The sequence below is a fragment of the Trichosurus vulpecula genome, chromosome 1, assembly GCF_011100635.1.
Source record: "Trichosurus vulpecula isolate mTriVul1 chromosome 1, mTriVul1.pri, whole genome shotgun sequence".
Classification (NCBI taxonomy): Eukaryota; Metazoa; Chordata; class Mammalia; order Diprotodontia; family Phalangeridae; genus Trichosurus; species Trichosurus vulpecula.
Genome location: NC_050573.1, coordinates 493,795,744 through 494,084,101, shown reverse-complemented (window position 1 = coordinate 494,084,101; position 288,358 = coordinate 493,795,744). Strand labels below are relative to the sequence as shown.

At 39.2% G+C, this 288,358-nt stretch overlaps 3 protein-coding genes across 4 annotated transcripts in view; all 3 read right to left on the bottom strand.

Moving 5' to 3' along the window:
• PTPN3 (protein tyrosine phosphatase non-receptor type 3) overlaps nucleotides 1-35,956 on the bottom strand; it is a 256,929-nt gene extending 220,973 nt beyond the window's left edge. Inside the window, exon 1 of one of the 2 annotated variants that reach the window (XM_036738284.1) lies at nucleotides 35,843-35,956. The gene's annotated coding sequence lies outside the window, so the exon portion shown is untranslated. Of the gene's footprint in view, nucleotides 1-35,193; nucleotides 35,284-35,842 lie in introns of those variants that run through there. The other variant, XM_036738276.1, reaches the window with a different exon arrangement.
• Nucleotides 35,957-118,896: 82,940 nt separating this feature from the next.
• CAVIN4 (caveolae associated protein 4) lies at nucleotides 118,897-131,688 on the bottom strand. Its single transcript, XM_036736387.1, has 2 exons — nucleotides 131,077-131,688; nucleotides 118,897-119,824 (listed from the first exon to the last, which is right to left on the bottom strand). Exons 1-2 carry the CDS (start codon nucleotides 131,482-131,484, stop codon nucleotides 119,117-119,119), a joined length of 1,116 nt encoding a protein of 371 aa, XP_036592282.1. The 5' UTR covers nucleotides 131,485-131,688; the 3' UTR covers nucleotides 118,897-119,116.
• Nucleotides 131,689-131,988: 300 nt separating this feature from the next.
• TMEFF1 (transmembrane protein with EGF like and two follistatin like domains 1) lies at nucleotides 131,989-281,045 on the bottom strand. Its single transcript, XM_036741883.1, has 10 exons — nucleotides 280,281-281,045; nucleotides 240,757-240,866; nucleotides 215,633-215,762; nucleotides 207,856-207,882; nucleotides 182,093-182,189; nucleotides 174,271-174,419; nucleotides 162,739-162,804; nucleotides 156,897-157,020; nucleotides 149,072-149,230; nucleotides 131,989-133,130 (listed from the first exon to the last, which is right to left on the bottom strand). Exons 1-10 carry the CDS (start codon nucleotides 280,543-280,545, stop codon nucleotides 133,046-133,048), a joined length of 1,212 nt encoding a protein of 403 aa, XP_036597778.1. The 5' UTR covers nucleotides 280,546-281,045; the 3' UTR covers nucleotides 131,989-133,045.
• Between the last annotated feature and the right edge of the window lie 7,313 nt (nucleotides 281,046-288,358).

The following is a 288,358-nucleotide window of genomic DNA, read 5'->3' as shown; positions in this document are numbered from 1 at the left end:
ACCTCCATCACATTTTTGCTGAGATACAATACTGTTCATAATCTTCCATTGTCCTCCTCCATAGTGTTTTCTAAAAGAGTTTGTAATCGAATTCTTTTCTGGCAGCAGGAGCCCACATTTTCCTGCTTGCCAAATACATCAAAAAAGTATTGACTAGCTACGGTGGTTTCTGAGCTCTATAGTCAAAAGCTTGTTTAAAGAGATTAAGAAGTTAGAGTTGTATTTATATGCAGTGTTTTCATCTTTGGTTTGTCTTCTAATTTGTTGTGTTGATTTTTATTTATCAATTAGCCAAATGTACAATAACAGTTTATTTTAAAATAAAACTAATATTGTTAACTAGTCATTCTTTGTTAAGAGTCAGTTTCACTTTTCACTTTTTGTGAAATTGTTTGGTGAATACCACATCCACTGTCTTCCAACACACTTGCTGAAGAATGTATTGGTGAAATAGGATCAAAATTGTACATCTAAAACTAAAAGGTAGCATTGTTTGCAACGGAAAAACACTAGATGTTTTTTTTTCCCCAGGATAAACAGTGGTAAAGGATACCCCCTCTCCATACAATTATCTGATAGTTCTTCTACAAGCTATCATAATAAGATAAGAAAACGAAAGCATAAATATCAGTAAGAAAAAGGTAAAATAATCCTTATTTATTGAGAAGATGAAGATACATTTAGAAAATCCCAGAGAATTAATGAACAAAATTCACAGATGACTGATAGCTTCCATGAGGTACCAAAATAAAAAAAAAATTATACAAAAGCCATCAAAATTTCTATAATAACCAAAAAATGAAGAAAAAAAGAGAAATTGAAGAGAAATTGTGTTAAAATAACCACACACTAGGTATTAACCCACCAAGACACAATATTTCATGGAAATAAAATTATAAAACACTTGACAAAAATAAACGAAGATAGAAATAAATGCAGAGTCTCACTGCTCATAGTTGGGCTACCTCAATATAAAAAAAATGATAATATTTGCTAAATTAAAGAATTTAGAACTATGGTAGTCAAACTACCAAGAGAATACTTTAATGAAATAGACAAAAATAAAAAATTCATTTGGAAGAACCTCAGAGATCTAGGATCTCAAAGGAAATGATGAGGAAAAAGTATGAAGAGGGCAGAGCATTAGCAGACTTCGAACAATAATATAAAGCAGTAGTAACCAAACCTACTTGGTACTGGTTATAGTCTATTAGACTATAAGCTCCTTGAGAGCAAGGACTATCTTTTCCCCTTCATATGTATCCTCTGTGCTTAGCATAATTCCTGGCACATAGAAGCCACTTAATAAATGCTAGTTGACTGACTAAAAACAGAAGTGGACATATTAGCAAGAAAGAGGAGCACTGAAACAGTCAACAAAAATTTATTTTATTTATTGTCTTACCATGTGCCAGCCACTATTTAGGGTTCTAGGTATACAAAAACAAAAATGAAATAATCTCTACCCTCAAAGAGCTTACAGTCCAACATAAATCACTGAGGAAAGGATTAATTTTTTTGAGAATTACTGGGAAAACTTAAGGAATTTTGGCATATATAAGGTTAAACTAAGATCATAAACCATATACCACAATAACTTCAAAATGAAAAGGTGACTTAAAAATATATAAGGTCAAACCATTGAAAATGAGAAGAGAAGGAAATCAGGTACTTTTCACAACTATGGCTAAGGAAAAAAAGATGCAAACTGAAGAAGGAATAGAAGAAATTACAAAAATTTAAATAGACAATTTTGACTACATAAATTTAAAGCCTTTTGCATAAAAGTCTTGATATCCAAAATATACAAAGATTGGAACAAACAACAAACACCAAGAGCCATTCCCCAATAGATAAGTGGTTGAAAGATACAAACAAATAGTTCAGCTTCTAAAAAACTGTAAACTATAAATGGCCACATGAAACACGATCCAAATCACCAATAATGAGAGTTAAATTAAATTAAAAGATCTGAGCTTTTACGTCACACCAACGGAAATTGGCAGAGATGACAAAAAAATGGAACAGTAAAGATTGTGGGAAGGCAGACATATTATACTATTGGTGGAGCTGTGAAGTGGTCCAATTATATTGGATATTAATTTGGAATTATGTAAGAAAAGCAACTAAACTTGTCATGCTTTTGATCTCACTACTGGGAGAGTCTCCAAATAAAGAGATGCAATATATACCAAAATATTCATAGCAACTCTTTTTGTGGTAGTAAAGAACTGGAAACAAAGTGGACATGTATTGATTGGTGAACAGTTGAAAAAACTACCTAGTATAAAATATAATGTCCTGCACTGTGCAGAAATAATGAAAAAAGATAAAATGGCAAAATGGATAAAGAGCCAGCCTCAGAGTCAGAAAGTTTCCCTCTATCACAGGTCTAGACTCCCTACCACCAGTCCCAAAGGAAAAAAAAATGTGGAATTTAGAAAATCATGAAGATTCCTATGAATTGATATAATGATGTAAGCTGAAGCAATGCTATACATAATTACAACAACTAAATGAGGAAGTCCAGTGATGAGTAACTGAAAAATCAACGAAGGTCTTAGGAGAGCAAATAATGAGAAATATCTACCCTCTCACAACAGAAAAGCTATTAGGACAGAACATTGTATGCTTTCCCTGATGTGGTCATTGTATCAGGTTTTTCTGTTTCATTGTTTTTCTTTGTCCCAAGGAAGGGTTCAATCTAGAGACAGTTTGAAATAACAGAGTCATAAAAACTGATAGCATCAATAAAAACATTATCAGTGAAAGCACAGGATCATACATTTAGACTCAAAAGGGACCTCAGAGGACATCTAGTCCTTCATCTGACATATGAATTGAGGCACAGAAAGGTTAACTTACCCAAGGTCACAAATACAGCAATTAACTGAAAGGGGCAGGAGATGAACCCAGGTCATAACTCCAAAATCAGTGTTTTCACAGTTCACCAAGCCATGAATTCAGGATATCCTAAATCATCTTTTGGAGAATTTGTAAATAGACTAAAAAAATCTATTGATTCATAGCACCCATTTTTACCCTGTACCCTTTTATGACCTGGGCAACTCAATTAACCCAACTCCTTATTTCATCTCTCTGAAAATCTAGATTCCATCCTTCCATGGAGCCAAACCTCCCTCCTCTGACTTCCACTTTCCTCTCCATCCTAGAGTTAACCAATTCAACTCCATTCCATTTTAGATCTTCACAGTTGATATTATCAGACCACCACAACAAATGAATATAAAGACTATTTTGCATTTTGCCCAGTGGAGTTCTACCAATTTGAGTGCATGACATAAGGATTTCTGCCACTCCTCAATGGTTAATGAAGACAAGTGTGAATGATACAAACTAGTCAGAGGTACTGCTCTATCCAGATACCCCTACCTAAGTCTTATGGAAGACCTTGATAGAAACAATAAGCAAAAATAACAGCAGTAAAAAAATTTGAGATAACTGATCCAAAGCAGATGTCAGCAAACCATGACTGGTGGGTCAGAGTTTGCTGGCCTCTGGCCTAAAGCACTGAAAAAGGTCAATTTGTCCAAGATTCTATCAAATAAATGAAAAGAAAGGATACTCCAGGAATGTGGGAAAGTCTTCAGGTAGGAGACAGAATATCAAATTCAGAGAAGAGCAAAGAGAACTGTTTGGAGGGAATATAGAGTACATGGAAGGAATATATGAAATAAACATGAAAAGGCAGATGAAAAGCTACCATTGTAAAGAATTTTAAATGTTAAGCTAAGAAGTTTGTATTTTAAGCCATAAGAGAAAAGCACTGAACTTTCTTGAGCCAGGGGAACAACATGGTCAGATTTGCTTTATAGGGACAAGAACTATTTCCCAATAGATGAGTCAAAGAATATGAAAAATCTTCAGAATTGAAAAAAATGCAAATGATCAAATCATGAAAAAAATCTTCCAAATCACTAATAAAAAGAGAGAAATGCAAATTAAATCTCTGAAGTATTACCAGAAAATTAGCAAAGAGGATTAAAAAAAAAGAAATAGTCAATGTTGGAGAAGTCATATAACATCAAGCACATTAATACATGGTGGATGTGTGAAAACCAATATGGAGAACAATTTTGTAGTATATGAGAAAAGCCACTATTCTATCTACATGCTTTGACCCACCCATCCCACTTCTGGGCATATAACACCAAGATGATCAATAACGGAAGAAAGGGCCCATGTATAATAAAATATTCAAGATGACATTCGTTAAGGTAAAAAAAACATTGTAAATAGAGTAGCTGCCCATCAATTGAAGAGTAGTTGAACAGGCTGGTATATAAATGTAATGCAATATTATTACATCACAAGAAATCACTAAGATGATTAATTCACAGAAACTCAGGAAGATATGAACTGTTACAGCAAAGTAAATGTAACCAAGACAACAATATATATACATAACAACAATCAATAACACTAGAAGGCATCTGAACTCTGATCAATGCAATGACTAATCCTGACTCAAAAGGACTGATGGACTAACGATGAAACATATTCTTTAATTTAACCTTTTGAAAAAGGTGGTGAACTACATTTGCAGGATGCTACCAGACATAATTAATTTACCCATTCCATCTGTTTTGCTTAACTACATGTATTTTGTTGTGAGACTGGGGGGAATGATGATTGGGAAATAACATCACTATGGGACAGAAAGATATTAAGAAAATACTTTCTAAAGAGAATATATTGATGACATACAGTCATGCGGTTTCAGAATAACCTACAAGCCTTTGAACTCTTTCTTAATCTCAAACTGTATTTCCCAATATATTTTTCCTCAATCCTTTCCTGTATCTAACTTCACAGAGAAGTCACCGAGTTATCAACCTATTTTATACTGACTTGCTTGAGAACTTGTCAAAACTAATCTTAGCTTTCTTTTCCCTCTGTAATAGAAGCCGTGATTCTTCTCACCATGGTCTGTTTACTTACACTAAGAAGCACTGTAAGTTGATATAACCAGGTGTTCTATAAAATGATGTTTTTTTATGGCCTTTGGGTAACTCAATGAACCCAACTCTTTATTTCACCTCTCTGACAATCTAGTTTCCTTCCTTTCATGGAGCCAAACCCCTGCTGTGGCTTCACTTTCCTCTCAACTGCACAGTTAACCATTTCAACTCCACACTGTCCTCTTCTGTCACATTCCTTGCTCTCCTGAATCCTGTACTATCGCCACTTGCCCTTTGCCAAACTCCTTGAGAGAAGTGACTGTTCCATTTTTTTTTGTCTTTGTATCTTCAGCTCTCATTACAGCACCTGTCACATAGTAGGCATTCAAAAAAATTTTATTGATTGGTTCTTTTAGGTTTAATTGAGAGTGAAATTGTCAATTAAGACATAATCCAATTTCTCCGGCAGTGCAATTAATACATTGACTGTTGAAAAAAATTTAGAGACTCCAGAATTATAATGTTTGAAAACAGCCTAAAAAAAAAACTGTGATTCATTAGAACCCTTTTCACCATTCTCACTGTGGGAGAGAAAGGGGCCAGAGGACCATTATGTATTTTTGTCTGTTTTATTGGTCTCCATGGTCAAATAATTCATCACCTAATGGCAAACTTCTCTGTACTTAGTCAGGCTGGACCTTGGACAGCAGATATAGTCTGTCACCAGTATCATATTCTGAAGTCTTTCCAGCTTAGAAGAATCTGTCAGATTTGCATTCTGCAGACATCCCCTTCAAGAACTCACTTCTACTACTTCGACACTATAGTGGAGCTTCTATGAAGAATATGGTTCTAGGCAAAAGGTAGAAAAAATGAACCAAGGGAAAAGCAAAGAAATCCCAGAAATAGAATCAATGAGTTTAATTCTGTGACACGGTAGAAAGACAGATTAGAGGGTAGAAAACACCATTTTTTACTTATTGTTTTGTATCCCCTCTCTATGGCACAATTTCCTCCTTTTCTCTAATCTTAGGCAGGTCCCAGGTCTAAGACTGTCCAAGATTACATAGGTCCATAAAGTTGACTAAAATTCTAGTTTGGGAATTTATGGAAGGTACAGCTGAGAAATATCTATACAGGTGACAATCGATAACACAGAACAGACAAGCCAAAATCCAGAACCAAGCAGAAAGAACGAGAAGGTAGAGGGCCAGAAACAGAAGATGACATCAGAATTGCGAAGCAGGGTAAAAAATAAGGTCTGAAATGGGGTTATTGGAGCAGCCAAGAATTCATGGTTAAAGCTCAACAGAATAAGGGCATCAATTTGTCACATCAACATTAAGGAGTTCCCATCACTGCCACCACCCACATGAACTACCAAAAACTCTAAGACAGCAGCCCCTCTTCCTTACAGCGTAAAACTATGCCAAAGACATAAAGCACACACTTCTCCCTGCTGCTTAAAGAACTATAAAAAAGATGAATAACAGGTCAACTAAATCATTCATTGATTAATGAGAGTAGATAACAGTACAGCTAAAAGGAAAAAGTTAAGATGGGAAAACCTAATTAGCCTTCAGTGGGAGTTCTAAAGGGTGAATGGATAGATTAAAGGTGGGGTATGAACTTGCAGTGGAACAAATTACTTTATTTCAATAGATTAATAATTTAATAATATCTAATTTAAAATAATCAACATTAGCTATTAATGAACGTTAATAATTAATTCAATAAATTCATCTTTATTTGAATAGAATTGTTTTCCTTTGTAATTCTAAGCATTTTAACACATTATTCTAAAAGGAGGTCCAGAGGCTTCACCACACTCCCAAAGGAGTACATGAAACAAAAAAAAGTTAAAAAACATCTGGCCTATAAAGGCAGGTTATGTGGAGTAGACAGCTAGGAGATGAAAATAAGTGTGAGGTTTCCTGTTAGTGGAAAAATTAATAAAGCAGTTTTACTCACTTCTCACATTTCCCCCCCCCCCAAAAAGAGAATAACCTTGGCATAGGGACGGGTAGCAGAATTGAATGATTCCATCAGTTATGTTCTCAGGCTGAGCTGGCATGAAAAAACTAACTCAGGGAATGTGCTTTTCAGAATGCAGGCTGGAGCAACATTAGAGGAGAAAATTCAGAGACAGGTAGATTAGAGTGCAATGAACTGACACGTGAACCTATAGACCCTGAAAAAGAAATAACTTTAAAAGATCCCTACTACTCTTATTGGTGGGGTTTTATGTTTGGGGTTTTAGGTAGGAGTAACCACAGAATCATGAAATAAATCAGGTAAGGACTATGACAATCATGAACCCTAAGGCCTCAGAAGGTGGGAGATGCAGAAAGATAAGATGTCAGTTCAATACAGTTATTTCTAATAGAGCTGTTCATAAATAGAATGGGCTGCCTCAGGAATGAATGAGTTTTGAACCACTGGAGACCTTCAAACAGTCTGTACAATTATCTGCATAATTACAGATTTTGGAGAGGGGCTTTTTCTTCATGTACAGTTCGGATTAGATGATGTCTGAGGGTCTACATCAGTGCTTGATAATCCTGTACATAATAAAAACATAGGAAGAGTCCAGTATTTTTAAAATCTTGGTGAAATGATAAGCATTACAGTGGAAAAAAATTTTAATCCTCTCTCTATACCATATACAAATAAATTCTGGCTGGATCACCCAGTTAAAAATTTCAGAAAACTATTTTTGAAGTTTTGTCCCCTTTTTAAAAGTCAATAATGTAAAAAATCGCAGTTATGAAAAGTAAATTTTCAACTATTAAATAAATAGAAAAAGTCACTAAGGATACAGTAATTTGATTACAGAAACATAAACATGTTGTATATAATTGTAAGAAAACACAAGAGATTAAAAAAAAAGATGTGTCGGTAATAATAACAGTTAAAAATTCAACATCTAAAGTAAGACAAGGAAAAAATTGGGTATTCATCAGCTTAAGAAGGGCTGAGCAAACTGTAGTTTTATTGCTCCATAAGAAACAATAAGAACAGAGAATTCAGAGACACATGGGAAGACTTGAATGGACTAATGCAAAGTAAAGAAAGCTGCAGCAACACTATAACAAATACAATGGCTACAACGTCAAATGCAAACAACACTGAAAAGCATGTGAACTCACAGGAAATCAGTTCAGTCTTTATCTCAAAGGACAGACAACAACTCATTTCTCTTTAGTAGAAAGCAGGGTGATTATAGGTAAAGAGTACTACGTATACTGCCACGTCCACTGATTTGGCTTACCTCTTTTCCATGTTGCAAGGAAAGGTTGTATGGAAATGCCTAGTTTACTGGGGTATGATTGAGGTTTAAAAAATACAAAAGTCATAAATAAAACATTTTGAAAACTTTTAAACATGCTTAAAGTACTGATATAAAAATTCAAGGAGGGTAACAAAGTCCCAAATGGAAAAAAAAAAGATCAAAGGTACAAAAAAATTATTTAAAAAGTATATACATATTGTAAATAATTATTTGAAATTGTTCAATCTCATAAGTCAGAAAAATGCAAATTAAAATTTAAGACACCGTTTTACAGTCATATAATTGGAAAAAAATAGCCAAAGACGACGAAACTCAATGTTGGTGGGGTTGTGGGAAGACAGTACACCCATACTTTGCAGACAGAATTGCAAAATGATAGACTTTTTGGAGGGCAACTTGATCTACTAACACTTGATACCTTCTATTTCACCTTAGACCTACCTCACCTTTGTCAATGACTTTATAACCCAGCTCACTTTTTATTTTATTTCCTGTAAATTTGGTGGCTGAATCCAGATTCTGGAAGGCCTTGAAGGCTAAGCAGAGAATTCAAGACTTGATCCTATTAGAAATGAGGTGCCACTGCAGTCTGTTGTCATCACTGTTTTTTAATTGGAAGAGTGACACGTGAAAGTTTTGTTTTAGGAAGATAAATCTGGCAGGGACGTCCAGGATAGACTGAAGGGCAACAGGTCAGTCAACATCATTTACAAGCATGTACTATGTGCCAGGCACACACACTATTTGTGGAAGGGAAAAAGATACTAGAGTCAGGAAGGCCAGCTAGCACATTATTGCAGAAACTCAAGCATAAGGTGGTGAAGGGAGTAAAAGAAATGAATTTAGAAGACATTTTACAGGCAGTCTCAATGTTGTTGTTCAGTCATTTTCAGCATCCAACTCTTCATGACCCCACTTGGGGTTTTCTTGGCAAAGATACTGAAGTGGTTTGCCATTACCTTCTCCAGCTCACTGTACAGATGAGGAAACTGATGCAAACAGGGTTAAAGTGACTTGCCCAGAGTCATACAGCTAGCAAGTGTTTGAGGCCAGATTTGAACTCAGGAAGATGAGTCTCCCTGACTCTAGGCCTGGTGCTCTATCCATTGCACCACCTAGGTGCCGCATAGTTATCAATAGGTGGTAATTGAGGCAGATAGTTGGTACAAGGGATAGAACTTTGGACCCAGAGTCATGAAGACCTGAGTTAGAATCCTGACATAGATATTTACTAGCTGTGTGACTCTGGGCAATCCTGCATCAGTTTTTTCATCTGTAAAACAGAGATCATAATAGTACCTACTTCCCAAGGTTGTTGTAAGGATCCAATGAGAAAATACCTGCAAACTAAAAGCACTATATAAATAACTACTACTACTGCTGCTGCTGCTGCTGCTGCTGTTGTTAATTGTTATAATTTTTTTATTATTAAATGAAAGACTACCTCGTGCTACCTGCCTAATCCCTTTGAGTATAAAAGGCTCCTCTGCTCCTTCTTTACCAAACATACCTTCTCTGGACAGATTAGAGAACCCAAACAAAAAGTCAAAGAACCTAGGGAATGAAATGATCTGTTCTCTCTCCTTAACACTGCAATCATCCTCCAATGTTTAGGGTCTTGGCCCCAGGGATCCTGAAATAACAAAAAGATAATTGCAACCTGTGATGATAAAATGAGTAAATACTGAATACAGCATAAAAACATAGTATTTCATGATTTGTATCCAATTACCCAGTCCAACTTAATGAAAAGAAAAACAGATAGTTTTGCACAAACCATCAGTGCCAAGTACAGTGTCTGACACATAGTGTGCACTGAGTAAATTTCTATTGATTTGGCTCTTCTTATTTAAACTGTAATGTTTCAAGGGCTAAGGCAGTACTCAAATTCAAATAGCTATCTCACAAAATAAAGTTAATCTTGGGTTTTATTCCCAGTTCTGCCATTAGTCAGTTGTGAGATCCTAAACAAGTCACAACCCCTGGGCCTATATTTCACCTGTAAAATGAGGGGTTTGATCTACATCATCAGTGGATCCCTGAGACCCTTTCAGGAGGTCAAAGCTATTTCTATAATAATACTAAGACATTATTTGCCTATTTAAAATTCCCTTTTCCAACTACATATCTATGCGAGGTCTGATTTTTTTAATATGCTTCAGTTAAAGCAACATCTGACAACAGATTAAATGCAGAAACATGAGAATTTAGCTATTTTCTATGAAGCAAGACATTAAAGAGATTTGCAAAAACATGTAAAACAATGTCACTCTTCTAATGTTTTGTTATGGAAAATACAGTTTTTCAAAAAAAAGAATTATTCCAAGAAATAGGTTTTTAAAATTTATCAGTTTTCATTTCTAATACTGATAGAAAAAATCTACATAAATGAAAACTTTCTGAGGTCCTCATGAATTTTTAGGAGCATAAAGGGGTTCTCAATGATGTTAAGAGTATAAAGGGGTCCCGAGACCAAAAAGGTTGAAAATCACTGGTCTATATATCTCTAAATCCTAGGATCCTTCCTCTGGTTCCTCTTCTTCCTAATGCCTCCCAAGTGTAGATAACTCCCAAACCTCTGTCCTCAGCCTTCTCCCCACACTCTCCCTTAGCCGTCTCACCTATTCCCATAGTTTTAATTATGACCTCTGTGCAGATGACTACCTCAGTCTGTATCTCTATATCCCACTTCCACTATCCCATTTTAAGCTGGATATCCTCTCATCATTTCAAATTCAAAATATACAAAACATATCATCTCACCCCTAAAATTGGCCCATCTTCCTCACTTCCCTGTTTCTGTTGATTCTCCAGGTCACCCAAGTTAGACAGGTCAGTCTTCAAGACTTTCTTCTCCCATGGAATGTCCCTCTCCCCATCCATGAGTTGCCAAGTAAGTACTGCTGAATCTACTTCCGGCAAAACTTTCTACCTCTGTATACTATCCCTCCTTTTCATTCCTACTGCCAAAACCTTGGTTCAGGACCAGGTTTGCTAGAAAAGCCTTTTATCTATTCTCCCATCCCTTGGTCCCTCCTATCTTTAATTGATCTTTGATACCACTATCAGAGTAACGTTCCTAATACACAGTTCTGGTCACATCAGTCTCCTTATTAAAAAATAGCAATGATTTACAATTGCTTTCTAAATTAGAGACTCTTTGATCTAGTTACACAAGATCTTCAACACACTAGTTCCAATCTCTTTGCCCAGCCCTATTTCATATTAGTTCCCTTTATAAATGCTATGTCCCAACAACACTGAAATCACATTCCCCAGTCTTATGCTCTTGGCTGTCTCTGTGCAAGGGCATATACAATCATTCAACATCTCCAAAAGGAACTCTTCATGTCAGACCTCTGCCTTTTGAAATCCTCCTCCTAAAAGGCCTAGTTCATGGCTTACTACCTCCACAAAATCTTCCTCGATTCCTTCCAGTTTAAGGTTAGCTGTCCTTATCTCAGTCACTTCATGTCACTTGTTTCACCATTAAACACCATCTAACTTTGTTATAGTTACCTGTTTATAGGACTCAGCTCAGGTGCCACTTTCTGTGATGCCTTCCCTGATATTCCCCCTCCCCCCACAGTCAGCCTTTTCTCTCTCCTCAAATTAACATTGTGTTTATTTATCTGTCTACAAGTTAAGTCTGTTACTCCACTCTCCCAAGTAGGATTCTAGTTCTTACTGTCAATTAATCAACAAGTATTTATTAAACATCTACTATGCCCCAGGCACTCAGTCCTGGCAGGTTTGGTTTTATTTTCATTTCTGTATCCCCATACAAATAGTAGATGCGTAATAATTATTTGTCAAATTAAAAGGTCTCCACCGGCTTTCTTGAAAGTAGGCTCTTTTAGGGCAGAGACTAGGTTGCTGTCCTTTAGACCCTCAACAAGAACTCTAAGGTGAGACAGAGTGACAGGAGATAGACAGACAGTCTCTGACTCAATCAGACCTAGGTTCAAAGGCTTCAAGGCTGACACAGGGTGGTTGTGTGGCCCTGAGTGAGTCACTTAATGCTTCAATGCCTCAGGCAAATCTCTAAGAGTATAAATTGCTCAACAGGTGCTGACCTGCAGTGATAAAGGGAGTTTTCACATCTGAAGTTCCTATGCCAATTAAATCACAGTCCAAGTTTAAAACAAAACAGTAGCATTTTGCTTGGCACAGATCTTTCAAAAATGGATCTGTGATCTCAAGAATCTGGAAGTTCTCTTTAAAGATGCAGATCTCGGAAAAGAGGAAAAAGTGTAGAAGTTATAACTGAAGGAATTTTTAAGAGCAAACTGGGGAAAGTCACCCATAAAATGAAGAAGGGTACTAGAATGAATTAGAAAGCAGAATTCAACATTGTATGTTGTTTACAAGATTCATATAAGTTAAGATGAGATGAGAATGTACTGTTACTATTATTATTTTATTATAATTATTATTATTAATGCGGAGAATGTATTATGTTTCGGGCAAATTCAAAAAATAGGGGTAGCAATCATGATTTCAGAAGACGTAACAGTAAAAATAAATATGGTTAAAAGAGATAACAGAAAAATCACGGTATGCTTAAAGCTAACACAGACAATGAAATAATATGTGTGTTAAATAATATATGTGTAGTAAATGGCATGACATTCTTGAAGGAAAAGTTAATGTAATTCCAGAGAAAAAGAGACAGCAAAACTAACAGCTGATATTCCTCCTCTAAGACCCAGCCAAATTTAACAATAAGGTAAATAAGAAGTTAGGGACCTGAATTGAATTTTAGGAAAGTAAGATATGAAAAATCTCCGGAGATTATTGAAATGGAATAGAAAGGTATGCAGATATTCCTCGGCTATGTGTGGCACCTTTACAAAAATTGCCATTCGGAAAAGCAGCGCTATTAAATGTATATTTTCTTTACTGACCAAAATGCAATTAAAAATATAATCAAGGGCATTTGAATTAAAGATTCAAACTGGAATGGAGAATAAATAGATTAATCCTAATGAAATGGTAGTCAAAGAACAAATAATAAATAATTTCATCAAGGAAAATAATAAGAACATACCAAAAGTTTTAGGGTACAGTCCTAAGGAGACAATTTTCATTCCTAAAATCTTTCATCAACAAAAGAGAGAGAAGAAAGCAATAAGCTGGGTATATAACTAAAAAAAAAACTATAGAAAAGCAAGAAAACAAAAAAAAAGAATTGTTAAATAAAGCTAGCAGCTTGTTTTTAAAAGAAACTAATAAAGTAGACAGCTACATAAACAGTAGACAGTGATACATGTAAAAATTACCAATATCAAAAATGAAAAAGAGGAACTCAAAACAAATAAAGGAAAATGAAAATTATTTTAAAATGTTTTGCCCAAGTCTGTGACTGCAAAAATGAGAATGTAAATGAAAAAGATTAATATTTACAAAAACATAAAATAGAAAGGTTGTAAGAATAAGAAACAGAGAATTTAAATAAACCAATCTCAGAAAAATAAATTAAACAAGACATTAATGTATTCACAAATGGGGGGGGGGATAATGAGGATCACAAGGATTTACAAGTGAGTTCTATGAAATATTAGAACACAACGCCAACTGTACTTTCTTTTGCAATAATAAAGATGGTATTCTAACAAATTCCTTCTATGAGACAAATGTGATCCTGATATTTAAACTGAGAACAGATGTCAGAGAAAAAAGAAAAGAAAGGCCTAGAGAACACATCTGAAGAATTCAATGCAAAAATACTGAATGAAATATTAAGAAGATACAGCAGCATATATAAAAAAATTATATACTATGATCAAGTTGGATTTATACCAGGAATGTAGAATTGGTTCAGTAAGACAACACTAATGATAAAAAAAATTTTTTTAAATCACATGATTTTATCAGTAGATGCAGAAAAAGCATTTGACACAATGTAACACACTTTCTTTTTTTTAAATCATTTACTTATTTAATATTTTTAGTTTTCAGCATTAGTTTTCACAAGTTTGAATTACAAATTTTCTCCCCATTTCTACCCTCCCCCCCTCTCCAAGATGGCATATATTCTGATTGCCCCGTTCCCCAGTCAACCCTCCCTTCTGTCCCCCCACTTGCCCCCATCCCCTTTTCCCTTACTTTCTTGTAGGGCAAGACACATTTTTATGCCCCATTGCCTGTATAGCTTATTTCCTAGTTGCATGCAAAAACCTTTTTTTTTTGAACATCTGCTTTTAAAACTTTGAGTTCCAAATTCTCTCTCCTCTTCCCTCCCCACCCACCCTCCCTAAGAAGGCAAGCAATTCAACATAGGCCACATGTGTATCATTATACAAAACCCTTCCACAATACTCATGTTGTGAAAGACTAACTCTATTTTGCTCTTTCCTATCCTATTCCCCTTTATCCAGTTTTCTCCCTTAACCCTGTACCTTTTCAAAAGTGTTTGCTTTTGATTACCTTCTCCCTCTATCTGCCCCCCCTTCTACCATCCCCCCTTTTTGATCTCTTTCCTCCTTCTTTCCTGTGGGGTAAGATATCTAATTGAGTGTGTATGTTATTCCCTCCTCAGGTTAAATCCAATGAGAGCAAGATTTACTCATTCCCCCTCACCTGCCCCCTCTTCCCTTCCTACATAACTGCTTTTTCTTGCCACTTTTATGCAAGATAATTTACTCCATTCTCTCTCTCCCTTTCTCCCTCTCTCAATATATTCCTCTCTCATCCTTTAATTTAATTTTATTTTTTTAGATATCATCCCTTCATATTCAACTCACCCTGTGCCCTCTGTCATACACACACACACATATTATATATATATATATATATATATATATATATATATATATATATATATATATATATATATTCCCTTCAACTACCCTAAAGGTCTCATGAATTACACACATCATCTTTCCATGTAGGAACGTAAGCGAAACAGTTCTACTTTAGTAAGTCCCTCAGGATTTCTCTTTCTTGTTTCCCTTTCCATACTTCTCTTGATTCTTGTGTTTGAAAGGCAAATTTTCTCTCCAGCTCTGGTCTTTTCACTGAGAAAGCATGAAAGTCCTCTATTTTATGGAAAATCCATTTTTTGCCTTGGAGCATTATACTCAGTTTTGCTGGGCAGGTCTTTGACCTCTGGAATATCATATTCCAAGCCCTTTGATCCCTTAATGTAGAAGTTGCTAGATCTTGTATTATCCTGATTGTGTTCCCACAATACTCAAATTGTTTCTTTCTGGCTGCTTGCAGCATTTTCTCTTTGACCTACGAACTCTCGAATTTGGCAACAATATTCCTAAGAGTTTTCTTTTTGGGATCTTTTGCAGGAGGAGATCAGTGGATCCTTTCAATTTCTATTTTACCCTCTGGCTCTAGAATATCAGGGAAGTTCTCCTTGATAATTTCTTGAAAGATGATATCTAGGCTCTTTTTTTGATCATGGCTTTCAGGTAGTCCAATAATTTTTAAATGATCTCTCCTGGATCTATTTTCCAGGTCAGTGGTTTTTCCAATGAGATATCTCACATTGTCTTCCATTTTTTCATTCCTTTGGTTCTGTTTGATAATATCTTGATTTCTCATAAAGTGACTAGCTTCCACTTGCTCCAATCTCATTTTTAAGGCAGTATTTTCTTCAGTGGTCTTTTGGACCTCCTTTTCCATTTGGCTAATTCTGCCTTTCAAGGCATTCTTCTCCTCATTGGCTTTTTGGAGCTCTTTTGCCATTTGAGTTAGTCTATTTTTTAAGGTGATATTTTCTTCAGTATTTTTTTGGGTCTCCTTTAGCCAGTCATTGGCTTGTTTTTCAAGGTTTTCTCACATCCTTCTTATTCCTCTTCCCAGTTTTTCCTCTCCTTCTCTCACTTGCTTTTCCAAATCCTTTTTGAGCTCTTCCATGGCCTGAGACCAGTTCATGTTTTTCTTGGAGGCTTTTGATGTAGGCTCTTTGACTTTGTTGACTTCTTCTGGCTGTATGTTTTGGTCTTTTTTTGTCACCAAAGAAAGATTCCAAAGTCTGAGTCTGAATCTGATTCCATTTTCCCTGCCTGGCCATGTTCCCAACCAACTACTTGACCCTTGAGTTTTTCATTGGGTTATGACTGCTTGTAGAGTAGAGAGTACTTTGTCCCAAGCTCGAGGGGCTGCACTGTTGTTTTCAGAGCTATTTCTACATAGCAAGCTCTGCCACACCAGCACTCCTCCTCCCCCAAGAACTGCCAACCCAGACCGGACTCAGATCTTAAGCAGGCTCTGCATTCCTGTTCTGATCCACCACTTAATTCCTATCACCAGGTGGGCCTGGGGCTGGAAGCGACTGTAGCTGTAGTTCTGTCCTCAGAGCTGCACCACCTCCACTGCCCTGCAGCTTTTCCCACTAACCTTCTCTGTTGTCTTTGGTGTTTGTGGGTTGAGAAGTCTGGTAACTGCCACAGCTCACTGATTCAGAGTGCTACGGCCTGTTCTACCTAGCTCTCGGTCTGGTTGGTCCTGCATGGGCCATGCTGGGCTCTGCTCTGCTCCCAGCTCTGTGCGCAATAGACCCTTCCCCGCGACCATCTAGGCTTTCCTGGGCTGGAATCCTGCTTCCCTCTGCTATTTTATGGGTTCTGCAGTTCTAGAATTTGTTCAGAGCCATTTTTGTAGGTTTTTGGAGGGACCTGGGGGGGAGCTCATGCAAGTCCCTGCTTTCCAGCCGCCATCTTGGCTCTGCCCCCAAATTTTATCAGAGCTGCAACACACTTTCAACAGCATGTGAGTAGGAGTAGAGAAGGCAGATGGTAGGAGTAATCCAGGGATGGATTTGGCAAAGGGCAAATGATAAGATGGCAGAGTGGGGAAGGGCAAGGAATTCAATAGTGGAGGATAATAGAGTTGAAATAGTTAACTATTGTTTTTGTACGAACAAAATCAATGCACTTAAAGCTAGAAGGTAAACAGTAAACTGGGGAAAGTATTTGAAGGAAATTGGTCTGATAAATGTCTGATGCCCAAGGGATTGGGCAGCTAGGTAGTAAAGTGGGTCTGGAGTCAGGAACACTCATCTTCCTTAATTCATATCTGGTCTCAGGCACTTACTAATTGCGTGACCTTGTTTGCCTAAGTTTCTCATCTGTAAAATGGGATGAAGAAGGATATGGCAAACCACTCCAGTATCTTTGCCAAGAAAACCCTAAATGAGGTCATGATGAGTCAGACTTGACTAAAAATGACTGAACAACAACCTAAGGGATACATAGGGAACTGATACAAATACATATAAAAATAAGAGCCATTCCCCAGTGGATAAATGGTCAAAGAGAGGAAGGAAGAAAGAAAAGTAAAAGCTACTGTGTGCCACACATCATGCTAAAAGCTTTTACAAATATTTCATTGGAAAACAAAAACAAAAAAGCTATCAACCCTATGAAAAAATACTTCAAATCACTGATAAGAGAAGTACAATTAAAATAACTATGAGGTTCCATCTCACCCCTGTCAGATTGGCAAAAATGACCCAAAAGGGGAAAATGGCCATTTTTGGAAAAGCTATGGGATGACAAGGCTAATTAATGCATTACTTGTGGAGCTATAAAGTGGTCCAGACATTCTGGAAAAAAATTGGAAGTATACCCATAAAGTCACTAAATTGTACCAACTCCACTATGTCACTATTAGATTTACACAGTAAAGATATCAAAGACAGAGGAAATGGACTCATGCATACAAAAATATTTATAGTAACAGTTTTTATTGTGGTAAAGAAATGGAAACAAAGTGGAGACTATTAATTGACTAATGGCTCAACAAATCAAGTGAATGTAATGAAATATTTTTGTGCTAAAAGAAATGACAAAAAGGTATATATTCAGAGAAATTCGGGAACACTAGTACGCATTCATGGAAACTGAAGAGAACCAAGAGAACTATTTCTACACTGACCAGCACTATAAATAAAAACAATTCTGAAAAACTTAAGAACTCCAATCAATGATCGTTAACTGCAGATGTCCAATGATAAATCTTCCTTGCCATCATTTGGCGGAAGTGAGAGACTCTAAGGACAAAATGACCAATACAACACAAATCTGATTTGCTCGACTATATTTATGTGTTCCAAGGGAAGGTTTTAATTGGAGGAGAGAATGTCTTGGGGTAGGGGAAGTATGGGGTAATGATACTGACTTTTTAAAAAAGTGCTGGTGAAACATTTTTTAAAATTACAGAAAGCAGAAAAAAGAATGTTCAGAAGGGACACTAATAAGGGCAGTGTTGATGCTACCTTTTAAATCTGATGTATACTTTGTAGAAATTATGAACTCTCAAATTCATAATAAAAAAATTATTAAAGGTTAGAATGGCTGGACCAGAGAAGGAAGAGTAAGGTGTAATAAGGTTAAAAGACAGGACAGGGTCAGGTTGTAAAGTGCTCTAAATGCCAAACAGAGGAATTCATATTTATTTTATCCTGGATATAATAGTGAACTACTAAAATTTATTGTGCAAGGTGTGATATAGTCAACCTTGAGCTTTAGGAAAATCATTTTGGCAGTTGTAGATTGGATTTGTAGATTAGATTTGGCAGTTGTAGATTCTAGAAAGATCAGAGCCAGAGAGACCATTTTGGAGGGTATTAGCATAATGCAGATGATGATGACTGAAATGAGGAGGTGACTATGCAAGTAAAAAGAGGCTACATTCGAGAGTGATGGTGGGGACAGAAACAAGATTCAGCAGCTGACTGGATACGTAGGGTGAATGTTAGATATGAGGAACTGAGAATGACACTGAAATTAGAATCTTTGGTGACTAGAAGGATAGTGGTACCTTCAATAGAAATACAGAAGTTTAGAAAAAGGTGGGTTTGGAGATAAAGATAAAAACATATGGAATTTGAAGCACTTAGGGGACATTCACTTCAAAAGGCCCAACAAGTGGTCACTGATGTTGAACTGGAACACAGGAAAGAGACTAGGGCCAAATAAATAAATCTAAGAATCAGCTGCATAAGCAATAACTGAACCCACAGAAGCTGCTGAGGTCACCAAGTATCAGACGTCAGAGAGAAAAGAAAAGGCTGCCCAGGTAAGGGCCTTGGACGACACCCACATTTGATGGGTATGGAGGTCAGGAGCTATTTTGGAGGGGTTTTAGAAGTGAACAAGACTTACTAGCTATGTGACCCTGGGCAACTCACTTAAGCCCAACTGCCTTCAAAAATAAATAAAAATAGATGTGAGCAAGAGAAGAATGATGGCAATAAGCATAAATAGCTTTTTTCAAAGAGTCTGAGGAAAAGTGAGAGATGTAGGACATTCTATTGCAGGGATGGTAGGAGCAAGGGAGGGTTTTCTGTTTGTTTTAAGGATGGGTAAAACTTGTATTTGTAAGTAGTAGGGAAGGAACAAGTACACAAGAAGAAACTAAAAACGAAAGGGAGAGGAAGGCTGGTAGTAGAGGCGATCTGCTCACGGTGCCAGGAAAGGAAAGGATCGAGGGACTGGCCTTGACAAGAAGGATCCTATCTTCTTCAGAGACTGGAGTAAAGGAAGAGATAGAGCAGAATGATGCCAAGGGATTGTAAGATGCAGGAAAGGAGAGAAGGAGGAACTCAAAGGGCTCTGCCTGTCTCAGCAAGGTAAGCCACAGTTCTCATTTGGGAGGATGAAATGTGGGAGCGCTGGACAGTGGAGGGGGATGAGGATCTAGAGGGAAGGGGAGAAACTTGAGAAGAGAAAGTCTGGAATACCCCCTTTATGGATAGGAGCTAAACCTCTGATTTCAATGGTATGGGGAACTCAGGAGAGAACACTCTCTGTCAACATTAACTTATAGTCCTGGAGAATCACTCACAGTAAGAGTGGGCCTGCAACGCTCTCACGGCCAAACCAGACTGAAATGTGATTGGGAAATGTTTAACAAATATAAATAAAAATATAATAAAACATAGAAGATATTAATTTTGTGGTTTTCTAAGTCAATATGCCTGCCCTAAGGATCTGTTTCTATTTGAGTTTGGCCACCTCAAGTTTAGAATATTAAAAAGTGATGGGAATTACCCAAGGTTACACAGTCTGTGTCAGAAGCGGAATTTGAACCCAGGTCTAGCGGTAGCTAGATGGTGAAGTGCATAAAGTGTTGGGCCTGGACATTCTGGAAAAAAATTGGAAGTACACCCATAAAGTCACTAAATTGTACCAACTCCACTATGTCACTATTAGATTTACACAGTAAAGATATCAAAGACAGAGGAAATGGACTCATGCACACAAAAATATTTATAGTAACCTGAAGTAAGTAAGCCTGAATTTAAATCCGGCCTCAGACCCTTATGAGCTGTGTGACCCTGGGCAAGTCACTTATCCCTGTTTGCCTCATTTCCTTCATCTGTAAATTGAGTTGGAGAAGGAAATGGCAAACCACTCCAGTATCTTTGCCAAGAAAATCCCAAATGGGGTCAGGAAGAGTCAGACGTGACTAAAAACACGACTGAACAATAACAACAACAACTTCCTGGCTTCAAGGTCAGTTATCTATCTACTATGTCATGCTGCCTGTCCCAGTAGCGAGTGGGACAGAAATTCAATTAGGAAACAATAGAGGGTTATCTTGCTACAGGGAGGGCATGGTTGACATCTGATCATCTATCAGTTTCATGACTTCCTCTAGCTTCCTTCAGCAACACTTGAGTGGGAGCAGAGGAGGTTGATGGTGGAAATAAATCAGAGCTGGGATTTGGCAAGGGATTCAAAAATAGAGCATAACACAGAGGCGAACTACTTAAATATGAGAGAGGGGGGGGGAGGGGGGGGAAAGAGAGAGAGAGAGAGAATGAGTTTGTTTGGAGCCAAAGAATGTGGCCAGAACGGAAGGGATAAAGTCATCCTGGTCTTTAATCCTTTTGATACTTCTGGACTTCCCTGCTCCATCATCATTCATCTTGTTGTTCTTGGAAATCCATGCCATTAAAAACTAGAAACGGAGTGCATGCAATAGATCATAACTGTGCCATAGGAAATGACAAAGGGAGACGATTAAGGGAAAGGACTGGATGAACTGAAACTGGACAAAGTAAGCAGAACAAGCCGCTCCATTTATCCAATGACCAAAATAACGCAAAGAAAAACAACACTGAAAAACTTCAGGAACTATTGAGCGATTCAGGGTTGACGTTGAATCATTCAAGGCTGATGTTGAATCATTCATCTGCTGCATCTCAGAAAAGCGGTGGTACAAGACTTACATTTTCAGGTAAGAGCAATAACTGATTTACAATTATCCCTCCAACATCACGGGAGTTAGAGGTGCAGTGTCCTGCAACCTGGAAAATCTGCCTATTTTTTGGCCTTCCCTTCGTACCAGAGAAGAAATCTGAATTTTTTCTTTTTCTTTTATGAGGTGTTTACAGTAGCTTATTATAAATCTTGGGTTAAACATTTCATCAAAAGCTCTGTGTCATCTGTGGTTTCTGTAAAACTCCCTCAAAATTCATTTAATTTCTTATGCCGACCCATAATACATCAAAACTGTGATGGGAAAAATCATGATGTGGAAGGGATAACTGTTAAACTGTCTTATTCAACTATGCTTATCTTTGAGAATGGAGGGCTTTACTGACTATGGTCTTCGTGTGCATTTTTCTCTTAGTTTTGTTACTTTTACTTGGGAGGAGTTACATGAACTGATACCAAGTTCTTTTTTTTTTTTTTAAAGAGACTGAGTTTTCTTATCTCACCTGGGCTAGAAGTACAGTAACCACTAATGGACCAGAGCCTAATGCTGATCAATATGGAAGCTTTAACCTGCTCTGTTTTTCCAACCTGGGCTAGTTCACTCCTCCTTAGGCAGCCTGGTAGCCCTCTAATATGGCAAGACAGCCCACCAATATAGCAAGCCCTTAAACGGGAGGGGCTTCCCACATTAGTGCCAGACTTTGCATAGACACCTGACAGTCTACAGCCCTACTACAACTCAGAACTCCTGAACTCAAGCAATCCACCAGTCTCAGCCTCTCCCAGTAGCAGGAATTATAGGTGTGTGCCATAACACCTCGCAAATTTATTTTTCTTAAAAACCTTTTGTAATCCTATGCTTCCTTTTTTTACTAAATATTTTGTTCATGCTCTTTTTAAAAATCTCATGGTCATTTCCCATTTACTCTTCCTTCCTACTCTGAATAAAGGAAAGCAATACCTAAAGAAATCAGAATTTATGTTAATGGAATTCCCAATCTTGATTCCAAAAGACTGATAACGAAATACACTTTTCTCTTCTTGATAGAGAAGTGGAAGGCTATTGATGCAAAATGCTACATGTTGTCAGTTATATTCAATGTGTTTGCTTTGTTCAATCCATCAACAAGCATTTATTAAGTATCCACTAGGTGTTAGCCACTGTACTAAATGAAGGGGATCCGATGTCAAAAATAATATTGTCCCTGCCTTTGAGAAGTGGCTTACATTCTACTGGCAAAAACAACACATACAGAGATAAGGATGCAAAACATACACAGTACACAGACACACACACAAAATGAGCACTATGCAATCCCAGGAGAGGCATCAACAGGTGAGGAACTGAGGAAAGGCCTCCTAACGTTAATAAGACTTAAGTTGAGCCTTTCCAATATGCACAAATGCACAGAGACAGAATGCCATGTATGGAGAACTGCAAGTTGCCCAGTCTAGCCGGAATGGTGAGCAGATATGAGAATTAATGGGAAATAACCTTAGAAAGGTAAGCTGTTGCCAAATTGTTAAATGCTGTAGATGCTTAACTGGAGTTTATATTTTATCCCAAAGATAACAGGCAGTTAACAGATCTTCTGGAATAGGAAACTAAGAGGGTCAGAGCTGTGCTTTCAGGATATCTGCTGGACGGCAGTTTGGGGGACAATGGGAGGAAAGAGGCTTGAGGCAGGAAGGCCATTGGGGAAGCTACAGCACAAATTCAGGTGAGGGATGATGAGGGTCTAAACTGTTGTGACCCCTTCGTTCTCAAAGAGGATCAATGTCATCAGTAGGGTGATGTCTTGACTTGCAAGTGAACCGGATTTAAGTGAGGCAGAGCAGTGCAGAGTCATCAGCCTCACTATCTCCTCCAGAGTCATCACAGTCCAGTGGCAAGACACAGGTCAGGTCAACAGTTGATGACCCCAGATGCAGTGGGAGATCTTGGCCTGAGACCTGGGGCCTAAATTAGGGTGATTATGGTAAGAGTAAAGAGAAGGGGACAGACAAGAGAAACATGGAAGTAGAATTGAAGAGACTCCATGACTGACTGGCTATGGAAGGTAAGTGAGAACCTAGGCTGTGAACCTGGGTGACTGGAAGAATGGTGGTGCCCTCTACAGAAACAGGGATCTTTTGCCTGTTTTTCTTTGTTACAAGAGATAGTGGTATTGAAATGACAGGGAGATTTTTTTTTTAATTAGCATCTATAAAACCTTTTGAGGCAGCTAGGTGGTGCAGTAGCTAGAGAGCTGGGCTTGGAATCAGGAGTCTCATCTTCCTGAGTTCAAATCTCACCTCTAACACTTCCCAGCTGTGTGACCCTGGGCAAGTCGCTTAATCCTGTTTGCCTCAGTTTCCTTATCTGTAAAATGAGCTGGAGAAAGAAATGGCAAACCACTCCAGTATCTTTGCCAAGAAAACCCTCAATGGGGTCATGAAGAATCAGACACAACTGAAAAAACACTGAATGACAGAGCAAGATAAAGTCCAAATGGCTTAGCATGACCTCTACCAACCTACCCCAATCTATCTTTCTAAGCTTCGAGGTAGGAATCATCTAATAATTCTTTGTATGTCCCCATGATATTCTTGTACATTCACAACAAACACTTCAATAAGTTGTTGTTGATTCCCTAACACTGACCATTGCTTGGATTTTCAACAGTTGCCTTCCCAGCAACACTCAGACTGATACCCAGGATTCTGGGGCTCAGTTTTTGGTTATTGTGGTCTGCATTCTACCTCAACTTCATGTCCCAAAACCTATCTCCCAGTTTCACATCTATCTGCAGATTCACAACTCTATGCACCCAACATAAAAGTAACAAATCTTGGTGTTGCTCTTACGTTCTGATGCCTGGCCAAGAAAGAGACCTTGTGGTCTTCCTGAACTGATAACCCTAAGTTTTCCAGGTCTAGCGCACCTCTCCAGCACCCAAACCCTAGCAGACAGACTACTGAGACTCCAAAATACCGTAAGCCATAATAAGCTGGGATGCCAAAATTCCCTATCCAAAAATGTCCAGTGAATTTAAAATTGCTAAATATACAAACTCATTAAACAGTACCACCAGGGAGGAAAAATTGATGAGGCTGGCTATTTTGCCAGGGGAAAACACACACCCTATAGTGGGAAGAAAAAAAGTTGTTTTCACTATCTTGGGCTTGACCTGTGGCTCCTTCGCAAAGCATAGAGAGTTAAGGGCAGCCCTAATTTCTCTCCTGAGCTCCAGTCTGGTATTGGCAACTGCTATTGTTCAATCGCGTTCAACTTTCCATGACCCCATTTGAAGTTTTCTTGGCAGACACTACAATGGTTTGTCATTCCTTCTCCAACTCATTTTACAGATGAGGAAACTGAGTCAAAGAGAGTTAAGTGATTTGTCAGCTAGTAAGTGTCCGAGACTGAATTTGAACTCAGGTCTTCCTGCCTCTGGGCCTGGCACTCTATCCACTGCACTACCCAGCGGTCCAACTAGTAAGGCATCTCAAATTGAATAGGCATCTGAAACTCAACATGTCCTAAGCATAACTGATTCTCGTTACTCCCCAAACTCCCTCCTCTTCCCAATTTTCCTATTGTGAACAAGGACACCACCATCCTGAGTTATCCAGGCTCACAACTTGTGTGTCACTTTCAATTCCTCATTCACACTCACCTGACACAATGCAACCTTCATCAAATCTCTCCTAAGCATCCCCTTTTCTCCATTTACACAGACACAATACTAACTCAAGCCCTTATTTCCTCTCATTTGGACTACTGTAATAACTTTTTACTTTACCTCCCTACCTCCAGTCTCTCCCCACTCTAAGTCACCCTCCATTCAGCTGTCAAAATGAGCTTCCTAAAGGGCAAGTCTGAGTGTGTCACCCTCCCCACGACTCCATAAACTCCAATGGCTCCCTATTACCTCCAAGAGCAAATATAAAATCATGTGTTGGACCCTTACAACCTGACCCCTTCCTACTTTTGTAATCTTCTGCCATTTTAATCTTCTGCCATGATCTAGCTACTCTGGCCCACTTGCTGTTTCTTCCATAGGACAGTCCATCATCTCCCGACTCCACACCTTTTTCTTGGCTGGCCCCCATGCCTTGAATGTTCTTCTTCCTCGCCTCAGCCTCCTGGCTTCTCTGGTTTCCTTCAGGACTCAGTTCAAATCCCACCTTCTGCAGGAGACCTTTCTCTAACACCACTTTTTCCTCCCACCTCCCCTAAGCTTCTCTTCTGAGATTACCTTCCATTTACTCTGCATATATTTCAGGTATACATCGTCATTTGCACGTTGTCTTCCCATTTTGAGTATGAACTCACTGAGGGCAAATTCACTGTTTTTGCCTTTCTTTGCATTTCCAAAACTTGGCACAGTGGCTTGCACATAGTGAGGACTTAACAGATGACTGACTGACTGACTGACCTACTACACTGTATTCCCAGAAAACCACGCCTTGCTCCCTCTCACCAATTCGCACTTTCTTTAATCTCTATTATTTTGCTTGCCTTATCTCCCCAGTTAGACTTTAAGCTGCAGAAGAGGAAAAACCTGGTCTTATTCCTTGGATCCACTCAGTTTCTAACACTGTGACTTACATAAAGTAGGCACTGAAAGAGAAACTATTCTGATGCCAAATAAAAAGAGAAGTCTTAAACAGACCAGCATGGATATACAAGGAATTCATCTATCCATCTATCTGGAAGAGTTCCTTGTATATCTCTATATCTGTCTTGTATATCTGTCTATACACACACACACACACACACACACACACACACACACACACACCCCACATACCATATAAAGAAGATGGAAGCAAAGGCAGATGACAGAAGGTGAATACGAAAACCTAGCAAAGACAACAGGATCATAAGGGCTAAAGCTTGGAAATGAACTTAGGTTGTTTAAGAAAAATGAGTTTATGAAGGTAGATCAGCTATATTTTGGAAAAGGTATGATGTGGCAATACACTGGAGAGTGTCAGACTTGGAGTCAGAAGTCCAGAGTTCATATCCAGCCTCAGACACTTACAAGCTGTGTGAACCTAGATAGGTCATTTGACCTTTCTGTGCCTCAGTTTCCTTATCCACAAAACAGAAATAATGAAGGAGAGGGGCAGCTATGTAGCACAGTGGATACGCTGTCAGGCCTGAAGAAAATGACCAAAATGGGGTCATGAAGAGTCAGACAGGACTGGAATGACTGAACAGCAACAAAGTATCTACTTCCCAAGGGTTGTTGTAAGGATAAGAATGAGATATTTGTAAAGCATTTTGCAAATCTTAAAGCTCTGTATCAACGCTAGTTATTATTATTAATTAGTTTGAACTGGAAGGATGACAGTGGAGTATGGTCAGGGATCTATGCTTGGCCTTGTGCTATTTAACATTTTACCAGTGACTTAGATAAAGGCATAAAAAGCATGTTTATCAAGGCTCACATGGGAATCTGAGGTTAGCTAACAAGATGGAAGACAGTTTAGGTCTAAAACGAACACATCAGTTACGAATAAATAGATATAAATTTTAAAGACTGACACAGATCAAAATCAGCTTCACCAAAAATAACAGTTTGTGTGAAAGAGACAGGGATATGAGAGGACAGGAAGCCCAGAATAAGGCAACAAAGTGATCTGACCCCCATTAATACTTTCTAGTTAATATGACCTTGGGCTGAATTATGAAGGGCATAGTTCTCAGGCCTAGAGAGATGATAAATCTGCCGTACTCTGCCTCAGTCAAACCCCATCTGAAGAACATTTTAGGAAAGACAATGACTGGCTGGAAAATAACCAGAAAAGTGCATCCAGAATGGTGAAGAGCCCCCTGCGACCATGCCGAATTAAGTTCACCTAACGGAACTGGGGCTAACCAGCAAATAAGACTAAGGAAGAGATATGATCATGGGCTTCAAGTATTTATACAGAGGTCAACCAGAAGAGAGATCAGACCTGTTCTGCTTGATCCCAGAGGCAGAACGAAGAATGATGGGCAGAAACTTCAAAGAGAAAGATTTAGGCTTGATAGAAATAAAAACTTTCTAACAATTAGGCATCCCAAAGTAGAATGGCTGATCTCTGGCAGTAGTGGGTTTCTTTTTACTGGATTTCTTCAAGTAAAATCTGGATGACAACATCAGGCACACTGTAAAGGGAGTGGACTACAGGGCCTCCTAGATCCCCTCCTCCTCTACGATTCCCATTTGCCATAGTGATAACACTTAGAAGGGCCAGAATTTAACAATACCTTGAAGAATCAAAATGCATAGATTGACATGCTTTTTTTTTAATCCAAGAGGCAAAGAAAATAGAGATAGGATGGAAATTTTTATTTCAAAGTAAAATTATGATAAAATGTCATTGACACAGCAGCGACACCAACCTAAAATGAACATACCCAAAGTCCAAGCCCGAGCAATTATCATGGCCTAGATCAGACCACACTTTGAGGATCATGCCTGTGCCCCACTTTCTGGACAGCCCAACCGAACAACTCCACGTTACAACCCTAGATATAGCATCATCTCTGTGGGTACCAAACCCTATTGAAATGACACTGATATGAAAAACTTCTCTAGTCTTTCCCAGTAATTCCAAAAATAGCATGTAGGAATTGTCCTGCATCCAAAGAAATAGCACCCTAGCCATGAGAGGCTGTTCTGGTGATAGCACATGCCACGAATAATAAGAACCTCAAGAAGTCATATTTATTTTTTTAATTTCTAGTTTCCTTTATTTTATTTTTTCCTTTTCTTTTTATTACATTAACACATATTTATGGAATAAAGCAAGCATTTCTATAATATAGTACAATAAAAGGATGATTGTATGTGAAACTGTGAATCTACTACACACATCTTGCTATTCCTTTCAAATATACAATAAAATTATCATGTAAATTTCTTTCTTTTTCCTCCCTTTTTCCTACCCTCCCCCACCCTGCCCTGGAGATGGCTACCATTAGATACACACACACACACACACACACACACACACACACACACGGCGGGGTGGGGGGTGTATACACACATATATATGTGTAAAATTATTCTATGCATACTTCTATTTATCAATTCTTTCTCTGGATGCAGATGGCATCTTTCTTCATATGTTCTTAATAGTTAATTTGGGTGTTTATAATAGTCAAAATAACTTATTCATTCAAAAGCTGTCCTGAAAACAATATTGCTGCTACTGTATACAATACTCTCTTGATTCTGCTCATTTTGCTCTTCATTATTTCATGCAAGTCTCTCCATGTTTTTAATAAGATCGCCGAGCTCATCATTTCTCATAGCACAGTAGTATTCAATCACAAATATATACCACAACTCGTTCAGTCATTCCCCAATTGATGGGCATCCCTTTGAACAAAAAGTCAAGAATATCAAGGGAGATAATGGGGAAAACTGTAAAGGAAGGAGGCTTAGCAGTGCCAGATCTTACACTATATTATAAGTCAGTAATTATCAAAACTATCTAGTACTGGCTAAGGAATACAATGGTAGATCAATGGAATAGAGTAGACGTAGAATTCACAGCAGCAAATAAACATAATTACCTCATATTTGACAAGTGCAAAGACTTAAGATTTTGGTAAAAAAAAAAAAAGTTGGGAAAACCGGAAAGCAATATGGCAGAAACTGGGTATAGACCACGATTTAATACCATGTACCAAGATAAGGTTAAAATGAATACATGACCTAGATATGAAGAGAGATGTTACAAGAAAATTCGAAGACTATGGAAGATATTACTTATTAGATTTATGGATAGGCAAACAATTTATGAATAAACAAGAGCCAGAGAGTAAAGTTAGGTGTGAAATGGGTATTTTGGTTACATTGAATTAAAAAGTTTTTGTAAAAATAAAACGAATGTAGCCAAGATCAGAAAGAAAGCAGAAAATTGGGGGGAAAACTTTTGTAGACAGTTTAAAGTCCCGTATCTTAAATATATACAGAACCTTGTCAAATCTATAAGAACACAAGTCTCCAATGGATAAATCATCAAAGGATATGAACAGGCAGTTTTCCAGTGAAGAAATCAAAACAATTTATAGTCATATAAAGATGTTCCAAATGATTATCAATCAGAAAAATGCAAACTAAAAAACCTTGAGATATCATTTTACACCTACCAGATTGGCTAAAATGACAGGAGGGTAAAGTGACAAATGTTGGAGGGAATGTGGAAAAATTAGGACACTAATTCATTGTTGGTGAAATTGTGAACTGATTCAACCATTTTGGAGAGCAAGCTGGAATTATGCACAAAGAGTTATTAAACTGCCTATACCCTTTGACCCAGCAATACCACGATTGGCTCTATCTCCAAAGATGATTAGGGAAAAAGGAAAAGAACCTTTGTGTTCTAAGATGTTTATAGCAGCTCTCTTTGTGGTGGCAAAGAACTGGAAATAGCAGGAACACCCTTCAATTGGGGGATGGTTGAACAAGTTGTGGCTTGTCCACAGTCACCCAGTGAAAAAGCCAGAAGAGAACATGAGTCCTGAGATGCCAGATCCAAGATTCATTCCAGTATGCCACAATGCCTTTCACATTTAAGTACCACTTTTATCTAAAGAAACCCAAAATGGATAAAGAAAAAAGACCTGACCATCCTACATCCCATTCAGTGAAACAATAGCAAAAAACCATACCCAGCAATACTCTCCAGAAGCCACCAGGCTTGACTACTTTCCCTGACAAATGGATTAACCACCCTCTCTCCTGAACAGCAGGAAGCCACATAGGCTGAGGTTTGTCAGCAAGCACGGCCCAGGCTGACTCCCATCAAGCCAACCACACCTACGCTTCTCTCTAGCCAGTGCCTATCCCGCATCTCAGGGTGTCTACCACTCCAACTTTATGGTACTGAGTGAGGCTGCTGACTCTGCATAACTCTGCCTCACTTAAATCCAATTCGCTCACAAGCCAAGACATTGCCCGTGATGTCGCTGGTCCTCTTCCAAAATGAAGGACGAACAACACCTCAACACCTCAAGACCACAAGACTTCTCTCCCTTCCCCTTTCTTAGTAGACTGGAGCATCTTACCAGCCAGCTTTACAGACGGAGAATCCAGATACAGAGGACACCCCAATGAAGGGACAGTCAGTCAGTCAACAAGTATTAAGCACTTATTATGTACCAGCAATTGTGTTAAGCTAGGGATATAAAGGCAAAAAAATAGTCTTTGCCCGCAAGGAACGCACACGCTCATGGAGAAGATAATATGGAAATAATCAGGCATATAGAAGATATATACAGAAGATATAGATGGAAGATAATTTGAAGAGAGTTGTGGGTAAGTAGGCAGTGGGGGATGGAAAGGGCAACCAGAAAAGGCCTTCTACAGAAGATGGATTTTTGAGCTGAGTCTTAAAGGAAGCCAGGAAACCTCAGAGGCGGGCCTGAGATGGGGCAGAGAATTCTAGGCATGGAAGGGCAGCCAGGGAAAAGCTCAGAGATGGGATTGGGAAGTGTTGTGTTTGACAAACTCCAAGTAAGCCAGTCTAGCTGGAGAGTAATATGAATGAGACAGGAAGGGGCCAGGTTATGAAGAATTTTCAATGCCAAAGACAGGACTCTATATTTGATCCCAACTCTTAACTCAGAGCACAAACATGAAACCCTTGGGGATGTCTAAATATAGAGGTCAGTGGAACTGGGGTTGAACTGCAACTCTGCTACCTGTGTGATCTTTGATAAGTCACCGAACGTCTCTAGGCCCAAGTTTACTCTTCTATAAAGTGAGGAGGTTGAATCAGACGATCTCCAAGATGCCTCTTCGTCCTATGTTCCCTTCCCTCATGAGGCAAACCAAATAACTCTATGAAGAAAACTCCCCCTTTATGGTTTGGAAACAATTACAAGATTTCTTTCAAGGCATGGACATACCCAGAGTCTCCCTCTGTGTCCTACCGAAGTGAATCAAAAAGATACATTTGAGAACACACAAACTGCCAATGTCTGAACGAAAGAATGCCAAGGACACTGCCCTAATCCAGGGTGTGCCTCAACTCATCTAAGTAAGAAGAACTCTTGGCAAGTAAGCAAAAATAACAAACTCTACCCAGGCCTAGAACTGATCGAAGTTATGATAAGAATGCCAATCAGTGATGTATGCATTGAGGAGGGAGGGGATGAGGAAATAGGGAAGGAGAAGGAAGGAAGGAAGGAAGAAAGGAAGAAGAGTGAGAAAGCCCATGAATAAAAGTGGGTCTACCCTCACATCCCGCCAAAGAAACCTTGGAAGAGGAGGAAACAAGACAGATAGAATAATGACCACCTTGGCTGGCCTGGGAGTCCAAGCAAATTAGGTAGCCAGAATGCAGCAAAGGTCAGGTGTCAGCACTTGGGAGCAAGACTAGAAATTCAAAGGACAGGCACACAAAATATGCGATTCAAAGTCAGGAGAGCAATATACACTGTTCTGTCTATGTACCTCTAGTCTTTGTAACTATAGCCACCTAAGCACCCCTCCTAAAACCAATCCTGCACCTGTCCAGGGGGAGGCATAAGTTATAGAGAGTCCTAAGGCTACACTACTCCTCATTCATTGGCTCAGAAGTGGGTCAGTCTTGTCCTACTGCTTAAGTATCATTGGATATCTCCACTTCCTCCATAACTGTCTCTTCCTGGCATGCCAATCCCCTTTGGGAGGGGACCCCCTTAACTCTGTATCTCAGTTTCCCTATGAAAAGTGAAAAGGGATGACATTATAACAGAGGGAGAGATTATGAAGATGAAAGCAGAAAGATATGATTTGGAATAAAAGACTAAATAAAGAATAAAGTGAAAATGACCCAGAGTGCTTTGTTTAGAAGATCACTAACAAAGTAGCTTTGCCCCCTGTAAAGAGTAACCTTGGCATTGGGATGCCATGGTAGGAAGGTAGAACTGAACAACTTCATTAGTTCTATTCTGAGCCTTTCACAGAAGTGGAACTCTAAACTACTTTCAGAGTTTCTTCAAAATTATGTTCAGTATCATTTTAGTGGTGAGTATTTTTTCATTCATTCAGCACTTTTAATTACCCAATGAGGCAGAGCCCTTTACAGGACACCATGCGAAATAAAAAGTTTTGATAAGGTCCAGTCCGTTCCTCCATGGAGCTTCATGGACTACATGGATCAAATGAGATAATATCAGGTGTCCCTAAAGTCTTGGTGAGTCTTTAAGTGACTAAAGCTTAAAACTTTATAATCACTCACACACACACACACACACACACACACACACACCCCTCCAGTCTTCTTACACTTTGTTCACCCCTGTCCTCTTCAATCTAATAACAATGGCCTCCTTGCTATACTGGCAACAAGGCATTCTATCTCCTGACTCCAAACATTTTCATGTACTATTAAAGCTTAAAGCTGAACTAAGACTTTTCAGATATCCTAAATATGTAAAGCAAAGCACTTGGCAAACCTTAAAAAATTATCTAAATGTAGCTGTTATTACTATAGTCTAGCAGGTAGATAAGACAAACAATTATAATACCTAAGTGCTTAGAGTCTAGGAAATAAAGTGTGGGGGAATAGTCAAAAAAACTGTGGTGTATTAATGCAGTAGAAAATTACTGTGCAGGAAAAAAATGAATTTAGAGACACACAGAAAGATTTAAATGAACTGATACTGATACCATCTGTAGTACCTACTTCACAGGACTGTGACAACTGAGTGAGATAATATATCTTAAGAATTCTGCAAACCTTACAGCATTATGCATACGAGTCAGTTATCATTGACGATGGTAATGATACCCTGAGAGCTGGGAGATCCAACTTCTAGTCCTAGCGCTGTCACTAACTAGCTTCAAGACTTTAAGCGAGACTGATCTGTAAAATGAGGCAGTTGGGTTAAATGATCTCTAAAATCCTTTTCTGCTCCAAAATGTTAAGATTCTAGGAGCTAACTTCCAAAATGAAGGTTTTCAGTTGTATCAGTCTCATCCGGACCCCGTTCAGAGTTTCTTGACAAGATACTACAGGCTTTTGCCATTTCCTTCTCCAGCACATTTCACAGATGAGGAAAGTGAGGCAAATAGGGTTAAGTGACTTGTCCAGGGTCATACTGCTAGTGAGTGCCTGAGCCTGGATTTGAACTCACAAAGATAGGTCTTCCTGACTCCAGTTTCAGCTCTACCCATAGCGCCACCTAGTTGTCCCTAAATGAAGGCTCACTCATAACCATAATTCATATATTTTGCCCGTGGTACATGTGTGGGAAGTAGTGAGGCTATTACTTAACAAACTACCCTAACTTCCTGAAATGAGAAAAATGTTTAAACTATGAGTAAACCACAAAATACCATTTTTAATGGGAATAAGGTGATTGGTAGGTGAGGTATTGTTTTATTTACGATTTCATTACAATTATAAGTGTCCCTAACTCCTAAAAAACTTGCAATTGAAAAAAATACCCTTAATTCCTGGAAGTACAACCTCCTCCAAGAAGTCTTTCTGGGTTCCTCAGGTTCTGGCCCTAACTTCACCCCCCAGAAATTACTTTGTATTTTATATCTATTTTTCTGGCTACATGTTTTTAGTTTTCGATAGATAGTAAGCTCCTTCAGGGTAGGTAAGCACTTTTTGCTTTTGTCTTTGAAGCCCAAGTGCCAGGCATCTGGGGATTAGGGGCTGGAGCTGCGTTTTCATTGCTAAAGGAAGCTCCCAAGTGAGAGAACTCCCTCCATCAATGCAGGTACGCACCTTCTAGGCAAGTTAGTAGTTCGGAAGCCCAGAGCGCGGAGAGGTTAAGTGATTTGCCCAGGGTCACACACAAGTCAGAAGCCAGTCTTGAATCCCGGTGTTTTAGCTATAGCTTAAGCCTCTGGCACAAAATACATGCTTAGCAATTGCTCGCTGAATTTAAGTGTGTGTCTCTGTACATCCTCTCTTCCAGGATGCCCAGCATTTACCCCCACCCTCCTACCATTCCGGAGATCCCAAAGGGCGGACTGAGTGCAGTTCTGGGCTTTACTGTATACTGGGGAAACAAGTAACTATGAAAACCAATCAGTTCCAGTGGGAAAAGGACACACCAACAGGGCCAAATAATTAAAAAACACACCTTAGTCTTAACTCTGCTCCACACAGTTTCCACTTCCTGAATTGACACCTTTCAGCTCTCCAATGTTAATGACTTCCACTACCACTCCCACCCCACCCCACCCCCAAATCCACTCCTTCAGTTCCGACCAGGATCAGAAAACAACCGCTTATAGCTGCCGCTCTAGGATGTCCCTCCTAGTCACAAAAACCACAGGGCCCAACTTTCCAAGCAGGTAAAGTTCATGAGAGTGGGCGGAGGGGGGTGGGAGGGGGAGGAGACAGAAAAAAGGGGAGGGAGGGGGAAGGGGAGCCCTTAGTGACCAAGAAAAACAAGGGTGTCACACACTCCAAACTCACATCCAGAACTTTCACTGGCTCCTCCTTCCTCCCCCCCCCACCCCACCCCACCCCCAGATGAGACACCCCTGCTTAGCGCTCTGCAGCTGCAAATCAACCTCCCGTCTGGGCTTCCCGACCAAAGAACTTAGTGCGCCCGGGCGCACGCACCGGGGCAGAGCGGATCTAAGCGCAAGCCCGGGGCTGCCCCCGAGGCTGGCCCAGCCCAGGCCAGCCTTAGCCAAGCCAACCTCCTGCAGACCCCGGTCCCTAGCCCGGGGGCGCGGCGCAGGGGAGGTGGAGGGCTGGGACTGGGAAGGAGAGGACCAGAGGCTACCGAGCGCAAGCCTCCCAGCCAGCGGCGGGTGGAGACGAGTGTCCTCTGCCCCCCGGGCTCACTCACCTGGACCATCCGGGAGCAGCCGGCTGCCCAGGTGGGGAGGGTGTCCCAGGAGCGCCAAAGGCTTCCTACTTACAGCACGAACCTGCCCAGGCTCCTGAGCATGCTCAGTGCCACCGCGAGTGACCGAGGAGACATCGCACGGTATCCCGCTCCACTTCTCCCAGTTTTCGCAGCCACCGAGGGGAGGGGAAGGCCGGGGAGGAGGGGGTGTGGGGCCCACGCCTCGGACTCCAACCTCTCTCCAGCGGAGAGGGGCTGGGAGAGAGCCGGGGAAAGAGGGGAGGCAAGAGGGGCGTGACAGGCATGAACGGAAAAACCTGGCTTTTTTTTTTTTTTTTGCTCTGGTTCCGGTACGGGAAGGTGGGGTGTATCTATAGCTCCCTACCCGCAGCCCCCCACTCCAACTCTCAGAAACAAAGAGGTCTGCACCCTTTTGTTACCCTGGGGCCAGTCAGAAAACTGCTTTTCAGATCAAAAGTCTTGCTTCTATGCAAAGCACCTTACAGCCTGAAACGTGCCCTAGAACATTCCCCTGGGTAGCGTGTCTAGTTTACTGCAAAAAATTCACAGATATTTAAGCCCCCTGCACTATCCCCTGGTCCTGTCCGTCCCGCTCGCTAGGCAAAGCACCCAGCATCCCACCACCAACCTGCCAATCTCGCGTTCTGGGTTCCTCCTCCTCTCCCGGTCGCCACGAAGTCCCGGAGAAGTGGATTCAATTCATTGAAAATTTCGATAGGCTTTAGAAGGCTGACTGGGCATGCCCAGATCTTGGTCAGGTTTGGGTCAAAAGTAGGAAGCCAGGAGCTGGTAATAAAGCCCTCCCACCGCCCCCGGGACTCTCTGGCTTAAATAAGTGGCCACACTGTGTGGGCGATGTAGGCTGGATTGGATGGCTTCTATCCTATCTCCGCTAGAGCTCTCTCTCTACCCCACCTCCCAGAGAACTGGAGCTATTTGACCGGCTTTGTAATTCCATCAAGGACTCCCTAATCACATCAGGAAGTGTCATCCCTTGTTCAGGGTTGCCGCAGCTCAGGTGTGGTGTGTTGTGTTATGTTGTGGGGTATGTGTGTGTGTGCGCGTGTGTGTTTTAACCTCTCTTGTTCAGGGTTGCCGCAGCTCAGGTATGTGTGCCTTTGTGTGTCTGTGTGTGTGAACATTCCTTGTTCAGGGCTGCCCCAGCTCAGTTTTTCGGGTTTGTTTGTTTTTTTTTTAGTTTTAGCCTACTGGAAAAAAAAGCCATTTATTAAATTTAAGAAGATTCGTATAGTGTTGAATGAATGCTTTCAATAGACTGGAAGTACCTAAGAAGGTAAAAATGTGAATTTGGGGGAAGCAAAGCATTTGTCCCTTCAAGGCAATAATGTAATTATTTTTATTGATAATAATAATGATGATAAGGCTTGCAAATTGCTTTACAGATATCTCATTTTATCTTCACACTAACCCTGGGAGGCAGATACTATTGTTATCACCATTTTACAAATGAGGAAACTGAGGCTGAGAGAGGTTAAGTGGCTTGCTCAGGACCACATGGCTAGTAAGTGTCTGAGGCAGGAATTGAACTTAAGTCGTCCTGACTCGAGGTCCAATGTTCTAGAAAAGGGCGCTTGGGTGACTGCCACTTCACTGAGTAAAGACCTGGGTCAGCCAGATTCACTGTCTCAGAACCATACTCAACTCCTCACTGTCCCTGCCACACACATTTAATCAGTTGTCAAGTTTTGTTAATTCTACCTCCCCAACATCTCACATTTCAGTTCCCATCTCTCTGCAATCAGTCGTCATAGCTCAGGCCCTTATCACCTCTTTCTTAGACTTCTTGCAGTAGCTTTCTAGGTATTCTCTCTGTCTCAAGTTTTTCTTTCCCAACCCATCCTATCCTGCACACAGCCACCAAAGGAATATTCCTAAGGTGTAGGTCTGACCCTGTCACTCCCCTGTGCCATATAGACTAGAAGCCCCTTGAGGTCAGGGACTGTTTCATTTTTGTCCTAGAATCCCCAACATATAACACAGTTACATAGTGGGGACTTAATACATGTCAGTTGCTCAATTCTTTTGCCTTTAAAATCAAATATCAATTTCTCTGTTTAACATTTAAAGCCCTTTGCAAACTGACTTCAACCTACTGATTCATTATTCTCCTTCGTATACTCTATAGTCTATTCAAACTGGCTTTCTTGCTGTTCCTCACATGGGATGCCCCATCTCCCCTCAGCATGCCTTTTCATAGACTGCTGATCATGCCTAGAATGGACTACTTCCTCACTTTACCTGGTTAAATCTCTAGCTTCCTTAAAAGCTCATATATACATACATGTATATATATATATATATATATATACATACATAAACACATGCATATATGTATATATACACATGTGCAGATGTATATTATGTATATGTGTATGTATACATGTCTGTATGTGCGTGGATGTATATTGTGTATATGCAGATAAACATCTGCAATACATATGCATATGCACATACATTTTATATATAGTCTTTATTTATATGTACATATGTTGTTTCTCTGCATAGAATGAAAATTCCTTGAGGTGAGAGACATTTCATTTTTGTCTGTGTATCTCACACATAAAACACAGGGCCTGACACATGGCAGATTGAATGTTTATTGACTGTTTGACCATTGCAATAGTTTCCTGATCCTTCTCCCTGTCTTTAATGCTACCCTCTCTGATCATTTCTCTACACAGCTGCCATATCAATATTCCTAAAACCCAGGTCTAACCATATTGCTCCCCTGCTCAAGAGGCTCCTGTGTTTCTCTCTTGTCTCTAGGATAAAATATGAACTCCTCTGTTTAACTTTCAAAACTCTATACAATCTGTCTCCAGTCTGTTTTTCTAGGCTTATTTCCCATCACTCTTCTTAATACACTGTACATTCCAGCCAAGCTGACTTACTTGCTATTCCCTACACACAACATTTCATCTTCTGTCTCCATGCTTTTCCATAGACTAATACCCCCATGCCTGAAATGTACTCCCTTTTCACTTCAGCTTCCTTCAAAGCTCAGCCCAAATGTTCCCCTACGTGAGATCTTTCCTAATGCCCCCAGCTGCTAGTGACTTTCCACCATCAAGATAGTTCCTTTGTACTTATATGTACTTTTATGAACTGATGCAAAGTGAAATGAGCAGAACCAGGAGAACCATGTACACATTGCAACATTGTGTGATGATCAACTATGAATGACTTATTCCTCTCATCAATACAATGACACAAGACAGTTCCAAAGGTTTCATGATGGAAAATGCTATCTATATCCAAAGAAACAACTGATGGACTCTAAATGCAAATCGAAGCATGCTATTTTCACTTTTTTGGGAGGGGGAGGTTCCTTTTGGTCTGTTTCTTCTTTCACAACATGACTGATATGGAAATGTGTTTTACATGATTGCACATATATAACCTAAATCAAATTATTTACCATTTTAGGAAGAGGGGGAGAGATCGAAGGAGGGAGAAAAATTTGGAATTCAAAATTTTGTAAAAATGAATGAATTGGAAAAAATAAAATACTATTAAAAAAAGAAAATACCTTTGCATACATTTTATACTTAATTTTCTGTATATGTGTTGTTTCTTCTCAACAGAATATATATTCCTTGAGGACAGCTTTGGTTTTTTGTCTTTGTATCCCTAGCAACTCACACAGCCCCTGGCACATAGTAGGTGCTAATAAATGCTTGTTGAATTGAAGTGAATTCTATGATGCTTCTCTGGGATGAAAGACTTAGCTTGCTAAGGTGACCATCATAAAAGGCTATTTCTTCCATTATAATTTATTCATTAGAAATAAGAGTGAAGCCGTCTTTCATTTTACAACAGCCAGTAAACTTGTCAGATATTACTGTGTTCTCTATTATAAGTCAGATATTTGAAAATAAATATTCCGATTTGTTCTGTGTTTGATTTATAGTTTTAAAAAACTTTTCCCCCAAATTAACTCTGCAGTAACAGAAACAAAACAAAACATGGTTAGCCCTCTCTATGTGCAGATCCCCAGAAAAAGAACCCAGATACAAGGAATTCTATGGGTCAGCACTCACACAAATCGGTAACTGACAAGCCCCCACCAATGAGTTCACTTTCACTAGCCAGCTAAAGGGCAAATGAGTTCAAAACAAAATACACTTATAAATAGCATAGCAAATAAAAGGACAAGAAAAGATCCTACCATGCACACATGGGGTACGCTCTGCCACAGGTTACTGTACAACCAATGTGGAAGTCACTTGTAGAGAACACTGTGACTAGGGAACACCCCCTAGAATCCAATTATGTATAATAATGATAATAATAAAAATGAAACTCATTTATGTAATGCTTTAAGGTTTGCAGAACATTTTTCAAATATTACCTCATTTCATCCTCACAGCAACCTTGGGTAATAGGTGCCATGTTATTCCCATTTTATAGGTAAGGAAATGGGGGTAGGCAGAGGTTAAGTGATTTAGTTAGTAAGTGCCTGTGTCTGGATTTGAGCTCGGGCTTTCCTCATTCCAGGTCCAGCACTCTATCCACTGCACCAAGGAATATATGCAAAAAGACAAATAAGGAACAGAGAATATGGGTGGAGGATACATACATAGGGGACACATGTGACCGGACTGTATGTAGGACTAGGAGAACTCAGGCCTTCCAAATCACAGGTGAATTTAGATGAAGTCATACTGCCTACTGCCAAGGGTTAATTCCACTGGGCATCTCTACTGGTCTTGTGGTCACCAGGCTACTCTTTGCTACCATTTGCTAAACTATTAGGCTCCCTAATCCCTACTACAGAATGGTGGCTAGAGCCTTTCCCTGAATAGGGCAAGCTAATGTCCTTTTGGTACAGAGCTGCTGTGGCTGTGATCCTCTACACGGGACCAGATGACTAATAAATACCAGCAGAATTTCCCCAGGCGAAGAGTAAGTGAATTACCTGACTTTTGTCTGGAGTTGATTGATGTCCACGATCACAGACAACTTTTTGACTTAGGGTTAGAAAATTATTCATTTAACAGCCAGGTGGCACTGCTATCAGTTAACATGATCATATTCAGCAAAAGTGATCTGGTCATAAGATGCTGACTGTTTCCCTAAGTTTATGTTCCTTCAATAGGCACAAGTATTGGGTTAGTGCTAAGATCTCTGTGGTTCTCAGAGAGAAGTAGTCTTTCAATCCCCCAGCTCCATCTCTCTATGGATGGCAGCATCAATTTACTCTCAGGGGTGTGGATTATAATGTTTTTACCCAATCAAAATCAGACTTCAAGTCACTATCTCTAGAGAACCTCCTATCTTCCTCTCTGTATTTCACCATACCTTAGTGACTTAACTTTGGCATAATGTCTCTCATAGAAATAGTTAAAACATGATTGGATACTATATGCTGTCTTTATTCTTGGCATAGAATAAATAAAAACAATTTAAAAAATCATCACACATTGTTCAGTTGTTCCCTTAAACATGTCTTAGCCAAACAGTTTCCAAATGGTACATAGTTGTCTTTGAACCAACGAGTTCTAGAAAATGCAGGATTTGGCTTGCTTGGTTACTGTAGCCACTTCTTTCATAAGTGATAAAGGAACATAGACAATGCAATATGGATTGCATTTGCTATTTGCCTCGTGCAGTGGGCCAGTCTAGATGAAGACTCAGGAACTTGGGACTGGGACCTCTCACAGCTCAGGGAATGGACTCAGGATCCAGTATAAACTGAAACTCCTGAAGCTCAAGACAGTGAATACCTTGTCATAGACAGGAACCTCTGACTGCCTTTCTCTGTGTATCTCAAGGTGGAGCAGGAATGTGTATTTAGCAGCCAAGGAAAGCCTGCTTCCATTCCACCTTATCGCCCTTGAATTTGAACATGGTACCTCCCTTTGTTGTCATCTATTTCATTTCCTGCCATACCCTTCCTTTCTAATTCCCCATCATTCTTGGCTTTATGGGAGGGCCAACCCAAAGCATGGTGCTACAGTCATCAGAGGTATTTAACTTCTCTGTTATACTTGTAATTCCTGTTCAACCCCTAATTGTGAGCCTGAATCCCCAAAACCTATTTTAGGGACTTTGCCCATAAAACTCCACAGAAGTTGCGTATAGCCAGTTGTGACTAAACCTAATTTATTCCCCAGATGTTCTTTGATAAGCATACAAATGAAGTTGGGTCAAGAAAAAAAGACCAGTAAAAACACCAAAGCTGAGTTCTTGTCATTACTGTACTTATCTGTTAGCAACCAAAAAAATGCTAATCCTTTAAAAATTTTACCTTCATCCTGTAAAAAATGCTGCCTCTCTGCACCTATGTAATATGCTGCTCAGGGATTTCAGGATCTATCATATTTGATTATAATATACATAGAAGAAAGGAAATGAGCATTTATTAAGTACCTACCATGACCCAGGTACTGCATGAATGCTTTGTTAATACCATGTCCTCATCACATCTACCTGTGATGTAAAAACAAAAACTCCTAAAAGTTCTCACTGATTCCATTGTCACCCTCTCTCTAGTCCATCTTCCACACAGCTTCTGAAATAATCTTTTTAAAAATTTAATTGTATTATTTTCTCAAATTAACACACATTTATTTTCTCTATCTCCCCAACCCCTAATTCAACAAGAAAAGAAGAAAACCCTCATCACAAGCAAATTCCTTTTTTGGCCATGTCCAAAATATGCATGTCTCATTCAACACCAGCTAATCTTTCTAATTCATGTATGTGTCTTGCCATGTCACTCAAAATCATAGGTGCCTCCTGAATAAAATGCAAATGGCTACAATGAAAGGCCTTCCAAGCCACTTTTTTAAAGGCATATTTCACATCATTCGTCATCGTGTACTCTGCATTCCAGGCAAACTAGACCACTAGCTCTTTGATGATCTCACCTTGAGGTGTCCCATGTCAATACTTTTGCCCAGTCCCCATGCCTGTGTAGACAACATCTGTAGACAGGATTCATGCAGAAAGAATCCAAGCAGTTTTCAAGGAAACCAAGTGACCTTTTCCTGTGATATTGATAGACCTAAGGTGCATGTATAATACGAAGAGGAAGGAGGGAGCTTCCAAATTGCATGACCATGACCAAAAGCTGTGATTAGAAACTGTCTCACCTGAGCAAATATGACTGTAGGTGGAGTGAAGCAAAGAACAGTCTTTCCTTGGGCACAGTCATGCTGGGAGAAGGAACAGCCCAACACTTAGAGGGTCCACTATGCCCTCACAGCCAATGGCATCTGACCCTCCAACTATCAAGAGAAGGCAGAAAGTGGGAAAAGTTGAAGGCCAGAACCTAGGTAACATAGTGACAGGCCCAGGACCAGAAGAGGGTTCATGGGTATTTTCAACGCACAACCAAGGTTGCTAAGCTAGAAGACTGCTTTAGGGAGGAAGTGCACATCCTGAAAATTTCACCACCCTGGGGCAAAGCTGTAGATGGTCCCACCCTAGTTATAGCTCTGGCCACGAGGAGCATTAACTGGTAGTGGTAGAAGCTGCAGCTGCTGAGTTCTTGGGTCAAGCCAAGAGCTATAGGTCCCAAGAGAACCATGGGACCATTCTAGGAGATGGCTGAGAACTGGGGTGAAGGTAATAGAGGGCAACATAGCAAGCTGATCCCAGCAAGAGCTTAAATCCCAGAGAAAGAGAAGTAGATATTGACTCTGGACAGACCTCAATACAACCTGATAAAAGTGTACACGAGGCAGAGATTCAACTACTTGGTACTTGGTACAATGAGATTTGTGATGCTTTAACTATTTTTTTTTACCAAGCAGGCTCAGATGTAAATCTCTTTTCCTTTATTTTTTAGCACGATTTTGTTAGTCTGTAGTGCTTGTCAGTCCAAAGAGCTACTATACATTTTTTGTACATATGGGTCCTCTTTCTCTTCCTCTGATTTCTTTGGGGTACAGCCCTAGCAATGCTGTTGCTATGAAAGGGTGTGCACACTGTAGTGACCTTAGAATCGTTATAAATTGTATCATCCTAAATTGCTTTCTAGAATGGCTAGACCATCCACAAGCAGTGGATTAATGAGCCTGTTCTCCTGCAGCCTCTTTTCCTTTTTTGTCATTTTTGCCAATATGATCAGTGTGAAGTGGAACCCCAGAATAACTCAGTTCTCAATAGCTCAAGATGGATCAGATCTGGTAGACGCTTCAGACCAGGCTGGTTCTACTAGAGGGTCCCCTGATGAGTTCCTGGAAGATACTAGTATATTTATTTCCGCAACGGAGGACCTAACTTACTAGTAGATTCAATTCAGTTCAACAAACATTTATTAAGCATTCACTGTATGCCAGGCATTGTGCTTGAAGCTATAGATACAAAGACAAAAATTAAATAGTCCTTGCTTTCAAAGGATTTGCTTTCCATTGAAGAAATATGTTAGTTGGTTGACTTGTGTTGGAATAGGTTGTCAAATGCCTCCTATAACTCCTGCAGGAATATTAAAATTTTGTTAGCAGGGGATGGACGTGCCAGGTGGAGCATATATAGCTGAGGAAGCAGTTTACATTTCCCTATATTTTATTCAGACACATTTTAGCCTGTCAAGATAATTTTGTCCCCTGACTTTCTTATCTAATACACTAACTATTCCCTACCCCCAACCTGAAAATTTAATAAGTATGCCATCAAGCAAATCAAAAATATTTATTAAGCACCTACTGTTTGCCAGGCACTGTGCAAGGCACTGGGAATATGAATACAGAAAATGAAACAATCCTACCCATGAGGAACTTGCATCCTTAGGGAGACAAGTATATCTGTGTGTATGTATCTATATAAATATATATTTATGCACACATATGTACACACATATTTGCATACATATATACACACATCCACATGTAATATGTATATACAAATATATATTCAGCATATACATATAACATACAAATATATGCAGCATAAATATAAAGTAGATAAATGCAAATAAATACAAAGTAGTTAAATACATGTTAGTTTGGGAGAGAAGAACATAGAAGTTAAGATCATGAAAGGCTTTATGTAGAAGATGTTTGAGCCACATCTTAAAAAGAAGGTCTTTACAAGGAGGAGATGAGGAAGGAGTGCTTTCTAGCATGTGGGGTAGCCAGAGTAAAGGCACACTGATGAGAGCTGGAGAGTTGTGTGAGAGGAACAGAGAGAAAGGCCATTGTCCTGAATCACAGAGAAAAGGAGGGAGAGTAATGTCCTGTGAGTTTAGAAAGTTAGTTTAGGGCCAGAATGTAAAGAGCTTTAAAAGCTAAAAAGAAAACTTCATCTTTTATCCAAGAGGCAATAGGAAGTCATTAGAGTTGATTGACTAGAGGAGTCAGATGGCCAGATCTTTACTTAGTTGGAATTATATTGGCAGCAGTGTATAGGATAGACTTGGAGAAGGAAATGGCAAACCACTCTAGTATCTTTGCCAAGAAAACCCCAAATGGGGCCACAAAGAGTCAGACATGACTGAAATGACTGAACAACAACAACATAGAACATAGTGGAGCAATGAGAGAATTTAGTCTGGGGCTTTTGCAGTTATCTAGATGAGAAGGCCTAAACAAAATGGTGGCTGTGTGAGTGCAGAGAAGAGTTAGGTTCTTTCCCCCGCCTCTGCTCCCATCTCTTTGTCTTTGTTCTGGCCGTACCACAGGCCAGGAAAGCTCTTCTTCTTCTTTCTCCTCCTGATGTAGCCCTTTCCTTTTATGATGCAGCTCAAATACCACCTTCAGCATAAAGCCACTGCTTATTCCCTCAACTGCTAAGGGCCCTCTTTCTCAAACTACCTCATGGGTAAAATTATTTCATTCTTTTTTTAAATTATTTCATTATTATTTTTTTTCATTCTTTGTGCTTGTATCTCCAGCACCTAGTAGGTGCTTAATAGATATCTATGGATTAATTGAGAGCAGCCTGATTAAATTAGCAAATTAGAGAGAACACAAGCTAATACACCGAATGACAAATTAAGGTTACAAAAAAAAGTCTTGACAAGCTAGAATGTGTCTGCATTTAGCAAGGAAATGTGTAGTAGGGATAAATATGAAGTCTTACATTTAGGTTCCAAAAATCAATTTCACGAGTATAATCCAAGATGAAAGAAGCACAGATAGACAGTAATTTTGACTGAAAAAGGCCCTGAGCTTTTGGTGGACTGTTGGCCCAATGAATCCATATTTGTAAATGGCTGCCCAAAAAAGCTAATATGATCTCTAGCTCTGTTAGGAGAAATGTGGTTTCTAGGAATAAGAAGGTGATAGTGTCTTTAGTATGTCCTTGTCAGAGAATATTTGGAATATTGTATTCAATGCTAGACACCACTATGCGCCAGGCACCAGGTGAAGTGCTTTACAATTGTTATCTCATTTGACCGTTGCAACATCCCTTGGGAAGTAGGTACTATTTTATCACCCCCATTTTACAGAGGAGGAAACTGAGGCAGACATAGGTTAAGTGACTTGCCCAGGATCACACAGCTAAGAAGTGTCTGGGGCCAGACTTGAGCTCAGCCAGGGATGCTGAAGGACCTTGAATCGAAACCCGATGACAACTGGTTAAAGGAAGTGGGTATGATGAATCATGTCATGGGAAACACGATTGCTTTCTACAGTATTTTAGAGGCTACTCTGTGGAAGAGGGATTAGTTTTCTGTTTGGCCTGGAGGTCAGAACTAGAAGCAATAGGTGGTGGTTACAAAGAGGTAAAGTTAAGATTTGACATAAGGAAAAGCTTGCAAATAGAGCTACCCCAAAGTGAATTCTCTCTCACCGGAGGTCTTTAAGCAAATGTTGGATGGCCATTTTTAGTAGGGATGGGATAGACTAGATGGGGACTGATGTCTATTCCAACTCTAAAATTCTGCAATTCAGTGAATCCAGGAACATTTGCAACCCATCTAGAGAATTTTTCGGGGATGTTTCCTGAGTTACTCACCACTGTGCAGAAGTCTAGCTAGGCCAGTAGCTAGGAATTCTTTTCCAGTCCTCTACTGCAAAGCAGTCCCCTAATCAGGCTATCTTAGCTCCTGCCACAGGGTGGTATTCTGGGCCTGGAGTTCTGGAAGCTGTTATTGCAGAATGCTCCCTATGCCTTTCAATTCTCCTGGAGCTGTGAATGGGGGAACTCACCCCCAGGGAGCAAAAGGATGATATTGGTCCATAAGAACTGGCCTAGAATCTGAGGAGAACAGTTGCTAGGAAGGGTCAACAGCACTGACTGTACACCAGTTACCCTGTCTGAGGAATGGAAAAACAAGATCAACAAGGGACATTTAGCACGGATGTGAGTTGTACATCATACAACGATCCAATAAGCAGGAGCTGACTTGAAAAGGGTCAGAGTCCAGAGCCTATGTCAGGGGCAGAAGCTAAGTCAAACCAGAAATTCACAAGGGGGTTGGCAAGAAGTGAGAATCGGTTTTTGGGTGCTAAGAGGTTGCTACCAGGAGATCTGAAGTTCTAATTGTCACACTCAGAAAGCTGCACGAGTGCCTATAAGTTTTAGGCAGGTAGGTGGCATAGTGGATAGAGCACTGGACCAAGAATCAGAAAGGGCTGAGCTCATCTGGCCCCAGACACTTCCTAGCTGTGTGATCCTGGGCAAGTCACTTAACCTGTGTCTGCTTCAGTTTCCTCCTCTGTAAAATGGGGGTGATAATAGTATCTATTGCCCAAGGGTTGTTGCAAGGGTCAAATGAGATAATCATGGTAAAGCACTTTGCCTGGTGCCTGCCGCATAGTGAGTGCTATAAAAATACTAGCTTTTATGATTAATCCTGGCTGCCTACCAACCCATTCCATCCTCCCAGCTCTTCCAAAAGACAGTTCATGCCACCACTGCCCTTTCAACCTTCTTCCAAGTGGAGCAGTTACTCCTACCGCTGTCATATAGAGTCATTCCCCGGGCTCCTGCTGCCTTCATTAACCTTCATGGAGTTCATGGGGGCAAAGCTACACATTCTGACTTTGTCCAGCTACTTTAAAACCTTCCTGGACAGCAGATAGAATGTAAAAGGTTTGGTCTAGAAAGAAAAAAGGCGTAACATCATCTGCAAAGACCCTAAGAAATGTGTGAAATGTTACCAATTTGTACTTTGGTAGGAAAATTCTAAAGGTTCAGCTGATAAAGCAAAAGGGGGTGTGAGGGGAGGGAGGGAGGAGCCTGATAGCATTCCTCTCTCAGTTGCAAAGTCCAAGGCCCTATGATTGTTTACTTGTGTGTGAGTGCGTGTGTGTGTAGGGGGGAGCCTCCTTCTACAGAACGTGAATCATCCGCATGAAGTTTTCTCCAAATTGCACTTTATAGTAGTGCATTAAAGTTTACATTCTTCCTACATTAACTCATAAATACAAGTGCATTGCTAAATCCATATTAGTCACGGTAAGTATATTTTCCAGGTAGTCTTGGTCCTTTGTGTTAATTGGTGATTTCATGTTTTCTCGGGAATTTATAACTCTTCCCCATTTCCTTGGCCTCTTGAAATCCCTCCACTCCTCCAAGGCCTTACAGGTGGCCCATCCTTCATGAAATCTTTCCCAGTCCCCACCAGCTGAATGTGAGCTCTACCTCCTTAAATTTCCCATAGGACTTTGGACCTCTCCTTGGCATTTTCCCTATTCTTCCTTGTATTCTGTGATTTATGGACATATTTTCTCTCCTGCTCTCCTCCCTCCCCCATTATATTATAAGCTCCTTGAGAATTAAGACAATATCACTTTTCATCTTTGCAGCTTCATTGCCTGGTACCATGCCTTGCTCATAGTGGAAATTTTAAAAAAATGCCCATTGAATTGAATTGGAGAGTGATACACCATCATAAGGTTTCATTTTCATTGAGTCTGTGAGTTTTGAGCAAAGCTATGATAAGTACCTCTATCAATGAAAAGGGAATTTATGTGAATGTTAGGTGGAATAATGGATAGAGAGCTGAACCCAGAATAAGGCAGATCTGAGTTCAAATCCAGCCCCAGACACCTGCTAGCTGCATGATCCTGGGCAAGTCACTTAAGCTGTCTGCCCCAGTGTCCTCAACTGTAGGATGGGGATAATAATATAACCTGCCTTCCAGAGTTGTTATGAGGATCAAAAGGATTAATGTTTGTAAAGTGCTTATCACAGTGCCTGGCACACAGTAGGTACTTAATAAATATGTTTCCTTCCTTTTGTATTCTGCCAACTCTTGTAGTAAAGCTATCTCTTATTACCTTATTATTTGTAAGATATTTAATCACTTTGCATGGTTAGTTTCCCGTGAAATGGGCGCTAAGAAATTACTATATCATAGGAGATAGAGGATTTAGAGCCGGAAAGGACTTTAGAGAATATCTGGGCTGATTCCTTTATTTTATTGATGGAGAAACTATGGCCCAGAGAGATTGATTATGTGACTTGTCACATAGAAAATAACAGAGGTAGGATTCAAACCCACATGACTCAAATCCAGTTCTCTTTCCTTTGTACTACAGCAAGACTTCTGGTTCACTGTTACTACTTTTCTAATCCTTTTGAGTTTCTGCAGTTCACAAAACTAGAGTAATCCAATAAAGGATGCTCTTGTTGAAAATAGTCTTGTTCCTTATTTTTTTTTGCCGGTACCCAGTATAGCATCCTTTTGAAGTAATAAAGCTAATAGAGTGGAAGACTACAATGCTTGCATCTGTGGGAATCCTTAGGCTGTTGGTTCAATTTTGGCTTGAAGGAACTGTTTGAAACTTTTGAGAGGCCATGTGATGTGTGAGGACATATTAGCAAGCACCCTAGCACCCCCAGGATGGCCTGCTGGCACAGGTTCTTTGATCTGCTTTTATAAAGGAAAGACAGCTTCAAAGGGGTTACAGTTAAACAATGCAGATTTTATTCTATCTAATCTCACAAGGGTTGCGGAGCACCAACTCCTACAGCATTCCCTAATCACCCTTCTCACAGGGGCCAGCTAGAAGAGGGGCACAACTTCCCCTATGTCTCGATGGGGCCAATTGAGACAGGCGTAACTTGTGCATTCCCCTAAATCCCCTCAGGCCTCAATGGGGACAAGTTGAGGCAAACAGATTCCCCCCAAGCCTTGATGGGGGCTGATCAAGGCACATACAGCATCCTAGCTTGTGCATTTCACCCCTAAAGGTTCGCTGGTCACTGACCAGTGCCTACCTGCTTTATATTTACACTCTACCACTCCAAGGTCCTGACCTTTACAATCTAAACAAGTGACACCTGACCCTTACAATCTACACAGGTTGTGGTGGAGATATTTTGAACCATAGAACTCATATCTAACATCCAGGGACAAAAGATTGTTATGGGCATGGATCCTGGGAAACCAAATTCCAAAAAATACTAACAAAAATCCATTTTGCTTGTGTTTACAGGGGATAAAGTGCTGGATTTGGAGTCAGGATGATCTGGGTTCAAATCCTACCTCAGACCCTTACTAGCTATGTGACTGGGCAAGTCATTTAGTTTTACCATCTGTAAAATGGGTGGGTTGGATTTGCTGTCCCTAACGCCCTTTCTAGCTCTAAATCTATGATAAGTTTAAGGAAGGAAACAAGCATTTGTTAAACATCTTCTATGTGGAAGGCACTGTGTTAAGTGCTTTACAAATTTTATCTTATTAGATCCTCACAATAACCCTGGGAGAGAGGTGTTGTTATCATCCCCATTTTATATATGAAGACATTGAGGCAGATAGCGGTTAAGTGACTTACGCAGGGTCATGCAGCTGGCAAGTGTCTGAGGTTGGATTTGAACTCAAGACTTCCTGACACCAGGTTCAGAGTTCTATCCACTGCAATACCTACCTCTCTCAGCAAAGCCTAGTTGACAGCAGACAATGTCAATTCAGCAGTCATTTATTAAGTGCTTACTATATGCTAGGCACTCTTCTAAGCTCTGGAAATATACACAAAAATACACGAAAGTGAAAACAGGCCTTTCCCTCAAGAAGCTCATATTCTATTTTCTTACATATTGCTAGTAAGCAATTGAAAATAATCTCTGTCTGGGATCATGAGCAGACTATGTTTAAAATGACTGCTTATGGGCATACTGAATAGACAGATTCACAAAATGAGAGGCTTCCATTTGGTTTGGAAGCAAACAAAGGAGTGGGTCCTGAACAAAAATGTTATGTATCTTACAATCTGTAGGACCCAAGCATTGAACATACAATGATCATTCTATATATTTGATTCCGTTGAGATTAAATCATTTTATAAATTTGTGGGTTTGTTGAAAGTGTGCTTCTCACCAGCATCATCAATGATTGCCCAAAGATTTAAATTTTACCTTCAGAACCAATAGCCTGGTAAGGGCCCAGCTACAAACACACACACACACACACACACACACACACACACACACACACACACACACGTGTGTGTGTGTGTGTGTATGTGTGTATATGTATATGTATGTATATATATGTATCTGTATGTATGCATGTATATATATGTGTGTGTACATACACACACACACACACACACACACACACACACACACACACATATATATATATATACACACATACACACACACATATAGCAGGGCTGTACCATCTGTCTCAACACTGCTATTTTAGAGATTTCCTAAATGATACTCTAGGATCATCATTTATGCAGAGTTCATGATGATACCCCTCTAGGAGTGCCTCTTTCCTGACCTAAATCTGGCATTTAGAATGGCTTGAGACAAAGACCTAATCAGCAAGAGTCACCACCACATCAGAGAGATTTAAACAATTTCTTACAACAGCACTTTCTATAGCATGTAGACAGAGAACACCGGAAACCAGGATTAGTAGAACAAAGGACAGAAACGCTCTTCACAATATTAGCCTGCCTTTTTCAGTGATATCAGCCTCTGCTCAGGCTGCGAAGGGTTACATTAAAATTCTTCTTGCAGATTCAAGGATACAGAGGTACAAGAGCAAGGACCAACTGAAAAGAAAAAGTATAGTATTGTATAATATTGACATATTTTATCTTTTAATACCATAATAATTCAGACTTCTTCTCTGGTACAAAGAGAGGGCCAAAAAATTTTACACAGATTTTCCAGATCATGGGAGTTCTGCACCCTAACTCCCCGCAATGTGGAAGGGATAACTGTGTGTGTATAAAACTGTATATGTGTGTATATTTCAAGATATATGTAATCAATATATACATATATACATACACATATATATGTATTCAAGATCTATCATAGAGAACCAGTCAGAACAGGTTACAACACCTGGCACCAAATAACCTAGATTATTCATATGATAATTAAAGCTCCCCAGATGTATAAAAATGAGTGATTTGGGGAATCCTTTCATCAGCTCAATGGAGGCACCTCCCATGGATCTTGTCCTGCATGCTCTGGCTCCACCAGGAGGGACACATGTCCTGCCTCCTTGATAAAGGACATGTGCAACCTATAGCTCCTGGTTGGTCTGCATATTCCCCGTGACTGCATACTGTACCAAAGAAGGTTGGTGACTGTGCCTAGATTAGCCATGTACTCTATGGGCCACAAGGAGTGAGGAAAGAAAGCTTTTGCTCTCTCCTGAGTCAACCTCTTTTTTGTGTAAGTAGTATTTTATTTTTTCCAATTACATGCGGAGATGGTTTTCAGCATTCATTTTTAAAATAAGATTTCAAGTTCTAAATCTTTCTACCTCCCCTCCTTCCTCTACAAGACAGCAAGCAATCTGATATAGGTTATGCATGTGCAATCATGTTAAATATATTTTCACATTAGTCATGTAAAGAAACAGAACAAAAGGAAAAAGAAACATGAAAAAAGAAAGTGAATATAGTATGCTTCAATCTACGTTCAGACTCCACCAGTTCTTTCTCTGGATGTAGATAGCATTTTCCATCATGAGTCTTTTGGAATTGTCTTGGATCATTGTACTGCTAAGAAGAGCTAAGTCTATCAAAGTTAATCATTGCATAATATTGCTTGTACTGTATACAGTCTTCTCCTGGTTCTGCTCACTTCACTCAGCATCAGTTCACATAAGTCTCCAGGTTTTTCTGAAACCTGCCTGCTCATCATTTCTTATAGCACAATAGTATTCCATTACATTCATATACCATAACTTATTCAGCTGTTCTCCAGTTGATGGGGTATCCCCTCAGTTTCCAATTCTTTGAGGCAACCTCTTGATTGAAGTGAAGTCTATACAAGTCCTTCCTTGACTTCTAGGAGGCTGAAGGAAGAACGGATTGCTTTCTCTTCCCCCACTCTCTGGCAACAATGGCAACATGTATATACATGGCAACAAGACCATGTGTTTGCCTAGGTGAGCCTGAAACTAGACCTCAAGCCTATGGCGGCTTCTTCTGTTTTGTGTTTCTTTTCCTTAGCCCAAGTCAATGAATAGGAATATTGAGAAATGGATGTTTCCTCCCTTATTGGTAACCTCTTGTGTTCAAGAGGTTGGGAATTGGCTGCTGGCTGAGGAGGTAATCTGCACAAAGACTTCTTGAAAATGAAGATAACCCGGTGCTGGGAGGATCCTGCAGCTGAAGGAAACTGAGAAAGTCCAAGCCATGCGCTGGCTTACCAGGAGATAAGCAATTAGACACTACAATCTGAGATGAATGTGAAACATCTGATAAGTAGTACTTCAAAGTTGTCTTTACCTCTCAGGAGTGTATGATAGGTGATGAATTATTCTTTTTGTTTTAAGTATTTATTGATGCGTGACTAGGAGTCTTTTTTTTGTTTTGTTTTAAGTCTGTTTTTGTTTTGGGGTTTATTTGTGTGGTGGCAGAAATAAATAGCTATTCTATGCTTGATATCTACATCCTGGGCCATCTCCATTCATCTTGACTTTTGTCTTGCCACTAGACTCAGATGATTCTGGAGGAGAGAGTGAGGCTGGTGACTTTGGGCAACTCTGCCTCAGTTAAATCCCAATCACACATAAGTCAAGGCATCATCTTCATGACATCATTGGGCCTCTTCAAGGACAAAGGAAACAAACAATGAACAACAACCGTTTTCCAGAAGTGACCCTGCTAATTCTTGATTGGGAGAACTTCATTATGAATTAACCTTAATATTAAGAGATTTCCCCTAGAAGTTGGGGGTGGGGTGGGAAATGCACTGTACAGTGCTAAAAGAAAAAGCCTGATTCTTCTCTTTTAAGGGTCAGGATACCCCAGACCTGAACATGGTCTGTTTAAATCCAGAGTAGGAGCTCTTTTTTTGGAGGGGTCACCCAGGCCATTGGTTATATCAATACTATATATGCAGTTAATGATAAGATAGATTTGAATGTTGGCTAATGTTCACAGAACGCTACTCATAAATGGTCATGTGTTGTATCTGGAGTCTCAAAACTTTACCCTATGAGTGATGGGGAAAGGCCACAGAATAGGCAGTATATCATGAATACAGTCAAAGCTGTCTCTGAAAGCCCACCCTTATCATCACCAGTATTAATAGCATTAAGATTTTCAAAGTGCTTTACAAATATTGTCTCATTTTGTCTTCACAATGATCTGGGAGGTAGATGCTCTTATTATCCCCATTTTACAAAAGTCCTTCCAGAACTTTGACACTTTCCTACATCAGAACAGTACCAGGTGCTGTAAGAAGATACCAGATACCTGGGGAAGGCTCATATATGTTCATACTTTCTCCCAGATGCTTGCCTGCTAGTTAATACTCTGAGAGTGGGGTAGTGGACAAGAGACATGAACTTATATAAAAGAAATTCATCATTAGGAAACCAATAGTATATTTCTCAGCTTGTAGGCTTACCTAGGTGTTACTTTCACTCTCTGAAAAATATAAACTCTCTAAAGACACCCAGGACCTATACCAGCCCTCCCTCCTTAAACATTTGCACAACACCACACAAGCCCAATGTTAACACAATGCTGTCTAGCTACAATAGTTTGCTGCTATCCTTCACCTCAGTGCTGAATCTTCCAGTTACTCTCAGCTTGTCCTTAACTTCTGGTCATGGTACTGACCTCTTCTCTGATGTAGCTCTTCTTCTTCTTCTTCATTCCCAAAGAAGACTGATGACATTAGCTAAAGTATTCTTTCTTTGAAGACCCCTCTTCTCTCCCTTCCTCTCCTTCAGTTGTGGCTGAGGAAAAGGTTGGGGAGGAAGAGTTGGCTTCCTTACATGTATATAGATAGGACTGGCTCCCACCAGCAAGGGCATAGGCATTCTTCCTTTGTTCATTGGCACACTGGGGAGTTGCCAATGTTGCCACAACCACCTGTTGTTTATTGGCTGCCTTCCCTTGTTGGCTATTCCAAATAACTAAAAGCATGTGCCACATGTCTCATGCCCTGAACTCTCTTCCCCTGGCTCTTCCTTCTAGTCTTCTTCTTGAAGGGTTGGTTAGTGCTAGTGGCCATCACAGTGATACCCTACACTGTTCTATTTGGATTTGATGAAGTAAGAGACGTTGCTTACAGTCACAAAGGACTTACCTAGTTATGATTTGTTGATGGTAAAATAAATGATACAGACTGTGGCATACTTCCTAGGTTCCCTTTTGTCCTGCAATCTGGACAGCTCTGCCAAGAGTGCAACCGATTTGAGCAGTTCCTAAACTTTGGGGACTGCACTGCTTTTTTTATTCAGAAGGACCAAGGAAGCTGATAAATTTTAACAAATGCACCAATCTAGAGTAAACAGACCCTAGGCACCTTTGAGTATAGGATAGAGAGTGTTAGGTATAGGGGACCAGACCTATGATTTCATTGGTATAAGGAACTTGTGAATAAGAAAACTCAACCAATATGGTCAGAGCCTTTTCTGCAACTTATATGAAAAAACTCAAATGAAAAAACTAGATGATGTTGGATACAGGACTTGTTAAAAAAATTCCTTTGGTGTTCAGTGGTTATGCTTACAGATTCACTGGCACTGCAGTTGTTTCTATCTACCTATTCCCCACCCTTCCCCACCCTGTCCCCATCCCCATCCACTCAGGGAAAGTGGCCCTTTGCTCTGTCTGTAATTTCCACATAAGCCAGGTAAGAAAGATTACTGCTTCTTGTAACTTTCTTTCTTGCTCTTTCCTTTTTGGAAAGAATCTAGAATTTAAGACTCCAGTCTGGCCAGGCTTCTCCTCACCTTTGTAAATCTTATTATCCCCATCCCAAAGCACAGAGCCTGTTGCTTAACCCCTTTCCCAGTATTACCTTGACTCAAGAGTCTAATGGAGTCTTGGGAGTAACTGATGCTTTGCTTTTGTGGGTCAGGTTCAGGGAAGGTTCATGAGTCTGAGCTCCCATCAAGCAGATGTTATGTTCTCTGAGGCATTGCAGCCTGGACACTCTTCCTTTGAAGCCATATTTACCATTCCCCACAAATGACCCAGCCTGAGAGGCCTGCTAGATCACTGGAATGGTTTCCTATCAGACCAGGCTTTGCTCCTGTGTCTTCCCTTGGCTGTAACCATTTGCTCCAAAATGGTTTCCTTTCACACTCTACCTTGCTGCTAAGCTGTGGGTGACATAATTTCCAGAGATGCCACAATCAATCAGGTTCATGCCCATGTTGTGTGGTACAGTAGAAAGAGCAAAGGGCTGGGAGCCAGAAAATCTTGGTTCAACTCCTGGTTCTGTCCCTTTTTAGAATGTAAGCTCCTCATTACAGGTGTACATTGAAAAAACTGAGGGTTTAGAGCCACATGACCACAATAAAGCAAATATTGCAATAAAGTGTTTCCTAGTGCATATAAAAGTTATGTTTATACTATAATATAGTCTAGTAAATATGCAATTGTATTATATCCAAAATGCATATAATTTAATTTAAAAATACTTTATTGCTAATAAACGCTAATCATCATCTGAGCCTTCAATGAGTTGTATTCTTTTTGCTGGTGGAAGGTCTTGCCTGCATGTTGATGGCTGCTGACTGATCAGGGCGGTGGTTGCTGAAAGTTGGGGTGACTGTGGTAATTTCTTAAAATAAGACAACGATGAAGTTTGCCCCACGGATTGACTCTTCCTTTAACTTGAATACTTAGTCTATTGTAAGGTTACTAATTGGCTAATTCCAATCATGTGTCTCAGGAAATAGGGAGGCCCCAGGAGAGGGAGAGAGATGGGGAACAGCAGGTGGGTAGAGCAGTCAGAACACACACAACATTTATCTGTTAAGTTTGCCATCTTCTCTGTGCGCGGTTTGTGGTGCCCCAAAAGAATTACAATAATAACATCAAAAATCACTGATCACAGATCACCATTACAGATATAATAACAATAAAGTTTGAAATATTGGGAGAATTACCAAAATGTGACATAGACACGTGATGGGAGCACATGCTGTTGGAAAAATGATGCCAGCAGACTTGCTCAACAAGGGGTTGCCACATACATACATACAGATAGATAGATAGATAGATAGATAGATAGATAGATAGATAGATAGATATGTATACACATATATACATATACATGCATGTTTATACATATCATATTATGTAAGATGTATCTTCAATCTATAAAAATGCCGTATAAAATGAGGATTACCCATATTAGAATGTAAACTTCTTGAAGGCAGGGACTTTTTTTTGTCCTTGTGTCCCCACCACCTGGTACAGTGCCTAGCTGATAATAAATGTTTAATAAACGCTTGTAATTAATTCATCATTTCCCATGTGATCTTGGTTTTCTCATCTTTTCTTCCTCTAAATCTATGATCTTATAATCCGTCTCATCTGCCCTGGTCACTGGCCTTGGGTAAATGTCAAAGGAAAACCATTTCCCATATTCCTTGGACTTTACTTCTGCCACTGGCAGGCCTTCTCCCTTTGACAACTTACAGGTGTAATGCTGGGCCACGTGACTGGGACATTTGCATTAGGAATTCCAGTTCTTTCTAGACCAATAGACCCTTGGAGACTGATCTCTTCCTGACATTAAAGATTTCTTGACTTTCCAAGGATCCCCTTACTCCCTTTCAAAGGAACTTCCTTTTTCACAGTGTCTCTTCTTCATTTCCCAGTTACAGGGGTCATATGTACCTAATTTGTTGCAAATGTTTTAGGTTACATTGTAAAAAGCTAGTTCACTGGCCAAGAAGATCAGAATCTGCTTTATAGGGTAACAACTCTATAAAAGTAGATGGTGATACTACAGTGTGTTCAGATTGGGGTAGGGTTACTACCCTTCAGACTTGCAGCATTGGCCACAATGGCAAGAATAGGCTGAAACATTACCCTAATGGTCACAGTCTTCAGTTCCTGAACTTACTTCATGAATCTCTATTAAGCTTTCTAGCGTGACAGGGGGAAAGAGGCAGTTTCCATGGTGTGCCGGTAGAATACTGACAAGGCTGGCAAAACACTCCCATAAGAGAGATCAGGCAGAGGCTCAGAACAATGCCATCTTAAATGGAGCTTGGGTTATCTCTAAAAGCTTTTTGCATTACAGACTCAGACTTTATCAAAACATCCCTGCCACACAGGAACAGTCATAAGCATTACTGCAAAGCACTGTGTGCCTGTGAATTACCAGAAGTGGATAGTTGTCATCTGTTTTGATAAATCTTGAGAAGTTTTGTGTTATGTGCCCCGGGGAGAACACAAACCTCTTTATTGTTATTGTTCAGTCATTCAGTCGTGTCTGACTCTTCATGATTCCTGGACCATGGCACCCCAGGCCCTTCTGTCCCCCACTATCTCTCAAAGTCTGTCCAAGCTCATGTTTGTTGTTTCCGTAACATGATCTATCCCTGTCATCCTCTCCCACCCCCTTTTCCTTTTGCCTTCAATCTTTCCCAACCATAAAATTATTTTCAATGAGTCTCTTATTATTATGAATGTCCCTAAACTGGGAATCACCAGCTAGAAGCATCTCTTCAGATCTTTATCTGGCCCCTACTAGAACATCTCTCACCTGATAGCTTCTATGGCCCTACTACATCATCCTTGGGAGATCAGGTATCTTTCTTCCACTTCAGCATTCAGCTTTCTCCCCAGGAAGAGCCTCAAACCTGTTTTAAAGTTCTGGTTGTATAGGTGTCCTTTCTCTTTCTTTTGTCATCTGTGTAACATTCTTTCACACTCTATAATCCCAATCTCCACCTCAGAACCATTTCCCTCTCCACTGAATTCTTGATTCTTTTTCTTTTAGGGAATTCTTTTTTTTTTTTTTAAGGATTCTTTTTCCTTTATCTTCCCTCAAATCTAGAAAGGAGAGAGGCATTCTACTACTCTCTTCATCTCCTCCAGGAAAGAGATCAGCTTATACTTGGAACACTTGGAATACAGCTAATGGTCACTCAGTTGTGGCAAAAATATAAACATCCACATTCAATGCAAGCCACTGTACAATTTTCCCTCCTCCCTATAATAAAGGAAAATTTCAACCTCATTTCTTGAAACTACTCGTGGGTGTTTATGCCTCGACCCTGGTTAAAAATCATGAGAGCCAATAATTAAATTTAAAAGTCAAAAGTTGATGTAAATATGATGGATGATAAGATCATATAACCACAGACATATCTGCAAGGGACCTTAGAAGCCGTATAATTCAACCCTTCATTTTACAGATTAAAAAAATGAGGCCCAGAGAACGTAGGTGACTTGCCCAGGGTCATACAACTATTAAGTAGCAGAGCTAAGATTTAACCCAACTTCTTTCATTCCAAGCTCCAGACTCCTTCCACTGAACCATAGATTTTTAAATATGTTGAACCTTTAGACCACGGTAATCCAGGTGGAGATGTCTAATAGGATGCCTGAGGATGGAGTTCAGGAGAGAGGTGAGGACAGAAGATACAGATTTGGGAGTCATTTTGTGTAGGGATGAGGAGGGGAAGGAAGGGAAGAAATAAGCATTTATTAAGTGCCAGACACTGTGTTAAATGCTTTACAGATGTTATCTCATTTGTTCCTCCCAGCAACCCTGTGAGATAAGTGCTGTTACCATGACAATTTAGCATTTGAGGAAACTGAGGTGGACAGAAGTTAAATGATTTGTCCAGGATTACACAGTTCATAAGCACATTGATATAGTAGCTGAATTTGTGGGGATGAGTGTATCATCAAAGGCTAGAGTGTTAAGAGAAAAAAATGTCAAAGACAGAGCTTTAGGAACAGAGATCAAGGGAGCAGAAAGAAGCAAAGGAGTCATCAGGACCGGTAAATAAGGAGTTAATAGAGAGAAAAAAGGGGAACCAGGTGACTGCAAAATTATGGAAGCCCCCCCCCCCCAAAGGAATATTAAAAAAGAAAGGGCTATTCAATCTCAGAAAATGCAATTGAGTAAGTTGTAAAGGAACTACCGGAGGAAAAAAATTGGTTCATATGAATTTATAGAGCTCTATCAAAAATAAAAAACAAATAATACCAGTGATACAAAAGTTAATCCCAGAAACTAAGAAAGAAAAACTATCAAACTCCTTTTATGAGGCAAACATAGTCCTAATACCTAAACCTGAAAATGTTAAAAGAAAAGAACTATAAAGCAGTATCACTAATAAATATTGATTCAAAAATTTAAATAAAATCCTAGCAAAAAGACTATATCAATATGTCCAAAACATTATTCACTTTTGCCATGTTGGATTTACACCAATGATATTAGGATAGTTCAACATTAAGAAGATAATTACCATAATCATATTAAAAATAAACCCAATCAAAACCACATGATTATGCTGATAGCTGAAGAGAAAACCTTTGACAAAGTTTAACTCTCATAAAAAAAGAGTGCTGATGTAGCAGGGCCATTTTTTTCTTTTTTTCTGTTTTTTTTTTACACTCTGCCTTTCTTTTTTATTAATTTATTTTTAGTTTTCAACATTCTTTTCCACAAGATTTTGGGTTTTTTGGGTTCCAGATTTTCTCCCCATGTCTCCCTTACCCCGCAATCCCAAGATGGCATGCATTTTTATTACCCCTTCCCCCAGTCTGCCCTCCCTTCTGTCACCCCACTCCTCCCCACCATCCCCTTTCTCCTTACTTTCTTGTAGGACAAGATAGATTTCTATACCCTGTTGCCTGTATAGCTTATTTCCCAGTTGCATGTAGAAACATTTTTTAACATTTTTTTAAAAAAAACTTTGAGTTCTATGTTCTCTCCCTTCTTTACTCTCCATATATGTTTCAATGTGCAAAACACTTTCATATAAGTCATGTTGTGAAACACTAGCTATAGTTCCCTCCATCCTATCCCACCCCACATTTATTCTATTTTCTCCTTTGATCCTGGCCCTTTTCAAAAGTGTTTGTTTCTGACTACCCCCTCCCCCAATCTGAAGGGCCATTTTTAATATGATAAAAATATATATATAAAACCAAAAGCTAGTATTATTTTCAAAGGAGAACACTAGAAGCTTTCCCAATAAATGGAAGAATAGAGCAAAGATGGTCCCTTTCCTACAGTAACTTGGCAATAGACAACCTAAAGGGATAAAGAAAGGTAATGAGGAGACAAAACTATTCCTACTTACTAGTGACATGGTGGCTTACTTAGGAAACCCCTAATAATCAACAAAGAAATTAATTGAGATAATTAATAGAGTCAAAAAAGTAGAAGGATACAAAATAAATCTAAAGAAAAGGATTGGGGCAGCTAGGTGGTGCAGTGGATAGAGCACCAGCCCTGGAGGCAGGAGGACCCAAGTTCAAATCTGGCCTTAGACACTTACTAGCTATGTGACCCTGGGCAAGTCACTTAACCTTGATTGCCTCAAAAAAAAAAAAAGAAGAAAGAAAGAAAAAAAATTTAAAAATCAATAGCATTTCTAGATAGAAATTTTTAAAAAGTAGAAAATAATAGGAGGGGGTGGCGCCAAGATGGTGGCTGGAAAGCAAAGACTTGTGTGAGCTCCCTGCCAGATCCCTCCAAAAACCTATGAAAAATGGCTCTGAACAAATTCTAGAACTGCAGAACCCACAAAATAGCAGAGGGAAGCAGGGATCCAGCCCAGGACAGCCTGGATGGTCGCTGAATTAGGTCTATGGTGCACAGAGCGGAGGGGAGCGGAGCTCAGTGTGGGCAGCGGCAGGACCAACCAGCCCTAGCACCCTGAATCAGTGAGCTGTGGCAGTTACCAGACTTCTCAACCCACAAACACCAAAGACAACAGAGAAGGTTAGTGGGAAAAACTGCTGGGGACAGAGTTCGAGGTTTGGCCACCACCCCAGGGGCAGCAGGGGTGGCGCAGCTAAAGAACTACAGCTGCAGGTACTTCCGGCCCCAGGCCCACGTGGTGGGAGGAAATAAGTGGTGGATCAGAGCAGGAGTGCAGAGCCTGCTTAAGATTTTCGTCAGGTCCGAGTTGGTGATTCTTAGGGAAGGAGGAGTGCTGGTGTGCCAGAGCTGGCTGTATAGAAATAGCTCTGAAATCAACAGCGCATCCCCTCAAGCTCGGAACAAAGTACTCTTTGCTCTACAAGCAGTCATACCCTGACAAAAAACTCAAGGATCAAGTAAGTTGGCTGGGAACATGGCCAGGCAGTGAAAACAGACTCAGATTCAGACTCAGACTTGGGAATCTTTTTTTGGTGACAAAGAATACCAAAACATACAGACAGAAGAAGTCAACAAAGTCAAAAAGCCTACATCAAAAGCCTCCAAGAAAAACATGAACTGGTCTCAGGCCATGGAAGAACTCAAAAAGGATTTGGAAAAGCAAGTTAGAGAAGTAGAGGAAAAATTGGGATGAGAAATGAGAATGATGCAAGAAAACCATGAAAAACAAGTCAATGACTTGCTAAAGGAGACCCAAAAAAATACTGAAAAAAATATTGAAGAAAACAACACTTTAAAAAATAGACTAACTCAAATGGCAAAAGAGTTCCAAAAATCCAATGAGGAGAAGAATGCCTTGAAAGGCAGAATTGGCCAAATGGAAAAGGAGGTCCAAAAGACCACTGAAGAAAATACTACCTTAAAAATTAGATTGGAGCAAGTGGAAGCTAGTGACTTTATGAGAAATCAAGATATTATAAAACAGAATCAAAGGAATGAAAAAGTGGAAGACAATGTGAAATATCTCATTGGAAAAACCACTGACCTAGAAAATAGATCCAGGAGACATACTTTAAAAATTATTGGACTACCTGAAAGCCATGATCAAAAAAAGAGCCTAGATATTGTCTTTCAAGAAATTATTAAGGAGACCTGCCCTGATGTTCTAGAGCCAGAGGGTAAAATACAAATTGAAAGAATCCACCGATCTCCTCCTCAAATAGATCCCAAAAAGAAAACTCCTAGGAACATTGTTGCCAAATTCCAGAGCTCCTAGGTCAAGGAGAAAATACTTCAAGCAGCCAGAAAGAAACAATTTGAGTATTGTGGAAAAACAATCAGGATAACACAGGATCTAGCAGCTTCCACATTAAGGGACCGAAGGGCTTGGAATACAATATTCTGGAGGTCAACGGAGCTAGGATTAAAACCAAGAATAACCTACCCAGCAAAACTGAGTATCATGCTCCAAGGAAAAATATGGATTTTCAATAAAATAGAGGACTTTCAAGCTTTCTCAGTGAAAAGACCAGAGCTGAATAGAAAATTTGACTTTCAAACACAAGAATCAAGAGAAGCATGAAAAGGTAAACAAGAAAGAGAAATCATAAGGGACTTACTAAAGTTGAACTGTTTTGTTTACATTCCTACATGGAAAGATGATGTGTATGATTCATGAGACCTGAATATCAGAGTAGCTGAAAGGAATATGAATATATATGTGTATATGCATATATATGCATATGTGTGTGTCTATGTATGTATATGTATAGGTGTATATGTGTATGTATATATATGTGTATATATATGTCTCTGTGTGTATGTATATGTATATATATGTATATGTGTGTATATATATGTATATATATATATATATAGACAGAGGGCACAGGGTGAGTTGAATATGAAGGGATGATATCTAAAAAAAAAATCAAATTAAGGGATAAGAGACGAAAATATTGAGAGAGGGAGAAAGGGACAGATAGAATGGGGTAAATTATCTCGCATAAAAGCGGCAAGAAAAAGCGGTTCTCTAGGAAGGGAAGAGGGGGCAGGTGAGGGGGAATGGGTAAATCTTGCTCTCATCAGAATTGACCTGAGGAGAGAATACCATACACACTCAGTTGGGTATCTTACCTCACAGGAAAAGAGGAAGAAAATAAAAAAGGGGGGATGATAGAAGGGAAGGCAGAGAGGGGGAGGAGGTAATCAAAAACAAACGCTTTCGAAAAGGGACAGCGTCAAGGGAGAAAATTCAATAAAGGGGGATAGGTTAGGAAGGAGCAAAACATAGTTAACCTTTCACAACATGAGTATTGTGGAAGGGTTTTACATAATGATACACATGTGGCCTATGTTGAATTGCTTGCCTTCTTAGGGAGGGTGGGTGGGGAGGGAAGAGGGGAGAGAATTTGGAACTCAAAGTTTTAAAAACAGACGTTCGAAAACAACAAAAAAAAGTTTTTGCATGCAACTAGGAAATAAGGTACACAGGCAATGGGGCACAGAAATTTATCTTGCCCTACAAGAGAAGAAGGGAAAGGGGGATGGGAGGGGAGTGGGGTGACAGACAGGAGGGCTGACTGGGGAACGGGGCAACCAGAATACACACCATCTTGGAGTGGGTGGGAGGGTACAAATAGGGAGAAAATTTGTAATTCAAACTCTTGTGAAAATCAGCTGAAAACTAAATATATTAAATAAATTAAATTTAAAAAAAGAAAATAATAGAAAGGGAAGTCTGAAATAACATTAAAATGCTTTCAATATTTTGGAATCAATCTAGTAGGCACACTCAAGACATATATACACACACACATTATAAGACATTCTTCAAAGAAATAATGGATATTTAAATAATAGGGAGGGAATTCATTGCTCATGGTTGGACAACAGCAATGCAATATAAGTGATGTTACTCCCTAAATTGACATATATTTAGAGCTATTCCAATCAAATTCCCCAGAAGATATATCAGAGCTACACAAAATAATAACAAAATTCATTTAGAGGTATAACATATTTAGAATCTCCAGGCAAATAATGAAAAAATAAGGAATGAAGGGGAAACAGCACTTCCAGACCTCAACTTACTCAAAAGCAGTAATCATTACAACTATCTGATACTGCCAAAAAGACAAAATGAAACAAAAAACAAAACATCCCTCTCCCAAAGTAGATCAATATAAAAGACCAGATAAGGAGAAATTTAAAACAACTGAACTCAATAACCCATGACTTGATAAACACAAGAATATAAATTACTTGAGGGGAAAGTCCCTATTTGGCAAGTACTTCTGGATAACCAGGAATGCTACACAGCTAAGCTCAAAATAGATACACGATCTGAATATTAAGGGTCACAGCATGAAAAGGTTAAAAATGAATCAGATCAGGTACCTTTCACAGCTATGGATAGAGAGAGTTGTTAGCTAAACAAGTGATAGAGCCCATCACAAATGATAGAATAGATAATTTCTGTTACATTAAGTTGAGAGAAGTTTGCATGAACAAAACAAAAAGGGTACAAAGGAAAACTGTTGATTGGTGGGGGGGCATTCTTAAAGCAAGTATCTCTGATAAGGGTCTGATATGTACCCTATATAGGGCACTAACCCAAATATATGAGACCAAGAGATATTCCTCAATGGATAAGTGGTCAAAAACAATTCTCAAATGATACAACACCAGTTAATAAACACAGGAAAGATTGCTCCAAATCATTAATAAAAATAGAAATACAAATAAAAACTCAGAGGTTTCATCTCCTTCCCAGAAGATTGACAAGGATAACAAAATATGGTAATAATCAATGTTGGAATTGTTGTGGGAAGACTGGAATGCTAATGCATGGATGAAACAGTCAATTAGTGTACCCATTTGGAAAAGCAATTTGGTATTAGGCTGAGAAAATGACTTCAACTTCCATAACCTTTCATCCAGATATCCTGCTGCTAGGCATATTCTCTAATTAAGTAAGAGACAAAACGAGAGGTCCTATACACACCAAAATATTCGTAGCAGCAATTTTTGTGGTAGGAAAGAACTGAAAAAAATGTCCTTTGATTGGAGAATGGCTGAACAAATTGTGGTACATTGATGTAATGCAAATTTAGACGTAAACGAAATGTAATGTAATAAAATGAACTCAGAAAAGCATGGAAAGATTAATACAGAATAAAGTAAATAGAATCAGGAAAAGATGTATAGAACGGCTGTTGTTTGGCCGTGTCTGACTCTCAGTGACCCCATGAACCACATCTATACTGTCTGCGAGATTTTCTTGGCAAAGATACTAGAGTGGTTTGATATTTCCTTTTCTAATAGATTAAGAGAAACAGAAGTTTAGTGACTTGCCCAGTGTCACACAGCTAGGAAGTACTTGAGGCCAAATTTGAACTCAAGTCTTTCTGACTCTAGGCCTACCACTCTATCCACTGAACCACCTAGCTGCTTCCTACTCAATGGTTACAACAATATAAATGGGAAAAGCAACAACACAAAAGGAAGTCAAATACTTATAATGACCAAACTTGGCCATAGAGAATCAATTTTAAAATGACCTGCCTCCTTTCTTTGTAGAGGTGGGGGACTATGGGTATGGAACACTGGATACGCTGTCAGATATGATTAATGTCTTACTTTTCCTGAACTATTTTTTCTTTCTTTCTTTTTTATTCTTCATTACAAAAGATAGCTCACTGATTAGGGGAGAGGGATATACTCAGAAACAAAAATGATGTAAAAACAAAAGATATCAATATAAATTTAAAAATTGCATGCTGGTAATACAAAGACGACCAGGCAACATTCTCTGGCCTCAGGTGATTTATACTCTACTGTGATCATTTAATAAGCTCTATAAGTTATATTCACAGATAATTCCAAATTGTAAGTTATACTATAACATAAAAACATATAAAATTGTAAGCTATACTATAACATAAAAAACATGAAAAAACATATAACACAAAAAAAAAGGAAGAGTTTGTCCATGGGGGTAACTGTCACAGAAAAGCTGAGGATGAAGAATTAGAAAAAGGTATTTGCGTTTGTTGATTGCGTGATCATTAGCGACTTTTTGAGGGAGCAGTTGCAGTAGAAAGGCACAGATGAACATCAGATCAAATCTTTTCCATTCTTGTTTTGGTAAAAGAAATCTTTGCAAAGTTGGAGTTTTCCCTGAAGCAGCATGAGGTAGTACAGAGATGTCAAATACCCTGCCGGCAGTCCTCCAGAGTACAGCCTCAACTAGATGAAAAATGTAATTGGGGAATATTTAAAAAACTAAATAAAAATACCATAGGATATAAATAATGTTAATATATGGTTTTCTAAGTCAATATGTGGCCTGCAGATGTCCTTATTTATGGTTCAATAGGTTTCTGTTTGAGTTTGACACCATTCATGTGGTAGACAGGTACCAGGTAGCAAGAAAACTGGATTCTAGTCCCAAGTCTGCTACTAACTAGCTATAACTTGGCTAGATAGGTGAATCTTTATAGACTTTAGTTTTTGCATCAACAAAATGAGGGAAGTACCCTAGATGAATGGTGTCAAAACCAAATTGAAACTGATCTCTGCTGGCTACATATCGACTTAGAAAACCACATCGTAACATTATCTATATTATATTGTATTTTTATTTATTTTGTTAAACATTTCCCAATTACATTTTAATCTTGTTAAGGCCTGGCCCACTTTGGTGTTTTGCAGGTGCTTTGCAATTTGGATACCTCTGGACATCTCTAAATAGATGATTACTAAGATTCCTTCCAACTCTAATTGTCTATCAGCCTGTTATATCCCTGTTTAAAGGCTTCACAACTACTCTATAGAGGATAGTGATGATGATGATGATAACTAATGATTATATAGCTCTTTAACTTTTGCAAAATTATTTAAATATAGTATCTCATTTAGTCCTCAAAACAAGGATTATTACCCCATTTTACAGATGAGGGAACTGAGGCTGAGAGAGTTTAAGTGATTTATCACACACCTAGTAAGTGTCCGAAATAAGACTCAAACTCAGGTCTTCTTCACTCCAAGTCCAGTACTCCATATGATGCCCCCTAGCTACCTCTTCATGTATGCCTGGGTCTCAGACAAAGCCCCTTTCAGACTTTGCCATTTTCAGACTTTGAGTGGCAGCTTTTGCAAATGGAAAGGTCGGAATTTTACTGAGCAGGCAACAGAGCCAATGGCCTTGTTTCGTGGGCACAGAATTTCTCTGTTCCTTTTCTGCCTTTTAGGAGAAACTTGAAGTAAAACTCAAGAAAACTCAAGAAAATCAAGAGTTTCTGAGCTGTATCATGATTTGAGGGAAATGACTATTGTCTGAATTATGGCTTGGACTATGAAAATGCAAATTTAGGAATTGTATTGGGGAGGTCTATGATTAAGAGGACTAAACTCATGCCAGGAAAGAGGTGAAAAGAAAAAACTGAGACTATAAGGGATTTAGTTATCCTGCTTTATTCTCTAAAAGTCACAGGTAATGAGACTCTCCTACTCAGGAGATGGGAAACCTTAGAGTCCCGTATTTGAGGGAGCAAAACCAGAGGCCTCTGCGTTGTTGGGTGTTGGTCTTCCAGCAGTAACTGGCTAAAAGAGCAGAGTAATTTACTTCCTTGAGGGGATTTCAGCTGAGTGAGAAAAGCCCAACCCATTGGAGTAGTAGTGTTCAGTGGAGACATCTGTGTCCTCAGCACTGGCTCACTTCTCTACTCATGACTCCTACGTGTATCCATTCTTCCTTCTGATACTGGGTGTGTTTGTAGGAAAGTGTAACTCAGGTTTATGGGAGAGATGCTTTATTGCTAATCTTCTTCTAATGCAGCTTCAGGAAAAGCCTTTACTTTAAGCTAATAGTGGCCTCAGATAATTTGAAGGTAAACATCTTCAGGAGGGTGGTGGTGGTGGTGATGATGATAATGGCAGCTTGGGAACCAATGGTGAGCTGGGGCCAGCTCAAAACACCTAAGCTGTGTGAGCATTGACACCTCAGCTATAAATCAGGGGTTGACTTGTTGTTTTATTGATTGTTTTATTGACTTAAGAAAGTAATGGAGAAAAATGTTAGTAACGAAGATTGAAAGTGTGTCACAGGCACATTTTCGAAGAGCTGGTTGTTAAACATTTACCAGCGCACTGTTGTCATTCATCCTTTATTCTCAGAGGATGGGTGATATCAGGAGGGTGATATCTTGACTTGCAAGTGGGTTGGATTTAAGTGAGGCACGGTTGTGCAAAGTCAGCAGCCTCACTCTCTCCTCCAGGATCATCTGAGTCCAGTGACAAGACATAGGTCAAGACATTTGGAGATGGTTCCAGTTGCGGTGGGAGACTTTGGCCTTTTTTAAGATAAGGTCCTTTCCAGATCTCAGTTTGTCTGAGGCAAATTTAAAGTGATTTAAAGCTAGATAAGAAATGAGATAAAAGATGGCCTAGCTTATCTACTGAAAAAAAACATCACACTGGGAGGGGAAAGACCCTCAGGTTTCTGGCCAGAATAGAAACAATTGCTATTTATACTCACTCAGAGCCATCAAAACTAAACAAGTGAGCAAAGACAAAAACAAAGCAAGTGAGGCTTGGGGGATGGAGGGTGGGGAACCTATTATTGACCATGTTGTGAGAGCGAGAGTGATTTGGGTTTAAGGCATGGTGTAGCAACAATCCCACTAGCAGCTACTGTGGCTGTGTAAGACCAACAACAACCAGCACACAGAAGGCTGCTAACACAGCTTCTTTGATCTGCTTTACTAAGGAAAAGTAACTTTAAGGAGTTAACAATCTCAGTTTAATCAAATATACATATACCAATCACTTACATCAGGAGGAAAAGATCAGTCCCTCGAACTTCAAGGCAAATACAAACAGAAATTACAAACATCAACAGACAGACCTTGTCTGATTCAAATCTCAATGCATAGTTATCAGGATTTAACAAAGTCCGGGTTTACAAGGGGGGAGGTGGGGCAAGGCTCTTAACAGCTACCTAGAGTCTCTTTAAGATACAAGGCACTCTTACAGTGAGTGAGAACCCCAAGGAAAAAATGCCAACCTCTTGAGTTTATATATTCTGTTCAGGGTCAAAGAGCATCGCAACATGCGACTCACCCATGTGACCTAAAAGCATCACAAACATGTGGCCTGACTGAAACTCATGTGGCCTAAAAGTTTCTGGCAGCACAAATAAGTGACTTAAAACCATGTAAACTAGGCTTTCCCTTGAGACAAGGAGGTCATGAAAGACTTCTGATTTAATCAAAGGAACAAAGGCCAGACTCTTCAAGGGCACTTGATTAAATAAGTGCTGAAAGAGAAAACAGTAAAAGAAAATCCCACCTTAATTACTGATACACATGGTCAAGTAGCTTCATTTGAATTCCAATGGACTTTATCAAAGCCTGGTTTTCCAAAACTCTATTTTAAGAAGTCATAAATGAAACTACATGGGACAAAAGAGTTAATTGTCCTAGGTTTTTTTTTAAATGGTAGAATAAATAAGTAGGAAAGAGAAAAAAAGAAAAAAATAGCCCCCCAATTCCAAGATATCTTGTGAGGTTTCAGCGATCAAAATTTATATTCCTTTGGGCAGACCACCCACTTGTAAGGGTATGGATCCCCAAGTGGACAGAGAGAGAGCTACCAGCACACACCTCTGTTGGAAACTGTGGTCTTAGAAGGGCAGAGTCACAGTCCCTTAAACCTGGGGTATTTGTGGAGGAGAGCAGGGCCTAACCTGTGTGTGTGATTTGGGAGGCTATTCCAAAGTGGAACTACATGTATGGGTTAAACTAGATGGGCTCTGAGGTCCCTTGAAATTCTCTGATTAATCACCTCTTCTTGCCCCTTATGGTGTTGGAGCTGTGCTCAGCCACAAAATGGCAGGTAGCACGGGGACACCATTGGTTAATCTTCAAGAATGATGTCTTCTTTGGAATGTAACTATGGCCAAATTGTCAAAGAAACTCTTATTATCATGGGAGCTATCATGGTCACCTCTACTCCTGTGCCTTTATAACTTATGCTCATCCCTGGATTCTTAGAGAACTCTACTAAGGAAGAACATATAGATTAAATGATTTCATTCTTTCAAGACTGGAGTCTTTTGTTCAATTCTTATAACTACACATTTTGATACAAGCCTAGAATAGCAATGTTCAATACCCAGAATTATTTGCCTCTAGAGGTCCAAATTTTGTTATGCTACTGTTCTACAAGTTCTAATGTTAAAAGATCTCCCTGACCCAACCACTCAAGTTGGTCAAATTACATGATTAACTGCATGAGATCTGAACATTTTTCCACACACCCCTCCCAGATGCAAGTGATCTCTCCCTGTTCAAATTTCTCATTCTCTTCTGCCCTCTATCTTAATAGCATTCCCCTTTGTATCATACATACTTGCATACATACATACATACATGTGTATATATCTTTCTCCCTCATTTAATTATAAGCTCCTTGAGAGAAAGGTATGGATATGTTCTGTATATCTAGTGCCTAGTACAGTGTATTGCATATAGTAGATACCTAATAAATATTTGGGTTTGAATGAATAGGATTCTAGACAGGTCTTGAATTGGTTCTGCAGGGGTTGGCTATAAAAGAAACTGCTAAACAGTCCTATCAAGATATAATGTCTATGTACAATGGGTATCATATTGCTTACCTTCTCATTGGATAGGGAAGGGGTTGGAAGGAGAGAGAGAATTTAGAACTCAGAATTTTAAAAATTCATGTAAAAATAATAAACTTTTAAAAATATATAATGTCTAATTATAAAGGGTGAACTTTATGAGAAAGGCTATTATTCCAAATTGGGGCAGCTAAATGATGCAGTGGATAGAATGCTAGGCCTGGAGTTAGGAAAACTTATTTTCCTGAGTTCAAATCCAGCCTCAGATACTTCCTAGCTGTGTGACCCTGGGCAGTTCACTTAACCATGTTTGCCTCAGTTTCCTCAACAAGAAAATGAGCTGGAAAAGGAAATGGCAAACACTCCAGTGATCTTGCCAAGAAAAGCCTAAATGGGGCCACAAAGAGTTAGAGATGACTGAAATGACTGAACAACAACAACAAAATTACTCCAAAAGATAGTCATAATGATGAGGGCACAGTCTCTGGGCACCCCTTGAACCCTTGAACTCTCCTTGAATCTTCCCACTTGATCTGGCCTTGGCCTGAGGCTATAACCATTAGGCCCAAATACCTATCTTGCCCAGTCCTCTATGATCCAGTTGTTTCCCACCCTTAATCCTGTTTCCCATCCTTAATCCTGATCAAAATATCTATACCCTAGCTCTGTTACCCTAGCCTTTTATGGTCTGTCATTTCCATGTAGCCTTCAGCTATTTCGCACCCTGGAGTCTGACCTCATCCCAATCCCTTCAAGCTCCTCCATAGACTCCTTCTCAAGTCCCTCCCTAGACCCCACCTCTGGTCACCCCAGACCACCCCTCAATCCCTCCCACAATCTTTGTGTATATAATCTCCATGTTGCCTCCATGAAGGTGGTCAGATCCAATCTAGCTCAGATTGATCTGGCCTGCTTTCCTTACAGGCATCACAAGGGGTGGGATCTCTTGGGGCAGGCCTATTTGGCTAACTCTTAATAAACTTTATCTTTTCCCTTGGCTGAGAAAGCTTGAGTCAAATTCTTTTGGCAGGACCCAGTGTGTTGGTACTTTGGGGTGTCCAGCACCCCTCACGCCAAACCCTCTTCAATACCATTCTTTAGGCCACACTATATACCGTATTCTGTAGAAAGGCAACATGACATAACAGATTAAGAACCAGCCTCAGGGACCAGAAGATTTGGTTCTGAGTCTCTCCTCCAAGATGTACTGGCTGTGTGATCCAGACAAGTCACTTAATTTAGCAGAACCCCAGACAACTCCATAAGACTCTGAGACTGCAGAACAGTTGCCAGCTGCATAGGTGGAGGGAGTTTCCTCACCAGGAGTTTCCTCCACCATTGAAATCACAGGTCTGGGTGTGCAGTAGTACTGAAAATGGGTCACAAGAAAGGATGAGCTGGAAGCTGCGTTTGGTGGCCTAGAACTGAGTCTGACATTGAAGACTGTAAGGGAGTGTAAAGCACATGTTTGACCATTTGGCTTCATCCCTTGCCTCCCCTGTGCTTTGGAGAAGCTCCAAGTGATTTGTTCCAAGGTCATACAGCCAGTCAGAGGCAACCAGGGTCGTGACTAGCTCTCAGATGAAAAGGGGACAGGAAATAGAGACGGAAGGCACTGAAAACAAACATTGTACACCTTTACTCACAGGCTGGCTAGCTTTTTTAAGTTTGCCTGGAGAGAAAGTAGCTGTGTGCAGAGATGATTTTCTTATGTAGCTGCATCCATGTATAGGTTGCCATCTTCATTATAAAGGAGCTTGGTTTTCAGAGAATTTATTAACTAGGGCACTATTATAGGCTCATGAGAATCTGTGGGTCAGAGGATTTCTGAATGTATTTGCTGCAAACAAATGCATATGTGTTCTTATAATCATAGCCATAGACTTGTAATTTGTCTTTGATCCTGCCCACAAGGAGCAGTGACTTGAAACTCAGGAGAATTACTGAGCATTTTCCAAGGGTCTGCCCTAGATTTTAGACTTCTTAATGGTATACGGAGGACAGAAGGAAATCATCATAAACCTGATGTCGGAGACACTTTGATGGTGTGTTTGAGGTGGATAGGGCCTTGCTCGCTCCTGGGCTCTTAGAGCTTGGCTCATAGCAATGGCCAATTATGAGCTGGGGAGTGAGTTAGCAACTTGCATTGGTGACCAGCATGTAAGCAGGGAATATATGACTATCACTCTCCTTTTCTCTCTCTGGGGAAGAGCTGATTTTTCTACTGATGATAGAGAGCTCTTTAACTCCTTGTTCTATTTCTTATCTCTGGGAGACAAGGCAAGATACAGCAGTCAAGGAGAAGGAGTTTTTATTTTTTATTTGCTTTATTTTAATTCTCTGTGTTATCCAAAACATGTATGTAAATCCTAATGGACACTACTAGTACAGTGCCTGGTATGCTTAATAAACACTTGATAACTGACCAATACTGAATTTGGTTGATTATTGTGTGCACAGTTTGTAAAAGGAGAAAGGCTTTCCCCTTTCAAAGATGAGAGATATTTTGTTTAGCATAGATGAGCTGAAGGAAAGCCATAGAAGCTGAGCAAGGACTAGAATCATCTTTTATAAGCCTTACAGATGATATCAATAAATCTGTATTCTCCACCTTCTGAAAAAAAATTGAGTCAGAAAGCAGAGCACTCTGAGTAAAAAACAAAACAAAACATGGCTTCAGTTGAGAGACTTTGAGCAGCAAGTTTTTCCTTGCACAGAAAAACAAACAAACAAAAACTAACCCTGGAGAGTGAGGGATGGGGATGAGAAAAGAGGAAGGAAACCTCACTGTGGTACCCTAGCTGGTGGTCTTAGACTACACATGTGTGGTTAGCATGATAATGAGACTTTTTTTTTTAACATAGGATGCTACCTGTGCCTGAACTTCCTCAGATTCTCCCCCTGGTGGCTAGAGATTATAAGAGATGAAGAAATAGTCCTTGGGACATTGTCACTTTCCTAAGTTCAGGCAGCTAGCTAGTGGCAACTGAGACTAAATCTCTTGCCTCCCAGTCAAGTGCTATTTCTGCCATGTTAGCTCAGTTTTGGGTCTAGAGGGAAACCGTTGTTACTGTCGTGTTGCTGCTGCTGTGATAAATAATGCCGTTCAAATGAGCGTGATAAAACCAACTTGGCTTACATCAAATACTGTTCTTAGTTTAGTGAGCGTGATTAGTAGATAGGGAATAAAATGGGTTGGAGAGGAAGAAGTGGGTCTTGATAAATGTGCAGACTTCCAATACATGAGGATTTTTTTAAACCATTGGAAAGATGGACAAAGGAAGTCTATGAGTGATTCTTACTACGGCGAGATCTTATTAATATGAACCTGCCTAATGTATTAGTTATAATTGGGTTTTCTTGTTTAGTTTATGTGTCTATGATAATTACTGATGTGAACAGGTAGGTAGGGCTGACAGTATTTGTCCTAACTTGTTTCTTATATTTTGGCACTTGTCTGAGGAGGAGAGCTATTTTGGGCAGGGTGGGTGGGTGTCCAAGAATATCTTGCCAGGACTAAAAGCCTGTCTGATGAGAGCAAGAAACAAATCGATGCTTTTCTTCAGGGAGCTCAGAATGGATTACAGGAAAAAGTGCTACAGGCTTCCAACCTCTCAAATAAAGGGTACATAGAGCCCTTTTTGTAGGGTCATTAGATCATGGGACCATAAGATTTGGAGCTAGAAGGAATCTTAAAGATGACCTAGCCCAATACCCTAAACTTAATGAAAAGCCTAAAGAAATCCAAGTCATTCAGGAACCACTTCCCTAAATGTATTTTCTAAACCTGTAAGAGAGCATTCCTTCTTCCCCTGTCTTCTTTGATTCCTGTTGATCTGTATATTAAATGTGATAGAGCTTATGTGGAAGGGAACACAGTGAAATTCAGAAAGAAACATAGAAAGAAGACAGCTTTAAAAGGAAAATATGGAATTCTTATCTACAAGGTCACACGTATTGAGTAGCACAGTCATCTCTTAGAGTAATTCCCAGTCTGATGCTTAAGTCAAGAGTGATGGAATCTCAAGGGTCAGAAGGAACCGTAGGGAGTACCTCCTACAACCTGTATCTGAAAAATTAATCTCTAGAACATTCCTATTGAGTGGGTCACACCGTCTCCATTTGAAAACTTCTAGTTATCAGAATTCACTCTCTACTGATGTAGCTCAGTCTGGGGGCTCAGTATCTAGCAGAAGTGTTTGAGGATATTTACTCATGTAACCCAAGCCCCAAAGCCCATTGGTATGGGACTTTCTCCTCATTGGTGGAGACCAATGCTGCGCTTGCATGAAGGAGTGGGGTTGGTGGAAGCAGGACAAAGGAGAAGTCTCTTCACTTTCTTTGGCGTCTTCTTTGGCCTTAATTGCCAACTCCACTTCAGGTTATAAAAGGGAGAAAAAGACTCTGAGAAGAAGCCAACAGGAAAGGAGCTGACAGTCTCCATCATGTCCCTATCCTCAGCTTACTGCACTACAGGGTGTCCCTAAAGTCTGGACACATAGGAAAATTGACGGTAATGTGGAATTATTGCATCAAGTTCACGCGAATCTTGCATCACAAACGATGGAAATCATATTGAAGATGCTATTTGTTAATATTTCAATTAAACAAAATGTGGTTGAAAATTTCATTCATTTCAATTCTTGAAAATGTGTATTTTTTCCTATGTGTCCAGACTTTAGGAACACCCTGTAGAGACTTTAGGGAATTTCTCCTTTGGGCCAGAGCTGAGACGCTCTCTTGGTTGAACTGAGTTACCTTACTCCCAATAGAAAAGCTTTTTCACTCTCTGTCATTCGGCATATATAAAGTCTCATAGGCATACTTTCTCTGAATTGTTTTGTTATTGACTTGAATAAAATAGTTTCTTTGCTATTAACTCTATGTGTTTTTTGTGGAACTGAAATTTGGAAATGGCATGGGAAATTGTCATGGGAAAGGAGTCAAGCCTTGGGTACAAAGCTGGAGTCCACATTTGCCCATTAAGAAATAGCAATCAAGCGGCAGCTAGGTGGCGCACTGAGTAGAGCACCGGCCCTGGAGTCAGGAGGACCTGAATTCGAATCCGGCCTCAGACACTTGACACACTTACTAGCTGTGTGACCTTGGGCAAGTCACTTAGCCCCAATTGCCTTGCCTTCCCCCTTCAAAAAAAAAAAAAGAAACAGAAATAGCAATCAGGAGTTTAGCTTGAACCTTAAAAGCACATACCTAGATTAATAATAATATGTCAGGGAACAGGCAGATATAATTCTAGCCTGGTACCCGCTCTCTTTGAAGAGAGCAAAGGGTCAGCCTCTGACCTCCAACCTCTTATTTCCATTCCTGGCAGCAATGAAAGTCTCCCTTGGAGAAGGGTGAAGGAAGGAGATGCTGAAGATATATCTATTCTTGCTTCCCTTTGAACCAAATAAGACAGCCTCCATTACACTCAAAACAAATTGCCTTTAATGATTCTTAGTAAGGGGTACCTCAGAAGAGGCCATGTGATGCATTTCAAAGTGTACTGAATTTGGAGTCAGAACATTAGCTTCATCCTGGCTCTGTTATTTGGCTAGGGGATTTGGAGCAGGTCACTGTTTCTCTCTGGCCCTCAGTGTTGTTGTTTTTTTAATGAATTTTATAGATATATTTTTCTTGTACATTGCCTACATTGTCCCCTGCATCTCTCCCTCTCACCCCTCCCAGAGAGCCATCCTATATAACAAAGAATATTTTTTAAAAGAAAGAGGAAAAAGGGGGAATTTGAAAACTGTTCAATGATATGATTTCCAAGATTGTTTTTAACTTCAAACCCTATGAATGAACGTGCCTGATCAGCAAAGCTAGTTGCTATAATTTAAAATTTAAAAATAATTTTAAATTAAATATAATTTAAATATTCAAAGCTACATACTGGTGTGGAGAGAGTAGATCTTGAAACCAGGAAGGCCAGGTTTCAAATCCTGCTGCTGACACATATTTGATGTTGAGCTCTAGGCAAGTCACTTAACCTGTCAATGCTGTGGTTAAGTGAGACTGTAGGTTAATGAGAAAGTTCCAGTTCGTATTGCTAGAGAGAGTTTCCTCACCTGGGAGTTCCCTATACCAATGATATCACAGGTCTAGTTCCTATTCCTAGTCCTTATATATGCCTAAAGAAAGTGATTATAAGATGGTTAGAAACTTAGTGCCAGTGCATACACTTTGACCTAGCAATACCACTACTAGGTCTGTATCCCAAAGAGATTTAAAAAAGAAAGAGGAACTATATGTACAAATATATTTATGGCAGCTCTTTTTTTGATGGCAAATTTTTTTTCAGAAATTGAGGGGATGTCCATCAATTGGGGAATGGCTGAACAAGTTGTGGTATATGATTGTGATTGAATACTATCGTACTCTAAGAAATGATGAGCAGAATGCTTTCAGAAACACCTAGAAAGACTTACATGAACTGATGCAAAGTGAGGTGAGCAGAAGGAAGAGAACATTGTACACAGCAAGAGCAATATGGTATGATAATCAGCTGTGAATGCCTTAGCTTTTCTCAGCAATACAAAGATCTAAGACAGTTCTAAACGATTTTAGATGAAAAATGCTGTCTACCTCCAGAGAAAGAACTGGTGGAGTCTGAATGCAGAATGAAGCATACTATTTTTTACTTCATTTTTTTCATGTTTTTTTTTTAGTCTGTGTTTTCTTTTACAACATGACTTATATGGAAATATGTTTTGCATGACTGCACATGTTTATCCTATATCAAATTACTTGCCGTCTCTGGGAGGGACAAAGGGAGAGAGAGAATTTGAAACTCAAAATTTTAAAAAGGTTAAAAAGTTTTCACATGTCATTGGAAGAAATAAAATATTTTAAAAATTAAGAAACTCAATGCCAAAAAGTTTTACTGTTGTGAAGTGTCTGATTTTTAAAAATATTGCTCTAGGAAGATTATTCCTAATAAATATTACTAATAATGTCAACTAATAATAAAGTTAATTAATTAATAAGTTATAATAAATCTCTAGTAATTATCTTTTCAGCATCACCAAAAGAGACATGTTGAAATCTTAGCCTACCTATTTTGAGTCCTGGGCATGGGGTCAAGAGACCTAGGTTCTTCTGTACCTCATCAAGTTTTTAAAATCTCACAACTTTATAATTAATTAGAGTAGCAGGTACATATATGTGTTGTATGTGCATATATGTACACATATACACATACACATATATACATACATGTACAAACTTGTGTCTAATAGTGGCCATTTTCTAGGGCAGGGTTGGGGAGGGAAGAAAAAAAAGGAAAAAAATTACCTGTTAATTTTGTCAAGTATTTAAAAAGAATAGCAAGTTGTGTATAGTAGAGTCACAGTTTCACGTGAGATCATCTTTTTAAATTATTATTCTGTGTTATGTAAATACTTCTTTTATTCCATAAATTAAAAATGATATAATTTTTTAAAGTCTCACACCTTGTGTAATACAGCCGTTTGGGGTCCACTGTTCAAATTGGATTTAGTCTAACTCATTTCATGGGATAAACTGAAAAGAACCATGCTATCTAGTTTTGTAGCCCCTTATTTGAACAGAAGAAAAGCCTAAAAAGTGCCTGGCCTGAACCAGCAATGATATGATGTTTTAATGAAAGCCAAAGTTCCAGGAGCATCTCAGACCAAATCTGTCCAGACTCTGGACCCCAGAGGCTGTTTGGAGCTAGCTCTCTCCGCAGGGCTCTCTGTTCATTTTAGAGAATGCTAACTGCCTTTGGTGAGGTTCAGAAGAGATTGCAGGTTAAGGTGATCGACACCTAACTGTATCACCACCAAAGCCTTTGGTGGCAGAGCAGATTCCTTTGGTGCCTCCCCGCTGGCCAAGGAAGAATTTCCTTTTGAAGAGGCAGCAGGACATTTTATTTATTTCAGATGAAGGTCCAGTGTTCTTCGACCAGACTCCTTTAGTAGTCCTCGGCTTCTGGATGACGCCCAAATGGAGACTACCCTAAGTGAGGCCATCTTTTACGTGAATTAAACTTTTAAACAAGGGAACAAATTTTGACCTATTGTATCAAACAGCCATATAGTAACAGCAAGGCTTGCAACATACTAGCAGAAGCTGCCCAATGATGTGTGAAGGACCAGACTGTTTGGTTGCTTTGTTTTGCTTTTAGCTTTAATGCTACATGATGTACTTAAGCTTTTTAAATAAAACTGGTTTTTGGATACAAACAAACAAAACCCAACCCATTTTCCTTAATTAGTTGATAACTTTCTAAGTAATCTTGGACAAATCGTATGACCTATCTGAGGCTCTGTAAAATGGAGGGGTTGGCCTAGCTGAACCCTAAGAGCCCCCTCCAGTCCTAACATTGCATGATTGGGCTACCGGGACCTGGGCAAGATTTCCTTCTAGTCGATTAATTGTATTATGGAGACTGCAGGTGGAAGTTACTGGTCCCTTTTGCCATCTAGTGGCAAATTTTGGTAACTACAATATCATGGTTTCCTAAATTGAGAGTCTAGGTCATGTGAACAATTTATAGAATTCTCAGAAAAAGCTACAGCAACATTTTGACTTAAAAATTGATTGCAATGCAGTTTGAGGAAATGGAAAAAATAGTGATTATAAAATAATTCGTACTAAACATACCCACAAAAGCCCTTTTTACTTTTTACCCAGTCTGATTGACACATGATGGATTATTAATGCCCTTAGGGCCTCAGCTCCAAAATGCTATTTCCTCCTCTGACATCCCCTTTTAGCTATGTTTGAATAATAATTTCTTACCATCTAGTACTTTATCATGATTCTTCTCCATGATATTATAAGAATAATTCATACTTTATTCAGCAGTTTCTGGTTTACAAAGAATTGTCCTTAGAATAACCCTGTTGGGGTATCTAGTGTGACTATTATTATCATTTTCTAGATGAGAAAAGGCTCAGAGAGATCAAATATTACTTGGCCATGATCATACAGTTATATGTTAAATCCAGTACACCCACTCAGGTCTTCTGATTAGAAGTCTGGTTTGTATAATGTCAGTGTCTAGACTTGAACCCAAATCTTCCTGATTCTAATTCTAATTCCTGATTCTTCCTGGTCCTCTGCCCACTCCATCAAAACCAGCCTAGTAGGAGTTGTGTTATCCCATCATTTCAGTGTTGATCTGGTGATATAAGACTATAAAATCACAGATAAGGAGCTAAAAGGATGTCACAGTCCATCTAGTCCCATCTTATTATTTGAAGATGGGTGGGGTAGTTTAAATGATTTATTTAAGGGAGTGAGCATCAAAAGTGGTATTTAAAGCCAGGTCCACTGACTCCAAAGCCAGTACTCTTTTTTTTTTAATGGAATGACATTTTTATATTTTCTTTTTTTTGTTACCACTTAATAAACATCAGCAAACATGTTTCAACATTTCAATATATTAAGGACAGATAATAAAAGGGAGTTAATGGCAGAAATAGGATGCAAATCCAAGGCTTATCATTCCAAGGCCAGAGTTCTTCTCATTCAACACACTGAACTTGCCTTGAAAGTTAGTTAAAAGAATTAAATCTCCTGCCTCACTTCAAGTTTAAAAAACCCAAACTTGTGTTTTTCCAAATGATAATTTCCTTAATGTATTTCTCTAAGATTAGTGTCAGGAGGGAATGAATGAACACTAAAGTGGCAATAAGTGACAATCCATTTAATCTGTTAGACTTTGGAGGTAACTTTATTTTAAAAAGAAGCTTATTAACTGAGGAAGAATGTAGCACTAATTATTATGCCAGACAGGAAGACAAAATGGAGTAAAAACTTTCAGATTATATGGGGCAGTTGGGTGGGAGGCAGGTGAAGGAATTCCTCATGTCCCTATAATCATGCCATTTTCTTCCCTCCACTCCACATGGCAATTATATCCTTTGTCTGAGTAGTTCCCTTGCCAACTGTGAGAAGAATGGCTCTTAGCACAGTGCCTGACACATAGTTAGCACTTAATAAATATTTATTGATTGAATGCTATTACAATGGTCTTCATCCATCATTTCAATGTGATTTAAAAGCAAAATATTTAGGCCAATAAGAATCAGAAGGTGCTATCTCAGCAAGAAAGAATTCTCATTGGATATAGAGTTGGAAGAGATAGTGGAAATCATCTAATCCAGGGGTTCTTAATTTTTTTGTGTCATGATTCTTTTTGGCAATCTGCCAAAACCTATAGACTCCTCTTCCGAATAATGTTTTTAAATGTACAAAATAAAAGATAATAAAAATAACTACTTCTATTGAAACATAGTTCTCAAAATATTTAGAAATAGATTCCCAAATACTAGGTTAAGAGTGCTTGGTTCTAATTCAATCCCATCATTTTGCAGATGAAGAAAAGTCACTAAAGTGACTTGCCCAGGGTCATATAGCTAACAAGTAGCTGAGCAAAGATTGGAAACAAGGTTTTATGAAGCCACATCTAATGCCCTTTCCACTGCACTATTATAAGGGAATTGAATATGTGATACAGAATTATCGCTGAGTTGGAAGGGAACTTAGGGGTCTTCTGGTCTAACCCTGTATGAATCCTTTCTGCAAACTCATTGGCAAGATATCAACAGTTCTCTGTTTAAACACTTTCAGCAACAGGGACCTCACTAGTCCACTGCATTTTTTTAGGCAGCTTTATTTGTCTGGGAGTTGATTTTTAAAACACATGTTGACACAGAATCTATCTCCCAATAACTTTTACTCTCTAAAGCAAGGATTCTTAACCTTTTTTGGTGTCATGGACTATTTTGGCAATCTAGAAAAACCTATGGACCCCTTCTTAGAATAACGTTTTTAAATGCGCAAAATGAAATATCTAAGATTACAAAGGAAACCAATTGTATTGAAATATAGTTATCAAAATGTTGTTTTTCAGTCATTTTACAGATGAGGAAACTGAGGCAAACAGGGTTAAATGACTTGCCCAGAGTCACACAGCTAGTAAGTGTCGTAGGCCAGATTTGAACTCCAGGAAGATGGGTCTTCCTGACTCCAGTCCCTGCGCTCTATCCACTGTGCCATGTAGCTGCCTAGTTATTGAAAAAAAAAAAAGTTCACTGATTTCCCTGTCAAAAACCCCTGGCCTAGAGTCAAGTAAAGCAACTCTTTTCCTTCTTACAAATGGCAGTTCCTTCAAACACTTTAAGACAACTATCATGTCTCTCTCCTCATTCCCTTCATGTTCACTTTTCCAGGCTAATCATTCCCAATTCCTTAAATAAATCCTTACATAGATGGCATGGTTACAGCATTCAGCATTGGGTTCAATTAGGATTGACAAAATAAACCAATTTATTTTGGATCACAACCATTATTGTATTTTAGCTTTTCTTAAATGCATTTTTCTTTAAAATAGGTTTGCTAGTAAAGTATTCATTCAAAATCAACTTTCAATGAATTCGATGCTGAGTAGGTTAAATTTTACTTTAAATCACTGATTTCAGAGCTGGTAAGAAAATGCACGGATGTGAGGCTTTTGCACCCAGCACATACTTAACAGGCATTTGTATTGAATTGAAGGGAAATCTTCAATGAAACTAAGTTTCAGCTAAGCCAGAGTCTTAGAAATGAGATCCCTTTGGAGAAATCACTGACGGTCACTTCACGTAGAATGGGGCAAACTTGGAGGGGAGGGGGGGGAAGAGAGAGAGAAAGAGAGAGAGGGAGAGCGAGCGAGAGAGAGAGAGAGAGCCCGAGACAGAGAGACCGAGAGAGGGACGGAGAGAGAGAGAGAGAGACAGAGACAGAGAGACAGAGAGAGAGGAGAGAGAGGAGAGAGAGAGAGAGGAGAGAGAGAGAGAGACAGAGAGAGAGGAGAGGAGGAAGGAGGAGAGAAGATAGGAGAGGAGAGGGGAGAGAGGAGAGAGGAGAGAGAGAGAGAGAGAGAGAGACAGAGAGAGAGAGAGAGAGAGAGAGAGAGAGGGAGGGAGAGAGAGAGAGAAACAGAGAGAGAGGGAGAGAGCACTCCATGGGGTTCTCTGCCTGCTGGAATATGTCCCCTTACTTTTGCTTCTTGGAGGAAGACACCGAACTAATGACCTGAGTCTAGACAGGGTGGGGCAGCGGGGAAAGTCTGCCAACTTATTTTTGCATGTAACCAGTGCTGGGGAATTTTCTCCTCCTTTTCTCAAATAGAATTGTGTTCCCCAGGGAGAACTTGGAGAAGGGTAATTCCACCCGACCCCTCTCTCCTTCCTGCAGTTCCCAGAGTCCTTATTTTCTGTCAGTTTCCCTCTTATGCCACCTCTTCTCAGAAGCCTTCCTTGATGATACCATTTGTTAGTGTTACGCCTTTCTCATTGTTGTTCAGTCATGTCTGACTCTTTGTGACTCTGTGGACCATAGCATGCCAATACTGGCCAAGGGCTTTCTTAACAAAGATACTGGAGTGGTTTCTCATTTCCTTCTCCAGGGGTTAAGGCAAACAGAGTGTGACTTCCCAGGGCCACACAACTAGTAAGTGTCTGAGGCGTTCTTAACTCCAGGCCAAGTGCTGTATCCACTGAGCCACCTAGCTGCCTTCTAAGCAAACAGAGGTTAAGTGACTTTCCCGGGGTCATACTGTAAGTACATGTCTGAGACTGTATTTGAACTCAGGTCTTCCTGACTGCAGGCTCTATCCAGTGGGCCATTCAGCTTCTGCTCCCCTTTGTAGCATTACTGTTTATTTAATTCTCTGTGTAAATATTGTGTTTCCTTTTTCTTTTGACCATGACAAAGACCAAATTAAAAAAACACAACATAACAGCATTTCCACATACAATGCAGAATGGGAGAAGATTGTTTTTGTTTGTCTTTTGTTCTGGAAGAGGACCGTGACATCATGGAGGTGATGCCATGACCTGCAAGTGAATTGGATTTAAATGAGGCAGGGCCGTGCGAAGTCATCAGCCTCACTCTCTTCGTGAGCCACCTGAGTCCCATGTCAGGACGACTGGCAATAACCCCCAGGAGAGGATGTGTACACTTAGCAATTCCTCAATACAATGAATGCAAACCCCTCAAGGAGGATAAGGCAGGTACTGTTTCTGTTTTGCCTTGCCAACCCAGCTTCTTGGCACAAAGAAAATTGCTCAATAAATGTTGATTAAATTGAATAATGTGGAATTGTTTGGTCAGATTTTCCTCACACTGAGGTCTTCAGTACCAAGTCTGGCGATGTGGGGTGAAGGTGAGGGCATGGGTGGAGGGATCTGGTGGGGCTAACTTTTGTTTCTTACAACAACTCTCTTTTCCAAACTAAGTCAATTCAAGAAGTGTTTATTTAGTGCCTACTTTGTGCCTGGCATTATGCTAAGTATTGGAGAAATTTTTTGTTGTTTAGTCATTTTTCAGTCATTTCTGACTCACTGTGACCCCTTTTGGGGTTTTCTTGGCAAAGGTACTGGACTGGTTTTCCATTTCCTTCTCCAGCTCAGTTTATAGATGAGAAAGCTGAGACAAACAGGGTTAAGTGACTTGCCCAGGGTCACACAGCTAGTAAGTGTCTGAATCTGGATTTGAACTCAGGAAGATGAGTCTTCCTGATGCCAAGCCTGGCACTGCATCCACTGAGCCATCTAGTTAAAGAAAGGCCAAAAAAAAATCAAGAAGCTCACAGATTAATGGAGGAGACATCCCAACAAGCTATAGACAGAATAAATTAGACAGGAGTCACTCTCATTAAAGGGAATCAGGAAAAAGCTTCTTTTAGCTGCTTAGCTTTCTTCTTCCCTCATCAGTTTTATCTACTGTGAGTAACTGGGAAACTCATCTTACTTTTGAGGCAGCAGTAGTGGCCACAATAACTACCTCTCGCCCTCTCAATACTTGTGTAAAACTGGCATTGTTCTTGTGCTATAAAGTCATTGCACATTTAATCTCCACTCTCTTGCAGTACCTCTGCTAAACTCAGTAGTATGTAGCTAGAAATTATTTCCTCAGCTTTTTGGATCATAGTTAGTAACTTGGCATCATCTCTGGCGGTCTCCTTAAGCTAGAAGTAAGACTCAAGTACTCCTGTATTCTAATAGATGCATTTTCTATTTTTTGCTCATCCATCATGCCCAGCGCGGGTCCTCTGGGGTTCTCTAGGATTGGACAGTGTCTCTCTGTGGCCAACACCTGCCACTCTTTGCAGCATAAGCCAGCCAGAGTTCAAATTTCTCCTAAGGCAACAGTACATCCTGAGAATGACAACAAATGGACAATTACTATAGGTCAGGGGCTCTGAATTTCTTTTGTGTTGTGGATTCCTTTAGTAATGTTGTGAAACCTATGGACTTTCCCCCCAATAATGTTTTTAATTGTATAAAATACATAGGTTTATATTGTTTGTATATTATGTATTTTATACATGTGTATGTGTGTATTATAAAGGTTTATATTGTTGTTGTTAGGCCTTTTTCAATGATGTCCTACTCTTTGTGACCCCATCTGGGACTTCCTTGGCAAAGATACTGAGTGGTTTGCCATTTCCTTCTCCAGCTCATTTTATAGATGAGGAAACTGAGGCAAACAGCGTTTAAGTGACTTGCCCAAGGTCACACAGCTAGTACATATCTGAGGCCAGATTTAAACTCAGGAAGATGACTCCAGGTCTGGCATGCTATTCACTGAGCCACTTACTTGCCCCTAAATCAATTTATTGAAATATAATTTTCAAAATATATTAAAAAAGGAAAAAAATTCGCAGACTCAGGAATAAGAAACCTTGCTATAGGGGATCCAATTAGTTGTAATATCTGATTCAGAGACTACCTACTGACCTGTTCATAATTCTGGTGACATGGCCATGTTCTGAGGCAGCTAGGTGGTGTAGGGGATAGAGTGTTGGACATATAGTCAGGAAGACCAGAGTTCAAATGGGCTATCAGATACTCAGGAGCTGTGTGACCCTGAGCCAGTCACTTGTTTGTCTCTTTCCTCTTCTGTAAAATGGAGATAGTAATAGCACTTACCTCTCAGGGTTGTTGTGGAGATAAACTGAGATAATTGTAAAATACTCTGCAAACCTTAAATCAAGCAAGCCCTGGTTAGTAGAATTTGCCCTGAGATATAAATGATCACACTGGAAAAAAAAACCCCTTATTATTACTATTATTGCAAGGGGAATGTTCCTACTCTAATAATTGTTTCATATCTAATAAATAATAAAAATAATAATAAATATAGAATAATCATTTTCTTGCTCTTTTGGTACCCTCAGCACTTTGCACTGTGCCTGGCACATTGAAATCAATAAATGCATGTTGATTGATTAATTCCTTCTCCAAGAGAGGGCAGTGTCTGTATTTGATGTAAGGAATTACGGTCATTTTGCAGTATTGCCCTTTCCCCGACTATCTCTCTAGGAAATTTGGAAGGCTTTACTGTCTCCGAAAACAGAAAGGAGAACATGGAACTCTTGAAAATGGATTCTTTACACATAGTCTTGAAACTTTTAGATGACAGTCCACTTCTGGGTAAGGAAAAAAACCCTCCAGTTTATAAACACTGGGTCTCACTGTTATTAATTAATATTGAGCTGCAAATTCATCAAATTTCTGGCATCTGTAACTTTCTTGGCCAAAAAGCCGAAAACAAAAGAAAACCAAAAAACAAACAAAAAACCAAAACTCTAACAACCAAAACCCAACAACTTCCAGGTTGGCCTCTGTGTGCCCGACACTTGTGCCAGGTACTAAAGTAATAGGCCCTTCAGGGTTTAGTCACAATTCTCATTTCCATCAATCAAGTCATACTGCTCTTTTTCTCTGGGATACTTGGTGAAGCATTCATACATGGTCAGGTAGTAGGTGCGTCTATCTATCTTCTCAGGATGAACACCAGCACTCGATAGAGAGACTGTGTGAAGTGTGCTAACAAATATTTAACAACTGGCTCTCCAGGAAAAAAGTACACTGGACACACTTTTAAGTATTAAGTATTAATTAAGTATTAGCATTATTAACAATTTCTCCATCACTCTAAATCTAGACAATCAACAAAAGAATAAATCAAGCCCTGGTTAGTAGAATTTGCCCTGAGATATAAATGATCACACTGAAAATTTAACAAACTGCTCACCTGTACAGGTTCAAGCTAGCTCCAGCACACACTTGTATGTAGCCATGTTTTTAACTGATGCTGAACAAAATTGACTCTTCAATGGATAATTTCAACCTTCCCCCCACAGGTTTAATACCTTTCATAGTTTTTCCTCAAGTTCTTGCCAACCCAAATGTAACGAGCTCCTTCAGGTAGAATGGCTCCTCCAGTTTGGATTGGCTGATCGATACAGTGGGAGGTGTCGGGCTTGGAGTCAGGACGGACACGTCTGATCCCTGCCGCAGACACTTACTAGCAGTATAACCCTGGGCAAACACCTAATCTCTCTCTGCCTCAATTTACACGTCTGTAAAATGAGGATAATAACAACATCTAACTCACGGGGTCATTGTGAGGATCAAACAGTGTTTCGCCAACATTAAAGCTCTATGCAAGTGCTGACTATTATTATATTATCTTCCAGTTTCCTTATGAACCATGGAAAATTGGCTGGTGCCCTAGAAACACCTCTTGGTAAGCATCAGATTGGTTGTTTAGGGACTAAGGCCCCTTTAATTTCTCCCTAATTATTTTATGTGTATCGAAGACTCTCTATGAAAAGCAACTGGGTGGGATTATTTAAATCATCCAAAGCTGTCAGCAAATCCTGGCTAGTAGCCAACTCCTCCACTTAAAGTAGAAGGGGCTGGGAGGCTCAGCGGGTGGGGAGCCTGGGCTTCTCCAAATCCTCCAGCATGTCTTGCCTCAGGGAATGCCATTCATTTGGTGGGGTGAGAAGGAGAAAATAGAGCGACGCTGGCTGCTGGGAATGTGGGAGCAGAGACACTCCCAGCCCTTGTTCTGCATGAGCCACGTGCAAATGGTCAATACATCTGCTCTTTCTCAAAGAATTTATCTGTGCAAAAGAAAGGGCCCTGAAGAATTTAAAACATTTAAAAATAATTTTTTTATAAACCTAAGTGCCCTGAAGGTAAAAGCTTAAGTACCCAAATATATTTTTAACAAAATCATTTTAGAAAAGGACAAAAGGAAAGAGAAAAAGAAAAAAAATGACAATTTTCAACCTTTCTTTCTCATCTCACCTCCCCTGCTTACCCCAGCCTTTTAATTACTATATCTTACAAAGTTTGCTTTAAAGCGTAGCCCTAAGGGGTGTTACAAAAGAAATCGGGTGGACGTCATGAACAAGCCTGGCCTCGATTTTTATTTTCTAGAACACCTGATTCATGCACTATGAGGACATTTTCTGTGAAAAAAAAAAAAACCCGTCTGTTCTGGTTGTCAAAACAAACCAGTGAGGCCTTTGAAAGGGCACATCTCAGCTGAAAATCTCTCTCTCTCTCTCTCTCTCTCTCTCTCTCTCTCTCTCTCTCTCTCTCTCTCTCTCTCTCTCTTTCTCTCTCTCTCTCTCTCTCTCTCTCCCTCTCTCCCTCCCTCCCCTCTTCCTCCTCCTCCCCCTCCCTCCCTCCGTCTCTCCTTCCCTCCCTCTCCCTCCTGGCTGCTTATTTGGTCTTCTCCCTTTTCTCTCTGGATCTATCTCTGTCTTTTTCGTTTTCTCTCTTTGTGCAGGTTTGCTATTCATCAATTTCACATTTTACCATCACGTTTTTGTTTTTTTTTTTTTCTGTCAAGCTATCTAACTGACTTCTTCCAAAGAATTGTTGACGTTGACCTAAATTTCCCAAACCAGGCAAAGACAAACACCAAATGTGAGTTGAAGCACTAGCTGTCCAAGAGGAGACAGTTAAAATCTTTGATGTTTGAGATTCTTTTTTCTACCCCATAAAATTATTTATTTCCACTGAAGCTCGGTAATAGGTAACTCTTCTGATCATAGATTATATTGCTTTCTACTCACACTTACTCTATGTTTTCAGGAAAAGACAAATGGGCATTTGTAGACATCTGTCTTTATGAAAACCACATTGCCTTGATCACAAATGTTCTTACTTGCTTTTCCATCCAACAAACTTATCTTGTTGCTCAAACTTAAGAAATGAAGAAAAAAATGTTGGTATCATTTCCACTGTTAACTAGAGAATTCAGTGTTTGTGAAGATATATTGGAAATTCCACATTTGTTACCTATATTTTAGAATTTAGAAGGTTCTTTAAACTATAAAAACCTATTTTATCATTAAGTCCTTCGCAAAACCAGAAAAATGTTAACATTCCCCCCCTGCCCCCTCCCCCCTCCCCATTTGCCTATTTAGTGCCTGTTTTGATACCTTATAGCCTGGACAATTAAAATCCTTAACTTTCTTTCATTATTTATTTAAATGGTTTCACAAAGCATGGTTGACAACTTACAGTTTTCTGGAGGATGACTGCATGCTAGTACCAGCTCCTGTTCCACCATGGTGACTTCCGTGGGTTTGAAGAAGAATGTAATCCTTTAAAGGGCACCCCCCACCCAAAACCAATCTGAAAAAGTTAAGGTGTCTCTCCTAAACCTCTGAACTTGCCTTGGATCTCTTGCCTCCATCAGCCTCCAAATTATAATGTAATATTATTTTCCTCCAGGGAAACCTGTGAAACAGGTCTGTGAGTGGCATTTAATGTGTCAGAGATTTAATTGATTCCTTCCAATGAACAGCCACCCTTTAATGACAGCATTGCCCAGGACAGTTTTTAAAGGAGTACTTACACAACGCGTAATTTGTTGTTATAGAGCGAGAAGCCCAGAGGATTTCACAATAGAAGAAATATTTTTCGAGTCCATGCAAATTTCTTTCTGATGAAGAGTTTTCTCCTGACAAAAATGCAATCCCCTCCACTCTGAGAACAGTTAGAACTGAAATCGTCATAGGGCTAACCCGGGGTGGGGAACCTGTAGCCTCGAGACTACAATGTGGTCCTCTAGGTCTTCAAATGTGGCCCCTGGACTGAATCCAAACTTCACAGAAAAAATCCCCTTAATAAAAGAATTTGTTCTGTAAAACTTGGACTCAGTCCAAAGGCTTCACCCAAGGACCTAGAAGGCCACATATGGCCTCAAGGCCGCAGGTTCCCCACCCACAGTCAGACTCTTCAACTGTGTGCTGTCAGTCCTTCACCCTTCAGTTGATAGTCCTACTATTGTGGCTCGGAAGAGAGTAAGTTCATCATGGCTCTTTAGTCCTTGAAATAGTTTCCCTTCCTCACTTCCAATGGACATGGTACTGGGGGTGACCAGGATGAAAAAAAAATACTGGCCACAAGAGGAGTTTTAGGATCTTAACTGTAGATAGCACCCCTGAATCTCTAAAAGGGGAGCTCTGTACCAGGAAGAAGCCCCCACCACAGAGTGGATGCACTAAACCGATGGGCCAATCCAAGAATGACGTTGAAGCTCCCTCTAAGGTAGAAGACAAAGAATCAATGGCCAGCAGCCAAAACTATAGTCAAGTTCTTGCACCAAGCTAGTGTTTGCAGCATGTGGCATCAGGAGATCAAGGGGAGTGAGGGGGGATCTGTATAGAAATGTCTAATCCAAGGGAACAGGCAGAAGAGGAAGCTAAGTGCAAGCTAGATTGAGGGTGGCAGAATACTGAGAGAAACAGACGTGCCAGATGGGAGCAGGCCGATGAGAGAATCAGGCTAGAGAAGCCAGGAATTGAAACCCTAAGAGGTACATGGAGCTCCAGTCATGATGGAAACAAACTATGCAGCCCCATAAACGCCTTTTCATTTATGCAGGGGCCGTGTCTAACTTTGCATCTCAATAGAGAAAACAATGGGAAAACAGAGACCTGACACCTGTACAATGCTGTTTGAAAAGATGGGTGGCAATTATATCCTTATTTTGAGAACTGAATCAAAGCATCTATCTGCAACCCAGATTCTAATCTACTCGACAAATATTTATTAAGTGCTTACTGTGTGCAAGGCATTGTGCTTGGTATAGTGGTTACAAAAATAAAATGTTGTATGGTCTCTGATCTCAAGCTGACAAATGCAGGGATATAACATGCACACAAATTAGTATGATAGCAATTCTGTTTTATGTGGTAGTGTAATAGATCTCCAGAAAGATCTAAAAAGGGCACCAGATCTTCATTCCATTTCTGTTTTATAGGTGAGCTTAGGTTGCCCAGTAGTTAAAGTGCCAGGCCTTGACATCATGAAAACTCGTCTTTGTGAGTTCAAATCTGACCTCAGACGTTTACTATCTCTGTGAAGCTGGCCTGTTTGCCTCAGTTTCCTTATCCGTAGAATGAACTGGAGAAGGAAATGGCAAAACACTCCAGTATCTTTGCCAAGAGAACCCCAAATGGGGTCAGGAGGAGTTGGACACAACTAAAATGACTCAGCAACAAAACCATCCCATTTACTTCACAATTATGATTGTCAATTCTGTATTTCTTTCTATCATATTCTCTTGTGCCTTTTCTTCTCTTTCCTCTTCCCCATTTTACAAAGAAGAAGGGTAATAATTGGAGCAATCTGTTTCCATTCCCTCATTTCTTCTTCCCTTCCTTCCTTCCTTCATTCCTTCCTTCCTTCCTTCCTTCCTTCCTTCCTTCCTTCCTTCCTTCCTTCCTTCCTTCCTTCCTTCTTTCTTTCCTTCCTTCCTACTTGCTTGTTCTTTTTTTTTACAATTCCTGTCAGAAGTTGAACTTCGTTTTGAGTATGATTATTTTCTTCCTGACTCTGCCCTCCCTCTCATAACCCTCTCTGTCCTTCCTCGGTCCCTGGCTGTTTCTCTATTGAATCAAATTCTTCATGTATATAAATTTACTTTTTTTTTCTGGTTCGGAAAACAGTGAGGTTCACAAGAAGTGTCCTCTCTATGATCTATGTTCGTATGCTCTTCTCAAAATGTACCCCATTCCCTTCTTCCTCATCTCTTTCCTAGTGTATACCTTTCTCTTCCTTTTTATTTCATATCTTCAGACCATAAAAACAGAACAAACTCACTCCAAGACCCTCTAGTTGTCTCTGACCCTTGAGGGGCAGCTAGGTGCTGCAGTGGATAGAGCACTGGGCCTGGAGTTAGGAAGACCTGAGTTCAAATCCTGCCTCAGATACGTAGCTGGTATGACCTTGGGCAAGCCACTTGATGTTTGCTTCAGTTTCCTCGTCTGTAAAATGAGCTGGAGACGGAAACCACTCTAGGATCTTTGCAAACAAAACCCCAAATTGGGTCATGAAGAGTCAGACATGACTGAACAACCACAACAGCCAACCCTTGAAGGCAGTAGGATTCTGAAGGGACACTTGGAACTTCTCTTCCGATTAGAATATAAGTACTGCATCATCTCAAAAGAACCTAAATGGTTTGAAATAACAATAACCAATCTTAGCTTCAGAGAAGAGATGAGAAAAAGAACCTTCTTCCTTTCGTTGAAGAGGTTGGCTGTTTGCGAGTTTGGAATGTTACATACCCTTTCAGAAACAGGTTGATTTTTGGTGGGTTTTGCAAAACTACTAATTTTTTTTGTTATGGACTCACATGGTGGTGGGGTCAGGAAGACGGGGAAGAATACTTTTGGAAATGAATTTGATGTAAAAAAAAAGGCCTTAATAAGATTCTAAAATATTTTTAAAGGCCATGAAATACCAGTGCTTCAAGGCTTGAAAATTCTGTCACTTTTGTTTAAAAGTTGGGGCCTATCCATTGGAAGTTTCCTTGTCCCACAAGTAACTTAATGTTTAAATTCCTTCACAATCTGGCCATCACCCACATTTCCAGTCTGTTTCATTTTATTCCCCTTTCCATAGTCTTCATTCCAGCCAAGCTTGCCTTCTTATTAGTCTCTGTACATGGCATTATATTTCCTTCCTTTGTGCCTTTGCACGAGTGGTCCCCATGTCTGCAATGCACCCAACAGCCCCTCTCACTTGTTTATTACAGCTTATTTCTCCAGAAAGTAGGTAAGCTCCTTGAGGGCAGGGAGTATTTCATTTTTGTCTGTGTAATGTCAGGGCCCATTACAATGGCTGACACAGAGCAGACTTGTTGACTGATTGATGATTTTGAATCCCTAGCTTCTTGCAAGGCTCAGCTCATATGCCACCTCCTACATGAAGTGTTTTCCCTGTACCCTATCTTCTGAGATTGTTTTATATGCACTTCGTAGACATTTATTTGTGCACATGATTTATCTTTCTAGATCTTAACTTGGGTGTCTGTGAACCACTTTTAGACAACCTGTATGAACACACAGCTAACCTACATGAGTATAGCCACTTCCAATATGGCAGGAGATGGTCCATCAGACTGTGAAGCTTCTAGAGGACAGGGATTCTTTTTTAAGTTTAATTTAATATTTTATTTTCCCCATTTACATGTAAAAAACAATTTTTCAAAATTCTTTTTTCAAAAAAATTTTTGAGTTCCAAATTCTCTTCCTCCCTCTCCTCTCCCCTTCATTGAGAAGGCAAGCAATTTGATATAGGTTATATACATGCAGTCATGCAAAACATATTTCCGTGTTAGTCATGTTGTAAAAGAAAACACAGAACAAAAAAAAACCAAGAGAAATGAAGAAAGTAAAGAAAAAGTATACTTCAATCTGCATTCAGACTCCATTAGTTCTTTCTCTGGAGATGGATAGCATTTTTCATCATGAGTCTCTTGAGTTTGTTACTAGAATAGCTAAGTCATTCACATTTGCTCATCATACAACATTGTGTTACTGTATACAGGGTTTTCCCAGTTCAACTCATTTAACTTTGCATCAGTTCATGTCAGTCTTTCTAGGTTTTTCTGAAAGCATCCTGCTCATCATTTCTTATAGCACAATAGCATTCCATCATAATCACATACTTCAACCATTCCCCAATTCTTTGCTACCACTAAAGGAGCTGTTACAAATATTTTTGTACATATAGGTCCTTTTCTCTTTTGTTTTTTATCTCTTTGTTTTATAGACCTAGTAGTGGTATTGCTAGATCAAAGGATGTGCATAGTTTTATAGCTCTTTGCACATAGTTCCAAATTGCTCTCCAGAATGGTTGGCTCAGTTCACAACTCCACTAACAATGCATTAGTGTCTCAATTTTCCCACATCCTCTCCAATATTTATCATTGTCTTTTTCTGTCATATTAGTCAATCTGATAGATGAGGGGTGAAAGCTCAAAGTTGTTTTAATTTTGCATTTCTCCAAGGAATAGTGATTTAGAGCATTTTAAATATATATATATATAAAAATATATAAATATAGCTTTGATTACTTCATGTGCAAATTGTGACAGGGACTCTTTTTGCCTTCCTTTGCATCCCCAGAAATTAGCACTTATCTGTAAAATGGGAAGAAAATGGCACCTATCTCTTAGGGTTGTTGCAAGGATCAAAAGAAATAATATTTATAAAGAGCTGTGTAAACCTTAAAGTACTGTGCAAATGCTACATACTGTTATTAAATTGTTCACTTTGATAATATTATTGTCATAGTAGTGACAGTGCCACATAGTGAGTGATTAATTAAACGCTTGTTGACTTATTAACTGACTCTTTCTGAAGGGGATGAAGGATGCTGTTGAAAATGATATCAATAAAATATTAAAAAAAGAACCTGATATGTACTGGGACAAACAGGAGAACCTGGAAGGGGTGGCACAAGACAGTGGCAAATAGCAATTTGTCTCATGACACCTGTTACCCCGAGACAGGGCTCTTTTATGATGGTGAAATGCTGCTGATCACTCCCCCCAGGTGTCCTTGTTCAGTTACAACCCTGTCACTAAGAGATCAGTCAGTCTGATCTCATATTAAGTGCTTAGTATGTGCCAGGCACTACGCCAAGGAGCAAAGATACAAAAAGAGGCAAAAGTCAATCCCTGCCCTTGAGGAGCTCGTGATCTAATGGGGGAAGACAACATGAGAGCAAATATATATAAAGCAAGCTTTATACAGGATAAATAACAAAAGGAAAGTTTTAGATTTAGGGAGAGTTGGGGAATACTTCCTGTACAAGATGGGATTTTAGTTGGAACTTAAAGAAAGTCAAGAAGGTCAGTACAATGTAAGCTTTAATCTCTCTGACAAGTGCTACTTTTTTTTCCAATGTTTATTCAGTTTTATTTCCATTCAAAAAATTTTGTTAAGTATTTTCTATGTGCAAATCATGTGATGGAATTCTATTGTGCTGTAAGAAAAGAGGAAATAGATGCTGTTGGAAAAATGGCACCAATAGATTTGTTCAACCAGGGTTGCTACAAACCTTCAATTTGCAAAAAATGCAGTATCTGTGAAATGCCATAAAGCAAAACACAACAAAACAAGGCATGTCTGTAGTCTAAGTACTATGGGGTTCAAGAGAGGAAGAGATCCTTGCAGACTGAAGCAATCCAAAAAGGCTTCATGGAAGAGGAGGAATGTGAGCTGGACCTTTTAGTGCTTGAGTAGAATGAGAAGAAGTCTACTATAAACTGGCTGTAACCTATGGTGGGGATTGAAGATTTTTTCATTTCTTGTGGAACAATAGGACTGAGATCTGACAGAGGATAGTCTAATTAACCTTTTAAAATATGAGGACTATGATAGGGATTATACCTGTGATTTCATTGATTAAAGGGAACTCCCAAGTGAGGAAAATCCATCTTCCGATGCAGGTTGGCACCTTTTCTGGAACTTAGAATCTTAGAGAGTTGTCCAGGCAGTATGTCAGAGACAGGTCTTCAACCCAGGTTTTTCTGGCTTTAAATTCAATTCTCTATTGACTATGCCACATTGCCTTTCAAAATATGAGGATCAAGGGGTGAGCTAGGTGGCACAGTGAGTAGAGCACCAGCCTTGGAGTCAGGAGGACCTGAGTTCAAATCTGCCCTCAGACACTTGATACATATACTAGCTGTGTGACTTTGGGCAAGTCACTTAACCCCAATTGCCCTGCCAAAAAGCGAACAAAAAAAAATATGAAGATCATATCAAAAAAATTTCACAAGCTACTGGGAGGAGCTACCAATTGACAAAATATACAATGACAAAACAAAACCCTACTATAAGGTCAGTACTGTCCTTAAATGGGTTTGCATGACTGCATTTATATATATTTGAGAAATAGGATATATGTATTGTGAGCCAATATTTATTCACTCTATAAAAAGTATCTTTTCTTATTTATAATACTGAGCTACTTGGTGATACAGACTCCATGGTATAACCCTAACCTTCCTCACCAAAGAATGTAGGCCATAGAAGAAGAAGCTCTGGAATAACAGGTGTGAGTAACCTATACAACCCTTAGTTGCCCCTTGGGTGGTGAATACCAGAACCCCAATTCCTGTGGCTGTATCTTTGGATACAGTGGGCCTCGTTCCAAAAGGGGTTGTGAGATGATATACAGGTAAGAACCAGAGAGACAATGAAAGCATGGCCAAGCCGTGCAGAGGGACCGATCTGACATTCAGAATTTCATTCTAAGGGTTTCACAGTCTGCTGAAGGAACCTGGTTAGGGAACTCCCAGACGCCTTTCCTCGAAATCACATCCAGAGTATTTGAAGGAGAACCACAGACCTCTGGAAAGTGTAGAGGAAACTTAGGTCAGGATACATGTATTCTCACTAGAAGAGAGCATCTGAGGGCGGGACTACTGGACTGATGTATGAGTCCAAGAGAGAGGCAATTGGCTGTAAGACATAGGGGCCTATAGGATGGAAGAAGGTTGACATTTGATCTCAGATTGTGAACCACTTTGAGACTTCACCCCAAAGAGAATGGATGTCTCTTCTTACAATATGTTCAAAAAAGCAGGATGAGAAGAGTGTGTAATACTCAGGTGAGCATAGTCATGGACTGGCATGTGGAACAAACTGGAGGTGGAGAGTCACCATCAGTGGAATAAAAGGGTAGAAGATTTGCTGATGATCTTGGTACTGTGTGTGTGTGTGTGTGTGTGTGTGTGTGTGTGTGTGTGTGTCAGAGAGAGAGAGAGAGAGAGAGAGAGAAACAGAGAGAGAGAGAGGAGAGAGAGAGAGAGAGAGAGAGAGAGAGAGAGAGAGAGAGAGAGAGAGAGAGAGAGAGGAGAGAGAGAAATTTGGGACTTGAAATCTCCACTGCTTCTCCTATCTCCCTGCTTCTGCCTTAGTATTTTGAACTTGTATGCCAGAAAATCTCTGCTTCCTGGCTTGCCCTTATCTCTGATTTATTTGAATCTTTCCCCAGAAGCAGCTTTTACTTTGTGCCTGATGATTTCCTTAGTAATCAATATCTTTTTAACTTTCCTAAAAGGTATTTTAAGAGGTACTAGATGGCTCAGTGGATAGCATGCTGGGCCTGGGGTCAAGTGTCTGACCTCAGACACTTACTAGCTGTGTGACCCTGAGCAAGTGACTTAACGTCTGCCATAATCCACTGGAGAAGGAAACAGCAAACCACTCCAGTATCTTTGCCAAGAAAACACTACGGACAGTATGGTCTATGGAGTCATGAAGAGTCAGACACATGAAGAAATATTTTAGAACGGAGGTCAAATGAACTGCTACAAACATGGCCAGAGGTGATGGTATGGAATTATCATTATTAAAAGTTATTTACTGAATTATATAATAGCTAAAATTTTATAGTATTTATTGTGTGCCAGGCACTATGCTAAGTATTTTATAATGATTATCTCATTCGATCCTCACAACAACCCTGCAAATTAGATGCTGTTATTCTCCTCATTTTACACATGAGCAAACAGGTTAAGTGATTTGCCCAAGGTCTTGCAGCTAGTAAGTGTCTGCAGCCAGATTTGAATTTAGGTCTTCCTGGCTCCAGTCCCTGAACTCTATCCATTGTACCGCCAGCTGCCTGCTCCAAGGGACAACTAAAGACTGTGGGTTTCAGAAGAGTGGCTGATCTGCATTAGATAGTTTCCTTGCTGGGAGTTCCCTTGACCAATGAGGTTAAAGGTCCAGAAAAAAAAGAGAAAAATGGATATATTTGGTCTATGCAATGCACATGCAATGCATGGGTGTGGGTTTTGAGCCAAGGGTGATGACTAATTAGACCTTCCTTCTTCCGAAAGCCATGGACATCTTGTTCCTTATGCTTTCAGACAAAGGGGATTCCTTAAATATGTAACCAAATGGGATTTCATTTTTATACTTCAGTAAGAATTTGCATATGAGTAAATTCATGATTCAGAAGACATATGCCCCAATAGAATCACAGGATTTCAGAATGACCTTAGAGGCATTGAATAATAACACCTGACACTTCTATCACACTGTGTGCCACATTATCTTATTTGATGATCTCAGCAACTCTGTGAAATAGGTACCGTAGGTGTTATTATGTCCATTTTGTAGATGAGGAAATCAAGGTCAAGTGACTTGCCTAGAGTCATATAAGACAAGTAAGTGTCAGAGCAGGAGCTGAAATGCCTTGTTCTCCTGACTCCATATAGAGCACTATTTCTACTACACTCATGGTTCTCAAACTTATTGGTCTCAAGACCTCTTCACACTGTTAAAAAAAATGTAGACTCATTTATATTCTAAAAAATTATTGAGGACATTTTACTCTTGAAATTATTGAGGACCTTTTTATATAAAAACTTTTTAAAAAAAGTTTTTAAAAAAACCTCAGAGAACTCTCATTTATGTGTGCTATAGCTTTTGATAGAATACTGTATTAGTAATTAAAATGGATATATTTTAATATACACATTATGAATTATAAATTATAATTTGATTTAATTATAAATTGTTTTAGAAATTACAACAATAAACATATTACATGTTAATATCTTTTTGTGAAAAAACTGTATTTTCCAAAACAAAAAAAATTACTGAGAAGACTAACATTGTTTTACAACATATTTTTATAAAATTCATTAATGTCCATTTAATATAAGACAGCTGGATTCTGATATCTGTTTCTGCATTAAATCCCTTACAATCCTTTGTTTTGGTTGAAATAAGCAAATTCAGCCTCACACAGATAGGTAGTTGTGTGACCCTGGGCAAGTCACTTAACCATTATTTGCCTCAGTTTCCTTAATTGAGAAATGAGGATAATAACCACACTTGCCTGACAGGATTGTTATGAGGATCAAAAGAGATGATATTTGTAAAAAGTGCTTAGTACAGTGGCTGGCACATAGTAGGTACTATATAAATGCTTATTCCCTTCCCCCAGTTGGAAAAGAGAGGAATATTTTAACAGGCAAATAAAATCTTAGTATTATTATGAAAATAGTTTGGGTCTCCTCAAAGGGTTTTGGGAGCCCCCTGGGCTCTTTGGACCTCCTGAAAGGGTTTTGGGGGCTCCTGGGCTCTTTGGACCTCTTGAAAGGGTTTTGGGGACCACTGGGCTCTTCAGACCTCCTGAAAGGGTTTTGGGTGCCCCTGGGCTCCTTGAACCTCTTGAAAGGGTTTTGGGGACCCCCGGGCTCTTTGGACTGCCTGAAAGACTTTGGGGACTCCTGGCCTCTTTGGATCTCCTGAAAGGGTTTTGGGGGGCCCTCTGAGTTCTGAAGGCCACACTTTGAAAACGTTTGCACTGCACTATACAAATGAGGAAGGTGAAGCTGGAGAGAAGTGAGTAGATTAAGGCCACCCAGTCAGTCAGGGAGAGCAGAAGCTGAAGCCCAGGTGCCCTTCCTTGCTCTCTGTCTCGTGTTCTGCCTACACGCTGCCTCATTTCTCCATCCTAGAAATCAGCTGTCTCAGGGTCGTCATTTCCTGAGCGGCAGGAAGAAATGCAAGCTCCCATTTGTGGATTCCTGAAGGGACAACTAACTGCCTCCATTCAGGGTGAAGGAATTCTATAATTCTGATCTAAAAGGCATGACCAGGAAGGGCAAGTCTCAAATTTAAGAGGATGCCATTGGAGTGAGAGCTTCTGCGACCTTTTGCTCTTTCTCTTGACTCAGGCCTGAGTCAATCAATGGGTGGGGTATATCCTTAAAGGGACAACTGAGCAAAATGCAGAAAGGCTGGGGGCACGGGGAGGGAAACCTGAAAATATTTCATTTGCCCAGGAACACTCACGTCTAGACACTTCATGGGGAAGATTTCTGCTAATTTTGGTTTACCGGCTTGCCCTTGAGCACAGTGGAAGGAGAACTAGCATAGAAGTCAGAAGACCTGGGTTCAAATCCCATCTTTGCCATTTACTACCTGTCTGACCTTGGGCAAATCACATACTGTCTCAGGCCCTCAAATTCCTCATCTATAAACTGGCCTTCAAGGAGCTTCATGGCTCTGAACCTCAAATCACCCCAACTCTCTCAAATGTTCTCTGGAAAGAGGCCACTGTGTGGATTCTCTCATGTTTTGAGAGAAAGTTGAATTTTCTTAGCTGTTCTGGCTCTTTGAAAATTCTCCTGGTCAAGTAGGAAGATGTGACCTTAGGTACCTGGTGGTAGCAGATGGTTAGTGAGGCTATAATGTGAGGAACAGCTTCAAATTTCAGAATTTCCAGCCTTAGTTTATTCACAGCAGAGACAACACAATGCAATAGATAGAGAGCTGGACCCAGAGACAGGAAGACCTGGATTCAAGTCCTGCCTTTGATATCCCTTCCACGCCTTTCTTTCCCCCATTGTGGTTTTGATGTATCATGGGTTGGTATAAGAAACTAAATGGTAATTTTTGGAGAGTTCTGTGGATGCCACAAATGACATGAAAAGGCCAGCAGATAACACAGAAAAAGTTCAGAAGCTTAGAAATGCATGAAATATATGTATAGTATTGTATAATGTCAACTTATTTTATCTTTAAATACCATAATAATTCAGACTTTCTCTCTGGTATGAAGGGAGGGCCAAAAAATTTTACGCAGATTTTCCGGATCTCAGGTGTGGCATCCCTAACCCCCATGATGTGAAAGGGATAACCGTGTACTGTATGACTCTATACTTCACTTAACTCTCCTCTGGTTCTCCTTCTAACTCCGGTTGTCCCTGCTCAGTCACTTTTTGCTGGTTCAGCATCCATACCATGCCTCCTTTCTCTGGGTGTTCCCCAAGTCTCAATCCTAGGTCTTCTCTCTTTTTGTTCTCTCTTAATGACCTCCTCAGCTCCCATGTTAACTCCCAGATCCACAAAACAGCTTCGGTTTCTTCCATCAGCCTCAGTTTAATATCACTGGTTGTCTACTAGACACTTCAAACTCAATGTCTCAGAAAAAGCTCAAACTCACCTTGCCCAAAACAGAACTCATTATCTTTTCCCCTTATGCCCACCCCTCTTCAAAACTCCCATTTGGTATTCTGCTCACTTTTCACTCTCCCCCTACTCCATGTATTTGCCAATCATTTGCCAAATCTTTCCATTTCTACCTCCATAGCTCTCGTTCTCTCTCTCTCTCATTCTCTCTCTCTCTCATTCTCTCTCTCTCTCTCTCTCTCTCTCTGTCTCTCTCTCTCTCTGTCTCTCCCTCTCTGTCTCCCTCAAAATAACTTTGACCTATTACTTTATTTTATATTTTATTTTTTTGGAGGCAATCAGACTTAAATGATTTGCCCAGGGTCTCACATCTAGTAAGTGTCTGAGGCCAGATTTGAACTCAGGTCCTCCTGACACCAGGGATGGTATTCCATCTACTGTGCCACTTATCTGCCCCTCGTAGCATATCTTGCATCCATTGTTTTTCTCTGTGCACATGGCCAACACCTTAGTTCAGGCCCCCATTACCTCTCACCTAGGTTATTGCAACATACTTCTAACAGGTCATAAGATCATAGATTTAGAGTTAATCATATCTGCAGGCCATCTTGTCCAACCTCTCATTTTACAGATGAGCAACCAAGGCCAAGAGAGGGTAAGGAACTTGCCCAGAGTCATACAATTAGTAAGAAGCAGACGTGGGCGTTGAACCTCTGTCTTCTGATTCTAAAGCCAGCATGCTTCTTGATGTACTGTCTTCCTTCCTCAGCCTCCTCCCTTTTCTAGTCCATCCTCCAAGCTGCTATCAGTGCAATTTTCCTTAAGTGCGGATCTAAATATATCACTACCCAACTCAACAAACTAATTGCCTCTAGGAAAAAAGTAAATTCTTCAATTTATCTTTAAAATCCCTTCACTGCCTGGATCCAGCCTGTCTTTTCAGCCATGTTGTTCATTACTCTTCCTCCTGCACTCTGCCATCCAGACAAGCTGCCCTTCTCTCTGTCACCATGCATGACACTCCATCTCCAACCTCCATGTCTTTGCATCGGCTGTCCCTCATGCCTGGAGCGAACTTCCTCCTGATCACCATCTCATAAAGTCATTCTAGTCAGACGCCTTCTTCTCCATGAATCCTTTCCTCATCCCGTAACCTGCTATTGCCCTCTCTCCTAACGCTTCATATTTAGTTACTTTCTCTTTATAATTATTCTGCATGTGCTTATGTATATACATATATATATTATATCTATATATCTATATCTATATCTATATCTATATCTATCTATCTATCTATCTATCTATCTATCTATCTATCTATCTATCTATCTATATATACACATGCGCCCGCTGTCTTCTGCATTGCAATGTAGGCTTTGTGAAAATCAAGATTGCTTTATTCTTTGAGTTTGTGTCCTCAGGGATTAGCACAGTGCCTGGCATGTAGGAGAAACTTAAGAAACGTTTGTTGATTTGAGTGCTCCAGATAAAACCACGACTAGGAAGGATTCACATACACTTGGGAAGACTTGCACAGACTGATGCAGAGCAAAGTAAAACAGAACCAAGAAAACTATATACAGGGTGTCCTAAAAGTCCTAGTGCAGTTTTACATTTAGATAACTTCTTGGTATTGTTTGTCCTTTATTCTCGAAGAAGACCCATGACATCATGAGGGCAATGCCCTGACTTGTGTGTGAATTGGATCTAAGTGAGACAGAGTTGTACAAAGTCATCAGGCTCACTCTTTCCTCCAGAATCAAGCACAGGGGAGGAACTTCAGAATGGTTGGAGCTACCCAGGTTACAAATGGATCCATTTTTCTTGTTTACGCTTTAATAGTTTAAAAGCACACCAAGACTTTTGGGACACCCTGTATACATCCGTTGTTGTTGTTCAGTTGTTTCAGTCGTGTCTGACTCTTCATGACCTTATCTGGGGTTTTCTTCGAAAAGATACTGGAATGGTTTGCCATTTCCTTTTCCAGCTTGTTTTACAGATGAGGAAAGTGAGGTAGACAGGGTTAAGTGACTTGCCCAGGGTCACACAGCTAGTAAATGTCTGAGGCTGGATTTGAACTCAGGTCTTCCTGACTCCAGGCCCAGCATTCTATCCACTGTGCCACCTAGCTGCCCTTGTATATCTCTATTGACATATATCATCTCTATCTCTATCTACCTGTGTCAATAGATAACTATACATAGATATCTTTATCTTTCTTTCTTAACTATTTATCCTCATATATAATGACTACAGTAATGCAAAGAAAAATAATACCAAAAGACATGGAAACATCACTGCAGTGGCTGGCCTTGACTCCAGAATACTGATGATGAAATGGGCCTCCCTCTTCTTGGAAGGAGGGTGATGGACAACAGGTGCAAAATGAAGTGTATGCATCAGACGCGGTCACTTTGTCAAAAAAAAAAGAGGGGTAGAATAAAGTATGTGTGAGATTTGAGGGGGAAGAGCAGTGTTACTGGTCTTGGAAAATCAGCAAAGACTTGGAGGAGAAATGGTTTCTGAGTTGGGCTTGAAATATTAGGAATTAGTAGTTCAGTAGATGAAGAAGAGGAAGGGGTGATAGTCTAGTTATAAAGAACAGTAGGAGTAAAGGCATGGAGGCAGGAGAAGACAGGCAATTGTCATGGACATAGTTGTCCGATGTGGCTGGAGCCTAGAGGACCTTGAGGATGCACCATATGTGATATGAAATAAGACTGGAAAGGCAGAGTGCCATCAGACTGCAGGGAGTCTTGAATGTCAGGAAAAGAAATCAGAACTTTACTTGATAGAGGAGACAGGTAGAGAGTCACTAAAGAGCTTTGAGCGGAGGAGTGACGTGATCAGATTCATCTGTAACATGGGCATTTCCCTCCATCCTGGGGTTCCTCCCCAAACCTGAGTGCAGTTTGTAGGCAGACCTATATGTACATGTGCTCTGTTTATATCTTCTCTGTTAGTAATTTCTGTTTACATTTTCTCTAAAGTTCAGGGTGCTGACTTTTCCCCCTGAACTAAGTGAATGATATATGTATATTTAATTAAAGTGAGATTGTAAACCCCTTAAAGCTGCTTTCCTTAGAAAAGCAGATCAAAGAACCTGTGCTAGCAGCCCTCCTGTGTGCTGGTGTTATTGGCCTTATATAGCCACAGTAGCTGCAAGTAGCATTGTTGTTACAATGTGTATGTGTATATGTATATGTATATATGTGTGTGTATATGTATATACATGTGTATGTAGATGTGCATGTATATATTTGTATGTATGTAGATATGTGTATATATACATACACACATCTATTATAACATGGAATACATGTAAACATATTACATTATATTATTATATTACGTTGTCTTATCTTATCTATATGTGTTCATCTGGACTCTCTATTCACTGTAGATTCTACTCATGGTAATAACCCCCACCCAGATATTAAATAATAATTCAATTATGAATAATTCCATATAAATCATACTAACAAAATATAACTAACAGGAGGATCATAAAATCATAGATACAGAGATGGAAGGGACCCCTAGCTAATTCAATTCCATCTTTTTTTTGGTATTTGAATCATATTCTACTTTTATTTGGTCTTCTTTTTGAATTCCAGATTTAACAAACACCAAATAAAATTAGTATGTCCATATATATATATATTATAATTAAAAAGAGGATTATATGTGAAACTGCAGATTTTTATTATGTACAGCTTGCCTTTCTTTTTAAGGATGTAAGTTCAATCTGTAGCTGTCCTGGTTATCTGGGCTTCTTCCTGGACTTTGTCCTCTGCATTTTTTTTCAAAAGATACCTCAATGATCCTTTTTCTTTTTTGCTACCCTATCTCTCCCCTTCTACTTCTACCACCAACTCCACTGGGGATAAAAAATAAAAAAGGAAAAAAAAAGGCTTTGAAACTAATATGAATAATCAAGAAAAAATGTTCACATTGGTCACTTCTGAAACATTATGTCTCATTCTGTATCTTAAGTGTATCAGTGTTTTAAGAAGTGGGTAATGTTTCATCATTAGTCTTCTAGAATTGTATTTGTTTATTTCATTGATCAGAGTTCTCAAGTATTTCAAAGATTTTTTTTCTTTATAATGTAATTCCTATTGTATGAAGTATTCTCTTGTTTCTGCTCGTTTCACTCTGCAACAGTTCATGCAAATCTTTTCAGGTTTCTCTGTAATTATCCATTTCACTATTTTTTGTGGAGTGATAATGTTAACTCACATTTAGATAGTTAAGCAGTCAAGTGTTTATTAACTGCCTACTATGGGACACACACTATGCTAAGTGTTGTGGATACAAAGAAAAACAAACCCACAGTCTCTGCCCCCCCGAGGAACTCACTTTCTAATAGAGGAGATAACATGCAAATGTCTATGTACTATGGTATAGTTTAGGTGATGTAGTGGATAGAGCTCCAGGCCTGAAGTCAGGAAGACCTGAGTTCAAATCCAACTTACTAGCTGTGTGATCCTGGGCAAGTCACTTAACCCTGCCTACACTTTCTTCATTGGTAAAATGATCTGGAGAAGGAAATGGCAAACCATTCCAGTATCTGTGCCAAGAAAACCCCAAAAGGGGTTACGAAGAGTTGGACATGACTGAACAACGACATAGTTCAAATGGAAAGTAATCTCAGAGGGAAGATGCTAACGCTGGAGGTGGTTGGGAATGGGGCTCAGAGAGGCCTTTTTGCAGAAGGTAGGATTTGAACTGAGTCTTGAAGGAAGCCGGGAGGTGGAAGAGGAGCAGGAATATTCCAGGCAGGCAGGAAACCAATGGAAAGGCAAGCAGTGAGGAGGTGGAGTGTCATGTGTGAGGCACAGCAAGGAGGTCATTTCAGATGGATCACTGAGTATGTGGAAGAGTATAAAGTTTACAAAACCTGGAAGGAGAGGAATGAGGCGGGTTGTGAATTGCTTTAAAAGCTAAACAGATTTTTTAGATTTGATCCTGGAGGTAACAGGGAGCCATTGAAGTTTGTTGAGTGGGGGTCTGAGATGGTCAGACTTGGACTTTTTGGAAAAACAATTTGGCAGCTGAGGGTGAGCATTGATAAAGTAGAGAGAGACCTGAGGCAGGGAGGCCAAGCAGCAATGTACTACAGTAGTTTATTAATTTATTTTTGGAGGCAATCAGAGTTAAGTGACTTTCTCAGGATCACATAGCTGGTAAGTGCCTGAGGCTGGATTTGAACTCAGGTTCTCCTGACTCTACGGCCAGTGCTCTATTACAAAAAAGAGATCCTATAAATGTGTACATGTGAATCCTTTTCTTCTCTCTTTGATTTCTTTGGGATAAGCCTAAGAGTAGTACAGCTGACTCAAAGGATATGCACAATTTAGTGACTTTCTGGGTATATTTCTCAATTGATTTCCAAAATAGTTGAATCAATTCACAGCTCCACCAACAATGCATGAGTGCCATGGCCCCTCCAACATTTGTCATTATCCTTTTTTGTCATCTTTGCTGATATAACACAGATGTGTTTTAGTTTGCATTCCTCCAGTTACTAATGATTTTCATATATTTTTTGATATCTCAGATTTTTTCCTTTGAAAACTGCCCATTCATATCCTTTGACTATATATATGTATATGTATGTGTATGTGTGTGTGTGTGTGTATATATATATATGTGTATATATATATATATATATATATATATATATATATATATATATATATATATATATGTGCCACCACCTTATTTTACAGTTGAGGAGACTGAGGTTCAGAGAGGTCAAGTGACTTTCCCAAGGTCATACATGTTATAGGCGATAGAGGTGGAAAAACCTCACAGGTTAAAATCGTTCTTAATCCTTCATATATAATTTTCTCCCAAAGACTCCCATGGCAGTAGAAGAAAAACAAAAACAAAAAACAAAAAACAAAAACAAAAAACAAATCCCTAGCAGGGCAGCCAGGTGGTACAGTGGATAGAGCGTTGGCCCTCGACTCAGGACGACTCTTTTTCCTGAGTTCAAATCCAACCTCAGACACTTACAAACTGTATGATCCTGGGCAAGTCACTTAACCCTGTTTGCCTCAGTTCCCTCATCAGTAAAATGAGCTGGAGGGGGAAATAGCAAACTATGCCAGTATTTTTGCCAAGAAAACTCCAAATGGAGTCACGAAGAGTCAGGCACGACTGAACAGCCACGACAGCAGGGATGAGGTTAGGAGGATGAGGAGATTCTACAGCTCCAGATACTGGAGCAGGGCATGGCAGGCTGCCTTATGTTTGAGCTGGAGCAGCTGTCCGGGCGGTTCTTTGCCTCTTTAATTGTCATTTGGCAAAGCTATGCCTCCTAAGCATTGAGTCCCTTCAGCTGTCTTTTGCTTCTGTCAATCACAGCTCACCCACCACCACAGCCTTTAATTATCCTCAGGCTTGGTCTAGAGAAGCCTTATTCTACTTCTTTGCACTGCTTCTGTTCTAGGTAAATATTTTCTTTGTATTGACCAAGATGCTTCCCTGAAGTCAATTGTTAATACTCTTTTAGAATAAGCATTTTCACTGTCAGCTGAAGCCATATGCTATAGGGCTGTGTTTAGGCCTCCTCTTTTACTGGGCTTGTCACTGACTAAGCAGCACCAAAAAGAGAAACTCCTCTCGATCTCTTTCCTAACTATTGTCCTCCTTATATTCTTGTACTTCCCTCTTTTTCTCTTCTAGTTTGAGATCCCTAGCTCCTCTCATTCCCAACTAGATTAAGGAGAATGCTTTCCATTCCCCTTTTCTCTGCCTGAGATGACAAGTTCTATGTCTCCAGCTGCCTCCTCTTGAGCCTGGGGACAAACTTATTCACCCCTCTTTGGTGTGCCCTATCCTATCCCAGTCATGCCTTTGTGAGTATGCACATTTTCCCAGGTTTCAGTTTCACTGAGCCTCAGGAAGGTACTAGTAAAATTGTATCAGGGATGGAGAGGAGTGAAGGAGAAGAAGATATATCTTAGCTGTCTTTGTTAACATTCCATATCACACAGCAAACCCCAAGAAGGAAGGAAGGAAGGAAGGGAAGGAGGGAGTGAGGGAGGGAGGGAGAAAAATATGCTTCAATCTGTACTCAGGGTCCATCAGCTCTCTATCTAGAGGTTAGAAGCATGTTTTATCATGTGTCTTTGGAATTGCAATGGGTCATTATGTTGATCAGAGTTAAGTCTTTCAAAGCTGATTATCTTTACAATGTTGCTGTCATTGCGTGGATTACTGTCTTGGTTCTTCTCACTTCACTTTGCATCAGTTCATATAAATCTTCCCAGGTTTTTCTGAAAGCATACCCTTCATCATTTCTTACAGAATAATGGAATTCCATGGCATTCCCATAGTGTGACTGCATACCGCAACTTGTTCATGCCCAGTTGATGGTCATCCTCTCACTTTCTAATTCCTTGCCACCACAAAAAGAGCTGCTATAAAAATTTTTGTACATATGGGTCCTATTCCTCTTTTCTTTTATCTCTTTAGGGTACAGGCCTAGTAGCAGAATTGCTGGGTCAAAGGGTATACACAGTATTATACCTTTTTGGGTGTGATTCCAAATTGCCTTCCAGACCGATTAGATTATTTCACAGCTCTACCAACAGTGCATTGTTGTTATTTAGTCACTTTCAATTGGGTTGGATTCTGCGACCCCTTTCTGAGGGGTTTTCTTACCAAAGATACTGAAGTGGTTTGCCATTTTATTCTCTAGTTCATTTTACAAAGGAGGAAACTGAGGTAAATAGAGCTAAGTGACTTGCTCAGGGTTACCCAGCTGATACGTGTCTAAGGCAGGATTGAATTAAGGTCTTCCTGACTTCAGGTCTGGCACTCTATCCACAATGCCGCTTAGCTACCCTTAGTGTACTTATTTTCCTATATCTCCTCCAGCATTTTCCATTTCCTTTTTTTTGTCTTCTTAGCCAATCTGATGGGTTTTAATTGAGGTTGTTTTAATTGAGGTTGTTTTAATTTACATTTCTTTAATTATTAGTGGTTTAAAGCATTTTTCCCAATATGGTAATTGATACCTTTGATTTCTTTTTCTGAAAACTATGTATTTACATCCTTTGACCATTTATCAATCGGGAAATGGCTTGTATTGTGGCAAATTTGACTCAGTTACCTACATATTTTAGAAATGAGACCTTTTTCAGAGAAACTTGCAGCAAAGATCTCCAACACCCTGTTTCCTATTTTTCTTATCTTAGCTGCATTGATTTTGTTTGTGCAAAACCTTTTTAGTTTCATGTAATCAAAATCATCCATTTTACCCCCTGTGAACTTCTCTGTCTCATGTTTGGTTATGAACTTTCCCTCATCCATAGATCTGAGAGGTGATTTCTTCCCTGCTCCACTAATTTGCTTATGATAGCAACCTTTATGTCCAAATCATATATCCATTTTAAACTTATCTTGGTATAGGGTATGAGATGTTGATCTAGGCCTAGTTTCTGCCAGACCATTTCCAGTTTTCCCAACAATTTCTGTCAAATAGTGAGTTCTTGCCCAAGTAGCTGAAATCTTGGAGTTTATCTAGGTTTCTGTGCTTGTTTGCTTCTATATGTCCAACTTCTCTATTTCTTAGCTAGGACCAAATTGTTTTGATGATTACTGCTTTGTAGTACTGCTTTGTGATCTGGTACTGCCAGGCTTCCTTTATTCCTACCTTTTTTCATTGATTACCTTGATACTCTTGACCTTTTGTTCTCATAAGGAACCAATGAATTTTGTTGTTTATTTGATTGATATGGCACTGAAAAAGTAAATTGATTTAGTAGAATTATCATTTCATTATATCGGCTTGGCCTACACATGAGCAATTAATATTTCTCCAATTATTTGGATGTCTTTATTTGTGTGGAGTGTTGTGTATTTTGTTCATGTAGTTCCTGTGTGTGTCTTGGCAGGTAGATTCCCAAATATTTATATCCGCTGTAGTTATTTTGAATGGAATTTCTCCTTCTGCTTCTTCCTGCTGGGTTTTGTTGGCAATACACAGAAATGTTAATGATTTATGTGGTTTTTTTTAATAACCTGCATCTTTCTTGAAGTTGTTAATTTTTGGATCAGCTTTTTAGTTGGCTCTCTAAAGTTCTCTAAGTAAAGCGTCATACCATTTGCAAAAAGTGATAGTTTTGTTTCTTCATTGCTTATGCTTATTACTTCAATTTCTTTTTCTTGTTTTCTGCTACAACTAGCATTTCTAGTACAATATTGAATAGTAATGGTGATAATGGACTTCCTTGCTTTATCATTGATCTTATTGGAAAGGCTTTTTAGCTTATCGCCATTACAGATAATGTTTGCTCTTAGTTTTAGAGAGCTACTACTTATCATTTTAAAGAAAGCTCCATTTGTTGCTGTGCTTTTTAGGGTTTGTTTCTTTTTTAAAACAAGAATGGGTGTTGTATTTGGGCAAAAGCTTTTTGGCATCTATTAAAATATTCATATGATCTTTATTGTTTTTGTTATTGGTATGGTCAATTATGCATATAGTTTTCCTAATATTGAATCAGCCTTGCATGCCTGGCATAAATTCAGCTTGATAGTAGTGTATGATCTTTGTGATATATTTCTAAAATAGAATTCTAATAGAGAACTCTAGAATCGTAGGGCTGCTCTTGGGCAAATTCCGAAATCCCAAGTCTCCTATGGTGAAAATGAAATTAACAATATTAGCTTTAACACTCCTGAGCAGTACCACCCCCTAATTCCTAGAAAGGTCAGAAATCTCAGCTTTCCCACTCAGTCTTTGAAGCACAGATTCCTTGCCACATCCAAATGCCTTTTTTTTTTTTTTACAACATTCCACTTTCAAAACTTCATACGTTAAGCAGGCCACTTCCCACTAATGGTGTGTGTTTTTGTGGAAGAGTATGACCTTCTTGCTACTTCCCTTACAATTGCATTTCATTAAATGCCTTTGATTTGAATTAATTGGGTGGAGCCTTATAAGAAATAGATGGCCATCTTGCTCTTGTCTAGAAAGCTAGGTGAGAGTGGTCCAGGTTAATACTTCGGCAAGTTGATCACTGAAGGTTTCAAGGTCAGGGGCTGTCTCTGTCTTCTTCTTCCTCGGATTTCCTGAGTGATTTCCTTGCATTTCCCAGTGTTTCCTCTTAGCCTTTGTGGTAGACCTCAGTCAGACCAAAAAGAGTAACCATCCCCTAAACTCATACTACAAACTAAAAACCCAATTTCTTGCCTCTCTGACATCTTTATCATGAACTCTGGTGATTCTTTTTTCAAATAATTCCCCCATAGGGGAACATTAGAAGACGCTTAATAACTGCTTTTGTGTTAAATGCCCAGGACAATTTACTGCCATGCTTTCTATTTTTGGTGCCCAGAGATGGCAGAAAAATGTAGAAGAAAAGAAAAAATAGGCTAAGTAGAGATTAAAATGAATAAGAAAAAAATGGCTCAAGAGTGGTTCCTATAATTTCACTTCTTAGTGGAGAAAATTAAAACCGTCAGGATCATCCTGAACTTAAAGATAAGTTCAAAATGGGTATATTATTTGGACATGAAGGGGGCTATCATAAGCAAATTAGTGGAGCAGGGAAGAAATCCCCTATCAGATCTATGGACAGGAGGGGAGTTCATAACCTTTTACAAAGGGATATTTGCTAGAAGATATAGTGAGAAGAGAAGTTACAAAGCATTGCTCCCCATGCCAAGTGCAGCTTCCTCCTCTCAGTCTCTAGGAATAGCAAGGTCAAAGTGAAAGTGGGTTGCAGCAACTTCACTCCTGAAGGTGGCATAGCCAACAGTCGCTCCTTTGCCTGTAGGACTTCATGTCTCAACTGCCAAGTTGATTCACTCCTGGGCTAGATCCCAGACGTCATTCTTCAGAACTTGCTGTCACCTTACCTGGTTTAATGACCAGTAAATTCTAGTATGGACTCTTGTTCCTGGAATTCTGGTAGCTTGCTCTTCCAACCTTCCACAAGGCCCTGTATGGAAGAAAAGAAGACACACACAGGAGGTAGCCCCATCCGTGTCGCAGGCTTGCCTAGGAGGCCATGTACTTGCTAGCTTCATGGTGGATTTGGAGGAAAAAAGGCCCCCACCTGGAGGGCTTCATCCTCACTTGAACATAGTCAGGGAATAAGAGTTTAGTGATGACTTCTGTATGAACACTGAGTTGTGGTTCAGCAGTTAACCAAAGGGACAGCTAGGTGACTCAGTGGATAGAGTGTGGGGCCTGGAGTCAGGAAGACTCATCTTCCTGAGTTCAAATCCAGCCTCAGACACTTACTAACTGTGACTCTGGGCAAGTCACTTAACCCTGTTTGCCTCAGTTTCTTCATATATAAAATGAGTTGGAGAAGGAAATGGCAAACCACTTTGGTACCTTTGCTGAGAAAATCTCACAGAGTCAGACGTGACTGAAAAATGCCTGAACAACCACAAAAAATCAACCAAAAGACCATATAGGAATAGGAATAGGAAAGAGTTACCAAATATCTGCACATGCTAAATGGTGGAGAGCCAGGCCCTTCAGTTCTGCATCATCAGGTGCTTCACCATTTGCACACTACCACAGGTGGGCCTTCTTTGACGAGTCCTCTGTCACGTGTACAAGTTCTCTCCTCTCGGAGTATGTGAGATCCTTGAGGGCAGAAATATTTTATGTTGTCCTAGTATCCCTTGCACAGTGCCTGGGAAATAATTGGTGCTTAATAAATGCTTGTCGACTGTTTGATTGAAAGGCTTCTTCTTTTGAAAAGTGATATGCAAGAGCCTCCTCAAAAAGATCATATTTTTGAACTTTGGGTAAGAATGAAAATTTAAAAAAATTATTTCTAAGATTGCAAAATAGCTCCTGAAAGATCTCCCGGAAAATTGTAGATACACAATAATGTATTACTGCTATTATGTTAGAATGTGCATTAGCTTCAAAATACAGCAAACATGTGAAAATCACCATTCTGTCACAATCTGGAGAAAATGCCTGACAGCAACATAACCATCTTTCATGGAAGATTTATTTCAAGGACTGAAAAAAGAGATGAGCGCCAATGAGCCAATCTATGCGGTGATGGCAGGAGTTATCCTCACTCTCTATATACATATCCAATCAGTTGCCAAGTCTTACCGATTCTACCTTCACAGCATGTCTCCTCTCTGCTCACGTGGCCACCACTCTAGTTCAGACCTCCATCCTGTGGACAATTGCAATACCCTCCTAGCTGGCCCCTTGCCTCAAGCCTCTTCCTTCTCCAGTCCATCCCCCCAAAAGGTACCAAAGTGATATTCCCAAAGCAAGGGCCTGACTGACAGCCACCCCCAGTTCAATTAACATCAGTGGCTTCCTGTCGCCTCTAAGACAAAAGAGAAATTCCTCTGTGTGGCATTTAAAGCCCCTCATAGTCTGGCGGCAGCCTACCCACCTCTTCAGGTTTATTATACATCAGTCCCCTTTATGAATTCAGCAGTCCAGACAATCCACACACATAACACTCCATCTTCTCTCTCATTGAAAAAGCTAGGCAGCTCAGTGTACAGAATGGCCTCAGACACTTAATAGCTGTGCAGCCCTGGGCGAGAAACTTAACCTGTGTCTGCCTCGATTTCTCCATTTATAAGATGGGGGTAACAATAGCACCTACCTCCTAGAGTTGTTGTGAGAGAAAAATCAGATATTTGTAAAGTGCTCAACACTGTGCCAGGCACAGAATGGGTGTTTAATAAATGCTTATTTCCTTCCCTCTTTCCTTCTCTCTGTCCTTTCCTCCTTTCCTCCCTCCCTTCCTTCTTCCCTCCCATCCTTCGTTCTTCCTTCCTGCCTCTTCTTTCTTCCTTTCTTCCCTCCCTCCCTCCTTCCTTCCCTACCTCTCTCCTTTCTTTCTTCCTTCCCTCCTTCTTCCCTCCTTCCTTCTCTCCTTCCTCCTCTTCTCCCTCCCTCCTTCTTTCCTTCCTTCTCTTCTTTCTTCCTTCCTTCCTCCTTCCCTCTTGCCTTCTCTCCCTCCTCTCTTCCTCCTTCCTTTTTTCCCTCCTTCCTTCCTTCCTTTATGTATTTACCACTCATAGAATGTTTTCCTACCTTACCTATACCTATTATAACCTTTTACTTCAAAGCTGAACTCAAAAGCCACTTCCTACAGGAGGCCTTCCCTGATCCCCAGTACTTTTGCTGTAAGTTTTCTTGTATTTATTGTGTATATATTTATATATGTATACATTGGCTCCTCCAATAGAAGGTAAACACTTTGAGGACAGGGACTATTTAATTCCTATTTTTTTTTTTTGCCCAGGAGTATGTACACAGTAGGTGATTAAAAATGCTTATAAATGATTGATTGCAATCAGCGTAATAGTTGCTACAACAATGACTCCACTAAGCTGGGACTGCCTCATGTCCCTGCACACTGCTGACACCGACACTTTTTATCCATGTTTCTATTATAGACCTTGGGCAAAATATTGAAGTTTAATTTGAAGTCCCTCTCTAGCTGAGACTTAAATAAGTCATTTAGCCTTTGTAAAAGGAGCATGTTGGATTCTCTAAGGTACCATCCGACGACAGACTGATGACTGAACGACTCTTTTACCTTGTGGCTTCCGCCATGGCTGTCTTTCCCTCTCATTTCCCAGTCTCCCTGCAGAGTTGGCATCCCACAGAAGCCTGCTTTCTTTAGTTCCTCATATTTCTGACCTGTCACCATTTCCTTAGCTCTTCTATCAGATGGCAATTGTAGAGAGAGAAACCAGACCTATAACTTCATTGGCTAGGAAGGAAAGAACCAAGCACTTATTGAAATGTCTACTACGCTGTGCCAGACACTGTGCTAATAGGGACCTCCCAAAGGAGGAAACTCCTTCTATCAATGCAGGTTGATATCTTTTCTAAATTTAGCAACTTAGCACCTAAAGTTAAAATGACTAGCCCAGGGTTACATTCACACTGCGAGTCAGAGGCAGGACATGCAATAGGATATATTATTGAATGTTACGCTGTTTGCTTTTAATTGAGGTCAATAGTGTGTTAAAAGAAAATTGTTGAAGGAAAAACACTTTCTGAATGCTCACAACTACCTTTGATTTTGGGAGGAAAACACTTCTACTTACTAGGTTGATAGGAAGAAGGACAAATCTGAATGTTTATCTTTCCTTCAGAAATAATGGAGGGCTTACAGGCACCTTCTTCTGGAGCGCTTCCTTATTGTACGACGTTTTCTTAATGAGCACACGGCGAGGGGGGGATTATTTATGAATAGTGGTTGAAGTTAGAGCACACTAATAAATAACTTCGAACTTTGAGACTTCTCACGCCAGTTAGGAGTGATGGATAGAAGGACAGGGCCCACACCAAACTTCCGATTAGGGTAGGAAAGGTGGAAGGAGCTCCTGTTGGCTGTAGCATCTCCTGACCTTTTCTTTGGGGGACTTTGGGGCTGGGATGATGGAGATTGATCAATCCCAAGGGGCTTTTAACACCTGTAGGTAATAATGTATGTCAAGGGCCTAACCACCATCTTAGCTCCTTCCTTATCAGTTTTTTTTACCCTTCACCTCTACTCCAAAGTGTTTAGCACAAGTCTGGCATGTAGTAGGTACTATATAATGCTTATTTCCTTCCTCCTCATTAAAAAACATTTCTGACCATAGAGGCAGCTTAGAGTAGAATGGTGGTTTTGGCCTCAGACCCCCTTTACACTCTTAAAAAATTACCGAGGATGCCTCCTCTCCCAAGAGCTTTTGTCTATATGGGTTACGTCTATTGATATTTACCACGTTAGAAATAAAATATGTTGGCATTATGGAAATATTTTTGACCCTGAAGACCCCCTAAAAGAGTCTCAGGGACTCCTAGGAATCAACTGACCACACCCTGAGAACCAAATAGTTAATAAACATTTATTATGTGCCTACTGTGTGCCAGGCACTGGAGTAGAAAATAGAAAGGCTAGTAGAGGATAGAGCATGAGAGACGTGTGTTCATTCATTACTTCCGTTACTTACTTACTAACTATATGACCCTGGATGAAGTGACTTAATCTCTATGTGCCTTGAGTAGCTTCCTAGGATTTATTTACTAAGGTGAAGAAAGTGCCCCAGCTAAGTAAAGCACTAGTCTCTGGTGGATTGACAAAATATAAGGCAATGGGGAAAGTCATTTTACAAAATTATTCTATAGACATCTTGGCTGCAATATATCTTTTTGATAAAGTGAATTCTTGCATGGGACAGAAAACCCCTAAAATTTGCTCTCTATAATTGCTTCACATTCCCACAGAATTTCTCTGAAATTGGCAATAGAAAAATTTGCTATTGGAATAGTTACATCACACACATATTTTAATATTTATCATGTTTAATGGTGATTACTAAAAGGCATATTTAAAATTAGAGATATCAAACTGTTTATGATAATGTGTAATGATAGTTTTTGTAAATATTGATCGTGTGACTTAGAGAAATGTTTGTAAAAGTCCTTTAAGTTATTCTTCTTTGAATGTAGAACTACTTAAAATGTGTTCTTTTCAAAGTACTGTTTATTCTGTACACATTTAGTTTTCAACAGACTGCATTTCATAAATATTATGGAATATCAGGGTTGTGTCTATCCAAGGAAAAAGGGAGGAATTGGTGGTAAATCAAATACCCAAGTACTTTCACCTTAAATATTTATATTTGGACACCAGGTACCTATTTCCTCTGCATTTTTCCAATCTTTAGGCACAAAAAAAGGAGATATAGTACAGAGTGGAATAAGCTCAGGGTTACCATTACAGGAATTGTAGGAGTCAAGCTATATTGAGGCTCTGGAGAGATTTTAAAAGGGCAGACACAGTACTTTACATCTCCTGGGACTTACTGATATTCACTTTGCTGGCATGTGTGCTTTGATTGGTATTCCTGCTAGGAGAAGATTCACTTATCTGATCATGTGTGTGTCATTATGGTGGAGGGGAGGAGAGCAGGCTAGCCCATGAAGTACCAAGTCTGTTGATTTGTGCTTGGGTTTCTGGTCATATTGGCCACATATTAGGAAGAGATGCAGCTAAAGAGACTTGCTGTCTTAGTTGATGATGCTAGGTTGGCTTATGGAGTTACCCCCGGCTTCCAAAGTGTCTAACAACCTGTTCAGGCACCTACCAGAGCAGCACATTCCTGGCAGATGGCTAGGAGTTGAGTGAAGTTTCTAAGAGAATAATGAGACAGTGGGTGAGCTGGAGTACCTGTTGAGATGATTTCACCAATCCTTACCTTAGACTGGGAATGCTTGATAGCACTTTTTTTAGTTTTCAACATTCACTTTTATAAGATTTTGAGTTCCAGATTTTTTTCTCCTCTTTTGCTTCCCCAACCCCTTCCCCAAGATGGCATGCAATCTGATATAGACTATACATGTACAATCATATTAAACATATTTCCACACTAGTCACGTTGTGAAAGAAGAATCAGAACAAAACAGAAAAAACATCAGAAAGAAAAAAAGAGAAAATAGTATGCTGCTGTCTGTATTCAGGCTCCATAGTTCTTTCTCTGGATATGGAAAGCATTTTCCATCATGAGTCTTTTGGAATTGTCTTAGATCATTGTATTGCTGAGAAGAGCTAAGTTTGTCAAAGTTGGTCATCACACAATATTGCTGTTACTGTGTACAATGGTTTCCCAGTTCTTCTCACTTCACTTGGCATCAGTTCATGTGAGTCTTTCCAGGTTTTTCTGAAATCCACCTGTTTATCATTTCTCATAGAACAATAGTACTTCATTACATTCATATACCACAGTTTGTTCAGCCATTCCCCAAATGATGGGCATGCCCTCAATTTCTATTTCTTGGCCACCACAAAAAGAGCTGCTATAAATATTTTTGTACATGTGGGTCCTTTTCCCTTTTTTATGGTCTCTTTAGGATATAGACCTAGCAGTGGTAGTGGTGTAGCTGGATCAAAGGGTATGCACAGTTTTGTAGCCCTTTGGGTATAGTTCCAAATTGCTCTCCAGAATGGTTGGATCCATTCACAATTGATAGCACTTCTTTTTTTTTAGTTAATTTATTATTTTTTTTGTTTTCGACATTCACTTCCATAAGTTTTAAATTTTCTCCCCCTTCATCTTCCCTCCCTCCCCAAGACAGCCTGAAATCTGATATAGGCTCTACATATACATTGCATTGCTGAGAAGGGCTAAGTCAATGGATAGAACTTCTTGACAGGCCTGTTGATGACTCTGTCTCCACCTTCCTTTCAAGAACAAAGGGGCATGATGAAGAAGAGCATTCAGGAAATTGAAAATTGAACCGTACCAATCAACAGTGAGTATGTTTAGCTGCCTTAGACCTTACTTTTTTACTTTACACTCACTTTCACAGTAGTAAATGTATTTTAGCCTGTGCGCCAACTGAGTTAAACCTTTAAGGCCATGCTGAGAAGACAAGAAAAGATTGGGGCACAACTCAAGGGGGTTGGGGCACAAACTCAGCAAGTTAGGAATTCAGGAACTCAGAATTTGGAGAGCGCCAGGAGGGAAAGGTGAGGCTGCTAAGCAGGTACTTTTTACAAAGTTGTTAATAGGAAGTAAAGTGGAATAGCAAGATTTGAATGTCACCTGGTGATCCGAGCATCTGCCAGAAGCTCTAACCAGGGGTGAGGAACCTATGCCTAAGCTATACCCCCACAGCATTAGGAGAAACAATGTCCCCATGGGCGGCCAGGCTGTTCCAGTTCAGGGGCAAAAGTATCATACACGTAACTGATGCAAGTATTTTAAATGATTGAATTTTGAGCGTGTGGACAGACATATTTTAGAGCAAAATTTATATAAATGTTTTTGCTACTGATCCTACTATAATAACTTTCCTGCTGTTACCAATGGGCCAAAAGTCAAGAGTTTATTTGCATATGAACGTATCAACTAAATAATTTCTTTTGTTTCTTTTAGACACCCAAATGCTTCAGACTTTGAAATCCTCCCCCTCCCAAAAGAGAGAAAAGGGACCCAAGATTTTCCACACTTGTGAAGGAAAAGGCAAAATGCAATAAGCTCAACCACAGCGACAAAAAAGCTTCATCACTCATTGGGGTTTTATTCCTCAAATGCCAATAAAGTGAGATTTTTATATTGCCCAGCTTATTAAAACATAATTGATAGCCTGGAATACACTAAATGAAATAATAGCATTTATCTATCTTTATATGATATTAAAAATAAAAATTACTATCCTTTCTAGTTAGAATTGTTTGATGAAGCAGACGCACAATCAAAGGCTGTTTGGTTCTCTTTTATGCTGATTGTTTTAAATCCAGCAAAAGGGATTCCTCATTACTTGCTTTTGTTTTGGGTTGCAGATCTATATTTTCCATAGGAATCTGGGTTTCCTCTTCTGCTTGGGAAGGATATACTTCTTTGCCTTGTACATTCTCGGTTGTAGCTGTCATTTCCGTGTAGGGTTCATCAGCCCCACTGCTGCTAATGATATCCATGCCCATATCCTGAATGCCTTCTTGGCCTTCTGCAGTGGTTCGTTCCTTTCCTTTCTTGTGGAGATGCATCTTGAAAGTTTCTTTCGTTGGAGTTGCTTTAGAAATTGTTTTCTTAAATCTTTCACCAGACTGCTTCAGTCTTTCTCCTGACGACTGCCTCAGTTTCTCTCCCGACTGCCTCAGTCTCTCTCCCGACTGCCTCAGTCTCTCTCCCGACTGCCTGATCCTTTCTCTTCTCTCAGGAGTCACAATTCTAGTCCGAATTCTGTCTACTTTCTTGTCAAAATTCTGTCTTGTCTTCTGCATGTTTTCTTTCGAGAAGGCCTTTTTGATGTTATCGATCTGCTTCTTTCCTGACTTTTTAAACTGGGCAGCTCTGCTTTCTTCAATTTCATATTCTTCATCAGAAGAGAGATCATCTGGGAGGCAGAACTCATCTTCTTGTGTATTCTCAAGCAGGCTTTTTTCCTTGACAACAGAGAGAGATGTAGGACATTGGACTTCCTCCTGGTGGGGGGAGAGGAAAGAATGGAAATTATAATAGGATCCATTTCTATATCATTTAAAGGTTTACAACAGCCCTGTGGGGTGGGTAGAGAAAGTGGTATTAGACCTATTATACAGATAAGCAAACTGAGACTGAAGTGACTTGCCCCAGGTCGCACAACCAATGATGTCTAAATGTCTAAGTGAAGGCAGGTAGCTTGAGGGGAGGCATGGATGGATATCTCTGGAATCTTGTCACCCCTCTCCAAGAGAGACTCTGATTCCTGCCCTGAGGGGTGCAGGAGAAAGAACTGCAAAGGCAACCAGAACCACATCTGTGTGCTCCCCCACTGATGGGTTAGAGGAGCAATTATTTTAGATTCAAGCTACTTTCCAAGATGCCATCCCTTTAAAAGGGGAGGGTAACCCAAGCTTACATCTATTGTCTTGACTTCTTCCCACCAAATGTTAGTTACACAAAAGACTATCTCAGATAGTGAAAAGCAAGCAAGTGTTGAAGAGATTCATCCAAGACCTCATACTAAACAAAGGGTATTTTTAAATCAAACAAGACTTTAAAAAGTCTAGAATCTAGAACTGACCGATAAGTAACAATTCTTAAAAGAAGCTCCATAATCTTATTTCAGATAAATATTAAATTAGTTTAACAAATTAAAACCAAAGAAAGATTCAAGGGGCAAAAAAGCTTGCCCAATGAGCCAACCAATTTCTTTTTTTATATGAATTTTCTTTTCCCTGTGAACTTAACAAATATCAACAAACATGAGCATTTCAATATTAAAAAAAAAGCCAGAAAGGACAACAGTATATGCAGCTGTGAACTTATATTATGTCTAGCTTTTTTTAAATGTGTACAGTTATATCTTATTTTATTGTGCTTTGCTTTACTGTACTTCACAGATATTGTATTTTTCACAAATTGAAGGTTTGTGGCAACCCCACATGGAGCAAATCTATCGGTACCATTTTTCCAACAGCATGTGCTCACACTGTGTTTCTGTCACATTTTGGTAACTCTCACAATATTTCAAACTTTTTCATTATTCTTATATCTGTTATGGTGACCTATGATCAGTGATCTTTGATGTTACTACTGTAATTGTGTTGGGGCTCCACAAACCATGCCCATATAAGATGGTAAACTTAATAGATAAATGGTGTGTGTGTGTGTGTGTGTGTGTGTGTGTGTGCGTGCGTGTTCTGACTGCTCCTCCCATGGGGCTGTTACCTGTTTCTCTCCCTCTCCTGGGCCTCCCTATTCACTGAGCTACAATAATATTAAAATGAGGCCAATTAACAGCCCTAAGTGTTCAAGTGAAATGAAGAGTCAATCAATGAGGTGACAAGCTTCGTTGTCATGTTATTTTAAGAAATTGCCACAGCCACCCCAACCTTCAGCACAACCACCTTGATCAGTCAGCAGCTATTGACATTGAGGCCAGACCTTCCACCAGCAAAAAGAATACCATGCATCGAAGGTTTAAATGATGGTTAGCATTTTTTTTAGCAATAAAGTACTTTTTAATTAAAGTATGCACATTGTTTTTAAATATAATACTATTGCTAACTTAATAAACTACAGAATAGCGTAAACATAACTTTTATATGCACTGAGAAACCAAAAAATTCATGTGGCTCACTTTATTTCTATATTCACTTTATTGTGGTGGTCTGGAACCAAACCCCACTATCTCCGAGGTGCACCTGTATTAAATTTAACGCAGTAGCAATGAAACTGCCATGTTCATTAATGTCCCCCTTCTTTTTGCTCACTTCTGTGTATTTAAAATGCATCATTGACACTCGTTTCTTCTTCTTTTCTATCATTATAGCTACCCACCCACCAACTGTCTCTCACCCCAGATAGAAGGTGTTTCTTGTAAAAAAGAATATAGTCAAGGAAAATAAGCACACAGCCATCCACTTTCCAAAGGCTGCAGGGAGAGCAGTAGCAAGATAATTAAGCCTTTTCTTTTACTCTGCTTGTTTTGTTAACATCTCTGTTGTCTTTTGTTACTTAAAATTCCCTGGCACTGGGCACAGGGATGATAGATGTAAAAAGAAATATGTGTAGGAACCCTGTTGCTCTGATGAATCAGTGGTGGTGGGAGGGATCAAAATTCCTTATAACTCCTCCTCACTCCTAACACCTGCTGTAGCCACAGGCTGCACTATCAGTTGGAAGGTCTGACTTAAGAGTATGAGATTGAAGAGGGAAGAGAAGGTTGTTGGGGTTTTTTTGCCTCCTTTTAAAAAAATTTATTTTTATTCTCAAGTTCCAAATTTTCCCTCCCTCCACCTCCTCCCCTATGTGCTGATAAGGCAAGAAATATGATATTCATTATACATACGAAGTCAAACAAAATATATTTCCACATTAACCATGTTTGGGGTCAAGGGGAAGCAAGAAAATAAATGAAGGGAAAAAACGCTTTCAATCTGCACTCTGAGTCCATCAGTGAAGAATTAAAAACTAATAACAGATGGCCACAAAACCCCCAAAATCCCAACTTGAAGAGTTAGGCTTTTCTCTTCCTTTCTCTGTAAAAACAGAATGTGACCAAATGCCTATTAAATGGACAGACAGTACCCAGAAAAGCTTTGGTCACATAGGATTATTCTTTTAACAGGGGGTTGATCGGGGAACTTTGGGGGTCCCCTCGCCAACCCCCTTGATGAGGTTAGAAGACAAAAAGCACAGGTAGCAGAAACAGAGATGAAAAGACTTTGACGTTAACCATTTGCATACCCATCTCAGATTTTGACTGGCCAGTGTAAAGGAAGTATTTTTTTTAAAATGTGTATTTTTTCTTTACTTTTTTTGGAGGTGTGAAGAAGTTCCTTAATCACCTTTTTGGAATTATAAGGTCAGTTAGCCACTAGCTCAGAAAGAAGCCACTTCCTGGTGGCTTTTATAAAACAGGAAAGATCTGAAATCAGGGCTGTCTTGGCATTTGAGAAGAGAAGTGACCATTGAGGAAGAACCCACTTGTATTTGGTCTTTCCCCCTGCACCTCTTCCTGAGTGCAGCAGTGGAGGGAGGTTTCCTTCTCCTCCCCACCTTTATCCATCAGTAATAGTGCTTTGTGGGCAGCCAGGTGGTACAGCGGAAAGAGTGCTGGGCCGGAAGACTCGTCTTCCTGAGTTCAAATCTGACCTCAGACACTCATTAGCTTTGTGATCCTGGGTAAGTCACTTAACCCTATTTACCTCAGTTTCCTCATCTGTAAAATGAGTTGGAGAAGGAAATGGCAAACCATTCTAGTATCTTTGCCAAGAAAACCCATGAAGAATCAGACATGACTGGACATGTCCCAGGTTTATGGGGAAAATATTTTCTATCTACCACTCTTACAATGCTATCTTAGTAAATAAATATATTTGCTTTAAGATGGTTGTCCTCTAGCTAACTACAGAAGGCGGATATATCAGCGAAGCTTGGAGGTTATAGTGCTAGGACTGTGGACTCAGAGATTCCCTTACAACTAATTAAAGTATCTCTGATTCCTGGGGGGACCCAACTTTTGAGTGAGAGTTGGAGAAGTCAGACCGAACACTTCAGAACTGCAAGGATCTATGATTTCATCTGTGGAGGAACTTCCTCTTTGCCTTTGGTCTTTGCCAGTTGCTGTGAAAGAAAAAAAAATTCACTAGTGCTGCCAATCTGGCGGTGAGCCTTCCTGAATTTATATGAGCTGGTTGTCAGATGACAGACATATTTTTTATCATCAAGTGACTTGGAAGGACCTGTCAGATCTTAAGGCATAGCCTTCAAGGACCTAGGGCCACCTACATACCGTGATGGGGAAGCAATGGAGGACTTCAGGGGAGGATTGTTAATTGTGGAGAATTCATTATAAAAACAGATTGACAAACACTGTTACTATGAGAAGTAGAAACAGCTTCTTAATACAGAATCCTCCTTTCAAACTCCATTCCTCATAATTGGATTTGACATGTATTAATTAGCATCCTTTGTTTGCTTTGTTCAAATTCCCTTAATCGCCCCTTGTCTGTCTTTCTGTCTTTCTCTCTCTCTCTCTCTCTCTCTCTCTCCCTTTCTTTTCTCCCCCTCCCCTTTCTCTCTCTCTCCTGTCCCTCTCCTTTATTTACCCATCAGCTCAAATATGTGCATGAAAGTGTGTGGCAATGGAAAGACAAATGGCAGCTATAAATAGGTCGTGGCATGTTATCAGCAATGACTTGCATAGGAGAAGAGGGATAAAAGACATCATTGAGGCAGTGTGTGCTCTGGGAAGAAGGTGGGATGGTTATGTGGTGAGTGTGAGAAATAACAAATGGACAGGCTGAATGCCCCATTTGTACTCCAAAGACATTCATGCTCTTAGCATGGTGGGTATTCCCCTTGGCCCATCTCTCCATTTCTCACTATCTCTCATTGTCTCTGTTTCTCTCAGTATGTTTCTCTTTGTATTTCTTTCTCTGTCAATGTCTCTATGTTGCTCTCCCTCTGTCTCTGTCTCTCTGTGTCTCTCTCTGTCTCTGTCTGTCTCTGTCTCTGTCTTGCTCTCTCTTTCCCCAGAAAACCCAATTTAGTATAACCCCCTGACATTACAAATGACAGAACTGAAGTCCAAGGGGATGTGAATTGTCCAAAGTCATGTAAAGTTCCCGGGTATCAGAAGCAGGGTTTGATCCCTGGTCCTCTTACTCCAGAACCAATGCTTCTTTCATTCTAGCATTCTGCTTCATGAGATGCATCAAAGTCTAAAGAGGTGTGTGTGTGTGTGTGTGTGTGTGTGTGTATGTGGCCTTGTACAAGAACTAATGTGGAACTATGTGAGAGTTGCTGCAGGACTATGTATAGATATTCTACCTATGGGATAATTTCAGGGAATGAGGAAGAAATAAATAAAATAAAATTTAAGCAGAAAAAAAGTAGCAAATGAGTCTTGCAAAAGAGAAATGAAGTCGGCTGACCTGGGAACTAGAAAGGGAGCTTTCTGGGGCAGTTAGATGGTGCAGTGAGTAGAGCACTGGCCCCGGAATAAGGAAGACCTGAGTTCAAATGTGACCTCAGACACTTGACACACTTACAAGCTGTGTGACTTTGGGCAAGTCACTTAACCTGAATTGCCTTCCCTTTTCCCCTCCAAAAAAAAAAAAAAAAAGAAAGGGAGTTTTCAGGAAGAGCCTGGAATAGAGAAGGTCAAGGAGTCCAAGTCAGATTTCCCTCTACTTTTTTTTTTCCTATGTCTGAGTCTAGCTAGCAATAATGAGATTTCTATAAGAACAAACACTGAATTTTTTCACAAAAATATTCAAATTAGTTAACAGATGATGGCCATATTTTTTTTCCTTCAGCTAAACAAACCAGAGTTATATTCCTCCAAGGTCTGACATAAAACTGACAATTACCATTTATGAGAACTCTCATTCTCAGCTTTAAATAGCTCTCTTCATGACAACTTCATGGGGGCAAATAGTCCAAGTATTATTATATCCATGTTACAGGTGATGAGACGGAGGCTAAGAAAGACAAAATGGCCTGACCAGGGCCAAGATCTCATATCAGAAATGGGACTTCTCTCTCTACTATACAGCCAGCCTTGCTTTGGTGTTTCTCACCCAGAACATTCCATTTCCAGTCTCTGTCTCTCCGGCCTGGAGTGGCTCCTGTACCTGTGAGTCCCCTCCTCGCTCCCCTCTGCCACTTAGACTCCTTCAAAGCTCAGCTTAAACATCACCTTCTGTATGAAGCCTTCCCTAATCCTCCCAGCTGCCAGTGCCTCCTCTATTGAAATAACACTGTGTTTATCGTGTGTGTGTATGTGTCATCTGTTTATGTGCATACATTCCGTTTCCTCTTTAGAACATGAATTTTTTGAGGGAACGTGTGGTCCAAGCTCGGGCAGGCTCCCCAGGCTGCAGTGGTCCTTCCTCCTGCTCTTTAACTCAGTCCTGCCTGGGGTTTTACATACTCTGTGGTCTAAACTATAGGCTGGTGGGCCTGGATTTGTCAGAGGTCTTTTCCTGAGCTCCAATCGCATAGTCATTTTCTTTAGTTTCTGATCTGATAACCGAAGAAAGGGGAATTGTATTTTATATTTTTTTATTCATGGATTCTGCATTTTCAATTAAAAATATTAATAGTAATAATAGCTAGCATTTATATGGTGCTTTGAGGTTTGGCAAATATTATCTCATTTTATCCTCACAACTCTCCCGGGAGGTCGGTGCCAATTATTATGTCCGTTTTACAGATGAGCAAATGAAGGCAGACAGAGGTGACTTGTCCAGGGTCACACAGTTAGTAAGTGTCTGAAGCTGGATTTGAACAAAGGCTGTCCTGACTCCAGGTTCAGTGCTTTAGACATTGCCCCACCTCACTACCTCAAAGTAGTTTTTAATTGGATTTTATGGTTCATGGGTGCCTTGAATCTGCTGTCCAAGCTAAATCTAGATTTAATCCATAATATCACATGCCTGCCATGATGGTACAACGGAATTATATTATATATCACCATGCCAGACACACATATGTAGGCATGTATGTGTGTATATACATATAACATGTGGGAAAATAACATTTACTGTTCAAAGTGTCATATATTTCCTGAGGCATGGCTCATGCTGAGGGGAATGGGAAAACCAGTTGCTGGGACAGGGATTCAGGCCAGGAAGTCTATACTACATAGATTCTGGGGCAAAAAATGTAAGGAATTTGGAAGAGCTAATCATTTCTCTAGATCCACCTGTCTCCCCAAAGCCTCAGTCCTTTTAGGGAAGTTGTTGGTGTTCCCCACCCATCCCTTTTCCCGCCTGCACTGACATGCCAGTGTGGGCAGGCGTGAGATTGACATGCTCGTAGGATCACAGAGGCTAGGGCTGGAAGAGACAGAAGAGGACATGGAGTCAAACTCAGAGACAGACCCCTGAGGGCCACATGTTGACTTAGAAAACTACAAATTAACATCATCTATGTTGTGTTTTGTTTTCATTTATTTTGTTAAACATTTCCCAATTACATTAGTCTGGTTCTGTCCCACCCAGGAGTTTTTCTGACCCTTTGTGACCCACTGGTCATGAGACTGAAACCTATGCTCATCCCTCATTTCATATATAAAGAAACTGAGGTCCAGAAATTCTACTACACTTAGGGTTGGCTGTAAATTTTAACTTTTTAAGAACTTCTATTCCTTTCATAAAGCACTTGGAAAATTGACTCTGTATATGAGAGTTCAGTAAGATGGCAATGATGATAATGATGGACAACAATTAGGAGAAAATTAGCACCTCGTAGAAATAGAAGCGAGGTGGTGCAGTGGGTAGAGCACCAGGCCTGGAGTCAGGAAGACCTGAGTTCAAATTCAGCCTCAGCTGTGTGGCAAGTCATTTAACCCTGTTTGCCTCAGTTTACTTATCCATAAAATGAGTGGAAATGGCAAACCACTCCAGTATCTTTGCTAAGAAAACCCCAAATGGGGTCACGAAGACTCGGTCACCATTGAAATGACTGAACAATAAATAAATAATACAGAAATAGAAGTAGGGTGAGATTCAAGAGAACCGAGTGTTTGTCAGCTTTGTTAATTGTGTAATCTTGAGTAAATCATGACATGTTTCCGGGTCTCAATTTTCCTATCTACAGAATTAGGGGATTGAACTCTATGATTCGAAGGCACCTTCCGGGTTTGACTTTATGTGTTTCTGTAAGTTGAAGGGGAGAGTACAATATTATTTCTATATAACATCTATCCTCTTCCAGCGTTTAACTTAACATTGACTAGGCAGCGTGGTATAGAGGAAGGAACACTGGATTAGGGAACCTGTGTTCAAATGTTGGCTCTGCTGTTTGGTATGTGACCTTGGGCAAATCATTTCACTTCTACGGGCCTCAATTTCTTTACGTGTAAAATGAGAGGACCTATTCTCCTAATACTATGATGTTCTGTGACATTCATGGACTCAATTAAAAAATATGTATCAAGCATTGGCCACTAGAGGAGATATAAAGCTGAGAAAAAAAAATCAGTGATGGGCTGAGCAATTCGTGTAGAACATAATGGGGAATTAGAGAGAAAAGTCAGGATGTGGTCCCTGCCATTTAATATCTTACAATTTAGCATAAGAAAAGACACTCAAGCTCCAAAGCCTTACCCAGTTGACCCTTCATTCTCAAAGGCCATCCCTACCAAGCTAGAAAGAGCTGCACGATGGGTCTGGCCATAGATTGGGTCTATAGTCTGGGTATCAGCCTAGGTAAGATCAAAGAGGTTCACCATGAGAAGGTTGGTGAGCAAAGTGATAGAAAATTTTTGGCCTTAGCAACTCACGATATGGTCTCCTAAGGTGTGGAGAAGTTGTAATCTGGGTCAGCAGAGGGAAGACACACAGTGATGGAATCACTTTTCTTGGAGTAAGGGAGAGAGGGAGGGAGGTAGGAAGCAAAGGGAGGGGGAAGGAGGAAGGTAGAACACACAGATACATATAGACATGCATACACACAATTTAAATACATATAACATATGTGAATGCAAGTAGAAATTGTGTACAAGCATACATGCATTTATGTACATATATACACATATATTTCTTGAGATCAGTAGTTAGGTTTAATTCGAAGAGGCAGCATAGTGGAATAAAAAAAAGCATTAGATTTGGAATATGGGGATTGGAACTTGAATCCTGAATTTGCTATGTATGCATATGTGTACTTGGGCAAGTTGGATTATGTTCCCTGTTCCTCAGTTTTCTTATCTGCAAACTGTCTAATCATTAACCTGTTCATAAGATACTTGCAGTTTCATGTGCAATCATCTTTTTTTATTATACTATATTATAGAAATGCTTGTTTTATTTCATAAATTAAAAATTAAATAAGATTTTTAAAAATGTCTAACATGGAACATCTTTATCAAGGCTGGTGTGAGAATCAAATGTGATAATAATCATTCTCTATAAAGTCACCTAATATTATTATTGAATATTTGTACCCCCAATGTTAGTATAGTACATTGCACATAGTAGGTACTTATGAATTTGTTTAATTGAATTTGAAGATTGTGGATTTGGCGGTACTTTATTATATTTCCTTGGGAAAGATGTTCCTTCTTCCTCTCTCCCTCCCTCTTTTCCTTCCTTATTTTCCTCCCTTCCTCTTTCCTTCCTCCCTGCCTCCTGCCTTTCTTCTTTTCTTCCTTCATCTTTCCCAGAAAAAAGGCATGGAGCTTGAAGATGGAACATTATGTGTAAAGAACACCAAGTAAGCCACTATAGTTGAAATGTAGAGTGTGTGTTTCAACACAACATGTAGTAGTTATCCTATAGGCTTTCCTGAAATGGAAATTTATTGCTATATATTTTGAATCCTCTTTTATGTCCTGATGTGCACGACATGCTTCTTTTTCTTTTTTTATTATGTATTTAAGTTTCAATATTTAAGTTTATAATGAGTTTCTCTTTCTTTTATTGTGTGTTTAAGTTTCAGTAATAAAAAAAGGTAAAAAAAAAGAAGAAATGTAGAGCATGTGGAAGGAAATAAAACATAAGAAGACTGGAAAGGCAGAAAGAGATCAGGTTGTGATGAGCTTTCAGTACTAAAGAGAAGACTTTGTATTGGTCCTGGAAGTAATAGGGAGCCACTAGGGGTGTGGGCGACATGGCCAGATCTATACTCGAGAAAAATCGCTTTGACAACAAAGTGAAAGATAGATAGGAGTGGGGAGACCCTGAAGCAGGGATGCCCATGAGATGCTTGTTGCAATTATCCTGCTACTTAATTGACAGCAACGACTGATCAATTCAGATGAGAGTCAAAGACGCCTACAAGAAAAAAACTGCCTCAGTAGGAGCTTTGATGCCCTGTCCCTGCTTCATTCAGGGTTTATAAACAGATGCAGATGGCACGTCACCCATCCGTGGTTGCATCATTATCAGAAAGTCTCGCCAAAGATAACTATTTAAAAATACAGTTCTGTGAGTTAGTTGTTGGGTCTGGTGTCTTTGCTTGCAGCCCATACCCTCCTGCCTCCAGTATAGCCACCTAGACTGCCTGGCAGATGCCCAACAACTCATCTATCTACACAGTCCAACTCTGCTGCCCATTTTAAAGATCAAGAAGGTGATGCACAAAGTAGTTCAAATGCTTCTTTTCTTTGGTGGGATGGTGGGGAGGGAGATCCAGACCTCTGGCTTCTTCTCTATAGGGAACTTCCCTGTATGGGAACTCCCTACACTGATGCAGTTCAGCGATTCTGTAACAGAATTTTAGATACTTGCCTACAAAAGCTAAGAGGTGAATTGATTTGTCCATGGTCAGAGAGCTAGTATGTTTCCAAAGCAGGATCTGAATCCAAGTCTTCCTGACTTCAAGGCCAGCTTTCTATCTATTATATAATTCTGCCTCCCACTTGCCTCCATAGAGAATGTAGCTCAGAAAGTGGGACAGAACCATACATTCAGAGCCAAAAGGGACCTTAATCAAGTCTAAACCCGTCCTTTTGTACATGAAGAAACAGGCTGAGAGAGGTTAAGTGACTTGCCCAGGGTCACACAGCTACTATCTCTGAGTCAGGATTCAGTCCACTACTTCCTGGCTTAAAGTACATCACTGTTTCAACTTTGCTTCCCTTCAGTTCCCCAACCCAGGAAGAAGGATGTCTCTTCTTCCTGCTATGGCCTATATTTTTTCCACATAAGGTTATATAAATAGAATTTTTATTATTTTGGCCTATCCCTAATGAGGTAAAAAGTAAAAAGCAGCAGAGATGATTGTCATGTATGGCTAATGGGCTGAGAAAGCCTGCCTCATATTGCATTTCGCAGGCAAGAAATAGCCTTGACTGATCCACAGTTCATTTTACACTTAATGGTCGAGAAGCCTGGGGGACTAATAATAGCATGTTGGTTCCCGTCAGGAGGATTTTGTACTGAAACCCCTTTGGAAACCAGGATCCATTTTAAAGTGTCATAGATTTAGAGCTAGAAGGGACCTTAGAGGTCATTTATTTTGACCCCTTATTTTATAGAAGAGAAAGTGATACCCATTAGGTAATTTGCCCAAGGTCATTCGGTAAGAAGCAAGTGGCAGGGCCAGACTCTGAGTCCTGGTTCTCTTATGCTAAGTATATAACACTCTCTTCCCTGTCCCAAGCTGCCTCCACTATTCCATGTCATTATTAAGCTCTATAATACAAAGAGTGATCTCCTTCCTTTGAAAATTATTTGTGGGATAAGGAAAGTCTGGAAGAAACTCTGGGTAATGAAAATAAATCTGAGAGGAAGCTTACCTGGAATATGACCACTCGAAATTTGTTTTTTCTTAGCACTTCCTCTTGCTTGGTTTCCACCTTCTTCACGTTTAGGCTGTGCTTCTCCACACGTGCTTTTATTTCTTTGACATGAGCACTGACTTTCCGGGTTTTCTCAAACAGCTTGTTCACTATATATCCTGTGTTACTGTGTGCCTGGGAAAGCTTCAACATGTCAATCTGGACAGATTTGATCGTATTTTCCATCGTTCGATGTCTCTCTTCTATTCTCTTCTGACTTTCTTGGACACTGTCTATTATTGTAGCCACTTTGTCCAGGACGGTCACGATTGTTAAGGCTGCGTCTTGGTCTTCATCTACTGAAACGCTTGACAGTCGATTCTGATGGATTTTATCAGTATTGGCAGTTGATTTGTTGTGATCCATTTTGCTTCTTTTTTTTTCAAGGTTATCTATACAGTGGCTGATATGTGACTATCTCTACAATTAATTCTGGCACTTACAGCAAAAAAGTTAGCTTGACAGCTGGCCACATAGAGGTTTAAAGGGTAGGAAACTCCACCCCTGGAGGTTGGTCAAGTATTTATAACTAGAAATATCCATATGCAATTGTTCTGCAATCTGAAACCCTTCAACGAGTTTGGCACCAAACCTCACACGCAGTGGGTATTCTAAAATTGTCTGTTGACAGACCAAGTGACTCAAAGATGACAGTAACAGAAGAGGAAAACAGAAAAGAAAAGCAACCTGGAAATTTTCACAGCAGTATCATTATTCCCATTTCATTGACTCTTTTTCCTTTGGATGATTTCAGGCAATAATTTTTTTAAAGTAAATTAGTGTTTATAACCTGAAACTTCTGCTGCTTTTAAAGCCTACAAACCAAATAATACTAAAACACATAACAGACACGCTAAAACAGAGGCCATATATAGTGAAAACATTGTATTTTAACATGCTTTCCAAACCAAATATTAAAATCAATTGTTTATTTTCAACAAATTATTAAATTCTACATGCATACTTCTGAAAGTCTAAACTACATGTTAAACAGTTGAATACATCCTACTCACATTTCAGATCTTCCAAACATCAACAATCTATTAATATAACTATAACCAGAAGTCTAATTTGGAGGAAGAGCTTTTTTTAAAGCTCTTGGCATATTCTCTTCAGGAATGCTGCTCGTTAATGATCTTTTTTTGCATTTTAATCACAAACACTAATACAATCAATTTATTTTTTGTGTTAAAACAAATATTTTCTTTAAAAAAGTGGTTGAGTATTAAAATGGTAATGAGAAAAGTAGGCTTGATTCCAATCTGTTGCCTTTTAGAGTCAATGATCACAATAAACTAAATCTACCAAGGCCCACCTTTTATGGATCTGTTCCATCAGCACCATGAGATCCTTTTCCAAATGTTAGAAGCATTTCTCAAGGAAAGTAGTGTTCAATTTACAATCCAAACGTTTTATAAATATTTTACAGCTACACACATAATACAGCTTCACAATTCATGCGGTAAGCAGTGTCTAAAAAAATCATGTACTAAATCTCAAAAACATTTAAATATCTATTTAAACACAGTGTCTTCTAGGGTTTTTTTTTGTATGAAAAGTAATCTGTAAACATCTTTTACCTTTAGTTCATGCTTAATTCTTGTGGTTGTGTATGCGTGTGTGTGTGTGTGTGACTCTATAATCATTTGTGAAGTGATCTGGGTTTGCAAAAATATTACATTCCATGGGTAAAGTACAAGTCTTATATAACCATGTGTTACAGATACAGAAAATGAAGTTCAGTATTTAAAAACACAAAACAGAAACTCCATAATTGTTAGAGTTGATGCTTTTCTAAATACAAGCCGACAGTGTTCCACTAAAAATGTCCAAAAATAAGGCCTCTGAAATAAATATTTCTATTCTTTAAAAAAAGACATAATAAAATGTTTATCACATGGTTGGTGTACATATAAAAGTCATCGAGCTAAACCATTCTGGATGACGTATCCGATGTAAAATGGCCTAGGTTTTGCTTCTGCCGACGTCCTCTGTTGTTCTTAGGGCATTTTCTGGGTTAAAAAAAAAAGTAATTATTGCATTTAGCATATTGTAAAAGTTTTTCAAGACACCCTAATTTCACAAAGAAAGATATATATCATAGTGTGTGTGTGTGTCAGGGTGTGGGGCGGGGGAATGATGTGCTGTGCAGGGTAAGGGAGGGTATCAGTTTGGCTCTAGATTCCATTCATTCTGTAGAGCTGGGAGCAGAGGGGTGGGGCACATTTTTTCTTTAGCAGGAAAAACCCATAGTGACGTGGAGTACTGAGTTTTTAATTGTATAGTCCTTCCAGCCACGTCCGACACTTTGTGATGCCATTTGGGGTTTTTTTTTTTTCTTGGCAGAGATACTAGAGTGATTTGCCATTGCCTTCTCCAGCTCATTTTACAGATGAGGAAACTGAGGCAAACACGGTTAAATGACTTGCCCAGGGTCACACGGCTAGTAAGTGTTAAGAGGCTGGATTTGAACTCAGGAAGATGAGTCTTCCTGACTTCAGGTCCAGCACTCTATCCACCGTGCCACTTAGCAGAAGGGTTTAAAACTGCCCTAAGAGTTTTAGGACACCCTGTATTGAGAAATTAATTTGATGTTTAAAAAAAAAAAACAAAAGGCACAAATAAACCATTTCTTGAGTGCTGCTTCCATCCAAGTAGTATGTTAAAGTTTCTAAGGTGCTTTCTTCACAATGCCTTGCATCTGTATGATGTTTTCATAGACAGCAAATACATTTGGTATGGAAGACAAATATTACTATTACTGTTTTTCAGATGAAGAACCTGAGGTTAAGAGAGATTAACCAATTTGCCAAAGGTCACACAGCTGACAAGGGGCTGAGAGGAAGGACAAGAACAAAGTTCTTTTGATTACTATTGTAGTAAGCTCTCAATCATACCACATTGTCTTTGGATGGAATGACTGGTGTGCCATGACAGTAAGACCTCAATTAATTGGAATGCTCAGAAAAGACTAGTAACTATATATATATTTTTGGAAAGTCACTTGATTTCTAGGGGTCTTAGTTTCCTAGTCTGTAAAATGAGAGGGCTGAACTAGATCATTTCAAAGGTCCTTTCTAGCACTGATATTTTATGGTTCTATCAGCGTTCTTAATAAAATTAAACACTTCTATAGCAGGATCCTTCCAGCCAACCTGGGAGATTTCTAATCTCAAAAGAAGTGAATTCTGATGGCAGTAAAGTTGGAGTCAAGTCACAGAGTTTGAATTTCCAATTCCAGGATCTAAGCTTAGCAAGACCATTTGAGTATATGCACAAGGATATAAAAAGCATTTAGAAGTTTGAATGATATAAAAGGAATTGGAAAAAATAAAGTTAGGGCTATAGGGGGAATGATGCACTATAAAATCTTCTGAATTAATTAACAAGAAAACTATGAATAATGGACTTATGAGTGAAAGGTAGGAACAGAGAAGGAGAAAAATTGCATACAGGATGACCAAAACCAGAGATAGTCAAAAGCATCTATATATCTGCACACTGAAAATGCAGAAGGTCAATGTGCGATGTAATGGATGTATAAGTTACCATTTAAGAAGAATATATAGTGATCCCTTCCACATTGTGACTTTTCTAATCACAGTTGCAATATATATCAAGGGCTAGCATAAGAAATGGGAATTTGGAGAGAGTTTTGTGGAAGCTGCAGACAATGTGCAAAAGCCAGCAAACAACACAGAAAAAGTTTAGAAACTCAGAAATGCATAAAATATATGTATGGTATAATATCAATATAATTTATCATTTAACACCATAATGATTCAGACTTCTCTAGTATGAAGGGAGAGCCAAAAATTTTTATGTGGATTTTCCAGATCTTGGGGGCACCACACCCCTAACCCCCGTGGTGGGGAAGGGATAACTGTATAAGCTGCTTATAGCCTTTGACTTATGTTTACTGGGATACTGATAGACACAAGCCAGTCCTTAATGGGATCTCCCCAGCAAGACTTCAAGTAGCCAACATAGTGAGGTGAGAGAATGCTTCTTCGTTGGAAGAAAGCCCCAGGATGTCAGAATGCTATGGGATCTCACACCAGGATACCAAGATGATCTTGGAAGACCCCCTTGGAAAAAACTTGGAAGCCATTCTAGGGAACAGCCATGGAAAGAAAAAACCTGGGGTATTTTTGAGCTGCCGTGACTGGAAAGCTGAGCTAAGATAGTGTGGAACACAATTTGCTGCGCAGGAAATGATGGTGCTACAGTCAGTCCATACTCAGGTGGCAGATGATAGGAAATCCATCCGGAAGGAACTGGCAGCCCAGATCTAGAGATAAGAGTGGGCTACATTTCTGGCATATCCTACTCAGTCGGCTGCATCTCATGTCATCAGGCTGCTCCAGGTCAGAAATGAGGCACACTGTCATGAATCCTTCAGACACAGTGGAGTTTAGCTCAGGTCATTGTCTAACTTTATTTTTTCCAATTCCTTTTATATCATTCAAACTTCTAAATGCTTTTTATATCCTTGTTTCCTGATTTCTAAATAATGTTTCTACTTTATTTGCAGTATCTCCTTATGTGTAGCTACTTTACATTAGGGGGAAAACCAGAAAACCAGACCAAATAGACACCAAAGAAGTCTTTTGTTAATATTTAAATAACCATACTTTTGTGTAGTTGGTTTCCTTTATAATCTTATGTATTTTATTTCATGCATTTAAAAACATGATTCTGACAATGTATCCATAGGTTTTGCCAGACTGCCAAAGGCACCCTGGTATGAAAGAGATTTAGGGAAATTTAGGGAAATTTTTTAGGGAAAAATTTAGGGATTTAGGGAATTGTTTTGGGAAATTTTTTTAGGGGTTTAGGGAAATTTGATTTCTGGTTTAGGGGAAAAATTTCTAATAATTTGAGTTATTCAAAAGTGGGGAGTGCTGCCTTGAGAGGTGGGTTCCCCTCATTAGAGGGCTTTAATCAAAGCCAGGATGACTTCCTGCTGGTGATTTTGAAGAGGTGATCCATTTCATTTTCAAATCTTGAAAGCCTTGAGGCATGTTTTTCAAGATATTTTAAGGAGGGAAAACTAATAAAAGGACAAGAAAAACCAGGTATTATTAATGCTCAAAAAAGGATACCAAGAGAATATCATTTAGCTACAGACAGACCCACATGCCTACTTTGCATATTTCTAAAATCTTCAAAATGAAAGTATGAGGAAGAAATAAATAGGTTTTCCTGATGCTTCTCTGCATCTGAACACATCTTTGTGGTTGCACAACTGACTGAAAGGTATGTTGATTACAGAAAAGCATTTGATGTTCTCCACCTCCAGAAAGAGAACTGATGGACTTAGAGTACAGGTTGAAGCATATTTTTTTTCTTTTCTTTATTTCTCTTACTTATTTTTTTTTTTTGGAACATGGCAAATGGGAAAATAAGTTTTGCATGACTTTATAATGGGTATTGTATTTCTTGCTTTCTCAATGGATAGGGGGTGGTGGGAGGGAGAGAATGTGGAACTGAAAATAAAAATAAAATTTAAATTTAAAAAAAAAAAGCATCCAACCAAGAGTAAATTGTGACTTTAAAAACTCCTCCAACAAAGAAAGAGTCCTTCATACATATATGCTGAGATTTTTTGACAAATGGAACCACAGGAATAATTCCATTGAAGGATCCTCTGTTTTTAGAGGAGGGAAGGCAGGGCGATTGGGGTTAAGTGACTTGCCCAAGGTCACACAGCTAGTAAGTGTGTCAAGTGTCTGAGGCCAGATTTGAACTCAGGTCCTCCTGACTCCAGGGACAGTGCTCTACTCACTGCGCCACCTAGCTTCCCCAAAGGATCCTCTGATCATTAAGGAAAAGTGAGACATAAAAGAAAAAATTATATGCTCAACAAAGATACTTCCTATGATCATGGAGGATGTCCTTGAGAAGGACCAAACAGAAGAAGGATGCCGTATAGTTGGTGAGGTCCACCCAAAGCTCCTATTTATGGATATTTTGCTCAGTGCATGAAATCCCACAACATGAAAAGACTTCCTCACTGAGATCCACGATTATACAAAATAAGTGAAGAAGAACACTTTGCCACAGTAGTTCTCTAGGGAAGCTACTAGCAAGAATGCTAAGTACTCTGGGAATTTGTTTTGCTCAACTCTGAATATTTGTTTTTCTTTCGTTTTTAGTGGGTGGGTAGAGTTGGAAGGAGAGAAAGTGTATTTCATTTCATTGAAAAAAGTTAATTTAAAACAATAAAAGAATGATAAGCACTGAAGTACATATACTTTCAGTAAAATAGACAGCAAAGGCCATTGAAGTTTGCAAGGTTTGTATTTTTGCCAGGGCCGAGGGACTGTTATCTACACTCAGAATCCAGGCAGGTTTTTCTCATAGAAGAGAAGGTGGAGGACCTGGAAAAATGTCCCTCCATTCTATAGGTTATCAAGGAGATTGAGGGGGTCCCTTTCAAAAACTAAAGAAGGCTTTCCACTTGAAAACAAAGAAGAAAAAAGATGTGAAGAAGCAAAGGGAAATTCTGACCCGAGTCAGAAGGTTGGAGGGCAAAAGAATGTAATAGAGGAGAAAGGGAAGAAGGACCAAATGAACACAATAGCAAAGTAACAGATATGAAGTTCCTCATTAGAGGGAGCTGGAACCTTTGCTGATTGTACTCCTAGGAGTGATGGTATTGACCTTCAGGTACAACCAGGTAAAACATAATCTATTAAGGGTTAAATGAGTAAGATTTGATGATTGGTGAATTTCTGCCCAGGGTTGCTGACACAACTATTTGTTTGATGATAACAGAGAGCTCTGCTGTTTTGTTTTGTTTTTTTTTTCTTTTGTGGGGAATGCATCTAGGAGATGCCAGGGAACTTTCCCAGACCTGTCAAACTGGATGACTATTATTCACTTCTGGTAACATAAATCATACTGCCAGTATTACTAAATACTATTACGTCTTGATCAGGGAAATGAAGACCTTAGGGGCGCAGGTGGTGTTTTTCATTACTGAAACCAGTCAAAGGCAAAGCTTAAGAAGAGAGAGAAAGGCAGAACTGATAAGCAAAAAGCTGCTTACAAAGATCGTGTCTGAAAATAGGATCTGGTAGGTGACACAGCAGATAGAGTGCTGGGTTTGGAGTCAGGAAGACCTAAGTTCAAATTCTACCTCCAGCAGTTACTAGCTGTGTGACCCTGGGCAAGTCACTTAACCTCTGATGCCTCAGTTTCTTGAACTGTAGGATAGAGATAACAATAGCACCTATCACTCAGGGTCATTGTGAGAGAAAAGTGAGATAATGTATGTCAAGTGCTTTGTAAACCTTAAAGTCCTATATACATGTTGTTGTTGTTGTAATTTCTTGACTATGGCTCAAAAAAAATGATAGGTTGTGGGCCAGAGATGATATCTACCCAGCAAGGGCACGTTAGGAATGTAGACCTTGAATCTTGCAAATTTAATCAAAAATGAAAAAGGAGGCAGAGCACTGACTGAAATATCCACCAAGCTTTGTACCATGGAGAGATGCTACGATAGAGTTGATAGGGATGCCCGGATTTTCATAGGACATGAAATGTAAGAAAGAAGCGGGCACTAAACCCACAGCCCAAGATGTCTATATACAAATGTACAAACTATGAAGAATTAACAAAGTGCATTAGATGCACTTGCTTGGTGCAAGGAAGCATGGTGGGATGAGACCAGAATATAGCTATGGAAGGAGATTTTTTTTGTTCAGGCTTGGGATTTCATTTTTTTTAAATTTATGGAATAAAACAAACATTTCTATAATATAGTACAATAAAAAGATGATTGTACTTGAAACTGCAGATCTGCTATGCACAACTTGCTATTCTTTCAAATATACAAAAATTATCATGCAAATTTCTTTTTTTTTCTTTTTCCCTCTCCTCCTTCCCTCCCTGCCCTAGAGATGGCTATCATTAGACACAAATAGGTATATATATGTAAAAATATTCTATACATACTTCTATTTATCAGTTCTTTCTCTAGATACAGATAACATCTTTTTTCATATGTTCTTTGTAGTTAATTGGGTGTTTACAGACAAAATGACTTATTTGCTCAAAATTGTTCTTAAAGCAATATTGCTGTTACTGTATACAATGTTATCTTGGTTCTGTTCATTTCGCTCTTCATTGTTTCGTGCAAATCTTTCTATGGTTTTCTAAGATCATTGAGCTCATCATTTCTTGTAGCATAATAGTATTCCATCACAATCATATACCACAGCTTGTTTAGCCATTCCCCAATTGATGGGCATCCCTGCAATTTCTTCGCTACCACAAAGAGAGCTGCTACAAAACATTTTAGAACATATACGTTCTTTCTTTTTCATCTTCAGAAATAGACCAAGTAGTGGTACTGCTGGGTCAAAGGATATAGGTAGTTTAATAACTCTTTTGGCATAATTCAAGATTGCTCTCCAAAATGGTTGAATCATTTTACAATTCCACCAACAATGAATTGGTATAGGGATCTCCTGGTTGGAAACGCTATGTACTAATGAAGATTAATTATTATTCTGTGATTCATAATCCTTTTAAAGAGTTACCTGGGGGCAATGGTAAGTGACTAGCCAAGGTCAAATAGCCAGTGTGTGTCAGAGGCAGAACTTAAGCCCAGGTTATCCTGACTTCAAGGCTGGTTCTCTAACCATTAGTCCCTGCTGCCTCTCATATTCGCAGAAGATTATAATACAAGGTAGAGAAGCTCAATGGGAGCAAATTAGAGGTTTAAACAAAGGACTCTAGGAAAATTTGACAAACAAGAGAACATTTCCCACTGGAGTCAAGCTCTAATGGCTATATAGATCTGATTTACTCACCAAGGGTCATTAAAAGTAATATGTGTTGACAAATATGGTGATATGTTTTGCATGATTAAACATGTATAACCTATATCAAATTGCTTACTCTCTCAGGGAGGGGGGAAGTGAGTGAGGGAGAGAGAATATTTTTAAATGAATATTAAAAATTGCCTGTAAATATAACTGGGGAAAAATAAAATATTATTTAAAAAGTAATATATAGGTGAGTAGGTAAGGGCTGCCCCAACAAGTGAGGCAAGGTGACCTGTGAAGATTGAAATATTATTTCTGGTTTTACCTTCGCCTGGAGAAAGCTGCAGCATCCTAAGGAAACTAAAAAGCAGTTCCCAGGTTCCAGGGGGATAGCAATACTTTCACTGTAGGGGACAAGATGGTGCATGTTACTAGCCCTGACTGACACTCTCTGACAGCTCTTGCTGTCCGTCTCCTCCCTTTTCCTGGAACTTGTCTCACCTCAGTCTCTTGGAAGCCCAGGAGTTTTCCACTTGCTAGCATGTCTAGGCCTGTAAGTAGGATTGCATTTCTGGTCTCCCAACTTCCATGCTGAGCATGCCAGAACAATTTCCATGCTTTCTCCTTCCTCACACAAGAAAAGGAGAGCAAATTCTGTACCCTCCCATGCCCCCTTTCTGGATCCCAGCAGCTTATAAACAGTTATAAGATTTAGGACTGGAAGAGACCTTAGAAATTATTTAGCAAAGGGATTCTTAACCGGCATTGCGTCATGACCCACTTTGGCATCTGGGGAAGCCTACAGACCCTTTCTTAGGATAATGATTTACTATTTGCTTTCCCTGTAAAACTTAGTGTTCTTTGTTTGTTTTTAAGTTTCAGACCAGGTCTGGAGTATTGTGGTCAACTATGGCCACATTTTAGAAAGAACAAGTTGAAAAACATCAAAGGGAGGAGAACCATGAGAGTGAGAGTTCCAAAATAGTATTTTAAAATGCATAAAATAGGATTACAAAGGAAGCCAATTATATTGAAATGAGATTATCAAAAAATTCACAGCCCCATAAGCTAAAAATCTCTGATCTAGTACAACTCTCTTATTTTTACAGCAGAGGAAATTGAAGCCAGAAGGTCAAGTAGGTTACCCAAGTTTGCACAAGTTGTACATAAGACGGTTAGAATTTAAACAAGTCAGCAAGGATTTATTAAGCAATGACTATGGGTGTAGTAGAGAGAGTTAGGAGTACAGCCTGAAGAGGAAGGAAGAAATGGTTGACCTGGGCATCTTCCTTAAAACAGAGGTTCTGGAAGGAAAGCAACTAACATGAGGGAGATGCCATAGGCCCAGAGGGCACTTCCAGCTTGAGAAGGCCAGGGGTGAAAGGAACTGCAAGGTTAAACCTAGGGATGTCCTCTGGTACCAAATCCAGTACTCTTTCTTTCACACCCTGATTCAATCCTCTGGCCAGATCTATAGTACCATGGTCAGTTCTGGCCCCATTTTAGATAGGGCACTAATCAGCTGAAGGCATCCATAGGAAGAGGACCAGATGCTGGAGGTCTCAAGACCATGCCACATATGAACTGAGTTGAAGGAATTGGGGATATTTCATCCAGAGAAGAGAAGGCTTAGGGGAGAGGGATCTCTCTCTCTATCTGTCTATCTATCTATCCTATCATCTATCTATCATCTATCAATCTAGCATCTATCTATCTCTATTTATCAGTTCTATCATCTATCTATCCATTATCTGTCATCTATCAATGTAGCATCTATCTATGCCTCTATTTATCTGTTCTATCATCTATCATATATCTATCTATTTTATCATCTATCTATACATTATCTATCAGCTATCAATCTAGCATCTATTTATCTATTCTATCATCTATCTATCCATTATCTATCTATCTATCTATTCTATCATCTAGCTATCCATTATCTATCATCTATCTGTCTATCTATCTATCTATTCTATCATCTATCTACCCATTATCTATCATCTATCTATCAATCTAGCATCTATCTATCTCTCTAGTTATCTGTTCTATAACTATCTATCATCTATCTATCTATCTATCTATCCATTATCTATCATCTATCTATCAATCTAGCATCTATCTCTCTATTTATCTGTTCTATAACTATCTATCATCTATCTGTCTACCTTTCTATCATCTATCTACCCATTATCTATCATCTATCTATCTAGCATCTATCTATCTCTCCATTTATCTGTTCTATAACTATCTATCATCTATCTATCTGTCTATCTTTCTATCATCTATCTATCCATTATCTATCATCTATCTATCAATCTAGCATCTATCTCTCTATTTATCTGTTCTATAACTATCTATCATCTATCTATCTGTCTACCTTTCTATCATCTATCTATCCATTATCTATCATCTATCTATCAATCTAGCATCTATCTATCTCTCTATTTATCTGTTCTGTAACTATCACCTATCTATCTGTCTGTCTTTCTATCATCTATCTATCAATCTAGCATCTATCTATCCCTCTGTTTATCTGGTCTATCATCTATCTATCCATCATCTATCTATCTATCAGGCCTCTCTGGCTTCATTTGTATGAAGAGCCATCAGGTATGAGAGGGTTTCAGTCTGTTTTGACTGGCCCTAAAAGGCAGAAAGAACTAGGAGTGCTGGCTAGAAACTGCAGGAAGGGAGATTTCAGCTCTTCATAAAGCAAGGATTCTTAATCTGTTGTCATGAACTTGTTTTTTTTTAACATTTGATGACAATTTCAGTGTAATTGGTTTCTTTTGTAATCCTGTGTATTTTATTTTAAAACACCTAAAAATATTCTGAGAAGGAGTCCATAGGTTTCACCAGACTGCCAAAGGGGTCCAAGACACAAAAGGAAGTTAAGGACCTCTGATTTAAGGGGGAACTTCCTGAAAATTAGATGTAATCAAAAATGAGATGTGCTGTGACTTGAGAGAGTGGGCTCCCCTCTCTAGAAGTCGTTAATCAAAGCCTGGATGAACTCCTGTTGGAGATGTTGAAGAGGTCAATCAATCAATCAATCAAGGAACATATATTAAGTGCCTACTATGTGCCAGGCACTGTGCCTGCCTTCAAGGACCTTACAATGTAATAGGGTGATTTGTTTTATGTTCAAATTGGACTAGATGGACTCTGAGGTTCCTTTGGATTCTGAGGTTCTGTGACCCTTGCTAACCCTTACTCTACCAGGCCACGTCCCTCTAGCTAACTCCCCATATATCCAGTCATACTGGGGGGAATAGCCTTGGAGGAAGCAGCCTGAAAGCCAGGCTATTTCTCAAAGCAAATTCGATGCCTTCCTTAGAGAAGAAGCAGAAATCTTATATACCTGCAAAGTTGACATATATGTGCCAGAGTCAACTTATGAGAGATAGGTGTTAAATTTTCAGTGTGAGCATTCAAATTTCAGAAATTTAAATTTTAAATTAAAAAAAAACACCATGGATCCAGGTTTGAGGTATTGTTTTGTTATTTTCTAGACTTAAGAAAGTGATGGAGAAAGTGTTAATAATGGAGAGTAAACTTAAACTTAAATTCCTGGGCACCCCACCCCCAGATCTGATAGTTAAATGCTTACTACCACACCCCTGCCTGAAGCCAACAGTCAATTTCAAGCCCAGAACCACCTCTATATTTACCTCTGGATGTCTAAGGAGGCTGGTGGCAAAAGCTACAGCACCTTTTTGTGGCATTGAGCTCTTAGCAGTTATGTCCCTGGTATAGCCTGTCATGAGCTGGTTACTAAAATATGAAGAGCTTCACTCTATAGTTGTTGTACAGAAATTATACTGCAGCTTTCTTCTGGGAGGCAATGTAATGAAGTCAGAAGACTGCCAGGCTTCGATTTAGGAGCACCCTTGAGCTGAATCCTTCCTCTGACACATCCTAATTCTGTGACTTGGGAAAAGTCCTTTAGCCTATCTAAGCCTCGATTTTACCATCTATAACACGGGGCCAATAAAACCTATGCTACCTATACCACAGGGTTATTATGAGGCTCAAACCTTAAAGCACTATATTAAATATCAGGTATTATTGAAGCCTCTCAAATGTTCAAATTATATGACTGTTGTGAACTCCATTTTTTGAACAGAAATAATTTTCAACTGTATTATCTCCTTCCCTATTTCCTTAAATAGAATATACTGCACATAATTTAGCCTTTTCTCAATGCTTATGGAAGGAAGTGTGGGAAAGGAGAAAGAGAATTTGATTTAGAGAACTGAGATTCAAACTCATCTCTGACACTTATTACCCATAGGACCTTGAGCACGTCACTTGACCTCTGTGGACCTCAGTTCTTTCTCCTGTAAAATGAGTGTTGGCCCAGATGATTGTCAAACTCATATAATCAGATGTTCCTTAAAAATATCCATTATTTGAGTATCATATTGCTTGCCTTCTCAATGGGTGGGAAAGGGGCTGGAAGGAGGGAGAGAATTGGAACTCCAAAAAAAATTTTTTTAAATAAAGGTTAAAAACTAATTAATTAATTAGAAATAAATATTTCTTACTGTGCTATACTGTGGTAGAGGGACACCCTTGGTATTGTCATGTAAATTGGATTAGTCATTACACTCACATTCTTAGGCATGCATAGGGTACATGATGCTCCAGCCCAGCCCATGTTCCTTGCATGCTTATGCTCTCACGTTGCTAAGCTTGAAGGAGAGCATTTTCTCCCCGTCTTCGTTCTCTGCTAGCAGGTGTCACTTCTTGTTTTAGCACTATGTTCCAGATTATAATCTCACTATCTTATTTTACACACCCTCATCTAGGCTGGGCTGAGGGTGCCTGCCTCTTCTAAGGAGTAAAGAGACCCCAATTTGCTTCTAAGTTTATTGTTATGCTTAATCCTGGTTCACCTGTATGGTTGGAGTTGCTAGGAGGCTTATTTCTAGGTAAGAGGGGTGTTGCTGCCCTTTCTCTGTCTCTGTCTCTGTCTCTGTCTCTGTCTCCGTCTCTGTCTCTGTCTCTCTCTGTCTCTGTCTCTCTATCTGTCTCTCTGTCTCTGTCTCTCTCTCTGTGTCTCTTTCTCTCTCTCTCTCTCTCTCTCTCTCTCTCTCTCTCTCTCTCTCTCTCTTGCAATGTTGAATGAAGAAACAGCCCTAGACTTGGAGTCAAAAGACCTGATCATCAACACTGGCCCTGCCACTGGTAAGTAATGGATCCTCAGTTTCCTCCTCCATATAAATAACAGACGAATACCTGTCCTGCCCACTTTGTTCTTATGGGAATCAAAGGAGAGGAAGGGAATCCTAGGAGGGACCTAAGAGATAACTGATTCAGTCCTCCTCTTTTTTTTTTCCCCAGAGGAGATAACTGAAGTTTTGAGGTCATATGGTCACAGATAAGCCCTGAGGTCCTCAGACTCCCAGGCCAGGGCTCCTTCCTCCACAGGTTGCCTCCTATTGTGAAGGTACTCTGTGTGTCACAGCATGACAATGATGAGGATGGCAATAAAAATTAATGTCCTGTGACAGTGTTTACATTGGGGGCTCACGGACTTTTTTGGCTCTCAGTAAACCTTTCACTACCTCCTATTCAACATGAAAAGAAATAAATTCTAGACATCACCACGCATGTGTGCCCAGCCTGGAGTCAGGAAAACCTGAGTTCAAATCCAACCTAAGACACTGTGTGACCCTGACCAAATCATTTACCCTCAATTTCCTCAACTACAAATGGGGATAATAATAGCACCTACCTCACATGGTTATTCTGAGGCTCTAGTGAGATAACATTTGTAGAGAGCACTTAGCATAGTGCCAGACACATAGTAGGAGCCATAAAAAAAATGCTTATTCTGTTTCCTCCCTTTCCCGTACTCCTGTTCAATATGAAAGGAAATAAATTCTAGAGTTTACCGTGCATATGCACATAAGAAATAAAACAGAGATTAATCTCAATAGAGTTGGTTTTGGTTTCTTTTGAGTGGAGGTGGTGGGGGAGCCTTAACCAAATATTCCCTGTATTCCTTGTCCTGGGGAAAAAATACACATACATATGCATATACATATACATACACACACCAGGTGGGGAACCACTGGTTTAGATGACAAAAACATTCTACTTTAGTGATAAATCAGCTTATTTTTTGAGTATAGGCAATGATTTCTTAATTTTAAAAACCACATGGCTCTGTCAAAACAGGGCGGTAAAACATTTTTATTTAAAAACATTTTCGATGGAAATATTTCTCAGTCTTTATCAAGAAGGGCAGGGATTGTCTTTTGCCCCTTTTTGTATCTCCAGAGCTAAGCATAGTGCCAGGCAGATAGTAGGCACTTAATAAATGTTTCTTGATTGATTGAAATAAAAAAGAAGAAGAATGTGAAGTATTTGATCGTTCTCATGAAGACGGGATAAACACACAGGAAGAAGTGTGGAGCGGCTGGATTTATCACCTGCAATCAAAGCCTGCCTCCATTTACTTGGTCTTCCCATTCTGTTGGTTAAATTCTATTACTCAAGTTAGGAGGTATTTAACAAATGAAATGGAACCAAAAATAACAGGGGAAGAGTGAGAGAGGAAGAAAAGAAATAGTCTACATTGGGAAAAACTAGAACCAATTTAAACTGGATTTGCCTTGACTTTTTTCAGGTTCAATACTATGTGGAAGCTGACACTTTTCCACTATCCTGAGCAGAACTCCCCGCTCACCTTCAAACAAATTCTGGTCCAAAACAAGTACTTCCATTTACTTACAATATGAGATTCTGATGCCCAGAGGCCAAACTGGCTATGCCATTAACGCCAAATACATTTATTTAGCCCTATATGACAGTGGCAGTTAGTCGTGTAGTAGATACAGCGCTGAGCCTCGAGCAAGGAGACCTAAGTTCAAATCTAGCCTCAGAGGCTTACTAGCTGTAAGTCACCGGGCAAGTCACTTAACCGTTTTTTACCTCAGTTTCCCCATCTGTAACATGGGGATAATAGCACCTACTTGGTAGGGTTATTGTTCAGGAACAAATGAGATAACATTTGTTTTTTTTAAAAAGGCGCTTAGCACAGTGCCTGACACATAGTAGGCACTATATAAATGCTGATTCCCTTCCTCCCCTGCTCCTCATGTGTCTTCCTTCCTTCACTGGAAAAAAGATAAAATCATGGAATGTTGGAACTGGAAGAGACCTCAGAGATCCCCTAATCTGAATCTGAAGCACGAATCTGCTTTTTAACATGTAGCCTCTGCTCAGAGTCCATCCACCGTCTCCTATCCACTTTTGATCAGCTCTAATCCTTAGGAAGTTTTTTGTGATCATGAATTCAAATCTGCCCCTCTATAACTTCTATCAAGCCCTGCCTTCTAGGATCAAGCGAAATAGCCCTTCGAATATTTGAGGACAGACGTTATGTCCCTGCTAAATTTTCTCCACAGGCCTTTCGACAGATTCTCTCATGCCTTGACAAGGATTCTGGCTGGTCTCCCTCCTCCGGACATAGTCTAGATTTTCCGTGTCCTTTCTAAAGTAGCAATAATAATAACAGTAATAGCTAGCATTATAAAGTACATTTTTGAGGTTTGTAAAGTGCTTTACAGATACTATCTCAACCCTGGAAGGTAGGTGCTCTTACTATCCCCATTATTACTCCATTTATTATTATCCCCATTTAAAAGATAATCTTAGGAAAGGCTAAAAAAAATCCACAAGGGGACTCTCCATGAATACGCAGGTCATTCTTCTGCAGCTCTGCCATGCTCCAGTCTTGCCCCTCGACACAGCAGTGAAAGATGGTACCCTATTCTAAGGTCCCCAGCTTCCTGTGAACCATTGAACATGAGAGCTCTGGTATACAGGACAGAGACATCTATAGGCCTGGGAATGAGTTCTTGTCTGTACTCGAATGGGACTGTGTAGGGAGAGGTAAAGTCCTATTGACCTTGAAGTCAGAAAGACTGGGTTTATGTACTGCTCTCAGGTGCTAACCAGTTGTGTTACTCTGGGCAAATCACTTTCTTTCCCTCAGCCTCAGTTACATCATCTATTGAGGGTGTTGGGCTCAATGGTCTCCAAGATCTTTCCCAGCTCTAACTCTCTGAGCCAACAATCTATAGGGTAAATTCATAGTACGAACTTAGGGAACCTGGCCTCAGAACCCTCTTACACACCCTGGTGGAAAGATGGGCATGTAAACCAGACCTGGACCTGACATTCTTGTTATTCAAGAACCTCAGGTTCACATTCTGAAGGGCAATTTGGAACTATGCCCAAAGGGCTATAAAACTGTGCATACCCTTTGATCCAGCAATACTACTTCTAGATCTCTAAGCCAAAGAGATTTTTAAAGAAAGGGAAAAGGACCTATTTGTACAAAAATATTTACAGCAGCTCCTTTTGTGGTAGCAAGGAATTGGAAATTGAGGAGGTGCCCATCATTTAGGAAATAGCTCAACAAGTTGTGGTATATGATTGTGATGGAATACTATTGTGTTGTAAGAAATGGCGAGCAGGATGCTCTCAGAAAAACTTGGAAAGACTTACATGAACTGATGGAGACTGAAGTGGGCAGAACCAGGAGAACACTGTGCACAGTAACAGCAATACTGTACAATGAACAACAGTGAATGACTTAGCTATTCTCATTATAATGATCCAAGACAGGCTCATGATGAAAATTGCTATCCACCTCCAGAGAAAGAATTGATGGAGTCTGAATGCAGACTGAAACATACCATTTTTATCTTTCTTTTTTTTTGTTGTTGTTTGAGTTTTCTTCCACAAAATGACTAATACGTAAATATGTTTTACATGATTGCACATGCATAACCTATATCAGATTCCTTACCATCTCAGGGAGGGGGGAAGTGAGGGAGGGAGACATAAAATTTGGAACTCAAAACTTAAGAAACAAAACTGAAATGTTAAAAATTGTTTTTGCATGTAATTGGGTGGGGGAGGATAAAATATTATTAAAAAAAGAAAAAGAACTTTAGGCCTATAACATCTACTCGGTCTGGCCAATTTTGTTGGCCAGATGCTATGATTTGCATGAGACAGGTCCTGAGGTTTAACAAATGGACTGAACTGAAAAGTAGCATGGGAAAAAATGAGGGAGGAAGGAAGTAAATTGTGCTCCCTCTGTCACCGGCCTCTAAGGTCAAGGTAACATTTCTTGCATCATTACCTACCTTGTTATGCACATGACAATTGCGACGATAATGGCGATCTGTACAGCTCCAATGATGGCTGCAATAAGGACGTGGGTAAGTTTTTGTCTACTTGGAACCACATAGAGAATACTAAAATCTGTCTTTTCACAGTGCTGTCCCGTGTAACCAGATTCACACCTGAAAGAGGAAAAAGGATTTTTCAAGAAATACAAACAACTAATACTTTCATATTCAAGCCCTTTTTATGGACTTACTCTATTACTCATAGAATTGTTGGGAGAAAATTAAGCACAAAATCAAAGCAATGAAACTGTAAGACAGAAACCAAAAATCAATATAGCAGATCAAGATGGCAGAAATTCACTAAATAGGGGATCAAACTCTCTGCCTGTAGGCTATATTCAGCCCACAACCCTCCTGAGTGCCCCTTCCCAATTAGATGAAAATGTAATTGGAAAATATTTAACAAAATAAATAAAAATACAATAAAGCATAGATAATATTACATTTTAAAACTAAGTCAATATATGGCCTGCAGGAATCCTTACCTACAGATCAGTGGTCTCCATTTCTACTTTGAGTTTGAGACCACTGCACCATGGTAGAAATGAAGATAAATTCATTTTAATTCTCAGATAATCAAGAAATAGCAAGACAATTTCATGGTAGTATAACTGCAGATGACAAAACAGTGCATATAGGGCGTTTAATCATCAATTTATGTATTTTTTCAGTTGGAGAGAAAGATATTAGATACAAATTAGATAGCTTCTTCTTAGATTTGATGAAGAAAATGGCCTAACTGGAAAAAAAGCAGGAGAAACTAGAAAAGTATTCACCTAATATTTAACAGCACCAAGATATAAGACCTTAGAAACATAAGTGAGCAGAACAAGACATAGGAAAGATATTTTTACATTTGGAACACAATAAAAAAAGAGAAATAGAAGAGATTTGAGAATTGCATGAAAATATTAACACAATAAGGAGAAATCCTTAAAAATCAACCAAAATATGTTACAGTAAAAATACATGCATCCCTTACTTTATAAAGGCTCATTTCATAAACTTTCTAACTTAAAAAATAAAAAAAATTTAAGAAACATGTTAAAATATTTTAAAGTTTAATAAAACACTAATTTTAATAATTTAATATATTTTGATCATTAAACTAAAAGGATAGTTCATGTTGAAATTCCCATAGCAATTTTTAAAATTTCTCATATGGCCCTTTTCAAATTCTGTCTTATTTTACGTATCATTGTTATTCGTCTACTAGAGTGAAAGCTAGAGTAGGTGTTTCAGTCCCACGAACAGCACACAGGGTTAATCAATAGACATCTCAGTGGGTGAGGGCAGAATTTGCACATAAGAATAATCCATAGACCATGAAATACATTGCATGAAAGCTGAGCCACCAGTAGTACTGGGGCCCACATCCTGAGTAACACTATAACTGATATCTTAATCCTTATCCGTATATCCTTAACCCTTATTGGGGTTAGCTGTGGTTTCTGTTCTTCTTCCCAGGATTTCCTTTATTAAACACCATGATCTAGGCCCCTGGTCCTCTTCTGGCCAGATTTCTAAGCATTAAGTGACTTCTGGAAAGATCCCACCGTTGTCTGAGTGGCCAACACTTTCCTGCCCTCCACCCCAACCCCACTGAGGGAATATTCCAGGAATTCCTGACCAACTTTACCACTACTCAGCCTCATCCTTAGCTAGAGGGGCCAGGATGTCTCTGACTGAATCATGACCTGCTGTGCAGTAATATTCCTCTTTTTTATGGAGATGGCAATGAAGCATGTGCAGTTCTGTGACCACCTGTGTGGTGCAATGTAGTTGGCTTTCCACAAGATTAATTACCGAATCAAAAACTAATTAATCTTTTCCTAATCAGTTTTCTTGCCCTGCAGAAAAATCTCTTTTTTCATTGTTTCTACTAGTGTTTTTTGACTTGTCAGCACCATTCCAAATATGACCCTTCCTTTATGTGTAAGGGAGAGACAGACACAGAAGGCCCACTTCTTAGAACATGCTTGGATTAGTCCCCTGCATGGTGCTGATCCAGTATGTAGAGGCTGGGTGAGCTTACTCCCAACTATGAGTAATTGGGGAGTCACAGGGGTAGGAGTGCTGAGTGGTGACAAGGAGTCAGACCAAAGAGCCAGAAGGACTGAAGTCTTAGGTGGCAGGAAGTGCAGCTCAGTTTACACAAAGAAGAGCCTTATGTCTTTCCCTTCACCCTTCTGCACTTCTACTTCTTGGTGGTGAATGGGATGAGAATGGTTATGTGGTACGGTGGGCAGTGAGTCCCTGTTTACTTCATCTTCTCTTTAAGGAGACACTAACTGACCACTAGTTGAAGGGTGCTGATTTCTCTTCAGGTCTGGGGTAAAAACAAGGTGACCTCAGGAGTCTTCATTATATACTCAAGAATAGGACATGCCGACAAACATGACAGCAAGCCACAATTTTCTCCAAGCTCTCCTTAAAGGACCTGGCTTTGAATGGAATTACAGAAAACATCAAGAAAGTTCTAAAAAGTCCTTGCATGGTAGTTCATCTTTCTCACGAAATTCTTTATTTAAGAAAATTTTTCTTTTTATTATGTTTGACCATGTTGTCCCCATATTCAATAAATTTCAGTGGGGTTCCCTATTACCTCCAAAATCAAATATAAAATCCTCTATTTGGTGTCCAACTCCCTCTTCCTCCCTCAGACCCTTTCAGTCTTCTTACATCTTATTTCCCATGACATACTCTTCAGTCCAGTGACATTGGCCTCCTTGATGTTCCACAAATAAGACACTCCATCTCCCAGCTCCTGGCATTTCCTGTGGACATCCCCTGTGCCTAGAATTCTCTCCCTTCTCATCTCTACTTCCTGTCTTCTTTTGAGTCCCACCTAAAATCCCACCTCCTACAGGAGTCTCTCTTTGTTATTATTATCATTAATTTTATTATTTTTATAATGTATTATTATAAAATTATGAATATTATAAAATAAAAATAATTATGTTATTAATAATATTATTTATTAATAATTAATTAATGACTTCCCTCTGTTGATTATTTCCAATTTATCCTGTACATAGTTTGTACATAATTGTTTGGATGCTGTCTCTCCCATTAGACTGTGAGCTCCTTGTGACCAGGGGCAGTCTTTTGCCTTTCTTTGTATCTTCAGAACTTGGCACAGTGTCTGGCACATGGTAGGTGGTAGATAAGTTATTTATTGTCTGCCTGAATATAGCACCCAACACAGTGGCTTGAACAAAGGGTTCAGCAAACAGACTAAATGAGTAAATAAATGAATCAAAGAATGAGCAATCTTCTCAGATTGATTTGATAAGGGTACAGGGTGGGGCAGGAAAATAATATAAAATGTTTCCAGACACTCACTCCACTTCCTCAGGGTGAGTTTTATCGATTCTCTCTGGTGAGACTGACCCAAGGAGGAAGAGAGTAGACAGGTGGAGAGAAAAAAGCATGAGTACAGACGCTGACACTAAAGGAATTCTACTATTCTCTATGAGCTTCACTAGCTTGTAAAAGGTAGATTAAAAAGGTGCCTGGATTCTGCTTACCTGACTGGTGTATTTGAAAAGGTCCAGCTTCCTTTGCCCTCCTGAGTGAAATAGTACCAACTTTTAACTGTTGCTGCTGCTTTAAACCTAGTGCAGTTCTAGACTGGGTTTTCCTGGAACTTTCCTTCAGTCTTAATCGACAAACATTATTAAGCACCCACCGTGTGCCTGGCACTGTGCAGAGCACTGGGGATGCAAAGAGAGGCAAAAGACATCTTTGCCCTCAGGGAGTTCACAAACTAATGGGGAGATAATAAGCAAACAGATACCTTCTTTCGTTATTGTTCAGTTGTGTCTGACTCTTCATGACCCCATTTGGGGTTTTCTTGGCAAAGATACTGGAGTGGTTTTGCCATTTCCTTCTCCAGCTCATTTTACAGATGAGGAAACTGAGGCAAACAGAGTTAAGTAACTTGCCCAGGATCACACAAGTAGTAAGTGTCTGAGGCTGGATTTGAACTCAGGTCTTCCTGACTCCGTGGACAGAGCTCTATCCACCAAGCAACCTAACTGCCCAAGCTCGAGGGGATGTTCTTACTTTCTCTTCAGTCTGTAAGGATGAAAAGTAACCCCTGTGTTGTGACTTTCTGAGGGTCTGGGAGAGACTGATTATTGTCTTTGTATACATCCTGCAGCCAGAGCACTGGGCCAGGAGTCAGGAAGACCTAAATTCAAGTTTGATCTCACACACTAGCTATATGACCCAGGGCAAGACATGTAACTTCTGCCTCAATTTTCTCAACTGTAGAATGGGGGTAATGGTAGCATCTCCCTCACTGGGCTGTTAGGAGCACCATGCCTGGCACACAGCAGGTATTTAATAAACAACTGTTTCCTTCGCCTTCCTTCAAAGGGGAGGGCTTCCAACTGATTGAGGAGGTATTGAAGAAGTGAAAGGTGGTGGGCTCAGAAGGAAGGGAGATGTTGTCATCTTTGTGATTTGGTTCTTTGTTGTAGCACACAAAGGGTCCTAGACTTGGAGCCAGAAGGCTCGGTTTAAGCCTCGGCTTCACTGGCCATGTGACCATGGCCCAGTCCCTTGACTCCTCTGAACCTCAGTTTCTTTATCTGTAAAGTGGAGGCACTGCTTTGCTCATAGAGTTTCTGTGAGCAAAGTACTAGGAGAACTCTATGAGGGCTCCATAATTGGGAGCTGGTATTACATCAGAACTTCATCTCGGAGAGTCACAGGATGAAGTGCTGTACCTCAATGATTTACCTTATTTTGGAGGATCAAATTTCAAATTAGAATTCCTAAAATCTGCCATATACTAACTAGGCTGAGCTTCATTTAATCTTGCCCTGGCTCTGCTCTGAAGACCTGTTAGGAGCTGGCATTCGCCTCAGGCCGCCTTTAAAACAGTGTTCCCGTGCCAGATAATAGGGGATTCTGATTGATGGACTGACAGATAAAAGCTTTTATTCTAAATTAAACTCCTAGTGGATCAATAGCTACCAGCATGTAAATGGATGGTCATTAGCCCCCTATCTGGTGGGCTGATTTGCTGATAAGAAAAATGATGATACCACTGCTTACATAATTAAAACAGCTCCCTGGGAGTGGTTTCTAGAGCAGTTCATCATAGAGGAGAGAAGAAAGGTACCAGATTTAGGGTACCTGCTGTGATGGTAAGAGGTAGGGGGTGGCGAAGTTATGGCCCATGGCCAGATTCATCCAATTGGTCAGTCTTACAGGTTATTGTTTTTGTTCAGTCATATCTGATTCTATGTGGGGTTTTCTTGGCAGAGGTACGGTAGTAGTTTGCCATTTCCTTCTCCAGCTCACTTTATAGATGAGGAAACTGAGGCAAACAGGGTGAAGTGACTTGCCCAGGGTCACACAAGTAGTAAGTGTCTGAGGCTGGATTTGAACTCAGGAAGATCAATCTTCCTGAGGTCAAGCTCAGTACTCTATCCATTCATTGCGCCACCTAGCTATTCCAGTCTTATATATTCCCTTAAGCAAATGTTGTAAAGCTTGGTTATCAAAGGGATTGGGGTCAGGTGGGGGAGCAGGGAAAGAGGGCAAGCAGGGAGGGAGGAAGAGTACTACCTAGAGAATTTAGAGTAATCAGGCTCACAGAGGTTCCTGATAGACTTACAAATCTGGTTTCCACTGGATTGCTGAACTAAGGATAGAAGAAAGTAGCCATGTTGTTGTTGTTGTTTGCCCTTCATTTTCGAAGAAGACAATGACATTACAAGGGTGATGTCTTGACTTGATGTGTGAATTAAAGTGAGCCAGAGCTGTGCAAAGTCATCAGCCTCACTCTCTCCTCCTGAGTCATTGAAGTCCAATGGCAAGACAAAGTCAAGATGATTGGTGATGGCCCAGGAGCATATATTTTGTAAGATATTTGGGGGTTTGGGGGCTAGTTTTTTTATTTTAATTTTTAATTTATGGGCAACGGGAAAAAAAAAGAGATAGGGAAGGGAAAATGAGCAAATATTGAAAATTCATTTACCTGCCATTTCCCAAGAACTTTTCAGATTTTTGTATCTATATTTTTAATCTATATAAACTATAATTTTTATGTTGAGGGTAAAAAAAAGTCTCATTAAGCATTTAGGTTTATCATGTCAGCTAAGCAGCTGAGATTTGTATTTCAACCTATGCTTTTCAAAGTCTGATTAATGAGTACTTTATAATTTCCCATTGTTTTTTAGCGCCATCTATAGCTTCTTGCATTTCAAATCAAACTTTATTTTTGAAATGACTGTAATTTCTCACATACTTATAAGATTTATGCCTTCTTCTTCCTATTTGTGTGACGTTTTGAAGGAAATTTATATTTTTTCCTCCAGGTTTCATCTTCTTGGAAATCATCAAGATTGGCCATACCTATATATTTAAGAGGTTTCTTTCAAAATGTGATGATAAAGTTGAAGTTAGGGTTAGGGGTTGGCTGATTTCTTTGATTACCGGATAGAGATGTTTGGGTTGCATCTTTCTTGAAAAAAAAAAACAACCAAAACCAAAACATATAATTGAGAAATCATTCATAGCAAATAATGTGTTGAGCACAACTGTAAGAGAATTCCTAGTATATATAAGAGCAAGTGATCCCTGCCTTAAACAGTCTAGGGTTGGTTGCTGTGGACAATTCTTAGGTTGAGGGAAGTAGAGGGGATTCAGTTGAACCAACATCTGTAAGTATCTGCTATACTTCAGGTCATTGTGCTAGGCACTGGGGATAGAAAGTCAAAAAAGGAAATGCCCCTACCCTCAAGAAGATTACATTCTCCTGGGAGAATATAACATGTAAATAAGTATAGGAGGTTATTTGAGGGGAGAGAGAGCATTAGCAAATGGAGAGCTCAGTAATGGTTTCTCCCTGGGTAGCATCTGAGGAAATCTGGAAGGAAGCTAGGGATTCTAAAAGGCAGAGGTGATAGGGTAGTGCCTTCTAATGGAGAGCGAAGGAATGGTTTCCCCGCAGGTAATCTGGAAATTAGGACAAGATCTAGGGACCTGAAAGGGAGAGGTGATTTGGGAGTACATTCTATGCATGAGGGAAAACCTATGCCAGGGCTTTGAGATGCGTGATACGATGTCCAGCTCAGGAATCATCAGTTTGGGTAGAGAAGGGGAGAAATGCAAAATAAGTCTGAAAAAGCAGGAGAAAGTTGGGTGGTGGAAGATTTTAAATATCAAGTCAAGGAGTTTGTTTTGTCCGTGTGGCTTTCCATCATCACAGATAGATTCTACGTCAATAGATGAAGGGCAGAAGATTAGATTTGGAGTCACTAGATCTCAGTGCAGGGTCGGGGAGGATTTTGTCTGAGGGAGAGTCAGGTAGCTGAGGCTGGGGCACTGGGAGAGGGAAAATTTGACTCTCTCTGCCTCGTCTCTTTTTACCCTCATTCTTGATTCTGTCTTGAAGTCTCTCTTAGCCCCATCTCTTTGTCCCTTTTTCTTCCCTTTCTTTCTTTCTCTCCTTGATTGGCTATAATAGAACTGAAGCACATAATTATTTCTTGCATTTACTGAATGTTTTGTTTTCTCTTCTTAGTAACTTTATGTTCCTCCTATATAGCCACTCTATATTGTTCTTATGTTCTGTTCGAAGATAAACAACCTTTCAGTGCTGCGTGCTTATTTTTTGTAAGTAACTAATCCCAATATTAGCTTTTTACTTATGTCTAACCCATAATTTACTTTCTTCCATGAATAAGAGATCTTCGTTTAAAAAAAAACCTTATCTAATCTTGACCTAGAGACTATACTATTTGTCTCTTTATTGACTTACCGGCAAGAAGCCTTTTGAGTAGAATAAATGAATTCACATTTTCCATGTATGCAGTAACCATTGAAGTTTTCAGGGCAAGGTATGTGGTTTCCAATATAAATATCTTCTCTTTGATCACTGGCATCTGAAAGAACCACGTAAACACATTCACCGGATATCAAAATGCAAATAAGAAAAAAAAAACCTCAGAGTTTTTTTTCCCTCAAAAGGATTTGTGATAATGACAGGAAAGAATAAGGTAGTTGGGTAGCTTTGGGTTCAAACTATTTAGAAAACTCTACAACATGGGACTATTATAAGCTACTATTATCTGAAAACCAAGCACTAAAGAAAATCAAAGTCCTCTAACAAAGAAATAAGGTGCACCTCTGCAATTGATAGGTGGAATAGAGGGTAGTGGCTTTTGAGCAAACTCGATAATTCTAATCTTTCATTTGTCTAGTCATTTCATCAAGGCTAAAAAAATTGATATGAAGTAAATTAGAAGATTTCCTAAGACATTAAAGTCAAAGCTTTGAGTAAGGAAAAGTGTTATGCATGCCTTTTGTTTTTATGCCAGTCAATTCCTGATCCATTTGCTTTTTCTGCTTACTCTAGCCCCTACTAAGACCTTCCTTGTAAAAAAGAAAAAAGAGGGGCTGCTAGGTGATGCGGTGAATAGAGCACAGGCCCTGGAGTCAAGAGGACCTGAGTTCAAATCTGATTTTAGAGACTTGACACTGACTTGACACACAGCTGTGTGACCTCGGGCAAGTCACTTAACCCCAATTGCTTTGCCACCCCCCCCAAATAAATAAATAATAATAAAATAGTTAAACCAAAGGACAAAATAACTGGGCCTGGCAGCAGATGCCACATTCTGCACCCATAGTCTCCCACTTTTCTTCTAAGAGGAGGAAGGGATATGTCATTGTCAATTTTATGGAACCAAGATTAGTCACTACAGACTTTAGCTACCTTTCACTATTCTTTTCATTTACATTTTTCTGGCCTTTGTGCATATTTTTTTTATGTCATTCTACTTTAAATCACACAAGACTTTCCATGTTTCTCTATATTACTCAGAGTTGTCATTTCTTAGGGAGGCAACATGACAGTAGAAAGGATGTCGCCTTTGGAATTGGAGGCCTTGGGTTCAAATCTTGCCTCTGATACTCACTATCTGTGTGATACAGGGCAAAACACTTCCAGCTCTCTAGCTCTCTGTTTCTTCAAAAATAAAATGAGGGGGTTGGAGTCAGTGGCCTCTTAGGTCCCTTCCAGCTATAGATCAATGATCTTATATACCACGTTGTGTTAAGCCACTCCCCAATCAATGAGTATCCATTTTGTTTCCAGTGTTTTGCTACCACAAAATGTGCTGCTGTGAATATTTTAGCATATGTGGCGCCATTCATTTCTCTCTTCGACCTACTTGGTATGTGTGCCCAATAGCAGGGAATCCTTAGATCAATAAGGACTTTTCCTACCACCTCTAACTTGATAGTGTGGATGAAAAAATCAAAACAAAATAACCTTTCTTTTCCTCTTAAATCCTTCCCGCTGTTTACCATGGACTAAGACCTTTTATGCTTCTTTATCGCTCCCTTGGCCAGCTGCCAAGTCATGCTGGTGTTTATACGGCATTATGAATTTCCATCTGGTCTTTCTCAACCACCACTGCCAAATCCTTTGATTAGGACTTGTCCACTGTACACCTGGATAGTCTGCAGCCATTTTTTTAATCAGACTCTCTCTTCCCTCCTCCTATCTATCCTGTACACACACAGCTGCTACACTCATTTTCCATTCCTGCTGTTTTACTCATGGCAGCATGGGTAATGATCATATTTCTCATCAGCAAGGCACTATATATGGCAGTCAGCTACCATCAATTGGCATGGGGGCAGCTATTGATCAATCACTAGTTTCTTGGCCGGTGAAAAATAAGATTTTTCTTTGAACCTCGAAGTAGCTTCAATATGCTTCTTGCTCGCCTTCTGATTCCTCTTTCAAAAAGCACCAGGTCAGCAGATGATAGGACAAGGGAGCTTGACTACCTCCATTTGTTAACAACGGGTCAATTACTGTTGGTCAATAAATCCCAGATATTTCAAAACGTTAGAAATTAATATGGTGTGTGTGAGACCCAGAAATCATAGACCTATAGAATATCAGAGCTGGAAGATAACCTTAAGAGGTCATCTTGTTTAACCCATTCATTTTTCATGTGAAACAGACTATAGCCCCCAAAATTTCTCTGAATTTTGTAAGATCAGTAAGTAGAGCTGATGCTTTATGCCAGATGATATGACATTTAGGTGGATTCTGAAAGGAGTGAATAACTGAATTCAAGTGCTGATTAATTGACTGGTATCGATATGGAGAGAAATCTCTAGAGGTCTGCTGCAGGGTTCTGCCTCCAGTTGTCCTCAGGTCAACATTTTTATAAATGATTTGGATGAATAGCATGATTAGCATATCTCAAGATTACACAAAGCTAGGAAGCATAACTAATGTCCTGGAGAGCAGAATCAGGCACTAAAGAGATCTCAATAAGGTAGGACGGTGGACTAGATCAAATAAGATAAAGTTTAATAGAGTTTAAACCACACCATTTCATTCTGGGGGAAGCTCTGTTAGAAAACCTTTCCTCAGATTGAGTCAAAATCTGTCTCCCTGTAATGTGTGTATGTGTGTCTATATGTATATGTATACACACATATACATTCATAGATACATATATGCATGCATATATGTATATACATGTATATGTTTGTGACAGGGGTTTTGTTTTTCTTTTTTAAATTTATTCATTTTATCATTGTTTTCATTTGTTGCTGCTGTTATTCAGTTGTGCAGCTATGTCTGACTCTTCGCGATCCTCCGGACCATACTGATCAAGGGGTTTTCTTCACAAAGATACTGGAGTGGTTTGCCATTTATGCCTCCAGGTGATTAAGGCAAACAGAAGTTGAGTGCCTTGCCCAGGGTCACACACAGTAAATGTCTGAGGCTGGATTTGAATTCAAGACCGTATTATGTTTTTAACAGAGGTTTTGCTTTTCTTTCATTCTCAGTCGGGAGAAGGATTTGGGATAGGTAAGAAATAAGGTGGATTTTTGTTGATTAAATATGCATATATATGTTTATATATATGTGTGTGTATATGTATATACACACACAAATAAAGACACAAATATATAACTACACCCATGTAATGTAAAAATAATTATCTATCCTAGATTTATGTCACCTGAAAATGTAGTCTGACTAGAGTAAGGTACACCAGCATTATTACTTCCTTATTCCTGGAAGCTGGGCATCTCAATGTAGCCTAAGTATGCATTAGCACCCTGTTGACACAGTTCACTATGACCTCCAGATATTTTTTCAGATGAACTGTGTGTAGTCATGCCTCTCCCATCTTGTACTTACATAGTCCGCTTCTTGAAACTAAGGTTAAACTTTACATCTATCACTATCAAATTTGACCTTATTAAATCCATTCAAATTTATTAAGCTGTCAATTCTCAGCATAGCTGAGGCATTTAAGAAATATTTGTTGATAGAACGAATGAGCCACCAGGAACACTCTGTCTTCCTCCATCAATATATCCTCATCATTTCTGATACATCATTGTGGGGGGGAAGAAGGGGAGTGTTTCTTGGTCTAGGCATGAAGTGTTTATTTCAAAGAAATCTAATACTGAGGAAAGCTTCAAATGTTCTAGTTAACCCTCCGTACTGTGTTTATCCAGGAACAGGCAGAAAGCGGCTCTGCTTGAGCAAACATTGTCGATAGATTCTAAGCCTGAAGCAGAGGAACAAACAATGACCCATTCTAAGCAGCCACCTCAGGTCTCAGGACAATCTTCACCAGTATGAAATTAGAAGGTGAAGATAGATGACCATCTAGTCTTTCTTCTTCTTCTTTTTTTTTTTAGCACACAAAGGCAATATATAGTAACAGATAACGTTGGACATGGAGTCTGTTTTAGAAACTCTGGAGTCAGGATATGGAGTTAGAAAATGTAAATTCACATCCTGTCTCTAATATTTACTACTTATATGATCATGAATACGTTATTTTAGCTCTCTCAGACTCAGATTCTTAATCTTTAAAATGGGGATGATAGTACCAGTAGTGACTCCTCCATGGGGCTATTGTGAAGCTCAAATGGGATATTATACATAAAGAACTACATAAGTGTCATTTTTATTTACCATCACCAGCATTTTCAAACATACTGAGTACATGACTTTCAGAGATAATAATAATAATAGCATTTATGTAATGTTCTAAGGTCTGTAAATCACGTTACAAATATTATCTCATTTTATCCTCAGAAGAGCCCTGAGAGAAAGGTGCTATTATTATCCCCAATTTTGCAAATTAGGAAATTGGGGTGGACATAGATTAAGTGACTTGCTCAGGGTCACAGAGCCAGTAATGGTCTCATAAATTAAATCATCTATTAAAGATAAAACAGGATCATAGCATTTAGAGCTGGAAGGGTCTTTAGAGATCACTGAGCCCAACTCTGTATTTTATAAACGTGACCTACTTGTTGGAGTTCACACTGGCAGTAAACACCAGAGTCAGGATAGAAAACCGGTCTTATTTGACATTTATCCACACATTGCCTCATGTTGTTATTTAACTTCTCAGATTTTAAATTCCTTCAAGCCATAAATAACTGTTTATACTGCTTTTGTATTTTTTTTTAAAAAAAATATGCATCAAATGAGATATTTCTAAAGCGCTTTCCCAAGTTGCCAGTTCCTGGCACATAGTAGGTGCTTAATAAATGCTAGTTCCCTTCCCTTTTCCTCTGTATTCCCTAATAGCTCCAAACATTCGAATAACTGTCTATACCATTTGTTGAGTTTATGCTTTAATACTTCTCACCTAAAATGCCCTGGTGTCTAACTGTCTGCAAGAGACAGCTATGGTTCTTGTTGCTGCTGTTCAGTTGTTTCAGTTGTGTCCAAACTTTTGTGACCCCATTTTTTTTTGGCAGAGATACTTAAGTAGTTTGCTATTTCCTTCTCCAGCTCATTTTACAGATGAGGAAGCTATAGAGGCAAATAGACTTGCCCAGGGTCACACAGGTAATAAGTGTCTGAGGTCAGATTTGAACTCAGGAAGATGAGTCTTCCTGACCCCAGACCTGACACCCTATCCACTGCAACACCTAGCAGCCCCCAAATTGTGAGTTGGAGGCCTCATGAAGAGAGTTAGGATGTAAATAAACATAGGTGTAAACTTTATACTTTTTAAAAGACTACTGTGTGTGATTCCTCATGTTTACACTTGGGAACTTTGAGGGGAGGGCTGTGCTGGGTATGAAGATTTTCTAGTCTCTCAAAAGTGATCCAGAGGTTTTGGAATTTAATTTCATCAAGTAACTTGAGCCAAGTCAGAATTATTTTTGTGCCTGTTTTACCCAATCAGTCTACTAATTGGTCTAAGTTAGGCTTCTCTTTGGTTACCAAGACCTTTCTTCTTATAGGATGGCTCTATTAAGTCTCTTTGGAAGATAAGAAAAGGAAGTTTATTTCTGGTTGGTGGTTGTGGTGGAGTACATGAACAAAGAGAATTGATTTTTTTTAGCATCTCCCCAGGGCTAATAAGCCTGGAAAAGCTCCCTATCATTGGAGGTGGGGGGAAGGGCTCTAACTGCTAAAGCAGACAAATGCCCATTAGTTTCAGCTAAAAAGCAGACTTGAAGATCAAGTTGAGACAGAAGGTGTCAGAAAGCAAAAATGGCCGTAGTAGTGATGCCAGGAAACAAAACAAACCAAGGAAGCCGCAACTCGTGTCTTATATTTCAATAAATGAAAAACAGTGCGAAGGTACCTTTCACATCTGGTCGATATGGTAATCCATCATCCTTTTTTCCCAACAAACTAGTATCATCAGTGTCTGTAAGACAAAATAATTTTTAAAAATTAATGTTTTTAAGATTTTCAAATCATTTTTACAAAGTATTGACATTTGAAGAATTATCTTGACAAAATAAAACCTTTTGCATTTATGGCCAAATCTCAATTATTCTCAAAGTTGTCATCTTTTTCTCATTACTTACCTCTTTACTAACTCCTCCCCCCATTGCCATTTTCTATTTCTTTGACCACCCACAAAGTCTAATAGAATTTGACCCAGTTGCTTTGCTATTTCTGTAGCTCAATGCATTTTAAGTATATGTTTAATTTAAATTGATTTTGGTTAAGCCAAATTCTATCCATCATAGAATCTCAGTGTTGGAAGCAAACCCAGTAGCTAATTAACCCTGTACATGAATTGCAATAATAGTAATAAATGACAATAGTCAGCATTTATTGAGCTCTTACTATGTGCCAGGCACAGTGATAAACTCTTGGAATACAAAGAAAGGCAAAAGAGAAAAAGAAAGAAAGAAAGAAAGAAAGAAAGAAAGAAAGAAAGAAAGAAAGAAAGAAAGAAAGAGAGAAAGAAAGAGAGAGAGAGAGAGAAAGAAAAAAAGGAAGAAAGAGAGAAAGAAAAAGAAAGAAAGGAAGAAAGAAAGAAAGAGAGAAAGAGAGAGAGAGAAAGAGAGAAAGAAAGAAAGAGAGAAAGAGAAAGAAAAAGAAAGAAGGAAGAAAGAAGAAAGAAAGAAAGAAAAAGAAAGAAAGAGAAAAAGAAAGGAAGGAAGGGAGAAAGAAAAAGAAAGGAAGGAAGGGAGAAAGATAGAGAAAAAGAAAGAGAGAGAGAAAGAAAAAAGAAAGGTCTGCCTTCAAGGACTGTAGATTCTAAAGGGGAAGACAACATATAATTAACTAGGAATATAAAAGATATGTCAGAAAAATCACAGAAGCAATCACACATTCATGAAACTTAGGTGACAACTAGATTTATTAGAAGAGAAATGAACATACACATGGAACCCTAAGCTGGGGCAAAGAGTTCACAATCCAAACAGAAGCTTGCCTATTTATGAAATTGTGACCAAAAAAAGGAGGAGAAAAAGAAATCTCCACCTAAGTGGGAGTGGCAGGGAAGGAGAAATCATGAATGATTATGATGGCAAAACTAGCATTCTTTTCCCTAGACCATGAAGATAGGATGGTCTGTTTATCTATATGGGTCCTAGATGCACCAAGAGTTTCTTGGTCTGATGCAAACTGACTGGCACCTGTCTTGACTCCCAAGGACACACATGGAGTCCAGTTTGGGGTACAAACAACAAATTGTGTCAGCTGGTGGGGAGGAGTGGTCATCTTTGGCATGTTCAAGACTTCCTACATGCTCTGGATCCAGTGTTTCTGGCAAATATGACAACTCAAAAAGACAAGTTCGGGGTACCCCTTAACATTTCTTAATGGGTAATCTGAAAGGGGAAGACACGAGCAGTTGGTGGAATCAAGAAAGGTCCCCTGCAGAAGGTGGTATTTGAGGTGAGCCTTAAGGGAAGCCAAGGAAACCAAAAGGAAACGGTAAGAGGGCAAAACATTTGTTCCAGGAATGGGAGATAGCTGGTGCAGAGGCATGGACAGGGAATTTTGTGTTCGAGAAACTGCCAGTAAGCTGGTGTGGCTTGAACATAAAGTTTGTGAAGAGAAATAAGGCATAAGAAGGCTGGAGAGCAACAGTAAGCATGGTTCACATTTACGTAGTGTTTCTTAAAGTTTATCTTTTTCAGTCCTTACAACAATCCGATGAAACTCTTTTACAGATGAAGGAAATGAGACTCAAGTAAGTGATTGGCCCAGGCTCCCAGAGCTAATAACGATCCATGGTGGGAAGTGAACCAAGGTCTTTCCAACTCTTAAAGCCAGCATTCAACGGGAATCCCCTCTATAACATCCCTAAGAAATGGTTACTAGACTCCACTTGAAAACCACCTGAAAACCCACCCCACCCAAATGGAAAGAAAAAGGGGGCAGCTAGGTGGCACACTGGTTACAGCACTGGCCTTGGAGTCAGGGGGACCTGAGTTCAAATCTGTTCCCAGACACATCTGAGCATGACCCTGGGCAAGTCACTTGACTTCAATTGCCTAAAAAAAGGAGAAAGAAAGAACCTCCTGTCTCCAGAGGCATTCTACTTTTGAACAGGTCGAATCATTAGGAAGTAATTTTTTTTTTTACCTTTAGGCTAAATTTGCCTCTCTGAAACTCCTACCCCAATTTCCTCCTTCTGTCCTATGGAACAAGTCTAATTACTTTTCTACATGGTAACTCCCAAGTCTTCTTTCTCCAGAATAAATAGACTCTATTTGTTCCAGGGGCGGCTAGGTGGTGCAATGGATAGAGGACTGGGCCTCAAGTCAAAAAGATTCATCCTCCTGAGTTCAAATCCTGCTTCAGACACATACTAGCTGTATGACCCTGGGCAAGTCACTTCACTCAGTTTCCTCACATGTAAAATGAGCTGGAGAAGGAAATGGCAAACCACTCTAGTACCTTTGCTGAGAAATCCCCCAATGGGGTCACAAAGAGTTGGATACTACTGAAAAATGATCAAACAACATTTGTCCAACTAATCCTCATATAGCATGATCCCTAGACCCATCCCTAGGCCCAAATCCTGGTCATCTTCAATCGATCAATAATCATTTATCAACCATTTGCTATTTTCCAGGCCCCATATTAAGCACTGGTGATACAAACAAAGGTAAAATAGTTCCTGCCCTCGAGGAGTTTACTCTCTACTTTAGCATTCGATAATTGACCAACAATCAGGTAATGTGTACTACTAGACACTGCGTTAGGCACAGGTGATACAGATATAAAGGAGAGACACAGTTCCTTTCCTCAAAGAGCTTACATTGTACTGGAGGCAGGGGCAAGATGGAAGGTTCATTGATAAGTACAGGATATATGAAAAATAAATACACAGTGATTTGATGGTGCCTCTAACATCTGGGGTGGTCAGGAAAGACCTTTTGAAGTAGACAGAACCTGAAATGAATGTTGAAAGGAGCTAGGGTGTCCAAGAGGAAGAAGTGAGGAGGGAAAGCATCCGGGGCATGGGGGAAGAGATGGAGTGTCCTCTACAGGGAACACAGAGTATCGACCAGTTTGATATCAGGGAGAGTCATGTAAAATCAGCTTGGATAAATGATCTAGGGCTAGGTTGTAAAGGATTTTATATAGAAATGTTTTGCGCAACTGCACATGTATAATCTATATCAAATTGCTTGCCTTCTCAAGGAAGATTGGGATGAGAGGAAGGGAGGGAGAGAATTTGGAATGTGAATTTTTTAAAAATGAATTTTAAAAATTTGTTGTCTACATGTAATGGAGAAAAATAAAATAAAATTTAAAAAAATTAAATGTAAAGGTTCTTAAATGCCAAACAGAGTAAGATGTAGCTTGAAGAGCTGTAGAAGCGTGTAAGCAGAGGAGTGACACGTTCAGGCATGTGCTTTCATGTGCAGTGGTGTGGAAGATGCATTGGAAAGAGGAGAGACTGGATTGGGGGAGGCCAATTAGGAGGCTATTGCAGTAGTGCAGGTGAAAGGTGATGAAGGTCTGCCCTAAGATGTTGTGTATGTGGGGAGTAAAGATGATACAGATGTGAGGGATTCTAAGAAGGTGGAATCAGTGAGACTTGGGGGGGGGGGGGGGCGGAGGGAGAGTAAAGAGTTGAAAACAACTTCTAGGTTGCCAACCAGGGTGACTGAAATTTCTTGACAGCGATGGGGAGGTTTGAAGGAGGAGTGGATATCCATTTCAGATGTGTTGACTCTGAGATTTTTAGGGGACAGGCAGGCAGGAATGTCCAGCATGTAGAAGGAAATATTTTTCAAAGATCAGTGGCAGGTATTAATCACACATTCCAGTTCGTTCCGTATCTTGGAATAACTTCTGAGGCTCCTTCCAGCTCCCAAACTATTATCTTATGATCTAGGTCCAGTGACTTGAACTCCATTCACAGAGGCCAGCTAGGTGCTTTCTTACCATCCCCCACACTTATCTATTAAGAGTTATTTTTGTTTATTGTCCATTATTATCATATATTATCATCATCCTTTCCTAAGCAGCAGTCCTACCCCTTCTTTGATCTCAATATAGCTAAACAAAAGCCCTTTGTGTTGTTTTTAGCATTCATGAACCATCTCCACACAGTCTGAACCTCAGCACTGTTGACACTATTATGACAGGGTCCTGCAACTCTTTTCTATTAACTGTTCTCACTTTCATTTCCCATATATGCATCTTTTAAAAATCCAATTTGATCAATGTATGCAAATCCATTTCTCCCAAATAGCTCCCATTTCTTCTGCATAAGAATTGTATGGGATTGTGCTTCCAGAATTTCATTCTTGAAAGATTCTCATCTATCTTGGCTCACATTCTCTTGTACAATGTTAAGCTACTGGTTCTTACCTATCTGTTCTCTGAACTCTTCTAAATATGGGCTTGTAAAATCTAAGGTAGTTTTCAGACTACCTGGCTTTTCTCTCCTCTATCACAAACTCTTAAGGTGGAGAGGTCACTTTTTCCCAAGGTTCCCATCATGTCCACTTCACCTACCAGTTCCTCTTACTGATGAGAATCAGATCTATAATAAGATTTCTCTTTATTGACTCCTCTGCCATTTGGGGAATTAAATTTTCATTAAGCCAAATTGAGAATTTATCATCAACTGTTCTGCTTTTGACAGAGAGAGAACTCCAGAAAATGTCCAGATAAGAAATCTTCCATCATTATTCCATCTTCACCCTCCCAGGTTTATGATCCATTTCCCAGACTCTTCATCTAATACCTCCTTCTGGCCAGGCAGTCTGTAATATACTGCCATGACAATGTCACTTTGGTCTCTCCTTCCACTGATCCTCTTCCAAATTTTTCCTCCCTCTAACCTGTGGATTTCTGCACATGAATATATCTTCTTAATATATAGAGCTATACCACTGTCTCTTTTTATTTATTCTGCGCCTATTTAATAAAACATACATAGAAAGTGTTATCAAAATCCCTTACTTTATCTGCAATAAAAGGGCCAAGAATATGGCTGAACAGGTGAACCTTGTCTCTTGGGTTCTCCCACTCATCCACACGTGAGAGACACAAGATTCAAAATATGAGGAACTTGGCCTCGGAGTTGACTGACAGTTATTAGGCAAATAACTTACCTATTTTATAGTCTAACCTTCAGAGATTAAAATTGGGAGGTATATGGAATGCTTGCCAATGAAGCCCCCGTCCCAGTGATCAGGACATTTAACTTAAAGAAACTGTTAAATCTAAAGGCATTAACTAGACATAAGGGCCTTGATATTTATTCTAATGGCCTTGGTACATGAGGCTGAGAATCTTTTGCTAGGGAGAGGAGAAGCTTTACAGCCAAGTCTCTGTGGTAAATTAAGCTTTTTGCTGGTCTCAGACAAGGATTTCAACCTCTTTCTATGAGAGCCGTTGCAAGAAAAAGGCTGTGGGCTTTAAGCTAAAAGAGCATGGCAGTGCCTTCTCTTCTCTTCAGAAAGAGATAACACTAACCAAAGATTTCAGCTGAGCCAGACAGCAAGAGCACTGCCCACCTGAATAGAATCCATTTAAGTAACTTTACATGGAGACTGAGACCAGAACGGAACAGGCCCAGCGGGTACAAAATAAAGGCATTAGAAGACATCATTGGCCCTTCAGTGTCAGAGGTTCAAGTTGCCCCTAGGATCATACACGCACATACATCTTTATACATATTAATCAGTTCTAAACCCACCTAACTATACCATCATCCTTTGGCCAGCTCTCCCCATCTTGTCCACAAAGCTATCACAAGAGACTCTATCAAGTGCCTTGCTGAAGTCAATCCAATTTAACAGACATTTAAATATATTGAGCTCCTAAATACCACACTAGCCTTTGGGACACAACATTAGAAATCAAACATCCTGCCCTCAAGGATCTTACATTTTACAGGGACAGATTCCTGTCTAGCTATTCTATTTCCATAGCTTTTCCCTGTTGTCTAGCCTTCCTGATTGAAGCTAAATTCACTGATACGGAACATTCGAAACGTATGGGGGTGGGGAGCGTGATAGGGGGGTTGCGGAGCGTCGATGAGGGATTATGTTATACTTTTGCTGCTCCTTGAAGTGATGTTGCTTCCCTTCCTCTAGGAACAAAAATAAAACTCTTAAAATCTTCACTGGGTCTGATCCAAATGGCGATTCCCTGGTTAGTTATTAGTGGGCTGAATAGCAGTACAGGTGACAACACTGGCTCTGAGGAATACAAAATATCTTATTACATTTACATGGTTATTAGAGTCCCTGATGATTAGTCCCACTAATCATCAGGGACCCTTTCAACACACAGTAAATAGAGAGGCCTAATTGATACTCTGGCATGCTGGGAGAACTTCACTGATGACCATAAAACATGATTATGTGGTTCAGTAAATGTGATGCTGGACTGGGAATCCAAAGGTTTTTGTTTTATTCCTTTTACTGAATTAGCCAGGTCAGTACTATAATGTCTTTATCTATAAATTTAGATTAGAAAAACAATCCCACCTCTGGAGCTGGATTCAGGCTCTCTGTGCTGTTTTGTTTTTGTGTTGCTCCCTCCAAATACCCTGACCTCCACCCCCACCCCTAACTCACACTCTTTCCCTTGGAAAATCTCGTTGGCTTTACTGGTCTCTGCAGTTTTCCCCAAAATAAAATGATTGTATTGATCTATTGGGTCATAGTGGAGATAATTTAGATTTAATTCAATACAACTTATTTATTCCACAACTTCATTTATCAAGCCTTCAAAGCTTTTTCTCTAAAGGGAGCTAAGGATGTTGAGAGCTACACAGCCTTGCTTCTAAGAAATAACTAGTATTTATAGAGCACTTTAAGGCCCATGTTACCTCACAACTAGAGTTCTACAGCGGCCTTGCCAGAGATATAACCCAGACCTTCAGAATTTGGCAGTAGGTAGGGGCCAAAATTAAAATAGGCTGAACTTCTTCAGGCCACAGATAAGTCAGACTAGAGACAGACTGATGATTCTGGTAGGTTACTGCGGATCACGTGACAAACAGTGCGCAGTGGCAACCCTACATTTTGTGCCAGCTGTGTGAAATCCTTTGGCAGGCCTCGGGCCATACTCAAGCCTGATCTAACCATTTCACCCTTTTAATCAATAGACTCCAGTGCCACAGGGCTGCACTTGAAGACCTAGAGCAGGGCTGTCCAACCTTAGGTTATCTTAGGGCCGCATTAAAATAAAATAATTATTCGAGGGCTGCACCCAGAATAAAAAATACAGTACAATGATAGAAAGTGGGGGAACGCATGTCATCAATACAACAGGTGAAGGCGCGAAGCGTGAAAGCAAACACAAAACAACAAAGCGACAACACAACAGTATAAAGGTAGGTGCATACTAACTAGTCTGCATCGTACAGACCAAACGCATCCCACAGATCAATTGAAAATTCCGTGCGATATGTTCTGTCTGTAATACTGCTTAAAAACACCAAAGAAAATTAACATCAACGAGATTTATTAGTGATGGAATGAAAAAATCTAATACGCATTCCATGCAAATTATTATTTTGTTTTTTAGCTCATGAAAATTAAAACCCACAGGTGGGCCGCATAAAATTGCACTGCAGGCCACAGGCCATATTTTGGACAGCTCTGACCTAGAGGGCCACATGTGGCCTTGAGGCCACAGGTTTCCCACCCCTCTGCTAGTGGCTCTCCATTGTCCCCAGGATAAAACATAAACTCTTGTTTAGCTTTTAGAGACTTTCACAACCTGCTTCCAACCTATCTTTGGAGCCTCATTATACATTGTGTACTCTGAACCACCCCACTCCCAAGTCTGTGATCCCGACAAACTGGCCTTGTCTTTGTTTCTCACACACAGCACTCTTATCTTCTCTCTCTAGGACTTTGTACTGGTCATCCTCATTCCTAGAATACGCTTCCTCCTTACCTCCACCCCACAGAACCTCACTCTCCCTTCAAGACAGTTCAAATCCTATTCTCTCCATCAAGCCTTCCCTGATCCCCTCAACCACTAGTGGCCTTCCTCCCTGATTACCTTATACTGACAACCTTGAATTTATAACTACCTGGTATTTGTTTGCAGGCATCTTCTTTATGTTTATTTTGTGTGTGTGTATAATATATATGTATTTACAAATATGTCCATGTGCATATGTATATATACTTTATGTATGTATAGATTCTTTACATATACACAGATATGCTTTATGTATATACTTTACATAAGCTATATATATCTATAGATCTATAGAAAGCATATATCTATAGGTACACTTGTATTCCCTTTTACAATGTAGGTTCCTAGAGAATAGGAATTATTTTCATTCTGGGTATTTTTGTCCCCAGTGTTTTGCATAGCGTCTGGCGCATAGTTTTTGTTGTTGTCGTGCAGTTGTCTTAGTCGTGTCTGACTCTTCGTGACCCCATTTGGGGTTTTCTTGGCAAAGATACTGGAGTGTTTTACTATTTTCTTCTCCAGCTCATTTTACAGAGGAGGAAACTGAGGCAAACAGGATGAAGTAACTTGCCCCTGGTCACACAACATCTGAGGCCAGATCTGAACTCAGGAAGATGAGTCTTCCTGATACCACACCTAGCATTCTTATCCACTGCACCACCTAGCTGTGGGTGGCACAGAGTAGGTACTTAATAAATGCTTATTGATTGATTGACTGACTGACAGACAAGGCAAGCAGATGTGGGGTAGCTAATAGTAGAGTCAAGTGAATTAGGATCTGGTTGAATGGCTGGTTCCTTAGAGTAGTCATTAATGGCTGAATGTCCACTTTGAAGGAGGCCTCTAGTGGAGTGTCCTAGGGATTTGTTTTGGTCCTTTGCTGTTTAACTCGTTTATCAAGATTTCCATAAATAGACACTAAATCAACCAGATAAGATATGGGGAGATATGGCTAGATAACAATTTGTCTGAAAAAAAAAAGATCTGTGACAGACTACAAGCTGAAGCATCGATATGATGATATGGTATCCAAAAAAGGGAAAGCAATTTTAGATTGCATTGAGAATTATAGAGTGGCCAGAAGAAGGGAAGTGGCCATCTCGCTCTATTCTTCTATCTTTACTGGTCAGGCCACACGTATAGAGAATACTGTGATCAGTTCTATAGATGGGAAAGGACGTTAATAAACTGGAGAGTGTCCAGAGGTGGGGGACCAGCATGATAAACATCCTCAAGATTTTAACAGATGAGTATCAGCAGGTTTTTTTTAACTTTATCTTTATTTTATTGGATTATTATTGATTTTTGTTAACTATTTCCCAATTATATTTTTAAAAATTTATTTTATTTTTAATTTATGGAATAAAACAAGCATTTCCATAACATAGTACACTAAAAAAAAGATGATTGCATGTGAAACTGCAAATCTCCTATGCTCTATTTGCTATTCCTTTTAAATATACAACAAAATTATCATTTAATTTCTTTTTTTTTCTTCTCTACCCCACCCCTGCCCTAGAGATGCCCATTAGACACAAATAGGTGTGCGTGTATATACATATATGTGTGTATGTGTATGCACACATACACACATATATGGAAAATTATTCTACTCATACTTCCATTTATCAGTTCTTCTCTGGATGTAGATAGCATCTTTCTTCATATGTCCTTTATAGTTAATTTGGGTATTTAGAATAGTCAAAATAGGGATATTGTGGCTGGAGAACAAAAGAGTTTAGAGTTTATGTGAAAGGAAAAAGACAGGATGGCTGAATCTAAGGCCTGTTAAGTGGAAGAGGGACTGGCCTTGAATTCTTTGGCACAAGACAGGAGGCCTAAGCTCTGTGACCAGAACACAGGCAGAGAGGCAGATTCAGAAGGTGTAGAAGGAAAAACTGTTAACAATTAAAGCTGGACAAACACAGAAAGGGCTACCTGGGAAAAGGATTGCTTATAGAGCAGATCCTTCACCTGGGTACAGGTTGGATGAAATGACCTTTGAATTACTTTCCAACTCTCAAATTTTATGAATTCCCCCTAATTACCATGCAGCACAATAACAATTAATCCTGTCATTAAATGTACATGATTACAACACTAAACTACCTTTAAGTATGAACAGCTTTAATAGTTTGTTGCTCAAATAGCATTGTCGTTTGCTTACATTTGGACAAAAACGGAGAGAACTCTCATTATTTGTCCACCAATTATGCAGAGAACAAACACATTTTCTTTCTCTCTCTACCTACCCTCTTTCCCTGTGCACTGGATCCTATGCCATATCACCTTATGAAGGCTTCTTCCTCACGACCTCTCCCTTCCACAAAATGAAGTCAAAAAACTTTTCTGCTTGGGGTTCCAAGCTAAACTGAATCCTCAAACTTCTATGGGTCTCAGTTCAAGACTGAACTCCATCCAGGTGAGACTCTTCTAATTAGTTTCTTGAAAAGCTCTATGTTTAGGGTCATAGGTTTAAGTGATTACAGAAACTTCTAGCCTGTGTGGAATATTTCAAAACAACTTATTCATGCAGCAGAGGCAAAAATGAATGTGTTCTTGTAAAGACTCAGGGCATATAGACAAAGGCAAAATACAAAGAGGTTTTAAAAAGAAATTGATTTTCAAAAGAGAGAAACAGAATCTCTTCACATTTTAAACTCAAAGCGATATGTTTTTCTTAATAATACATTCCAAACTCTGGATTCACAACATCTGTGACGCTAATGTAGCAAAATAACAGGGGTAATGACAACCTTAAGCAGTTACTGCTCCTTCCTTCATCTGTAAAATGAGGGAGTTACCCTGGGTGATTTTTAAGGTACCCTTGAGCTCTAGCTTCTATGACTCCATGACAAAAAAAAAAATAAAACACGGCAGTGCTATGTAACTAACTTGACAAATTTGACTAGGCTCTAGGAATTACAAAGGTTAAAAATTAAGCCACTCTCTTAAAGGAATTTACAATCTATAAGATGGTGGAGAAGTGGGGATCACATGTATACAGATAAAAGTAATAAAAGGTAGAGTGTGGTGGAGGCAAAGCAGACATCCAAACAAAGTGCTACAGGAAAACTGGAGGAAGGAGAGGAAACCTGTAGCAGGGATCAGGGAAGCCTCTACAGAGAATGTGACACCTGAGTCGAACCATGAAGAAAGGCAGAGTTAGGATTTTTCAGAACTCTGAATTTTCCAACAAGCAGAGCCTACTGAATAAATAAATGAGCAAGGAGTAATAGTTCATCTCTTGACGAGTAAGTGAAAAAAATCCATAAAGTATAACAAAGCCATAAGAATACAAAGAAATGTCCATAAACTAAAATCCTGACTCCTATAAGGAATTAAAAGTTTGTATCTTTCTTGAAAACTATCCAACTTTGCAGATAGAATTAAAGATATATATATATATATATATATAATTTAGGATCTTTGCTAGAAAAATAAAATAAAAATTTACCTGTGCAATGTCCAAGGTGTCTTATATCAATCTGTTCCTGTTTCACACATGATGCTTCTCGAACAAAGCATGGGTTGTTGTAGGAACTCCCATCAGAAGCACAGACAGGATTAAAACTGTATCCACTGCAGTCTATGTTACATACACACCTAGTGAAAAATATACAGACTTAGCTAATCCTTAAAACAGGAAATGATAAAATTACATAGAAGGTATTTGGAAATATGTATACACATATATATATATATGCATATATATATGTATACATACACACACACATATATATATGTACATACACACATAGAGATACTTCTGGTGATATAATAAAAATATTGTTCCATACCTCCAAGTGCCTTACTTCCCACATTTAATCAGTTGCCAAGTCCTCTCAATTTTGCCTGTGCAGCGTCTTGCCTCACATTTCTATTCACAGGATTTAGAAATTAAAGGAATCTTACAGATCATCTAATCCAGCACCATCATTTTACAGGTGAAGCAACTGGGGGCTTTAGAGGGATTAAATAACAGTACCCAACATCACTAAGATTTGAACCCTGGACCTCTGATTCCAAATCTAGTATTCTTTCTATCATATCACACTTCCTTCCCATTCCTACTATTATATCTGGGCCCACTTATATCTCTGCTAGACTACTGTAATAGCCTTCTAAGGTTTCTTCCTGTCTCTTGCCACACCTTCCCCCCCATCCGCTGCTGACACTGCTAACAGATTCGATCTTCCTAATGCATTTATTTAGCTACTATGCTTTTCCACTCAAAACCCTTTAATAGCCATACTGCCCACCAAATAAAGTCCAAATTCCTTAGCCGAGTATTCAAAGACATACACAATTTGATGCCACCCTATTTTTGTAAGTTTAATTCACATCATTATTTACCATATACTGTCTGTTCCAGTCAAACTGAAGGCTTTCTATTCCTTGCCCTGGACTTTCCTGACTTTGCTTTTGTTTTATACCATTTCCTAAAGTTGAAGTGCCCTGCCTCACACCCACTTTCCCCCTGCCCCCAGCCATCATCTCTGCATTGAAACCCAAGACCCAGCTCAAATACTATCCTTTCTATGAAATCTTCTCTAATTCTCCTCATCCAGAAATGATACTTCCTACAATCTGGCATTTGTGCCAACGTGGATAGTGCCTTTCCTATTCAATAATTCAATAAAAGAAATACCTTAAGTGCCTACTACATGCGAGATATTGTCATATATTTTAGTAATTTGTGAATCCCTTTTATCCCTTTTTACCAGATTGCAAATATAATTCTAGGAAGGTATGGATTAGGTGTTATTGATTTTTATAGTTCCCTCCTTGCCTAAAAAGTGCATTGCCCAGAATAGACACTTAAGACATGTTTGTTGAATTGAATCGACAGTGTCATTGGGGAAAGTACTGAAAAATGAGAGAACCTTATGAAGAATTTCTTACTGGAAAGAATATGCTGCTAACTTCTTTTCATGTACAGGTAAAATTATACCAGTTATCTCCTCTGGAATTTCCTAAGGTCCACAGCCAATCAAAGTAATTAAATAATTTCATAAATCATTCAACACCATTTGTTGAAAATCTCTTTTATCTTGTCTTCTACTGGCCACTATGCTAAAATTAAAAAAGAAATATGAGACATCCTCTAAAATGAAATACTTATGCTCTATTTGGGAATATAAACCTTGATAAAACATTTAAAAGAACAATTTATATGGAAAGATGGGCACACTAATACATTGGCGTAGCTATAAATTAGTATAACCCTTTTAGAAATCAATTTGGAATTATATAAAGTGGCTAAAATGTCCCTTGATGTAGAGAGTTTACTGCCAGGCAAATACCCCAAGAAGGTCATTACCAAAAAGAAAGGTTCTACGTACACCAAAATATTTACAGTAGCATTCTTTGTGGTAGTAAAGAATTAGAAATAAATGCCCATTGATTAGGAATGGCTAAACAAGATGAAATACATGAATGTAATAGAAATTACTGTGGTGTTAAGAATGACAAATACAGAGAAGCATGTAAAGATTTACATGAACTAAAGTGGAACCAAAAAACCCAAAATATTCACAATGACTATAACAATGGAAATGAAAAAAAATCATAAAACCATCAAAAATGAATTTTGCAAAATTATAAAGAACAAGCCTGGTTCCAAAGAAGAGATATGAGAAGACATCTCCTCCCACTTCTTTGCAAAGGTGTGGGGTCCATGGGTGTGGAACATTGCATATAGAGTCATGTTTTTTTTTTTAATATATTGATCAATTTTGCTGATGTTTCCCCCTCTCTTTTTCTTTAAAGAAACTTTTATAAGGGATGGATATCTGGAAGGGGAAAGGGAAGGCTACAGGGTGAAATCTAGGCAATTTGAAAAGATATCAAAGATGTATTTTTTTTAAATAGACATTTACAGAGCAAAACATACACAGGTGCAAAACAAACATATTCAAGATCCAGAGGAACTAGAAGCAATGGAGGGATCAGAGAAAATCTGTGTGTCAAAGACTATGATAATGTAAATGAAAATGCTGAATAATGTTGCTAAATGCTGAGTAATCATAATGACTCATAGGGCCCTGGAGAAGAGATAAGGAAAGACACCCCCTTCCTTTCAGTAGAGATGTGGGGGAACAAGAGAAGTGGAATGTTGCATGCACTGTCAGAAGTGCAAATTAGTTTGCTTTCTCTTTTTTTCTTTATTGTAAAGGAAAGCTTATTGACTGTGGGCAGATGAGTGCGAGGGGACATCCAGAAATGACCATGATGTAAGAAGAAAAGACATCAATAAAACTTATTTAGAGAGAGAGACAGAGACAGACAGACAGACAGAGACAGAGAGAGACAGAGACAGAGAGAGAGACAGAGAGAGAGATAGAGAGTTGGTATGTATGTGTGGGGGGAGGGTATTAGGAATTAACTAGGAAGGCTTCAAAATGAAGATGAGTTATGAAGGAGGGGAGGGATGCAGTTTGGCAGAGGGGAAGGGGAACAGTATCTAGGCAGGAGAATTGCATGAGAAAAGTCAAAAAGGGATAGTAATAGATGAAAGAATCTTAAATTTGGAACATCTTTAAAGTTAAAGTAATTCTGAATCCTCTCCTCAATCTATCATCCTCTACATACTCAACACACACACACACACACACACACACACACACACACACACACACACACTAAAAAAACCCTCAGTGAAAACACCTTTTAGGAAGAAATGGGTCAGCATCTCATCTATGCCTAAGATTGTATTCTCTGAGTCTATTTGTATCTCTCTATATATTTAACCACACTAGAGCCTAGGGAATGGAGAACAGCAGTAGCAGCAATAATTTTGCACCATCGGTGTCTAACATTTGAAACTATAGAGAGCCTGAGCTAAATGTGCTGCTTCTGGCTGACAGCTATACTTGGGTATCGCCTCTTTACTAACAGAGTGCTGTACAAGCAGAACCAGTAAGATACAGTGGAAAAATGACTGAATTTGGAGTCAGGAAACATGTGTGACTCTTGGCTCTGCTGCTTGCTAATTACTTGACCTTGGACAAGTCACTTAACTTCTGTGCATCTCAGTTTCCTCTGCAGCTTCTTTTATGAAGTTAATGGTCTCATTCAGAGATGTACCTGAGACTGCTCTGTTTCTAATTGTGTGAGTCTTGCTCTTAAAAAGTAAGACTTGCTGAATCAAAACATTGAAATATACTTATCTTTATTGTTGAGGAATAGTTACAACCAGCACTGTTTGATGTAATGAATTCAAAGGAAACATGAAAAACAGCCAATCCTAAATCCTAGTCAATCAAAAGCTGAGATTTTGGTACTGAGCATGTAGAAACTGATCTCACTAGCACTAGAATGCAGATTTAGGAAAATGGAAAAGAATTGTAGAATTAAGTTTACTATTTATTTATGGTGGATCTCCATTTCTATAGAAGAATACTAGACTTTTAGATAGAGGACCTGAGTTCAAATCCAGCAACCCAAGTGACCTTGGATACATCCCTTCATCTCTTTGGGCCTCCATTTTCTCATCTGTAAAATGAGCAGGTGGCCTTTCTAAGGTCCCTTCTAGCTCTAAATCCTTTACACCTAATTCACAAGAACAGGAATAGATAGCATAGTACTCTCTCATGATTTCTTTTTTCTTACTCTCTCCTGGTCTAACTTCCTGGGATAACAGTTACATTATCTCCTCAGTGATCCTAAAAGACACAATTTGGGATTATATCCCATTTCGGCCCAGCCTCACAGCCATGACCTATTTACCAAAGTGAAATTTCTAATTCAAAAAGCTTTTGGCACCAGGATTTTCACCAAATGTCATTTTAAAATTAATATAATAATTAAAGTTATTTGCTTTTGGCTAATTGACACTGTTCCCTTTGCTTAGTTCATTTGAGATGTTTATTTTACTAAATGATCTCTTGGCAAATATTTTTGTGTAGTTTATAACTCAGAAATTGAAGTCATTTTGATGCCGAAGTCTCACTCCAATTGCTCAGATTTAACTATGTTAATATCCCACTAGGTCTGACACAGAAATAGCCACTTAGCAGCAGAATAAAATGTGAATTTGAAAGACATACAAAAGAATGTACTGCCAAATGTCTATACTAATGCAAATTATGTTTCAAAATTTCATTAAAAAGGAAAAGGAAGGTGGAGCAGATTGGTATTACTGTTGACAGGGAACATGTGAAGAAAGCAAGCAACCCATTAAAATTGAAGAACAATGCAAAAGTAAGGCTAAACAACCAGATTTGGAGCACTTACTGGCATTAATAAGAGGTGGGGAGGAAGAGCCCTCACTACTATATTAATAAGTATGCTGGGAATTTTTATGGGAAACAGCATTCTTTCTTAGAGAGGGATTAATGAGTGACTCTGGGTACATACAAATGTAGATAACTTTCTGTAAATATAGTACTTCTCTCCGCATAATTTGTTTTAAAAAGTCAAAAGTTGGATCTTAATCCTATTATCCTAGACCATGCCTTATTTAAAAATTCTATTTTAGATGTTTTTATACCAACAAACTCCTTTTGTAATTCTAATGAAATCAGGGGATGTCCTCGAATTAAACAAAGATATTTAGATAGGACTTGAGCTCTTCATAGAGTAGTACCTTCAAACAGGACCCTGTTCTGCTGCAAAGATCTTCATGGATTCTCAGCTATAGCTATTGTTAATATAAAAATTACTTGCCAATATTTTAATTTTCATGCCAGAGCTGATGAATATAAAGCATTGTGGAAATAGCAATAAGAGGATATTATTTTAAATTAAAAAAACTCAGCATTGAGACAGATAAATGGTATAGTGGATAGATACATACCTGCACACATAAACACACACACACACACATACACACACACACACAAATACTAACACAAATAAAAACAAAAAACAATGAAAACCCCTTTTAGGAATAAAATGGGTTAATATCTCATCTGTGCCTAAGATTCTATTCTCTGAGTATATTTGTATCTTTTTATATATTTGTGGGCTTGATGTCAGGAAGACCAGAGTTCAAATATTGCCTCAGACAAATTATTAGTGACCTGTGACCCTGGGCAAATCACTTAACTTCTGAATGCCTCCTTTCTGGTCTATAAAATGAAAGGACTGGATCTTAGCAGTTTCTTCCTCCTCTACATCTATGATACTATGATTGAGGAAGCATTTTAAATAGGTATGTGACTTTACATGAACCAGGATTCCTTGTAAATTATTCATCTGTATTAAATTGGCATATAAAATTGAGAAGATTGTTATTTGCTCTGTTATAATCATTCATAATAATTATGTACACATAAATAATAATTATTATTTATAATCATTCAAAATTAATTTATGAATGTAGGAGAGAGAGAAATTGGTTCCTGCCTCCCTCCCCAGCACAGTTCATCTAATTGCGGAAAACAAGGGAAAGATAAGGGTAATGAGGTTATTAAGATGCTGCACCCAGTGGGAAGCAGCAGGACCCCAGGAGAAGAGAAAGGACAATGAAGTCCTATAATCCCAGATGTGTGAGTGCCTTGAGTATGTGTATGCCCTGCCTGTGAACCTCACATTTTTCCCACTGATGCTGTATGTATTTGTGGGAGAATCTGCCCAGGATTACAGGGAGAATCTTTTGTAACTACTATTATTAACATTAATTTCCTTTGCTTTGAGCTAATTGTGTGTCCTGGCTAACTGTTAAAGGTAATCACACTGATGGGTGCTCATGAGCACTCATGAGTTTTAGGAGTGTGGGCCCACAGAATACCCTAGAACCTTCAAGTGGTTTTACCCCTGAGGTCCCATCTACAAATCTGTGAGTGCTATGTTAGGGATGTAGTCCGGCTAAACTGGGGTGGGGGGGGGGGGCGCGGTCTTTGTCCAGATTATATTTAGGTGCTCTGTGCATTTCACTACCAAACAAAGGGATTTTCTTTTCTAACACTTTCCTTCATGGATACCCTAGTGTCGCAGGAATCCAGGAAAGAAAAATTAATTAATATTTTTTCTTCTACTGCCCCAAAGAGGATACTACATGAAAATTTCATTATTTTGAAGTTAAGAATAATAAAGTTGAGCTTTATTTTTTAAAATCTCTGTTACTGATTATCTTTATGGACAATTGAAGGATGCTCTAAAGCAATGATCCTGGTAAATAAATCTCTTTTTTGATGTGATACCAAACAAAACACATTTATAAAAAACCATCTAAGCATGTCTATGAATTCTCAGTATCTAAATAATTGATGATGGATCAGTGATTTTTATCAGTATAGGGAGCCATTGATCTGGAATTTCCCTCTGCCGACATAGAATGCAATGCCTTGGAACTGACTTGGAATGATAATGACTTGGAAGGGAGCTTGCTGGGGTACCCAGAGGTTAAGTGACTTATCCAGGATAACACAGCCAGATAACAGCCAGTAACTATTAGAGATAGATTTTGTTTCAAGGTCTTCTTGACTCCAGCTCCAGAACTCAACATACTAGGACACAATGCCTCTATATCTAAAGAATAAATAAACATAAATCAATGCTTATAGTGTTCTTCAATTTAAACTCTGCCCCCCCCCATTTTTTCCTTTTCTCCTGATTTAACTGGATTTTTAAGGCTAGAAGGTAAATCTAACTTCCCAAACTGCTTTAAAATTCCCAAATGTAGGGTGCTAAGTTTTGAAACATATCCACCATATTGCTTTTCAATTAAACGAGCAGCCTTTTGCTACAGAATAGAGAATGAAATGAGAGAGAATGGCCACAAACATTATTTTTGTCTATCCATTTATAGTTATGACCACACCAGGAAACATTTCTGTGGATTTCTTTGTATATGAAACAAAATTATATTTCCAACATCAAATTTTAGAAGTGGAAAATCCACAATTCTATGAACTTTAATGCACTTCTAAGTTCAATTTGAATGGCAACCCCAACTCTCTGGATTTGTTATTATACCTGCTGAGGCAGGAGAAAGTTTGTTATCATTCTTCTAATACAATAGCAAAGGTAGGAAGGGTATTAACGAAACCTGTCCTGCTGCCATCATAATTGTTCCCCATGTTTTATTAATTGAAGGCTAGCTGTGCATTAATCTGACAATGAAATTTAAATAAGAAACTGTGAATTCTAGCTTGTTAAAAAAAAAACAAATGAAATTGGGAGAAATGTAAGCAAAATTGTGATATACAAATAAATACAGAAAGTACATATAAAATATTCACAACCAGGTGGTGATAGTTCCCAAAGGTTTTAAACATATATACAGTCTTCTTCTTAAAAGCAAGATAATCCATTTGTCTTAGCCAACTCACCCAACATTTTCTGCATCCTCATCACACTCAGCTTTATATTTGCAAGGTCCACACTTGGAATGTTTCCTGTGAACTTCTGCCCCTGACCCTTCTTCCTCTGTTTAAAGAGAAAAATTGCATCATCAAACAAAAATCTCCCTCTTTCATATTATACTTAATATCAGCTCTTTCCAGTTCTCAGTGTCTCCAAAATCTATGTATCAGAATTCTACAGAACACCTTCCTCTTCTTCCCTCCTTCCCCTCATCTCATTTTCAATTCTACAAGCATCAGTACTCTGATTGAGTACATTCTTGGAGAGGTAAAAATGAACTGGCACTGTCAGGATAATCCCTTTAGCCAGACACACACTGGAGCATGACAATATTTGCAAGGACATTAGCTGAACATTTATATCTGAAGTTCATATTAATGCCCTGGGTCACACAGTTAAGGGTGGCTAGGTGGTGCAGTGGATAGAGCACTGGTCTGGGATTCAGGAAGACTCATGTTCCTGAGTTCAAATCCGGCCTCAGACACTGACTGGCTGTGTGACCCTGGGCAAACCACTTCACCCTTTTGCCTCAGTTTCCTCATCTGTAAAATGAGCTGGAGAAGAAGTGGGGAAACCACTTTAGTATCCTTGCCAAGAAAACCCCCAATTGGGGTCACAAAGAGTTGTACATGACTGAAAGGACTCAACAGTATTGTAATTAGCACCACTGAACTATTGTAGCCTCTCTCTCTTCTCTCCCCCCACCCCCCACCCATTGCATATCCTAAACCTAAGGCTACTGAAGGGCTTTAGATCTGGGCCAATGTGAGGCCAATTGGATTGCTCTGAAAATTGTTTGAAGAGGCATCTCTGGTCCAGGAGACAAGTTCTAGGAACCCCCGACCTCTTCAAGGATTTGGGGCTACACAGAAGAGTCCTAGAGGGAAGGCAGCATAACTGGAGGCCTGAATTCAAATATTTTCTCTGACACATACTAGAGGTGTGACCTCAGACAAAGCACTTGACTTCTCTGTGTCTCTGTTTCCTCTCCTGAAAAAAGGAATAACAACACACACTACATCCTACATGGATTTGCTGTGAAGAAAGTGCTTCGTAAACCTTAATAAATGTGAGTTATTAGAGTTATTATTATCACTTGCCTAGACTAGCAGTGTGACAAGGGCACAGTAAAGGTAATGGTAAAACGACAAAATCTTAGAATTGTGCAATTGGAAGGAAGTGTAGATATATAGGAATCCCATTGATAACGTCCCTGATGGGCAGTCATCTGAATGCTTTCAGGTCCTTTTTTGAACAGATTTAATTCTTAGGAAGAGCCGCAATATGTTAAACCAAAATCTGCCTTTGTATAGCTTTCGTTCATTAGTTTTAGTTTTGCTCCTCAGCACGAAACAGATTACATTTTGCTGTTTTCATTGTCAGTTCTTCAAATATTTGAAGAAAGCAATCCCTTCTTCCAACGCTCTCCCCCGAAACAAGTAAATCCTCTCTTTTTCAGTCTATGTATCCCTACCTCCTCAACTTATCCTCATGTAACATGGTTTCCAAACCTTTTTCCAATCTGATCACAATTCCACTGAAAACATAACAGTTGGAACTGAATGTAAATGTGGTCTGACAAGTGCAGAGCATGTCTGAGATTATTACTTCCTCTCTCTTAGACACTACATATCAGTTAATCCTGAGTTTGTTTTTTTTTGGCAGCCATATCACAAATTGGCTCAAATTAATCTTGCAATTAACCAATACTTAGGTCTTTTTCCACATGAACTGTGGTTAACCAAAGGACTCCCTATGTTATAATTGTGGAGTTGATTTTTTTTAAAGCAAATGAAAAATTTTTTAAATTTTTATCGTTAGTTCTGTTTCTCTCCATTGTCCTTTGGTTTACCCTCACCCTTAATTCTTCAGAGACTGTAATATTCTACAATATTATTATTATACAAGATCTCTTCATCCAGCCCTAGTTCCTCTCCTGAACTAGAACAGTCACAGATGACTAATTGCTTAATGGGCATTTTTACATAGATAATGGTCTCCAACTCAATTTGTCCAAAACAGAACTGCTATCTTTCCCCATATACCACCCTTCTTTTTTTCCATTTCAGACTTATTATTTCACTGGAATGTGGAAACTCTCCCCTACCCTCCATCCCTACTGATGCAAATTGGCAATTTGACTCTAATATATAGTCTCAGAGTTGCTGAGAACACTGGTCACTGGTCACTGAAAAATTCAATCCTCAATGGATCTTTGATCTCATCCATCAGAAGTTCTTGCCAGCAATTCAGCTCACAACCCATCTTTCCCTGATCCTCCAATGAGACTCTTGGCCAAGCCCTCCCATAAGCTGACCATCATGTTCACTCAATGTGATGAAGGCCTTTCTCTCTTTCTCCTTCCATCATAGGGGTACCCGTTAATCACTCTGGTTGCCCATGGTTACCAAGCTTTATTTGAATTGGAATGCTTCTAATATTCCTTCATTGCAATTAATGTTGGGTCTTGGTTTGGCTTTTGTTTCTCATCAACTTTAGAAAGAATCTCTCTAATTCTATTCTTTTCAAAGCACTATTTTCTAAAAAATCATAATTTTTTATTAAGTGCTTTTCTGCATCTATTGATAAGATCATATTATTTTTGTTATTTTTATTGATAAAATGAATTGCATTAATCCTTTTACTAACTAATATTAAATTATTCTTGAATTTCTGGCCACATCTTACTTGGGCAGTGTTAAGAGAGTATGGTGTGATAGAAAGAATACTACTGGGAGTCAAGAGAAATCATGGAACAAATTTGACTTCTGAAACTAGCTGTATGACCTTGGGCAAGTCATTCATTAGCCAGCCAAGTGGCATGGTGAATAGAGCACTGGGCCTAGAATAAAGAAGACCCGAGTTCAAATCCAGCCTCAAGCATTTACTAGCTATGTGACCATGGACAAGTCACTTACTTGAATTTTTTCATCTGTAAAATGTGAATAATAGCCTTTACCTCCCAGAGTTATCATGAAGATCAAATGAGATAACGCGCTTAGCACTTTACATGTCTGCTTATTATGTCTGGCATGCAGTAAACACTATACAAATACTAGCTGTTATTATGATTATTATTCAATCTCTCTGGGCCTCAGTTTTTTAATTTTTAAAATAAGGATAGTGCTAACTGAACAGGGTTTTATGGGGATCAGATGTGTTAATGTATACAAAACACCATATGTCAGCTATTATCTCTGTGCTAAAGTTTTACTTAAGGTTTTTTCATCTATATTTATAAGCCTGTAATTTCCTATTTAAATGTTGTCTCTGTCTGATTTTGGAATAATTATTACATTTGTCATGTAGAAACAATTGCACGGAATGCCATCATTCCCTATGTTTAGAAACACTGTATAATAAAGGAACTATTTGTCCCAAGAACACTTACACATCTCTCCTGTGAACTCATCTAGCCAAGACAATGTGGGAGAGAGGAGTAATAATTTTACCTGATGCTATAATGCACAGAGTGCTGCACCTGGATTTAGGGAGACCTCAGTACCAAACCTGGCTCACGTGTTTATTTGATCATGGGCAGGTCACTTCATCTCTTGGAGCCTCAGAACAATGCATTTTTACCTGAACTGGTGAAGCAACTAGTACCTTCACTATCTACTTCACAAGGTTGCTGTGAGAAAAGGCACTATTCAAATAATAGGTTATTGTTCATTCTTCTTCTAAAAATCATTCTTCCCAAGTTGCCTATTTCCTGTTGAAACAGTTTAAGTATTTTATATTTTTGTAAATAGTCATTCATTTAATTTGGGTTCTCTAAGTTATGAGTAGGTTCCTCTGAGTGTTTTAGGGGGCCATGCAGATTTAAAAAATTTTTTTTGGTATAATTAAGAAGCAGTTTGGCCGTGCTGTGGGCTGCAATTCCAGTAGAGCAGGCTGGTCTGTGTGGGACAGTCTACAATGGTAGCTTCTCAGTTAATGAGGAAGTATAAGCAAGAGGGGGGTCACTTGGAATAATAGTTAGTTACTATGAGGTACTAAGCACAGCTTAGGAGGAGGGAAGTATGTCTAAGATGCTAGAACACTTCAGGAATGTGGTGGTGAAGGTATCCAAGGGGCTGTCAAAAATTTAAGAAATTGGGAAATACCCAGCAGGTAGGAGGTTGCACAAAGAGAATGATATACGACTGGATCTGCTAACTGTGCTAACTTCAGTTTCTCTGTTGGTCTGGGAGATCTTCAGCTAGAGATAGCTCCCAGCCTCCACTAACATTGTCTACATGAAAAACAGCTTTATTTTTACAGCAGGAACCACCTGATTGTTGGTTTTATTCTTTTATTTCAGTCTTACTTTCATTTCTCTTAATGAAATTTTAGTAATTCACGTTTTCTCTCATTTTAAAAAATTAGTTATCAATTTTATTATTCTTTCCAAGAAACTGTCTTGATTTTATCAACCCAAACGTTTTTTTAAAAAAATTATTTTGGGGCAGCTAGGTGGCGCAGTCAGTAGAGCACCGGCCCTGGAGTCAGGAGGACCTGAGTTCAAATCCGGCCTCAGACACTTGACACATGTACTAGCTGTGTGACCTTGGGCAAGTCACTTAACCCCAACTGCCCTGCCAAAAAGCAAAAAAAATAAAATAAAATAAAATAAAAAAAAATAAAAAAATATTTCATTTGTCTGTTTTCATTTTAATGGCTTCCTTTTTCCTATTTTCCTTTGATCTTTTTATAAAGCTTTATGTCTTGGCTCAGCCTGACTGCTGCTGTAAGCTGGAAGTGGAATGTATTGAGGATAAATCACAGTCTGGCCAAGGAAGTTCACCTAAAGGGATAATGGAGAGGGAAACACTAAAGAGAGGTATCAAGGAGAGAATCATGTTAGAGCACTACAAAAACCAAATCTGGTTGTTTTTATACTTTGGTCAGAATTGTGTATGTATGTATTTAGGTAAAACACACCGAGAGAGAGAGAGAGAGAGAGAGAGAGAGAGAGAGAGAGAGAGAGAGAGAGAAAGAGAGAGAGAGAGACAGAGAGAGAGAGAGAGAGAATCTGGTCTAAAGCTGGAAGAAATCTCAGAAGTCATCTAATCTAACCCATCTATTTTACAGATGAAGAATCTGAAGTTAAAGTTTCACTGGTAAGCAGCACAGCTTGGATGTGAGATCAAGTTCTGTAATTGCAAGTTCAGTGTGCTTTTTTTCAAAAAAAGGTTTCTTTTTGTTGTGAATTTAGTAGATGTCAGCAAAAAAAATTTTAATATACAAGTAAAACAGAAAAAGGGATTATATATGAAACTGTGAATCTCCTAGTATGTGTTTTTTTAATTGTATCTTAAATTTATCACAATAGTAACAGAATTTCCCTGCTTGTCTGAGCTTCTTGCTATTTTCTTCTTTGTATGCATATTATCACCACACAACAAATTCCCACCTCCAACCCTAAAGTCACTCCTCTGTAATAAATAAGCTTTTCGTTTTTCAGTTATGTCCAATTTTTTGTGATCCCATTTGAGGTCTTCTTGGCAAAGATACTAAAGTGGTTTGCCATTACCTTCTCCAATTCATTTTGCAAGTGAGGAAGCTGAGGCAAACAGGGTGAACTGACTTGCCTAGAGTCACATAGCTTAGTAAGTTTCTGAGGTCTTCCTGATTCCATATCCAGCGCTCTATCTACTGCATCACCTAGCTGTCCTAATAAATAAGTATACTCAAGCAAAATAAATCAATACAACAGCCATGTCTGAAAATGTATAGAGACATATTTTGCATCTTTTGCACCTCTAGGTCATCAACTCTCTGCCAAGAGGTAGAAAGCATGATTCATTTTTAGTCTTTTGAAGTCATGATTGGTCTTTGCATTGATGTTTGAGTTTTTTCAAATGTAGTCATCGTATAAATTGTTCTCCTGGTTCTGATCACTTCATTCTTCATAAATTCATACATGTATCCTTCCTAGGTTTCTCTGAAGACATAGTTATCATTTCTTAAAGTGAATTAATATTCAGTTATATTCATATATCACAATTTGTTCAGCCCTTCCCCAATTGATGGATACCCACTTTCTTTTAAGGATCCTTTCCTTTTGCCTTTGACGTATCTGGGTATATACTTGTAGCAGTATAACTGAGTCAAAGAGTAAGCACATCTTGGTGACTTTTTGGATGTAATTAAAATTTGACCAAAAGTGCATTAGTGACTTTTCCTTCCATCTCCAGCAACTGACATTTTTTACTGTTTCATCTTTTTTGACAGTCTGATGTATGTGAGGTAGAATCTCAGGTTTTCATTTTATAATAATATAATATAATAATGTAACAGCTAACATTTATGTAGGACTTATTATGGGCCAGGCATTGTGTTCAGGACTTAACAAATACTATCTCATTTGTTCTTTGCAACATGGGGAGGTGATTGGAAGCATTTTTCATAGGTCTTTATGGTTTGCTCTTATTCTTTTAAGAACTGCCTGGATATATCCTTTGACCACTTATCTATAAGGCAATAGCTCTTGTTCTTATGTATTTACATCAATATCTTATATATCTTGAATTTTAGACCTTTATCAGAGAAATTTACTGAAAAATTATCTACACATTATCACACAAATTTTACTCCTGCAGAAGCTTTTTGATTTTATGTACTCAAAACAGTGACTTTATATTTTATTCTCATCTCTATCCCTTACTTGATCAAGAACTCCCATCTATCCATTGAAGTAAAAAGTATCTCCTTTCCTGCTCCTCTAATTTCTTTACAATATGATCTTTTATATTTAGGTCATGTAATCATTTTGAACTTACAGTTTTAAATGGTATAAAATGCTGGTCTAAACCTAATTTTTGTCAGACTGTATATGAGTTTTCCCAGAAATTTTGCAAATAGGGAGGCCCAGTAGTTGGTGTCCTGGGGTTTATCAAACTCTGCTTCTGGTTCCTTGTTACCTAATCTGCTCTACTGATCAACTATTAAAATTTTAAACGAGTGATGAATAATTTTGATGATTGCCGTTGTGCAGTATAGTTTGGGATCTGGTACTCTTAGGCTTGCTTGATTTCTATTGTTTTTTTCACTATTAATTTGAAATTCTTGACCTTTTTTACTTCCAGATCTGTCATTTTGTCTAGTTCTATATAAAATAATCCTCTGATAGTTTAATCGGTATGGCAATAAATCTGTAAACAAATTTAGATAATATTGTCATTTTTATTATGTGATATTGGGAAGGCACTAAGTGATCAGTCCTTAGAGCATGCATAATATGCTTTGCCTGGTACCAACCCACTTGGGAACCTGCTAAGCCTGCTTCTGGGCTTCCCCTCACTTCAAAGTACATACAACTAGCTAGCATCATTTGACTGTTTCCTGTAATGATCACTGTGTGATGACAAAAACTCTTTTAAATGGCTGCTAGCTCAGAATTGCATGTGCATACAACACAATACAAAACCATTGCTTTTATCCAAAAAGGTTTGAGCAGACACTATCTTGCTCTCTTCCCTGGCAGCTTCTGAATGAGGAAGAAGAGCTGCTAATGTTATCTTCTACCCATCATCATGTGTCCTGGGCCATCTCCAGTTGTCCTGATCTATATCTTGCCAAAGGACCCAGATGGCTCCAGGAAGACTTTGGTGACTTTGCATAGCCCTCCCTCACTTAAATCCAATTCACTTCAAGTCATGGCTTAATATTCCTGAGGTCATGGTCCTCTTTGAGAAAAAAGGACAAACAACAACAACCATGTGTTCATGAACTCCGTACCTCTATTCTAGGTGTGTTTTTTCTTTCTTAATCTGGAGAACAAAGATCCTGAGAGGAGAGTTGATCCAGGAGACCTAAGAGACCCATCAACAACTGGAATCTTAGAGCTAGTGTCAACAGGTTCCAAATCCAATGAGAAGATTCTTGAAGAGACTTTTTTGTAGGCATATTGATATAGAGGCTGCTAGGTGGTCTAATGGAATGCTAAACTTGGAGTCAAGAAGACCAGAGTTCAAATTCTACTGCAGACTCTTCTCGATGTGTGACTCTCAGCAAATCACTTAATGGTTTTCAGAGTTTAAATGCAGATAATAATAGCATTTGCTTTGGAGAGTTGTGAATATAAAATTAAATAACCTATAATTTATCAACTTTAAAACAATATATATAATACATATATTATATATATACATAATAACTAATGTGTGGTGTGTGTATATATGTAGTGATATATATGTGTATGTGTGTGTATATATACATATATATTGTGTGTATGTATATGTATGTATATAGTTGTTATTCAGTTACGTCTGACTCTATTGTGACCCTGTGGACCACAGCACACCAACACTGTCCATAGGGTTTTCTTGGCAAAGTTACTGGAGTGGTTTGTCATTTCCTTTTCCAGTGGATTAAGGTAAATAGAGGTTAAGTGACTTGCCCAGGGTCACACAGTCAGTAAGTGTCTGAAGCTGAATTTGAACTCAGGTCATCCTGACTCCAGGCTCGGGACTTTATTCACTGAGTCACCTAGCTTTCCTGCAATGTCTACATACATATGTGCTATCATTTTTATTACTATTACAAGTCCTGAGTATATCTTGGTCAGTGGAGTCCCAGGTATTTTATACATTCCCAACTATTTTTAATAGAATTTTTAAAATTTCTTCCAGTTATTTTTTAAGCTGATGATCTTTGGGTAGTTATTTTATATCTTGTTACTTTACTGAAGTTATTGTTTCAATTAAACTTAGTTGAATCTATGGTTCTTAGTGAAGCATCACATTATTTGCTAATAGTGATAATCTTGTTTCTTCTTTGCCTATGCTTTTCATCTAAAGCTTTTTTCTTGTTTTATTGTAATAGTTTGTATTAATAAACCTACATCAAATAATAGCAGTAACAGTGGATATCCTTGCTTTACCACCGATCTTAATGTATAGGCTTCTAGTATTTTTCCATCCCAAATAATGTCAGGCCTTGGTTTTCTATAGATACTGTTAATCATATTAAGAACAAACTCATTTATTCTTATGCTTTTCAGTCTTTTCTTACATAAAGGGGTATATATTTGGCCAAAAGTTTTTCCTGCATCTAGTAATATATTAATGTGATTTTATTGTTTTATTATTGATATAGCCTATAGCATTTATAGTATTCTTAATGTCAAACCAATTCTGCTTCATTCCTGGTACAAATCTAACCTGGCTACAGTATATAATCTTTGAGATGTGTTGCTATAGCCTCTTTGCTATTATTTTATTAACTATTATTGTACTAATTTTTTTAGAGAATGCATATTTGTCTATAATTTTTGTTCTGTGTTGTATCTTCCCTGAGTATTTTGACATTAGGACAATATGTGTCTCATAGGAGTTTCATAATATGCCTTCTTCCTCTGTTTTTGAAAAAGAAAGTATATTTGAATAAACTTCTTTCAATGTCGCGTACAATTCACTTATAAATTCACCTGGGCTTGGGCTTTTTTTTACTTTGATAGCTCATTTATAACTTATTCAATTTCACTGAGCTTGAGGACCTATTTCTTGTTCTTTTAGCTTATATTTTTGTAAGTATCCATCCACTTTACTGATCAGTTTTGTTGGCATATTTGGGTAAAATAATTCTAAAAACTTCCTTTATTTTTTCTTCATAACTTGTGGATATTCCTTTTCCTTTTCTTATTTGATTAGGTTTTCATCTCTTTTTGTTAAATAAATAACTTGTTTATTTTTAAAAGTAGGTTCCTAGTTTAATTTATCAATTCAGTGAATTTATTTGTTTTCATTTTTATCTCTTCTTTGATTTTGTGTCTCAATTGGTTTTTTATGCTCTCTTGCTTTCCTAGTTTTTTTTAGTTGCATGCCTAATTCTTTGATTTGTTCTCTTTTTGTTGAAAAAGTGCTTAGAGTTATAAATATTTCCTTAATGACTGTTTTGGCTGCCTCCCAAAAGTTTTGGTATGTAGCCTCATTTTTCTGATTTGTTCTTTGATCTATACAATTAGAATGTTATGATTTTTGCCTCCATTTAAATTTGACTCCTTTCTTCAAAGACTCTTTGATGACTATAATTGTTTATTGAGTTATGGTCAGTAAGGGATATGTTTAACATTTCTGCTTCTCTCTCTCTCTCTCTCTCTCTCTCTCTCTCTCTCTCTCTCTCTGTGTGTGTGTGTGTGTGTGTGTGTGTGTGTGTGTGTGTATTTTTAATGCCCTAGTACATGGTTGATTTTTGTAAAGGAACTAAGAAAAGCTAAGAAATATAAGTGTTCTTTTAAAATCCCATTTAATTATCAAGAGAGCTCTCATCTTTAATGTTTCTCAAATTACATTTAGGTCCTCAATCTCTATTTTTTTTTTACTATTTTTGTCTGGGTGTGAAAGGAGCACACAGAGGTTCCTAGTTATCAATGCCTTTGCGGTCTATTGTTCCCTGTAGCTCAATTAGTTTTTTCCTTTGATTACTTAAATTCTGTGTCATTCCTTGCCTACAAATTAAGTGATGAGAATGCATTATCTATGGCTCTTTTAAGCATAATGTAGTTTCCCTTTTTATCTTTTACTCAGGTCTATTTTTACTGCTGCCTTTTCTGAAATCAAGATTGCCACTCCCACTTTTTTAGATTCACCTGAGAAATAATAAATTCTCCTTTAAGCCCTCATTTTAATTGCATGTGAATCTTTCCATTTCAAGTGGGCTTCTTTTCAACAACATATTTCTAATTCAATTTGCTACCTTTCTCCATTTTAGGGACGAGTCCCTTCCATTCACATTCCTGATTGTTAATCAGGCTTTTCCCTCTACCATAGTGGCTCTTTTGCTTTTTCTTCTCTTTATTGCCTCTCCTTCTTTACAAATAAAAATGAATTTGGGGAAAGAAATGGAATGGGACCTACACTAGTAATGTCTAATTGGAATGGTCTGTTCCATGCCTCTACCCTTCCTTTCTTCAACCAGTGTAGATCTGGATCATTGGCTTTTAGTCTTTTATTTACGCCCTCTCATTTGTTCCTCATGTCGACCCTGGGAGGTAGGTACTATTATAATCCCTATTTAACAGTTAAGGAAATTGAGGCAAAGAGAATCTAAGTGACTTGTTCAAGGTCACACAGTTTAATAAATATCTGAGGCCAGACTGGAACTCAGGTCTTTTTGATTCCAGGCCCAGCGCTCAATCCACTAAGTCACCCAGAATTCTTCTTCATGTGTACAAGATATAACAGAGAACCTCCCCCAAATTTATCAAAGTAGATGACAACTACTCACTTTTGGTCATCCAAATGGACACAGAGGGAGCTTAAAATTATCTCCAATGATTATGAAGTCTCAACAAGAAACTGAAGAACATAGAGATATTTGTTATATTTTTCTCACTTCTTGCCTACTGATGGGACCCAGAAGAGAAAAATTAGCAGCAGCAGAGATGTCACTTCTTTGCCCAAGAATTTCTGGGCCCCATTTGCTTTTTAAATCCATTTCACCCACTCAGGGCTTAAGGGCTTCAGCTGGCATTCACAGTGTAGACTGAATTCACTGTATTCCTCATGTTCTTTCCTGATAATTTATTTATTGTTTGTTTTAGCTATTATATTCTAATAGAGGTTTTTGAGAGCCCCTGTAGTTACTCAACGTGATGCAGTAGAAAGAGCAATGGGCTTGGAATCAGGAAGACTCATCTTCACGAGTTCAAATCTGGCCTCAGACACTCAGACACTTACTCAGCTGTGTGACCCTGGGCAAGTCACTTAACCCTGTTTACCTTAGCTCCTCATCTGTAAAATGGGCTAGAAAAGGAAACACATCAGTATCTTTACCAGGAAAACCCCAAAAGGGGTCACAAAGAGCCAGACATGACTGAAATGACTCAACAACAACAGTTATTCAAAGTATATGTATTTCATGTAGTACTAATTATCTTTTCTGTTATATATTTTATTTCTATGATAGATGAAGTTGATAAATTTAATATTCCTACACTTTTGTCTCTTTAGCTCCCATTCACATATCACTTTACAGATATTTTTATTTGTTTCTCACAACCTCTGTGAGGCTGACAAGGCAATCACTATTATCCCCATTTACAGATGAGGAAAATCAGACTCAAGAAGCTGAAGTGACTCATGGTTGTCCAGTGAGTAAGTGGTAGAGTGAAGAATCATTCTTGCTTCTTTTTTAAGTCTAGTACATTCCACTCTCCTATGTTTACCCCTCCAGTCTTCCTTAAGGGGTGATGAATTTAGGAGACTAGAGCTTTATGAATATTCTCATCTATGCCCCCAAATCCCAGAAAATCCTCAGCTCACCTAGAAATTCCCCCAAAGGAAATAGTTAACTGGGGGAAAAAAAGCTTTGCAGAAAATTCCTCAGATAAAATAAATATCCAAAATACATATCTCAATATATCCAAATATATAAGAACAAGAGCTATTCCCCACCAGATGAATGGGCAAAGCACATGAACACATAATTTTCAAAAGAAGAAAGGCAAGCTATCAACAACCATATGAAAACTGCTCCAGATCACTAATGATAACAGATATGCAAATTAAAACAACTCTAAGGTTCTACCTCCCCCTTATTAAATTGGGAAACATGAGAAAAAGGAGGAGATAGTGATTGTTAGAGAGGCTTGTAAGGATAGGCACACTGAAGCCCTAATGCTACAGCTATGCCATTCTAGAAAGCAATTTGGAACTATGTCCAAAAAGTCACTAAATCATGCACACCCTTTGGCCTAGAGATTCCAATGTTAAGCCTATATGCAGCAAAAGAAAAATCAAATACAGAGGGAAAGGTTCTATATTGACAAAAATATTTATAGCAGTACTTTCTTTTTTGTTGTAGCAAAGAACTGGAAACCAAGTAGGTACCAATTAATTGAAGAATGACTAAAAAATTATGATATATAAATGTGATATTAACGTGCTGTTAGAGATTATTAGAATTTGTATGAACTGATACAGTATGGGGAAGAACCAGAAGAACAGAACAGAAGAACAAAAATAATGTAAAGGAAAAAAAACTTTAAAACTCTGATCAATTCAATGACCAATCATAACTTCAAAAGTCTTATGATAAATCATATTTCCCATGTCTTGGAAGAGAGGTAAAGAAACCTAGAGGTGAAAAATGAAAAATACATTTCCAGACATAGCCAATGTGTGAAATTTTTTTTTGCTTGACTGTGTTTATTTGTTATAACGGGGGAAGCTTTCATTTTTTTAAAGGAACAATTTTGGGGAAAGTATGTGGGTAATGATAGAAAAAGAAAGAAAGAAGGAAAGAAAAGAAGGAAGGAAGGAAGGGAGGAAGAAAGAAAGAAAGAAAGAAAGAAAGAAAGAAAGAGACCAGGAGCCGGGCGGAGTGTGCCCTAGCACCCTGAATCAGTGAGCTGCAGTGGTTGCCAGACTTCTCAACCCACAAACACCAAAGACAACAGAGAAAGTTAGTGGGAAAAGCTGCGGGAGTAGGAGTTCGCCATTTGACCACCACCCCGGGGGCAGCGGAAATGGGACAGCTACAGAACTACAGCTGCAGTTACTTTCGGCCCCTGGTCCACCTGGTGGGAGGAGTTAAGTGGCGGATCAGAGCAGGAGTGAAGAGCCTGCTGAAGATCTAAGTCCAGTCCGGGTTGGGGGTTCTTGGGGAAGGAAGAGTGCTGGTGTGGCAGAGCTGGCACATCCCCCCAGGCGTGGAACGTAGTTCTCTTAACTCTACAAGCAGTCATACTCCGCTGAAAAACTCAAGGGTCAAGTTAGTTGGCTGGGAATATGGCCAGGCAGTGAAAACGCACCCAGATTCAGTGTCAGACTCTGGAATCTTTCTTTGGTGACAAAGAAGACCAAAACATACAGACAGAAGAAGTCAACAAAGTCAAAGAGTCCACAACAAAAGCCTCCAAGAAAAACATGAACTGGTCTCAGGCCATGGAAGAGCTCAAAAAGGATTTGGAAAAGCAAGTTAGAGAAGTAGAGGAAAAATTGGGAAGAGAAATGAGAAGGATGTGAGAAAACCATGAAAAACAAGTCAATGACTTGCTAAAGGAGATCCAAAAAAATACTAAAAAATATACTGAAGAAAACAACACCTTAAAAAATAGACTAACTCAAATGGCAAAAGAGCTCCAAAAAGCCAGTGAGGAGAAGAATGCCTTGAAAGGCAGAATTAGCCAAATGGAAAAGGAGGTCCAAAAGACCACTGAAGAAAATACTACCTTAAAAATTAGATTGGAGCAAATGGAAGCTAGTGACTTGATGAGAAATCAAGAAATTATAAAACAGAACCAAAGGAATGAAAAAATGGAAGACAATGTGAAATATCTCCTTGGAAAAACCACTGACCTGGAAAATAGATCCAGGAGAGATAATTTAAAAATTATTGGACTACCTGAAAGTCATGATCAAAAAAAAGAGCCTAGATATCATCTTTCAAGGAATTATCAAGGAGAACTGCCCTGATATTATAGAGCCACAGGGCAAAATAGAAATTAAAAGAATCCACAGATCGCCTCCTCAAATAGATCCCAAAAAGAAATCTCCTAGGAATATTGTCGCCAAATTCCAGAGCTCCCAGATCAAGGAGAAAATACTGCAAGCAGCCAGAAAGAAACAATTTGAGTATTGTGGAAACCCAATCAGAATAACCCAAGATCTAGCAGCTTCTACATTAAGAGATCGAAGGGCTTGGAATGCGATATTCCGGAGGTCAATGGAGCTAGGATTAAAACCAAGAATCACCTACCCAGCAAAACTGAGTATCATGCTCCAAGGCAAAATATGTACTTTCTACAAAATAGAGGACTTTCAAGCTTTCTCAGTGAAAAGACCAGAGCTGAATAGAAAATTTGACTTTCAAACACAAGAATCAAGACAGGCATGAAAAGGTAATCAAGAAAAAGAACAAGAAAAAGAAATTGCAAGGGACTTACTAAAGGTGAACTGTTTTGTTTACATTCCTACATGGAAAGATGATGTGTATGATTCATGAGACCTCAGTATTAGGGTAGCTGAAGGAAATATGCATATATATATATATATATATATATATATATATATATATATATCTTTATGTGTATATATATATGTGAGTGTGTATGTATGTATATATGTATGTGTATATATATACAGAGAGAGAGAGAGGGCACAGGGTGAGTTGAAGATGAAGGGAAGATATCTAAAAGAAATAAAATCAAATTAAGGGATGAGAGAGGAATATATTGAGAGAGGGAGATAGGGAGAGATAGAATGGGGTAAATTATCTCGCATAAAAGTGGCAAGAAAAAGCAGTTCTGTAGGAGGGGAAGAGAAGGCAGGTGATGGGGAATGAATGAATCTTGCTCTCATCAAATTTGACCTGAGGAGGGAATACCACACATACTCATTTGGGTATCTTACCCCACAGGAAAGAAGGAGGAAGAAGATAAAAAAGGGGGGGGGATGATAGAAGAGAGAGCAGATGGGGGTGGAGGTAATCAAAAACAAACACTTTTGAAAGGGGACAGGGCCAAGGGAGAAAATTCAGTAAAGGGGGATAGGTTAGGAAGGAGCAAAATATAGTTAGTCTTTCACAACATGAGTATTGTGGAAGGGTTATACATAATGATACGCATGTGGCCTATGTTGAATTACTTGACTTCTTAGGGGGTGGGTGGGAAGGGAAGAGGGGAGAGAATTTGGAACTCAAAGTTTTAAAAACAGATGTTCAAAAACAAAAAAAAGTTTTTGCATGCAACTAGAAAATAAGATACACAGGCAATGGGGCATGGACATTTATCTTGCCCTACAAGAAAGGAAGGGAAAAGGGGATGGGAGATGAGTGAGGCGATAGAAGGGAGGGCTGACTGGGGAACAGGGCAACCAGAATATACGCCATCTTGGAGTGGGGGGCAGGGTAGAAAGGGGGAGAAAATTTGTAATTCAAACTCTCATGAAAATCAATGCTGAAAACTAAATAAAAAAAATTTAAAAAAAAGAAAGAAAGAAAGAAAAGAAGGAAGAAAGTGAGCATTAATGAAGCATTAAGAAAAACATAAGAGACCAGAAGGAAGTTCAGAACAGGACACCAGTAAACCACATCAAATTTAATATGTAAATAATAAAATGTAACATATGTAAAAAGAACCAGCAAAATATGTTATATATACATATATATATATATTCATGATTTCATGTACAATCCTTTTTTCTGTTCTTTGTATAAGGAAATGTTCATATTTGTTGATGTTTATCAAGTTCATGATAAGAAAAATGAAAATTTCCCCAGAGGATTTACTGAAATAGGCAAAGCTTATGGAATGTATTCTACTTGTGGCTGAAATGAAAGTTTTTCAGTTTTCATTATTGCCATCTGTTTTTCCAGGCCAGTATTCTCAAGTTGGATGTGTTCCCACTAAGCTGGAAGAATGGTGGTTTTATTTTACAGAACAGCTTCCTCTGTCTGTAGTGCCATGATAGAAAGGTATTGAATCTATCCCAGAATCTATCCCAGTATATGCAAACAGAGACAGGAAGGGGTAAGTGGTTCTTTCCTGATCGTTATTTGTTTAGGATGGAACAATGTGCTATGCCTACCTGGGGTTGAGTCGTGTTGACCAGAGGGTATAACTTGGAGCATTGGTTAATATTCACTGGGAAATACTTAGGTGGAATCAAGAGCAAGGCCCCTGTCCAGTAAATACTGTCAGATATTATTTAGGAGCAATTTGTGAACAAGAAGTATTGGTTGAGACTTTCTAAAAGGACGTTATCTGTCCATTCTATGGTGTGGCTACATGGGTCAAATACTTGGCTTCTATGGCATGCAGTGCTGGATATTTGCAAGGAAGAAATATGGACGTATACAATAATATCCATATTTCTCTGATCACTTATTTCATAATTGCTATCTCAAACTTTCTGTATTCACATTTTCCAAAATGAAATATTTTAAATGGATTAGGTATACCATTTTATTAAGCCATTTCTAGACCAAATAGGAAAAGATGAGATGTGATTATGTAGGGTCAGATCAATGTAGATCAAGATCGTTACAGGACCAGAAATTTAGAATTTAAAAAGACTTTAGAGGCCTCTAGTCCAACCCCCACATTCTTATAGATGAGGAAACTGAGGTCCAGAGGGCTTAGTGCGATTTGCCCAGGGTCACACAACTAGTAAGTGTTAGAGACACGATTCAAGCCGAAATCGTCTCCAAATCAAGCACTCCTTCCACCATATCACACGGAACATTAGGTATAATCTGGACCAACCTGGTAGTAAGCAAAAAAAAAAAATGCCCTTGTTTGCATCTTTGACTAGTTTCTTTCTTTTAGTGACAATGGTATCTAGCTGCATTTTTCTCAATATTGAGCACAAAGGGAATGTCTGTAAAGGACTGCTGGCCAGTAGTATAATTAGATACCATCTAGGTTACAATGGGAGACACAAATTGATGGATGCTGAATTTTCATTCAGGACTCAGGCTTGTTTCTGCTCCCCACCCCATCTGGGTTTTGAACCTGCTCTGAAATAGGATCCTCCATGAAAAGAGGACGGTTCCGTCCACTGGAGAATTGTCTATTTTAAAATTTACAAATGTTACCAAACTATTTCTGTTTTTTTCCTATAAAGGTCACACATTTAAGTTTGTTAATTCAGATATAAAAAAGTATGTCATTTGTGGAGAGGAAGCTCACTTTCATTTTCCTTCTCAGCCAATAGAGTATTTCCTTTCCTTCAAAGTCTCCCATCTCTCACAGATGAAGATGAGTGCCTCTTTTCTTTCTTTTTTAATTCATTTTAAAAAATTTACTGAAATCCATTTTCTCTTTCTCCCACCTCCCCCTATCCCCAGGGAGAAAAAAGAAAAATAATACCTTTGGGATAGATATGTATAGTCAGGTCATACAAATTTCTATGTTGGTCATGTCCAAAAAAGTTTACACCTCATTCTGCACCCTAAGTCTTCACCTCCCTGTCAGGAGGTAGGTAGCATGCTTCATCGGTGGTTCTTTGGAATTATGGTTGGTCATTGCATTAAACACTGAGTCCTTTTCACTGCTGTCTTTCTAGATCTCATTCCTAATATGCCATCCCTCTCAGATCATGTTCCCATTTCAAAAAGAAAAAAAAAAGTTGTATTCGTTATTGGTAACAAAGACCATTGTGAACAGAAGTGGGATTTGAAAGTCAATAATGTTTAGTGGAAATGCTTGTGATAAAAAGCCTACAGTTTTAGATACATCTGGATCATTGTGTAACTTTAAGCAAGTCATTTAATTTCTCTCAGCCTCAGTTTCTTTGTCTGTAAAATGGAAACAGTAACAAAAAAACCACCATTATTATTATGAAGTTACTACTATTCAGTGGTTAAACTCAAGCCTTATGAGGATTAGTTGAAAGAACTAAGGATGTTTAGCCTGGGGAAGAGAAGTCTCAGAGAAGACTGTCTTCGAGTATGTGAAGGAGCTTTCATGTGGAAAAGAGATTAGTCTGGTTCTGTATGGCACCGAAAGGCAGAATAAGGAGCGATGGGTAGAAGTTGCAAAGAAGTAAATTTAAGCTGGATGTCCAGGAAAAATTCCTAAGAACCCAAGTTGTCCACAGTGGATTGGGCTACCTGTGGAGGGGCTGGGTTACCTTCCCCTCACCGAAGAATCTTCAAGCAGAGGCCGCATGCACTTATATTGGTACATCATACTACAGCCTTCCTTCTGGATGTGTTCTGGGCTAAGATGGCCAGTGAGCCCCTTCCAATGCAAAAACGCTTTGATTTGGGAGCAGTCACACTACCTGTTGTGAGGAAAGCATTTGGCAAAGTGCTATCTCAATGCAAGCTATTGCTATCCATGTTCACAGCACAAATAGAAATAGGCTCATGCCTTCCCACAGGAAAATTTTCCTTGCCTGTGTTTTTCCCTCCACAGGAACTCCTTCCCCTCCTTCTCTGCCTATTGAAATCCTCCCTATCATTCAAGGCCCAGATCAAAAGCCGCTTCCTTCCTGAACCTTTCCCTCATTCCCCAGTCAGAATCGATCTCTTTCTCCTCTGAACACATCTCTTACCTGAACTACTCACTCATAAGGCACTTATCACACGTTGCCTTGGAGCATTGGTCTTAGGGATCTGTCTTTCATGTCTAACAAAATGAAAACTCCTTGAGGGTGGGAATTACTTATCTTTATGTCTTACTTATATTATAAGCTTTCCCCTCCTTCCCTGGAGTGTGCTGGACCCACCTCTAACAAGCTTGTGAGAACAGATTGTTAAATTTCCAGTGTGAGCATTTACACCTCAGAAATCTGCAGTCATTACAAACCATAGTCTGATTTATTGTTTTGTTGAGTCTAGAATTAAGGAGGTGTTAATGATGCAGATTAAACTTAAAAATGGGTGCATACTTTTTTTTTTCAGGAAGCTTGGCTGTTAACTATTTACTAGCACATCTCTGCTCCTCCCTAACCCCCAGAATAGCAAATTGACATAGTACTTTGTACTCAGTACACTTGAGAAATATTTGTTGCTTGGATGAAGTAACAAAAAAAGTCCCAAAGGCTTTTGATGAATGAAAAGCCCTATATTTAAATGATGTAGGAACATATGTCTGGGTCCTTCATCAAATGGACTATACCAAGAATTCTTAACTTGGGGTCTATAAATCCTTCCCCCAAAGTCCCCATTGAAAGATTTCAGAGGCCCATGAACTTGGAGGGCAGCTAGGTGGCTCAGTGGATAGAGCATTGGGCCTGGAGTCAGGAAGGCCTGTGTTCAAATCTAGCCTCAGATAGTTACTAGTATGTGACCCTGGGCAAGTCACTTAACGCTGTTTGCCTCAGTTTCCTCATCTGCAAAATGAGTTGGAGAAGAAAATGGCAAACCACTCCAGTATCTTTGCCAGGAATACCTCAAATAGGGTCATGAAGAGTTGGGCACAACTGAAATAACTGATAAACAGTAAACTTGGATGGGGAAACAATTGAATCTTTATTTCCACTGATCTCTAAATGAGGTTAGTATGTCCTTCAATTACTAATGTAGGCAACTGACATTCTGAGAATGGGTCTAGAGGCTCCACCAGACAGTCAAAGGGGGTCTACGACACGAGAAAGGAGCATCTCTGTCCTATGTCATCAAAATGCCCTCATCTGTTGTCACTCACTGGCTTGGATTCTCTGCTTACTCCAAACAAATGGATCCTTGCCAGCCCCTCCTACATGACCTTCTTGCTCCCTCTTCTGTCCTGTCCTGCATTCTTGCCAGTCTTTAATGCCCACCCCTTCTCTACTACAACATTGCCCTCCCTTCTTTTAATAATTCTAATCAAAACCTGCCTCTTCCATTAAGCCTATCGCAGTAACTATCCCCTCATAAATACATGACCTGCCTGAAGGCTGGAAAGTAGACCAGATGGCCTCCTGAGATCCTTCCCAGCTAGAAGATTCTATGATGTTGCTCTCTCCATTCATTCTAGCATTCCCTTAGTAATTATGTACAATATAGCTATAATTAATATTGTATAATCATACAGGTTGAGCTATGCTATACATATTCATGTATTCTTATGGATACATTTTTAATGTATTTGTCATGTTTTCCTCTTTGAACTTAATTTAATTTAAATTAATTTAAACTAGGAATGAGGTCTTATACTGATATTCGTTTAAAAGAATAGCACAACACATACCAACCACAGACTGAGAAGAGGTATCAGATGGGTTGCTGTACCAGCCTGGGGAATCTTCTATTCCCTTTTTAATGCTCTAGTTTGTGGGGGAAAATTGCTAAAACCCTGGTAAAGGTTTTGTTATTTAGTCATTTTTGTTGTTTCTAGGCCTTTGTGACTCCATTTAGGGTTTTCTTGGCAAAGATAATGGAGTGTTTTACCATTTCCTTCTCCAGCTCATTTTACAGATGAGGAAACTGAGGCAAATAGGGTTAAATGACTTGTCCAGGGTCACACAGCTAGTAAGTGTCTGAAGCCAGATTTGAACTCAGGAAGACGAGTCTTCCTGACTCCAGGCCTGGCACTCTATCCCCTGCAGCATCTAGCTGCCCCCTGGTAAAGGCAACACAGCTTAATGGGAAAGGCTTTATGAATTGCTTCATTAACTGCTCAGATGAGTCCTTTATGTGCTCTTTATTTTTTTCTTGTAATCAAATAATTTATATTTTTTTCAGATTTAATGATTTTTATTTGATATTTTTTAGTTTTCAGCATTGATTTCCACAAGATTTTGAGTTACAAATTTTCTCCCCATTTCTACCCTCCCCCCACTCCAGTCAGCCCTCCCCTCTATCACTCCACTCCCCCTCCCCTCATCCCTTTTTCCCTTACTTTCTTGTAGGGCAAGATAGATTTCTATGCCCCATTGCCTGTATATCTTATTTCCCAGTTGCATGCAAAAACAACTTTTTTTGAGCATCTGCTTTTAAAACTTTGAGTTCCAAATTCTCTCCCCTCTTCCCTCCCCACTCACTCTCCCTAAGAAGGCAAGTAATTCAACATAGCCCACACATGTATCATTATGCAAAACACTCCCATAAATAGTCATGTTGTGAAAGACTAACTATATTTCCCTCCCTCCTATCCTGTCCCCTTTTATTCAATTTTCTCCCTTGACCCTGTCCCTTTTCAAAAGTGTTTGCTTTTGATTACTTCTTCCCCCTATCTGCCCTCTCTTCTATCATCCCTCCTTTTTTATCCCTTTCCCCCTACTTTCATGTGGGGTAAGATACCCAACTGAGTGTGTATGTTATTCCCTCCTCAAGTCAAACCAATGAGAGCAAGATTCACTCATGCCCCCTCACCTGCCCCCTCTTCCCTTCCAATGAACTGCTTTTTCTTGCCACTTTTATGTGAGAAAGTTTACTCTATTCTATCTCTTCCTTTCTCCCTCTCTCAATATTTTCCTCTCTCATGCCTTAATTTTATTTTTTTTAGATATCATCCCTTCATATTCAACTCATCCTGTACCCTCTGTCTATGTATATGTATATTCCCTTCAACTACCCTAATACTGAGAAAGATCTCGTGAATTACACACATCATCTTTCCATGTAGTAACGTAAGCAAAACAGTTCAATTTTAGTAAGTCCCTTATGATTTCTCTTTCTTGTTTACCTTTTCATGCTTCTCTTGATTCTTGTGTTTGAAAGTCAGATTTTCTATTCAGCTCTGGTCTTTTCATTGAGAAATCTGGAAAGTCCTCTATTTTATTGAAAATCCATATTTTGCCTTGGAGCATGATACTCAGTTTTGCTGGGTAGGTTATTCTTGGTTTTAATCCTAGCTCCATTGACCTCTGGAACATCATATTCCAAGCCCTTCAATCCCTTAATGTAGAAGCTGCTAGATCTTGTATTATCCTGATTATGTTTCCACAATACTCAAATTGTTTCTTTCTGGCTGCTTGCAGTATTTTCTCCTTACCTGGGAATTCTGGAGTTTGGCAACAATATTCCTAGGAGTTTTCTTTTTGGCATCTTTTTCAAGAGGTGATTGGTGGATTCTTTCAGTTTCTATTTTACCCTCTGGCTCTAGAATATCAGGGCAGTTTTCCTTGATAATTTCTTGAAAGATGGTATCTAGGCTCTTTTTTTGATCATGGCTTTCAGGCAGTCCAGTAATTTTTAAATTACCTCTCCAGGTCAGTGGTTTTTCCAATGAGATATTTGACATTGTCTTCCATTTTTTTCATTCCTTTGGTTCTGTTTTATAATCTCTTGATTTCTCATCAAGTCACTAGCTTCCACTTGCTCCAAACAAATTTTTAAGGTAGTATTTTCTTCAGTGGTCTTTTAGACCTCCTTTTCCATTTGGCTAATTCTGCCTTTCAAGGCATTCTTCTCCTCGTCGGCTTTTTGGAGCTCTTTTGCCATTTGAGTTAGTCTATTTTTAAGGTGTTATTTTCTTCAGTATTTTTTGGGTCTCCTTTAGCAAGTCATTGACTTGTTTTTCATGATTTTCTTGCATCACTCTCATTTCTCTTCCCAGTTTTTCCTCTACTTCTCTTACTTGCTTTTCCAAATGTTTTTTGAGCTCTTCCATGGCCTGAGACCAGTTCATGTCTTTGTTGACTTCTTCTGGCTCTATGTTTTGCTCTTCTTTGTCAGAACAAGATGCCAAAGCCTGAGTCTGAATCTGGGTTCATTTTCGCTGCCTGTTCGTATTCCCAGCCAACTACTTGACCTTTTAGCTTTTTGTCAAGGTATGACTGCTTGTAGAGTAGAGAGTACTTTGTCCCAAGCTTTAGGGGCTGCGCTGCTGTTTTCAGAGCTACTATGGCAAGCTCTGCCACATAAGTGCCCCTCCTCCCCCAAGAACCATCAACCCAGACCTCAACTCAGATCCAAGCAGGCTCTGCACTCCTGCTCTGATCCACCACTTAATTCCTCCCACCAGGTGGGCCTGGGGCCAGAACCAACTGCAGCTGGAACTCTAGAAGCAGCCCCAGAGCTGCACCACTTCCTCACCCCCAGGGCTGGGGCCAACCCCGCACTCCTTTCACTCTGTTCCAGCAGTTTTTCTCACTAACCTTCTCTGTTGTCTTTGGCATTTGTGGGTTGAGAAGTCTGGTAACTGCCACAGCTCAATGATTCAGGGCCCTACCGCCTGTTCTGCCTGGCTCCTAGTCTGGTTGGTCCTGGCACGGCCCACACTGGGCTGTGCTCAGCTCTGCTACCAGGTCAATAGTGTGCTCTGTGCCCCTCCTCTCAAAAGGCCATCTTTGCTAATATGCTACAGGTCTAATTATGTTGACCCTGCATTTTTCCTTCATTTTGAGGGTTATTCATAAATTGAGTTCTTCTGAGATCATGGTATTCCATACCTCACAGCTATAGAGCATCAATGGGAGAATATTAAGTTTAGATAAATTCATTCCCATAGTTGGGTTTTGGCCAGGCCCTCTGTGACCCTCCCTAAATTTAGTTTGTAGGCATAGAATTAGAGTAAGGAAACACTCCCAAAGACAAAAAATATTTAACTATGTGGAAAACAAAGGAACTCCATAGAAGCAGGAGGATACAAGGTTGTAGAATAGGAAGAAAACCTAGAGCTATGTAGGCCCAAGCCAAGTAGATGTGTTTTTTTTTACAGTAGCCTGAGTGACTCTTTGAATGACGATGGGGCACCCATCATTTGGAGGATAAAAGCAGTCTTTGGGGAAGTAGGTGTTGATCTTCTGACCTGGTAAAACCTTCCTTATTTACATGCGCCTCTGCTAGGAAATCAGTGATGCACCTCTGTGAGAGACTAGAGAAGCTTAGGTAACCAAGTCTGACTGCCATTGCTTCTGGTTTTCATCATGTACTCTCTTGATGGCTAATGTTTCACTCTCTTTTGATGATATTAGATTAGATTCTCACTGAATTCTGAACCCAAAGTTCCTCAGAACTAATTTACTTCTCTTTTGAATTTTATACTTTTAGCTGTTCTTCCCAAGTGGGTTTATATGTATGGCATATATTAATTATTTTTGAAAATACCTTAAATTTGTAAAGCACTTTCAACTTTTCAAAGTATTTTTATGTCTGCCATTTCACTTGATTTACTAGAATTGTTAGCTGCCTCCAACAGACCCTCAGGATTCCTTTCAAGTTCTTTATGGCAAAAACATGACTTTTCTCCCAGGAGAGTTGTATTTATAATATTGTTGAAAGGATCATTACCATAATTTATTATTACTTCTCCAAGTATGCTTCCCTGAAGTGAATTTTCTTCAAACATACAACTTTGGTGCTTCATCCAGTAACTAATACAGCACTTTACACACAATGGATGCCCAATAAACGGTGTTGGTTATTGACTGATTACACTTAGCCTAAGGTTATAGTTCTCAATTTTGTTAATGCTGTAGAGACTTTCCCACTCCTCTATCATGGAACTTTTCTGGGAAACATTTGGCTTCTTCAATCACTGAAAAAAAAAATCAGTTTACTTGCTTGCCTGTTAAAATATCTATGAGTCATCTGCTTGAGTATCCTAATTAAAATAAAGATTTCTCTCAAGTTGATTTTAAATCCTCTTTTTTATGCCCAGTTAACTCGAGTCGTCCTAATTCTGTGTCTTATATATTACCTATCAGTATATTCTTCCTTAATTCTCCTTCCCCACTCTCAGGACTCTTTAACTCTGTGGGGAAAAGACTATGGCCCAAACAACAAACTTTATCATTTCAATTCATTCCAACATGAGAAACACTGAAATCATTTATGTGTGGAAAGTACCTAGGATTACAGAAACTTGGCCCTGAAGGTGACTTCAGATGTCATCTGAAGTCTCACTCCTACATGAAACATGAACCTCCCCCTCCCCCAAAATAATAACTTACATTTATAAAATATCTCAAAATTTACAAAGTGCTTTTCTTATAGTGACCCTGTGAGGTAAGTAGCGCAAATACCTACTTTATCGATGAAGAAACTGAGGCCCTGAACAGTTAAGTGACTTCTCCACAGTCACACTGTTCAGAAGCATTAGAAACTCTATTTCAGGTCTGCTAGCTTAAGTTCAGTGCTCTTTTCTCTATGCCCTGTGGTCTCAACATAGCATTTCCAATAAATAATCACTCTTTTTTCCAATTCAAAACCTACAATGAAAGGGAATCCTTACCTACCCAGGTAAAGCATTCTGTTCTAACTGATTGTTGGGAAGATTGTCCTCTGAAGATTGTTTGTTTTAATAGAATTACAATGGATCATCTTCTTTTCTCACTTTTGGCTTATTAACATTTCTTAGATAAAAAAATAATCATACAAATATATTTTTATGAAAATAAAACAAATGAAATTGTTACTTGAAACTTACCTCCTTCTCCAGAGCCAGAACCATTATCTGGAAAAAAAAATAGACAAAAATATTAACATTGTACCTGAAAATACTGCTTTTTCCTCCTAAATTTTTCATCTGTAGAGACAATCTGATGCTATCAAAAAACAAAATGTGATTTCCAGTCTCACATTTATTTCCACACCTACTAAATTAAATTAGGATATTCCTCAGTAGTACAGAAAGTTTCCCTTTTTAACTTTACTTAAAGATAAATTATAATTATAAAAAACAATTCATTTGAAGAAGCTTAAATTTAACTCCTCTCCAAACTTAGGAAAGTACAATTAACATGTTTTTCTAGGCATGGAGAAGGGAAAGAAAATATGTCCTCCTTCTTTGTTGCTGTTCAGTCATTTTTCAGTTGTGTCCAACTCCTCATGACTCCTTTAGGGGTTTTCTTGACAAAGATACTAGAGTAGTTTGTCATTTCCTTCTCCAGCTCATTTTACAGATGAAGAAATTGAGGCAAAGAGGGTTAAGTGATTCACCCAGGATCACACATCTAGCAAGTGTCTGAGGCCAGATTTGAACTCAGGAAGAGGAGTCTTCCTGACTCCACTCTATCCACTGTAGCACCTGATTGCTCCCCTCCTCCTATCCCTTATTAAAAGAGTCAGTGACAGAAAGCCACAGGCCCAAATATAGATGGGCTCCAAGTCTAGGAAAAGTGATGTTTGAGGAAAAGGACAAGTCACTTAGGCCAGAAAATGTCATCCTCTGTGACTAAAATCTATATATGATGAAAAAACAGCCTTCAAAAAACCATTCCCAAAAGGATGCATAACTCGTAATGTGGTTTGCTACTGATGAGATTAAGGTATCTCCCTGTACATTATATGGAAGAAGCAAATATAAAATGCTATAAAATACATAATTATATAACATGCCATATTATATGTTATATAGTTTGCTAAATACTTGGTAAATACAAAAACACAAGCTTGCTAGTGCCATCTTATTCTGAGACACTGCTGTGGAAATTACTCGCTAGGAAAGCTGAGTCAAGCACTGGGCTGCATCACTGGGGCAGTGCCACTACCGCTGGCCAGGAGGGCCTAGAGCAGTGGGGTATGGGCAGTCACTCACAGGTACCCCAGCTGTGTCCCACATGATAAATGAGAGCCCCTTCTGCCGCTGTTGCAGGGAGCAACTGTGTCAGCTCCAAGGCCGTCAGTCATGTATAATGAATCATAACAGAGCCCCACCAATTAATCACAGCATATGTAAATAAGAAAATGCCTATTAAGGCTTCTCTCCAGAACCAAAGCTGTGCTGCTGCCAGATTAATCTTCTTCATGCATGACCTGGTCATGTCACCCTTTGGTTCAATATTTTTTGATGGCTCCCTATTGCCTCCGGAGTAAAATCTCAACCCCTGAGCCAAAATTCTCCATAATCTGCTACCATTCTACCTTTGTAACTTTATCTCAAATGACTTCTTGCCTGGTAATCTACATTTTTACCCCCAAATGAACTACTTCTCATCCCCTGTATGTGCCCTGTGGTTTCATGCCTCTGTTTCTTTGCTCACAGCATTTCCTTTAAATGGCTGAATAAGTTGTGGTATATGATTGTGATGGAACACTGTTGTGCTATGGGAAAGGATGAGCAGGATGGTTTCAGAAAATCCTGGGAAGACTTAGGTGAACTGATACAAACCGAAGAGACCAGAATGGGGAGATCATTGTACATACTAACAGCAATATTGTAATGATGATAACTGTGAAAGACTTAGCTATTCTGATCAAGACAATGATCTAAGGCAATCCCAAAGGAGAAGATGAAAAGTGTTCTTCATCTCCAGAGAGAGAACTGATGAACTCTGAGTACAAACTAAAACATACTTTTTTCCACTTTCTTATTTTACTTGATTTTTTGGATATAAAATAGCGAATATAGAAATATGTTTTATATGATTTCACATGTATAATTGGTATTATATTGTTTGCCTTCTCAGTGCATGGGGGTAGGGCTAGAAGAAAGGGGAGAATTTGGAACTCAAAGTTTTAAAAAATGAAAGTTAAAAATAAACAATTAAAAAAGAAGAATATTCTGTTTACCTGAAATAACCTTCTCTATCATCTCCACTTATTAAAATTCTACCTATCATTCAAGATCTAGATCAAATGCCACCTCTTCCATGGAGCCTTCTCTGACACTGACCATCAAACAATTTATTTTTCCTTGGATTTTGCTTTCCTCGTGACTACTGAACTATTTGTACCTATAGTCTCAAACCTCCCAAATAAGTTTAGACTAGACAATTGTGTACTCAAAATTGGACCTACAATATGATTCACAGAAGGGAGGATGATGAGGGAAAAAAGTGTATTTTGAGCCTGGGATGACAAGTTTGAGCATACTGCCATGCCCTTCAAATTATGTAAAAGCTCTGGCAAGCTTCCAAAGGTGTATAAATGTCATCTTCCGAAAAGACTTGCTCCCCTGGGAGGGTGGGGGGCACAAGTCTACTTGAATGACATGCTGGTTTACCACTGGGACCAAATATAGCACCATCAATCATTCTTGACAGTACTAGTCCACTTCCATAAACAGTGGCTTTCTGTGAAACCAATGTAGTTTAACAGGAAAGAGGTAGAGTTTATAGGGCACACTACAGGCTGGAAAGGGGTAAGGATTAGTCACACAAGGTAGCTGCTATATTGAAATAAGAAACCCACACCAAACAAATGACTTTTAGTAGTTCCTGGGCTTCATAGTAGTTATCAGTGCCGGGTCATCTTCAGGTTCTCCATCCTGCTAGAGAGGCAGCTGGTACAGCAATGGATAGAGTGCTGAGCCTGGAGACAGGAAGACTCGAGTTCAAATCCCATCTAAGACACTTACTGGCCCTGATCAAGTCACTTAACTGTTGTTTGCCTCAGTTTCCTCATTTGTAAAATTTGAATAATAATAGCATCTACCTTCCAGGATGGTTATGAGGATCAAATGAGATAATAAAGCCATCAGTACAGTGCCCGCCACACAGCAGGTTCTATATAAATAATCATTCCCTTCCCTCCTTCCCTGATAGGACACCTCATCACTCTATTAAAAAACTTGAAAGCTTTTCTGTGGTCCCCTGTGATGGAAAATACTTTTCATGAATTCCAGGAAAGGTCCATTCTGGAATTCCCCCAAATCTCATCTACCATTTATTGTAGAAGCTGACCTTTCCAGAGTATATCAAAAGGATCATATTTTTTCAATCTGACCCTTAATATGCCATGCCCTAGATATGCGCATAATAGTAGAAATTTCTCTGAGTAAAACAGAATGATATGATTTGGGAAAGAATGTCTCCCTGTAAAGCACTATTTGAGGTTCTGGGAGCAGCACCCAGAGCAGAGGTTCTTACCCTTTTTGTGAGTCATAGACCCCCTTGGATGATCTGGTGAACATACAGGCCTCTCCTCAGAATAATGTTTTTAAAAGAAAAAAAAATATGAAATATAAGACTATAGAAGAAACCAATTATATCAAAATAAAGATGCACCATGTTCCTCGCCAAGTTTGTGGATGCCCTGACATCTATCCACAGTCTGTTTGGGGGTCCATGGACCCCAGGTAAAGAACCCTTGACCCAGAGGAATTCCTAAACACAATCATCCTGGGAACCACTGACAGAAATCCAAAGCACTTGCATTTAGTCTCCAAACTGAAATAGCGCCCAATATGGAAGATGCTGTTCTCTGGCTGTTTCCATTTTAGGAAAGCCTATAACCTTAGGGGCCAGAACCAATGAGAAGACTCTAGAACACAGAGTGAGAGCTGAAAATCAGACTTCCCAAGCACACCTGATGACAGAAAACTTGGCTGTTGTACAACTATAGTGAACAGGACACAGAGTGCTGGACTTGGAGTCAGGAAGACCTGAATTAAAATCTTGCCTCAGACACTAACTGTGTGATCCTGGTCAAATCATCAAAGCTTTGGTTTGCTTATCTGTAAATTGAGAGCAAGAGGAAGGAAGAGAAGGATAGAGGGAGCCAGACTCAGTGACCTGTAAAGTCACTTCCAGCTTTAAATCTATGATCCTCTGATCCTATAGACAGCAGTAGAAACAAAGCTCTGTTTACTGTAGTCATGGGCTACCCCTGCTTGGAAGGGGGCTCCATCTCTGATAGTTTCCTGTATCCATACTCCCACCTATACATGCCACTTGGAGAAGCCCAGATGAAAACACTGTAACTGTACCAAGACGGATCAGCTACAAAGCATGTAGAGGTGCTTAAAACATGGCTTTTGGTGGCCACACATTTGACACAAAGTCAACTAGACATGTAAGGTCTGTGCTCAGGTCAAGGACCTTCAGGACTACTACTTTTCCTTTCAAATCCCTAGAGTTTCTGGTGATCAGTGTCCTGTACTTTGTCATAGATTTGCCTCCATCCCAAGAACAAAACACCATCTTTACAGCTGTGGAAAAACTAAGACGATCTATTTGTTTGCCCACAAGAAATCCACCATTACCACTGAGACGGCCTGCTTGTTTCTATGGAATATTTTTCAGTTTTATGGTCTACTGTTCTATTTTTCTGAAATAAAATTTCTCAATTTCTAATCCCTAGACTACACATTACAAAGTTCTACAAGTAAAAATTCATTTCTCTGTGGTTTGTCATCCTCCTTTCGATGGGCAACTAATGGCACAACACCATAGGAAGGATAGATCTGGAATAAGTAGGTGGTAGCTATGCAATGTGGCCTAGAGGATTCACAGATGTCCAGAGTAAAGACATCCCTCTGCCTTTAAGAGAGTATCAGGATGGTGTCCTTAGACCAGAAGTCAGTGAAGTAGCCATGTTTAGAAACCAGCCCCTGGTGTTTATGACAAGATATTATGAGAGGAGAGTTTGAGTGTGCAAAGGACAGAGAACTTGTGGAAACATCAAGGGTAGACTTTGTATGAACCAAATTGTTATAGTGTGAGGTATCACATTCCTTGGGGTAACTAGGTGATGCAGTGGATAGAGTGCAGGGCCTGGAGTCAGGGATACTCATCTTCCTGAGTTCAAATCCAGCCTCAGATACTTACTAGCTGTGTGACCCTGGGCACTTCACCCTGCTTGACTCGGTTTTCTCATCTGTAAAATGAACTTGAGAGGGAAATGGCAAACCACTCAAGTATATTTGCCAAGAAAACCCCAAAGGAGGTCAAAAAGAGTTGGATATGACTGAAAATGACTCAAAACAACATCACATTCTTTCCACTGTGTTGTTCTCCTAGATCTGCTCTATGCAGACTCCTCTTGGATTTGGATTCACTGCTTCTGAATTCAGAGTAGGTTTTCCAACCCAGCCTTCTGGATCTGGTTCTGGCTTTGACTTTTGGACCATCTTACCAGTACTGCCTACCTACTCCATTTCTATATGCTCACTGACTTCCACACAATCTCCCAGTTTCTCAGGCTTTTTTAAAGCCCACAACCTATTTGCCTTCACCTCAGTCACACATAGGTATGGTCACATCTCACCATTACCCACGAGTGTTCTACTTCTTACTTCCTTAATAAAAAAAAATCTGACATTCTTCTATCTGACTGTAATCTCCTATCATTCTATCTCTTTCCCTTCCTCAACCCTCCTAAACCCATTCTTTGCTTTCATCATGACCTCTAATTCCTCTATCCCTCAGTATTTTCTCAGACCATTACCACTGCTCTGGCTTCACTTTCCTCCTTTTCCAATCTGCACCAGATAGTTAAGTAACTGAATTACACATGGTAATCAATTCTTGAATTATTTGCTCCTTTTTCCCATCACTATTCAACTCTTGCCAAATCTCAGCCCTGGATAAGTTATATCACACATCTCCTCCACTCCTACTCACATGCTGTTGCACAGAACTAGAGGAAGTCACACAGCTGTGTTTACTGAATATACTACAGATTTATGTCCTTCCACCAGGCCATCAGTGAAGCACGGCAATCCTTTTATTCTTCTCTAATTGTTTCCGAATTTCACTCCCCTCTGAAGCTATTCCAGATCTCTGCTCCTTAAACCCCACACATCTTCCTCTCCCCCAAAATCTCTTAGCTAAGGACCTCGTTTCTTAAATTATTGAGAAAACTGAAGCTATTAGGTATCAGTTTCCTCTTCTATCCTTCTCTTCATATCAAAATCCCTTGGCATCATTTCCTACTCTCTTCTCCTTTCCCCTAACCTCCGATAAGGATATGGAGAAATATTTCCAAAAGGAGAAATGTGCACTGTTTTTTAAATTAATATTTCATTTTTCTAATTACATGTAAAAACAATTTTTCACATTCATTTTTTAAAATGAGTTCCCAAATCTCTACCTCCTTCCCCTCCTCCCTCATTGATATTGATTAATATAGGTTATACATATGTGGTCATGTAAAACATGTTTCCATATTAGTCATGTTATGAAAGAAAACACATACAAAAACCTCAAAAAATAAGAAAGTAAAAGAATAGTATAGTATGCTTTGATCTGCATTCATACTCTATCAGTTCTTTCCCTGGAGGCAGATAAAATTTTTTATTATAAGTCCTTTGGAATTGCCTTGGATCATTATATTACTGAAAATAGCTAAGTCAATTGATTATCATACAATATTGCTGTTACTGTGTACAATGTTCTCCTGGTTCTGCTTACTTCACTTTGAATCAGTTCACGTAAGTCTTTCCAGATTTTTCTGAAAGCATCCTGCTCATCATTTCTGATGGAGCAACAGTATTCCATCACAATCATATGCTACAACTTGTTCAGCCATTTTCCAGTCGATGGGCATCCCCTCAATTTCCAATTCTTTGCCCCCACAAAAAGAGCTGCTATAAATATTTTTGTACACATAGGTTCTTTTCCTTTTTTAAAATATCTTTGGGATAAAGACCTAGTAGTGATATTACTAGGTCACAGGGTACGCATGGTTTTTTAGCCTTTGGGGCAAAGTTCTAAATTGCTCTGCAGAATGGCTGGATCAGTTCACAACTCCACCAAGAAATGTGAACTGTTAACAATCATTTGGAAAAACACTCCAAATCATTTCTAACAAGAGAAAATAAAATTAAAACAACTCTGAGGCTTTGCCTTGCATCCATTAAATTGGCAAAGATGATAAAAGATGGTTAATGTTGGAGGGGCTGTGGAAAGTCAGACGCTAATATACTATTGGTGAAATTGTAGATTGGTAAAAGCCCTTCTCAAAAATTATTTGGAGTTATGAAAGAAAAGATTAAATTATTCATTTCCATTGACCCACCAATTCTACTATTGGACATGTAGGTCAAGAAAATAAAAAATAAAATAAAAATAAAAAACAAAAAGAAAGGTCTAATGTTTGCAAAAATATTGATGGTATTCATGTTTTGTGGTAGTAAAAAATTGCAACGAAAGTGGAGAATGATATTATGCCACAAGAAATGACAAATGTGAAGAATTCAGAAAAACATGGGAAGATCTATATAGACTAATGCAAAGTGAAAAAGGAAGAACCAGGAGAACAAGATATACAACTACAATCAAATAAATGAAGACAACACAAAAAGAAAACAGAATTCAGGTTAAATGCAATTAGCAGAGGACAGATAATAAAACTCCTCTCTCCTATCAGTAGGGATGAGGAAGGACAATGAAGGTCAAAAAATGAAAGGTAAAAACAGACATAGTTGCTACACTGGCCAGTTCTGGTTGACAATTCTATATTATAAGACAGGGAAGGGGGAGAGGTACATCATGAAATGATTGTGATGTAAAAAGCAAAAAACCTAATCGTTTAATACATACCAGAGTAACATGGTCCTCTTGACACTACCGTTATCTCTTTCTGATGTTTACAGGAAGCTCTTCTGAGGAAGCATTCATTTTGATAAGTGTCTCCATTTGAGCCACAGACAGGAATGTAATTTGTATGACACTATAAAAATAAAAATAAGTTATCAAACCTAAAGGTGAATATTCTATTTCCTTGCAATATACTTATATAATGTTATGACAGCTTCCTACTGGAGAATCCATTGATATTTTCCATGGTTAAAATAAACTTATGATATTTCCACTATTCAAAGATGACATTGTACTAATAACATCAAGCCTCCAAAACACTACAAACCTTTTCAGTAAACTCTGTTATTCAAAAGAAGCTGGGTAACTATCTACATGAAAAAACAAAGTAGATGAAAAATATATATTAATAGACAATTTGTTTTTTGTGTATTTGTGTGTATGTGTATCTTGGAAAGGCAGTACAGAAAGCAAAAGGAGTTGGATTGAGAATTGTGTAGGAAAAGATTGAACAGGATCACATTTAAGATACTCTTCAGTGCTTTCAGTGATCCAAAGCTGCTTGATGCTAGAAAAATTCATTTTTTAAACCTTACTATTCTCCTGGTGACGGAACACCAGTGGTCATAAAACACCAAGATCTCAGAAAAGGTCATTCAAAGTTATAGGTGACTTCAGTGACAATAAAAAGACACAAAATTGGTAAAAACATACCCTATCATGTTGCCAACAATGACCTGTACCTAAGAAGTGCCGTAAAAGATATCACCAAGTACATATATTACTAGAAAAGGAAGCAGGTTTCTTAATAATGAGAGACAGAAGATGATCTGTTCGAATGTCACACTGGTGTCCTTAAGCTATTAAAAGATCCAGAGTAAAGCCTTCTATGAATTGGATAGACCTTAAATGGAGGATTTAAAGAAAAACATAGATGAGAATTACACAATATTGGGTATAGATAGGTTATTATCTCTGTTATGGAGGGAGCAGTAATACAGAAAATGTCACAAACATATACAAATATCTATAGCAATAATGAAATTATTCGCAATCCAATACTAATTCCTGGAAGCTTGGTAGTGCAATGGATAGAATACAAGTCTGAAATCAGAAAGACCTGTGTTCAAATCTTATACTTACTTGATGTGGTACCCTGGGCAATTCACTTAATGACTATCTGTCTCAGTTTCCTCAACTGTAAAGTGAGCATAATACTAGCACTATCTCTTGAGGTTGTTGTTAGGATAAAATGAGATATTTGTAAAGTCCTTTGTAAACCGTAAAGCAACATATACATTTTCGTTATTATTATTAATAACAATTACCTCACAGGAATGTTGGGGGATTAAATGAGATAATATAAGTTAAAAACCCTTTTTACACCAGAAAGCAGAAAAAATGTAAGGTATATTATTATTCCTTAATCAACCAACATTTATTGAGGACACATTTGGTCCTGGCACTATGGTAAGAGTTGTCCATATAATATGTCCTTGCTTCCAAACTGGTTAAAAAACAGTTTGGAAGCAAGGACAAAAGGTCATTTGAAGTATTGATAGATCTCAGATGGGCAGTGTCCCTGGTGTTAGAGGAGTACGGACAGAAGAGGGAGAAATCAGAGGGGCTGGTCTGGTCAGGGAAGGCTTCCCAGAGGAACCAAGACTTGAACCAAATACAAAAAAAAGTTAGTAAGATTCAAATAGGTAGAAGAAGGAGGAAGATGTAGGTGAAGGAAATTGTCAATGCAAACATTTGCTCAGAGGAGAGTTAGTGGATCCATTTAACTGTAGTGAAGGACTCATGTAGGGTGGTAACAGGATTAAGAATAAAAATGGTAGGTTAGCCCCAGGTGGTGACTGGTCTTTTCAGGGGATGGGATGATTTAGGATGATCTCCTATTAGGTTAGGTTCATACTAGTAGGACATTCAACAGTCAATAAAAGAAGGTTTACTTAAGCTGTAGCATAGAAAGGACATTCAACAAGATGTTGCAGCATTTAGCTTGGGTAGGCAGCCCCCATCTCCTTTATATTGAAATGCCTCTTCTCAGCAGAGCAGGATATAGTGACTCACTCAATCCTGGATCTGTCACCTAATCTGAAGAAACCATGTGGGTTGGCCTTTTTTATGTCTTAATAAGGCAAAGAGTTTTAACTTGGGGTCTGTGAACATGTTTTTGAAGCATTTTACAATTGAATTTCAATATAATTGGTTTCCTTTGCCATCCTATATATTTTGTTTTATACACTTAAAAATATTACTCTGAGAAGGGGTCTGTGGAGCTCACCAGATTGCCAAAAGGGTCCATAACAAAAAAAAGTTTAAAACCCTTGCCTTAAGGTGACCAGTAAAGTCACATTAGTATAATATATAGTATATATATATATACTATATATATGTATATATATACACACATATATAGTATATATATATACTATATATGTGTGTGTATATATATATATATACTATATATATATATATATATATATACACACACACACACACATATATAAAGTATATACACACACCAGGGTAGCTGTGTTAATGGAGATTCAGCTTAAGCCTTAGTTCCTGAGGCCAATCAAGGCATCATTTCCTCAGTGTGGATTCTTCTTCCCCCAATGTTGATCACAACTCCTTCCATGCTTTGATGGCTATGATCAAAGATTTTATCAACTGGTGGCCAAACTTAGGGGGATAAGCCTCTCTAAATTTAGTCTAGTCCCAGGACCACAGACATATAATCTGTCACTGCCTTAATACGATCTGCCTGAATTTGTGTTCCTCAGTAGAGGAACTCAGCTGTAGGAATCAACAGAGAAGCTATTAATAGTACTTTCATTATATATAGTTATGTTGTGACTGAGAAGAAGTACCAAAACTAAATTTAATGGGAAAAGAAAGTTCTTGAGAATTTTTGCACTCATTTGCACCCATTTCCCAGACATTGTCACTGCTGCCTGTCACGATACTAGCAGGACTGCCACTTCTACTCCTACCTATGTTTGTAGCACCAGGATGGGGTAGTGGTAGCAGGTTCATATTAGGAATCCCCTTGTTCTACTCTTTGGCCTAGGCTCCTGACCCTCCCCCAGCTCACCCAACTTCTAATCCGAGTTCCTTACTGACTGTTTTCTATACAAGCTATAGCTTACTTGTTAACTGACCGTCTTCTAGCTATATAAATAAATGGTCTTGAAGAACAGAATTGAATTATCTGGATGATGCTGAAATAACAGACTTCTGGTAAGAGTTCAAGTGTTTTGAGTTAAGTTTTAAGAACACATTTGGCAGAAGCCCCAAGGATTTGATCAAGAAGGCCTGAAAATAAATTTACAGGGGGTAGAAAATGCACAAATAAAATTATAATATTATGAAATCCAAGAGATTTGACATAGAAATATGAATAGTGAAGGAGGTAAAAAAAACATGAGAAAATAGGAGGCAAGAGGGATGGAAATAATATTTATAGAGTGAGCTGCTGGACTGCAGCTTAAATCATAAGATTGGCAGGCAGAGATGGATGGTACCTAACAAGGGATCCTAAAAATATATTCAGATAAGTACTTGCAAATCTAATTAAAGGCTCTTTAAACTGAAAAGTAAAAGGAGAGAGAAAATTTCCCATGTGTATTTAACAGTCTAGATACCATAGAGAATGATTACCATATGGGGGAAAAAACAATAATAGAGATGCCCACTTCCTCAGTCTAGTAAATTCCCATGACCTCTACCCCACATCAGCCACAGAGAACCATTCAGTCACATGCTTAATCTTACCACCATTCACTGGCATGTCCTTTGGTTGGTAAGAGCAAAATTTAGTCCACAGCTTCTTTTTCCATCTCTGCCCTCACAAGGGGAAAATTCCACCTAGAGTTTTTATATCTGTCATGTCATTTCCTTCACCCATTCAGATGAAGTTGGGAGGGACAGAAGGGTGAACTCTTCTCCATGAGTCCTAGAGTAGGCTTTAAAATCTAATTTTCATGTTTCTCTGTGTTTTCTATGCTACTTGATACTACTAATAAAATATACACTCATTAACAGTGATGCTTATCTAAGTCTATGAGTTCACAGTTCAACACAGTGATGGGGAGGAAGCCAGTCCATAGGCGATTTCCCAGATCCTAGACTGGGATAGAGGCAAAAAATTCCCAAAATAATTAGAGAAAGAGAATCTCCACATTTTTTGTAGAGACTGATTTTTGTGTGTGTGATTTATAAATATATCACAGAATCTACTTTAAATTAGCTTTGAACCCAGAGAAAAAGTTAAGTAAGGAAGTGAGCCTGTAAGCAGACTCAATTTGTATTCAAGTGTCCCTTTTAGTGCTGCTGTTGGAATCTCATCTGGCCTGTCCTTAGATGTTTTCTAATATACATATCCATGTCCCTGTTTTACATGGGGTCTTCTGCTCCCTGTTATCTGAATTTGGGGGCTGTTTACTTGTATTATTTGGTTTGATACAGGAAGTGCCCCTAGAAAACCCAGTATTCTCTTGCCTAAACTATGTGATATGGATAGAGGACTGGGAAGCCCAGGCTAGGAACCAGGACCAGGCAAGTCAACAAGATGAAGTCTGAGAACAATGGGTCAAGTAGATGATCTAAACCAGAGGTGGGTAACCTGCAGCCTTGAGGCCACATATGGTCCTCTAGGTTCAAGTGTGGCCCATAAGAAATTAACACTTCTGCAATACCAGTCAATCTATATTTTTAGAACTGTGAAATCGACCATAACAGATTTGGAAAATATCCTTGCAAAAGTCCATATTATATCAATGAAACCCAAGAATCATCACTGTAAGGCACCTATGGCAATATTACCATTACCTTACCAAAAAAGGAGAAAGAAAATTGATAGGAATTCTCAGTGTATTTGGGAAATTAGTAAAAGAAAAAACTGAAGAGAAATACTTTTAGAACAAGCAGATATCAATTCACTAAGTAATATTAAAGGATCTTAACAGATACACATAAACCATTGGATTTGATCCACGTAGACAAGAGCGGTTTACCTTGGGAAGTCCTTCTTAAATGCCTATGACCCAAGAATTGAATCAAAGGATTCTGACTGGCATCTACATGAACTCAACCAATAGTATGCTGACCAAGAAGCTTCAAAACAAAAATGCTGAGTCAAATAGATTTGTTTGTGGGAATGGAGGGATTCATGATGAGAGTTCAGTTAGTCAAAAAGAATTTATTAAGCTCCTACTATATACCGGACACTGTGCTAAGCACTGTGGATACAAAGAAAGGTAAAAAGAAAAAAAAAACAGCTCTTTCTCTCAAGGAGCTCATGATTCAGGACCATGTCACTGCCCCCTTGAAATTAGTAAAAGTTGTCTTATTTAGTGATGATTGTAGATTATACAAAGAAATAAAAACTGTAAACATATCACTAACAGCTACAAAAATTTAACACTTGCTGAATTCTTAGTGATCAACGTAGACTATGCAAAGAAACAGAAAGTTCCAACACATCACTGAAGGCTGCAAAAATTTAGCACCTGCTGAATACCTAGTAAGACATAACCTGGTAATTGGAATTACAGGGAAAGGGGGGAAGGAACAAGCATTTATCAGGTGCCTACCATGTGACAGGCATTGGGCTGAACACTTTACAAATATTATCTCATTTGATCTTCATAAATAACACTGTGAGGTAGGTGCTGTTATCATACCCACTCTAGAGTTGAGGAAAATGAGGCAGGCAGAAGTTAAGTGCTTTGCCTGGTGGTACATACCTTGTGTCTGAGGCCATATTTGAGTCGGGTCTTCCTAGAGCCTTACTAGCCACCTAGCAGAAGCTTGCTATCCTTCAAAAACTGACAGTTGACAAACCTCTATACAATAATACAGATTTAAAATACCCTTGAAAACATAACCAATAATCTGTTCTGGGATTGAACCATTACCACAGATCAGACTGTTGCCCGCAATTATCCAGATATAGCAATCATCCATAAAAATGAAAGAATAACATTTTAATATGTTACCATACTAAATATATATACATTTATAAAATCTATGAGTTATATGGAATGAAAAACTTGTAAAATAGAATGACCTAGTAGATGAGATAAAAATCATATGCATTTGGACTGCATATATATATGCAGAGTCTGGGCCCGTTAGATTCTAGCCCTGCTATTTTGCCATTGTGCTTCAAGTATTAATTCAAAGGCTGCTGGGTCCCTTGGCATTGCATTCCTGGAGAATTCAGGGAAAGCCCTCTAGGCAGAATAGTGAAAGTGTTGTGCCACCTCTATATCTAAATTACCAATTAATATTTTACCTTCCTCTAAACAGTCTGGAGGCTCCCACCAAGCTTGCTTGGCCACAGAAATTTGTCTTTGAACATGTCCGTTAATTTAACAATCAGATCTATAGAATAATCTATACTCTATCTTCTGCTATATTGCACATCCCATTATTTCATCTTGCCTCTGCCATCTTTTGATTGTTTCTCCAAGAATATAAAAAGCTTTGCTTTGCGAAACCATTTTGAGAGATTCTTGCTATTCAGACCTCTTGGAGTTTCCACGAGGAGTCTCTCCCATATGGCCATACACGTCAGTAAAAGGAATATGCCTTACTTTTGTGATTAGAGTACTGGTGGTCATTTTTTGACAGCTCTGGTGCTGCGAACACAGATGCTGTACCTATTATTGTGGGTGCCCCTGGTATACCAAATTGGAGAATCTTCTCTCACCAACTTCCTTCTAGGTCTCTTGTAGAGATCTCTCCTCTCTATGTGGATACTCAGGGGAGGCTTGACCTGTCTGTTGCTTCCCACTCAGTCTGCACAACAGGACCAAGCAGTATGACTTAACTGAAACATATTCCTAGCTGCCCCCTAAACAAGTGAATGATGTATTTTTCCTCTCTCTCTTAAGAGGAGTTGCAAAAGTTGGAGGGGATTTGGAAAAATGGGACACTAATTCATTGTTGGAGGAATTATGAACTGATCCAAACATTTTGCAGAGCAAGCTGAAATTATGCCCAAAGAGTTATTAAAATGCCTATAGCCTTTGACCTAGCAAGACCACTACTAGGTCTATTTCCAAAGATGATTAGGGAAGAAGGAAAAGAACCCATATGTTCTAAAATATTTATAGCCACTCACTTTGTGGTGGCAAAGACTGGTAATTGCAGGGATGCCCAACAACTGGGGAATGGCTTAACAGGGTGTAGGATATGATTGTGATGGAATACTACAATGCTATAGGAAATGATGACCTCAGTGATCTTTGAAAAACATGGATAGACTTGCGTAAATAATGAAAAATGAAATGAGCAGAACCAAGATAACATTGTATACAATAACCACAATATTGTTTTAAGAACAACTTTGAGCAAATAAGTAATTTTGACTAGTATAATAAATACCCAGATCAACTATAAAGGACACATGAAGAAAGACAGTATCTGCATCCAGAGAAAGAACTGATAAATAGAAGTGTGTATAGAATAATTTTACATATATATTTGTTTCCATCTCTAGGGTAAGGGGGAGGGAAGAAAAGAAAGGGAAAACGGAAAGTTATGTGATAACTTTATTATATATTTAAAAGGAATAGCAAGTTGTACATAATAGATTTGCAGTTTCATGTACAATCATGTTTTTCATAACACTATGTTATGGAAATACTTGTTTTATTCCATAAATTAAAAATACAATAAAATTTTTAAAAGATACCCAAAAAAGAGGAGTTGCTCAATATGAGATGTTTTGGAGGCTTAGTAGTGACCATACCATAAGGGGCAGTTATATGGCAGGGTGGGTTGAGTTCTGAATATGGAGACAGGAAGTCCCGAATCCTAATGAGTGATTCTGGGCAAATCACTTAACCACTATCAGCCTCCGTTTCCTCAGTTATAAAGTGGGGATGATAATTATCGTCTATTTCACAAGAGTGCTGCGGGAATCAAAAAGATAACATATATAAGGCGTTTTATAAACTACAAAGCGCTACACAAATTCTAGCTATTATTATTATATTATCCAGATACAAAGATTGTTCCTTCACATAGAAACCTTCCTCCTCATCAAACCTTCACCTTCATACCTCCCAGGTGATCCTGGTTAAGCTAACCTCTGGTATAGGTACCTGAAACGATGTTTGTTTAGTTTGAAGGGATTTTCCCATCCTGTTGCTATTGCCTGGGTTTGGGCAGCTTCCCTCTGGAACTGATTAATGCTGATTTCTCTATTCACCATGGATCTCATTCCATTAGTCTGTCAGGAAGTCACAAGCTTCTCCTAGACAAGGCTCTCTTGTCTCTTGATTTCTGTCCTGGGGGCTTTGAAGGGTTTGGTTTTTCCTTTCAACTGACTAGTTGCCAGTTCTATCTGTCTTTCCGCGTCTATGTGTTTAGTTTGTAAATCCCTAGGTGGGTGTGAGAAAAGGACCAGGGGTCCTGAGGGTTATCGTCCTCAGATTGTATGTCGCTATTTCCTTTACCAGCCCCTCCTGAATTCAGCAGTCTCTTTTGTATGTGTTGTTCTGTGTAATTAAGCTACTGTGCATTTGCAAGCTATGACTGCTTGCCATTTTGACTACATATGTTGGCTTAAGTGTTATATGAGTGTGATCCGATTATAAAAGATGGGGGGAGTTCTAAGGTGCCCCTGCCTCCCATTAAGCACGCTGACTTATTTTCTGTCTTGCCACATCATCGCAGGACCTGTCAGTTTCAGAAAAAAGAAATCTTTGTATCCAAGATTACTCCAGGAATTTTCTAAATCTAGATAAAATAAGTGCACTTTGAAAGAAAAAAAAATGAAAGGCAAAAAGTAAGCTTGAAACTGAATGGGAAAATGCATAAAAGTCCAATTGTGCTGGCATTGAGAGCTTGCCAGAGCAAAATTGGAATGGATTCCAGGAAAAGATACTGTCTATCTTGGTTGTCAATGCTGGAATGTTGGCAAGAGTTTTGGTTTTTCTCTTCCAGGTGAGAAAGAAAAAAATTAGTGTGATTTACTCTTATAAGGTATGAAGATGGGACTCACTTTAAAAAAAAATGTGACTGGGTTTCCAATCAAGCTTGGAACATTTTGTGTGTGGCTGTGTATGTGGAATGAGACACTGACTCCTTATTGGTGGAGAGAAGGCTGAGAGAGGTACAGTATACTTGCAAAAAGGATTTATGGAGTTGATGCTAAAGAACTTTGGGGGAGAGAGGCATGCATGGCTCCAGATGCTCTTCAGGGGAAATGCCCATGGAGGGAAAAGCTACAGGCATGCAGAGGAAGCCAGCTGCTCAACATGTCACCGATTTCCTATTGCTTCCTGAGAGATGCCAAATAGGATCCCTTGAGTGATAGCAGGCCCTCTCTCTTACAAGAAGATGAAGTCTCACCGGAGTCCCAGATGAAGGGCTCATTCATTCACTCTTGTATATTCTTTGGCATATTCTCATTTCTGTAACTTCTCCAATTTTTGTTTGCTATTTGCTTGGATGGAGGTACTTAATATTTGTGATGCTCTTTTGTAAAAACAGTGTTTGGTGGGAAGGAGCTAGGCTGGCAAGTGTAAGCTAAGTGCTACCTTTCTCTTTTAAGACTAAACAAGAAAGTGGTTTTTCCTCTGAACCAGATTTATACCCCTAAACTAGACCAGAGCTATTTGAGGGGAATAGATATAAATTCTAGCTAAATGACCTCTCAGAATTAGGCAAAGGAAGGAGCAAGAACCTAGCTATGACCCTTCCTCTACTCCTCTCAAGGTGAAAACTGCAGCCTTGCTTGGAGAGGTGGAGGTTAGATTCCAGAAATATCTATCCACACCACCTTCAAACTTTTTGCTGTGGTTGTTCAGTCATATCTGACTCTTCATGATCCCATCTGAGGTTTTCTTGGCAGAGATACTAGTTTGGCATTTCTTCTTCAGCTATTTTACAGATGAGGAAACTAAGGCAAACAGGGTTAAGTTACTTGCCCAAGGTCACACAGGTAATAGGTATCTGAGACCAGATTTAAACTCAGGAAGATGAGTCTTCCTGACGCCAGGCCTGGCGCTTTATCCATTGAACCCTGTTGCTGCCCACCTTTAAGCTACATCTATATATTTAGACAACCTGTGAAGAACAATTATTTCTCTCTTGTATTAATAACTAATTATTGAATTAGAACCAAGTTTTTTCCCCTTTTCTACTTCCTCATTCAGAAATCAACCAGTGTGGGAAATCTTTCTAATATACTTATCCAGCCAAGATGGCTAAGATCTAATTAGACAGTAAAAGAAATTCCAAGTTTAGGCTAAGGAGTACATTCTTACTCTTTGTGTTTACTCAGAGAGATCTGGAAAAATGCTGATTCTCCCTTTCATCAGACATGTGATATGGAAATTGACAAGTCACTTTGACCAAGATTTGGGTGATCCAAGACATGTACCCCAAGACCCTCATTGGAATATTGTCTAAACTCTCATTGTAATATTCATTCTTTCATTGATTGTTACCAATCAGAGTTAGTTGCCACCCTCAGGAACACCTGCTCTTCCAAAGGGATATAAACTGTGAGCCCACCACCATAAGGGGTCTTTGGTCTAAGAGAGATGGCAGAATGACCATCCTTTCATTAACAAACATGCTGGCCTTATTATTAAAATGATTAAATTACTCAGAAACTATTTCTCTTAAACTTTTTAAACAATACTCCCCCCAAATGTAAACAAAATATTAACACTACAAGCAAAGATCTTGTCTTCCTTCCCCTGATCTTGTCAATCAAGGGACAGAAAGAGATCATATTAATTATAATAGAAACAAAACTGAGCTAGAGAAATACTCACTTTTTAGCCATCAAGATTTGTGGAAAAGTTTTAATTGCTCATTGGAGCCAATCTGAGAAAATGATTTGGTTGAACTAAATTATTTGGCAAATTGAGAAGACTACGTACATAGCTTGTTGTACTTCTCTAAGCATCCACAGGGAATTAGGTAAAAGAAAATACAATTTGTTTTGAAAAACTAATTAGTCCATTACATAGAAAGCATACTTAATTGAAGACAGAAATAGTGCAAAATGGAAAACTAAAAAAATTGTCTACACTTGAAACAAGATAAAGCAAACATGGAAGAAGGAATGTTTAAGGTTCAGATATTAACAGTAGGAAAATGTGAAATATTATAGGGATATACAGAAAAACACTTAGAGAAGAGCTAGTTTAAATTGTAAGAAATAGCAAGCTAATGAAAACTCAGAAAAATGAAAGAAGTCATTGGAAAGAGCGCTGACTCAGAAGTTAATATCCCACTTCTGCCACTTACTGCTTGTATGACCTCAGGAAACATTGCTTAACCTCATCTGAAAAATAGGAAGGCTGAACTAAATGGCCTTTAGCGTCCCTTCCTGTTCCAGACCTATAAAACTGTTTGGGACCAGAAACTGTCTGAAAAGAATCATTCTCCCCCAGGAGTTGGAGAGATTTCCAATGATTTTCAAGCTTAATTTCACAGCTAGTAGAATTATCCTGGTAGAGCTAATATTCTGGAACGATACCTAGAGTGTGAGATAGATAAATGGACAGATAGATATACAAGTGTATGTACGTATATGTGTATACATATATACAGACATATATGAATAATAACCTTCTCATAGATCGACACATTTTCAGAGGGATAGGACGCTCTTCATGATTGTCCAAATATATAAATGCATATGTGCTAGTACATTGAGAATTTAATATTGGTAAACAGCTAAATTTGGTTTTGGGAAACGGCTTAAAGATAATGATAATAATAGCTAGCACCTATATAATGTTTACTATATGCAAGGCATTATGCTAAGCACTTTACAATTTTTATCTAACTTGATCTCACCCCAACCCTGGGAGGTAGGTGTTATTATTATCTCTATTTTACAGATGAGAAACTGAGGCAAACAGAGGTCAAGTGACTTACCCAGGGTCACGCAATTAGTAAGTAACTGAGGATGGACTGGAACTCAGATCTTCCTGATTCCAGGCCTAGTGCCCTCTGTCCTCTTTACCACCTGGCTGCCTATATAGTCCTATATAATTGGGATTATAGGGGCATCTAAGTGGCACAGTGGATAGATTACCAGGCCTGAAGTCAGGAAAATTCATCTTTCTGAGTTCAAATCTGGTCTTAGACACTTTACTAGGTTTGTGACTCTAGGCAAGTCACTTAACCCTTTTTGCCTCAGTTTCCTCATCTGTAAAATGATCTTGGGAAGGAAACGGCAAACTATGCCAGTATCTTTGCCAAGAAAATCCCTAATGGGGGTTACAAGAGTCAGACAACTGAGACCGTATAGAGATATACTGGACACTAGAAAAAAACCATAATAAACCTAAAGGAGAAGTTGACAATTTTTCAAGTATAATTAAGAGATCCTGATCCGAAACTCATGGGTTCCAACAGCTAGAAGAACAAATTGACTAAAATTTTTTAAAAATTAATTGAAATATATAGAGAAAGAGATATGTGGAAATCCTTCCAAACACAGTAAGTAGAAACAGTAAGTTGAAAATTAGATTTGCATTTTGACACTTCAGGTCATAGATGACAAAAAGGCCATATTATATTATGTCTATATGAAGCACCTATAGGTATTTGAGTCCTGTTCCTCCCTTGCCACCACATGGGAAGATGTCACTTTGTACCAATTTATTAAAGAGATTGTTTGCAGAAAAACCTGGGAAGACTTATATGAACTGATGCAAAGGGAAGTGAGCAGAACCAGGAGACTGTTGTATATGTAATAATAATATTGTAAATAATCAACTGTGAATGACTTAGCTATTTTGATCAATACAATGATACAAGACAATTCCAAAGAACTTATGATGAAAAATGCTATCTACCTCCAGACAAAGAACTAATGGAGTCTGAATGAATACAGATTGAAGCATAATTGTTTTCATTTTATTTCTTGTTCTTTTTTTTGCAACATGACTAGCATGGAAAAATGTTTTACATGATTTCACATGTATGATTTATATCACATTTTTTGCCTTCACAGTGGGTGGGTAGGAATGGAAGGGAGGAAGAGTGTTGGGAACTCAAAATTTTTTAAATGAATGATAAAAATAATTTTTTTTTACAAAACCAAAAAAAAAGATAAAGAAAAAAGTCTGACGCTGAATTCTTTCCACCATAATGCAGCTAGGTGATGTGGTGAATAGAGGTCTGAACATGGAATCTAGAAGACCTGGGTCAAATCCTGCATCAAACACTTACTAGCCGTGGAACTCCGAGGAAGAGCCTCAATTTCCTCATCTATAAAATAATGGACGGATCATTGTTGTCCAGTTCTTTGTGACCTCATTTGGAGTTTTCTTGGCAGAGATAGTGAAGTGGTTTGCCATTTCCTTCTCCAGCTCACTTTACAGATGAGGAAACTAAGGCAGAGTTAAGTGACTTGCCCAGGGTCACACAGTTAGGAAGCGTCTGAGGCTGGATTTGAACTCAGGAGGATGAGTCTTTCTGATGTCAGGCCCAGCTCTCTATCCACTGGGGCTCAAAGATCCCTTCCACCTCTAACTCCATGAATCTATGAACTACCTTTTCTTTTGCATAGTCAGTGACACTTTAAGAACACAAAAAGCCTAGCTTAAAAAACAGTCCAGTTGAAAAGATCTGGGAATTTCTTCAATGTTTGCACACTGTGAGGCAGGGTGAGATAGTAGATAGAAAGCTGACTTTGCAGCCAATAAGATTTGGATCTAAGTCCTACTTCTGACACTTACTGCCTGTGTGACCCTAGGGAAGTCACTTGTCTCAGTGCTCTGGGTAATTTTCTAATACTTACCTAAGACTATAGAATCCAGAAAAGATTTGCTTAGGAAAAGTTTCCTCATCTAGGAGTTCCCTAAATCAATGAAATCACAGGTCCAGTGACTCCAGGTCGTATTCCAATAATTATCAAAATGTGATACAGACCAATCATACTTTATTTACATAATGAATTTGGGGATTTGTTCCCTAGAAATCTGAATGCTACTAAATGAACACTAATTTCTGTCACATATGAGGCAACAGCTGTAAACAAGTCCCAATATCTGCTGATGTTGATGTTAACTATAGAGATAATTGCATCCTGCTTGTTGTAAACGTTGGAACGCACTGCGTGAGGAAGAATCTCTTAGGACTGCAAATTTGACTTAATGTCAACAAACAGGACGCATAAATTAGCTATTTAAAAGTATTTCTGACCTTTCCCCAAAATCAGAGTTGAGGGAGTTTGGTCCCTCCTTACCTAAAAAAGTTCAATCTGTGACTTTCAGATCCAGACCTGACAAAAGCTTCAATGCTATAATGACAACGTCCCTCCTCCCCACTCTTATGGTGAAATTCTCAGCCAAATGAAGGCTAAGTTTAATATCACTATGTATCCCTGAATCCACAGTGATGAGAGTACAGAAGTAAAATAACTTTCTTATAGACATCAGAGTAGCCCTAACCAATTCCACTATAATTTGCCTCATGAAATAAGTGCCTTTGTTAAGGAAGAAAATATGTGCAAAAGGCCATACTTTTGTTTACTATTAACAATAATAATTAACATTTAGATAGCACCTACTGTATTCCAGGCACTGCGCTAAGTACTTTACAAATATTATCTCATTTGACCCTCACAATAACCCTGGGAGGTAGGTACTACTATTATTCCCATTTTCAAATGAGGAAACTGAGGCAAATAAATTAAGTAACATGCCTAGGGTCATACAGTTAGTAAGTGTCTGAGACCATGAGACCAGATTTGAAGGCAGGTCTTTCTGACACCATGCCTAGTGTTTTATCCATTGCTCCTAAGGACCTATCTCTTAGTAATTATTTTTTTAATTTTATTTTTAATTTGTGAGATAACACAAGCATTTTTAATATTGCTATATCCTAGACCAGGCTGCAGAAACAGAAAAAAGATACTTAGAGGACAGCAGAGTAGCATCTATTATGTGTGGTTGCACCCAAGGCCTTCCTCCCATGCACAAAAGCAAAGCAGAGAAGGGGTTAATTGAAAAAAAATTTTAAGTGGTTTTCTCCAAATTCTTCCCTTGTAGTCCAACAGTACTGTGGGAGCTTCCCTGCTTGGTAAGCACACAATCTGAGAAAACTTTACAAGTTTACAAGTTTCTAAGGCAATGTGTATAACTCATCCCCAAACATGGGAACTCTGTTGATATCAGATCGACTTTGTGTAAACGTCTAAAGGCATTTGTTCATTTAAAGATATCTTAGTGGTTGTTAGCGTATTTATTAGGTGGAAAGAAGCTTACCCTTGTGTTATGGCTATCTCTGTCATTCTAGCCAAGAAGGGTTTGTAAGACCTTCTGTATTCCCTTTGTCCACTAACAGTAAGACAGGAAGTGTATTTAGAAGTTACATGTGAAAAAAATTGCCCTTCAATCTGCACTCAGACTCCATCAGTTCTAACAATAGTAATAAGAGAAGAAAGAGACATAGAAGGAACCAGAATGGGGAATGAGGTAATAAAACTCTCTTTTTGCAGATGATATGATGATATACTTGGAAAGTCCACTCAACTAAAGAGAAGACTCAACTAAAAAGTTAGTTGAAACAATTAATAATTTTAGCAAAGTAGCAGGAGATAGAGTAAATCTGTATAAATCATCAGCAAACCTATATGTCACAAACAAAACTCTGCGAGAAGAGATAGTAAAAAAAATTGCCCATTTAAAATAACTCTAGACAGTATAAAATAACTGGGAGCATACTTGCCAAAACAAGCCCAGGAACTATATAAACAAAATTATAAAAAACTTTTTATACAAAGAAAATCAGATATAAATAATTGGAGAAATATTGACTGTTCATGAGTAGGCAGGGCTAATATAATAAAAATGACAATTTTGGCCAAACTAATTTAGGTATTCAATGTTATCCCAATTCAATTACCAAAAAAATTTATTGAATTAGCAAAATAATAACATAAAATAAAATAAAATAAAATAAAAAAAGATCTTAAACTATATTATAAGGCAGTAATTATCAAAACTATCTGGTACTGGCTAAGTAAGAGAAAGGCAGATCAATGGAATAGAGTAGACATAGAGTACGCAGTTTATAACAGCAAATAAATATAATAACTTTATATTTGACAAGTGTGAAGCGTTAAGATTTTGGGATAAGAATTCATTATTTGGTAAAAGTTGGGAAAATGGGAAAGTAGTATGGCAGAAACTAGGCATAGACCAATGTCTTACAGCATTTACCAAGATTAGGTCAAAATGGATACATGACCTAAATATAAAGAGAGAAAGAAAATTAGAAGAACATGGACCATATTACTTATCAGACTTATGGGTAGGTGAAGAATTTATGAATAAACAAGAGATAATAGAGCAAAGTTAGGTGTAAAATAGATAATTTCAATTACATTAAATTAAAAAGGTTTTGTACAAATAAACAAATGTAACCAAGATCAGAAGGAAAGCAGAAAATTGGGAAAAATTATAGACAGTTAAAGATAAAGGTCTCCTATCTAAAATATATAAAGAACTTTGTCAAATCTATAAAAATACGAGTCATTCCCCAATTGATAAATGGTCAAAAGGATAGGAATAGGTAGCTTTCCAATGAAGAAATCAAAATAATTTATAGTCATGTGAAAAATGTTCTAAATCATTATCGATTAGAGAAATGCAAATTAAAACAACTGTGAGATTATCATTTTACCCCTACCAGACTGGCTAAAATGATAGGAGAAGAAAGAGACAAATGTTGAAAGGGATGTAGAAAAATTGGGACACTGATTCATTTTGGTGGAATTGTGAATTTTGGAGAGCAATCTGAAATTATGCCCAAAGCGTTATTAAGCAACCCTTTGACCCAGCAATACCACTACTTGATCTATTTTTGAAGATAATTAGGGATAAAGGAAAAGAACCTATATGTTCTAAAATGGTTATAGCAGCTCTCTTTGTGGTGGCAAAGAACTGGAAGTTGCAGGGATACCCGTGAAGTGGGGACTGGCTGAACAAGTTTGTGATTATAAGGAACACTACCGTGCTATAAGAAATGATGAGCTCAATGATTTTAGAAAAACATCAATAGATTTGCATGAAACAACAAATAGTGAAATGAGCAGAACCAAGAGAACATTGTATACACTAACGGCAATATTGTTTCAAGAATGACTTTGAACAAATAAGTTATTTTGACTATTATAAATACCCAAATTAACTACAAAGAACATATGAAGAAAGACGGTATGTGCATCCAGAGAAAGAACTGATAAATAGAAGTATGTGTAGAATAATTTTATATATATATATATATATGTATATATGTATATGTACATATATATGTATACCTATTTGTGTCTAATGGTAGCCATCTCTAGGATGGGAGGGAGAAGGAGGGAAGGAAAAAAAGAAATGTACATGATAATTTTGTTGTATATTTGAAAAGAACAGATTTGTGATTTCATATGCAGTCATCTCTTTTATTGTACTGCATTATGGAAATGCTTGTTTTATTCTGTAAATTAAAAAAAAAAGAAGTTAGATGACCCAGGCCCTCTGCAATGGTCTCAGAAGTGAGTAAAATTTCCACTGCCCATATCACCACTGGTCAAGCGGCCTGAGGCCCTTCCATTGCTTCTCACGTGCATGAAGTCTCAGGCCTGTAGAAGACTGGACTTTCTCTTACTCAGTCCCATTGTCCTTGACCTTACTGGATTTGCAGTTAAGCCATAAGATCACGGATCTCAAACTTGAAGGTACTTCACAGGCCACCTAGTCAAACCCTCATCATTTTATAAATGAGGAAGCTGAGCCCCAGGGTGGCTGAGTGACCAGATCACACAGGGAGGAAGAAACAGGGCTGGGATGAGAACCCAGGACCTGTGATGCCAACATGATGCTGCCTCAGTGACACTTTTTTGGCTTATGGTAAAGCCTTAATGAAATGTGCTAAGATCCTACAACAGACTTGCTGTGCCATGTCCTCTAGTAGGAAGAATCAACATCAAGGTGGACCCACAAAATTCAGTCCTCAAGACTGGTGCAAGCCAGATTCACACAGCAGTCAAGTGCACACACAGGAAGATCCATGCATAACACTGCAAGCCTGCCTGTGTTCCTGAGGAGACAGGCCTCACCACTACCTCTCTGTAGCAGGAGTAATGTGTAAGATGAGGCCTAGAAAGGCCTTCCCAAGGACCATGCTCAGGAGCTCTCCTGGAAACTTTACCAGACCCCAGGGACAGATGTGTCTTAATGTTACATAGAGACCCAGTGCATAGAGTGCTAGTCCCAGAGCCAGGAAGACCTAAGTTCAGATCTTGACATACACCAGCTGTGTGATGCTGGGCAGGTTACTTAACCTCTGACTCAGTTTTCTCATCTGTGAAATGGAATGATAATAACACTTGCCTCCCAAGCCTGTTGTGAGGACCAAATGAGGTGTCTGTAAAGCACTTAGTACAGTGCCTGGCATATAATAGGTACTTAATAAATGCTTGGTTTTTTTCCTTCCTTTTTTCCTTTCTTCCTTCTTTCCTTCCTTCCTTCCTTGCTTCCTTCCTTTCTTCTTTCCTTCTGTCCTTTCTTGTTTCCTTCCATCCTTTCTTCTTTCCTTCCTTTCTTCCTTTCTTCTTTCCCTCCTTCCTTTCATCTTTCCTTCCTTCCTTCTTTCCTTCCTTCCTTTCATCTTTCCTTCCTTCCTTCTTTCCTTCCTTCTTTCCTTCCTTCCTTCTTTCCTTCCTTCTTTCCTTCCTTCTTTCCTTCCTTCCTTCTTTCCTTCCCTCCTTCTTTCCTTCCCTCCTTCCTTCATTCTTCATTCCTTCTTTCCTTCCTTCCTTCTTTCCTTCCTTCCTTCCTTCCTCCCTCTCTTCCTTCCTCCCTCCCTTTCTTCCTTCTTTCTTTCCTTCCTTCCTTCCTTCTTTCCTTCCTTTCATCTTTCCTTCCCTCCTTCCCTCATTATTCCTTCCTTCTTTCCTTCCTTCTTTCCTTTCTTCCCTCCTTCCTTCCTTCTTTGTAATGCTTAGGATGACACAGAAAATCTAGAGTGATCTGTTGTCCTCTCTTTCCCTCTAAAAGCAGCATTGAATAAGTTAAAAAGAAGATATAGCTTCTGTACTTCCTTAGGCTCTCCAGAATAACTAACAACAATAGTAACAGTAATTAATAATAATAACATTTATATAGTGCTCACTATGTGCCACGGAACTGTGCTAAGTACTTAATGATTATTATTATTTTCATTTGATCCCCACAACAACCCTGGGAGGTAGGGGCTATTATTATCCCCATTTAACAAATGAGGAAATTGGGTTAAATGACTTGCCCAAGGTCACACAGCTGGTTTCTAAATATGTGGCAAGTAATTCTCACTTGAGGGGTTGAGGGTGGAACTACCCTTGCTCCTGCCCTAGTAACCTAGAGACTGCAAGAGTAGTACTCAGCGGGGTGGGTCTCCGGATGCATCTTCTATATTGTGTTTCTTTATCTGACCTTAGTTGACTAAACACTGAACCCTAGAGAGGAGTGGCTTCCATGATATTTCTTAAGTGATGCTCATGGCTCTTTGGAAGTTACCCTCTTAATTTCCACTATAGAGCCTCTTGGAGGAAAATATGATGGGAAAATAAGACCATTGACCTGTTTTACCAAAAGATATGGATGGATCTGGAAGGAATTCTTTGGACACTGCAAAGCTGAGAAGAAATATAAAATGACTCTTAAACACTCCTGCAAATTGTATTGTATTTTGATGGTTTTATGTCAACCTCCTAAGAAAGCATAACAGTAGTTATGTTATTACTGCTCCATAAGTTTTTTTCATCCAAGTACACTTGTGAATCTTTTATGTTTAGCATTTCTTTTGTATAGGGGAAATAAATAGCTGTCCTATACCTGATCTATATTTCACATTGAATACCTTTTTACTCTCCTATTTTGAGGAAATTCTAGACATGAGCCAAAACTAAGCTTTAACTAATTCTCCCAAAGGATTCAAGAGTGAGTCTAGCAACAACCTGACCTCTTCTTTTATGTGCTCAGGCTTCCTCTAGGACTGAATCTGGTCCATCTGCAAGGATCCAGAGCTGAGAGAGTTATCTGATTGGAGAGGGAGAAGGTGAAGTTCTCTTAGTCCCCCTGAGCCTGACAGTGGCTCTGTTAAACCTACCTCAGTCTTATGGATCATCTCATGAAGCTCACTGGGATACAAGCTCAGTGTTGGGCAGATTGCCCACTGGTGGAGGGTATGCCCCAGCCCTCACTATGTCCTTCCTAAGGAAGGAAGGCCCCACCTGACTCCCAGGTTCCTAGTTAGTTATGTCATTGGATTTTTCAGTTGTTCTTGTTGAGAATGTGGTAATCCTCTACTCTTGAGTTGTACTCTTGCACACCCTACCCTACCTGCAATCCCTTCACAGTGAGCCTAGCACACCTGTCCTCTCCCCTTCCCCCATCCAATATAACACTTCCATGTTATAAATAACATGAATAAAGAAGGATATAAATAAAGGAATAAAGAAGGAATAAAGAAGGAAAAGTCCTTTACGACCCTTCCGCAACAGACTGAAAATGCCCTGAATCCAAACTCAATCATGACCGACTAATCACCCTTGTTTGTCCATTCTTTACCTTTAACCAATTTCACAGAGCTTCAGACTGATTAGAATCCCTGTTGTCTCCAACGGCTCTCCATCTGGGGAAAGGTGGGGAGGGGTCCTGCTTACAATTGCACCACTTCATTTCAGTTTGAAAGTGGTCCAAGATCCCTCTGAAGTACCAGTCCCCCATGGTACACTGTTCTCCATATGTTCAACTATTAGCCAATCCCTGTCTGGACTTCAGGTCCCACTCCCTGAGTTCAAAGCTTTCAGTGGATTTACTGATTTTCCTCGGCAAGGTCACTGTCCCTGATTTGCAAGAACTCAGTCCTTGTTTATTTTCAGTGTTACCCACATGCTCTTCCTTCCTGTAAATCCTGCTCTTCAGGATTTTTACTACCTTGCAATTTCTCACTCTCATCCCTAAAAACCTCTCCCAATGTCAAGTCAAAATTCTCCTCCACTGGCTTAAGGGGATCGATTGCCATAAAGTCACTCCATTTTATGTGAGGCTTTAGCAGGATGAGGACTGCTAGTGTAGGATTCAGCTAGATGATCTTGAGCCTGGGTCTCTGGCTGCCCCTTCTGTCTTCTGTTGCTTTTGTCTGTTCGTAGTTAACTGAACACTGGACTTGAGGTGAACTTTTGGGAAGCAACCACCTCAGTGCCTGAGCTGGTGCTGGCTGCTCTTTGGGAGCTGCTGTCTTTTTGTCCCCTACAGAGACTATTGGAGGAGAAAACGGCAGGATGATAAGCCCAATCCCTGGCCTGCCTTACTGGAACATAATTGGTGGGGTTTCTTTAGACAGCACAGAGCAGGAGTCCTTAATCTGAGGTCCGTGAACTTTTTTTTTTAATTTGATAATTGTATTTCAACATAATTGGTTTCCTTTGTATTCCTCTAGGTTTTATGTTATGTACTAGAAAAAGATTATTCTGAGAAGGGGTCCATAGGCTTCAGACTGCCAAAGGCATCCAGGACACAACAGCTTTATACCCTAATAAGCTTCTCCGTCCTGGTGGGGTATGGCACCTGTACCTATGGCTGTGTTTTTCTGCTATCCCAAATTTTTTCTATCATGTACCTGGGAAGCATTAGCAAGTACCACACAATCTCAAGAGATAAATGTTTCTTAGGGGTAGCTTTTCTCTGCGAGGGGGTAGGAATGGCTAAGGCAGAGATTGTCATCCAGTCTAGTATCTCGATAAGGCCCTAAATACAACTGCTGCTTCACCCTCACCCTCGGCCACTGAAGAGATGGTCTTCTGAAACCGTCACACTTGAGACTCTATCCTCGCCTCTAAAAATGGAGTGTGTGCCCTTACTGGTGAGGGTGCTGTCTCCCAGGGAGTTAAGCTCATCCTTAGCACCATTTATAGAGCACAATAACAATCAAGAACTCCAGGGTGTGTGTGTGTGAGTGTGTGTGTGTGTGTGTGTGTGTGTGTGTGTGTGAGTGTGAGTGTGTGTGTGTGTGTGTGTGTGTGTGTGTGTGTGTGTGTGTGTGTAGCTTAGCCTTGACTCCCTGGGAGCCATAATTAGGGTTGGTTCTCATTAGCACTAAGTAGATTTGGAGGCTTATTGCTGGCCTTAAACTAGGCTATTGTTGCTGTTCTCTGGCTTTCCTCCACATGACAGCCCTTTGTCCCAGCCCCTTGGAACAAAAGCTGCCTCAGGGTCCTTGATCTGTACAAAGGCAACTTTTTTCTTTGGCTGAAGGTGTTAGCTGCCTCATGGTCACTGACCATAAGGATGTTCTTGGCATTCTCCCTCTTGATTTCTGTATTGTAGAAGCGAAAGAAGGAAGGAAGAAAGGAGGGAAGGAAGGAAGGAAGGGAGGGAGGGAGGGAGGAAGGGAGGAAGCGAGAAAGGGAAGGAGGGAGAGAGAGAAGGAGGAAGGGAAAGAGAGAGGGAGGAAGGAAGGAAAGGAGCAAGGGAGGGCAGGAGGAAAGAAAGATGGGAAGAAGAAAGGGAGGAAAGAAGGGATAGAAGGAGGGAGGGCAGGAGGAAAGAAGGAAGGAAAGGAGGAAAGAGGGAGGGAAGGGAGGAAGAGAGGGAGGGAGGGAGGAAGAGAGGGAGGGAGGAATGAAACAAGAATTCATTAGGTAGCTATTATGTCGCCAGAAGTTGTGTTAAGTACTTTACAAATATTATTTGATCCTCGCCACAACACTGGGAGGTGGGTGCGATTGCTGTCCTCCTTTTATAGATGAGAAAAATGAGGCAAACTGAGGTTAGGTGACTTGCCCAGGGTCACACAGCTAGTAAGTGTCTGAGACTGTATCTGAACTCAGGTCATCCTGACTCCGGGTCCAATGCTCTATGCACTATGCTGCCTAGACACCTTGGATAGACTATAGTTTCAGGAGCTTAGGCTGACCAGACCACTAGATTCCAGGCCTCCTTTTTTGTTGTACTTCTAGAACCATGGAATGAATGGAAAGGGATACAGGGAAGCATTGCAGCCCCGGAAGTCTCGGAGAGAGTCTCTACTCCAGGCAAAGAATGCAAAGCTGGAATTTTTGATGATCCATTAACAGATGATTATTTGTTAATATGACACCTTTCTCTGGATAGTCTGGAGGCTGTGGAATGGAATAGAGATTGGGTCTATGATATCATCAGTGTAGGGAATGCCCAGATGAAGAAATGCCTCCTCTTCTAATGCAAGTTGGCACCTCCTCTGCCATTACAGTATTAGAAGGTTACCTTGAGCACAAAAATGACCTACCCAAGGTCATACAGGTGTGATAGGAGTAGAACTTGAACTCAAACCTTTCTGGTTCTGAGACCAGTTCTCTAAACAGCCTCTCATCTTATTTCTTTAATTTAATGAAAAATTATATAGATTCACTAATCTTAACTAATTAATGGGGCAGCTAAGTGGATAGAGCACGGGGTCTGTAGTCAGGATGACCCAGAATCAAATCTGGCCTCAGACACTAGCTGTGCAATCCTTAGCAAGTCACTTAATTCTGTGTGCCTCAGTTTCCTCCACTATAAAAAGGGGATAATAACAGCACTTACCTTGTTAGTGCTGCTGCAAGAATCATTTGTAAAAGCGCATAGCACAGTTTCTGGCATATACGAGCTGCTATATAAACGTTTATTCCTTTCCCCTTCCCCTAACGTATAGCTAAGGATCAGCAAACTCGAGACCACAAGCCAAGTCTGGCCCCCCACTTATTTTTGTACAACCTGAGAATAAGGATGATTTTTATATTTTTAATCATTTTAAAACTTTTTGGAAATACCACTATAATATAAAATATATAGCCATTCTTAGTTTGTAGGTCATACAAAAAAGGCAGTGGGCCAGATTTGGCCATAGTGTGCTGGCTCTGAGCTATAGTTCTTCCCTGTAATGTTTCCCACTATTTGAATCTGTTCTTCCCATCCTTTGATTCTACTTCCTTAAGATCATAAAAAGCTTTGCTTTGCCCAATCATTTTGAAAGACACTCCAAATCCTCCTGGAGCTTTTGCAGCAAGTTTCTCCCACATATTTATAAAAGCAATAGTCCTCAGCCTTGCTTATAGTTAGTAAAGGACTGCTGGTCATTTCTTCAACAGTATCATCTCTGCTGTTCGGAAGTAAAGATGCTTTTTTAGACAGGCTCCAGATGATAAGCTTACAAAATAATAATTTGATTCTACCACAGAAAAAGAGTTGTTTTATCCCCCCTACACAGCAGCCCATTGAACATCATTATAAATGAACAATAGCTGAAGAGCAACTTGTCCTAGGACCATTTCTAGCTGCACCCCATGCAAAATGAGAATGAGACAATGATGATGATAATGATGGCGATGGTAATGATGATAACTTGTATTTACAGAAAAATTTTCTTTTTTAAAGCAATTTCATATGTATTATTTATATATAACATTTATATATTATTTACATATATTTAATTAATATTATTTTAATTAATTATTAATAATTTGATTTTATTTTAATTTTAATTAATATTACATATTGGTATATAATGCATTTACTATAACACAGAGCTCACAACAGCTCTGTACCAAGAGGCAGGGCAACTGGTATGAAAGAAAGAATCAGTCACCTCCATACCCAATTTCCCATGTGTGGTCAAAAAGATGTCAAGCCTTTCAACTCTGACCTCATTACACATGAGAAAATGAATTAGAAACTAAACGAGAAGAGAAGAAAGTTGCAGCCATATGGAAAGGCTACTGGGCCTTCCTTGAAGAGGCAAATAAAGGCACTGGCAGAGCTGGATTTTATTGTTCATCCAAAAGGCAACAAGAATCACCATTTCATGGGACATTTGCACACCCTGAATTGCAGTGTTCATATTAAAGCATGAGCCAAAACCACAGCTCATGTGCTAACCCCTGTTGAGAGGAAGAAGAGACTGAAGTTGCACAAAGATCTGAATAATACTCTATATAATTTAATAACACTAACATCATAACAATAATTATTATAATAAATAATATGGTTATTATAATGAACCTATAATTTAATGCTAAGTGATTAGAAATAGGAAATGACAAATAAATGAAGAAATGACAGGGTTAATATTCTCACCTGAAATTGACATGCACATTTCAAGCCTTCTCCATCTTCTTTACAGAGTCCTCCATATTTACAAGTCGATTCATCACAAACTCTTACATCAGACTCCCTCACATTTAATTCTGAAATAGAGGGAAAAAATAACATTTCACATATACTGATTAGCTTATTTGATTTTGCCTCTTAGATTTGTGTCTAAATGGGCTTTATAAATGAACAAGCCTGAAATGTGTTATGATCACATGCATGTCCATAAAGTGGGAAAAGACATCATAAAAAGTGAGTGTCAGATCAAAGCCTTCTATAGAATTTATAATTTGCAAGTACTCTCACAAGAGAATATTTCACAATCAAGAAAAAAGTGACCAAAAATAGCTTTAATCAGGCCAAAGTTCAAAACCTTATGATTTAATAACCGATATTTATAAAGAACTTTAAAGTTTAAAAAATGCTTGACATACAGTATTTCACTTGAACTTCACAATTCCTTAGGATAAGTTCTACAGGTGTGAGTATTCCCAGTGACTAGCCTGTGGTCACAAAGCCACTAAGTTTCAGAGGTAGGATGTGAACCCAGTCTCCTCGACTTCCTGAGTTCCAGAAAGTTATCCCCACTACTATGCTGCTTAACACAATTTCATTTCAGTTCTGAACCCTGTGATCCAAATTACTGAAATCTCTAGAGCTTTCGCACTTAGAACTGCCAACATTTTTGAAGATATTTTTTCTTGCTATTTTTATCCAGTGCTTTAGATTTGATTAGAAAATGAATAATTGATTCTGTCAGTGAGGAAGTTAACTCATAAAATTTCAGAGCCAGAAGGGACCTTTGAGATCATAGGATAATAACTCTAGAGCTAGAAGGGAACTCAGAGTCCACCTCGTCCAACTCTCTCATTTTACAGTTGAGGAAACTGAGGGTTGAGGAACTTAAGTGATTCTCCTGAAGATGTGCTAGGCATCCTCATGGTAGCTACTTATAGAAACAAAGAGCTAGAACCTTAGAGCATATCTACTTTAATGCTTGTAAATTATAGATGATGAAACTTGGGCTCAGAAAGGTCAAGTTATTTGCCCGGGGTCACACAGCTATTATTGTTAGCAGAACTAAGTTATCGGCCTCCTGAATATGGACTCAATCTATTTATTTTATTAGGCACCTACTATGTGAAAAAACACCATACTAGGCGCTGGAGAAAATAAAACAAAAAGTCCCTGCCTCAGCAAGATTATGTTTTATTGTGGGGATACACGTATAAATAGATATAAGGCAAGGGTAAGAGTCTATACAAAGGTCCATAGATAAGATAAAATATCAAGTTTGAGTAACAGCCAGTTTGTCTGGAATGTGCAGTGTGCAAAGAGGGTTCATATGAAATATGTGTGGAAAGGTAGGCTGGAGCCAGATTACTGAGGGTTTTAAATGCCAAACTGAGACGTTCGTGTTTAATCCTAGAGAAAACTAGAAGCCACTCAGATTTTTTGAGCAGGAGAGTGATGTGATCAGATCTCTACCTTGGGAAGGTTGTTTTGACATCAACATGGAGGATGGATGGGAGATGGAAGAGAATGGAATCCATTTAGGAGATGATTGCAATAGTCCAGGAGAGAGGTGACAAGTGCAGAAATTAAGACTATGTGGAAAATGCTGTAGAGATGGAATTGCTGAGACTTGACAACTGGTTGGATATAGAGGATGAGAGAAAGGGAAGAGTGAAGGACAACTTTCAGGTCATGAACCTAGATGACTTAAAGGTAAATTTTAAATTGATTCATGTAATTCAAACCTACCAAGAGGAACAAAATCCACCAAAATTTGAGTATCCTCTTAGACAGTCTGCTGATCAATCTTCCTCCCTTTGCACTAAATGTCTTACTGATGACACAGGTTAGGTTTTTACCTAACACCATTATGAAGATGAAAATAATTGGATTGATTGAGGATCAACAAGAATGTCAACTTTATGGGATGAGGTTAAAAGTTAAAAATGTCTTTAATCTTAGATTTAAAATCTCTTAATCTTATTCACACAGAAAATCAGTAATTGGAAAATTGAAGTAGTGGAATTCCTGCAAAGATCTGAACAACAAAAAAGTAATATTTTGTAGACCGTGCTTGGCCTTGGGTAAATCACCCCTGCTCTCTGGGTTTTAGTTTCCTCACCTGGAATATGAAGACACCTAAAAAGCCATTAAACTGTGTGTACCCTTTTAACACAAGGATTCTGTATTCAAAAAAGATCCAAGAAAGAGAAAAAAGAATCCATACGCACAAAAACATTTATAACAGCTCTTTTTGTAGTGTCAAAGAATAGGAAAATAAAAGAGTTCCTATCAATTGTGGAATTGCTGGACAAATTATGGTATGTGAATGTAATGGAATACTACCGTGCCTTAAGAAATTATAAATGGCACAACTTCTGAGAAACCTGCGAAGACCCACATGAATTGATGCAGTGTAGAGTGAACAGAACCAAGAAATCAGTTTATGTAAAAACAGTAACATTGTAAAGTCAAATAACTTTGAAAGACTTCAGATCTCTAACCAATGCAATTACCAAGCGAGATTCTAGAAGACAGATGGCAGATGATCCCTGATATTCACTTCCTATCAGAGAGATGATGGATTCAATGTGCAGAATGATACACGCCTGCCCTTTTGGACATGGCATAGGGAGGAATTTGCTTTGATTTATTATGCATATCTTATACAGCAATTGGAAATGGGATGGGAAGTTAAAAAATGTTAATTGAAAAAAATTTAATTAAAAATAAAATGAAGGGATTAGACTACTAGATGGTCTCTAAGGTGCTTTTGGTGTCTAAAATTCTATGATTAGACTTTGATAGTTAAAAAAAGAAAACAAGGTGCCAATTTCTCCAGAGAATGTTAGCCCTCCCCATCCGTTTCTTACTCCTGGATTTCACAACCTAACTTCAAAAACTGAGTCAGCTAGAAGACTGTTCCACTCTGTTCCATCTGTTCTGGGTGCATTTTGTTTCCTCCTACACGTCATCTGCTCTCACCATGCTGGGAAGATAATAATAGTAATAGCTAGCATTTATATAGAGTTTTAAGGTTTGCAAAGCACTTTACATATATTATTTCATGTGATCCTTCCACAAGCCCGTGAAGTAGGTGCTAAAGCTCCATTTTCCGGATGAAAAACTTGAAACTGAAAGAATTTATGTGACTTGCCTAGGATCATACAGCTGTAGTCGATGTCTGAGGCAGGATTTAAACTCGGACTTCCTGACTCCAGGTCCAATGCTCTAACCACTGTGCCACCTCACTGCTCCAAAATATCATCGGGATTCCATCATGGGCATTCACACTCCCAGGAGGAAGCAGCCAAGTATGCCACCTGGTGACTTGCCAGGGTTACTCCAGGGAACTGGTATTTTGAACCTGACCAGTCAGCAAACAACACTGACTGTGTGTGTACTCTAGTAAACACTGTGGTAAATAAAAATGAGTCATAGAGGAAGCCAGAGTCCCTGTATTCTTTAGAATGTGAGAGATGATTGAAGCACAAACAAAAAAGACACAAGTAAATATTACAGAACAAGTGGAAACAAACACAGCATCTTTCCTCCTCTCCTGCTTTAGTACTTCCTCCTGGTTTAGGTTTTTGCTTCTGCCTTTGACACCACTGATAGTCTTCCTTTTTGTTCCCTCTTTCCTCTTTTCTTCTCTGTTTCCTTGAGATGTAAGGACATCGTACACTGCTGCTGGTTCTGTCCTTCTTTGCCGACTTTTTTTAGTTGTTTTTTAGTCATGTCTGACTCCCCATGACCATATTTGACATTTCCCTGGCAAAGATACTGCAGTGGTTTGCCGTTTCCTTCTCTAGATCCTTTTACAAGTGAGGAAACTGAGGCAGACAGGGTTAAGTGACTTGCCTAGGATCACTCAGCTAGGAAGTGTCTGAGGCCAGATTTGAACTCCTGAAGATGAGTTTTCCTGACAGAAGATGAGTCTTCCAATGTTCTATCCATTGCACCACCTAGCTGCCAATTCATCTTCTCATCTATTCTCTGTAGGCCTATCCCAAACTCAGTTCTAAACCCACTCCTTTTCCGTGTCTACATATACCGTTGTCCCTTCCACACTGTGATTTTCCCCATTGTGGCTTTCATGTATCACAGGATGGCATAAGAAATTAAACGGGAGTGAGTTGAGCACTGGCCCTGGAGTCAGGAGGACCTGAGTTCAAATCCGACCTCAGATGCTTGACACATGTACTAGCTGTAAGACTTTGGGCAAGTCACTTAACCCCAATTGCCCTGCCAAAAAACAAACAAACAAAAAGAAATTAAATGGGAATTTTGGGTTAGTTTTGCAGAAGCTGAAGACAACAGATGAAGGCCAGCGGACAACAAAACAGAAAAAGTTTAGAAACTCAAAATGCATAAAATATATATGGTATTGTATAATATCAACATATTTTATCTTTTAATAACATAATAATTCAGACTTCTTCTCTAGTACAAAAAAAAGGGCCAAAAAATTCATGCAGATTTTCCAGATTGTGGTGGTGCTGTGCCCCTAGCACCCACAGAAGAGATAACTATACTCCTATTAGCAGCAACATACTCTGAATGGTTCCCAGTTGCTTTCAAAGTTACACATTTGGCCTCAAGGGAAAAATAAGTATTTCTGACCAACCTACCCTAGGTAGACTGAGGGGAGCCAGAAATAAGCTGAAAGTCAGACATAAGTTCTTCATTAGCCAAATTAATGCACCATGAAAATGATAGTGGCTTAACTTGGGGAACAAAATTTACAGCATTTCCATTATTTGCTTCGTCAGTCGTCTGCCTTAAAGGTTTATGTGACATTCTAGCACTCCTACTATCTGGGAAAAAATAAACGAAAATGTCTGTAATTGTCATGGAGGTGTGATGTGGTGGGGCAGATTATCTTGACTTTTGAAATTCCTTCTGAGCTGTGACAAATCTTATCTGTTATTAGCGGCTATTGGATAATGCCTAACTTGATTATAAATATCTTTTTCTCTATATGTACAGGTACCATTGTGAACAAACAAGCATTTACTGATGACCATGTGTTAAAGATGTAGGACATGAAGAAAAGTTATGGTCCCTCCCTTCAAGTGGCTTATAGTTGGCAGGACAAGCATGAAACAATTAATGAACAATAAATAACATACGACTGACAGCTAAATGGTGTGGAATAGTCCTTAGGTGCCATTGGAATTACACAATGGCAACAACTGTGAATGACTAAGTTATTTTGAGTATTACAAATACTCAAATCAACCACAAAGGACATATAAAGGAAGACGCTACCCACTTCCAGAGAAAGAACTGACAAATATAAGTATGCATAGAATGGTTTTGCTGTGTGTGTGTGTGAGTGTGAGAGAGAGACAGACAGAGAGAGAGAGATTGAGAGAGAGAGAGATTGAGAGACAGAGACATGATGGCTTTCTCTGGTACAGGGTGGGTAGGGAGGGAAGCAGTTCAAAACTTAAAATGTAACAAAAAAAAATTTAATTTAACAACAACAGAAAAAGGAATTGTGGAATGTCTCCCAGTGATGAAGGGTCATCAGCAGAGCCCCAGGTCTTAGGGGAAATGACATAGCCCAAGTAACTAGGAGAGAGTAAATCAGAAGTTTGAAAAATAATAATAATAACGGAAATAATAATAACATTCACATAGTACTTTAAGATTTACAAAGTGCTTTACATATGTTCAGGTGTGGGGAACCTGAAGTGTGGAGGCCACGTGTGGCCCTCTAGGTCCTCAAGCGTGGCCCTTTGACTGAGTCCAAGTTTTACAGAATAAATCCTTTTAGATAAAGTTTGGATTCAGTCAAAGGGCCACGCTTAAGGACCTAGAGGGCCACATGTGGCCTCGAGGCCTCAGGTTCCCCACCCCTGTGTTAGTTCATCTGATCCGCATCTGATCCTGTGAAATAGTTGCTATTATTATCTCAATTTTACAGATGAAGAAATTGAGTTTGAGAGGGAAAGATGAGGAGACTTCCCTAAGGTCACACAGTATACAAGTGCCTGAGGTAGGAATCTAAGTAGGATTTTCCTAATTCCAAGTCTACCACTCCATCCCCCACACCACCAGGCCACCTGTCAAGTCCCCTCCCCACCACCCACTCCTATTTCTATAGAATTACCTTTCTTCTAGTACTCTAGATTCATAACTTTAGTGTTACCCCAGACTCTTCATCCTCCCTCATCCCACAAATGCAATTAGCTGTCAAATCCTATCCTACCTCATTCTACATCTCTCACATCTGGCCTCTTCCTTTTACTCATATAAACACCACTAATTACCTCCAGTCCTCATGATGTCTTTCCCAAACTACCATAATGGTCTTTTACTTGGTTTTCCCGCCTCAAACCTCTCTTCACTCTAATCCATCTTCATCATGGCTGCCAAAGGGATTTTCCTTAAAAGTAAATCTAACTATGTCACTCCCCTAGTCAGTAAATGCCAATGGTTCTCTGTTAGCTCTAGGATAAATGGAAACTCCTCTGTTTGGCTTTAAAAACTCTTCGCAGTCGGACCCCAACCCAACTCACTCTACATTGCTTCTCTTCCCATACTCTGTGATCCAGCCAAACTGTCTTTCTTTCTGTTCCTTACATGTGGCACCACATCTCCTATATCCATGCTTTGCCCTGGCCAGTCCCCAGGTCTGGGATGCCTCCTTCCTCATGTCAGCTTCAGAGAATCTCAAACTTTCTTCAAAACACAGTTCAAGCACTGCCTTCCAAATAATGCCTTTCCTAATCCCCCAGCTGCTAGTCCTATCTCGCCAACTACTTTGTATTTACCTTATGTTTATCTTGTACTTGTTCTATATATGTGTACTTGTATGCATATATTCATACACATAGGTGTATTCGTATGTATGCATGCATACGCAAGTGTTTGTATCTATGCATGTATATACACATTTATATGCCATCCCCTTGAGAGCAAAAATTGTCTAATCTTTTGCCCTTCCATCCCCAGTACCTAATATAGTACCTGGTACACAGTAGGTATTAATAAATGCTTATTGATTGATTGGTAACGGCTCTGCTAAGAAAACAGAGTTAAATATGATCCGCTATACCTGAAGGTTTCCCAGGGGTGCAAAGGTGCTTAGTATGGCATCTGCATGCTGCTTCAGCTGCTGACAGAATGTGCTGCAAGCAGACCTGGGAAACTTTTATGTCACTCATTGACTATGAAGACTGTCATGCTCCAGGTGAATATAGGGAAAAGCTGGAAAGAAGACCCATCAATTACGTAAAAAAAAGAGATATTTTGAATAGACCTACATAAGAGAAAGCAAGCAGGAGGAGACAATGATTAGTGCTGTCAAACGCTATAGGAAATCAAGAAGGATGACGACAGAGTAAAGACTGTTATATTGGGTGATTAAGAGGTTGGTGCTAACCACGAAGAGGGTGGTTTTGGCTGAGTGATGAGATCAGAAGCCAGACTGGAAGGGCTGGTGAAGGAAGGTGAAAGGAAAGGAAGTGGAAGTAAGGAATGCAGACAGTTTTTTCCTAGATAAGTTCTTAACCAGGAATCCATGAACTTGCATTCTTAATATTTTGATAACTGGATTTCAATATAATTGCATAGTTAGTAATCTAATGTCTTTTAGTTTAAAACTTTTAAAACATTTAAAAACATTTATTTAAATTAATTAAATGCATTTAAAAATATTATTCCAAGAAAGGATTTACAATCTTCACCAAGCTGCCATAGGGGTCTGTGACATACAAAAAGGTTAAAAATTTCAGTTCTAGGAATTTGGTTGAGAAAGGGAGAGGAAATAGAGAATGATGACCTGACAGGATACTCTGACTTCGAGAGTGAGGCTGATCACTTTGTACAACTCTGCCTCACTTCAGTTCAATTCACACACAAGTCAAGATATCACCCTAGTGATGCCAGTGGTCCTCTTCAAGAATGAAGAACAAACAACATCACCTCTGACTGCAAGAAAGCAGAATTGGTGCAGATCCAAATGACCATCCATATTTTAATACATATCTGCATACGTACTGACAAAATACTTAAAACATCACAATTTGTAGAAATGGCAGTTCTAGAAGATGCCACATCCTGCTGCTACAAGCAAGAAGAAAGAAGTCAAGAGCAGCACGCCTGGCTTCTCTTCCATCCAATTCTCCACTAGGGAGTAACTAGGTGAGAAAGTCTCGGCCCCTAGGAAAGCACAGAGGAAAAGTCAATGCAAGATAGCCTCCTTGCAGCCTCATGTTTAAGCAAGCAGAGTGTTGTATATGATACCAGAAAGATACAAAATCTAGGTAAGAGGCAGTTTCTGTCTTTGTGGAACTTACAGATAAAAGGAGGGAATGACACCAACAGATATCTTTCATTCATGACATCATGTGATAGGTTGGCTGTAATGTTCCCTTATCTAAGTCTTTTCTTCTGAAGGTTAAACATATCTAATTCCTTCCATAGCTCCTCACAGGGCATGGTCTTGAGGCCCACAGTGATCCTGGTGACCCTCCTTTGTTCACTCTCCAGTTAAATATGCTGATGAAAAATGTGGTGCTCTAAATAAATAAACATGATACTCCAGATATGGTGCAATCAAGGAAGAGTACAAGGGGGCTACTGCCCACCTCATTGTGGACACTATTCAATGCAGCCTAAAATCAGATGATCTGAGCCAAAGATGACTGCCATGTCACACTAATACTGAGCTTGCACTGAACTTTTTCAAACAACATTATTCTCTTCCCATTGCCCCTTCAACTTGTGAAGCGGATTTTTTTTACCTCAAATGTAGGACTTTATTTTTATCTCTAGAAAATTTCAGCCCATCATCCTAGATTGTGAAGCTCTTTCTGGATCCTGATTCTGTCATCTAACATGCCAACTTTGCCATCTAGAAATTTACTAAACATGCCACCTAGACTTCTCAATTTAGAACTTTGAAGAGCATGGGGCCATGCTGTTTTTGTGTCCCTGCTTGTTTCTAGCAATAGCAAGCATATAGTATGGATGCATCCATATTTGTGGCTGTCCTTTGTTCTTGAAGGGGATCAAAATAACATCACTGTGTTGAGGTCAAGGTACAGTGTGTCTGACTGTGGCTGATCAGACCCATACAAGCCTGGAAGGCTCTACCACAGGTCCAGCACAAATAGTCCATATGAATACATCCACATATGCTGGAATGGCACTTATTGCCATGCAGGACTAGAACTTCCACAGCCTCATAGAATAATAAAAATGTATTTTGAATTACATGACTCATTTTGCTTCTAAGTGACTCATCTTCCTGAGTTCAAATCCATCCTCAGAAACTAGCAATGTGACCCTGGGCAAGTTACTTCACCCTGTTTGCCTCAGTTTCCTTATCTATAAAATGAGCTGGAGAAGGAGATGGCAAACCACTCCCAGGAAATCCCAAATGGGGTCACAAAGAGTAGGACACAACTGAAAGACAACTGAACAAGAATAACAACAGATGCATTTATCCATATGCTCCAAATTCTGCTTTTTACCCTTTTTAACATTATCTCACACATACAAAAAAGATAACTTTTGATAGTTTGAGCTTTCAGAAAAATAACTGAACAAGCAAAGGAGTCAATATGGGTTAGCAGAGACAGAATGCCAGATTGGTCGTTAAGAAAATTGGGCTTGTGGGGCAGCTAGGTGACAGCGAGTAGAGCACCAGCCTTGGAGTCAGGAGGACCTGAGTTCAAATCCGACCTCAGACACTTGACACACTCACTAGCTCTGTGACCTTGGGCAAGTCACTTAACCTCAATTGCCCTGCCTTCCCCCCTCCAAAGAAAATTGGGTTTAAACACTGGCACTGCATTCACTTTCTCTGAAAACTTGGCCCAGTTATTTAACTTCTATGTCTTCATCTATAAAACTGGCATATGTCATAAAAGATACTTTTTCTTCTGTACCTAACAGGCATATTGTAAGAACAAGCAAGGTAATAGAATCTGAGGTTACAAACTTTAAACCCACACAATTCAAAGAAGTAAGCCCATATTACCTACAAGTAATTTGCAATCATCATATAAAGTAAGATCTAATTAACTGAAATTTGTAAATAAGTCTCTTGCTAAGAGAAAAATAAATCTCATGATGCAACATTATAAGATTGCAACCAACAGAAAATAAAATGAAAACCTAGACAAGATTCTTCTTTTACTGCATATGATCATATGAATTTCTTTTATTTCTGTTCATAGCTAAAGTAATCTAGCCTATTTTTTCCAGTGGGGGGATGGTAGGGAGGGGGCAGAGGGAGAACTGGACATCACTGTGATCTCACTGGTATAGGGAACTCCCAACAAAGAAACTGCCTCTGTCAATGCAGATCAGCACCTGCTCAGACGCTGAGAGTTTAAGTGACTGATCCAGAGTCTCACCTAGTATTTGTCAGATGTGAGACTAGAACTTAGGGTGGCTCTCTAACCATTAGTCCATACTGCTTCTTAGCATACTTGGGAGATTATTATCATACTGTATTATATCATGATATCATACCATACATTATTATCATTGTATCTGTGATATCAATATTTTTTGAAATATAAATTGTAGGACTTAATCCCATCCTCTTGGTAACTTTCAAAGATCTACCATGAGAGATATGAGCCTTCACATGTGGAAAAAACAGCTCCCTTCCTTTCTTTGTGTACTAGTAGTGATTCCAGGAAGGAAGAAGACCAGGGACTAGACCAGTGATTTTCTTGGTGAGCTCCCAGGATAGGAGACTTCCTCTACTAATCCAAGCTGGCACCTTCTCTGTAATTTATAGCCTGAAAGAGTTACCTAGAGCCTGGAGGGATTAAACTACTTACCTAGGGTCACAGCCACTAGGTGTCAGAAGGAGACCTTGAACCCAGGTCATCCTGACTCTGAGGCTGGTTTTCTATCCATTGTGTCATGATGTCATGATGCCTCTCAGGCAATACATATATGTGTGTGTGCATACATATATGTATGTATGTATGTATATATGTATGTATACACACACATATATATATATAACTTCAATGGTTTATCTTACTAGTCTAGAACTTGATTGTTGTTTATATGCTCTCTTTTTCTCTTATGGGTATCCAAGAGCCTCCTAGTCCTAATGCCTCCTTAGCTCATGCTAAAAAGGAATACTGCTAGGTTCCAATTAGTGTGAATTATGAATCCCCTCAAGGGGTCGGATGTATTTGAATTTGCACAGCATATGTCCATTGGGCCGGAACCAATTGCCCTATTTTACATAATTATAACTTTGAATATGGTGTTAGTCATTTTTTTCAGTCATGTCCAACTTCTACTGACCCTATTTGGGATTTGGTAAAAATACAGGAGTGGTTTGCCGTTTCCTTCTCCTGCTCATTTTTACAGAAGAAGAAACTGAGGCAAACAGGGTGAAGTGACTTGCCCAGGGTCCCACAGCTAGGAAGTATCTGAGACTGGATTTGAGCTCAAGGAGATGAGTCTTCCTAGATTCCAAGCCCAGCATTCCATCCACTGTACCACCTAGTTGCCCTAACTTTGAATAGTGTGAATTAGGGGATTCATTATTTGCACTAGCCAGGAACTGGCTACAGATCCTCCCATCCCTTCAAAACAGAGGTTCTTAACCTTTTTTGTGTCACAAGCACTTGGATAGTCTATTGAAGCCTATGGACCTCTACTCTTTTGATCCATAAAATAAAATACATAGGATTACAAAGGAAATCAATTATATTGAAAGGAAGTTACAAAAATGCATTTTTTTAAAAAGGTCACTGCTCCCTGGTTAAGAACCCCTGCTTTAGCAGGCAGTTAGGTGGTGCACCAAATAGAGCACCTGCCCTGGAGTCAGGAGGACCTGAGTTCAAATCCAGTTTCAGACACTTGATACTTACTAGCTGTGTGACCTTAGGCAAGTCACTTAACTCCAATTGCTTTGCCTCCCCCTTCCAAAAAAACAACAAAAGAACCCCTGCTTTAAAGGAGAATCCACTTTCCAAGGTCACCTTCATCTTAAGCCATTATCATTAAATCACATCAGTTAAGATTTTGACCTCTGCCAACTTTATATGTGTGTGTATGTATATTATTATATCATGTATGTATATGTGTGTATATACGTGCATGTACACATATATTATCTATGCATATATACACACACATATCTCAAACAATAACTATGACATATAACATATGATATGTGTGTATGATATATATGACATATACCGTATATGATATATAGACAATATATTGAAATTGAAAGGCTTATAGTCAGGGAAACAGAAATGGGAGTAAGAGGTGTGTTTTGCCGGTAGCCTGGGAGAGACCGAATAGGCTTTTCTCCCTTTACTCTTTGTCACCATGCTGGGCAACAAGAGCACCCAGAAAAGACTACCTGGGTAGTCTGGCTAAGCCCTGCTTTTCAGTTAAGCAGATATTGGGAGTGTGGGGTGAGGGAGGGAGAGGAGAAAGCAAAGGCTCCCACAAGCTTACCATGGTCTCACCCAGCATTACCATCAAGTTCATGGCCAGGGTTGGGGGTGAGGGAGGGGGGAGACATTGAAATGTCCCTCTTTGAACTACCACTGTGATCTACAGCAGAAATTTGCAAGAGTCCCAGCACTTAGGGGCTTCAGGGTTGTGAAGAAATGGTGTCCCATGCCAAGGCATGCTCCTCCAACACCCCAAAATAGCACTGCCCTTCTACATGATTTGACAAGATGAATTCTCCCCATCTATGACTTTCTCCACCTCCCAGGGTTCTCAATACTAAATTCAAGACATCATTTTTCCCTCGACACCTAGTTAAAATCCCTTCAGTTACCTTAAGAATTTTGGGAACCCTAAATTTCCCTAGAAACTTTCACTGACAAATGGGCTGAGGGCTACAAAACAAATATAAGGTAATTTAGAGGAAAATGGAAAAAGCACCATGGAATCGTGCCCAAGTTAACATCAAGTAAGGAAGACCTGGGTCCAAGTCTCCAAACTGACTGACACTAGCTGAGTGACCTCGTGCCAGTCCCTTCACCTCTGCCCTTAACCCAGGCAACTCTCTAAGACTAAGTTGAAGAGGGGCGCTGATCTGCTTCAGTAAAAGAACTTCCCTCACCAGAAGCTCCCCATATCATGAAATCATGTCCTAGTCAAAATCAACTTAGGGGGTGAGATTGGGCAGGGGGTGAGATGGGGCAGGGGGTGAGATGGGGCAGGAGGTGAGATGGGGCAGGCGCCAGCAACCAGGGGGTTCAGGAAGTGGTTCTTGAGCTGAATTTTGATGGAAACTAGGGATTCTCAGAGGAAGAGGTGAGGGATGAGTGTATTCCTGGCATCAAGGACAACCTATGCAACAATGCAGAGATGAGCAATGAAGTGTCGTGTGTGAGAAACAGAAAAAGGACAGTTTGGTTGGATCAATGACTGTGTGAAATGAAGGAATGGATAATAAGACTGTAAAGGTAGATTGAATCCAGGTTGTAAAGACCTTTAAATGCCAAACAGATGAGCTGGGATTTGACTCTAGAGGTACTAGGGAGTGACTGGAGTTAATTGAATTGCAGAGTGGCATGATCAGACCTGTACTTTAGGAAAATCACTTTGGCAGCTATGTGGAGGATCACTAGATAGATAAGTCTAACAAAGAATCATTTTCTTTTTTCTCCTATAAGAATGTGCTCTGGTATCATGTTAGTAGGTTGCAGACAATAACCTTATATATCATTCACTGATAGGGCAACTAGGTGGCACAGTGGATGGTGTGGCAGGTCTGGAGTCAAGAAAATTAATCTTCCTGAGTTCAAATCTGACCTCAGACACTTACTAGCTGTGTAACTCTGGGCAAGTCACTTAACCCTGTTTGCCTCAGTTTCCTCATCTGTAAAATGAGCTGGAGAAGGAAATGGCAAACCACTCCAGTATCTTTGCCAAGAAAACCCCAAATGGGGTCAAAAAGAGCTGGATGTGACTGAAAAACAACTGAACTGAAATCATTCGTGGATATGTAATAGCAATGTAGAAATATGATGTAACAGAAATTAGTCTTTTACACTTTCCTTTAGGAAGAAAAGTGAATCAATGATTGATGAAAGGCAGAATCCTATGGACTTCCCAGAGAATGTGGAACAATAGAGTGGTGAAAAAGAGATATGTAACCCAAAAAAGAAGAAACTAGACATGAATCCAGATTTTAAAAAATTAGAGCTCTTGACACAGAATTTTAAAACGTAATTAGCAGATTAGAAAAAAAAAGTAAATCCATGATGGATAACTTTCTAAAGAAATGAAAGAGAACTTAACAGATTTGGAACACTAAAAATATTGAAGGGGAAGAAACTGGCAAAAAAGAAGCAAAAAGACAGTAACATTAAAAGAATACATAAAGCCTATACAAGCCAAAGTGGTTAACTTTGGAGACATGATGTACAGATATGCCTTAAGGCTCACAGGACTCTCAGAAGAACAAGAAAAGCAAGACAAAAACAAAACCTAAAAATGATCACGCAGAAGATAATGCAAGACAAGCATCCAGGATTTCTGAATACAGATAATAAAGCATAGTTCAAAAGTATCCACAGATTATTACTAGGAAAAAAATATTGCAAATTCCAAACATATAATGATTAAACTTAACAATATCAATGAAAACAAATTTTGCAAATGTCCAGGAGGAAATTTTTCAAATATGAAGGATGGGAAATTTGTGTAACATAAGATTATTCAAAAGCCATAAGAAATAAAAAAACAGTATATTTTGAAAAGCACAGAACATTGAGGTACATGTTATATCCTGAAAATCTGAGCCTAATTATCAGTGAAAAAAATAGGCAGTCAACGAAACAGAGGCATTTGCAGGTATTTCTGTAGAAAAGAAAAAGATATAAATAGAATATTCAATTTGCAAAGGTAAATAAGTGCAACTATTAGAGAAAAATAAAGACATCAAGGATCACGGATTTAAAGGTTGTTTTGAAAATACCAGAAAGATTAACCTATAGAGGTTAAAAAAAAAGAACAAAGAGTGATTATCAACTATACAAAGAGATAAAGATTTAAGCAAAACTTAAAGAATTAGAAAAATCAAAAATTTTAACCTATAGAGGTTAAAAAAAAAGAACGAAGAGTGATTATCAACTATACAAAGAGATAAAGATTTAAGCAAAACTTAAAGAATTAGAAAAATCAAAGGTGGAATTGCTGACTCCAAGGACTATAGATTAAACCACCTGACTCCCTACAGGTGAATTAACGTATCTTTGAGGATGGAATTACAGAATGGAACTTTGCATAAATTAAGGAAGGAGAGGTAGAGAATTAAGAGGAATAGATAATGTATTCCAACCAGGGATGGTGATACCAACAGCAAGGGAGGGAGGGGAGGAGGTGGGGCTGTCTGGGGAACTGGAAGGGGTCTGGGGGATATAACCTAAGCAAGAGGAAGGTATTCTATTGAAAGCACTCCCATGGGAGTGCAAGTATGTGCCTATGATGTAAGACAGAAATTTCATTATGGGTTGAGTCTTCGGGAAGTTTTTACATTGGCAGACCACCTTCTCTGAGAGACTATTATGCCTCTAAAGTAATATGGGGACATAATGCCAAAGATAACTTGGCAAAGAGTGAGGGAATTTTTTAATGGAGAAAAACACAAGCCTAACAATCATAACTTTAAATGTGAATGAAGTCAATAATCTCCCCACACATACACAAAAAAGGAAAGACAGTGAGAGAATGGATAAGAAAAGAAAACATAACAATCTGGACTTTACAAGGAATACATTTAAAGACACAACTCTCCTCAAGATGGCAGTGAGTGGGTGAATGGGAGTAGAACAGTCCAGTTCTCTCACAATTACTCTAGCAAGGATTAAAAAAAAAGTACCAGACAAATGATTTTTTTAAATCCAAGGAAAAACTACATTTAAGTTCATTTTATCAACCTAGGTCTGCAAGTTCAACTTCACAGGGCTTAGTGAACAGAAGCCCCTCTATAAGCAGGCACTAGATGTGATCATTGATTTGGAATCTGAGAACAGCTGGAGGAAATTCCAACCAGTGACCTGATTGATCAAGCAGTCAAGATATTATATGGATTGATTCGTGCCCACTACATTTTCACCAACCATGGCACTGCCCAGGTGTCGGAAAAATACCAGCAGGGATACTTTGACTACTGTCCCTGTGCATATTATGAAAACAGCCTACGCTGTCCGTTGGACTCTCAGACATACCAAATCAAGACATAATAAAGTTGTTTTGCCCCAAGTATGGACTTTTACACATTTGAGTCATCTAGGCATGACCACATGAATGGTCCTTACTTTGGCACTGGCTTTCCCCACACACTCTTCATGGTGCTTACTGAATACAGGCCCAAGCAGTCTATTAACTAATTTATGTCCAGGTTTTATGGCTTCAAGGTCCACCCTATAGCCTGTCAACTGAAGCTTAATATAGCCAATAACTTCAAAAGCCCTGTCAAGATAATCCTCTTGACATGTCTCTCCACCTTCCCCCAGCACCTCAAGCTGTGGCACCAATACCCAGCCCACCCAACACATACACACTTCCTGAATCCCTAATTGGTTTTTGGTTTAAATTAAGAAAAGTCATTATTGTTATGGTATGGTAGGAATATGAAATAAAGGAGAGGATAAGGGGGGAAAAGAAATACATTAAACTCATCAAGGATTGAGGTAGGCACGAGGATAGAAGGATTAAGAGAGATTAATTATAAGCGAAATAAATTCCAGCTGTAGAGGACAGACCATGAATGGTAGAAAATGAGGAAAGAGAATAAGAACAGACCTTTGATTGGGGACTGGGTGAAGGATAGTAATGAATGGAAGTAGATTGCATCAAATATAGATGCCTAGTGTTGAATATGCACCTCCTCTCCCAACAACCTCCTCTTCTGTGGAAAGAGAGGGATTGCTGGCAAAGAGAGAGAAAAATATTAAATGATAGGATGGATGGAGATATATAATTAAGAATCATAACTATATTTCTAGTGGTTTTTCTAGCACCTTTTCAGTTCTAGAATTTTCCTTCCATTGCTGCCACTTTTTGCCCTGCCTTTATTTACCTTTACATTGTACTGGCCTAATAAAACTATTGGACAACTGTGGGAATGAAGAATAATAAGGTGAGAGGAGGATACAGTGATTCTTATTGCATTTTTCCAACTCTCTTTGAAGATTGCATCAACCTAGAAATGGTAGGAGATATTAAAGAAGACCATATTTTCTGCTGAGTATTCAGCCACATTATCTTTCTCTTTTAGTTAAGAGGTTTATGTTTTTCTTCCCAATAATCTCATTATTACATGCTGATATAAGATAAGGAACTTAAAAAAGGATTGCTGAGAATAAGCATCCAGAAAGAAGAAACATGAAGTCATCACCAACTTCCTGACCTCCTTATTGTTCTCCAAGAGGGTCCCAAAGTAATCTGCTTCTCTCTCTCTCTCTCTCTCTCTCTCAAAGGAATTAGATGCTGGCATAATGAATAAGAGGATCCACCATTTTGTATCATCATGCTATTCCTTCCTGTGGTAATGAAAATCAAGTGGAGAGCCCATAAAATGGACTTTAGCTGACAATACAACATAGAAGATATTCATTTGTTAAGTATCTCCTATGTGCAGGGCACTATGCTAGGTGCAGGGAAAGATATAATGTTTGGATATATAGTCCCCACCCTCATAGAGCTTACAGTCTTGGAGGTGGAGAAGATGATAACGGAAATAACTACAATACATATTTCATTGTACAGTAAATTGGATAGTTAAGAAACAAAGTGCCATGTGAAGTCTGAGGGGGACAGTCCTTACCAGCTGGAGGATCAGAGAAGGCTCTTGATCTTCCTCCTTTCCAGGCATCATTTCTACTATCTATCTATCAATCGATTTTCTCATCTAGTCCTTACCTTCTACCACTTAATTACCCACTTATCTACCCTCCCATCAGCTCATTCATGAACCCTCTTTTTATTCTGAATGTATACATTTCTATCCACACATACATATTTATGTATAATTAATTTCCTCATAATTTTTACATCTGTGTATTCATTTCTCTTTTGTATGTATTGGTTTAGTCTTGGCTATGCACATCAGTTTACTTATTTGTAAGTCCCTGCAGTCCATGTGTTCTATCTACATGTGGGTATCTGTAGTGGGGGGAAAAAAGAAAGGGAGTATATATATTGCTGCATCTATATATAACTGCATGTGTTTTTAGCATAAGCCTGTGGTGCAGACATGCTTATTAAGAATTATGGTATTGAGAATACGGGCTTAGCTGGAATGGAATTGCATTTTCCTCTTTCAAAAAGAGCAGTCTGCATCGTTTCCTCAGAGACCTCCCTTCAGTTCTCTGGCAATGTTCTGTGTAATTCTGGCCCTGCCTGGGGAGATTGTTTAGTGCTATTTCTTTCAAATGATGTTGGGTTTTCCTGCCTCCAGTTGTTTACTTCCTTCCTCCCAGCTGGAGCTGGCTTCTCCCCAGCAATACGCAAAGGTGATCAGCAATCTTTAGTTCAGGGACAATCTCTGAGCCAATGAAATGCCAGCTCATTGATTATTTTTGGACCAAGAGAAACCCAACATTTCCCATCTGCACAAATAGCATATAAGCAAAATATTATATTGATGCTTACTGTGAACATGATACTAGAGGACAACTGACATCATGCCATCAGCACAGCAACGAACAAAAAGAGAAGTTGGTATGGCCATTGTCCAACTGAGAATCCAGGAAAAAAAAAGTCCCTTCCTGCCCCAGAACTCAGCATGTCAAAAATCACTGAGATAATAAATGGTTGTGGAAGTTGAACATAACTTACTTGTGTTATAAGAGATTATGTGGCTTTTTCTGGGGAGTTCTCCAAAAGTGCTGCATAATATGTGTGGGTGAGCTATGGCACTTCCTGGCTCATAACCAACCCAGAGGGTACCCCTCTGAGCTTATTCTCCCTACCTCCAATCCACTGAAGCACAAAAAACATTTATGCCAAAATGATGTTGACCTCTGGCTAGACTCCAAGGCCACTGCAGCCACCACTGCCAATAGCAAGCTGGAGTGTGTGAGCCTAAAATACTACTGCATGAAAAAGTACACTGGGTATTGTGGAAGATTCAAGCTAAAAAGAAACAGTTTACAATCTGAAGTTAGCAACTTAACTCCACTGAAATAGATGTGACAGCACAGGGAAACCAATGTAGAGTCCTGTCTTTAAATAGATATGGCCAAAAGTAATTCTAGGATCAGCAAATAGGATATATAGGAGAAAAGGAGGACAGTGGAAAGATTAATGAAGACCTTTTAGCAGGTGAGTAACCTAGTCATACCTATGCTTTAAAATAAGAAATGACGAGGTTAGATTTCAGGCAGTGGCGATGTAAGTGGAGAGAAGGCCACCCTATTCAAACTCACATCATCTCTCATCTGGACTATTACAATAGTCTTATAATAGGTCTCCTAGTTTCTAGTCTATTCCCTCTTTAATTCATCCTCCACATGGCTGCCAAAATACTCTTCCCAAAGTACAGATCTGACCACGTAATTATCCTGCTCAAAAATCCTCAGTGGCTCCCTATTAACCCTAGAACAAAGCCCTTCACAATCTGGCTCTAGTTTGCATTTTCCAAACTTAGGGTTTTTCCAAAATGTATCTTTTATTTCGTTATGTTTCTCTGTCCAAATATCACCTTCCTTAGGAATCTAGGACTGGTATTTATTTATTTTTTATTTTATTGATAACTCTTGTTTTTACATCACCTTCATTTCTGAATCTATCCTTATCCTCCTATGCCCAGAAAGCTATCTTTTGTACCAAAGAATAAAATAGGAAGTTAAAAAAAGTAGTTCAGAAAAACCAACCAACACATCACCCATATCCAACAATAACAATATTTCAAACCCATAGTCCCCCTGCCTCTGATGGGAAGCTCTCTACTAGTTCTAGAATAAAACTCTGCACAATCTATCTAAAGCTCATCTTTCCAAATTTATTTCACATTACTTCCCTTCACACATTCTACAAAATAGAGAAATCTCTCCTGATCACCCTAGTGGTTAGCACTTTCTCCCTCTTCAAATTATCCTGTATTTATTTATCTGTTTACATGTTGGATCCCTCCAGCAGTATGCAGGCTGTCTGAAGGTAGGAACTATTTCTTGGTTTTGTGTTTATTTCCCCAACACCTCTTACAGTGTCTGGCACAATTTGAAGGGGTGGGTGGGTAGGGTGTGATTTCACTTGTGTGGGAAATTATAGCGAGGAAACTCCTTTCACTGATGCCAACTTTTCAGCAAATGGATGGTCTTAGAGAGTTAGCTGGCGTACTGAAATGTTCAATGGCTTACTCTTGGTCACCCAGCTAGCAGGTTGAACCCCAGTCCTTCTGACTTCCAGACTAGACTCCTATCCACTGCTCTCATTTTGTTCATATTGGAAACTTAATAATACTTATTTAATTTAACTGAATTGAAGACAGTCTTAGAGAGGATAATAAGGAAGAGAAAGCATCAAATATCACAGAGAAGTCAAGAAGAATGTAACTTTGACTACATAGAAATATTCAATGAGTTTATATCAGAGGTTCTTAACCTTTTTTGTGTCGTAGACCCCTTGGCAGTCTACTGAAGCCTATAGACTCCTCAGAATGTTTTTTAAATGCATAAAATAGAATTCAAAATATCACAAAGGAAACAAACTATATTGAAATAAAGATGTATTTTTCCCATCCAAGTTCACAGACCACCTAAAATCTATCCAAAGACCCCTTTGGACATTTGTGGACCCTTTCTTAAGAAGATGATTAGGGAAAAAGGAAAAGAACCTAAATGTTCTAAAATATATATAGCAGCTCTCTTTGTGGTGGCAAAGAACTGGAAATTGTGGAGATGTCCATCAATTGGGGAATGGCTAAACAAATTCTGGTATATTATTGTGTTGGAATAAGAAATAATGAACTCAATGATCTTAGAAAAATATGGAGAGACTTGCACAAAACAATGAAGAGCGAAATGAGCAGAACTAAAAGAACATTGTATACAGTAACAATGATATTGTTTTAAGAACAACTTTTAGTGACTAAATCATTTTGACTATTATAAATACCCAAATTAACTACAAAGGACATATCAAGGAAGATGCTATCTGCATTCAAAGAAAGAACTGATAAGTGGAAGTATGTATAGAATGGTTTTACATATATACATATTTTTGTCTAATGGTAGCCATCTCTAGGTGGGGCAAAAGGGTAGGGAGGGAAAAAAAGAAAAAAAAGAAATTGAAATGATAACTTTATTATATATTTAAAAGGAATAGCAAGTTGTGCATAATAGATTTACATAATAAAACAATAACATAATACTATGTTATAAAAATACTTGTTTTATTTTTTAAGTTCAGAATAAAATAAATAAAATTTTAAAAGTAATCCTTGGTCTACACAGAGTCCATATGATAAGGGAGAACTGAACCTTACCTAAAGATGACTAGAAAGGGGGTAGAACGCAGGAAGCAGACAGGTGAAAAGGACTTCATAATCAAGGAGCTTAGCTGTGAGTGGACAGAAATAGAGAGCACTGAAGCTGGTAGGCAAAGTCGGGGCAAATTCAGTCTTTTTGAAGCTGTGTAAGATGTGAGTGCATAGGAAAGCAGCAAGAAAAGAGTCAACAGGATGATTATCACAACTATCTGGCACTGGAAGAAATATTGTAAAGTAAGTCACTGGAAGAGTCTGGGTAAGAAAAACCTAGAAACAAATGTGCTTCACAGCAAAGCTTTTGATGCCAAGCAGAGAAATATAAGGAAAGGATTTCCTTATTAGATAAGAACTACTGGGAAAAATAGGAGGGAAACGTTTTAGAGCCTCATTTTACATGTTATACAGTTATCCCTTCCATATCATGGAGTTAAAGGCATAGCACCCCTGTTATCCAGAAAATCCACAGAAAAAGTTTTGGCCCTCCCTTTGTACCAGAGAAGAAGTCTGATTTTTTTCTTTTTCTTTCACGGGATGTTTACAGTACCTTATTGTAAAATTTGGGTTAAATATTTAGTCATAGTTTCTGTGTTGTCTCCTGGCCTTTGCATGTCTTCTTCAGCTTCTGCAAAACTTCCCCCAAATTCCCATTTAATTTCTTAAGCTGGCCTGCAATATATCAAAAGTGTGATAGGGAAAGTTGAGATGTGGAAGAGATAACTGTACCATGATTAATCCCAAATGGATAAAATATTTAAATGGAAGGCTAGATCACTTATAGGTATGAATAGGAGAAATTTATCACCAGGCACATGACAGAAGTTATCATAAAGAAAGATCCATACAAAGAACTTTATTTCCATCCTTCTCTATTTTTTTACAATGCAATTTTGTTTTGTATATTCATATGTAGAAATAAAGATCTCTGTATGTATACACACATATGTTTATACATGTACATATATATGCAAACATATATACATGTATATATACAAACACACACACATGTTATCTCCCCTGTTAAAATGTAAGCTCTTTGGGGGCAGAGACTGCTTCATTTTTGTCTTTGAATCCACAATACCTAGTGAGTGGCACATAGCAGACACTTAATGAATGATTGCCGGTTGATTAAGGTTACACAGATTGTAGGTGACAGTCAGAATTTGAACTCAGGTCCCCTGACTTCATGTTCCATCTGCTTTCTACTACACCATGGAACTAGTGACCAGGCTCAAAAGTTAAAGAAGAAAGTCACTTTTTCAAAGATTGAAACTGGTCAAAACACACAAATCAAAGAATGACCTGGCAGAGTTGCCGTCATTCATAACTCCCTACCATTTACTCTGCTTGTCTCTTTTCTGCCTCGGTTACCACTGTAGCTTCAGTTTCCCAGCTAGGAAACCTTGCAGTCATTTTTGACTCAGCCCTTTCTTCATCTACTACATTTTGAGAATTGCTAAAGCCAAAGAACCCTGCAACATCTCTAGTCCACCCTCTCCCCTCCCTCATTTTACATATAAAGAAACTGAAACCCAGAACAGTAGAGCAGCTTGGCCCAAAGTCAGACAGCTGATAAGAGCCAGTTTGGTTTAGCGATCTTTCCATGACACTACACTGACTCTTAAAATGTCTCTTGAATCCAGTATCAATTGAATCAATGTCTCTTTTCCACTCACACTAACACAATACCACCCATCCACTATGTATTTGTGTGTGTGTACACATAGACACATGTATATACATATGTGTGAATATGCATATGAGAAGTCATATAGGGACAGCTAGGTAGCACAGTGTGCTGGGCCTGGAGTCAGGAAGACCTGAGTTCAAATCCTGCCTCAAACACCTACTAGTGATGTGACTCTAGGCAAGTCACTTAATCCTGTTTGCCTCAGTTTCTTCATCTGTAAAATGAGCTAGAGAAGGAAATGGTAAACCGTTTCAGTATCTTTGCCAAGAAAATCCCAAAAGGGGTCACAAAAAGTCAGATACGACTGGAAAATGACAGAACAGCAACAAATGGTCATGCAGATATTTTGTAGATATCTAGCTCCTCGAATGTTGTGTCTCCCATTAAAATGTGAGCTCCTTAAGGACAGGGTCTATTTTTTTTGGCCTTTCTTCATATTCCTAGTGCTTAGCATGGTGTCTGGAACTCAGCAAGTACTTAATTAATGCTTACTGACTGACTGATCACCAACCTAGTCCAGATCTCATCACCTTACATATCAACCAGGTGTGGGAAACCTGCAGTCTAGTGGCCACATGTGGCCTTAGGAGAGCCCTTTTGACTGAGTCCAAGTTTTACAAGACAAATCCTTTTATGAAGGGGATTTGTCCTGTGAAGTCTGGATTCAGTCAAAGGGCCTCACTTGAGGACCTAGAGGGCCACATGTGGCCTTGAGGCCACAGGTTCCCCACCTCAATCTAGACTATTACAATAATCTACTAACTGGTCTCTCTGCCCCTGGTCTCTCAATCCTCCAAACCATCTTATAAATGCCACTTCCCTATGAATCTTCTTCAGAAAGAGCCCTAATCATACTATTCCCTTGCTAACAAAATATTCCATTGCCTAAAGAATAATGTCCAGGTCCCTAACTTGACCTCCAAAGCCCTCTACTACCTATCCCAAAACCTCCCTTAACTGTCATTGCTCCCGTATGTTAATCCTCTACCAGCAAATTAGGTCTACTCATTGTTCCCTGAACATAACATCTGTGTTCCAGACTCTGCACTCATATTTCTTTTACTCAGAATCTCCTCTCCCTCTCCCTCTCCCCTTCTCCCCCTTTCCCTCTCCCTCACTTCTTTCTCCTCTGCTTCTCCTCTCCCTCCTCTCCTTCTTCTCTCTCCTCTCTCTCTCCCCTCCCTTCCCCTCCCCTTTCCTCTCTTCTCCTCTCCTTCACTTCTCCCTCCTCTCCTTCTCCCTTTCCCCTTCCCTCTCTCTCCTCTTCCTCTCCTACCTCCCCTCCCCTGCTCTGCTTTCTTCTCTTCTCTTCTTCCACTACAAGGACCATCTCCAGTTCTGTTCCCTCCTCTACAAAATTTTCCCAATCGTCCTATCTCACAGTGATCTCGCCTTCCTTTGAACTCCAGTAGCATTGAGTGCACATAACTCCCTTAACATCTATTATATGTTCCCTTGAATTATTAATAATCTTTTTATGTATGTCTCCTATAGCATCGCCCCAACATGCAGCCTGCACAGTTCAAATTTTAAAAGAACATAGATAACAGAATAAGCCTATCACCAAAGACAAATGTCAAAGGGCTGCAGAAACCTATGAAAATGATGGGAGGTAGGTTAAAGTCTAAAAAGAGTCAAAGCCTGCAAAAAATGCTAGTGGCAATAGCAGAGATTTCTCAGCTATGTTTAGAGCAAGAAAATGAAGAAAAAGAAAAGACAGTCCCACTGCTTGAGGATGACAGTGTAATACTGTTAACAGCAGAAAGAATGCAGAACAACTCCATTCTTAATTTGTTTCTGTCTTCTACATCAAAAAGAATAATCTCCTACATGGAAAGAGTAGAATAAGCATTGTTAGGAGGACCTTGAATCTCAATCAATCAAGAAACATTTATCTTAAGCTCACTATTCCCAGGCTCTGTGCTAAGTGTTAGAGAAAGACAAAAGTGAAACAGTTCCTGCCCTCAAGAAGTTTACATTCTAATGGGGAAGACAATATAAATATATATATATACATACATGTGTATGTATGTATACACACACACATGCACTATTAGGATTAAAGTGCTACTCGAGTGTGGGGTGTACAGGTGTTCAGGAAGGACCAGCACCTCTGGTGTGAGGGCCTGCTGAGCCTTTTCAGGGCCGCTCACCCACCTTTGGTGTCCACCTGGCACTCAATTCTCACCTGTGGCTCTAAGAAGCTGTGGCATGTGTAGCAGCCACAACCCAGTAAACCATCTTGGCAGGCAGGCTAAACCAGGATGAGGGGTAACTGAGAGGCCTCAAATCTATCAGCGAGTAGGGGGATATCTGCCCCCAACTATGTGAAGACATCTCCTGGTGGAACGGGCAGATGAAAATAATTTGTTCCAACAGACATGAAAGCAGCTGAAACGGGTGGTGTGGAGCAATTAGAGTTTGGTCAAACATCAAAGATGCCAAGATCATCCACTGTATCCATCACCTGTCCTCTTGACTTTTGTCTTGCCACTGGACTCTGATGATTCAGGAAGAGAGAGTGAGGGAGTGAGGCCTATGGCTTTGTGCAACTTTGCCTCACTTAAAACCAATTCACACATGAGTTGCGATTTCACCCGTGGACTACAGAGAGGCTTGAGGTAAGTAGACCAAACAGAAGGCTAATTGCTGTTAGTTCAGAAAAGAAGTGATAAGGTCCTGAACCAGGGTTGTGTTTGTCCTTTGTTTTCTAAGAGGACCATGACATCAGGGAAGTGATGACATGATGGGCAGTTGACCTTGATTTGAGTGAGGAAGGGCTGTGCAAGGTCACCAGCCTCACTTTCTCCTCCAAAGCCATCTGGATCCAGTGACCAGATATTCATCAGGATGACTGGAGATGGCCCAGGATGCAATGGGAGACCATGGCCCTTTTAGGCTAAGGCCTTTTCAGGTTGTCACTTTGAGTGAGGTAACGCCCATTCAATGGTGATGACGGTGTGAATGGAGAAAAAGAGATTATCTGGGAGATGTTCTGGAGAGTAGAAATGATGAAATTTTACAACTGACTGATTATGTGGAGAGAGGCAGAGTAAGGATTAAATAATTCCAAGACTATAAAGTGGGTAAGTGGAAGGATGATGGCACCCTTAATAGTAATATGGAAGTCCAGAAAACAGATTAGTTTTGGGGAAAACTTCACGAGTTCCATTTTTGGGACATGCTAAGTCTAATAATCAGTTTATGAAGCAGTACTAAGGCTCAGCTGGACATAGTGATCTGGAACTCATCTGCATAGAGATGATAATTGAACCCTGGGAGCTAATAAGGTCGTCAAGTCAGAATGTGTGGAGAGAAAAGATAAGAAGGCACAGGACAGAGCCTTGGGTGATTCCCATGGTTCATAAGCATGGTGAGAGAAATGATTATTAAATAACCAATTACTGGGGAGATCCAGTTTTTTTTTTCCCTTCCTAGATCCTCATTCTCTACTAGGGCTAGCCAGCATCTGAAGGACATTGTTGAGACTGTCCAAGTTTGCCCCACCCAGCTAGAGAACCTTACAAAGAATTTAATCTAGGGTGAATTCTGTCCCATTGTGTTCTACTCAGAAGGCTAGATTGCCTGAGCCTGGGGATGGTCTTGCTTAAGATAGTCTCTCTTTGTCCATGAGTGACACAATCACAGAGTCCCCCAGCCCCTCATTAGAATAGGTCCACCTCTCATTATAACATTCATTCCTTTATTACTTGTTAACCAATCAGAGTTGATTGTACTCTTAGGAACACCCACTCTTCCAAGGACATATAAGTGTTGAGTGGGTTCCATGAGGGGTCCTTGACATTCAAGAGCATCACTGGTCCCTTTTATTAATTATTGCTAGCATGATTAATAAAATGATTAACTACTCAGAAATTACATCTCTCTCACTTTTTATATGTCACAATGGTAATCATTAAAGGAAACTAAAGAAGGAATGATCAGACAGGTATGGAGAGAAATAGGAAAAGACAGTATCACAAAAAGCCAAGGAGCAAAGAATTTGAAGTAGAAGAGTGTCAACATTGTCAAATACTCCAGATAGGTCAAAAAAGATCAAAATTGAAAAGGGAGAAGAGACTGAGGGGGGGGAAAAGAAAAAGTTAGTAGAGAAATATTAAAAGGATTTCAATTAATTCAAATTTCCAAGACCAGCTGAATTACATCTCAGGATTCAAGGGAAAAACAATTTTATAGGTATGATCTGGGTAACACTATCATTGATCTTTGAGAAATCATGGATACCCAGTCCCTAACGGATTGAAGAATATGAACAATTTTCAAAGCAGGGTATAAAAATTACAATCAGTCAGTTAATAAACATATATTAAATGCCTACTGCATGCCAGGCACTGTGCTAAGTTTTGGGATTAGAAAGACAAAAGACAGTCTCTGCTTTTGAGAAGTTCACAATCTAATGGCAGAGACAATATGCAAATAATTATGTACAAATTATATACAGGTTAAACTGGAGATAATCAACAGAGGGAAGGTACTAGAAATAAGATGGATTACTTGAAAAAAAAATTCAAACTCCCTAACAATCAAAGAAATGCAAATCAAAAGACATTGTGGTGTTAGATCCACCAAATTGGCAAACATAAATAAAAATCAAGGCTGACTAGGTTATGAAGAAACAGGTGATATAATCATTTGGGAAAGCAATCTTGCAATAGAGCAGAGGAATTTTTTAGAATCATGTTCTTAAGCCAATAATCCCATTGTAGCAAATATACCCTAAGAATGTTAGCAACAGTAGAAAAGAACTTTGTGTTCAAAAATATAACATTATCTGTAATTAAAAAACAAACTACCACCTCTCTATCCAATAGTTGGAGACATCTGAATAAACTATAGCATAATGAAGCAGTGGAATGTCATAGTACAATTTAAAAAGACAATTACAACAAATATAAATCATAGAAATACCTATACGGAATAAGGTAAAGTAATTATGTAAGACAATGACACTCAGCCTATACTAAGTTCAGTTATACCTGCCGAAAGTCCACTACCTCTAGTAGGTCACAAAAGAACTAAAACCACTCAGCTCTGACCAGGACAATGTTGCAGGAGAACAAAGGGAAAAATGCTTATTGACGGAGGCAAATATATTTCCTAATAAATTATATCTAATATATTAACATGTATGTATAGTGTTACACATGTATTGTTAAAATGTTAATTGCTACTATTATTGTTAGTGTATCATTGGGTTTTTTTTCCTTTCATATGCTGTTGTAATGATTACACATATTTATTATGTTCTACATATATTTTAGACACTTGGACTATCATGTGCTTAGCATTGTGTATGTGACATTAATGGAGTGCATCAAATCGTCCACTCAGTCTTCATGTAAATTATACATGGAATGTATAAATCAATTAATCAAAAAGCATTTATTAAGTACCTACTGTATGCCAGGCACTGTACTAGGCACTGGGGTATATATGTTATTGTTATTGTTCAATTGTGTCTGACTCTTTGTGACCCCATTTGGGGTTTTCTTGGCAAAGATACTGGAGTGGTTTACCATTTCCTTCTTCAGCTCATTTTATAGATAAGGAAACTGAGGCAAACAGGGCGAAGTGACTTGCCCAGGGTCACACAGCTAATAAGTGTCTGAGGCCAGATCTGAACTCAGGAAGATGAGTCTTGCTGACTCCATACCCAGTACTATAAGGGATACATATACAAAACTCTAAAAGCATTCCTAGTCTCAGGGACTTTACATTCAGTAAAAGGAGAAAACATAGATACATAATTATATACAAGATGAAGCAAAATAAATACAAAGTATTAGGAAGGGAGGGCAATAACAACTGGGAAGATTATGAAAGGGCTTTGTGGAAAAAGTGGTGCTTAAGTTTATCTTAAAGGAAGGTGGGATTCTATGAGAATGGACTGAATTCCAGGCATGAGTGATGGGCAATGCAAAGGCACACAGATGGAATGTTATGTGTAAGAAACAATAATTCCAGTTTGGCTAGACTAGAGATTATGAGAAGGAGAGGGCACGTATAATGAGACAGGAAAGATAGGTTGGAATTAAGTTGAAGGCCTTTAAAAGCTTGCGGAGGAGTTTATATTTGATCCTAAAGGCAATAGGGAACTATTGACACTTACAAAGTAGGGGAATGACATTGTCAGGTCTGTAAGTCACTTCGGTAGTTATATGGAGAATCAAGAAATTTGGGGTAGTTATACCAATTATGTCACAGCAATAGTGTAGGCAAAAGTTGATGAGGATCTGAGTGAAGGTGATGACCATGTGAGTCAAAAAGAAGGGATGCAAGAGATGTTGCAGAGATAGAAATAGAGAGATTTGTCAATTGATTTCATAAGTGAGGTAAGGGAGAATGAGGAGTTGAGGATGACACTAGAGTTAAAAACCTGGGAGACTAGAATAGTGATGCCTTCAACAAAATCAGGAATGTTTGGAAGAGGGGTGGTTTTGGAAGATAATGATTCTATTTAGGACATGTTGAGTTTGACACGTCTCCATGACATCCAATTTGAAATGACCAATAGGCAGCTGGTGAAGTGACATAAAAACTCAAGGAAAAGACTGAGACTGGATACGTAGATCTGTGAGATGTCTACATAGAGATGATAATTAAACCCATGGGAACTCATAAGGTCACTGACAGTGTAAGGAAGGAAGAAAAGAGGACCTAGGACAGAGCCTTAGGGAACATCCACAATTAGGAGCTGTTGTATGGTTGATGATACAGCATAGGAGATTAAGAAGGAACAGTCAGCCAGGTAGGAGAACCAACAAAGAAGAGTATCACAAAAGCCCCCCAAATTAGAGAATATCTGGGAGAAGAGAGAGGCTAATAGTGTCAAATGCAGCAGATAGATTGAGAAGGATGAAGATTGAGAAATGACCAGATTTGGCAACTGAGAGATCACTGGTAACTCTACAGAGAGCAGATCTCACTGAGTGATGAATTCAGAACCCATATTGCAAAGGATTGAAGAGTAAGTGAATGGAAAAAAAGAAAAGGCAGCAAGAATAGACAGCTTTTTCAAGGAGTTCGGCTGAGACAGGAAGGGAAGGTTCAGGGCAATAATTTGAGGGGATGACAGGGCTTCGTGAAGACTTTTTGAGGGCAGTGACATATTGAAAGACTGTTGTTTGTCCTCCATTTTTGAAGAGGACCAATGGCATCACAGGGTGATGCCTTTACCTGTGTGTAAATTGGTTTTAAGTGAGGCAGAGTTGCACAAAGTCATTGGCCTCACTCTCTCTTCCACAGTCATTGAAGTCCAGCGGCAGGACAAAAATCAGGATTACTAAAGATGGCTTAGGATGCAGGGGATGACCTTGGCATCTTCCATGTCTAATTACTCCACCGTGCCTGCTTCAGCTGCCTTCTTGGCCATTGGCACAAATTGTTCTCATCCACCCATTCCACCAGGGGAAGTCTTCATATGCTTGGCATAGACACCCCGCCCCATTTTAATGCTACAGCCTTCCGGAAGGAACAGGGTCAACTCTAAAACCCTACTATATTCACATATTTGTACGTACAAATTTGTGTACCCATTGTTTTCCTTTAAGATAATGTAAGTTCCTTGAGAGCAGAAATTGTTTCATTTTTTTCTTTGTATTCCTAGCAACTTGTACAGTTCTTTGTATATTAGCATGGGTGACGGTCATGTTGAATGAATGAATAGTGAATTGCTAGGGCCAAAAAACTTATCTCCCAGAGGCCAACCATGAGGTGGTGAATCTTTTTAAACTTACCATGCTGGTCCTCAAACAAAATCCAGAGTCTAGAATAGGAACTGTTCTTGAAAAATCTTTACAGATAGGCAGGACCTACAGAAACCCCAAGTCCTCTTTGTACCATGATAAGACATTGGATTAAAACTTGAATGGAGACTATACATAGACTATAGCTATACAAAAGAAATATCTCATTTTTGGTCCAAACCTTTGATTCCATTGATCTAGGGAATTCCCAGTGAGGAATCTCCTGCTGATCTACAGCAACTGTTTTTGCAACTTAAAGTCTCTGAGAATTCCCTAGAAGCACTGAGAGATTTAGATGACTTGCCCAGTGCCAGACAGCCATGATAATAGTACTAATTATAGCTAGTATGTATCATAGTGCTTGCTCTGTGCCAGGCCCTCCACTAAATGCTTAACAAATAGTATCTCACTCGATCTTCACAACAACACTGGGAGGTAGGGACTATTATTATCTCTGTTTCACAGTTGAGGAAACCAAGCAGACAGATGACTTGCCCAGGGTCATGAGTAAGGGTCTGCGGCTGGCTTTGAACTCAAGTGTTCCTGACACCAAGCTCTGAACTCTATTGACTGTGCCATCTAGCTGCCTAACAGACGTCAGAGGTGGGGCTTGAATTCAGCTCATTTTGACTCTACATACAGCTCTGTCTACTATGCGCACTGCTTTTCTCTATATATAGAAGGAACATATATGTGTGTACATATGCACATATGTATATGTATATACACATATGCACATATGTATATGTCTCCAAATATGTATGCATGTGTATATGTCTCAAAATATGTCTCCAAAATGGACAATGACAATGGAAAGGACTATAGAAGAGAGTAATTTATAGGGTGGAATTATTGGATTAAAATTGATAAACATTTAATAAGTGCCCACTAAGTTCCAAGTATTATGCTCAGCATTACAGAAATAAGTGAAAAATTAATATATATTCTGCCCTAAAAGAGTTTGCCTTTGATCTCTAGACATTAATATATGTCATTTTTGAAAGTTTTGTTATAAAATAAATTTGATTACCTTCATTATTCATTATTGTTTTAAGTTAAATTCCTTTTTTTTTAAAGAGAGTTAGACACATGGAGATGAGCAAATGTCAAATTTCTCAAAAGAGGGGAAAGGTAGAATCAAGATAATAAAGCTTAGTCAGCTTGATACTTACTAGAGAGGGAGTCTGACATAGATAGAGAGCTGGTCTTGGGTTCAGATTTGACCTCTGATGCATACTGGCTGTGTGACCCTGGGCATTTAACTTCTCAGTATTCTAGGTAACTCTTTTCTCCTCAGAGAAGGTGCCAGTCTGTACTGGTAGAGTAATTCCCATTCACCCAGGAAATCACAAGGGTAGTCAAAACAAACAAACCCAAAACCTTGACTCTTATAAGAAAAATTCCCCCCAAATTTATTACACACAGAGGCTCACCAACTACCTAGGAGAGTTCAAACTACTTAGTATGGCACTGAAGTCCTTCAACCCATCCCCAACTTACTGTTCTGCCTTCTTTCCCACTATTCTTGCTCTTGCTTGGGCCCTCCGTACATGTATCCTATGAAGCTAAATAAGCACTGGGTTTTCTTGCCTCAATATAAAACAACAAATCTTTAATAAATATTGATAAGTGACAGATATAACATTTAGATTATAATCCATCTAGTAGGGACATAAAATGCCTACACACACATACCTCCATATATGTGTATGTATATGTATAATGCATAACATTATATGATAAATGCAATAGATAGTTACAAAACAATGGGTTATATAACTTATGGGGGGGAAGTTGATACTAATTGGGAAGAAATAGAGGGGTGGGGATCAGGGAAGATGTGTTGGTAGGGAGGGAAGAAAGAAAGGAGAGGAGAGGAGAGGAGAGGAGAGGAAAGGAAAGGAAAGGAAAGGAAAGGAAAGGAAAGGAAAGGAAAGGAAAGGAAAGGAAAGGAAAGGAAAGGAAAGGAAAGGAAAGGAAAGGAAAGGAAAGGAAAGGAAAGGAAAGGAAAGGAAGGGAAGGGAAGGGAAGGGAAGGGAAGGGAAGGGAAGGGAAGGGAAGGGAAGGGAAGGGAAGGGAAGGGAAGGGAAGGGAAGGGAAGGGAAGGGAAGGGAAGGGAAGGGAAGGGAAGGGAAGGGAAGGAAGGGAAGGGAAGGGAAGGGAAGGGAAGGGAAGGGAAGGGAAGGGAAGGGAAGGGAAGGGAAGGGAAGGGAAGGGAAGGGAAGGGAAGGGAAGGGAAGGGAAGGGAAGGGAAGGGAAGGGAAGGGAAGGGAAGGGAAGGGAAGGGAAGGAAAGGAAAGGAAAGGAAAGGAAAGGAGGGAGAGAAGGAAGGAGAGAGGGAGAGAGAAAGGGAGGGAGGGAGGAAGGAAAGACTTATTAATTGCCTTTTGTTGTTCAGTCATTTCAGTCATGTCCAACTCTTCATGATCCTATTTCGGTCAAATCTGGCAAAAATACTGAAGTGGTTTGCCACTTCCTTCTCCAGTTCATTTTACAGATGAGAAAACTGAGGCAAACAGGGTTAAGTGACTTTCCCGGGGTCACAGAGTAAGCGTTTGAAGCTGGATTTGAATTCGGGTCTTCCTGACTCCAATCTCAGTGCTGCAGCCACTGTGCCAACCTAGCTTGCTCCCTAGAACGGGATCAAGAGCAGAGGCAGAGTGAGGGAGTGATGATGCTGAAAACATTTCAGAAATGGAGTTAATGTAAGATAGTAGGAAGCTAGATCATTTGCTCTAAGTATGGGGAGCAAAAATGCGGTTAGTGGTGAGAAGAGAGAAAAAAAGCCTGGAACAGTCACTAAGGGATCTCATAAGGTAAATTTAGAGTCTAGTCCAACCTCACCATTTTCCAGGTGAGAAAAATGAGAGATTACTCAATTTACCCAAGGTCATGTGAGTCAAGACTTGAACTAGAGGTGTTGTGAGGCACAAATGAGACAATGGATGCAAAGCACTTTGCAAACCTTAAAGCACTATATAAATTTCAGTTATTATTATCATCATTATTATTACTATTATAAGCCTACAGTCACCAAGCCTCCAGCTCGGTTATGCCTTCATTCCCTGAGCTTTCTATTGCATTCCTGCTGAACTCAAGCAGTGTTTATGGAGCAACACAACGGTGTGCTGGTAAATATTTAACAACGGAACTGGGGATAGGATGTGGGGTTGGAGAGGTATGCACACACAAACACACACACATACATACATTTCTAAGTTTAATCTGCATTATTAACACAGTTTTAAAGCTAGTTATGCAGTGTTAAGTCTAGGCAATCAAGAAAACAATAAATCAAGCCCTGATTTGTAGCAATTGAGATTTCTGAGGCACAAATGCTCAGAATGAAAATGCTAGGAAAAGAAGGATAGAGAGTGGGCTCCAGCACACCCCTAATTTAAACCCAGGTCCTTGGCCTCCAAATTCAGTCACCTTCCCATTATACTGTGCTGCCATGTAGGAGTGGAATAAAGAATCCATAAGAATAGATTCGGAGGACTGTCAAGAAGCTCAAAGGGTACAGCTAAGGTTTCATACCATGAATTTGTAGCAGTTGAGGTCAGTTTGGCTTTGTAACTCTCTCCCATCTCACTCAAGGCCTCTGGAGCAGGAAAAGAAAAACCAAATAGTGGAGAACAGGTGAGTCCTACATCAAAGGACCAATGGATTCCAGTAGAATAGCCAATAAAATATTAAAGTGATAAACTATGGGATCAAGACTAGGTGGCTGAGGAGTTCATTCATGGTAAAGGTAAAGAGTGGGTTTAGTGTGAGTAAAAGAAGAATAAGGATTGTGCTCAAACAGCAAGATCTCACAGTTCCATATAGTGGAGGTATTGTGATTCCAAGAGATGTCATGGTCTAGTGTGTGGCTGTAGTGGGATAGAGAAACTTGTTAGCACATAGTGGAGGAATCATGCTTTCAGAATGTCACGCAGTTGGCAACATGAATTCTTAATGATGACAGAGTATAAAGTTGAGAGGGAAACCATGTCAGGTACTAAGGTCATTGAAAAAGTAGAGGGGATGACCTGGAGGTTGGTAGATAACAGTAGGGAAGATCAGGGGAATGCCTGATTTACTGGCCAGGTACACTTCCCATGGAGCTGAAATTTCCCTTCCCTCCATTCCCCTCCCCTCTCCTCCTCTGGTGGAAGTATAAAAAAGAAAGATACTGGGGAAAAGTGTCTTTGGAAAAGGGTCCAAAAAGAGAGGAGTGGAGCCTTTTCTACAACTTTAATTAAAGGCTATAGATGGGAAAGGTTCCTCGAAAAAAGTCTATCTCCTTGAAACTGTCACCAATCATCTTCATTGCAACCAATTGGGAGCTGCCAACCCAATAAAGTACCTGCCTCTCAGCAAGGGGCCAGAATTCATGTCCAACTCTGTGGGAGGTGACCCTGTCCAGGAAATCAGATCTTGTGATCACCTTTGTGACAACGGCATTGAAGATGGAAGAGGGGTGAGGCTAATATACACTGCAAGGGACTCAAAAGCAGAGGGGTCATTGGGGAATGGTAGCAGAATAGTCTAGAAGGAGCAGTAGGAGAAAAGAAGTTTTGTCCATCCTTCTTCCCAACTGTGAGTCCCACAATCAAGATAACATTTATGAAGAACTTACTATGTGCTAGGTAGTGCACTAGGCACTTAGGATACAAAAAAAAAAAGTGAAACATTCCCTAGCCTCAAGGAGCTTACACTCTAACAAAGAAGTCTGGTGGGGTTTGGGTGTTTGGAGTTGCAGAGGAGAAGGTACCAATGGAGAAGATTGTCTTGAAGGAAAGCTAGGTTCCTATTAAAGCGAAGAGGTAGAAGGAATTAAGAAGTTCAAGGATATAGGGCAGTTTGTTGACAATAGAGTAAGAGTTCCAATGAGGATACTGGATTGGATGGGTCAAACATGAATAAGATAATTAGAGTAGGATTTGGGAAAAGTAGGCATGACTAGAATTGGGGGAAAAGTTAAGAAAGAGATATTGTGGGCATGTCACTTGCATTTAAGGCCATGAGACTGAATAACTGAAAGGCAGAGTAGTCAACAGAGGTACTTAAAGAATTGACTACTTGGTATTTGATGTGGACCCCTCTTGGTTCCCTCCCATTACAAGTGTCTTCCCTTCAAAGGCTACAATCCACCTGCTCTGTATCTATCTTTTATGTACCTATTTATTCACATGTTATCTATCCCATTAGAATGTAAGATCCTTGAGGGCAAGGACTGTTTCAACTTTTTTCTTTGTATCCCCAACACTTAGGGCAGCTAGTGGCACAGTAGATAGAGTGAGGGGCCTGGAGGTAGGAAGACCTGGGCTCAAATCTGGCCTTAGACATTTACCAGCTGTGTGATCCTGGACAAGTCACTTAACGATGTTTGCCTCAGTTTCCTCATCTGTAAAATGAGCTGGAGAAGGAAATGGCAAACCACTCTAGTACCTTCACCAAGAAAATCTCAAATGAGGTCACAAAGAGTTGAACAAGACTGAAAACAACTGAACAAAGTCAATATACAGCCAGCAGGGATCTAGTGCTATTTGAGTTTCCCACTACTGGTCTATACTACAGCAAAGAGTACAGGACAAGAATAATAAAAACCAAGCCTTCACAGATACTTACAGGTACCCACCTACTTACAGCAGGTCTTGAATGCCAAGTAAAGAATTATGAACTTTATTCAGCTGATAAGAGCCAAGGATGATTTTTTAACAGAAAAGTGGCATGATCAGATTTGTACATAAGGGAGATGTGTGGGACTGGTATCAAGAATTCATTGGAAGGGAAGAGATATGAGGACTGAAAATGGCTATTAGATTTGCCAATTAGGAAGCAACTGGTGAGTTTTAAGAGGTATGTTTCAGTAGAGTAAATGGGAGTATTTATTGACAAGAGGATGGATTGTAAAGAAGTATAAGCATTGGGTATATACAACTTTTTAAAGAAGTCTGGCCATGAAAGAAAAGAGATGGGATGGTAACTGGGATAATAGAGTTAAGAGAAGCCTTGTTCAATACTAGGGAGTTGGGGAAATATTTGTATTCAGATGGGAAGGAGGAGGGAGATACTGAAGCTGTGCAGGATGGGATGAGAATGTGTACAAAATAGGAAAATCATTTCCAGAAAAAGACCCTGGAGGAGGCAAAAGCTAATAAAAGCAAAGATAGACTCGTGTTAGTGAAGAACAGGAATACCTCTTCTTCTATGATAAAAGAAGAGAAAGCAGGCAACAGTGCCACGAAGCTTTGAGCAATGGAGAAAAGAAATTAAGGAAACTCATGTCAGATGACTTTATTCATTTCAGTGAAGTTGGAAGCTAGATTGATCTGCTGTTACATAACAGAAATTTGTAGCATGATCTCAGCTTGATTTCATTATTTTCTCCATCAATATGCAGCAGCCTTGGAGCAAAAACAAGGAACTGGATAAAGGGAGTGAGCTATGTTTGAAGATTCTTAGGTAAAGAGTAGCAAAAGGTCAGAGAAACAAGGAACTCTGAAGTAATAAGCAGTTAAACATTGAGAGCAAGGCTAGCAAGTGAAGTAAATGAAGCCAGAATGTGGGGAACTGAATGGAAGATGTAGAGTGAATCAAAGGACCAGAAATACTAAGTCATCTGTTTTAAATGTAGTAAGTCATTTCATCACTTTTTCACGAGGCAGACTAATCTTGGGTAGCAGGGTTCTCAGGAAATGCTTTCTTAGAAAAGTGCTCTCCTTGTAGTTTCAGCCATTGTTTCTGCCCTCTGGAACAACACAGAACAAATTTATTCTTATTCCACATGATAGTCCTTCAGTTATTTGAAGGGAACCGTCATGCCTCCCTTCAACTTCCTTTTTCCAGGCTAAACAACCCCTTCAGTTGCTCTTCACATAATCCTTGTGCATCATGATGGCTATCTTCTGACCACACTCTAGTTGGTCAATTAGATCAGCGTGGCACTGAGAGTTTTTAAACTTGATACTCCAACTGTGACCTGAGCAACACACAGCATATTAAGACTATTACTTCCTATAACCTTGATGCTATTCATCAATTATTGCAAATTAAAATTATACTTTTTAAAAAAGGCAGCCACATACATCATATTCTTGGGCTTATATCAGTCTGTGGTCAACTAAGACCCCCAAGTCTTTTTCACACAAACTGATGCCAAATCTTAGACACAAAAGCAAAAAGTGATCTATAAAGTTCTTTTTCATCTAAGCCCTTGTTTCCAGTTGTTCAGTTGTAAAAGCAACTTTTATTTGATCAGTTTTAGATATACTGCTTATATGTATGTTGTCTATATTATGCTGATTAATGTATTTGCTCATAGCCTGATATATTTATCAAAAAACAGAATTTTGGAGTTGAAAGTTACTATACAGATCAATAAATTTCAGCCTCCCTCACTTTACAAACTCAGAAAACCACAGCAGTATTCACAACATTCTCCACTCTAATATATGAGTTTATTAATAAACATAATCTACTATTGTGTTTATTTTGAAGGAGAATATGCATATGATAACCACTTGTTAAAAGCATTAAGCCATAACATACTTCTATAGGGATACGGTTATGTTGACAAAAACAACATAAAAGTTATGGGGACGATTAGAATCACTTGTGATGGGGTGTGCCATTGCTTACTTAGCTTTAGGTTAAAGAAATATTTCTCCAACCAAAAAAGAAAAAGCCAGCTTCAAAACTAACAAAAATGGGGGGAAGGAGCTAAAGAGACATCTCATTTCCCTAAAAAGATTTAATGAGGTGTCCAGATGTCATAGGGTAGCTAAAATAACATTATCTTCATTATAGCAAATAAAATAGCAAAAAAAAAAAAAATCCAAACAACAAATATCTCTATCTTCATAGCAATTAGAAGCAAAGGAATTACGTTTTTATAAGTGTTATGATGGCTGAGAGTCACGAGAATTCCGCTGGCAGCCTCCCCCTCCAGGGGAGAAGGATGAAAGTGGAGGATGGAGAGAAGGCTAAATTAGCAGTGATGGAGAAAGGGTGCGGTTTAGTGATCCAGAGGTCATTGGCATGCACCTGCTGAAGCTGCCCAGGCCCCTCTGAACATAAAAATCTGAACAAAAATGTGGCCTCGATGCCCTGCTCTGTCCCAGGGCCTGCTCTCCTCCTCCTTTCTGGCCCCTTTTGTCAGGAGGAGGGAGCTTTTATACAGTGGAAGCCCTCCTCATGTATCCTCACTTACGACCCCAGCAATCTCTTTGTTTCCAGCAGCTGGGGGTGGGGACCTGGGGAGAGAGGATAGGTAACTCCCTACTTCCCAGGCCGCTACCCGTCCGCACTCTGCTCTCCTCTCTCCAACCCCAACACACAGCACGCGCGCACACACACACGAACATCCTCTCGCCCACAAACACAGACAGTCTTCTACACACCGGACCGATTGGGACAAGGCGGAGGGGGGGGGGGGGTCTCAAGCGATCTCAGCAGACGCCCCAGGGGAATGAATCTACGCGCCACGAAGTGGAAGCGTGGGTGCAGGCAGAGGGACCGCGACTGGGAGGGCTGGCGGGCGGACCGACGGGAGGGAGGTGGGTCGCCTCTGCGCTCGGGCTGAGTGACTTACCTGAGCAGTTGATGCTCTTCCCTTTGCCCGTGCCAGGGCAGTCTCCTCCTCCTCCTCCTCCGGCTGCGCCCCCTCCTCCTCCGGCTGCTGCTCCAGCGCCCGCTCCTGCCCCGCCGCCGCCACCGCCGCCGCCCGGGAGCTGGTTGGACGCTCTGCTCCCGGGCACAGAGAAAGCGAAAAGCAGAAAAACCGACGTGTAACAGAAAGCGAGCGGGGGAGCCGCGGGCAGCCGGAGCGTGGTCCCCGCGGCGCTGGCTGCCCCCATAACTAACTGCCCGAGGAGGACGGCGTTGAGCACAGGGAGCAGCAGGCCCAGAGCATCAATCACACCCCGGAGGAGCGGCCGCCGCCTCCACCACCGAGCAGCCGCGCCCGTCCTGTCCGCTCCTCCCCGGGGCAGCGCTTCAGCATCCCCTCCCGGGTGTTCGAGAGTCGGTGGTACAACGGGAGCCCCGCAGCGGCAGCCGCGCCCCCAACCCTTGGCTCAGCTCCGCAAGCCACGAGCCGCCAGGCCTCTGCTCTTCGGTGGATGCGCGCGTGTATGTGTGTATGTGTGTGTGCGCGCGTGCAAGGGAGTGTGTGTGTGTGTGTGTGTGTGTGTGTCTGTGTGTGTGTACGCGCGAGGATAAGGGAGGGGGAATGGATGGGGGAGGGGGTTTCGGGGAGGCGAGGTGGGGGGACCAGTTCCTCTCCTCTCCACGCTCTCCACCCCTCTCTCTCTCTCTCTCTCTGTCTCCCCTTTGTGTCCACCGCCGCTTTAGCTACAGACAAGCCACAAAGGCAGCGACGGAAAAGGGGGAGGGAGGAGGCACGTGATTGGGACCTTAGAGCTCTGGGAGGAGGGTATCAGCGACCCCTAAAGCCGCCCCAACCTAATAAGCAGGGTCCGGAGTCTTCTCCATCCTACCATCGGAACATTGACTTCAGAGATGCTATTGTTCTTCCCAAGGCGTGGACCGTGGGGTGTACTGAGGCAATCCAGATGAACGGACCACCCAGACGAGAGTAGCTTTAAAATGAGCCAGTGGGTGCCCTAATATTCTACTCTTTTTTATACAGTTTTAAGGTGCCGGTGGCACTAGCGGAGGGTGAGAGGTTCGACCAGATTTTCAGGGCTGAGATGCAAACTGAGTGTCACAATTCATTCTAGATTTACATTTCCCATTCTCTTTTCTTAATTGCTGCACTATTCTCACTAAAGGCACCAGAATAATGGCGGAAATTTTTTAAATAAAAATAACTCTTTAGCTATGACTAGGTCTTGACCAGGCACTTAGCAAAACTGTAGGAATAAATTTCTTCAGAAACTCTTCAAGCTTCCAAGTTGACTGGAGAAGTTTCTATTGTTGAGACATTCACAGAATCATAGAATCTGAGCTGGAAGGAACCTTAGAGATTATCTAATTTAACCACTACCCAGCCTGCTCTTTGAGATTCTACCACCACCACTAGGAACCTACTACCTCCTTAGGCAGCGCCTTCCACTCTAGGATAGCACTAATTATTAGGAAGCAGAGGGGTTTTTTTCCCCCTTATCTATCAATTTAGAAGGTATGATACAAAGATGTAACAGGGTTTAGGGTCCATTCCTCTCAGATATGAACTAAGGTGGATGGTGATTGACAATCCAGCTAAAGTCCCACCCCTCAGCCTGCTACTTGATTCCTTACGTTATTCATTCTCATCCTGAGTTCTGAAGCAATAGCAGGGTATTGTCTGATATTTCCAAGTGAATTACTAAACTTGCAACATCTCTCTAATTAATCGATTAACTCTGGGCCCTCATTCCAGTTTATTAAATTTAAATTTTTTAATACACCAGAGAAACCACTTTTCCCATAAACTTTTGTTCATCTCTTTACAAGCAAACCTCCAACCTCCCAGGCTTAAAGAAACATCAAGGTTACTAGCTATACAATTTATTAGCAGTTTGACAAACAATAAAACAAAGGCTTGGGTAATTATTTACAGTGTTGCAGCTGTGAGTAAGATCACAGCCAGAGACTCTGTTACTACTGACTTTGCAATTCTGGATACAGAGTTCCACCATTCAATTCTTTTAGGTTAGTCTCTCAAGAACGCAATTCAGTAGGTTTCTTCTCAATATTAGAGTTAAAATCAGTCTCTTTGGAAAGTCATCTCTGTCCTTTCTCTTTACTTCACTCCATTTCTCTCTAGCCGTGATAGTGTAGTCTAGATAGTCTCTAAAACAGCAGTCAAACTCTCAGTATCCTCATAGACTCCTCAAAGATGACAATTAAATTGGAATTGTAAAAGATTATATTCCCTCTGAAGGATATGGTAACAGTATCCATACTCTCTGTGGGAAGGGCTATTTAAACTGGGGTTACAGTTAAAGCCAAAATCTATCATCTATAGTTTCCAGTTCTGCTCAAAAAAGAATGTCTAATTCCTCTTCCATATAAAAATTGTATATATATTTGAAGACCACCATCAAGTACACCCTTATTCTTTCTCCTCCAGACTATCATCAGTTACTTCAGTATCCTGGATTCCAAACCTCTCACCAAACTTCCTCATTTACAAGGACTTTACTTGGTCAATATCCTTCCTAAAATGTGGTTCCCAGACCTGTGTATAATACTCCAGAAGTTGTCTAACAAGGTCACTGGCCTCCCTTTCCCTGCTAAACTCCTTGGTAAAGTACATTGTCAAGTTATCTATATATGATTCTTCTACTTTCTTACTATCGCTGTCTGCTCAACCTCTTACAACTGGGCTACTATTTCCTATAGAAAACATCCCCCCCCCCCAAGGACACCAATGACATCCTAAATGTTAAAACTTATGGTATTTTTTTCCATCCTCAGCCTCAGCCTCCTTGACTTTTTTATAACTTTCGCCACTATTGACCACATCCAAGTACCGAATAACATTTACTCACGTGGCTTCAAAGATACTCTTCTCTCTTAATTCTCCTATCTAAATAATTCCTCTTCTAACTCCGCTGGTGACCCATTCTCTTCCTAACCTTTTTAAGATGGGTATTTTCCCAAGGTCTATCCTCTTCTTTTCTCTTCCTACTCTCTCACCCTTGGCAAACTCATTTCCTCCCCTCTTCTTTCTGTTTATGACCTTGATCAGTTTGCTTATCCGTAGGCAGCCTAGTGGCCCTCCCAGAAGCTCACCATATTCTTTCCAAACTTAATTCATGTGCTGGATCAGCGCAGCCCACTGCAGCTCAAGGGATCCACCAGTCTCTGCCTTTGTGGTAGCTAGGATTGTAGGAATGTACCACCACATCCAGCCCTTCTTATTTCTTCTTCAACAACTACTTCTCTGCACATGATTCCCATAATCTGTATCTTCAGTCTGACCTCTCCTCTGAGTTCCAGCTCAACATATCCAATTACCAACATCTTCAACTGAATGTCCCATGGGCTTCTCCAATTTAATATATCCAAAACCAAACTTGCTGTCCTTCCCCTCAAACTGTTTCTTTTCTGACTGTACTATTACACCACAGCTCACTTAGTCTCTTGTATTCATAACCTTGGGATTATCTTTGACTCTTAGCTCTCCCACTTCTCTCATATCTAATCAGTTACTGGGCCCTATTAGTTCTATCTCTACAATATATTTTGTGTCTGTCCACTTCTTTTCAGTTCCACTGTCAACATCCTAGTTCAGGCCTTCATTCCACATGGCTGGACTATTGTAATAGCATCCATACATGTTCATTCTCTTTTATGCTTCTGTCACAACAAATTTTTATTATATATAGGTCTAGTGATATCACTCTTCTACTCAAAAATCTTCAGTGGCTCTTTATTGCCTCCAAGATCAATACACATTTAGTAAAGCACCTCCTATGTGCTGGGCACTGGGCTGAGTGCTGGATGTACATAGATAATAATGAAACAATCCTTGCCCTCAGGGCAAGGCAGAAAGAACATGTATACAAATAAGTATGTACCAAAAAAAAAAAAGAGGTATTTTCTTGGTACCAACAATGGTGTCTGGGGGGATTAGGAAAGCCTCCTGGAGAAGTCAGAAACAACAATTAAGTTCTTACTATGTGCCAGCACTGGAAATACAAATAGGAATAGAAAGATGGTCCCTGTCCTCAAGGAACTTACATTCTAATGGAAGAAGACACCAAATAAAAGGAAGTCAAAAAGTGGGAGGGGGAAGACAAATGGAAGGAGAAAATAGTAGTGGAAACCTGGAGTGAAGCCTGGCTGCACTTCTTAAATGGAGGTTCTGGGAGGAGTTATCCATCCAACCAGAGGAAGAGGTCACAGGGGCACAGGGTATTTCCAATGTGTGAAGGTGGAGCTTGAGTTAGAAACTAGGTATGCTAAGAGACTGAGATAAGAAGGAGATGATCCCCAGGCATAGGGAACAATTTCCGCAAATACAGAAAGGTGAGAGTGAGACTGTCACGTGTAAGAATAGTGTTTGTTGTCCATTTGTTTTCAGTCATGTCCAACTCTTCGTGACCCCATTTGGGGTTTTCTTGGCAAAGGTAGTGGAGTGGTTTGCCTTTTTCTTCTCCAGCTCATTTTGTAGATGAGGACACTGAGGCAAACAGGGTGAAGTGGCTTGCCCAGGGTCACATAGCTAGTAAGTGTCTGAGGCCAGATTTGAAATCATGAAGATAAATCTTCCTGACTCCAGGCCTGGCACTCTATCTACTGTACTGCCTAGCTGTAGTTAAGAGGGCCAAATTGCAATTCAAATTCCTTTGCTTAGCATTTAAGGACCTCCACAATCAAGTACCACTCTAGATTTCCAGTATGATTTCCTATTACTCTTCTCAGTGCATCAAACAGGACTGACCAGATGTCCAACCAAACTGGACATCTCTCTGCTTTAAACCTGTACACATCTCCCTGGCTCTGTTCATGCCCCAAACACCCTCTTTCTCTACCTATTTACTTAACCTTTAAAGCCCAACTCAAATTTCATCTCTCCTAGGAAGTCTGCTCTGATCCTACAGTTGATAATAATCTTACATCTCAAATTTCATAGAGCATTTAATTTTATAACTCTCTAGTTACTTGTATTTGAGTCTTATCTGCCTACTAAACTAAGGTCTTTAAGTGGAAGAAGTATATTCTAAATTTTGTTTATCTTCCCTGATGCCTAGCACAAGTACTCAACACACAGTAGATATCTAATAAATGTTTGTTATTGTCTTTCAATTTGTGAACTATAGACTTTAAGCTTCCAATGTCATGGTTTGAAAGTCTGGCCCCTAGAAATAAGACCAAGACCTCATCCATACCAACACAATTTCAAATTGCCTTTTAAAGGAAACCAGGCCCATTTGCCCCCACCCCACCCCCCACCAAAAAAAGGCTAATATTGGGATGCCGTTCACTCATAAGGACCCCTCCATTCCAGGTCAATGGGACTCTCCTGGTAAACTAGTCAGTACAGAGCCTGTCACAATTGAGATTGAATCTATTTCTTGGTTTTGAATCCTCTATTAGGATGACAAGGACTCCCAAAAGACCCCATCCCTCAGTGCTACAATCAACTGCAACCACTTGTGAAACCCTACTTCCCAGCACACATTGCCATACTTATCAGCCACAAGAAGGGGGTCCAAAAATCAATATAGAGGGTAAGCAGGCCATGACCTGGAAGCATTATTTACACCCTGCTTCTGCTGGTGTTACTGGCCTATGCTAAACTCTCAGACAGTGCTCCTGGCTTTCCTATCTGGATTCTGTTCCTTATTATCTTCATGACCAGCTTGAATCCTGGATGCAACCAAGCCCTAATTGCACATTCAGTCTCTATACTCTCCTATTCATTCTGTCCTTATACCCAGAATCCACATCCTCCCACCCATTCTCTGTCTCCAGACACTGACGCCTGGCTGTATACATATTGTTTCTGCCTATGTATTCCTGGGTACCAAACCTGACTCAAAAAAGCTAGACGTCCCATTGTGTCTTTTCCTTTGCTACTCCCCTGAATCTGTGATGGCACACCAGATAGAATATCATGGACTCTGGTTATACTATATGAAGAGGCACTTTGGTAACTTAAAAGCAAATGTTTGCAGGGAGAATGTGAGCAGCTTCTGCTTTTAGAAAATCATTTCATGTGGCTACCAGTTCCTCTGACAGATGGCTGGGGGCATGAGTCACAAAAGCTGAAGGAGATAAAATCATATTGCTTATCCAAGCAGGAGGCTAATAGCATGCAACTACAATCTGATAACAGTCCAAAAGTGCAATGCTTTGCACATAGTAGGACTTAATATATATTATGAATTGAAAGTATTGGTGGAAGGAATGTCTATTGTATATATACCGGTTTAGTTATTTTCCTATATCTGGAACAAGCCATTTAATCTAGAACAGGTCATAGAGTCCTGATGACGCAAGATGTATTCTGACTCCCTTGCCACAACTTGAGAGTTAGAAGTACAAGCAAAAATATATCTGTGCTGGAAAGAGTAGTAAAGAATGTTTTGTCATCAGGAGGGAGTCAGGTCTCAGTGAGTTCCAAAAGATGGAAAGAATTAGTGCCTGATCTCAAATTATGATAAAAAGCAATAACCATCAAAACAATTTGGTTCTGGTTAAGAAATAGAAATCCATTGTGAGACAGATAATGAGATACACAACATACAGAAGCAAATGAACAAATAGCCCAATGTTTGATAAATTCAAAGACTCGAGTTACTAGAATAGGCCTCACTATTCAACAAAAAACTACTGGGAAAATTAGAAAGCAGTCTGGTAGAAACTAGGTATAGATAAACACCTCATACCATATATCAAGATAAGCTCCAAATGAATACACAACTTGGACATAATGGGGGACAGCATAAATGAATTAGAGAAGCAAGGAAAAAAATTATCATTCAGATCCAAGGATAAGGGAAGAGCTCATGACCAAACAAAAGATGAAGAGGCTCATGGAAAATAAAATGGACCTTGTAAATCACATAAATTTACAAGATTTTGCACAAATAAAATCAATGCAGCGAAAATTAAAGGGGAAACAAATAACTAAGGGGAAAGGGGGATCTTTAGAGCACATTTCTCTGATAAAGGTCTCATTTCCAAGCTATTTAAGGAACTGATTCAAATTTATAAGATGAAGAGTCATTCTCCAATTGATAAATGGTCAAAGGTTATAAACATTTTTCAAAGGTAAAAATACAGGCTATTAAATATCCAGCTATATAAAAAGTGTTTAAAATTATAGAGAAAGGCAAATTAAAACAACTTTGACGTTCTATCTTCTTCCCATCAGATTGGCAGAGTTGAGAAAAAAGGAAAATGACAAATGTGGGAAGGACTGTAGGGAAACAGGTACATTAATGCTCTGTTGGTGGAGCAATAAATTAGTCCAGGCACCCTTGAAAGCAATTTGAATCTATGCCCAAAAGTCACTAAAATGTGCCTACCCTTTGACCTAGTGATGCCACTCAGGGGTGGGGAACCTGTAGCCTTGAGGCCAAATGTGGCCCTCAAGGTCCTCAAGTGTGGCCCTTTGGACAAATCCAATCTTCACAGTGAAGTCAAAGGGCCACACTTGAGGACCTAGAGGGCCACATGTGGCCTTGAAGCTGCAGATTCCCCACCCCCGCCCCAAAGGGATCAAGGAAGGAGGAAAAGGACCCATATACATAAAAATATTTATAGCACCCTTTTAGTGGTGTCAAAGAACTGGAACTTAAGGGGATGCCCATTAACTGGGGAATGACTGAGCAAATTATGATATATATGAATGCTATGGAATTCTATCCTGATGTAATAAATGATGAAAAGGGCAGTTTCAAAGAAACCTGGAAAAACTTACATGAACTGATGCAGAATGAAGCGAGCAGAGCCAGAACAACTTATAGCATAATAATAAGATTGTAAAAAAGAACAACTTTGAAAGACTTAAGAACTCTGAACAGTGCAATGACCAATTATAGTTCTAGAGGACTTATGATGAAACATACTACCCACCTCCTGACAGAGAGATAATGGATTCCAGGTGCAGATTGAGAAATTTTTTGGATTTGTTTTGCTTGACTATGCATATTACAAGAGTTTTGTTTTTCTTTTTTTCTTTAGCAATGAGGTGGGGGGTGGGGCAAT

Coding starts and splice junctions, on each gene's coding strand:
- CAVIN4 (XM_036736387.1), bottom strand. CDS start 131,484: ATGGATCACAACAAATCAACTGCCAATACTGATAAAATCCATCAGAAT. Junction 119,825..131,076: donor TTCGAGTGGTCATATTCCAG/GTAAGCTTCCTC, acceptor TCCCCCCACCAG/GAGGAAGTCCAATGTCCTAC.
- TMEFF1 (XM_036741883.1), bottom strand. CDS start 280,545: ATGGGGGCAGCCAGCGCCGCGGGGACCACGCTCCGGCTGCCCGCGGCT. Junction 162,805..174,270: donor ACACCTTGGACATTGCACAG/GTAAATTTTTAT, acceptor TTTGTCTTACAG/ACACTGATGATACTAGTTTG. Junction 157,021..162,738: donor ATATCGACCAGATGTGAAAG/GTACCTTCGCAC, acceptor TGGTTCTTTCAG/ATGCCAGTGATCAAAGAGAA.